The sequence below is a fragment of the Macaca fascicularis genome, chromosome 5 (assembly GCF_037993035.2).
Source record: "Macaca fascicularis isolate 582-1 chromosome 5, T2T-MFA8v1.1".
NCBI lineage: Eukaryota > Metazoa > Chordata > Mammalia > Primates > Cercopithecidae > Macaca > Macaca fascicularis.
Window position 1 is genome coordinate 912045 of NC_088379.1, and position 242632 is coordinate 1154676.

The 242632-nt window shown below is 58.1% G+C and overlaps 6 protein-coding genes and 1 long non-coding RNA gene across 36 annotated transcripts; 4 read left to right on the plus strand and 3 right to left on the minus strand.

Annotated features, from left to right (window-relative positions):
- Positions 1 to 23126: 23126 nt before the first annotated feature.
- On the minus strand, positions 23127 to 112233 carry GAK (cyclin G associated kinase). Of its 3 annotated transcripts, XM_005554252.4 has the most exons (28): positions 111972 to 112233; positions 93225 to 93286; positions 92359 to 92418; positions 91494 to 91608; positions 83588 to 83730; positions 74784 to 74909; positions 72132 to 72221; positions 69357 to 69492; positions 68862 to 68974; positions 65708 to 65798; positions 64219 to 64342; positions 60320 to 60369; positions 59653 to 59801; positions 58972 to 59094; positions 58177 to 58310; positions 52701 to 52895; positions 52233 to 52350; positions 51681 to 51760; positions 43950 to 44143; positions 41145 to 41291; positions 39782 to 40258; positions 39199 to 39369; positions 37973 to 38095; positions 32841 to 32957; positions 25561 to 25785; positions 24728 to 24876; positions 23741 to 23917; positions 23127 to 23624 (listed from the first exon to the last, which is right to left on the minus strand). In XM_005554252.4, exons 1-28 carry the CDS (start codon positions 112114 to 112116, stop codon positions 23523 to 23525), a joined length of 3936 nt encoding a protein of 1311 aa, XP_005554309.3. In that variant the 5' UTR covers positions 112117 to 112233; the 3' UTR covers positions 23127 to 23522. The 3 variants fall into 3 exon arrangements, with proteins under 3 accessions (XP_005554309.3, XP_005554310.3, XP_045247924.2); XM_005554253.4 differs by lacking the exon at positions 41145 to 41291; XM_045391989.2 differs by lacking the exons at positions 91494 to 91608; positions 92359 to 92418; positions 93225 to 93286.
- A 155-nt stretch (positions 112234 to 112388) lies between these two features.
- On the plus strand, positions 112389 to 147828 carry TMEM175 (transmembrane protein 175). Of its 5 annotated transcripts, none has more exons than XM_074039181.1 (11): positions 112389 to 112469; positions 128686 to 128869; positions 129084 to 129122; positions 131379 to 131476; positions 136951 to 137002; positions 137425 to 137460; positions 138180 to 138263; positions 138740 to 138904; positions 144259 to 144337; positions 144608 to 144743; positions 147529 to 147828. In XM_074039181.1, coding segments are annotated over exons 2-11 (843 nt in total). In that variant the 5' UTR covers positions 112389 to 112469; positions 128686 to 128716; the 3' UTR covers positions 147530 to 147828. The 5 variants fall into 5 exon arrangements, with proteins under 5 accessions (XP_073895282.1, XP_073895281.1, XP_005554311.3 ...); XM_074039180.1 differs by lacking the exon at positions 147529 to 147828 and adding an exon at positions 146690 to 147506 and having other exon boundaries at positions 144517 to 144743; XM_005554254.5 differs by lacking the exon at positions 147529 to 147828 and adding an exon at positions 146690 to 147506.
- DGKQ (diacylglycerol kinase theta) lies at positions 147449 to 162320 on the minus strand. Of its 11 annotated transcripts, none has more exons than XR_012434541.1 (24): positions 161941 to 162320; positions 159777 to 159856; positions 157888 to 157987; positions 157531 to 157616; positions 157335 to 157460; positions 156834 to 156986; positions 156687 to 156756; positions 156491 to 156591; positions 156072 to 156304; positions 155907 to 155997; positions 155691 to 155745; positions 155408 to 155469; positions 154869 to 155019; positions 154431 to 154469; positions 154119 to 154234; positions 152815 to 152835; positions 151923 to 152074; positions 151542 to 151690; positions 151202 to 151380; positions 150731 to 150831; positions 150330 to 150476; positions 150114 to 150225; positions 149878 to 150030; positions 147449 to 149548 (listed from the first exon to the last, which is right to left on the minus strand). XR_012434541.1 is itself a non-coding variant. In XM_045391990.3 (23 exons), the coding sequence occupies exons 1-23, from the start codon at positions 162209 to 162211 to the stop codon at positions 149450 to 149452; spliced, it is 2826 nt and encodes a 941-aa protein (XP_045247925.2). In that variant the 5' UTR covers positions 162212 to 162320; the 3' UTR covers positions 147725 to 149449. The 11 variants fall into 11 exon arrangements, 6 of the variants coding, with proteins under 6 accessions (XP_045247925.2, XP_065400716.1, XP_065400715.1 ...); XR_012434540.1 differs by having other exon boundaries at positions 154431 to 154482; XR_012434538.1 differs by having other exon boundaries at positions 154431 to 154545.
- Positions 161881 to 165074, plus strand: LOC102118217 (uncharacterized). Its single transcript, XR_006698100.3, has 2 exons — positions 161881 to 161996; positions 164933 to 165074. It is a non-coding gene; the product is annotated as an uncharacterized lncRNA (long non-coding RNA).
- Positions 165075 to 172757: 7683 nt separating this feature from the next.
- On the plus strand, positions 172758 to 188918 carry IDUA (alpha-L-iduronidase). 7 transcript variants are annotated; one of them, XR_010586700.1, is made up of 14 exons: positions 172758 to 172983; positions 173585 to 173725; positions 185184 to 185269; positions 185453 to 185560; positions 185888 to 185983; positions 186099 to 186301; positions 186402 to 186581; positions 186689 to 186905; positions 187150 to 187362; positions 187454 to 187575; positions 187759 to 187884; positions 187967 to 188047; positions 188424 to 188524; positions 188672 to 188918. XR_010586700.1 is itself a non-coding variant. In XM_074039176.1 (14 exons), exons 5-14 carry the CDS (start codon positions 185971 to 185973, stop codon positions 188803 to 188805), a joined length of 1386 nt encoding a protein of 461 aa, XP_073895277.1. In that variant the 5' UTR covers positions 172758 to 172983; positions 173585 to 173725; positions 185184 to 185269; positions 185453 to 185560; positions 185875 to 185970; the 3' UTR covers positions 188806 to 188918. The 7 variants fall into 7 exon arrangements, 3 of the variants coding, with proteins under 3 accessions (XP_073895277.1, XP_005554313.3, XP_045247927.2); XM_074039176.1 differs by having other exon boundaries at positions 185875 to 185983; positions 187967 to 188043; XM_005554256.4 differs by having other exon boundaries at positions 187967 to 188043.
- SLC26A1 (solute carrier family 26 member 1) lies at positions 173433 to 179175 on the minus strand. The gene is made up of 3 exons (XM_065544646.1): positions 179054 to 179175; positions 176895 to 177497; positions 173433 to 176133 (listed from the first exon to the last, which is right to left on the minus strand). Exons 2-3 carry the CDS (start codon positions 177468 to 177470, stop codon positions 174604 to 174606), a joined length of 2106 nt encoding a protein of 701 aa, XP_065400718.1. The 5' UTR covers positions 177471 to 177497; positions 179054 to 179175; the 3' UTR covers positions 173433 to 174603.
- A 12157-nt stretch (positions 188919 to 201075) lies between the features above and the next one.
- On the plus strand, positions 201076 to 215809 carry FGFRL1 (fibroblast growth factor receptor like 1). 8 transcript variants are annotated; one of them, XM_045391997.3, is made up of 7 exons: positions 201076 to 201726; positions 201921 to 202015; positions 211048 to 211320; positions 212446 to 212526; positions 212625 to 212909; positions 213256 to 213609; positions 213845 to 215809. In XM_045391997.3, the coding sequence occupies exons 1-7, from the start codon at positions 201611 to 201613 to the stop codon at positions 214285 to 214287; spliced, it is 1647 nt and encodes a 548-aa protein (XP_045247932.2). In that variant the 5' UTR covers positions 201076 to 201610; the 3' UTR covers positions 214288 to 215809. The 8 variants fall into 8 exon arrangements, with proteins under 8 accessions (XP_045247932.2, XP_045247939.1, XP_045247936.1 ...); XM_045392004.3 differs by having other exon boundaries at positions 201076 to 201267; XM_045392001.3 differs by having other exon boundaries at positions 201314 to 201439; positions 201768 to 202015.
- The last annotated feature ends 26823 nt before the right edge of the window (positions 215810 to 242632 follow it).

Consider the following 242632-nt stretch of genomic DNA (forward strand, 5'->3'; position numbering starts at 1 on the left):
GCACCGGGACCCTAGAGCTGCCCTGTGCTCCTGGTGGTGAGTGGGGGTGGGTGGAGAGTGGGGGCCGCTGCCGGTGGCCGCCACATTAACTTGTCAGTGTCCCCTCCCGGCTGAGTCCCAGGGAGTCCGCTGGCGCTGGGAGGATGCGGTGTCTCCCCCGCCCTCAGCCCCATCCCCTCCGGTGTCCCGTGTTTAGCCTGAGCTCAGGAGGACTCAGAAGCCTGGACCCCCCAGCCTTGGCCCCAGCGCCTCTGCCCCGTCCCCACTCCTCTGCTGACCTGGCAGGGGATCCCCCGCAGAGGAAGGGAGCACTGGGGGAGAGGGAAGGGTGATGGCACCAGGGCCGAGCCCACGGGAGCTCCCAGAGGCAGTGAGAAGGGGCATGGGCCTGGGGGTTCACAGGCAACCTCCTGGAGGGGGACCTATGCCCTAGGACTGGGGTCTCTTCAGCCTCCCTGGCGTGGGCACCCCCAGCACCGTCCCTTCCTCTCTCCTTGGATCTGAGCCAAGTGGGCTCAGAAGGTTGGGCCCAGGGACAGGAGGCAGGACGTACACCCAGGCCCCTTCCTGTCAGCGACCCCTGGACCCCCAATGGCCCTTCAGGTCATCTCCACCTCCCCTTGTCCGAGGCCTCAGTCCTCACACACCTCCAGCTGGATACGCTATGGAGTGGACTCTCTGTTTCCCGATGCCTGGAGGCCTGACCTGAGCCCCAGCCTGGTCTGCTCAGTCTGCCTCCTCAGGACCTGGGAGGGGACAGCAAGGGTGAGATGTTTGGGTCCAGGAAAGAGGTCGCTGCTTGGCCCTGGCACTTTCTCCCTCCGTCCCTAACTGGGTGGGTAACCCAACAGCTCACCCCGACAGTGACCCCAGAGAGGACCCCTTGAGCCCAGAGCCAGGCTCACGACTGACCCTGCCACCTGCGCAAGCTGCATGCAGGGGAGATGCTGGTGCCTTTGGGGCAGTCTGCATAGGGGTGCAGGGAGTGCAGGCTCCTCCCAGCAGAAGGGTCCGGGGGTCTGAGCTTCAGCACTGGACTCCTAGGCTGACTCCTCTCCAGTTCTGTAACCCAGGCCAGGCTGCGCTCCAAGCACACCGGGAGCTGGGGCCTGGGGCACGGAGGACAGAGACCCTCTGTCAGCCTTACGTTCTGCCCGGTCTTCCTCTGCCTCTCTCTCTCTGTCTCTTTCTCTGTCGCTGTATCTCTCTGTCTCTGTGTCTTTCTGCCTGTCTCTCTGTCTCTATCTTTCTGTCTCTGTCTCCGTCTTTCCCTGTCACTGTATCTGTCTCTGTGTCTTTTTGCCTGTCTCAGTCTCTATCTCTGTGTCTCTGTCTCTTCTTTCTCTGTCGCTGTATCTCTCTGTCACTGAGTCTTTCTGCCTGTCTCTCTCTCTCTTTCTTTTTTTTTTTTTTTTTTTTTTGAGACGGAGTCTGGCTCTGTCGCCCAGGCTGGAGTGCAGTGGCCGGATCTCAGCTCACTGCAAGCTCCGCCTCCCGGGTTTACGCCATTCTCCTGCCTCAGCCTCCCGAGTACCTGGGACTACAGGCGCCCGCCACCTCGCCCGGCTAATTTTTTTGTATTTTTTTTAGTAGAGACGGGGTTTCACCGTGTTATTAGCCAGGATGGTCTCGATCTCCTGACCTCGTGATCCACCCGTCTCGGCCTCCCAAAGTGCTGGGATTACAGGCTTGAGCCACCGTCTTTCTTTCTTTTCTTTCTTTCTTTCTCTCTCTCTCTCTTTCTTTCTTTCTCTTTCTTTTCTTTTCTCTTTTCTTTTCTTTTCTTTTGAGATGGACTCTCGCTCTGTTGCCCAGGCTGGAGTGCAGTGGCGCGTTCTCGGCTCACTGCAAGCTCCGCCTCCCGGGTTCCCGCCATTCTCCTGCCTCAGTCTCCCGAGTAACTGGGACTACAGGCGCCCGCCACCTCGCCCGGCTAGTTTTTTGTATTTTCAGTAGAGACGGGGTTTCACCGTGTTAGCCAGGATGGTCTCAATTTCCTGACCTCGTGATCCACCCGCCTCAGCCTCCCAAAGTGCTGGGATTACAGGCGTGAGCCACTGCACCCTGCCCTGTTTCTATCTTTCTGTCTCTGTCTCTTCTTTCTCTGTCGCTGTATCTCTCTGTCTCTGGGTCTTTCTGTCTCTGTCTCTGTGTCTGTCTCTCTCTGTCTCTGCCTGCCCCCGTTGTTACTTCTGTTACGTCCAGCCATACATGAAGCAACCCTTCTCAGCTCTCACACTTGTCTAGGTCCTAACCTGGCAGTGGGGGACCCAGCCACAGCTTGGGGGAAACAGACAAGGTTGGTGACTGCCCTAGGTCAGAGTGACAGGTGCCCTGGGGAAGGGAAAGGGGCATCTGCTGGAGGGCTTGGGGGCGGTGCCCACTCAGGGTATGTGAGCCTGGCCAGGGCTGCCCAGCTGGGGTGAGGGTCACAGGCTGCTGACCAGGAGCCACCCAGGTTCCACTCCAGCGGCAGAGGGAGGTGACGCAGAAAATGGTCTCTGCCCAGCCAACCGCCATGGGCCAATTGGCCATACCAGGGCAGGTGCAGTTGGCCCTTCGAGGGCCTAGAGGAGGCCCTGAGCCCTGGAGAAGAAGCCCCCAGACAAGGGGCAGGAGCTGAGCGAGAAAGGGGCCAGCAGGTTGAAGATCCAGGCAGGGAAAACATTTTGCAGGCCGGGAAGACTCGGAGGCCACCCTGTCCAGGCAGATGTTGGGATGAGGAGGAAGTGGGGTGTGGATCAAGTCGGGAGGAGCAAGATGGAGCTCCAGCAAGGGCTCCCCCGGAAGTCAGCTTGAGAAGCGTGAGTGCTTGGCTAGGCCAAGCACTGGCTGTGGGGCCCGTGCCAGCCAGTTGGACATGAATGGTGCCCCCGGCTCAGCCAGCCCACTGCTCCTCAGATGCTCCATCCCCAGACAGCAGCCCTGCTGAGGCCAGGGACCCCAGGAGCACAGAGCAGGGCTGTGTGAGGACCACAGGGCATTGAGTTTGAGACCCCGCACGGGTCACTCCAGACAGTAGGGAAAGGAGGCAGCTGCCCAGCTGCAATCTCCCACTCCAGCCTCTCCGGAAGCCCCTGCCAAGGCCCCCACCCCCACCCTGCTCCCACCTTCTGGGTCCTGTCTGCCCATAGCCCTCCTGGGTGCCAGGCATTCTCCTTGCCCTGGGCCAGGGAAGAGTCCCGGAGGCACTGTCAGGGTTTCCTGGACTTGGCCTTCCGTCCTAGGCAGGGCTCTGCCACACCACACATGTCGATCCAGCCCACAGCACCCACCCAGAAACTTCAGACACAAACTTAATAGTTTAATGCGCTGAGTGATTCAGTCTGAGTGCTGACATCATCCATGCTGTCATTTTCCTGCTGATTTCGATTTTTTTTTTTTTGAGACGGAGTCTCGCTCTGTCGCCCAGGCTGGAGTGCAATGGCCGGATCTCAGCCCACTGCAAGCTCCGCCTCCCGGGTTTACGCCATTCTCCTGCCTCAGCCTTCCGAGTAGCTGGGACTACAGGCGCCCGCCACCTCGCCCGGCTAGTTTTTTTGTATTATTATTATTTTTTCAGTAGAGATGGGGTTTCACCGTGTTAGCCAGGATGGTCTCGATCTCCTGACCTCGTGATCCGCCCGCCTCGGCCTCCCAAAGTGCTGGGATTACAGGCTTGAGCCACCGCGCCCGGCCCCTGCTGATTTCGATATTATTCCAAAAGTAACAACGCATGAAAAGCATGAGCAAAGCAAGGTGTAAACCCTCACCGTTCGCCAGAGCTGGGGCAGGACCTGTGCTGGGTGGAGGGTGCCCTCTCCTGGGAAGCTCCCTGAGCCCGTTCCTCTCCTCCACTGGGTGAGAGAGAGAAGTCCAGCATCTAGCTGGGGGAGGCCAGCGCCTGGGAGCTCGGCCTAGTGCGCCCTGGGAGCAGAGCAGAGATATTGCTGCAGCTGAGCAAATGCTCGTACCCCAGGCCCTGTCCTGGGATCCTGGGATCCACACTACCAGGTCACACGGTGCCCAGGTCTCATGGTGCCCCAGGGCACTCATGGGGCCCACTCTGAGCTGATCTCCTGCGGCCCAGCATGGTCCCAACCATGCAGTCAACAGCACCAGGTAGCCGGGTCAGCAGCATTCCCCCCAGCTGGAGAGAGCCTCCTGGGCTGGGCAGGGCCAGGTCCCGGGCCACCCACCCACCAGGCCAGGGCCCCGGGCTCCAGCCCTGCACTGAGTGTGGGGTGTGGATCTGGCCTCCTTCAGCCAGGGACCCTGATCCACCAGGGCAACAAAAGAGTGGCCCATGGGGAGTGGGCTTGGGGTGGAGAAACCCGGAAGCCGAGGCTGTGGAGGAAGGGGTCCTTGCTGTGGGCCACAGCTGCTCCAGGGACTCCGCCCTCCCAGCCTCAACACCGCAGGGCAGGAAGGAGGGGCTTCAGGGGCCTTCGCAGAGGACAGGGTGAGAGACAGGGAGTCCGGGAGATGCAGGGCTGGCCCGGGGATGTGGCTGGCTGGGTGGTGAGCACAGTGGGTGGCACTGGAATTTGGAGATGGCCAAGAGATCCTGGGAGCTGCCAGTTGTGGGGAGGAGAAGTGTTCCCGGAGGATCCTGGGCCGAACACCTGCACTCCTGGGGCCCAGAGCCCCAGACGTTCCTTAGGGTCTTGAGTGCCATGTGATGGGGCTGGAAGGGGTAGCTGGGGGGCAGGGGGCAGAAGGCAGGGAGAGCTGGGAGAGCTGGATTAAAGCCTGGCTGAGACGCGAGTGCCCTTCCCCTCCCTCCCTCTCCTCCAGTGACACCCGGAGTGAGGCCACATCACATGGTGGGTATTTTTGGGAGCATTTCATGCCCAGGAAGCAGGAGGAGGAGCTATTTTGGCTTCCCAGGAGCACGGGACCCCTCTGGCAGCCCTGGTGCTCACTGAGGGAAAGGGCGTGGAGGCTCAGCCGGGCTGTGGCCTTCTCTGTGTCCCCTAGGGCTTGACCTCCTGGCCGTCGGACTTTGTGTCCATGGGTGTGGTGGGGGCACAGCAGTGGAAGTGAGTCCCTGGGACTGTCCCTGGAGGGCAGAGCAGGGGCGTCTTAGGGTGGGGTGGGCCGGGGAAGGTGCAGGAGGGCAGCGCCATCTCGCAGGGCAGTGGGCGCCAAGGCAGGGCCGCAGGACAGGGCGGTCACCCCAGCGGTGCAGACAGCGTAGCAGCACCCAGCAGAGGGAGAGTGCCCAGCTCCAGGGAAGGTGCCTGGGCAGCTGGAGGCCGGCAGACAGGGGCATTCACAGCACAGAAGTTGTGCACTGCAAACCAAGGCTTCCTGCGTCTCAGCTCCCCCTGCTCAAGGGCTCCTGCTGGGCTGGGGACGTGTGTCCCTATGGAGTGGGCAACCTGGCCCCGTATGGCCCCTCTCTGGACTGCCTGCAGGAAGCTTCAGGAAGCTTCAGAGGCTCCCACGAGGTGATACAGGAGAAGCTGCTGCGTAGGGTGTGTGCATCCCACGGCCCCTGGCCCCATCCACCCGCCCTGCTCTTTTGCTTAGGCACTGGTTTAGCCCTCAGTAGCTCAGCCACCCACCAGCACACAGGTGTTTCCAGACACTGCTAGGAGCTGGGCACTTGTCCGAGTAGGGCAGGCAGGGCTTTGTCCTCACAGGGTCGTGTGCTGGTAGGAGACGGTGGACAGTGCCCAGGAGATGGCAGTAAGAACCCTGCAGGAGCTTGAGACAGAGTAGAGGGAGCATGGCCAGTGGGGAGTCAAACCAGCCCTGAATGACCGGATGTCACCCACACCAGTCACAGGTGATGGGAGCATGGCGAGTGGGGGATCAAGCCAGCCCTGAATGACTGGATGTCACCCACACCAGTCACAGGTGATGGGAGCACAGCCGTTGGGGGTCAAACCAGCCCTGAATGACCGGATGTCACCCATACCCATCACAGGAAACCCAAGGAGTGCCCACAGCATGGGCTGAGGCCTGGGGCCCACACAGAAAGGAGCCCTGAGTCCAGCGTGGGGGAGGCTGCTCCAGGCTGTGCACCCCACAGTCCCAGCACACAGTGGCAAAGTGGTACCTGTGACCCCACAGGTGCTACAGAAACATCTGGAAGGTGTGATTCCCAACCTGTGCTAATGGTGAGGCTGATGTGGCCCAGAGAGGTGAGCCCTTAGCCCAGTCTCACACCACTGGCCCTAAACCAACAATGTTTGAGCAGAGTCAGCCCCAAAAAGGAAACAGGGCATTTACCGAAAATAGTTAACTTGCAGGCACCCTGGGGCAGTCCAGTCCCAGGTGGTGACTTCCCAGGTGGGGCCAGGAAGGGCACTGGGAGAGAACACACCAGGACCTGGGGTGTGGGGCAGGGGGCTTGGGGGCCACTCCAGCCGGGACCCCAGGGAGCAGGCATCGAGGGAGCTGCCTCGATCTGGGCCACCCCAGCACCTTGCCAGCCATGGCAAGATGGGGACTCAAGTCAGCTGCCCTGGCTGGACTCAGCCTCTTGGGCCACACCCCTGTCCCCAGAGCTCCTGGCCTCACTCAGGGCTCCTTTCTGTGCCAGCACCTTGAAGAGTAGGAGGGTTGAAGAGCTCCCCTCACCCACAGGTGCCCAGCAAGGACCCCTGGGGGTCGCAGGCTCCAGCCCTCAGGCCCTCAGGGCTGCTTGGGAGTTACAGGTTGGTACTGACTGTACACGTGGCTGCACCCTCGGCCCAAGCCCGCTTCTCTCTGAGCTGAGTTCTGGAGCCTCTTCCTTCTCAGGGTCTGGACACTCCATGTTGGTCCCCTGATCTCTGTGGATCCCAGGGTCTCTCTGGGGGCTGGGAAGGGACGACCTCTCCCGGGTTAGCAAGGTTACGGGTTGAAGTGAGGCCTTTCCCCAGATTGGTGTATGGAGTGTGACGGGGGCTCTCTGGGCCTAAAGTGTCACTCCCAAGGGAAGGGGTCACGTCCTGGGGCCGGGGGCAAGTGTGAGCCGTGAGAGGTGGGGGCAGAGCTAGTTCCACGTGTCCTGCTGTGATGGCAGCTCAGGCTGGGAGATTTATAAGGACCGAGACTGAGGCTCACCACTCCACAGGCCTGGCAGGGTGTGGTCAACATGTGGGCATGGATGGAGGCCCCCTTGCTGCAGCCTCATGTGGTGGAAGACAGAAGGTGGGAGGCGGAAGAAAGAGGAAGGAGGAAGGGAGAAGAAGGAAGGAAGGAAGGAAGGAAGGAGAGAGGAGGAAGGAGGAAGGTGGAAGGAGGAAGGGGGAAGAAGGAAGGAAGGAAGGAAAGAGAAAGGAGGAAGGAGGAAGGAGGAAGGGGGAAGAGGAGGGGCCAAGATGGAAGGGAGAGGGGGAAGGCGGGGAGGAAGGAGGAAGGAAGAGGGAGAAGGTGGAAGGCAGAAGAGGGACAAAGCTTCAGGTCGGAGAAGAGACCACCCTGGCCCAGGAACCAAGCCTGCCCTCAGCCCCACTGTCTGCCAGCCAGGTGTTTTGGGCCAGGAGGGAAGGCTCAGTCACCCCTGGCCAGATAGCAAATGCTGTTCCCCTGTGCAGTTGGCCACTGTGGCCTGGCCAGGCAGGTGCTGTACACACAGCCCTGAGATTGGTGTCCCCAAAGTGAAGGAGTCAAACCCACGTGCCCGGACCAGCTGATGTCAGGACAGAGCCCGGCCCAGGAGCCGGACAAGGCCCCCGAGCCAGGCCAGCCAGGCGCTCAGTACCCGGGGCTCCCAAATCCTGCCCAGCATCCTCTCCACTGCTTCCTCTGACATGCTGGGTGACGCGTGGAGATGTGGCGCTAAACCAGGGATGGCCTCCGGCTCTCAGCTGGCTGCGAGGCTGGGCCTCTCTGTGAGCTGAGTCGGCCCTTCCGCCAGCCTGGGCAGAACGTGGTTTTGAATCTGAGATTGCTGCTTGTTAGAAAATCAGGCAAGGGAAGGACAGGCTGAAAACCGGCCTCCATGATGCTGTAACACCGAGGAAAGCCTGGACTTGCTCCCTCCTGGGACGGCCGGGTGGCCGTGGTCCTGGGGTGCAGCTGTCAGTTGGATTCTGCTGTGGCCGAGAGCAGATGATGGAGGCCGCAAAGCCTGGCCGTTCAGATTTTCTGCCAGACGTTGAGGTGGCAAAAAACAAACCAACACAGGGAGGTACGAGTCAGGCACGGGGTGTCTGGTTCCAGCAAACATCTGCCACTGACCAGGCGGAACACACGGGGCCAGCTCTGCTTGGCGGGGGGGTGGCTGCCGTGCTGGTCCCGATGGTCAGCCCTGGTCAGCAGAGCCGTGCACACCGGACATGCCAGCAGGAGACAGCCCAGGGGCAGGAGTGGTCACAGGGCGGTACCTGCCTGGACGCGGCACGGACGCGGCCCCCGGGTGAGGCCTGGGGGGGTATCCCCTTGCTACCCCTCCACTCCTTCCCTAGAACAGGGGAAGGTCACGGAAGCATCCCCTGGGCTTGTGGCTGTGGGGCTGGGATGGCTTTGGGGCCTGTGTCCAGGAGATCAGAATGTCCACCAGGGGCTGGAGATGGCGGGACTGAGGAACGCTCCCGTGCAGCCCGCTGTGAGTGAGGGGACAGATGGGACACAGAGAGACCAGGGTCTTGGGTAGAAAGTGCTGGAGCTGAGGCTGAAGGTGCAAAGGGGCCCCTGGCGGCTCTGCAAAGCAAGCGGGAGGCAGGCAGAGCCAGGGGCGGAAAGGCCAGCGGTGAGGTCTGCAGTGCTCCGGACACCGCCCAGGAGAGGCCCCGGGTTGCAGATCAGAGACCCCACAGTGGCCTCTTGTGGTTCCCTGGAGTGGGGTGCGTTCCCCTCTCCTGAGGTCCCAAGGAGGCAGGAAGGGCCCTGCCCATGTCCCAGCCCTGACGCCTGTGCAGGCCGGGCTGTGGGTCTGGACACCCCATCCCTGCCCCTGGGCTCTGGCAGCCACAGCCACTGTCCAGAGCAGTCCAGCCACACCCCAACCTTCTCTCCCATTGACTCCTGCCCAGGACAGCTCTGACCCCCGCCCCCAGGCACCCACCACAGCTCGCCTGGGGCTTCTGGGGGGACGTCGAGTCCTCAGCCCCGGCTCAGGTTGTCCTGCCGTAGTGGCGGTCGGGTGTGATCTGTTTCTGAGAAGATGGTGTTTGAGGCAGGAAGCCGAGGGGGACGGAGCATGCAGAGAGGGCCCCCACAGCTGCAGAGCCAGCAGGTGCCTTGCAGGTGCTGAGGGCAGGTGTGGCCGGCGCCTAGCGGGTGCAGCAGGGTCTGGAGGGCACAAGGAAAAGGCTCAGAAGTGCCTCAGCCACCCGACTTCTGGCCGCAGTCCAACCAGGCCGGCTGGTGAGAGAATTCCAAGCCTGTGCGAGAGCTCGGCAGCCCTCCTGCTGTTCATGGGCCAGGTCTCAACAGCAAATGACTCCCCAGCCCCGGCTGTGCCACCTCCAGGAACTCACTGAGAGACAAGGCCAGGCCGCAGGGTGCCTCGCAGAGCCCCTCAGGCCGCACACGGCATCCTTGGGCTCAGAATCCCCAGCTCACATCACCGGGGGCCCCTCAGGACATTCAGGGGCCAAGACAGCTTTGGCAGCTCCCACGCCTCTCCCAGGGGCCTCTGGGCTCAGACACCCAGACTGCGTCCTCAGGAGTGGAGCTCCCCGTGGAAAGGCTGCGGTTGCTTCCCTTGATGTGTCCTGCACTTTGTGTCAGCCAGGCCGGCAGCAAGAACGAGCACACGGGGCAAAAGCTCGTCTGAACCTGCCGGCCCGTGTCTGTGTCCAGCGTGGGGGCACAGGCGCCGTGCAGGGCACCTGCCTCCTGGTAAGCTGGACTGACTCCCGCAGGGCCCCGCCTCCCATGCCCGGTGCATCCCAGACTAGAACAAAGCCGTGCACACAGCGTCCATCATAGCACAAGCCACGGCAGCCACGGGGGAGGCCACCCAGTGCCATCAGCAGAGCACGGACATGCAAACTGTGGTCCCGCCACACATGAACCGTGGTTCAGCTTCAAGAGGAATGAGGCTCTGGAACAGGCTGCAGCGTGGACGAGTCTTGAAGACGGCATGCCAGTGAGAGAAGCCGGACACAAAGGCCTCGAGGCGTAGGCCTCTGTTTATAGGGAACGTCCGGACAGGCAAATCCGCAGAGACAGAAACGCAACTGCAGTGCTGAGGCCGGGGAGCACGCAGGGGAGTGGGATAGGGTCCCCTTGTGAGGTGACAGAAACGCTCTGGAGCCAGAGAGAGGGGGCGGCGGCTGTACAGCAGCGTGAGTTCACTTAACCGCCGCTGAATCGCACGCTTTGAAACAGCCCGCTTTACGCTACGTGGATTTCATTTCAACAAACAGAAAACAACCCCTTCAGGGCTTCTACTAGGAAAATAAATTTGAATAGATTTATCAACTACGTTTTGAGCTGTCCCGATGGACGTGAATACAGCTGCATTCTTTAAACATTAAAAGAAAACAAAACAAAACAAAACTGGGGTGGCTCAAAACTGGATGGCAGCTGCCAGAGCCGTGAGGGCACCAGGTCCCTCACAGGGCCCTGCCTGGGGCGGTCCCTTCCTACACTGAGTCCTGGCCAGACCAGCGGGGGTTGCTCTGGCCCCCAGCACTGAGAACCACGTGTGTGTCCCGGAAGTGGTGCTGCACTCGGGAAAGACAGGCTTGGCCCCTCACCGGCGGCGTGGCCTTGGGAGGCTGCGTCACTCTCGGGCCTTGGCCTCGTTCCCCAGCAGAGAGGCCTCCCTGGGCCAGGCCAGCTCCCGACCTCCTTGGGAGACTGCAGTTTCCCCAGTCCTCTGCCCACCCCAGCATCTCTGGCACAGCTCATCAGCCGTCCACCACAGCCGTCCACCACAGCAGGTGGCTGAGCATCCCTCTGCTCCCAGCCCCCAGCCCCAGCCATCCTTCCTTCCCTCTACTCCTGGTGCCCACAGGCCTGGCCATCACAGAACTGCGTCTTCCCCGGGTCCTGGCTGTCCTTGGCCTCCACCGCAGCCAGGCAGGGGACCAGGAAGGCCCAGCCACCTGAAGGGGACAGGCAGAGGGCAGAGGACAGCAATGACTGTGATCCCATGAAAACCTGCCAGCTCAGGGTGGCGTGTGGCCCCTGCAGCCATTGTGTCACAAACTAGCTGTAGTTCTGCCACCAACTATTTTGGCTACATTCCCAGCTCACAGTTACCTACAGATTGACAAATGCCATCTCTGTCCTCGTCAGGGAGGAGAGCATGGGACTAGAGCCCTGTGGCCCACTATTGCAAACTCCCCTCCTCCAGCCACCACTGCACCCTGTGGACCTGGGAATGCAGCTGCCTGCCCACACTGAACCCCAGAAAGGAGTGTCTGGGCTGGATTCAGAAGTGCCCCTCATCCAGAATCTCTCCTCTGTGCCTTTGCCCTGAGCATGCTGCTCCTTCCTTCATCCAAGTCCTTCTCATCCTCCTCCAGGAAGCCTCCCCTGACCACCTCCTCCCCACCTGACCCTCCGCTGCGGGGATAAGAGAAGAGTGAAATTGGGATGGAGGCAGGATGACTAGGATGGCTGGGTGGGGCCCACTCTGAGGCTGAGAGGACGGTCCGATGGGGATGGAAGCCAATGGGTGGGGATTGTATACTATGAGATAAGGGCTTTTCCTTTCTTTCTGTGGGAGCCCAATTCCAGTACTCTTTGTTGAAAAAGCTTGTCTTTCCCCCATTGGCTTCTTTGGGACTTCTGTCAAAAATCAATGGACTGTGGTTATGTGAGTCTATTTTTAGACTCTGTTTTGTCCCATTGATCTGTGTATTATCCTTATGCAACAGCACCACATCTTCACTGCTGTAGCTTTACAGCCAGTCCTGGAAGCAGGTAGGTAAGTACTTCAACTTTGTCCTTTTTCAAAATGCTTTCTGCTTTTCTTTTCTTTTTTTTTTTTTAAATTTGAGACGGAGTCTCGCTCTGCCGCCCAGGCTGGAGTGCAGTGGCCGGATCTCGGCTCATTGCAAGCTACGCCTCCCGGGTTCACACCATTCTCCTGCCTCAGCCTCCCGAGTAGCTGGGACTACAGGCGCCCGCCACCTCGCCCGGCTAGTTTTTTGTATTTCTTAGTAGAGACGGGGTTTCACCGTGTTAGCCAGGATGGTCTCGATCTCCTGACCTCATGATGTGCCCGTCTCGGCCTCCCAAAGTGCTGGGATTACAGGCGTGAGACACCGCGCCCGGCTGCTTTCTGCTTTTCTAGTTTGCTGCATTTCCATATACATTTTAGAATCAGCTGGCTGGTTTCTATGGAAAGGTCTGATGGAATCTGGGATTACATTGAATGCATAGATTGGTTTGGGGAGAATTGACATCTTAATATGAGTTTTCTAATCCATGAACATGGTATGCCCCTTCATTTATTTAGTTCTATTTAAATTTCAACAAAATTGGCCGGGCTTTGTGGTTCAAGCCTGTAATCCCAGCACTTTGGGAGGCCGAGGAGGGGAAATCACCTAAGGCCAGGAGTTTGAGACCAGCCTGGCCAACATGATGAAATCCCATCTCTACTAAAAATACAAAAATTAGACAGGTGTGGTGGCACGCGCCTGTAATCCCAGCTACTCAGGAGGCTGAGGCAGGAGAATTGCTTGAACCTGGGAGGGGGAGGTTGCACTGAGCTGAGATCTCACCACGGCACTCCAGCCTGGGACAGAGCAAGACTCAGTCTCAAAAAAAAAAAAAAAAAAAAAAAAATTGGCAGGATTTTTATTTTTATTTTTTGCAGTAATAATTTTATGAGTCAATAGGTTTTGCAGATATTTGTGAAAATTATCTGAAAGTGTTTCATGGTTGTGATGTTCTTGTAAGTCATATTTTTTATTTCTATTTCCAACTTTTCACTACTACTTTATAGGCACAAAAATGATTTTTTCTTTTTTCTTATTGACTTCATTTTAAGATATTTACCTTGTTTTTCACAAAATTGATTTTTGATATTGCTGTTGTATCCTGCAACATTGCTATGCTTGCTTATTAGTTCTAGTTACATATTTTGTAGGTTCCTCAGGATTTTCTACAAGCCTAGTCATGGTGTACGTGTCTAAAAACAGTTTTCCTTTTCCTTTCCATTCTCTATGCCTTTCCCCTATTATTGGCTGGGATCAACCCTCTGGTACAATGCTAAAGAGATGATAAGATAGACATCCTCGTCTTTTTCTCAAGGGAAGCATTCAGTCTTTTACCATTAAGTATGATGGTAGCTGTAGGTTTTTCACAGGTGCCCTTCCTTGGATTAAGGAAATTCCCTTCCACCCTTAGTTTGCTATGAGTTTGTTTGTTAGTTTGTTGTTCTGAGATGGAATTTCGCTCTTCTTGCCCAGGCTGGAGAGCAGTAGCGCGATCTGCAACCTCTGCCTCCCAGGTTTAAGCAATTTTCCTGCCTCAGCCTCCAGAGTAGCTGGAATTACAGGCACCCGCCACCACACTCAGCTAATTTTTTGTATTTTTAGTAGAGACGGGGTTTCACCACGTTGGCCAGGATGGTCTCAAACTCCTGAACGCAGGTGACCACCAACCTCAGCCTCTGAAAGTGCTAGGATTACAGGCAAGAACCACTGCACCTGGCCTGCTATGAGTTTTGGTCTTTGTTTTCTGTTGCTATAACAGAAGACTAGAGGCTGGGTAATTTTTAAAGAAAAGAGGTTAATTTGGCTCACAATTTTGGCAGCTGGAAAGTTCAAGATTGGGCAACTTCATCTAGTCCACTCATGGCTGAAAGCAGAAGCAGAAGGGGAGCCAGCATGTGCAGAGATCACATGACAAGAGTGGAGAGAGAGAGAGAGAGAGAGAGATAGAGAGATGGCGTGGGGAAGACTCTTTTTAACAACTCTTTTAACAACCCCTTGGGAAGGAAGTAATCTATTCATGAGGGATCTGCCCCCATGACCCAAACACCTCCCACTAGGCTCCGCCTCCTGACACTACCACATTGGGAATCAAATTTCAACATGAATTTTGGTGAGCACAAACCACATCCAAACTACAGCAGTTTTCACCGCAAATAGTTCGGTTTTGTAAAATGCTTTATCTGTATATATTGGGATGACCTTATGAGTTTTCTCCTTTATTCTATTAATGTGGTAAATTACATTGACTCATTTTATTTAGTGTTTATGTATTTTATTTTGTTATTAATTTTGCAGTTTCCAGATAAAACACTATTTTCTATTGACTCATTTTGAACGTTAAGTGAATGCTACATTCCTGGATACACCCCCTGCCCCCTCGCACCTATATATTGTTGAATCCAATTTGATTGCATTTTGTTAAACATTTTTGCATCTGTGTTCATTCTTGAGAGACACTGGACTGGCCTGTAGGTTTCTTTCTTTGTAATGTCTTTGTCTGGTTTTGATATCAGTAGAATGCTGACTTCATAGACTAAGTTGGGAAATGTGTCTTCCTCCTCTATTCTCTGAATGAGTTTGTATAGATTTGGTATTACTATTTCCTTGAAAGTTTGATAGATTTCAAAGTAAACCTGTCTGGAGTTTTTAAATCTTTGTTGTTGTTGTTGTTTTGAGAAGGTTTTTAATTACAAGTTCAATTGATTTGATATAGTCCTATTCTGATGTTTCAAAATGTCTGTATAAGTCAGTTTTGGTAATTTATGCTTTTCAAAGAATTTGTCCATTTTATGTAAATTATTAAATTTTTTTGGCATAAAGTTGTTCATAATATTCCTTATTATCCTTTTAATGCCAATAAGTGCTGTTGTAATAGCTTCCCTTTTATTCTTGATACTGGTAATTTTTTCTTGAGTAGTCTACTTAGAAATCTACCAATTTTATTTATCTTTTCAAAAAACAAACTTTTGAGTTCATTGATTTTTCTCTATTTTTTATTCTATTGATTTATGCTCTCCTCTGTATTTTCTTTCTTCAGCTTTCTTTGGGTTTAATTTACTCTTACTTTTTGGTCTTTTTTCTTTTCTAATGTAAGCAATTAAACCTGTACTTTTTCCCTCTAAGCATCAGTCTGTCTCTCACAAATTTTGACACATTGATGTTCATTTTAATCAAGTATTTCTAATTTACTTTGTGATTTCTTCTTTGACCCATGGGTTATTTTCGAAGTGTGTTATTTAATTTTCAAATAGCTTGGGGTGGGAGTGGTTCAGATTTTTTTTTTCTGCAACTGAATTCTAATTTAATTCTATTCAGGTCAGAGAACTTACTTTGTATTATTTCAGTCTTTTTAAATTTATTGAGTTTTTTATGATTCATAATGGTCTATCTTTATGAATGTTTTATATGTACTTAATGATTTCTTCAGTGTTTTCATGGAATATGCTATAAATATATATTAAAGTTTGTTTTTCAATCTTTTATATCTTTACTGATTTTATGTCTACTTGTTCTATCAATTACTGAAAGAGGAGTGTTGAGGTAGCCAGTTATAGTTGTGAATTTACTTCTTTCTCCTTTTGTCAGTTTTTGCTTTATATATTTCCAAGTTCTGTTATTGTCTGCATACGTATTTGGGAACATTAAATTTTTTTTTTTTTTTTTGAGACCGAGTCTCGCTCTGTCGACCAGGCTGGAGTACAGTGGTGCGATCTTGGCTCACTGCAAGCTCTGCCTCCTGGGTTCACGCCATTCTCCTGTCTCAGCCTCCGGAGTAGCTGGACTACAAGCACCTGCCACCACGCCCGGCTAATTTTTTGTATTTTTAGTAGAGATGGGTTTCACTGTGTCAGCCAGGATGGTCTCGATCTCCTGATCTCGTGATCTGCCTGCCTCGGCCTCCCAAAGTGCTGGGATTACAGGCATGAACCACCGTGCCAGGCCTATATTTTATTAATACATAGAACCCTGTATCATTATGGGCTACTTCTCTTTTTCTCTGTTAATATTCCTTGTTCTGAAGTCTGCTTTGTCTGATGTTAATATGGCCACATCAGCTTAATTATAATTAGTGTTTGTATGTTGTATTATTTTCATCTTGTCACATTTAACCTATATGTGTCTTTATATATAAAGTGGATTTATATACACCGTATATAGCTGAATATTGCCCTTTATTCAGTCTGAAAATATTTACCTTTTATTTGGAATTTTTACATTTTAATTTATGTATACCACCTTGCTATTTATTTTGTATTTTTTTCATTTATTCTTTGTTCCTTGTTTTTTTCTTTCCCTGATTTCTTTAAGGAGTCCATGGTTTTGTCCTCTGTTGTGTTACTGGCACCATCTTTCTGTTTCACTTTCACAGGTTCCTCCAGAGTTTGTGACATGCAGCGTACCTAATCTCCACCAGCCTCTGGTGAGATGAGTGACACACACCTCTGTAAATTAAGCAGCTCACGATAATTTACTTCTATGTATGCCATAAGCACCACCATGCATTGTTATTGTTTTAGCTTTATTATTATTTTTAAAATTATTTTTATTTTTTGAGATGGAGTCTTGCTCTGTCACTCAAGTTGGACTACCGTGGTGCAGTCATGACTCACTGCAGCTTCAACCTCCCAGGCTCAAGCGATTCTCCCGCCTCAGCCTCCCCAGTGGCTGGGACTACAGGTGCCATCACCATGCCTAATTATTATTATTTAATAGAGATGGGGTTTTGCTATGTTGCCCAGGCTGGTCTCAAACTCCTGGGCTCAAGAGATCCTCCTGCCTCAGTCTCCCAAAGTGTTGGGATTACAGTGGGGCACAATTATTAAAATAAATGTTAAAAGGAGTAAAGGGTCTTACTTTGTTGACCCTTTGTTGGTAAAAGGGTCTTTTACCAACATATTCACACTTCCATCACTCTGGGTCCCTCACGTAGATGGTGTTCCCATCTGGTGTCATTTTCATTTCCTGTGGACTGTTCAGCTCCCAGCTCTCAGTCTTCCTGCCTGACTTTGTACGGTTTTACATCCTGTATCCCAGTACTTAGCAACATAGGGGAGGCCAAGGAAGATTTTCAGGGCTCCTTCTCCCCAGAGATCCCTCCTGGCTGGGCTCTGCCTCAGGACCCCTGAACTCTGATCTCCTTCTGCTTCCCTCAGGGCCACTGTCCCATGCCACAGTGGCCCTAGCAGTGAGCCAGGAATGTGTGGCTCCCTCTTCTCAGGGCCCCTGTTCTATGCTGCATGCTTCTTAATGTCCAAAAACAATTGTTTTGGCTGGGCGTGGTGACTCAGGCCTGTAATCCCAGCACTTCGGGAAACTTAGGTGGGTGGATCACTTGAGATCAGGAGTTAAAGACCAGTCTGGCCAACATGGTGGAACTCTCGTCTCTACTAAATATACAAAAATTAGCTGGGTGTGGTGGCACACGCCTGTAATCCCAGCTACTCGGGAGGCTGAGGCAGGAGAATCACTTGAGCCCAGGAGGCAGAGGTTGCAGTGAGCTAAGATTGGGTCACTGCACTCCAGCCTGGGGGACAGAGCAAGACTCCATCTCAAAACCAACAACAAAAACAAATGGTTTTGTACATTTTGTTTAGTTTTTTAGTCTGGTTCCTGTCACTCCATCAAGGTGGGAGTGAAGTCTCGACTGTGGCTTTGTTTTTACAACACACCCAGTAAGCATGGACAATGTCCACTTGGCTGTGATGTGAGGGCCCCATGGGGACTGCTATTCATGCCTCATGGATGATCCTAGTGTTTCAGTGCTGAGAGCAGGTGGTGGTGCCAGGTCCCCAGGCACCTTCCCAGAGCAAAGTCTGAAGTAAGGCCAGACTTACTTCACCATTTGGCCAGGCTGGTCTTTAACTCCTGATCTCAAGTGATCCACCCACCTCAGTTTCCAGGACGTCTGGCCTGAGGTATAGTTTCCTGGGCTGGGGGTTGGCAGAGCCATGGCAGGAACCACAGCAACCACTCTGCTTGACCCAGGAAAGAGGAGTCTGGGCATAGCCAGGGGCTCTGGCTATGCAGCTCTAACAGTCTGTTCTCACACTGCTATAAAGAAATACCCGGGGCCCGGTGCAGTGGCTCACGCCTGTAATACCAGCACTCTGGGAGGCCGAGGCGGGCGGATCACAAAGTCAGGAGTTCAAGACCACCCTAGCCAACATGGTGAAACCCCATCTCTACTAAAAATACAAAAATTAGGCCGGGCGCAGTGGCTCAAGCCTGTAATCCCAGCACTTTGGGAGGCCGAGACGGGCGGATCACGAGGTCAGGAGATCGAGACCATCCTGGCTAACACGGTGAAACCTCGTCTCTACTAAAAAAATACAAAAAACTAGCCAGGCGAGATGGCGGGCGCCTGTAGTCCCAGCTACTCGGGAGGCTGAGGCAGGAGAATGGCATAAACCCGGGAGGTGGAGCTTGCAGTGAGCTGAGATCTGGCCACTGCACTCCAGCCTGGGCCACAGAGCCAGACTCTGTCTCCAAAAAAAAAAAAAAAAAAAATTAACCGGGCATGGTGGCGTGTGCCTGTAATCCCAGCTACTTGGGAGGCTCAGGCAGGAGAATTGCTTTAACCCGGGAAGTGGAGGTTGCAGTGAGACGAGATTGCGCCACTGACTCCAGCCTGAGCAACAGAGCAACACTACATCCAAAAAAAAAAAAAAAAAAAAAAGGCCAGGCACAGTGGCTCACACCTGTAGTCCTGCAATCCCAGCACTTTGGGAGGCCAAGGTGGGCAGATCACGAGGTCAGGAGATCAAGACCATCCTGGCTAACATGGTGAAACCCATTTCTACTAAAAATACAAAAAATTAGCCTGGCGTGGTGGCGGGCGCCTGTAGTCCCAGCTACTCAGGAGGCTGAGGCAGGAGAATAGCGTGAACCTGGGGGGTGGAGCTTGCAGTGAGCCGAGATTGCGCCACTGCACTCCAGCCTGGGGGACGGAGTGAGATTCTATCTCAAAAAAAAAAAAAAAAAAAAACAAAAAAAGAAGAAGAAGAAAAAAAAGAAACACCCAAGACTGGGTGATTTATAAAGGAAAGAGATTTAATTGACTCACAGTTCCCCATGGCTAGGGAAGTCTCAGGAAACTTACAATCATGGTGGAAGGCGAAGCAGGCACTTCTTCACAAGACGGCAGGAGAAAGTGCACAAAGAGGAAAGAGCCTCACACTTATCAAACAGCCAGATCTTGTGAGCACTCACTCAACATGGGGAAACCGCCCCCAGGATGCAATCACCTCTCTCCCTCAACATGTGGGGATTACAATTAGAGATGAGATTTGGGTGGGGACACAGAGGCAACCATATCAGCAGCTGAGGGGGCTGGCAGCAGGGACTTCGAGTTTGATCTTGGGGAAGTGCCAAGGCCAGAATGTGGGGGCTGTGCCACACAGACCTGCCTCTTCTGTGCCCTTCTCCAGTCATTAGACCAGCCAGAAGCCCCCTCTATCCTAATCTAAGGCCCATGACATCTACAGGATCTGCAACCTCTTCCACAAAGCGGGTGCCCCAGACCTGAAACCAGCATCCTCAGCTTGCGTGTGACTGCCCGGCACACCCGGGGCTGGGGGCAGGTTCCCACCCCATCTGAAGGGGCTCTGAGTGCTGGTATGCACACAGGGGCCACCCTCCGCTGGCAGCACAGCCTCCCCCTGCCCTTGGGTTGCTGTAATTTTGCTCAAAGCTCCTGGAGGTAGTGAAGGTAAGAACAGCCAGCTGCTGCTGAGGCTACTGCTGTTTGTTACCTAAGGTGAGGCCTGGCGGGACACTGAGCAGCTGCAGGACTCGGTGGGCAAAGCTTTGGAGCAAGCCCTTTTGGAGAAAGCAGTTTGGGGCAGCCAGATGGTGGTCTGTGGCCCTGGAATCTTTGCCCGAACTGACAGGAGGAGGAGGAAATTGGTGTCCCTGCCATGCCTCCTGTGCCCAGGGGTCGCTGCCTGGATGAGGGTCTGGCATGGGGCTTGGACCTTCAGTTCCACCCAGGCCTGTGGGGTGGGGTCAGTGCGCGGCTGCCTGGAGCTACGGCCACAGTGCAGGAGTGGGGATGAGCTCCTGGAGATGAAGGCATAAGCAGGACTTCAGCCTCAGCTGACCTCAGCACTCAGCTTTTCTGCTAAAAGCAGCTCAGGGACAAAATCAGCCCCTCCCCCAGATCTGAACCTCGTTCCAGGCACACTGGCCTCCTGCATGACTCAGTGCCCTCCTCATCTCCTTGCAGCCAAGTCCTCCCACTTGGAGGCCCACAGAGTCGGTGGGGGCCTCCATCTTGGGGCAGATGCCCACATCTCTGGGGTTGGCCTTCCTCAGAGCCCTGGAGGTCCCCGAGGGGCACAGGGAGAGGAGGCCCATGGGAGCCCAGGGAGGTGGCCTGAGGGCAGCTGGACATCTAGGGGCTGGGGGATGTCACAGGCCACCTGGAAAGCAGCCTGCTTCACCCACTGGAGCTTACTATTGAGGGTCTGAGCCCCCGCAGGACAGAAATGCAATCTGCACGTTTGAGGAGCACAGTTTGAGGCATTTGACGCGTGCTTGCCTGAAGCCAGCACATCCTCCTCCGCCCACCCCCGACAGCCACGGATCTGCTGCTGGCCTGTTGAGGACTTCACATTTGCTGGAATTTCACACGAATGCAATTGTTCACTACCTCCCTCCTTTTGATCTGGCCCCATTTACTGAGCTCGCTGCTTCTCTGACGGTATGGTTTGGAACTGTGTCCCCACCCAAATCTCCTGCCAAACTGTAATCCCCACGTCAGGGGAGGGGCCTGCTGGGTGGTGACTGGATCCTGGGGCGGACTTCCCCTTGCTGTTCTGAGGATAGTGAGTTCTCACAAGATCTGCTTGTTTGGAAGCGTGCAGCACCTTCCCCTTTTACTCACTCGCTCTCCCTCCTCCCACCAGCTAAGACGTGCCTGCTTCCCCTTCGCCTTCTATCATGATTGTAACTTTCCCGAGACCTCCCCAGCTACGTGGAACTGTGAGTCCATTAATCCTCTTTTCTTTATAAATCACCAGTCTCAGGGATGCCCTGTGCTGCCATCACACCAGCAGCTCACCCCCCTCCATGCTGAGCAGGACCCGTGCGTGGATGCACACAGCTCCTTCACATGCCCACCTGTGCGTGGATCATGGGTTGTTCCTGAACATGTCTGCGTAGCCTTGCCCTTTCATTTCTCTTGGGTCAACACCTAGGAGCGGATTGCTAAATTGCATACGAAATTTCTATGTCTTTTTTTTTGGAGACGGAGTTTCGCTCTTGTTGCCCAGGCTGGAGTGTAATGGCATGATCTTGGCTCACTGCAACCTCCACCTCCCAGGTTCAAGCAATTCTCCTGCCTCAGCCTCCCGAGTAGCTGGGTCTACAGGCGTGCGCCACTACGACCGGCTAATTTTGTATTTTTAGTAGAGACGGGGTTTCTCCATGTTGGTCAGGTTGCTCTCCAACTCCCGACCTCAGGAGATCCACCCACCTCGGCCTCCCAAAGTGTTAGGATTACAGGCGTGAGCCACCGCACCTGGCCTCTATTTTGCTTTTGAAGAAACTGCCAAGCAGTTTTCCAAAGTGGTTGTGCCATTTTAAACTCCCACCCAGACTGAGTAGGGCGTGGGCTTCTCCACATGCGTGGGGACACTTGGCTTGGTGGGTCTTCTTGACTGGCTGCCCTAATGGGTGTGGCAGCATCTTGCTGTGGCTCCAACTTGCATTTCCCCCAGGGCCAGTGATGTGAGCATTGATGCTTGGCTGCTGGGATTTGTATCTCCATGAAGTCACCGAGAAGATGCTGTCACACAAGGCGGTGTCACACAGGTGCAGCCTCTCTTAGAGCTTCAGATGGTCTATGCATTATGACCCTGCAAAGATGACCTTGTGTCCATGTGCAGGACAGAGCATAGCCACAGGCTCGGTGATGACAGACAGGGCTCCCGCGTGCAGGACGGAGCCTTGGTGACTGTGGGCAGGACTCAGGCCAGTGGCCGGCTGGGAAGATGGTGCATCCTGGGCTTTTCACGTGTGGGTGTCTGGGTAGCACCGTGTGTGACCTTGTGCAGCCATGTCTGTGTGCGCGCGCGGCTTGTACATGCCTGTGCACCTGCGTGTCTCCATGCTGAGCTGAGCGGTTGGAAGAGGAGAAATTCTGGCAGTAGCGTGGCCAGGTGTGGGCCGCAGGCTCCCTTCTGAGCTGGGTCAGCCTGGATGGGGGTTTTCCTGTCCTGCAACCCAGACTCCACCGTCCTGGCCTCTGTTCCATGCACTCCATCTCGGCCTATCCCGGACCGGTGACCTGCTGCCCTCCACACCCTCCTCCATCCTCCACAATCTCAGCCCAGCCTAGACCGGCCACCCGCTGCCCTCCACACACAACCAGAGGCTCAAGCCCCTGACAGAGGAAGGCTGTGGGGCCAGCCAGAGGGAGGTGCACTCGCTTGTCCAGGCAGGGTGGCTGGGTTTGCCACAGGCCATGGGAGGTTGGTGGGGAGAAGGGACCCGAGCTTTCAGAGTTAAGGGTCTGGGGCGAGGGAGGGGCAGGGGCTGGGGGATTAGTTTGGAGCTTGGGTGTGACGTGGGCGGCAGCAGGAGAGGAGGGGGCCGCACAGCACAGGGCTGAGGCTGGAGAGCCCAGAGGGAGCGTGGCCTGAGCTGCCCCCAGAGCAGGAGCGTCTGAGTCGGGGTGGCCAGACCTGGAGCCGGAATCCAGACAACTTTGATGTGAAAATCTCAGCACCTATTTAAGTTCTCATTATTTTTTAAAAGAGCTAAAAATAGTGGCGGGTGCATAGCAAATGTAAAGTCATTATTCTCTGAAAACAGGAAGAGCCTGGCTGTGAGTTCAGTGCTGTGTGATTCAGGGCCTCCTCGAGTCTGCTGTGGGGTGGGAGCTGGCCACGGTCACCTTCTCCTTCCACGGGCCCCTGGTCCTCCAGCCGCCCGAAAGCCCGGACGCTGCCTTGGCCCTGCGGGGTTAGCACAGGGGCAGTGTGGAGCCCACCTTTGCTCCCAGGTCCAGGGCCCAGGGGCAGGGGCCAAGTGGAGAGGAGAGAGGAGTCCTGGGGCCGAGGGGTGGGGACGGAGTGGAGGAGGTGGGGTCTGGGGACTGCAGGGGCCCCCACCATTGGCCTTGCCCTGGCTGGGCTCCATGGTCCTCTAGAGCTGCCCAGAGCCCCTGCAGCCCCGGGACCCTCTTCTCCTCTCCACTCAGGCCCTGCAACAATCCAGCCACAGCAAGGTTGCTGAGGAAGCACAGTCCTGCGCCCCAGCTGGTGAACGGCTCCTGGACGAGCAGATCCACACTGGAGACAGCAGTCATCGGAAAATAGTTTAATTCTGTACAGACAACCACGGGACTGATTACAAAGTGCGGTGCAAACACCAGGGCCCATGAGCACCAGCCGCGGGGCTCACCATGTGTTGGTGCTCCAGAGGCCACGCCGGAAACACCAAATAAATCACAGATGTGACAACTGTGGGAGGAGCATGAATCAGCTGTTCCTTCGGGAGGAGAAAAAGGAAACAACAATCAGAGGCTTTGGAATGCTTTCTCTTCCTGTGCCTGGAATGCTGGGCAGGCGGTGACCCGGGGCTCGGAGCCCCACTCTGGCCACATCTGCCGTCGCCCATGGGGCCCTCACGGTGGGGACCCAGGTCCCACGACAGCTCCCAAGCTGTGGAGATGTGTGCGCAGCCACCACCACTGCGGCCTCAGAAGAGGGGCCGGGAGCCCTGGTTCTCAAACTCTGACCAGGCGTCATTCAGCTCCATGAAGATCATCTTGGCGTGCTGCTCATACGGCTGCCCCGCGGCCTGTGGGTGATGGGCGGTGTAAGCGCCTCTTATAAGCATGCGTGGGCGGCCAGGGCAGGATCTCCCCGCGACCCACCCCCGAAGGCCTCCAGCAGCCGCCCGACAGCTCTGCTCACCTTGTCGGGGTGCACGGCCAGCACCGCGCGGCGGTAGTGCTTCTTCACCTGCTCCGGGGCCACCAGGTCGGCCATGCCCACGGGCGTCCAGCGGCTCTCGCCGTCCCACAGCACTGTGTGCAGCGTGGACAGCAGGGCCCGGATGTTCCGCTCCTTGCCCTCAATCCAGTCCAGGAGCTACGGGAGACACGGAGCTTGCTGAGCCCTGGGTGCTTGCCTGCCCTCCTCCTCTGCACTGGGGAAACTGAGGCATGATGCCGAGGAAGTGCCTGGTCACGTGGGGTGGGCTCAGCCCAGCTCACAGACAAAGTCCCACTGCACGCCCCGCCCTCAACTACACAGAGCCGACTCCGGACGACACAGGGCCGGGGGCCTTCGTGTTCCAGGGCCTGGGGCCAGAGGCTGGGACAGACACCCAGGTCTCAGCCAGATGTTCACTGGGGACACAAACGCTGGTTCTGGTGGTGCAACCCCTTGGCCCATCCCAGGCCCCAGACTCAGAGGGAGAAAGGGAAGGTCCCTGGTGCCTGTGAAAGGACCCCAAGGTCACAGGCGCATGTGGCCTGTAGAGCTGGCCATCGGCCAAGCCACACAGCAGGGCACGTCTCATGGCCGGCGCAGGGACACCCTGACTGCTGCACCCTCACCCCCAGTGAGCGCCCTAGGTTGGGAGGCTCAGCGCCCAGTGCAGCCCCCAGGAGATGCCTGCCCTCGACAGTCTCTGCAGACACCCGGGGGGCACTGACTCCTGTAATGCCCGCCCCCATCAGCGCTGAGTCATCTGGGCACACGGGGAGCAGCACGGCCTGGGGCCTGACTCTGTCCTGCCCACCAGGCCTCAGGCCGCCCTGTCCTCGAGGGCTGCCAGGCCCATTGGCAGTGACAGGTCCCTGGCTGGAGACGCTGGCTCCGTGTGGCACAGCAGATTCTCCAGGGGCCCTGGGTTGAGGCCTCTGGGCTCCCAGTAAGAGCTGCCCACCCACCCACCTTCAGCTTGAGCGGGTCTGTGTCTTTAGCCAGGTCCTGCTTCCTCATCTCCGCAATGGTCTTTGGCCCCTTCTTGTCAGACCTGGAGGAGAAGCCTTGATTGGACAACAGATCTTCAAAGTCGTTCTCAGACACTTTTGGCTTTTGAGCTAGAAAAGAACAGAAACTTTTTTTTGTTTGAGACAGGGTCTCCACTCTGTCGCCTAGGCCAGAGTGCAATGGCACGATCTCGGCGCTCTGCAGCCTCGGCCTCCCAAGGCCAAGGGAGGATCACTGAGTCCTCAAGTGATCCTTTTGTCTCAGCCTCCCAAATACCTGGGACCACAGGCACGCGCCACCACGCCCGGCTAAATTTTCACAATTTTTGTAGAGAGGAGGTCTCACTGTTGCCCAGACTGGTCTTGAACTCCTGGGCTCAAGCGATCTGCCCGCCTCAGCCTCCAAAGTGCTGGGATTACAGGCGTGAGCCGCGAAGCCCAGCTAAGAACAGAAACTTTCTGCAGAGACACACAGGCCCAATTCCACCCGCTGCCCCCGGGGATAGGGCTACCACCCTAATGCCTCCACAGAAAAGAAGAGGGAAGACAAGACAGGGTTGCAAAGGCCATTTGTTAAAAACAGGTCAAGCGGGTGTCACTGGAACAAGAGGGACCCAGAGGCCTGACCCAGAGAGAGACCAGCGGACACACATCAGAAACTGCGTCCTTCTCTGAGTGGCTCGGCCATGCCTGTCCCAGGACTGGGCTCCGAGTTGAAGAAAACACAGGTTCTACCTTTAGCCAGTTCAGGGCGGTCTCTGCAAACTCCACAGCAACAGAGAGTGGGGGACTCACCAAAGCTGGGTGCGCGGACCCCCCGCTCCTCTCGTGCCCCGATCACACTGAAGTTCGCAGCATAGTTAGGCCTTGGCTGTGTGCAGGCTTTGAGGGGCGGCTTGGCCTGAGGGGGCCATGAGGCGCCCTGGGCTGGCGGCCGACTTGTCTGCCAGGAGCCACTGCCTTTGGCTGTGGTGGCCGTTTTGGGAATGAAGCCACCAGGAGGGAATCCAGCTGGTGAGCCTGTGGAGACGGAGGTCAGAAACTCGGCATCTGGTTGTCCGTGCGGGGCAACCGCCGTTTCTAGAACTCGGAACACCATGTTTATTGGAAAACACAGGTTTGCAGAACACAACATTGATCACCCGAGGCCGTCCGGACAGAGGTGCCGGCTCCACCTACATGTGTGAAGGTCTCCAGGGACTGGCCGCACAGGCCAGGTACTGGGGCGACAGGAACATTCTGGGTGGAGGGCAGACGCCAGGACAGGGCAGCTGTGGAGGCAGCACCCCTACCCCCATGAGCCAAGGCAGACCCGGGACTTGTCCACGGGGGCTGGGGGCCGTGTCCCCACATCTGTAGCGTCCTGGAGGGCCACTGCCTCTCGGAGAACATCAAATCAGGGCTGATCCTTTAATTTTTTTTTTTTTTTTTGCAATGGAGTCTCGCTGTGTCGCCCAGGCTGGAGTGCAGTGGTGGGATCTTGGCTCACTGCAAGCTCCACCTCCCAGGTTCACACCATTCTCCCACCTTAGCCTCCTGATTAGCTGGGACTACAGGTGCCCGCCACTACCCCTGGCTAATTTTTTTTGTATTTTTAGTAGAGACGGGATTTCACCATGTTAGCCAGGACGGTCTCGATCTCCTGACCTTGTCATCTGCCTGCCTCGGCCTCCCAAAGTGCTGGGATTATAGGCATGAGCCACCATGCCTGGCCTGATCCTTTAACTTATTATTTTGGAATAATTAAAATAGCAGGAAGCTGTAAAAACCCTGAGCACCTGCGCCCAGCATCCCCCAGGGAGGGCATCTCTCACAACCTCAGAGAAGCACTGAGCCCAGGCAGCCGCACCACCTAGAGGCCATCAGATGTGGCCAGCTGGACTTGTGTTATGTGTGTGCAGGGCCACGCCACTGATCGCACGCAGATTCAGCACCACAGCAATCACGACCTGGATGCTTCACTATGGTTCTGTCATCTTTTTTTTCTTTGGAGACAAGGTCTCACTATGGCTGGTCTCAAACTCCTAGGCTCAGAGACCCGCTGGCCTCACCTCCCACAGGGCTGGGATGGTAGGTGTGAGCCGCCACGCCCGGGCTGTCTTCTTAGTTATGTTCTAGAACGGAACTGACAGCTGCAGCCTCTAGCCTGGCACCTACTCAACTGTTCACCTGTAGGACACCCGGGCTGATTCCACTGTTTGGCTACAGCAAACACATCTTTGAATGCCTGTTACGGACTTTTGCGTGAATGAGTTTCCATTTCTCTGGGATAAATGCCTATGTCCCACCGTAGCTCAGTAGCTGTGTTTAGCTTAGGAGAAAAACGACCGCCTGTTCTATAGAGTGACCCTGCCGCTTCAGCAGCTCGTCCCCCGGCAACGCGAGAGACACGCGGTTGGTCCCCAGCAACACGTGAGACGCGACTCATCCCCCGGCAACGAGAGACACGTGGCTCATCCCCCGGCAATGCAAGAGACGCAGTCTGTCCTCCCCCGTGCCCCGTCCTCCCCCGCGTGCCGTCCTCCCCCGTGCCCTGTCCTCCCTCGCACCCCATCCTCCCCCGCACCCCATCCTCCCCCACGCTCCATCCTCCCCCGTGCTCCATCCTCTGCACTGGCATAATGCCGGGTGTCTCGGCCTGTGCTTCCCGCCCATCGGACGTCGATGTGCTGGAAGTGTCTTCATGTCTCTTGCCCATTTTTTTTTTTTTTTTGAGACAGAGTCTTGCTCTGTCGCCCAGGCTAGAGTGCAATGGTGCAATCTTGGCTCACCGCAACCTCTGCCTCCTGGGTTCCAGAGATTCTCCTGCCTCAACCTCCCGAGTAGCTGGGATTACAGGCATCGCCACCACGCCCGGCTAATTTTTGTATTTTTAGTAGAGACGGGGTTTCACCATGTTGGCCAGGCTGGTCTCGATCTCTTGACCTTGTGATCCGCCCACCTCGGCCCCCCAAAGTGCTGGGATTACAGGCGTGAGCCACTGTGCCTGGCCTTCTCTTGCCCATTTTCTAACTGGATTGCTTTCGGGTTTGTTTTTGACTGTATTTTTATATTCTGTACATGAGTCCTTTGTCAAATAGGCGGTTTGGAAATAGCTTCTCCCAGTCCGTAGCTCAGATGCCCAGAGCTCTGAAGTTGTGTCCATCTGTCCTCTTATGGGTGTGATTCGGGTGGTGAGTCTACGAACGCTGCCCAGCCCCAGGCCACAAAGGTTTTCTCCTTTATAAAGGCCCTGCGGTTTTACGTTTCGATCTCTGGCTGATTCTGTTGAGCTGCTCTGTACAATGTGGGCTAAGGGCTTGCCTACAGCTACCCAGCACCATCTGATGAATGGGTTTCCTGCCTCTGTCAAAGCTCCGCTGGTCTCTCTTGTGTGGCCTATTTCTGAGTCCTCTCTTCTCTCCACAGACGTGTCTCTCTGCCATCACCGCAATGTTGATTTCTGTGGCTTCAGACTAAGCCTCAAAGCCAGGAAGAATGACTTCTCCCATGTCATTTTTCCATTACAAAAATATTCCAGGCAAGGCCGGGCGCGGTGGCTCACGCCTGTCATCCCAGCACTGTGGGAGGCAGGGCGCGGCGGCTCACGCCTGTGATCCCAGCACTGCGGGAGGCTGGGTGCGGTGGCTCATGCCTGTAATCCCAGCACTCTGGGAGGCCGAGGCGGGTGGATCATGAGGTCAGGAGATCGAAGCCATCCTGGCTAACACGGTGAAACTCCATCTCTACTAAAAATACAAAAAAATTAGCCAGGCGTGGCGGCGGGCGCCTGTGGTCCCAGCTACTCGGGAGGCTGAGGCAGGAGGATGGTGTGAACCCGGGAGGTGGAGCTTGTAGTGAGCCAAGATCGCCTCACTGCACTCCAGCCTGGGCGACAGAGCAAGACTCCGTCTCAAAAAAAAAAAAAAAAGAAAAAAAAGAAAAAATCCAGGCATCTAGTCCATCTGTCTTTCAAATACACTGTACGATAAGCTCATTTGTATCTAGGAAAATCCCTGCTGAGGCATTGGCAGGAACCGCGTTAGGCTACAGATGCGCACAGGAGAACGGACACCTTACTCGGGAGCCTCAGGCCGTGAGGGCAGCGTTCGTCCCTTCACTCGCATCTCCTCTGGTCTTTTTTGCCACAGTTGGTTTTACAGTCCCACCCGATACAAGCCCTAGACATGTCTGGTCAGATTTATACCAAATGTTTATTTTTTTCTTTTTAAAAAAAAAGGTGATTGTAAATGGTTCTGTTTTAAATGTTGCCTTCTTTGTATAATTACAAGTAAACAGAAACACGACAGATTTTTGTGTGTCGATCTCGTATCCTGTGACCTTACTGAACTCATAGTTCTAAGATCTTTGTAGATTCCTTGAGAGTTCCTGCACAGACAATCATGTCATCTGCAGACAGGAGCAATTTTATTTTTCCCTTTGTAGTGCGTGTCACTTTGACCTCCTTTTCTTGCCAAATGGCAGCAGCTGTGACTTTCGACAAGTAGAAGTAGAGAAAAGACACTCCCGCCCTGTTCCTGATTTTAGGAGGACGGTTAAAAATGATATTGGCTTGGCCAGGTGTGGTGGCTCACACCTGTAATTCCAGCACTTTGGGAGGCTGAGGCAGGCGGATCACTTGAGGTCAGGAGATCGAGACCATCCTGGCTAACATGGTGAAACCCCGTCTCTACTAAAAATACAAAAATTAGCTGGGTGTGGTGGCGTGTGCCTGTAATCTCAGCTACTCGGGAGGCTGAGGTGGGAGAATTGCTTGAAACTGGGAGGCGGAAGTTGCAGTGAGCCGAGATTATGCCACTGCACTCCAGCCAGGGCAACAGAGCAAGACTCTGTCTCAAAAAAAAAAAAAAAAAAAAAAAAAAAAAAAAAGATGTTGGCTGCAGGTTTCTTGTTTTTGAGACACAGTCTTGCTCTGCCGCCCAGACTGGAGTGCAGTGATGCAGTAAGCCCAGTCCAGCCTTGACCTCAAGCGATCCCAGTGATCCTCCCGCCTCAGCTGGCTGAGTAGCTGGGACCACAGGTGCTCACCACCACACCTGGCTCATTCTTACAGGGGTCTCACTATATTGCCCAGCCTGACTTCAAACTCCCGGGTTGAGGAAATCCTCCCACATTGGCCTCCCAAAGCACTGGGGCTACAGGTGTGAGCCACTGCGCCTGGCCTGGCTGTGGGTTTCTATACATGCCTGTTACCAAGTTGATGACGTTCTGCTCATTACTGGTTCACTGACAGTGTTATCATAAAAAGGTGCTGAATTTTGTTAAAAGCCTTTTCTGCATTGTTGATGTGATCACATGACTCTTCAGTTGGTTAATATGGTATTGGGTTGGTGCAAAAGTAATTGCGGCTTTTGCTATCACTTTCAATGGCAAAACCACAATTACTTTTGCGGCAACCTAAATAGAGTTTGTTAACCAATTCTGAAATGTCAGCCTTATATTCCTGGAATAAATCCTACTTGATCTTGGTGTAGAATTCTCTTTGTATACTGATAAAGTCTATCTGCTAAAGTTTGGTTGAGGATCTGTGTGTATACTCATGCGGAATATGGGCCCAGTTTCCCTTTTCGGTACTGTTTCTGTCTGATTTTGGTTTCCGGGTGATAGCGTGAGCTTCGTAAAATCAATTAGAAAGAGCTCCCTCTCTCCTGCTTCCTGCAAAAGGGTGGAACTGGCGTTCTCTCAACATTCGGTGAAATTCTCCAATGGCCCGGGTGGGTCCGCAGGTTTCCTTTTTGGGAAGTTTTTAATTATGAATTTATTTTCTTTGTATTGATAGAATTTTTCAAAGGAGCTACTTGATACTGGGTAAGTTGTGGCAGTAACTGGTTTTGAGGAATTTGTCAATTTCACGTAAGTTGTCAAGCACACTGCACAGCTGCGCCTGCACCCGTGACCCTGGTAGAGCCTGCGGGGTCTGCAGCGGTGCCTCCTGCACCGTCCCCTGTATCAATGACCTGGGTCACTCTTCCTGCCAGTCCCAGGAGAGGTCTGTGGGCTTCGGAACTGGCCGTCTCTGCGTTCCACTGTACTGCCCGTGGCTCCTCCTTCTTTCCTTCTGCTTGCTGTAGGTTTATTTTGCTCCCCCCCCCACCCAAACGTCTTGTGTGGAGAGCTCAGGTTACTGCTGGGGCATTCCAGCCTTTCCACAGCAAGCACCCACGGCTGGGGGTGTCTCCGCACTGCCTGGCGGGGCCCTGGGCTTTCCCAGGCTGCACCTGCATCTTCTCTCAGGTCCACACATCGTTTCCTTCGAGACCTCCTCTCTGGCCCAGGTGTCATTTTAAAGTGTGTCGTTTTGTTCCCAAGTGTGAAGATTCTTCCGTTCTATTTTACTGTGGTCAGAGAGCACACTGCAGAATCCTAGTTCTCTGAGGACAGGGCCTGTGTGGAGGAGGCTCCCACGGTGCGTGGAAAGGTCCGTGTCGCAGCTAGTGGGCCCTGGCTGGTGCCTCTGCCCTCTGCATCCTCGTAGCCTTCGGGACAGCTGTTCTGTCACGTGTGGGGACAGCAGTGCTGACGTCACCAGCTATGATTTGGGTTTGTCCATTTGTTCCTTCAGTTGTATCAGCTTTGCTTTGTTCAGAACTGCTGTCTTCCCAGAAGGCAGGATGGTCTCAGGCTGCCCACCAAGCCAGCAGTCAGAGGGCTGGGGCTGTGTCTAGGACACAGACAAGAGGGCTCCCTGGGAGTCCACTCCTTCTGCCCCAGTGCTGGCCACCCAGGGCAGTCAAGGCACACACAGGTCTCCTCCCGAGGGCGCGGCCCCCGTAACCCCACCGTGCTCTCAGACAACCCAAGACAGAGGCCACAAAGGGAAAGAATATACAAAACAACAACGACAGTAACACTCACAGACGTCCTCAAAAGTCACAATAAATCCCCAAAACCATCCCAAACATAAAAAGAACATTTAAAGATGAAAAAACTCTTGGGACTTCATGACAGAATAGAAGGCACTTCAGATGCAAGCTTGCGAGAGCAGAGGACTCGAGGCCAGCCCGGGAGGTGTGAGGACTCGAGGCCAGCCCGGGAGGTGTGAGGACTCGAGGCCAGCCCGGGAGGTGTGAGGACTCGAGGCCAGCCCGGGAGGTGTGAGGACTCGAGGCCAGCCCGGCAGGTGTGAGGACTCGAGGCCAGCCTGGGAGGGCAGAGTGAGGACTCGAGGCCGGCCCTAGAGATCTGACACCGACATCTGCTCACAGGAATTTGAGGCACTCAGGGACGGACAGGAGAAATGAGGAAGAGATGGGAAATGCTCCTGGAGCTGAGCAGGTAAGGTGCCCAGCCTGAGGCTGGAGGGAGCCCCAGCACAGTCCGCCAGGCTCTGGCAGGAGCAGACGCCATTGCCCGGGGGCTGCATGCTGGAGAGTCCGGGGGTCACCGGCACCAATAAGCATCCTAAGGTGGAGCCACTTCCCACCCAGGATTCCACCCGACAGCCAAGCGAGTGCATAGGAGGCCCCTTCAGATGATCGTCCCCCCGCCGCCGATGCTGCTTCTGAGAAGCCACAGGGACCCCAGGGAGACACATCCTGGAAATGAACCCAGAGACTCAGGGGCGTCAGGTCAGCCCAAGGAGACTCGAAGCCACAGCGCCCGGGCAGGGCCTGAGGCAGACACGGGACCAGAGACTCAGACCACAGTGCCCAGGCCAGGCCTGAGGCAGACATGGGACCGGAGACGGTGGGCTGGGTTCTTGTGGCCAACGGCCAGCACGCTCTGAGCACAGCCGCAGGGACTGAGCAGAGCCCAGCCACACCCCACTTCCATGTGGAGACCCCGCTTCCCAGATGGCCCCCACAGCCCTGAGGGCAGGATGGATCAGGCACCACAATGCGGGTGGGGGCTGGCAGCAGTGCCAGTGTCAGCAACCCCTGGTTGTAGCCTGCCAGCTGGCAGTCGCCTAGAACAGGTGCAGACACGCTGTCCCCTTGGGGTCACTGTGCTCTGGGCTAGGGGTCTTGGTGAACAGAGGCAAAGACTTCACTTTGGGCAGCTCAGAGTCAGACAGACAAGAATAAATCTCCTACAAGGAAACAGCTTCCACACCCGCAATGTACCCTCCACGTTACCTTGGAGGCCGGAGCTGAGGTCGCCAAGGTCAGCAAATGGGTCCGGGTTCTGAGACTTGGTCCAGCTGGCCTGAGGGCCACAAGGGGCCAGCTGACCTCCAGGAGAGAAGAGGGGGCCTGGAAAAGGGGCACAGGGCGTTAGAACAAGCACCACCTGAAGCGAAACACACCCTCCTGGGACCTCCGATCGCTCCTCCTTACGACGTGACAGCCTCACTCCTGCCTGAGAGCTGGCACCTGCACGGCCTGTGTGCAGGAGACCAGCCAGGACAGAGGCGCATGTGGTGGACGCTGCCTCCACACCCCACACTGCTCCTCGGGGAAAACAGCTTCACAACGCACACCCAGAACCAAACCATGTTCATATCATTATGACTTGTTATTCTGCAGTGCCACTTCTTGGAATCCATCTAAAATTAGGAATGTTCTTCATGATATTCTTTATAATAACAAAAGTTTGAGAATATCCTAAGTATAAAATCATAAAATACAGGCTGGGCAACATAGAAAGACCATCTCTACAAAAAATAAAAAAATCAACCAGGCACGGTGGCACATGTGTGTGGTCCCAGCTACCCAGGGGGGCTGCAGTGGGCGGATCGCTTGAGCCCAGGGGTTGATGGCGGCAGGGAACCGAGTGATGCCACCGCACTCAGCCCCAGTGACAGAATGAGACTCTGTCTCCAAAAAAAACAAAAAAACAAAAAAACAGCAGTTGTAGAGCTCCTTGATAGAGTGCCATGCAGTCATTAAAACCAGGCTCTTCATGTATAAACAGCCCTCGTGGATCTACTTGAGGAAAAAGATGAATTCCTGAGGCCAAAAATGAGCAAAGAACATGAAATGATTCTCAAAAGAAATACACATAACCAAAACCACGCAAACTAAGAGTCAACCTCATTCATAAGAAAGAAATCAAACCGGCGAGATACCTTCACAGTGATCATCCAACCAGGAGACAAACTGGAGACGGGAGCTGCCCCAGGGCAAAGACGTCCGGAAGCACACTCGAGGGGACAGGCACCCAGGCCCTGGTGCGCCGTGCGCTGTGCCTCCCGGGGCTCTGTGGACAGTGTGTGTTCCACCCGCTGAGGGCTGTGGCAACTCCGCCCGGCAAGTCTACCGGCACCATTTTCCCCGCACCATGCATACTCTGTGTCCCTGTGCCCCATTTTGGGAATTCTAATGATATTTCAAACTTCTTGATGATTGTATCTGCTTTGGTGATCTGTGTTCCATGAGCTGAGGATGCTGCTCTAATCGTTTTCGGGTGCCATGAACTGTGCCCATAGAAGACGGTGAGCTGAACTGACAGTGTGCTGTGGCTGCTCCACAGACCAGCCGCTCCCCGTCTCGCTCCTTCTCAAGCCTCCCTATTCCCCGAGACACAACCATACTGAATTTAGGCCAACTCAGAACCTACAATGGCCTATAAGCATTCAAGTGAACGCAAGAGTTGCAAGTGTCTCACTTGAAATCAAAAGCTAGGAACAACTGAGCTTAGTGAGGGAGGCATGTCAAAAGCAGAAGGAGGCTGGGCACAGTGGCTCATGCCTGTGTTCCCAGCACGGTGGGAGGCTGAGGCAGGAGAGTGCTTGAGCCCAGGAGTTCAAGGTCAGCCTGGACAACACGGCAAGACCCTATCTCTACAAAAAATAAATTAAAAAAATTAGTTGGGCATGGTGGTAAGTGCCTGTAGTCCCAGCTGCCCGGGAGGCTGAGGTGGGAAGATCCCTTGAGCCCAGGAGGTTGAGGCTGCAGTGAGCCATGATTGTGCCACTGCACTCCAGCCAGAGCAAGACCCTGTCTCTAAAAAAAAAAAAAAAAGTCGAGATAAGCTAAAAGCTAGGCCTCTTGCACCAGCAAGCCAAGTTGTGAATGCAAAGGAAAAGTTCCTGAAGGAAATTACGCCACTCCAGTGAACACACAAATGATAAGAAAACAAAACATCCCCGTTGCTGATACAGAGGAAGTTCGAGTGATCTGGAGAAAAGGTCAAACCAGCCACAACATCCCCCTAAGCCAAAGCCTAATCCAGAGCAAGGTCTCAACTCTTTCAATTCTACGAAGGCGGAAAGAGGTGAGGACGCTGCAGAAGAAGAGTGAAGCCAGCAGGGGCTGAGGCTGAAGGAAAGACGCCATCTCTGCGACATACAAACGCAACGTGAAGCAGCACGCGCTGATGGGGAAGCTGCATGCAGCAAGTCACCCGCTAAGATCCGCTGAGACCACTGAGGAAGGGGCTGCCAGACTCCACGCAGACGAGACGGCCTAAGTCACCCGCTAAGATCCGCTGAGACCACTGAGGAAGGGGCTGCCAGACTCCACGCAGACGAGACGGCCTAAGTCACCCGCTAAGATCCGCTGAGACCACTGAGGAAGGGGCTGCCAGACTCCACGCAGACGAGACGGCCTAAGTCACCCGCTAAGATCCGCTGAGACCACTGAGGAAGGGGCTGCCAGACTCCACGCAGACGAGACGGCCTAAGTCACCCGCTAAGATCCGCTGAGACCACTGAGGAAGGGGCTGCACCTGCCAGACTCTCCACGTAGATGAGACGGCCTTGTATGGGAAGAAGACGCCATCTGTGACTTTCATAGCTAGAGAAGTCAATGCCTGGCTCTAAGGCCTCACAGGACAGGCTGCCTCTCTTGTGAAGGTCTAATGCAGATGGTGGCTTTAAACGAATAGTGCTCATTCATTCAAAAAACCCAGTGCCCTTAAAAATGACTCTAAATTGACTTGGCTTGTGCTACAGAAACGACACAGCAAAGCCTGGATGGCAGCCAGATGGTGTACAGCACGGTTTGTGGAATATTTTAAGTCCACTGTTGAGACCTACAGCTCAGAAAAAAGATTCCTTTCAAAATGCGACTGTTTGCTGACAATCCCGACAACGCAGCTGGTCCCCTGAAAGCTCTGACAGAGGAGTACGCGGACAGTCACGCTGCCTTCGTGCCTGCTAACACAACACCCGTTCTGCAGCCCTTGGACCAAGGAGTCGTGTCGACTTCCAAGTCTCACTATTTCAGAAACACATTTCTAAGGCTACAGCGGCCACAGATTCCTCTGATGGATTTGGGTAAAGTTCACTGACAACCTTCTGGAAAGGATTCACCATTCTAGATGCCATTAAGAACATTCACGATTCATGGGAAGAGGTTACAACAGCAACATGAACAGGAGTTTGGGAGAAGCTGATCTCAGCCCTCAAGGATGGCTATGAGGAGTTGAAGACTTCAGTGGAGGAAGTCACTGCAGATGTCGTGGAAACAGCAAGAGAACTAGAATCAGAAGTGGGGCCTGCAGATGGGACCGAATCACTGCAATCTCAGGATGAAAGCTGAACAGATGAGGGTTGCTTCTTATGGATGAGCAAAGAAAGCAGTTTACTGAGACGGAATCTAGTCCTGGTGAAGATGCTGTGAACACTGAAATGAAACCAAGGGTCTAGAATATTCGTAAACTTATTGATACAGCAGTGGCAGCTTTGAGACGATGGGAAAAGCTCCATGTGGTTAAAACACTACCCAAGAGCACCGCACACCACAGGGAACCTTTTGTGAAAGGGAGAGACAATCGTATGTCAAACTTCATCGTCTTATTTTCAGAAACTGCCAGAGCCACCCCAGCCTTCAGGAATCAACGCCCTGAGCAGTCAGCAGCTGTCCACACTGAGGCAAGACCCCCACCAGCAAGATTAGGATCATGAGTATTTTTAGCAATGAAGTATTTCTAAATCAAGGTAACTATATTTATTTTTTAGACATAATGCTATTGCACACTTAACAGACTACGGCCAGGCATGGTGGCTCATGCCTGTAATCCCAGCACTTTGGGAGGCCGAGAGGGGTGGATTATAAGGTCAAGACTTCAAGACGAGCCTGAGCAACATAGTGAAACCCTGTCTCTACTAAAAATACAAAAATTAGGCAGGCTTGTTGGCAGGCGCCTGTAATTCCAGCTACTCAGGAGGCTGAGGCAGGAGAATCGCTTGAACCCAGGAGGCAGAGGTTGCAGTGAGCTGAGATCATGCCACTGCACTCCAGCCTGGGCAACAGAGCAAGACTCCGTCTCCCCCAAAATCAAAAACAAACAAAAAACCAGACTACAGTATAATGTAAACAGAAGCGTTAGCTGGGTGCAGTGGCTCATGCCTGTAATCCCAGCACCCTGAGAGGCTGAGGTGGGTGGATCGCCTAAGCCCGGGAGTTCTGGACCAGCCTGAGCAACACGGCAAAACTTTGTCTCTACAAAAAAAATCTCCAACTTAGCTGGGCCTGGTGGCTCATGCTTGCAGCCAAGGTTATTGAGGAGGCTGGGGTGGGAGGATCGCTTGAGCCCAGGAGGTCAACGCTGAAGTGAGTGGAGATCGTGCCACTATGCTCCAGCCTGGGTGACAGAGCAAGACCCTGTCTCAAAAACAAAACCCCAAAACCAAAAAAAACCCACACACAAAAAGTCCGTAACTTTTATGTTTACTGGGAAAACAAAATCTGACTGGCTTTCCAGGGGTACTGGCTTTGTGGTCTGGAAGCAAACCCGCGACATCGCTGAGGCTGGCCCGAGACGCAGCTGCAACATAAGCATCCGTGCTAATAGAGACGTCACGGGAGGGCAGGCTCCAGGGTGACGGGAAGGACAGATGCTCACAAACACGGACTGCTGTACGTGACCCCGTTCCTGACAGGGCACGGGATGTCGGCCGCAACACCGAAACAAGACTCGTGGGGTCAGCCTCACTCACAAACCCCTTCAGGAGGGAACAGCCACGGGGCACTACAGGCGTAAAAACCAGGTGGTCCACAGAGTGCGGGGCATGAGATCGCATCACAAACGCAGACGCCCTGCTGGTGGGAGAAGGCCGCCTCGGGGGCGCTGTTGATGCTCAGGACCCGCTGCAGCTCTGGGAGGCCGAGTCTGTGTCCCCACGTACCCCAGTCACACCGGGTGAGTGAGGCCACTGCAGCCGTACCACAGCCTTGGGTGTGGAGCCCGCACCACTGAGCACGCCCCAGCCCTTCCGTCCTTCCCTGCGCAAAAGGCACTGTTACGGGTAAGTGTGAAACAGAGACGGGCCACAGCAGCTGCATGTCCTGCATGCCCTGTCCTCGGTGGGTGGTAGTCATACCTTCCGTGGCTGGCGTGGGGGCCACTGCCGACGCTGCCGTCTCAGTCCAGGCAGCCCATCCTCCCAGCAGGTCTGGGTTGCTGGACGAGGCCGTCATCTTGCTGGGCTCTCCTGGCAGATCCCCTGGGAAGGAGGAATCGGAAGAGAGCACATTTGGTGTCTCAGCAGTAGGCAATGTGGCGGAGCGCCAGGCTGTGCTCAGGGCCCCAGGAGCTGGCACCTCTCGCACCTAGGCTGAGCTGAGGCTGGGCTGACGGCCTCCCTCTTCCTGATGGGCCCTGAGGAGTCACCACATCACACAGAACCGAGCGTGTGGATGCAGGGGCACCAGCAGGCAGAGCAGCTCGCAGGCGAGGCTGAGAACAGCATCTGCGCAGTGCCATCCAAAGGGTTTGCCAGGACCCCACTTTCTGTAGCCATCCCCACGGCCTGTGTTCCTGCCTCTCCTAAAACCCACCCAAGCCTGCAGTGGCTCCACCTGGCTGAGCTGCCTTCGGCAGACAGACGGCCCAGCAGGTCCTGTCTGCCCTGGCTCTGGCGGCACCCACCCCAGGCTGTAAGGCTGCGCTGCACACGTCCACCCACAAGCCATCCTGCAATGGTCACCATCATCACCCCAGAGCGCACTGTGGATCACTGTGGATCACGCTGCTATCTCCTCAGGAGAGAGAGCCGGGGCTCTTTCCCGTAGGACCGCACTAGAGGGGCAGCCCAGCCCTGTCCCGGGGCCTGGCCCCGCAGGCCTGTCTAAACAAGCCATGCTCTGCCCCACACCCAGCCTCCTCCCCACGGACACAGTGTCCCAAGGCCCCCACTGCACTTGGACCAGGCCAGCTTCCTGGATCCTGGACCCCCAACCGCCTCCCTCTGACCTCTCGTTCCCACACAAGCTCTGGGTGCAGGTGGCCTTCTCTGCCAACAGCTGCAAGCCCTGGGCCTGAGGAGGCCTCGAGAAACACCTGGTGCCAGGCACAGACGACCGAGGCACTGCAGGGACCCACAACCTGTTCTGGGTTTGCGGATGGTTTGGGGAGACAGAGCAGGGAGCAATCCGTCCTGACCTCAGGGACGTCCTGCAGGACCCTGGGACCACCAGGAAGGGCACCCGGAGGTCACACAGTCCAGCCCCACCACTGCCTGAGACCCGCAGGTCTGCTTCCGACTATAGGCTGCAGTCCTGAGGGAGGAAGCCGTGGGGAGCTGGCTGCCAGGCGAGAGGCGCTTACCCAGGTGCAGGAAGTCAGCGCTGGAGGACGGGGGCGGAGCACTGTGGGCAGACGGGAAGGATGGTGGGACGGCCGCAGAGTCCGAATTGAGAAATTCGCCGAAGAGATCAGGATTGGAGCAGGGCTGGGAGTCGCTGTCTGAAGACAGCAGGAGCGGGCCAAAGGGGTCAGCTGCGGGGACAGGCGGGCATGGGGAGGACTCAGCCTGGTTGCCTGAGGACAAAGCCCAGCTCTAGAGTCAGGCCCACCCAAGAGGCCACTCCAGCTGGGCAGCCCAGACCCCTCTCAGGGACACTGAGGCAGTCAGCCAGGGGCTCCCCATGCCCCACGCCTCAGGATGACCTTCCCATGGACGCGGCAACGCCACTGAGACGGAGGAGCTGGCAGCTCCCGGCCCATGAGCTCAGGCGGGCAGCGCAGAACCAGCCCCCAGCCCTGACCCTGAGGGTGCTCCTGGGGGAGGCGGGGGGAGGGCAAGTTCCCTTCCTACGGGCACCTTCGAGACATGCCCATGCAGTGAGAATGACTCAACCTCATCTCTCATCCACCGTGAAGCCCTTCGCCGTCGAACAGAAACACGTACCAGCAGCAGGGGGCCCTCCTCCTGGGGTGCTCTGCATGCTCAGGGGAGGGGCCGGGCTTGCCAGGAGCAGGGGGGCCTCGCCGAGCAGATCCTCCGGGGGCCCCTGGGAGGTGGCCTCCGGGGGCCCAAGGAGGCAGCTGAGCAGGTCGGTGTTGCTGGAGGGGGCCTGGAGGGCCTGCGGGGCTACAGCTGGCCCTGCGCCCACCTCGGAGTGCAGGCCCAGGAGGTCAACCCCATCTTCCTGTGGCACAGGCTCCGGGAGCACAGCTGGCGTCCCCACCTCAAAAGCCACGTCCTGCTGCACCAGCCCTGCTGCCAGGCCGGGGGGCTCCGGATCGGCCCGGGGCTCCTGGCCCTCGCTGGAGACCGGGGAACCCCCTTCGTCCGACACCTCGCTCTCGTCTCTGTCCTCCATCAGGGCAGACTCGCTCTCCTTGGGAGAGGCATTTGCTGCACCAGTCTCTGCCTCCTTCTCTTCTGCGAAAAGGAAACAAAACCACAGGCTGGTGAGCCTACATGGCCAGCACCAGGGTCCCCACACGTGGCCCCTCAGTGCCTCCTCGGCCCAGGGCCTTGGCGCGTGCTGCAGAAGCACCAGGGTCCCCACATGTGGCCCTTCAGTGCCTCCTCGGCCCAGGGCCTTGGCGCATGCTGCAGAAGTTTCTGGGGGGGTTCCTGAGGCGTCTCCAGCGCACCCACCTCCAGCCTCTGCCTCAAGGCTCTGCCTGCAGCTCTCTCCACCCGGGCCTCTGTGGAGCCTAAGGCTGAGTCGAGTGGGGGCCACACGGCAGCACTGGGGGGGAGGAACACCAATCGAGGGGCTCTGGGAACAGGCGGCTGAAGGGACGACCTGCTGGGATGGCCAAGGGTGCTGGGACAGGAAGTGGCAGGGGCATCCCTTGGGGTGTGTCTGGGGCAAGGTCCAGGGACGGCGCCCGGTGTTTTCCTGAAAAGCCTGGGGAGGGGCTGGGAGCCCACTGGGGGGTTTGGGCAGAGAGATGTGGGATCCCCGGGTGGGGACAGACTGTCCCTCTTCCCAAGCCCTTTCCTTGTACCCAGGGGCCCTGCCAGCATGGCCCGTGCTGCCCGTCTCCCCAGGCCCACAGACTGGGATGAAGAGCTAGGGTGGGTATTTCAGACTTTGTGGACACGTTCTGTTTTTATTCACCTTTAAAAAAACATGAAATCATTCTTAGCTCGTGAGCCATTAAAGAACAGGCTGACGTGCTGGGCGCACAGCCCACTGTGACGCAGCCCAGCTCTGCCCAAGGGCCGTCTCCCAAGACGCTTGCCCTGCCCCAGGGGCACTTTCAGACCAGGGGCCTGCCCTCTGCAAGAGGCCGGGTCCAGGGACGCTGCCTACCCTGCCAGTCCAGTGTGTGCAGGAAGCGGCTGGCGTCCGCGCTGCTACTTGGCGGTGAGTCGGAGTCCGTGGGCTCGGCTTCCGGGGAACCTGCCCCAGCATCATACTGAGCCGTGGAGCCGGGCTGCCGGGGGAGCTCCGGCTTCCCTGCCAGGAGAGGGAGGGCGTCAGGGCACCGGCACTGGCCAGCAGCCTCAGGGCAGCACTGACCCCAGAGCTGGGAAGTGCAGCCAGTCGGGCGCCAGCACAGTGGCAGGCCAGGCTGTCGGTAAAGCAGGCCAGTGACATGACGGGGAGGGGATCTCTGTGAACAGATGCCTGCTATCCACTTGGATGCCGCTCTGGGCCATGGGTGTGCACTGGGGCACAACACACGCACATATGAACATGCACAAGGAACACACCACTGAGGCATCAAATGCCACACAGACGCAGGGTACACATGAAAGCACACACAGATGCACGGTACGTATGACTGCGCACACAGCACACACACAGATGCATGATATACGCGAATGCACACAGCACACACACAGATGCACAGTACACATGAATGCACACACAGCACACACACAGATGCACGGTACACACAAATGCGCACACAGATGCACGGTACACATGAATGCACACACAGCACACACACAGATGCACGGTACACACAAATGCACACACAGATGCACGGTACACATGAATGCACACACAGCACACACATAGATGCACGGTACACACGAATGCACACACAGATGCATGGTACACATGAATGCACACACAGCACACACACAGATGCAGAGTACACATGAATGCACACAGCACACAGAGGCATGATACACATACACACAGCACACACACAGATGCACAGTACGCATGAATGCACACACAGCACACAGATGCACGGTACACACGAATGCACACACAGCACACGCACAGATGTACGGTACACAAATGCACACACAGCACACACACACAGATGCACAGTACACATGAATGCATACAGCACACACAGATGCACGGTACACATGAATGCACACAACACACACAGATGCACAGTACACATGAATGCACACAGCACACACACAGATACATGGTACACATGAATGCACACAACACACACAGATGCACAGTACACATGAATACACACACAGATGCACAGTACACACGAATGCACACACAGCACACACACAGATGCATGGTACACACGAATGCACACACAGCACACACACAGATGCATGGTACACATGAATGCACACACAGCACACACACAGATGCAGAGTACACATGAATGCACACAGCACATAGAGGCATGGTACACAAGAATACACACACAGCACACACACAGATGCAGAGTACACATGAATGCACACAGCACATAGAGGCATGGTACACAAGAATACACACACAGCACACACACAGATGCACAGTACGCATGAATGTGCACACAGCACACACACAGATGCACAGTACGCATGAATGCACACACAGCACACACACAGATGCACGGTACACATCAATACACACACAGATGCATGGTACACACGAATGCACACACAGCACACACACAGATGCACGGTACACACGAGTGCACACACAGCACACACACAGATGCACGGTACACATGAATGCACATACAGCACACACACAGATGCAGGGTACTATGAATGCACACACAGCACACACAGATGCACAGTACAAACGAATGCACACACACAGATGCACATTACACACGAATGCACACACACAGATGCACGTTACACATGAATGCACACACAGCACACACACACATGCACGGTACACACAAATGCACACGCAGCACACACACAGATGCACGGTACACACGAATGCACACAGCACACACAGATGCATGGTACATGCGAATGCACACAGACCACACACACAGATGCATGGCACACATAGCACACACAGATGCATGGTACACACGAATGCACACAGCACACACACAAATGCATGGTGCACATGAATGCACACACAGCACACACACAGATGCAGGGTACCACGAATGCACACACAGCACACACACAGGTGCATGGTACACATGAAAGCACACACAGCACACAGAGATGCACGGTACATACGAATGCACACACAGCACACACACAGGCACAGTACGCTCATGTGCACACAGCACACACACAGATGCACAGTAAACTCGTGCACACATACACGGCACACATGGGCACACGCCACCCACGGACACATACACAGCACGCACACGCCACACATGCAGCCTCTTTCAGGGACGCTGAAGATGCTCAGAAAGAAAATGCAAACACTGCAAACCAAGAGCCCAGGACAAGTGTGGCATGGGCAGTGGGCGGCCCTGGGCCCACCTGCCAGCGCTTCCTGGGCTGCCTTTTCGAAGCTGCTCGGAAGTGAAAAGAGCAACAGGAGCGAGGGCTCTGCCGTGTTGTCCATGTGCTGCTGAGCAGGCCCGAGGGTCACAGTGGGAGTGGATGTGTGTCCCGCACACGTGACAAAAATCTGACCCAGACACACGCCCGGGACAAAACCCCGCTTCGCCCCAGCAGCTCGGGCTTTCCTCCCTCTGCCTCCGTCCCTGCCCAAGGGCCTCCAAAATTGCAGCCTGCGAGTCCTCCTTCTCTGGTGTAGCTGGTGGTGGTCCCACCATCCCAGACAGTTTCCAAAACCTCCTGCAGCCCAAGCTGCTCAGGGCCTGGATGCAGCAGCGGGCGCGGTGGCCCAGCCCTGCCAGAGCTCGGCCGAAGAGGCCTCCCTCCACAGAGACACTCACCAGAACAGGATTCCCTCAGTTCACCTGCGGGATCTTACCAAACTTAGACAGAATGTCTTGCTGCTCCTCCCGGCTGGAAAACAGGATTTTGGGGTTCAGCCCCCTCATGCTCGAGTTCTCCCACGGTGGGGCTTCCCGGCTCAGCCTGTCCCTGGGCTCCACCTCCACTTCTAGGTTCACTTGAAATAAGTCCGGGTATTTCTCTTGAATGTCACAGGCGTCCAGGTCATACCTGCGGTGTTACGAGTAGACGCCACTTAGGAAGGCCCCCCAAGTAGTCTGTAAGTCCCTCGGACATTCACTAAAGAAACGTGCACGGAAACAGACTGCAGCTGCAGGCAGTGGTGCGAGAACAAAAGGGCAGCCGGTCACCCCCGCCTGCTGAAGCTGGAGCCGTGTGAGCGGACCCAGCGCTGTCCCAGGAACCCACAGGGCACCAGCACCCCTGGTCAGGGCCCAGAAGAGCATCTTTTCACTTGCTCTTCGGACATCACAGTGGGGATGCCCGCGACTGCGTTCCAGGCAGAGGGGCACTGGGCGGGGCCGCCACGTTTCCCGCAAGTCCAGGGAAGGCCGCGTGCTCAGAGCAGACGGGACAACACCCCACAGCCGGCAACTCCGGCACCCAGGAAGGCAGCTCTGAGGTGGGACCCCAGGGTTCCAGGGCAGGTGCTGGCCCTCACTCCCCAGCACACACAGACTGCGGCCACCTGGCAGCTCAGAGCACACACTCTGGGATACTAATTGTGTTTTCCATAAAAATGACAACATCCACCCTGACAAAAACCCACAACTGTCAACAGATGCCCATAAGACCAAGACCTCTAGAATCCGGCTGCCAGGGAATTAGGAACATGATTCCAGCGGAAACAAAGCCGTGTCCACTGTGGGGCTGGGGAGGCAGCACTGGCTGGGCTGTGGGGAGCAGAAGCAGGGGTCAGCGGGGCCCGCCTTGGGGTGTTGGCCGCACGGGGAGACAGGTGTGACCTGACACTGTGACCACTTCCTGGCCCCTCAGGAATTCCCTAAGGAATTCCAGGCTATTTCACGCATTTCCTATGATCGTCTCTGATCCCACTGTCATAAACTGCACTGATAAGCCCGGGATCTCCAGCAGGCAGCAGGCTTTCCATGCCTGTCTTATTTTATGCCACCTAAAATCTCTACATGTTGAATTTTATACATCTAAAAAAATAAAGCAGAAACACAAGAGAGTGGTGGCCAGTTCCTGGGAAACCCAGGGTGCCAGTGTCTGCAGGGCCAGGAACACCCAGAGCAGAGTGGGACACGCCAAGGGAGCAGGGAGACGGGCCCGGCAACCTGTGTGGGTCAGAGCCACAGCTGGTTTCAACTGTCACTTCTCTGAGCTCCACACATGCCTGGGATGTGTGACGGCCTCTAGTTTATCCCTTCCTGCTCACCCCCTAAAACATCCTCTTGCTGCGCGAGGGGAGAGCACCCCGTGCCTGCCCTGACGGGTGGCCAACTTCACACGGAGCAGCGCCCCCTGGATGCCCTCTCAGGGCTCTGGGCGGAGGTGGCCACGGCCGAAGCCAGGACTGACGTGCACTCCAGCCGGGGCCAACATGAGCTTCCCTCTGCGCCCGAGCCTCTTAGGTGCCGCTATCCGTTGTCGGGGGCAGCAGTGACTGCAAAGCGGTGGCACAGCTGGCGTGGAGATGTGAAGGCGGCAACGTCTGCAGAGCAGCCAGCAGGCACCAGCAGAGAATCCGACAGCCACCGCAGCGGAGGCTCAGACCGGCCACCACCGAGGCTGGAGGGGCACAGCGGGAGGGGCACGGAGGGATGATGTGTGCAGGGAGCCAGGTCGGCCAGGCAGGCTCGGGTCCTGGGGCAAACCAAACTTGGGCAGCCCCAGAGGGAGCGCCGCTCATGACCAGCCTCCCTGCCCCAGCTGCCCCTTGAGACACCCCTAGGCACTGGGTCTGCAGGCCCGGCTCTCACCCAGCCTGGCGCTGAGGGCACAATGAGGTCTGTGAGCAGGGCTGGCCGCTCCCAAGAGCCCTGGACTGCAGAGGACACAGCCCGCAGGCTCCCGCCAGACCAGCTCCAACAGGGCAGAAGGGGCTCCCGACAGGCTCGGCTGTTACACTTGTGCCACGGCTGCAATCCTGTGTCCCTCTCCCCCAGGCACAGCGCGGGCTCGACGTGCAGAGCCCACGCACGCTCCACGTGCTCCTCTCCTGCTGCCCCGTGTCTAACTTCATTCAGCCATCTCATGAAATCTACTTGCTCATTCTGATGGTATACAGGTTCCTTAGGTTTCTTGCTGAAAGCAATCATGCTACCTGTGAAAAGCAACAGCTGGAACTTCCATTTCTTCTGCCCTTTCTTTTCCTTGCCTTACTGCACTGGCTAAGACCGACCATAAAATCCTGGATAGTGAGAGTGAAACCCCTGCTCTGTCTGCAAACTCAGGAGGGAAATGTCCAAACACATCATGATCAGCTGTGGTGCTTCAGGATTCTGTGGCTGCTCTTTATCAGCCTAAGAAAGGTTCCTTCTGCTCCTCTTTGCGGAGCATTGTGATGAGAAAGGAGCGCTCATTCTTATCATGCTTTATCTACGAAAACTTCGCCTGGTTTTCGCCTTTGCTCGGCTAACGTGGTGAAGTATGGTGGCTGACCAATTTTCAAATGTTAAAACCACTTCACATTCCTGAAATAAACCAGATGTCAAGACATGTCATCCTTGTTACATAACACTGGGTTCTTTCAGCTAATATTTTGTTTAGAATTTTTCTATCTATATTCATGAGATCTGGCTTGCAGTTTTCCTTTCCTACGAGGTTCTTTTGTGTGTGCGCGCAATCATGGCTCACCACAGCTTAGGCGTCCCAGGCTTAAGCGGTTCTCCCACCTCAGCCTCCTGACTAGCTGGCACCACAGGCATGTGCCACTACATCCGGCTGATTTAAAAAAAATTTTTTTCTTAGAGACAGAGTCTCACTACGTTAACTAGGCTGGTCTCGAACTTCTGGCTCGAGCAATCCTCCCATCTCAGCCTCCCAAAGTGCTGGGATTACAGGCGTGAGCCGCAGTGCCCGGCCTGTAGGAAGGTTTTAAACTACAGAATATATTTCTTTAACAGACATTACAACGCCGTATTTCTTCGTAGGTGTATTTTGAGAGGCGTTTTTCAGATAATTTGCCCATTCCACTGAGAATGGCGTTCCTCCCAGCACCGCACATGCCGTCTGAATGTCTACGGGACCTGTCTCCTTTGGTTTCCCACCCTGGGAGCCCGTGTTCCCGTGTTCCGTCTCCCTTTCTTGACCAGACTTGTTAAGCAATCAATATTTTCAGATAATCAAAAGAAACACCTTTTGGCTTTACTGACTTTTCCTATAGTGTGCTTGCTTTTTTTTTTGAAATGGAGTTTCACTTGTTGCTCAGGCTAGAGCGCGATGATGTGATCTCTGCTCACTCCAACCTCCGCCTCCCGGGTTCAAGTGATTCTTCTGCCTCAGCCTCCCAAGTAGCTGGGACTACAGGCATCTGCCACCATACCCATTTAATTTTTGTATTTTTAGTAGAGATGGAGTATCACCACGTTGGCCATGCTGGTCTTGAACTCCTGACCTCAGGTGATCCACCTACCTCGGGGTCCCAAAGTGGTGGGATTACAGGCATGAGCCACCGTGCCTGGACACTATGCTTGTTTTTAACTGAATTGTTTCTACCCTTGATTATTTTTTTTCCACCTACTTTTTTGAGTTTAATTTGCTGTTCTGATAACTCCCTGAGTTAGAGATAACTCCCTGAGATACGAGTTTAGGTCACCGACTTCCAACGTTTCTTTTTTTTTTCCCCCGAGACAGGGTTTTGCTCACAGCTCACTGCACCCTTGCAGCCTTGATCTCCCAGGCTCAAGCAATGCTCCCGCCTCCCAAAGTGCTGGAATTGCAGCTGTGAGCCGCTGTGCCCAGCCAACCTTTCTTCCTTTAAATGTATGCGTTTAAAGTTACAAATTTCCTCTAAAGCCTGCTGTAGATGCATCCCGAAACATCTGATACGGGGTATTTTGATTATCACCGCGTTTAAAATATTTTCTCATTCCAATGGTGATTTCCTTTTTGGCGTGTGGATTACCCACGAGCACATGGTCTTGGGGTTTTCCTGTCACTGACTCCCACCTTCATCCACCGTTGAGATGTCGTAAGACTTTGACACACGCCCACTTGAACAGATGCCATTTCTTCAAGAATTTGCTGAAGTTTGCAAAACTCAGGTCAGGTTGGTTAAACCTTGTAAAAAAATCTATATCTTGATGTTTGTGTCTACCTGTTCTGCTGCCTGGGGAGAGAGGCAGCCATCAGCGTGGGCCTGTCCACTTCACCCCTCGTTCTGCCCCTTTGTGTTGCCTGTACTGAAGCCATGTCATCGCCCTCACCCCTGTGACGTTGCCCTTCACCTCCTGCCTTGGTCTGTCCCACCTGACATTGACACTGTGACATCAGCCCTCTTCCTGTTATGGTCTGCATGGTAAGCAATTTCCAATTATTCCACTTCAGCCTTGCGGGGTCTTCGTGTGCATGGGTTTTGAAGTATGGCTCCTGTAAGCAGTACAGACTTGAGCTTTGTGTGTGCTTGGTTTTTAATCCAGCCCGATTAACTGGAGTGTGTCTTCTACTCACCTTCCATGGGATGACTGACAGGCACAGCGGGGCGTAGGTCTACTAGCCGGCTGTTTTCTGTCTATATCCCATCTGGGTTTGTTTCTTTATCTCTACGTTGTTCTTGTGAATTAATCACATAGTTTTTGTTCCATTTTTCTTCTTGATTGTATCTTTAATCTGCCCTAGGGATTGGTACATTCCCTGCTTCCTGGTGACGGGGCTCCTGAAACACGTTCACTTGGTTAATCCCCTCTTGGCTGTGTGTGTGCGCACTCTGGTGCTCCCGGGGATGTGTGCGCGCGCTGGTGCTCCCGGGGATGTGTGTGCGCGCTGGTGCTCCCGGGGACGTGTGTGCACGCGCGCTGGTGCTCCCGGAGATGTGTGTGTGCGCATGCGCGCTGGTGCTCCCGGGGACGTCTGTGCACGCGCGCTGGTGCTCCCGGGGACGTGCGCGCGCACGCTGGTGCTCCCGGTGATGTGTGTGTGTGTGCACGCACGCTGGTGCTCCCGGAGATGTGCGCGTGCGCGCTGGTGCTCCCGGTGATGTGTGTGTGTGCACGCACGCTGGTGCTCCCGGTGATGTGTGTGTGTGTGTGTGTGCACGCACGCTGGTGCTCCCGGAGATGTGCGCGCGCGCACTGGTGCTCCCGGTGATGTGTGTGTGTGCACGCACGCTGGTGCTCCCGGAGATGTGTGTGTGTGTGTGTGCACGCACGCTGGTGCTCCCGGAGATGTGTGTGTGTGTGTGTGCACGCACGCTGGTGCTCCCGGAGATGTGCGTGCGCTGGTGCTCCTGCTGTCAGATATGTTACTACCACACAGGTTTTAAAACCCACAGGACATACTGGTGTTTTCAGCAGCTGGTGCTGGTGTCATTTCACCACAGTCATGCGTTCCAGCTCCCTGCCCTGCCTTCTCTAGGCGGCAGGCTTTGCAGGCTTTGCAGGCTTTGCAGGCTTGCCTTGGATATTTGCTGCAATGGAGCAGTTCTGCCAACAACCAACTCTCTCATCCTTTGCTTGGCTGAAGACATCTTTAACTGGCTTTCATATTTCAAGGATAATTTCACCGGATATAGAATTCCCGTATTTTTCTCTCAGCACTTCAGAAACAGCATGCCACGGCTGCCTTTGGGTGTCACTCGGCAGGTCCTGCATTCCTACTTGTCCCGTCCCCAGGGGCTGGAGATTGTTCTCTTTGGGTTCCAGCAATTCAACCAGGATGCTCTGAGGCACTGAACCTCTTTCTTCTTTTTGTTAAAAAAAAAAAAAAAGTATCCTCTTTGGTGTCTGCAAAGCTTCTCATTCCATGGTTTTGACGTCCTCCATCAGTTTAGGAAAATTTTTGGCCAATGATTTTTCAAGTATTATTTCTGTTCCATTCTCTCTCTTCTAGAACTTCAAGTAAAAGGACGCCAGGCCCCTGCAGTGCCACAGTCTCTCTTGTGACCCTCTCTATACGTGTCTTCTGCCATCAGAAGATCTTTCCCACCAATTCACCGTCTGTTCTGCTGTGCCTATTCCACTGCTAAGCGTGTACTGAAGCCTTCATTTCGGCTATAATATTTTTCAGTTCTAGAATTCACATCTGTCTCCTTTTTATGTTCCAGATCTCTGGTGAAATTCCCATCATTCCCCCGACTTTGGTGAATAATCAGTTACCAAAGTCCCTGCCTCCTGCCTCCATCATCTGAATCCCCGACAGGTCCTTCACCGACATTTTCCTCTTCATCATCAGTACCTTGGTCTTTAAAAAAACTATTTTAAGCACCGCCTCCCTTGTGGCTGAAAACTATAAGAGCTCTGGGTGTTTTTCTTCCTCCAAAGGAGGAAAAAAGAAACGAAAATTGTTAAAGTTGTGAATATGTGAGTTAAAAAAAGAAAAGCGTAAGACACAACAAAGACAAGAAATGTAAAAAAAGAAATGTAAAAAAAGAATCACAGAGACAGAAAAACACGAGAGGACCCCCCGGCCTCCCAGTGCAGGCCGTCCACGACAGCAGCAGGCGCCAGCTCTTCCTGGGCTCGCCCAGGCCAGGCCAGCACCCCTCCCAAGGTGCAGAGTCCCCCAGCATCCCCGTGGGGCTGGCCCCAAGGCTTCCCTTTGTTTACTGGGTAGAGTACGGAGCCTGGAACACAGCAGGCCCTGCAGCCACGGCCTCTGTCTCGGGAGCCCCCGTGGTGCCCCCTCTGGCTCCTGAAACAATGTTTGTTCCACTGTGTCTTGGCAGATAAGCCTGTCTATGACTGAGTAGAAAGATCTCCAGTTAAATGGGAGGCCGAGACAGGCGGATCACTTGAGGTCAGGAGTTCAAGACCAGCCTGGCCAACAGAGTGAAACCCATCTCTACTAAAAATACAAAAATTAGCCGTGCATGGTGGTGCAGGTCTGTAATCCCAGCTACTCAGGAGGCTGAGGCGAGAGAATCGCTTGAGCCTGGTGGATGGAGTTGCAGTGAGCTGAGATTGCGCCATTGCACTCCTGCCTGGGTGTTAGAGCAAGACTCTGTCTCAAAAACAAAAAAACAAAAAACAAAAAAACAAAAACCAACCTCCAGTCAGAATCAGAACGCCCGGTGTGGGAGCCTGCTCTGCTGCTCACTGCATCTGCACCTGAGCCTGCAGAGGGCAGGCTATGCGCTGTTGGGCGCTGATGTCATGAGGACAGGGAGCTAACAGGTGCTGGGCACGGTGGGGGCGGGGGACATCCTGTGGCTGAGCTTGTTTACAGAGGGAGCTAACACTAGAGCGTGAGCTTCCAGACATGACTGCCCCGCATCTCCTCCAACCTCCGCCCAGCAGGGCACTCTGCACACAGCAGGCTCAGGAACGTTTGCGAAGATGCAGCCGCCACCTGCTCATCTGCTCATGCCACGCCCGGGTGTGAGGGCTAAATTCTAACAGACATACACACCATCAGGGGCCAGAGCAGCAGCCACCAGGTCCACCCCAGCAGCCTGCACACAACACATGCAGCTCCAGGATGGTCTAGGAACAGGCCCAGCGCCACCAAGCGGCAGTCACACAGCCCGCCACTCCCCCTGGGGCTCCCACGGCCAGCCCACATGCAGGTGCTGCGGCGGCGTGGGGCACCTGTCCCTCCCCACCGAGCCCATGCGGCACCAACATACTTGGCAAATTTCACAGTGGTGGCGTTCCGAGGCACAAACCCCGTGTGGAACTGAATCTGGAACATCTTCATGGATGCCATCTGCAGAGAGAGCAAACATGACACCCCGCACCGAGGGTGAGTCCAGATCCTGGGGCCACAGGTGAATTCTTCCCAATGGGTGAGCTCTGAGAGCCGCTCACGGAGCTGGAGGCGTGGACCGTGCCCCCATGCCACATGTTGCGGGGGAAGTGGGAGAGGGTCTGTGTGTGGCAGGTAGCCCCAAGGAGAACGCACGGGCCCACAAGCTGCTTCACGGGACTGCCGTGGGGGCTGCCCCTGGACCCTCAAACTCAGATGGAAACGCCAGGCTTTTCAGGCTGAGATCCCGCCACATCGAGTGCACAGGGCCAGCAGGGGGCACTGGGGGGCAGTCGCCACGTGAGAGCCCACAGCACTCACCAAACAGCGAGCACCCCGACCTTCGGCGAGAAGTGAGTGCACAGTGGCCCCCAGCCCTCCCAAGAGCCTGGGGGTGAGTGGGGAGCACCGGGCAAGCCACAGGCTCTCTCACCTTGGCCTGCAGCCGGCCGCCCAGGGTGGACCGGGCGTGATAGATGACGATGAGCACATCTCCTTGCACCGTGACGCCCAGGGGAATGACGGCTTTACCATCCTCAATCTTAAAATCCCTAAGGACAGAATGATGAGAGAAAAATTAAACAGAAAGACCCCCAAAACCAACCAAACGAAAACAACAAAAAAAAACAGAATGAGAAACTGTCGCTTAGGTAAAACGTGTAATACCCAATAAAGAATGACACCCACAAAGAGCCCCACAGAAATTCTGAAGTCTCCCAGACACTTAGATCGTGTGATCTGATGCTGACCAGGACCCCAAGTTACCCGCCACAGACACTACAGCTCCAAACATGTCCGCCTCAGCAAGCGCTTGTCCCCGGCAAGGCCAAGGTTCCTCTTTAATGGTGTTCCGGAGGGGTGAGGATAAGGGAACACGGCATGGGGCCACAGCTGCACTCACCGCATCTTATCGTACTCCTGGGAGGTGCTGGCCACGCGCTCATCCCCCACGTAGACCTCGCAGAAGGGCCTGCAGCCGCTCCTCTGCTTGCTGAACAGCGGAACGGGCGTCATGACCACAGCCCTCACCAGGATGGGCTTGCTGTGGGGTGTGATGGGCTCCTCCGCCACCATGTCGCACATGTATTCGATGTACCTGGGGGTAGACGTGCCGCGTCACCACGTGGTGTGGCCTGAGGGACCACACAGCTGATTGTGTCTTTTGAATAGGAGTCTTTCATGCTAGAAATTTCCCTTGTAGCAATGTTTTAGTTGCTCCTAATAAATCTGATAATTTTCATTTAGTTAATTATATATGTGTGTGTGTATACATACATGTATTTTTAAGACAGCGTCTTAATGTTTTTAAATTTCTCATGATACTCCCAGTTTGATACTCATGGGTTATTTAGAAGTTGTTTAATTTTGAGGCCGGGCGCGGTGGCTCACGCCTGTAATCCTAGCACTTTGGGAGGCCAAGACAGGTGGGTTGCCTGAGGTCAGGAGTTTGAGACCAGCCTGGGCAACATGGTGAAACCCCATTTCTAATAAAAATACAAAAATTATCCGGGCATGGTGGTGTGCACCTATAATCCCAGCTACTCAGGAGGCCTAAGGCAGGAGAACTGCTTGAACCTGCGTGGTGGAGATTTAGAGAGTTTTCCAGATATCCTGCTGGTACTGATTTCTAGTTTTATTCCACCGTGGCCTGAGAGCATAGTTTGTCTGATTTCAAATTTTAAAAATTTGTTGAGGTGTCTTTATAGCCCAAAATCTGATCTTTCTTCTTGCATAGTCCACGTGGATTAGAAAGAAATGTGTGTTTTTCTGTTGTTAGGTGGAGTGTCCTAGAATGCTCTACAGCTGTGTCAGCCTTCATGGGCTGGCACATTCAGTTCTTCCATATCCCTGCTGGCGACCGGTCTGTCTACTTGTTCTGCGGATTACTGAGAGGAAAATGTTGAGGTCTACCCCACAACTGAGTTGTCTAGTTCTCCTTTCAATTTGATCAGTTTTTGCCTTATGGATGTTGAACGGAATCTGTTTTCTCTGAGCTTGGTGGCATAGCTCTGGCTTTCCCACGGCTGGCGTTCCCCTGGTGCCTCTGTGGTGCACACGTCCCCCGGTGTCTGCCTCCCACCTCGTGGCACCCATGCCCTGCAGCAGACCCGCTCCTGGAGCTTGTGCGCGGCAGGCAGGTGACGTCATTTCTGTGGTGACGGTGCAGACCCCATCTTCCCAGCCACAGGCCACTGTGGTCCAGCTCAGTCAGCACGGAGCCAGGACAGCCGGTCCTTCAGCACAACAAATAAATCCTGCTAATAGCCTGAGTGGCCAAGGAAGCAGATTCAGCAATGAAAGAGAAATCGGCTTTCTCAGAGTCAGTGCAGCTAACACCCTGACAGGAGAAGAGGACCCAGCTAAGCCTCAAGGTCCAGGGAGACCATGAGAGAACGGACGTGTGTGGTTCTAAGCCCGAGTGTGTTGTGGCGGGTCATGTAGCAATGACTAGTACGCTCTTCCCCCACCATCCTGTTCTGAACTCACCTCTGCCTCCGTGTTGAAAGGGGACCTCCTGCAGTGTATGGCTGAGCCGTGCATTTCTGTCCCACGTGAAAAGCCTGTCTTTTAAACAAAACCACTCACGTTCAGCCTGAACACTGATGTGGCTGGATTAAAACCTACCATCTTGCTGGCTGTTTCCTATTTGTTTGATCTGTTCTCGGTTTTTTCTTCTTTTTGCCTTCTCTTGGCAAGGTTTACGTCTTCGTTTTACTTCTTGTTGACTTCTTAATTACACCACCAAAGAAAAGTCCTTACTGGTGGTTCCAGGCTTTCTGACAAGACCCTTGTGGCTGACATCTTTCTTTTTGTACCTGACGCATCTTCTTCTGGCCGCCTCCAACACTTCCTCTGTGCTTGGTTTGCAGGAGTTCTGACCGGGATGCACCTGAGTGAGTTTTTATGTGTTTGTCTTGCTTTCATCCTGCTTGGTCACCTCTGAGCTTCTTGAACCTGGGGACTGGTATCTGTTACTCATTCTGGGAAATTCCCAGCCACGATTTCGTCACTGCTCCCACTTCCCTCTTCCCTTTCTGGACTCCAAGTGTGTGGCCTGCCTGAGGTGGAGGCAGCTCCTGGGTGCTCGTTCTACCCCCACCCCCGCTTTCTCTCTGTGATTCAGTTTCAGTATCTCTTGGCCTGGCTCCAAAGGCCACCGACTCAGCCTCGGCGATGTCGAAGGCGTTCTCATTTCAGGGATTTCCCTTTGTTTATTTCCTGGTGTTTCCATGGCTCTGATGAGTGGCCCACTGGACCACGCACCTGCCTGCCTTCTGCATGAGGGTCCTCTTTCCACGGCTGTGACGAGTGATCCACTGGACCACGCACCCTGCATGAGGGTCCTCTTTCCACGGCTCTGACGAGTGATCCACTGGCCCGCACACCCTGCATGAGCGTCCTCTTTCCACGGCTCTGACAAGTGATCCACTGGACCACGCACCCTGCGTGAGCGTCCTCTTTCCACAGCTGTGACGAGTGATCCACTGGACCACACACCCTGCATGAGGGTCCTCTTTCCACGGCTGTGACGAGTGATCCACTGGACCACACACCCTGCATGAGGGTCCTCTTTCCACGGCTCTGACGAGTGATCCACTGGCCCGCACACCCTGCATGAGGGTCCTCTTTCCACGGCTCTGACAAGTGATCCACTGGACCACGCACCCTGCATGAGGGTCCTCTTTCCACAGCTGTGACAAGTGATCCACTGGACCACACACCCTGCGTGAGGGTCCTCTTTCCACGGCTGTGACGAGTGATACACCGGACCACGCACCCTGCATGAGCGTCCTCTTTCCACGGCTGTGACGAGTGATCCACCGGACCACGCACCCTGCATGAGGGTCCTCTTTCCACGGCTGTGACGAGTGATCCACTGGACCACACACCCTGCATGAGGGTCCTCTTTCCACGGCTCTGACGAGTGATCCACTGGACCACACACCCTGCATGAGGGTCCTCTTTCCACGGCTCTGACAAGTGATCCACTGGACCACGCACCCTGCATGAGGGTCCTCTTTCCACAGCTGTGACAAGTGATCCACTGGACCACACACCCTGCGTGAGGGTCCTCTTTCCACGGCTGTGACGAGTGATACACCGGACCACGCACCCTGCATGAGCGTCCTCTTTCCACGGCTGTGACGAGTGATCCACCGGACCACGCACCCTGCATGAGGGTCCTCTTTCCACGGCTGTGACGAGTGATCCACTGGACCACACACCCTGCATGAGGGTCCTCTTTCCACGGCTGTGACGAGTGATCCACTGGACCACACACCCTGCATGAGCGTCCTCTTTCCACAGCTGTGATGAGTGGTCCACTGGCCCGGACACCCTGCATGAGCGTCCTCTTTCCACAGCTGTGACGAGTGATCCACTGGACCACACACCCTGCATGAGCGTCCTCTTTCCACGGCTGTGACGAGTGATCCACTGGACCACACACCCTGCATGAGCGTCCTCTTTCCACAGCTGTGACGAGTGATCCACTGGACCACACACCCTGCATGAGCGTCCTCTTTCCACGGCTGTGACGAGTGGTCCACTGGCCCGCACACCCTGCATGAGGGTCCTCTTTCCACGGCTGTGACAAGTGATCCACTGGACCACACACCCTGCATGAGCGTCCTCTTTCCACAGCTGTGACGAGTGATCCACTGGACCACACACCCTGCATGAGCGTCCTCTTTCCACAGCTGTGACGAGTGATCCACTGGACCACACACCCTGCATGAGCGTCCTCTTTCCACGGCTCTGAAAGTGATCCACTGGACCACGCACCCTGCATGAGCGTCCTCAGCACATCAGTTACTTCAATTTCCCTAAGAGTCACAGGGTGCAGCTCTTTCATCTCCTCCATCTGGAGGCAGAAAAAAGGGTCTCGGCCAGGTCTGAGCCTCCCTCATAGTAGCTGTGTCCCCTTGCCCAGCCCTCACTCTCCCATCTGTCCTGTGGGTGCCCATGGAGACTGTGCCTTCCAGAGGGCAAGGACCCTTCCAGTCCTGCAACCCTGGAGGCTTCACTCGCCCACTGAGACACTTGGCCTCCACCGGTTATACTCCTTCTGGCCTCCTTCTCTTCTGGGGTCTAGTTATGTCCACCCAGACAGTGCACACACACACCTCCTCCCACAGGCACCTGACTCTCCTTAGATTCTGGGCCAGAGATGTGGAAAGGCCATGAACTTGACGCTGGTCCAGCCACCTGCCCGGTGGGAGCGGCACTCTGCACATTTCTCTGCTCCTCCAAGGAAGGAGCTGTGGGATTTGGTGGGGTCATGGAAGCCCAACCACACTTCACAGGGAAAGAGACTCCCTGGTTCTCAGATGCCCCCTGCTGAGCAGGCCCCACCGCACCTGGCCTGGGGGTGCCAATGGCTTTCAGCTCAATGTGTGGAGGGGTTCCCGACTTTGCTGGGGTCACAGAAACAGCTGGATGGGGCGGCCACAATCTCCTCCCCATAAGGCTGTGAGCAAACAAGGTGGGGCCCTCCCTAGGGATCCACAGCAGCAGGATCGGCCTCCCGACACTCGCCCTGTCCACAGGCTGTGCGCTCCGTCCAGACGGGATGAAGAATGGGGAGTCCCTCGAAGCTTGGGTCCCTCCTCTTCCCTCCCGCCATGGTGGGGCCACGGGGCCGGCCTTTGCTCCTGGGCCGTCTGTGGTCCAGGTCAAGGCCTGCTCTTTCAGAGGCTGGGAGGCTGCTCCAGCCTCACCAGGTCCTCAGTGAGACCAAGGCCAGGGGAGGCTTTATGCTGGGAAGGACTCCTCGGCATAGACACCTGCAGCCTCGAAAAACAGAGCCCTAAACACGCTGTGGCCGCACTCCCGTTTGAGAAAGTCTCCTCCACGCGGCCAGGGAGAGTCTGCTGCGTGCTGAGGTGACCGGCACGGAAGCCTGCACTTGGCAGGGCCCTAAACATGCTGCAGCCTCACTCGGGTCTGAGCAGCGTCAGGTGCTGCACACAGCACCTGTCTCAGGTGGTCCACACGGCATTTTCACATGCATTATCCACCAGAGCCCACCACAGAGGACTCCTGCAGGAGGGACAGAGCGGGGTCCCAAGAGGAGCCGCCCCTGCCCAGCCCAGCCCAGCGAGCACGGGCTACATGTGGCATTTGCCAGAGAACCTCGCGTCCACCCAGAAACTAGGCAGGTGCTGCCCCACAGCCGTCAGGACCACCGCGGCTGAGGGCCCACCCTCCCTGGGTGGGCATAAACCCAGGGCTCAGCTGTGGCTCAGCGAGGCTGGGCCTGCCTTTCCCACCAGCGCCTGCAGTGGCACCGACTGGCCCTCCAGGAGACACCGCAGCGATGGCGGCTGTGCCACACGGGCCCGGAGCCGTCCCGTCCCCGGGGGGCCACGCGGTACCTTTTGTGGGACGGCCAGATGCCTGGCGGGCAGCGCTTCATGCTGAACATGTACACGGCGGCCTCCGCGGTGCTGAAGAGACGGCAGAAGCACAGGAAGGAGCAGACAGCCACAGCAGACGCGGCTCTCCCGTCCTAGGACAGACAGACACGTCTCGCACGTGCCTCGCACTCACGCAGGACAAGGGCTGGCGGGGTCCTCGGCCATCCTACCCGCCCCATGGCCACGGGGACGCAGGGTTGTTCTCTCTGAGGCTGGGACATGTTTACGAAACCACATAACACGCCTGCCGAGGCGAGAACGGAGCCCAACAGAGACCGAAGGTTCCCTAACGAAGAGCAGGGCTAGGGCCGCTCTGACAGGCTCTGCTGGTGCCCGGTACCCCCGCGAGAGACCCCTCATGGAAACCTCAACTCCATCAACCACAGTGGCAGCTGCCACAGCCTGGGAGGCTCAACCACCACTAAGCTTCGCACTGCAGATGGGGAAACTGGAGGTGACTCTTAGGTGGCCACTGTGCAGGAGGGGAGATGGGCTCCTCACACAGCAGAGTGGCCTCCACACAGGCGTGCAGGTCAAAGCCAGGCAGGGCCACATGGGGAGGGGAGGGCAGGGCAGGGCCATCTGGCATCTGTCCCCTCCACACCCGAAGACATTAAGCACAGGGACTTTCTTCCGTGTCCCAGGGTGAAGAACAGGCCCCAGCTCACGACTGGCGCTCGGATGCCGTTGAACTATGCATGAAATAATGAACTTTGATAAAAGACGGCGCCAGGGCATGGCCCTGGAGCTCACCATGCAGTGCACGACACAGACGTTCTTGTGGTCCTGCCGCAGCCAGGCATGCATGTTCCTGCAGATGTTGTACAGGGTGTGCAGGTGCGGGGCCCGCCGCGCTGCCCAGCCACACTCGGAGACCTGTGGGGACAGGGCACGGTGGCACGGACGGCAGAAGAGCCCCGCCCCAGCCTTGGTCAGATCAGAGGGACAGCCTGCCTGCAGCGCAGGGGCCTCTGCCAGCTGGCGTCATAAACAGGCGTCCATCTGCACGAGCGCCTCTGCGGCACCTGAGCACCAGGGCTGCCACTGGCCTTGCAGACCGAGAGCCTCTGCAGCATCTGAGCACCAGGGCTGCCACTGGCCTTGCAGACAGAGCTCGGTCAGCTGTTCCTGGCTTTGGGTCCCCCTGCATACTGACAGGGGTCATGTCTGGAAGGAATGTTGCGGCCTCGAGCACCCTCTGGCAGGCAGGAAGCAGTGAAGAGCTGGGGCCTCCAGGGTTCCCGTCAAGCGGCGTCCTCAGAGCAACAGAGACCCCACCTCGCTTCCTCCTGCTCCACACTCTGTAGCCCCTCAGGGGACCTCCGGCTGCCCCCATCACAGCCGCACCCTGGCCAAAGCCCTCAGCTACACCCCTGCACTGGAGCAGGAGGAAGCTGCCACAGTGGCACCAAGACAAAGCCTGTGGCCACACACCCGGTTGTGGAACCTGGAAGGCCGGTAGGTCCTGGGGGACAGGTTGTAGACAGCATAGTGCCCCGGGTGCTTGGAGTCCAGGAACAACCGCACGTCTTCGATGTTGTTTTTGAGCGCTGACTCCACACCTTCTGCCGGGAACGACATTACTGAAACAAGCAGGCCTGCGTCAGCCGCCGTCCCCGGGAGACGTGTACCTTGTGGCCACGCTGCCGCTGAGGCCTTGCTGCTCCTCACGCTCCCGGGCAAGCACAGCCTCCAGCAGCTCCACCAGCCACTGCCCACAAAGCTGGCCCCCTCACCCTCCGCAGACTCCCGGCCTGGGTGGACCCAGCAGCGCGGACCCAGCCACACGCCCGCCAGCCAGTGGCTGGGACTTCCTGAGACAGCTTTCTGACACATGCCCGATCTCCAGGCACCGGGATGAGTGACTGGGATGCCTGGTGCACAGCCTTGTGTTGTTCCTAGCATGACCTCAGGGAGCCATAGGAGGCACCAGGCTGGGGCTGACCCTGTCCACTGCTGCGCCTGGAGGCGCTGGGCACAGGCCGTCCCTGTGAGTCTGTGGCTGCAGAGGAGGCTGGAGCAGAGGCACCTGTGCCCTGACACACAGCAGGGACTCACTGGGCACACAGGGCGCATCCCACAGCCTCACGTGCACACGTACCTGCAATTCTGGACGTGATGTAAGATATGTCCAGGTCACCCTTTGCGTAACTGGAATTAAAAAGAAGAAAACTTGATTATGACAAGAAACACTCCACAGTTAAGTCACAGGGCTGAAGCCAGAGCCCGAGGCCTGGAGAAGCCATGGGGCTCTCACTGTGGAGGCTGCATCCCACGAGGAACGTGCATGTGCACAGGCATGTGGGCAGGTTCCCGGGTGTATGTGGGCCATGGAGCTGACCCCTACATCAGAAGAGGATGGAAATGACAGCCTGCAGGTGGTGGAGGTGTGGACGAGACAGGAAAGACGTCCGCTGTCTAACTGCCCCTTCCCCTGCGCTCTCCAGGGAGGGACGGCGACACCGGTGGAAGGTGAAGGCCGGAGAGCAGGGGTCGCTTGGACGATGGTCACGGGTCATGCCAGGCTCTAGGCGCTGCCCAGGCCTGGTAGTTGCAGCAGTGGGATGCCAACAGATGCCACTGGAGGCAGAGAGGGCCCCCCTACCCTGAGTGCCTAGAAGCCCCCTGCTGTGGCCACAGGCAACTCTCTACAGACCAACTGTCCCCCACACTAGGTCCACGGAACCGGTAACACAGAGATCAAAACCCTCAATAACTCTGCAAGGACCCTGACAGGTTTATCCCACAATTCACTGGAAGCAGCAGCTGTGCAAGAACAGCCAAGCCAATCCTGTGAGGGAAGGAGCAGAAGGGAGCCTCCCTCCCAGGGCAGAGCTGGCCGGAAGCTACGGAGACCGGAAAGGCTGGGCTAGGAGCAACCTCAGCTAGGCACACCGCAGAGGGGCCGTCCTCATCAGAGGAAAGCTTGGAAAAAGGTCCAGAGAGATGAATGACCCAAATACACACGACCAAACCATTACCTGAAAGTGACTGTGCATTCAAATATTTTAAAAACTGTCCAAACCCACAGAGCAGGTGCTGACTTAGGACGTGGGTCTTCCGTGCATTCAAACATTTTAAAAGCTGTCTAAACCCACAAAGCAGGTGCTGACTTAGGATGTGGGTCTTCCAAAGCAACAAGGGAAGACCGGGAGGCACGGTGAGCCTGACGCTCGGCCACTTTTGCAGCACAGGACGCTGGGCAAGAGACAAACAGGCCACATGAAGCATGGCTACTGGACCCATAATCTAATCACCAGCAGAAAAACAAAAATAAGGGCCAGGTGCAGTGGCTCACGCCTGTAATCCCAACACTTCGGGAGGCCGAGGCGGGGACATCACCTGTCAGGAGTTCGAGAGCAGCCTGGCCAACATGGTGAAATCCGCACAGATCCTGTACCACGGGGGGCAGCAGCAACCAGAGCGAGCTGACACGCCTTAAGCAAAGGTGGGCATTGAGTGCCACAGGATCCACGCACATCTCACCCACCCCAGCAGCCCTGCGGGGGCCCCGTGCACCTGGCTGTGTTGGCCTCAGGCACGTGTACCAGGGGGTGTGTGTGTTAGGGCTCCCCTGGACACTGACAGGAGAGAAACCAAGGCCCAGACACAGGGCTCAGGCTCCGACGCCCCAGCTTCCAGAGAACACCAAGCACCAGGGCAGCCAGGGGCTCGCGGCCACCCAGGTCCTGACTCCCAGGCTTCTCCTTGGGGAGAGCCAGAAACACAAATTAACTCACTGTCCCTTTTTTTTTTTTTAAATTGAGGCAGGGTCTTGCTCACTCCAGGCTGGAGTGCACTGGCACAATCACAGCTCACTGCAGCCTCAACCTCCTGGGCTCAAGCCATCCTCCCACCTCAGCCCCCAGTGTAGCTGGGACCACAGCGGCACGCCACCTTGCCCAGCTAGTTTTTTTATTTTTGTAGAGACAGGGTCTTGCTATGTCGTCCAGGCTGGCCTCAAACTCCTATCTTCAAGTGATCCTCCCTCCTCGGCCTCCCAAAGTGCTGGGATTACATGAGCCACCGTGCCAAGTCACTGTGCCAAGCCATCTTTTGAGCCTCCAGGCCCGGCCAGAACTCACCGTGGCTTCCAAGTCAACTTTACAAACACGAGTTTATGCAGCTTCCTCTGCCTCAAGCACATGGTGTGAACAGAGAGCAGATCAAAACAGCAGGGCTGCCCTCAGCTAGCACCTGGGGGTGTGGGGAGAGTTCCCACCATCCCCTAACAAGCAGCAGCTGGCTGTGCCTGAGCGCCGTGAAAGCAGCACCCGCTCAAGCCAAACTGCGTCCTCCTAGGGCCTGGAACCCACGGGTCCCAGCAGAGCCATGTCTAGGACCAGCCCCTGCAGCCTTAGGCTTCTGGCAGACAGCAGCTCCCACCATCCCCACAGCTGCTGGGGAGGGAGCGTGGCCTGCAGTCCCCCAAGGAGGACCCTGGAGCTGTGCCTGGCGCCCTGGACACCCCACATGCTTCCTCCCTCTGCTGACTCCGCTCTGCCTGTCCCCACAATGCACTGTGGCCGAGGAGACCATGAGTCTTCTGGGGAACCAGCCAGTCTGGGGTGCTTTGGGGCCCGACATCCATCCCTTTCTACTGACACTGAAAGTGACTGTTCCTGCTGACTTTCACATATGGCTTTGCTGCCACATCCTCTCTGTCCGTTTCCACTCTGATCCCAACATCACTATCACCAAGATGATGCTGGAGAATCGCTCATCCCCATGGGTCCATGGTTGGCCCCGCTGGCACTCCACACGCAGTGCCACCCGTCAGGACCCTGCAGGAGCCACACTCCTGGGCCCAGTGGGCAGTGCGCTGGGACCAGACAGAGCTGCCTCTGATCTTCCATCAGTCACAACTCAGGCAGGAGACGTCACAGAGGAGGCACCCAGAGGTGTGAGCGAGCTCACGCCCTGCTCTGGGGACGGCCCACTAAGAACAAGTTTCTCTCCACAAAAAGCTGCACAGGGACAAGGCACACAGCTCACACACCCAAACATGCAGCACACACAGAGGCACACAGCTCACACACACAGGCCCTCACACAGCACTCCTACACATGCTTACACATGCACGCAGCTCACACACACAGGCACTTACACACACGAGTACACGTGCATGCAGCTCACAGGCACTCGTGCACATGCGTACACGTGCAGGCGGCTCGCGCACAGGCATACATGTGCACGCGGCTCACAAGGCACTCGCACACATGCGTACACATGTAGGTGGCTCACGTGCTCACAGGCACTTGCGCACATGCGTACACGTGCACGCGGCTCACACGCACTCACAGGCACTCGCGCACATGCGTACAGGTGCACGCGGCTCACACACACACACGACGCCCTTGAGCTGGTGCGACCACCGGGCCAGATGAGCAGTGCAGCATGCTCCCGGGCACCCAGCTCCTCCAGAAGAGCCAGCATGTGGACCCCGCAATGCAGAGGGGCCGCACTCTGGAACATTCTCAGTGCTCTGTGAGCAGAGGCTGCCGGGCCTGTGGGCCGATGTCAGGGGCCACTCCCACACAGACGCGCCCCTGGACAGCCCACCCAGAGGAAGACTTTCTCCCACCACAGGCCGGGACCCACCTGGCCTAAGTCTGAGTAACTAGGGCTTTAACTCAGGGGACTGGCTCAGTGAGGCGCCACCACAGCTGTTTCACCCAGTTCACACCAGAGAGTCCCGGGAACAACCCAGGAAGGCCCCAGAGTGAGGGGCGTCATCACAGCAAGGGAGGGGCGGGCACAGGCGTCTCCCCAGCAGGGCCTTGCCCCCCAGGCGGTCAATGGAAAGGGATCTGCCCGGCTCTGTGGGGTGCTGGGCTCATTCCGACTCCCTGGGAGAAGCGGGTGATGCTGTCCCACTGCCTCAGGGGCGCCTGTGGGGCCTGATGACCAGCTGTTCCACCGCGGCCAGGGAGCAAGCGCCGGGGCTGCAGCCTGGAACGAGCACACGGCAGGTCCAGGGCTCTGGAGCCTCACACTCACTTAGCGACGGACTGTATGACCTTGGAGGAGGTGTCCTTGAGGTTGGTGAAGAGCCGCTCCGTCCCACCCCGCAGAATGTCCAGGAAGCCGCCGTAGGGCTGGTCGTACTCCGCCAGGGCCAGGCCTGCAGGGAGACACAGTCTCAGCAGCCCACAGGTGCTCCGTCCCACCTCCCCAGGCGCGGGCTGCTGGCTGGGCCCAGGCAGCGAGAGCAGGGAGCGGGTGGTATGGCCAGGCCCCCAACCCACATGTACCCAGCAGCAAGCCAGGCCTCAGCACTGGCAGGTCTGACCCTGTCCTCAGCCTTTCCAGAGACCCAGAAAGTGGCCAATCTGGGTGCGGAAGGGCTATGCGGCCGCCTCAGCACAGCTGGGGCTGGGACTCTGTCTGCGGGGATAGGCCGGCCTCACGGCCACAGCTTCAGGTCACCATAACCCTGGACGTGAAGGCAGAGTGGTGGCCCCTGGCAGCACCGAGCAGACGGGGCACTGCAGAACCCAGCAGCTCGAGGACTCACCCTTCCTCCAGCCAGCAGAGACATAGCCGGCCACCACACCTGCATGTGCAGGACCCACACTGCACGGACGGGGTGCCCCAGACATGGAGCCGAGCTCCTCCCTAGGAAGCAGAGCTGAAGGACCCAGGTGAAACCTCCCACACCCCAGTGGGGATGGGGGGCAAGGTCGGGAGGGGTCAGGGCCATGCAGAGCTGCATAACCAGCCGCTGCCTGTCAGGGCCACGTCCTCAATGGCCCAGAACCTTCCGGAGTGCTCGCAGCACAAAGTCCCAAGAGCATGCAGCATCTGTCTCCAGGGCCCTCTCCCCTCCTCACCAGCTGAGGGCCCTCCAGGGACACCCAGGCCCATCACAGGTGCCCACTCCTCACGTGGCAGAAGGGACCCCCTCACATTAGTGGCAGAACTGTCTCCCCACCGCCCTCCGCCGTCCAATGCCTGCTCCTGCACCCCGGCCTCAGGGTCGCTGCTGCAGTGAAGGGTTCACCTTGCCCACAGCAGGCCTGGCCCTTCATCCCCAGCGCCTGGGAAGGAACCGGGGACGCCCCCTCCATCCCCAAAAGGGGTGTCTGTTTCCTTGGGGCCTTGGGCTGTGCCAGACACTACAACGTGATCTATGCTGGGGTCTTGGCCATGGTGCAGGCTGCCTCCCACAGAACTCCTGAGCGAGGCCGCCTGGTCGCTTGGGCCCAGTCTCTTGGGCTCTGCCCTGGAGTCTCTTCCCTTGGCTGGCTTTAGTCCGAATCCCGTCCCCCTCCTGAACTGCACCAAGACACCAGCTCTGCTGAGCCCTGTGAGCCCCAGTGAACTGCCGAACCCGAGGGTGCGCTGAGGGACCCCGACCTCGCAGTTGTCGCCGGTGGGAGGAGAGGCCCGGGAGAGAAAGACCCCAGACTCCGTCCCGATGTGCCGTGGGTGCCTGGGGCACAGCTGGAGCGAGGGACGGGTGGTGGGCGCAGGACAGGACACTCACCTCCACTGTAGCCACTGCCAGCGGGGCCCACAAGAGGGGGTGGCCCTCGGGACAGCACGGTGCTCCCATAGCCTCCATTCTGCTCCAGAAGCTGTGACGATGCAAGTGCAGAGGTCAGTTCTCTGAACTCCCACGTCGGGGAGAGGCATGGCACGGGTGCCCTCAGAGCTCAATCTTCTGCTCCCTGATCTACGACACAGTGCAAGGGAGGAACTTCCCGCAGGCTAAAGCATCAGCTGGAACTCAACAAACAAAACCACGCATGCAGCCCTCATCCCCTCACCCCGCAGCCTGCCTTGGGTGCTCAGCGCTCTAGCCCAGCTTTTCAGACTCTTGGGCTGCAGATTCTGTTCCTTTTCCTTTTCTCTCTCTTCCCAGTCTGTTCAACCATCTTTTTTTTTTTTTTTTTTTGGTAGAGACGGAGTCTCGCTCTGTGACCCAGGCTGGAGAGCTGTGGGCACTCTCTCAGCTCCCTGCAACCTCCACTTCATGAGTTCAAGCAATTCTCCTGCCTCAGCCTCCAGAGTAGCTGGAGGCTTGCACAACCACGCCCGGCTAATTTGTTTTGTATTTTGGTAGAGATGGGGTTTCACCATGTTGCCCAGGCCGGTCTCGAACTCCTTAGCTCAGGCAATCCGCCTGCCTCGGCTTCCCAAAGTGCTAGGATTACAGGGGTGAGCCACCGCACCCAGCTTTTTTTTTTTTGAAACGGAGTCTCACTCTGTCACCCAGGTTGGAGTGCAGTGGCATGATCTCGGCTCACTGCAGCCTCCGCCTCCCATGCCCAAACGTTCCATCGCTTCAGGTCCTGGGTTCTGGGGCCACCCCGTGAGGCTCACTACCTCTTGGGGGCAGTATTTTATCTCCCTGTGAGCTCAGCTCCATCGTGGACTGTTTTTTCTGGGGTAGTCGGTTGGCCTAAGCAGGGGTCTAACGTTTGTCCCCGTGGGGTCCCGGCCTAGAAGCACTCAGATCAGAAGCACTGAGGGCCCCGCCCCATCACTAGCGGCCCGAGTCTGCCCATCTGCCCAGCGGCACCTCCTCCCGCCCCCTCAGGAATCCCGCCGGCGCACTCGAGGGTGCCAGAGGCCACACCTCCCTGTGAGCCACAGTCCTCTGTGACCTCCGGGGGAGTGGGCAGGCATTTTCTGGAAAGAGCCACCGAGCGAGGGGATGCGAGGCCCAGGCTGCTGAAGAGCGGGACCCCCGAGAGTGATCCCTTCCCGCCGCTCTCTGACACCCCCAGGGAAGCTTGCTGAGAGGCCACCAGTGACATCAACTCTCCCCCCTCAGAGCGCCCCACACCTCAAAATGCTTCCCACACCCGGCATCAGGGCTCCCTCCGCCGGTGCGCCCACCACAGTGGCCGCCAGGGAGGGGACCACAGCCTCTCCCTGTCTGCACGGGGCTCCCCAGCACTCCCCTGCTCCCAGGTCTCCATACCCAAGTGGCCCCAAAGGAACTGCAAACCCTCCACTCAGCCCAAACCTTCCTCCTCCCACAGGGTCCTGTCCTCAGCCAGGGACTCCGGGCAGCAGCTCTGACCTTCCCTCCCCATGCTCCACACCCACCGCCTGGGTCAGCTCCACTGCAGCGGCCTTGGAGGTTCTGGCTTCCAGCTACCAGGGAGTGGAAACGACCCAAGGGCTGAAAAGGGGACAAAAAGCAGGAGCCAACAGTGCTGGGTCCTTGGACGCGGACCCCTGCGAGGGCCGCCGAGGGTCCCTGCGTGTCCTGACTGGGCCCTGAGCTGGGATGCCCAGGGGCCTGCCTGCTCCCCGTGAGTGGGGGCCGGGCCGCATGTCTGCTCTGCCTCGAGGATCTGGCGATGGAGATGGTACACCCTGTCCATGGCTGGGCCAAAAGACTTTCATGAAAGCATCTTCCAGCTAACACTGCTGCTGCCTCCCAGGCCTCACACCTCCACAAAGCACGCGGCCCCATGCGCCTCAGTCTCCCAGGCCCTGATGCTGCCGGCAGCCACCGGTACCCGCAGCGGTCCCTGGCCGGGCACAGCCTTGACACCACTGCAACCAGGACGCCCAGAGCTGAGTTGAAGGCCAGAAACAAAGATGCAGGAGCAGCTCACGCCACTCCAGGACGCCCAGAGCTGAGGGCCAGAGACACAGACACAGGAGCAACTCAACAAAACTCCAGGACGCCCAGAGCTGAGGGCCAGCTGAGCTGGCCTAGACACTAAACCCGAGAAACAGACGCAGGAGCAATTCATGCCACCCAGTCAGGGGAAGAATCCAGAAAGGCGCCCACAGAACTCAAGGAGGCCAGAAGAGCGTGTGCAGAGTGTGAAGACCTTGGCAATGGCCCCAGCGTGCCCGCGGGGTCTCGACCCTGGACTGAGGTGGTGCCCTGCCCACGCAGGAGGGCCCTCAAGAGCCTGTGGCTCCACACTGAGGAGGGCAGGGACCCCCAGGATGCAGGGTCTGGACGAAGCAGCACAGCCACGTGCCACCCTCCCCTCTGTGATAGGAGACTTGGGGCTCACGTGTGCCTCCCTCCCTTCTGTGGGGGGATTGGGGGCTCACGTGTGCCTCCCTCCCCTCTGTGATAGGAGACTTGGGGTTCATGTGTGCCTCCCTCCCCTCTGTGATAGGAGACTTGGGGCTCACGTGTGCCTCCCTCCCCTCTGTGGGGGGATTGGGGGCTCACGTGTGCCTCCCTCCCCTCTGTGATAGGAGACTTGGGGTTCACGTGTGCCTCCCTCCCTTCTGTGGGGGGATTGGGGGCTCACGTGTGCCTCCCTCCCCTCTGTGATAGGAGACTTGGGGTTCACGTGTGCCTCCCTCCCCTCTGTGGGGGATCTGGGACTCACGTGTGCCTCCCTCCCTTCTGTGGGGGGATTGGGGGCTCACGTGTGCCTCTCTCCCCTCTGTGGGGTGATCTGGGACTCATGTGTGCCTCCCTCCCCTCTGTGGGGGATTTGGGGCTCACGTGCCTCCCTCCCCTGGGGGGGATTTGGGACTCACATGTGCCTCCCTCCCCTGTCGGGGGATTTGGGACTCACATGTGCCTCCCTCCCCTCTGCGGGGGATTTGGGGCTCACGCGTGCCTCCCTCCCCTCTGCGGGGGATTTGGGGCTCACGTGTGCCTCCCTCCCCTCTGCGGGGGATCTGGCGCTCACGTTTGCCTCCCTCACCTCTGTGATGGGAGACTTGGGGTTCACGTTGCGCGCGGCCGCAATCTCCTGCAGCTGGTGCACTACCTCAGCGATGGACAGCCGCTCCTCCGGGTTCACCTGCAGCATGGCGCCTGCGGCAGAAGCACAGCGCGCTCGGCCCCACGGTTCCCCAGACGGGTCGGCACCCCCTGCCCTGGCAGAGGTCACAGACCACCAGAGGCCACTCCCTCTACACACATCAGTGACGTCAGAAGCAAGGAGGGAGCGGCAAAGGGAAGAACAAAAACCAAACAAAATGATCAAAAACCACCACTCAGAGCACCGCAATTTCACCGGCGGGGCGGGCAGCAGGGGAGCTGCGGGGAAACCACCCGCAGGGACATTGTCAAAACCACAGTGACGGGCGGGAGTGGGGCCGGGGGAGCAGTGCCCCAGGCTGCGCGGGGTCTCCAGAACCACGCGGGGCCTGTGCTCCAGGGTCCTGCCCCAAGCACGCACCCCAGCGGGACTTACGGATGAGGCTGTGGAAGACCGTGTACTGCGTGTCGTGCGGGGGAATCGAGTACTTCCCATTGACTATTCGAAGTTTCGCTCCATCCTCAAAAGGGTGCTGCCGGAAGCACAGCAGGTACAAGATGCAGCCCAGGGCCTGCGGGGAGAGCACGGGTGACGCCCGGGCCTGTGGGAAGTGCAGGGGTGACGCCCCGGCCTGAGGGGAGTGCAGGGGTGACGCCCACGCCCATGGAGAGTGCAGCGGTGACACCTGGGCCTGCGGGGAGTGCAGGGGTGACGTCGGGGCTATGGGGAGAACAGGGGTGATACCTGGGCCCGCAGGGGACGCAAGGGTGACATTGGGGCCATAGGTAGCGCAGGGGTGACACCTGGGCCTGCAGGGAGTGCAGGGGTGACGTTGGGGCCATGGGGAGAGCAGGGGTGACACCTGGGAACTCGGGGAGTGCAGGGGTGACGTTGGGGCCATGGGGAGAGCACGGGTGACACCTGGGAACTCAGGGAGTGCAGGGGTGACGCCTGGGCCCATGGGGAGAGCAGGGGTGACCCCCGGGAACTCAGGGAGTGCAGGGGTGATATCGGGACCCACGGGGAGCACAGGGCTAATGCCTGGGAACTTGGGGAGTACAGGGGTGACACCGGGGCCCATGGGGAGTGCAGGGGTGATGCCTGGGAACTCGGGGAGTTGCAGGGGTGACACTGGGGCCGGCAGGGAACGCAGGGGTGACGTTGGGGCCGTGGGGAGTGCCGGCTGATGCCTGGGTCTGCGGGGAGAGCAGGGGTGACGCCCGGGCCCACGGGGACAAGGGTGTGGGAAGAGCACCGCAGACATGGAGACTGGCTGAGGGTGGCCCCTTCCTTGGGATCCTGGGAGTACAGTCCATGGTGACACAAACATCTCTTGACTGTGTGGAGCTGGCAGCGCTTCCCACGGCACGGGGAGGCCTCGATGCTCCACCTTTATTCACCACAAAGAACTGTCCAGGTGACAGTGTTAAGCGGACTCCAGGTTCTCAAGATTAAAAGGTTCCGTTCAGGCCGGGCGCGGTGGCTCACGCCTGTCATCCCAGCACTTTGGGAGGCCGAGGCGGGTGGATGACAAGGTCAGGAGTTAAAGACCAGCCTGGCCAACATGGTGAAATCCTGTCTTTACTAAAAATACAAAATTAGCCAGCCGTGGTGGTGGGCGCCTGTAATCCCAGCTACTCAGGAGGCTAAGGCAGAGAATCGTTTGAACCCGGGAGGCGGAGGTTGCAGTGAGCCCAGATCGTGCCACTGCACTCCAGCCTGGCAACAGAACGAGACTCTGTCTCAAACAAACAAACCAACAAAAAGGTTCCTTTCAAAATTCAGGGGTTCCCACACTCCCTGAGGATCTATGGGCTGGTGGGACCAGCATAGACCCTGCTGTGTGCTACGCGAGGGGCAGGTGCCTGTCCTGTCCTTGGCAACAGCAGAGCCCCACCTTTCAGACCTGACCCCACACAGAGTGTAGGGCACGGGGCAGAAGCTGCAGGAAGCAGCCTCCTCAGTCCGCTCAGGATTTTCCCAGAACTGGCCTCGAATAATCAGCGACTTCTCATCAGTCACCCAGTTACGTGAGCCCGGAGGAGGGACTGGAGATGACTTCGGCATCAGGATCTTATCCAGTCAAGAATAAGAGCTCACACCGGGACCCCAGGCTGGGCAAGAGCCGGCCAGGAGCGTCCTCGTGCGGGATGTGCAGACGGCCAGTCACTGGGGTGGGCCGAGAACACAGGCAAGGACCACGTACACGGCCCCATCCTTCCACACTCCTCAAGGGACACGGGGACTCAGCCTGCGGCCCCATGGGCTGTCTGTGTGCAGCCCATGTGCTGCGGCGGATGGCATGACTGTCCCGGTCCTTAGGCAGATACACTATGGAGGGCCAACTGCCGCATCTGGCGGCTGAATGACAGAGTGAGGGGATGTCAAAGGAACCACAAGGCAGGACGCCTTCCACACACGGTCACCCTCAGTCAACAGGGACATGGCCTTGGAGAGGTGCAGGGAAGAGGGAGGAGACACCACAGGAGACACGCAGGAGACACCACAGCCTTCAGGCTCAGCCCTCACTCTGGCCTGGTTCTGAGGAGGGGAGCTGAGCACACCAAGGCTGGGGTGTGGCAGGGATGCTCCTGGGTCAAGGCACTCAGGAACAGACACACAAACAGGGCTGAGGGAAGCCTCAGGCGGACCCAGCCACGCAGGCTCTGGGCCGACCCAGCTGCACAGGATGCCCCCGACTGCTACTCGATTCATCCCCATTAAAAGAAGTCAAGGTTGGGCCGGTCGCGATGGCTCACGCCTGTAATCCCAGCACTTTGGGAGGCTGAGGCAGGTGGACTGCTTGAGCTCAGGAGTTCGAGACCAGCCTGGGCAACATGGTGAGACCACACCTTCTACCAAAAATACGAAATAATAGCCGGGCATGGTGTGCACCTGTGGTCCCAGCTACTCAGGAGGCTGAGGTGGGAGGATCCCTTGAGCCCAGGGGCCGGAGGTTGCAGTGAGCCTGAGCAGAGGTCGCACCACTGCACTCCAGCCTGGGCGACAGAGGAAGAGCCTGTCTCCAAAAACAAAAATAGTAGTAGTCATGGTGATCCTTAAGGAAAGGAAAAAGAAAAGGGGAGTGGAGGAGAAGAGGGGGCTGAGGAGGCAGGCCGGTTCGGAGTGGCAGGTGCCCAGCCCATGCTGCCTGGGGTTGAGTAGGGCGCACAGAGTCAGGCACTGCCACTGAGAGGCGCCGGACCTCACCCAGATATCCTGCTTCTCGCCGATCGGGAAGTTGGAATACAAGTCTATGATTTCTGGCGTTCTATACATTGGTGTCGTATTCCTCGTGATCTGAAAACACACAAACATTTCAAAGGAAAAGTTGCACCCCACAAACAGTATTTTTTCTGTTGCATCACTTTCGTGCCGCTTTCCAAATGCACAGCAGACTGAGGAGCAGCCTGCCCCGCACACTGTGCCCCGGGATGACTGCAGGCCAGTCGGCCCCATGTACCAGCTCCTCTGTCATCTTCAGCCTCGGCGCGCTCCTTACGACGAGGACTGAGTCATTCACCTCCTGCAATCTCCTACGGCCTCCCGTGCTTCATGGCACGTCGGCACCAATGCACTGACCTGTTGCGCGCCGAATCCGCTTGCTGAGAAGGGTGTCTCACCTGGCACAAGGGCCCCGCTCCAGAGTGGCTGCACCCAGAGCAGCTTCTGTGACGCCCAGAGCCCCAGGGTACGCGAAAGGCTGTGGGAGGAGGAAGCTGCCCACCAAGTTCACCCCACTGGTTCAAGGTTAACAAGGGAGAGCCTCACAAACGTACGGAGGCACTTGTGAGAGTCAGAGGCTGGGGCCGCAGAGCTGTGAGGAGAGAGTGAATCTCCATGCACGGCAGACACACAAACTCCACCATCAGCTGCAGATTCGCAGGAGAGCAGTGGGCAAGTGGGCTCTGCAGTTACACAGCAGGACAGCCCATGGCCTTGTGCAGGCCACAGTTTCTTAAAGGGAACAGGAAAATGAGAGCGGATGGAAAGCAGGATAAAGCGCCCTCCACTGGAAGACCTGCTTTTCAGGAATGACCTCCCTGAGGCCGAACAGTCAGCTACAAATGCAAGACACAAGAGCAAGAAGGCCCGAGTCCAGAAAGCGCAAATAACTCCTACAGTTCCAAGACACAGGGCGAGAGCAGGCTACGCGTGGCAGGAGACGGCATCTATCTGCCCATCTCTGGAAAAAGGAACTTGGGAGGAGAGCCAAGGATGTGAGGGGCTCAGAGGAAGGAGGGGCTGTGAGAAGGCACCCTGTGTTTTCAGCTCCACTTTTTGTTGCCTTCAACTGCTCTAAAAAATAAAGTCTGTTCAGGCCGGGCACAGTGGCTCACGCCTGTAACTCCAGCACTTTGGGAGGCCGAGGCGGGTGGATCGCGAGGTCAGGAGTTTGAGACCAGCCATGGCCAACACGGTGAAACCCCATCTCTACTAAAAATACAAAAAATTAGCCAGGCGTGGTGGCGGGTGCCTGTAGTCCCAGCTACTCCGGAGGCTGAGGCAGGGGAATCACTTGAACCCGGGAGGCGGAGGTTGCAGTGAGCCGAGATCACGCCACTGCACTCCAGCTTGGCGACAGAGCGAGACTCCATCTCAAAAAAAATTAAAAAGTTAAAAAAAAAAGTCTGTTCATACAAATAGGCAGATAAGCCCAAACGCATTTCAAGTGAGTTGACAGAACCACTCCGGAGGAGGAAATGCACCCCAGCACTTCTACGGGGAGCCCTCAACAACCCATCCTGGGTCTCAAGTGCGGAGGGAAGGGCTATAGCAAGCCCTGGGCCTTGCAGGGTCTGCTTCCTCAGTGCCAGGGAAGGTGGCCCTGAGACTGTGGGCTGTGCAGATGCCGGCCAAGCCCTCACTGAGGAGGAACCGTGGCCTCATGGACGTGCTAGAGCTGCAGGTGCCAGTGGCTCTGCCATGGAGACGGGTGTGTGCCGTGTGGGGCGTGAGCACCCACGTGTACTATGCATGGCACGTGAGCTCAGAGGGCCTGGGGGGCTGCCTGGCCGCCATGCTCAGATGCTCCCTGCCCCCACCATTCCTATTTTCTGTTCTGTGTTGTTTGTACACATTACATACACTTTTTATGCAGTGTAAGCTAGCTGTAGGAAAATGCAGAAACTGCAAATGAGCAGCTTGGGGAGCCTTTGGAATGGATGCCCCAGGGGCCCCACCAGCATCCTGGTCCCAGAGTCTGTGCCCCTGCGGTCCCTGCCCTCTGCCCATCCCAGGAAACCCCTTCCCAGCCACCAATGCTGAGGGCGGCTCTGCCGGTTCCCATCTCTTTTCGGTCTGAGTCTCCCTCAGGGGCATGTGGACCCACCCAGACTGCCACAGGATGCCAGCTGCTCACACTCAGAGGACGCGCCACTCACTCCCCTGCAGGGGTCTCGGGGACGGAGCCGTCCAGTCTCCCATGCACATATATTTCTAAGTGATTTTTTTTTAAATTAGACATTTTGTGTTTTAAAGGGTAACAGAGTTCTGGGGATGGATGCTGGAACAACTCTGCAGGGGTTTCGGCCGCCGAGCCGCCCACTTACAGCGGCCACAATGATAAAGTACTGTTAGGCACATCTTACCGTGACCAAAAATCCAAGAAAAAAACAGCCCTACAATACTCAGGGGTGGGACTGGGAGGATGATGGAGGGGAAGTACCACATTCCACATCTCGAGGGCGCGGCCGCTGACCCGGCCACGGAGGCCGGCCTGGGTGATGCTGCTCAGGTTCTGGCTCCAGGACAGCTGCACGTCCGCACTCAAAGCACCCCGGCGGGAAACAGCACTCAGCACTCAGGGCGCGGAACGCGGGAAGGGCCAGCTTCCCCCAGCACAGGCCGCGCTCAGCTCACCTCTTCCTCCACCAGGGCTCGCCTCTGGGCGCTCCAGCTGTAGTCCGGGTAGTGCGAGATGGTCGTGGCACTGCCAAAGTCACACAGCTTAATGGTCCCTTGATTACTAAGCAACAGGTTCTCAACCTGTAAAATTCCAGAAGACAGCCCATGAACTTGGCGTAGACAGATACGGGACTTCAGGGAAAGTGCACGGGTATGAGACACAGCCAGGGCCCTTTGCAGACGGCGCTCGCCCAGGGCCGCGGCTGCAGCACCTCACACCTGCGGACACAGCCAGCTCCGCACCGGCCAGCACGGGGGGGCAGGGGCTGCTTCAGGCCCAGGCACAGGGGCTCTGGCGGGGGGTCCGGCCTGAGAAGCAGGCCCCGAGGGGTTGAGGGATTTCACAGGTCAGCAAAGAAGCCTTCCTCAAAGATGTCTTAAATAACTTCTGATCAAATGTAATATGTGTAATTCAGAAAAATAAAAAGCAGAAAATTAAGAACGACCCATAAATCAAAGAAAGATAACTCAATTAATAATGGATTAATAAACAGGGCTGGGCACGGGGGCTCACGCCTGGAATCCCAGCACTGTGGGAGGCCGAGGCAGGCGGATCACCTGAGGTCAGGAGTTCAAGATCAGCCTGGCCATCATGATGAAACCCTGTCTCTACTAAAAATACAAAAATTAGCCAGGCGTGGTGGTAGCCGCCTGTAGTCCCAGCTACTCGGGAGGCTGAGGCAGGAGAATAGCTTGAACCCGGGAGGCGGAGGCTGCAGTGAACCGAGATTGCACCACTGCACTCCAGCCTGGGCGACAGATCGAGACTCCATCTCAAAAAAAAGTATACAGAGACACACAGAACCAGAAAGGGCCACACAGTTGTGAAGCCACATTACACCTCCTAGTGCGGCTCTGATAACAGGGCCCAGGAGCTCGGGCCCAACAGGGAGTCCAGCGAGTGCCACTGAGAAGCCACGGACGCCAGAGGCCGCACGTGCGACAAGGCGGCAACGCAGTGACTCAGCCCCACACGGCACACACCCGTCTTCACGGCAGAGCCATGGCAAACAGCTGCCAGCACCAGGCACCCACGTGGAACAAGAGGAGAAGGCCTCATCCCACAGCTCACATAACCAAGGAAGCCTCAGCCCCAACATCAGGGCAAACCACAGATCTTTCTGGAGACAGCCCAGAGGAGCTCCTTCTGAGACAGGGAAGGAGCGGCTTCTTCAACAAGACAGACAGCACAGACGTGGCGGGACGGCCAGCACAGGCATCCCCTCTGGAGGGTGAGAACAATGCCAGCACAGAGCTCCGGGAGGGCAGCGTGCCAGCCACAGACGGAAGGTGCTCGGCACGCACGCGGCCAGTCCGGGCTCCCACAGGCATCGAGGAGAAGGCAAGTCGGGGAAAAGGCAGGCACCTCCCCAGAGGAAGCCCAAGTTCTGACAAGCCAGCCTCGTCGACAGGAGAAAAATGCAAACCAAGGCCACGGGCACCCAGGACAGACTGAGGGAGCAGCACCCGCCATGCCCCGAGCTGGCAAAAGACAGAGCCGTGGCATCCAAGAGTGCAAGGGGACGCCCAGGGTTAGATGCCGACGCTCTCTGACCACAGTGGCCTGCAGACCCCGGTCCTAGAGAGGACGCCTGCTCCGCGGACCAGCAAGCTGGACAGGCTGTCCACACGGTGCAGACAGGATAGCTCATCATAAACAAGGGAAAGAAACGGACAGGCACGCCACCCATGGCCGACCAGAGAAACCCAGCGAAGCCGAAGGCCACCACTGGTCCTCGAGGAGGTGCGGGCCACACTCGGACAGAGGCCTCTGAAGCACAGGGCTGAGCAAGAGAACCCGATGCAGAGTGTGGGGCCAGGCTCCACTCACAGGACGTCCAGAGGAGAAAAGATCATCTGCTCAGATGCAGACAGGGGGAGACGCAGCGGCACGCGGCCACTGAAGGCCCAGGAGCGCCCCGCCCCCTCGCGTGTGCCTGTTCCCATTCTACAGCCAACAGAGAAGAAGTTGTGTGCACAGCAGGACAAGGCACGGGGCAGGCGAGTGGGGCCGCGCGTGCTGCCTGCCCCTCCGCAAACAGCTGTGCAGACTCCTGCGGCGGAGGCCACAGGTGCACACCCGCAGGCTGCGGTGCTGGCCTGGGCTCCTGCCACGTCACCGTGGAGCAGCTGCAAAGACCAGGGCTGTCAAGTGCAGGCCTGGCTCACAAGCCCTGATTCTTCACAAACTTCAACCCTTCCGTTACTGTTTTCCTTAAAATACACACTCAGGCCTCGCTACACAACCCATCGCACTTCAACAACGCAAACCAGGAGGGTCTCGGTGCCGTGAGAAAACCTGCCACTCAGAGCCTCCTCAGGAAGAACCAGACAGCAAACAGCACCTTCCACGGGCAGGACCGGCCCCTCCTGGAGCCCTGCAGCCCCTTCCGTCACAACGGGGCCTCAGGCACGTGGGTTTCTGGAAACCAGGGGTCTTGCTTGCAACCTTGAAGAAGCTTCCCTGGAAATCAACCCTGTGAGCTGGGCAGAATGTACTTTCAGAAAAGGAAAATACAAAGAAAGAAGAAACAGAAGGAAGAGAGGGAGGGAGGAAAGGAAGGAGCAGGAGCAAAAGGGCCTGGGGCTCAGGAGAAGGCTCCACGGCAGCGCCCACAGGCATCTGCCTAGCCGGCCACCTTACACCCTGACATTCTAGACCCTCTGAGTTCAGGGGATAAACGACAAAGGCCACCCTTACCCATATTCAAAATCTACGTGAAGACACCTGTGCTACAAAGTATGGGCGTACAGCCAAGTAGAGAAAAGGCCCTAACCAGAGAAACGCAGAGGGAAGCTGTCTGCCGCAGCCTTGGCCCCAGGTGGGCTGAGGCAGAATGAGCCTGTGTAGGAAGAACAGCTCGGTCTGGGTGCCCGCGGCTTGGGCACCCCCACCCAGGGCACACGGGGAAACCTGGGGGGCTCCAGGGCCTCCTAGGTACCGACGAGTGGATGCTGGAGAGGAGGTGGGCCCAGGTGGCCGCATGGGCAGACACGAGCCAATGCACTGGGTGCAGGGCCAGGTAGACACAAGGACACAGCTCCCACCTCAGGTCACACAAGGTCAATTCCAGGTGGACGAAACCTCCAGACACATGCCAGGTGGATTTTAGCCCCTGGAGGAGCAGCTGGGGTGGGTGCTGGGAGCAGGACCTGAAACAGCGCCATGCTCCACAAGAGACGCCACGAGGCTGGGGCCTCAATGGTCTCCTCATCCCCTTGGCCGGAGCAGCGGTGGGGAGCCAAGGTCAGCACAGGGCGTCCTCCACAAGCCGTGGCCAGAGGCGCCACTCCAGATTAGGGAGGTCTGAGAGAAGCCACACTTTGGGAAAACCAGGGCTGAGAATAAGAGGGCAAGAAACAAGGCTCTGTTCTTCCCACCTCACTGCAGATAATGGTGTGGAAACCACATAGAAAATGTCCTGGCCAGGTGTGGCAGCTCACGCCTGTAATCCCAGCACTGCGGGAGGCCAAGACAGGAGGATCATCTGAAGCCAGGAGTTCAATACCAGCCTGGGAAACACAGTGAAACCCTGTCTTTACTAAAAATACAAAATTAGCCAGGCATGGTGGCAGGTGCCTGTAATCCCAGCTACCCAGGAGGCTGAGGCAGGAGAATCACTGGAACCCGGGAGGCAGAGGCTGCAGTGAACTGAGATCGCGCCACTGCACACCGGCCTGGGCAACAGACAAGACTCCGCCTAAGAAAACAAAACAGAAATGTCCTCACGTCCCCAGAGACATGGACAAAAGCATCAGGGAGTGATGAGGCTTTAAAACTGTTCAGCAGGCTGGGCGCGGTGGCTCACGCCTGGAATCCCAGCACTTTCAGAGGCTGAGGCAGGTGGATCACTTGAGCTCAGGAGTTCCAGACCAGCTTGGGCAACATGGCGAAACCCCATCCTTACTGAAAATACAAAAACTAGGCAGGCGTGGTGTGCGCCTGTGGTCCCAGCTACTCAGGAGGCTGAGGTGGGAGATCACCCGGGCCCAGCTGGTCAAGGCAACAGTGAACCCTGTTAGTGCCGCTGCACTCCAGCCTGGGCTGTAGAGCCAGACTCTGACTCAAAAAAAAAAAAAAAAAAAAAAATACCCCAAAAGACCTCTTCAGCAAAAGCAACTGCTTCAGCAAGGAAGACGGAGCCACCACGGGCAGGCCGGGAGCCACCACGCGCAGGCCGGGAGCCACCACGGGCAGGCCGGGCACAAGCTCCATGGATACAGGAGACGCCTCACAAGGTCCTGCGTTTTTTAGAAAACACTGCGGGAGTGAAAACCGGGCCACAAACAAGAAGACGCCGGCAACACAGGCAACATTTAGCAGATTATGAGAACACACAAGCTGCTCCAATGAACCAAACACACAAGCCAGTGGAAAAAATTCTAAAAAGGCAAAAACAAAACGAAGTTTACTGAAGAACAAGACCTGAATGACTATAACACACATTCAACTTCATTAATATCAGGAAAACACAAAATCACAACCCATCAGACTATACTCCCCCAGCAGGCCAGCCAAAATCAACACAGGCAGCTCAGGGCACGGACGGCCCACAGGGTGGGAGTGTCCTCTGTGGAGCTGTGGGAAGCAGCCACGTTACACGGAAACCACACAGTGCCAGCGGCAGCATGAAGCGCAGGCCCGGCCCCGGCCCAGAAGCACCTGTGTGGCGGTGTGGTGGGCAGGAGCAGAGTGCGGGCCCAGCCCCAGCCCAGAAGCACCAGTGTGGTGGTGGTGTGGTAGCCAGGGCGGCCCTGTTACATGCAGCCGGTGGCTCATGCCCGCATCACAGCAACCCCGGCATGCCACGCCTCAGAGAAACCTGTGATGATAGCAGAGATGGGTAGGGGAGTCTGCCCATGAACAGAATGGGAGGTGCAGTGGGGGGACAGTCAGGAAGTGCTAAGAGCTCCCCTCACGCTGAGCAGGTAAGGGGTCCAGACCCCCATCCCAGCGCCTGTGACAGGGCCAAACAGAGGAGCGCCGGGCTTCCTCCTGGCTCCAATAGGCCAAACCAGGGAGGGACTGCGGAGTGCAGGACCGCCCAGGGGCCGAGGAAGGGGCACGGGGTGAGCAGGAGTTGGGGGCCTGGGCCAACACCTCTGGGGGGCTGAGGAAGGAGCGTGGGGTGAGCAGGAATGGGGGGCCTGAACTGACACCACTGGAGGACTGAGGAAGGAGCGTGGGGTGAGCAGGAATGGGGGGCCTGAACTGACACCACTGGGGGGCTGAGGAAGGAGCGTGGGGTGAGCAGGAATGGGGGGCCTGAACTGACACCACTCGGGGACTGAGGAAGGAGTGTGGGGTGAGCAGGAATGGGGGGCCTGAACTGACACCTCTGGGGGGCTGAGGAAGGAGCGTGGGGTGAGCAGGAATGGGGGGCCTGAACTGACACCACTGGGGGGCTGAGGAAGGAGCGTGGGGTGAGCAGGAATGGGGGGCCTGAACTGACACCTCTGGGGGACTGAGGAAGGAGCGTGGGGTGAGCAGGAATGGGGGGCCTGAACTGACACCTCTGGGGGACTGAGGAAGGAGTGTGGGGTAGGCAGGAATGGGGGGCCTGAACTGACACCACTCGGGGACTGAGGAAGGAGCGTGGGGTGAGCAGGAATGGGGGGCCTGAACTGACACCACTGGGGGGCTGAGGAAGGAGCGTGGGGTGAGCAGGAATGGGGGGCCTGAACTGACACCACTGGGGGGCTGAGGAAGGAGCGTGGGGTGAGCAGGAATGGGGGGCCTGAACTGACACCACTGGGGGGCTGAGGAAGGAGCGTGGGGTGAGCAGGAATGGGGGGCCTGAACTGACACCTCTGGGGGGCTGAGGAAGGAGCGTGGGGTGAGCAGGAATGGGGGGCCTGAACTGACACCACTGGGGGGCTGAGGAAGGAGCGTGGGGTGAGCAGGAATGGGGGGCCTGAACTGACACCTCTGGGGGGCTGAGGAAGGAGCGTGGGGTGAGCAGGAATGGGGGGCCTGAACTGACACCACTGGGGGGCTGAGGAAGGAGCGTGGGGTGAGCAGGAATGGGGGGCCTGAACTGACACCACTGGGGGACTGAGGAAGGAGCGTGGGGTGAGCAGGAATGGGGGGCCTGAACTGACACCTCTGGGGGGCTGAGGAAGGAGCGTGGGGTGAGCAGGAATGGGGGGCCTGAACTGACACCACTGGGGGGCTGAGGAAGGAGCGTGGGGTGAGCAGGAATGGGGGGCCTGAACTGACACCACTGGGGGGCTGAGGAAGGAGCGTGGGGTGAGCAGGAATGGGGGGCCTGAACTGACACCACTGGGGGGCTGAGGAAGGAGCGTGGGGTGAGCAGGAATGGGGGGCCTGAACTGACACCACTGGGGGGCTGAGGAAGGAGCGTGGGGTGAGCAGGAATGGGGGGCCTGAACTGACACCACTGGGGGGCTGAGGAAGGAGCGTGGGGTGAGCAGGAATGGGGGGCCTGAACTGACACCACTGGGGGGCTGAGGAAGGAGCGTGGGGTGAGCAGGAATGGGGGGCCTGAACTGACACCTCTGGGGGGCTGAGGAAGGAGCGTGGGGTGAGCAGGAATGGGGGGCCTGAACTGACACCACTGGGGGGCTGAGGAAGGAGCGTGGGGTGAGCAGGAATGGGGGGCCTGAACTGACACCACTGGGGGGCTGAGGAAGGAGCGTGGGGTGAGCAGGGATGGGGGGCCTGAACTGACACCTCTGGGGGGCTGAGGAAGGAGCGTGGGGTGAGCAGGAATGGGGGGCCTGAACTGACACCACTGGGGGGCTGAGGAAGGAGTGTGGGGTGAGCAGGAATGGGGGGCCTGAACTGACACCACTGGGGGGCTGAGGAAGGAGCGTGGGGTGAGCAGGAATGGGGGGCCTGAACTGACACCTCTGGGGGGCTGAGGAAGGAGCGTGGGGTGAGCAGGAATGGGGGGCCTGAACTGACACCACTGGGGGGCTGAGGAAGGAGTGTGGGGTGAGCAGGAATGGGGGGCCTGAACTGACACCACTGGGGGGCTGAGGAAGGAGCGTGGGGTGAGCAGGAATGGGGGGCCTGAACTGACACCTCTGGGGGGCTGAGGAAGGAGCGTGGGGTGAGCAGGAATGGGGGGCCTGAACTGACACCACTGGGGGGCTGAGGAAGGAGTGTGGGGTGAGCAGGAATGGGGGGCCTGAACTGACACCACTGGGGGGCTGAGGAAGGAGCGTGGGGTGAGCAGGAATGGGGGGCCTGAACTGACACCACTGGGGGGCTGAGGAAGGAGCGTGGGGTGAGCAGGAATGGGGGGCCTGAACTGACACCACTGGGGGACTGAGGAAGGAGCGTGGGGTGAGCAGGAATGGGGGGCCTGAACTGACACCACTGGGGGGCTGAGGAAGGAGCGTGGGGTGAGCAGGAATGGGGGGCCTGAACTGACACCTCTGGGGGGCTGAGGAAGGAGCGTGGGGTGAGCAGGAATGGGGGGCCTGAACTGACACCACTGGGGGGCTGAGGAAGGAGCGTGGGGTGAGCAGGAATGGGGGGCCTGAACTGACACCACTGGGGGGCTGAGGAAGGAGCGTGGGGTGAGCAGGAATGGGGGGCCTGAACTGACACCACTGGGGGGCTGAGGAAGGAGCGTGGGGTGAGCAGGAATGGGGGGCCTGAACTGACACCTCTGGGGGGCTGAGGAAGGAGCGTGGGGTGAGCAGGAATGGGGGGCCTGAACTGACACCACTGGGGGGCTGAGGAAGGAGCGTGGGGTGAGCAGGAATGGGGGGCCTGAACTGACACCACTGGGGGGCTGAGGAAGGAGCGTGGGGTGAGCAGGAATGGGGGGCCTGAACTGACACCACTGGGGGGCTGAGGAAGGAGCGTGGGGTGAGCAGGAATGGGGGGCCTGAACTGACACCACTGGGGGGCTGAGGAAGGAGCGTGGGGTGAGCAGGAATGGGGGGCCTGAACTGACACCTCTGGGGGGCTGAGGAAGGAGCGTGGGGTGAGCAGGAATGGGGGGCCTGAACTGACACCACTGGGGGGCTGAGGAAGGAGCGTGGGGTGAGCAGGAATGGGGGGCCTGAACTGACACCACTGGGGGGCTGAGGAAGGAGCGTGGGGTGAGCAGGAATGGGGGGCCTGAACTGACACCACTGGGGGGCTGAGGAAGGAGCGTGGGGTGAGCAGGAATGGGGGGCCTGAACTGACACCACTGGGGGGCTGAGGAAGGAGCGTGGGGTGAGCAGGAATGGGGGGCCTGAACTGACACCTCTGGGGGGCTGAGGAAGGAGCGTGGGGTGAGCAGGAATGGGGGGCCTGAACTGACACCACTGGGGGGCTGAGGAAGGAGCGTGGGGTGAGCAGGAATGGGGGGCCTGAACTGACACCACTGGGGGGCTGAGGAAGGAGTGTGGGGTGAGCAGGAATGGGGGGCCTGAACTGACACCTCTGGCGAGCATCCTTGTCCGCAGCTCCCCACGGAGAACGGAGTGAGCAAGCGCCCAGCATGGGGACCTGGAATTCCAGACGGAAGCTCCAGGCTGTGAGCACCCCCGGCTGCGAGTGAAGGCCCCCAGCACAGAGGTGGGGCCATCCCCTCTGTCAGCAAAGGCCTGTGAGACAGACGGTAGTTTTCTTCAGGGCTGGAAAGGCGACGTTTCTGGAAGATCCGCTTCCGCCGTTGAGAGGCTCACACACATCTTCTAGGTGAGATGGTGCAGCCTCACCTGCTCTCACCCTCGCATCCTAACCAAGCGGGACCCCCCAGAGGCTGTGAGCCGCGTGTGGAGGGAGCCGCTACCTTGAGGTCCCTGTGGATGATAGGCGGCTTCTGCCGGTGCATGTGCTGCACGGCACGGCACGTCTGGTAGAAGATCTTCAGAACCGTGTCGCACGACAGAGGACCTCGAGACTCCATTTTCTTCAAAAATTCCACCAGCTGCCCTAAAAGAGAATGAAACTCACATGGAGGCAGGAGAACAGGGTCTGGAGGCAGGGAACCTAACGCTGTTTCACTTAGACTTCCCAGAACTAAATGGAAAGGAAAACTCTAACTTTCCACGCCTGAGTAACAAAAGGACCAGAGGTGACTCCCTTTGACCTTTTCTGCCTGGGCAGATGGGAAATTGCCTGACTGCAGGTCTCTTTGTTTTCAACTTTGTAACTTCAACCTTGCCTCCAATCTGATTCCTAATCAATTATGTTTGCACAGGAGTGTGACCTTCTGGTTGGCTGCTTTCTGCAACCATCAAGCTGATGGCAGGTTACCACTTCGTTTACATGAGGTGAGCACGAAGTGGCCAGTGGGAAACCTCTGGGGGTATTTGGACCGGAGAAAATTCTGCATCCAGGCCCTTGAGCCGCTGCTTGGGCCACCCCCATGCTGTTGGGTGTACTTTCGTTTTCAATAAATCCCTGCTAACGTTCTTTTGTTGCTTCACTCTTTGTTTTGCTGGACGTTTCATTCAATTTGTTCAAAACGCCAAGAACCTGGACAACTTGCAGTCACCACCCTCTCCTGTTAACATCACCATGGAGCTATCAGTGCTCTGCCTCCCTGGCCCCAGGCCACACTATGGACTCCGCCACGCCACGCCACGCTACAGACTCTGCCACGCCAGGCCACACTACAGACTCCACCATGCCCCAGGCCACGCTACAGACTCCACCATGCTGGGCCACGCTACGGACTCCGCCATGCCCCAGGCCACACTACAGACTCCACCACCCCCAGGCCACGCTACGGACTCCGCCACGCTGGGCCATGCTACAGACTCCGCCATGCCCCAGGCCATGCTACGGACTCTGCCACGCCGGGCCACGCTACGGACTCCGCCACCCCCCAGGCCACATTACAGACTCCGCCACCCCCCAGGCCACGTTGCGGACTGTGCCATGCTGGGCCACGTTACAGACTGCGCCACACTGGGCCACATAGCCTTTTCCAGCCACAGCCCCAGTCGAGCTCACCCTGAGTGCCGCTCCCACCTTTCCTTCAGCTGCTGCAGAAAGGGCTGTGGGTATGAGGATGCCCACCACAGCCCCGTGCGGGACCACCACCCAGCGGCAGGGTGGGCCCAGAGCAGCCCCACAGTCAAGTCACAGAGCAGAGCCCAGGGGACAAGACGCCCAAGAGCCACCGAAGCACCAACCACATTGGCGTCCCAGCAGCTGAGCCTGTGAGCCGTGAACGTGAGAACCACATGGGTGTCCCGGCAGCCGAGTCTGCGAGCCATTAACATGAGAACTACATCTGCGTCCTGGCAACCGAGCCAGGTGTGTCATTAACATGGACACAGAGAGAGATGAGTACAAATACACAAGTGCTCAAACCTCTAAGTGAACACTCAGTGTCCTCAGATGACAAATGATCATTCTCACATTCACACAGTCTCAATGCCTGCACGCGGCCCACACCCCAGGGAGCCTGTCCTGCCGTGGCTGGCACCTTCCAGGTACCCCTGCCCTGGCCCAACCAGGAAACCAGGGGTGTGGAGCCGGGATGCATGCAGGGCTGAGGACCTGCTGGGGACCAAAGCATTCACACTACCAGTCACCCCAGCACCCCCACGCAGCCCCCACAGACGCAGAGACCCAACCCATCCTGCTCCTACCCTGATCTTACCCTGGGTCTTGCCCATCTCAGTTGGCCACAGCCCACGTGTGGCATCACCCTGGAACCTCTGCATCCTGTGCTCCATCTCTTCAGCCCCAAGCTCCTGCCTCTGCTCTCTACCCTCTGCTCATCCCACTCCACGCCCCGAAGGCCACCACCCACGCGGCCCCAGAGCCAAGGCCAGCACCACCACCCACGGAACCCGCACCCAGGGTCTCCCCCACGCTGCCAGAGCTTGTGTCCCCAGCCACACCGGCCTCCCTTCCTCCCGGCCTCAGGACCACTCGCACGCTGCTTCTGCGGCCAGGATGCCTCCCAGACGGCCCCTTCCGCTCACCTCCCAGGGAACCAACTCTGCCCAAACCACCGAAACGTGCACCCTTCTCCTGGGACTCATTCTCCCCCTGGCTCTTTGAGCCACCCAGCGATCTGGCGTAGGCATGGATCAGCTGTGTCTGGCGAGTCACTGAGCCCCTGGTGCCTGCACACAGCAGAGCGTGCAGCCAACTCAATTCCACTGACAACGAAGGCATGGCATGAGAGCAGGCTGGGACCCGCCACAGCTCAGGCTAGGCCACGCTGGAATCAACTCACACACCGGACCCGCCTGCGTGCCCCCAGCACAGCCCAGCACTGCCCCCGCCTGCCGCGGAGTCTCCAGGCACCCAGCTGAGGGGCCCTCCCACTCCCCCAGCTCTGCCAGCCCTGGCCCTCAACCCCAGGTGAAAGCCCTCCCAGCCCTTTGTGCCGACACTCAGAGAAACAGGGGGGCTCTCAAGAAAAATGAGGGGCACTCACAGGAGGAACAGGATGCTTAGAAAGAGAGGAACAGACCCGGGAGAGGCGAGGCCAGGCCGGGGAGTCAGAACGGGGTGTGTTGCCCTCTACGCTGGCTCCGACATCATGGATGGGCGAGTCCGTGTCCGCGGTAACCGGCCTCCCTGTTCAGTGCCTCATTCTCAGTGAGAATAAATGGGGTGTTCAAAACTAAAAATTCTGTATGTGGCTGAGTGGGGAACGGCTACGTGGCTGTTTCCAGAGAGGGCGTTGGAGGGGCTGCCTCATGCGAGGGGCCGGGCACATCCCCAGAGTCCGACCTCCAGGCCTCCAGCGAGCCCTGTACCTGCAGCTGCACGGGGAAGCCCACGTTCCTCCCACTTCTTAGCGATGCCGCGGCTCTCACCTGGCACAGCTGTGCCATCCACAGAGCCCTGCAGCTCTCCAGCCGCACACGCTGCTCCAGACAGGCAGTCCTTGGGAGTGTGCCGGCAGGGTGCGCAGGTGTTAGTTTGCCTCATGTATTTATGACTCGAGGGGCTGGGCCCGACCCCTCTCCTTCCTACACTACCCCATACAGAGGCAGCGCTGAGCCGCTGGCTCCGGCCCCACCCCCGCCACTCCCTTATGCACACTATCCTGGGAACACACTGGATACCAAGCAGCTTCAGTTCTCACACATGTCCTGCTCAAGCTTTCCAAAGCCGGGATGTCTAGAGCCAAGATTTACCCCTTGCAAAGGCTTTCTGCTCTCCCAAATGATGAGCAAGGGACATAAACAGCAAAACATCCATCACTAGACCAACAGGAAGCCCCATCTGGCCTTTATTCAAGTTGCCCCAAGTGTGCTGGGCAGAGGGTGGGGCAAGGCTCACAGCAGGCAGGCTGCAGCCCCAGGAAGAAGCCCACGGGCCTCGAACAGAAGACGCAGTGATGCATCCACACCAGGAAAACCAAGCAGCCTTCTGGATGGCACGAAGCGACCGCGCTGTGTGGAAAGACACCTGAGCAGGGCGCTCTCGCCAGCGATCTCAGCACCTCAGGAGGCCTCAGCGGGAGGATCACTTGAGCCCAGGAGTTCAAGACCAGCCTGGGCAACACAGTGAGATACCATCTCTACGAAAATACAAAACTTAGCCAGGCACAGTGGCCAACACTTGTAATCCCAGTGCTACAGGAGGTCAAGATGGGCAGATTGCTTGAGCTCACGCGTTCAAGACCAGCCTGGCAACATGGTGAGACTCTGTCTCTAAGAAAAATTTACTCTTTAAAATTAGCTGGGCATGGTGGTGCATGCCTATAGTCCCAGCTACTCCAGAGGCTAAGGCGGGAGGATCGCTTGAGCCCAGGAGTTTGAAGCTACAGTGAGCTATGAACCATTGCACTCCAGCTTGGGCAACAGAGCAAGACCCTGTCTCCAAAAAAAACATGCCTGATAACGGTAAATTTTTAAAAAGGAAAATTATATAAAGTAAAATCCCAGTTTTACAAGCACCCATACAACTCTGGGTTGTTGTTGGGTTTTTCTTTTTTTTGAGATGGAGTCTTGCTCTGTCACTCAGGCTGGAGTGCAGTGGCATGATCTTGGCTCACTGCAACCTCCGCCTCCCGGGTTCAAGCCACTCTTCTGCCTCAGCCTCCCGAGTAGCTGGGATTACAGGCAGCCGCTACCATGCCTGGCTAATTTTTGTATTTTTACAATACAAAAGAGACAGGGTTTCGCCATGCTGGTCAGGCTGGTCTCGAACTCCTGGACTCAAGTGATCCACCCACCTCAGCCTCCCAAAGTGCTGGGATTACAGGCGTGAGCCACCACGCCTGGCCTAACTCTGTGTTATTTGTATTTTGTCAGTGAGCACGTATTCTTTTACAATGAAAACTGACAACGAGTAACACCACGAGCGGAAGGCCCTATGGTGTGACGCGTGCGCCGGAGGAATCTGCATCCCGCCGGTTTCAGCACCTCCCAGCTCTGTGGGAGGCCCTGGAAGCACAGCCCAGGAGCTGGTGTCCAAGCCCAGGGACATCCAGAGAAAAAAGTGCCATGGACAACAGAGACTGACAGACAGACACCTCAACCGACCACACACAGGAGCCTTGATGAGGCCTTGGTGTACGCACAGGAAGGGCTGGGGGTGGCGTGTCAGGGACGGAGGACACAGCCCAGCACGGACTGCATATACGCACGGGAGGGACTGAGAGTGACGTGTCAGGGACGGGGGAGACAGCCCAGCACGGACTGCATGTACGCACGGGAGGGGCTGGGAGCGACGTGTCAGGGACGGGGGAGACAGCCCAGCACAGACTGCATGGACTCACGGGAGGGGCTGGGAGCAGCGTGTCAGGGACGGGGGACACAGCCCAGCACAGACTGCAAGGACGCACGGGAGGGGCTGGGAGTGACGTGTCAGGGGCGGGGGACACAGCCCAGCACGGACTGCAAGGACGCACGGGAGGGGCTGGGAGCGACGTGTCAGGGGCGAGGGACACAGCCCAGCACGGACTGCAAGGACGCACGGGAGGGGCTGGGAGCGACGTGTCAGGGGCGAGGGACACAGCCCAGCACGGACTGCATGCACACATGGGACGGGCTGGGAGCGACGTGTCAGGGACGGGGGACACAGCCCAGCATGGACTGCAAGGACGCACGGGAGGGGCTGGGAGCGGCGTGTCAGGGACGGGGGACACAGCCCAGCATGGACTGCATGTACGCACGGGAGGGGCTGGGATTGACATGTCAGGAGCGGGGGACACAGCCCAGCATGGACTGCATGTACGCACGGGAGGGGCTGGGAGTGACATGTCAGGGGCGGGGGACACAGCCCAGCATGGACTGCATGTACGCACGGGAGGGGCTGGGAGTGACATGTCAGGGACCAGGGAGACAGGGATGGGGAAGCAGGGACAGGAAGGACCCAGCACAGATGACACAGCACAGCCTCACCACATCGCGAGGATCTTCTCAGGCGCACAAACAGCGGTGGCCGTCATGGAATTTCTCTCAGGCTATATAGGGTTATGAGACTTTCTGGTCTTGATGTCTGGGACTTTTTTTAAAATGGTTAGAAAGGAGAGAGGGAAAGCCGCCGTGGGACACGCTCAAGTCTGGGGAACCCCACGAGCAGGAAGTGGACAGTGGATGCCCCCTGTGCTGCCTTCAAATTTTCCCCAGGTTTGACGTTGCAGAACACAATGTTGAGAAACATGAGCGGCACATCCCCACAGTGTCAGCTGAGGAACTGAGGCTACCTGGCAGCATCTCCTCAGCCCTCAGGCGGCTCTGACCACCTCCCACCCCCGAGACTTCTCGGCCACGACAAGCACCCATTCGCCACCCACATCAGGACAACCCTGGCAACAGGCGCTGGAGGGCCGCAGAGGGGCCTGGGCCAGCTGCCAGGCGTGGCACCAAGGAAGGGCCAGGTGGGGCCCCCAGGCAGAGGAGCATGGGCAGAGCCAGGGGCCCGCAGGCAGTCAGGTCTCACCCAGCTCCGCCCAGGCACAGCTGCAGAGAGGAGACCCTGCCCGACAGGGCACTCACAGGTGCAGTCAATACGTCCAAGCAGCTCACACCCCACAGTCCACCCTCCCTCACTCAGCGCAGGGCAGCAGCTCACACCCCACAGTCCACCCTCCCTCACTCAGCGCAGGGCAGCAGCTCACACCCCACAGTCCACCCTCCCTCACTCAGGGCAGGGCAGCAGCTCACACCCCACAGTCCACCCTCCCTCACTCAGGGCAGGGCAGCAGCTCACACCCCACAGTCCACCCTCCCTCACTCAGGGCAGGGCAGCAGCTCACACCCCACAGTCCACCCTCCCTCACTCAGGGTACCCCAGCATAGCACAGGGACACCTTCCCTCGGCAGTACAGAGCCCCTCCGGCTACGCGCAGTCCTCTCTCAAGCTCAGGGCCCCCCAACTAAATGCAGGCCCCCCACAAAGCAAGGGTCCCCCACCCCGCTAAGCGCAGTCCCCCCTCCATTAAGCTCAGGGCCCCCTGACTAAATGCAAGCTCCCCACAAAAGGTCCCCCCACCCCACTAAGTGCAGTCCCCACTCCACTAAGCACAGGGTCCCTTCCACGAAGCTCAGGGCCCTGCTCAGTGCGGGGGTTCCCCCTCAGCTCAGAAACCCCTGCTCGCCCTCCATTTCTGGACACACGCCCCTCCTGCCGCCCCCTCCGCTAACCTGCTGCCTCATCCCTACCTGTCCCCTCAGGCCTGCGCCAGCCCGCACGCAGGAACAGCTTCTCCTGGCGGCTGGGCAGGGGCTGGCTTTGGACGACAGCTCTCAGGCGACTACAGGTGCCCTCTCCACAGGCTTCCCTCTGTGGGGTTCCCTGCCCGTCTCTCCTGCTGCTCCCAGCCTCTCCTGTCCCCACTCTCCCTGCCTGGGTGACAGACGCAGGGGAGCCACCGGTGTCACTACCCCTCAGTGGCCAGGCCGCAGCTCTCAGGCCTCCCCGAGTGCCCAACTTCCCCTCGCCACCTGGCCCAGGAGCTCTGGAGGGCACCGGCACGAGGAAGGGGCTGGGGGTGGAGCCGCCCTCCCAGGCACAGGTCTTGATTCCCCTTTGCAGACACAGCCTGAAGCTCGGCAAGGCTAGGCCGGGTCTCAGGCCAGTCAGCGTGGGCTCCAGTGACACCAACACAACATCCCCCGCAGTCACTCACACAGCCCACTCGGCCCCTAGGACTCTCCGAAAGCACCACCCCAGTTCGCTGGCCCCTCTTCCTGTCCTGCCCAACGGACCACGAAGTCGTTCTGCCATCTTCCTGGGCTTAACCCTCATGAGGTCGGGCACCCACAGAGGGACCTGGAGTTGTCCACCTCTGCAGCCTCTCCTCTCCTCGCCAAGACCCCAGAGCCCCTGACGAGGGCAGACAGCAGCACTCCTCCACCCCTGCTCAACGCCACTCACGGAAGGCCACTGCGCTCCACCCCGCTGGGAACCCAGAGCCCTGAGAAGGACAGACACTCCTCCACCCTGCTCAACGCTGCTCACGGAAGGCCACCATGCTCCACCCCGTGCTGCCACTGGAGACGGGCAGGATGGGAGCCCGGCTCTCTGGCTGCCCGCAGCTCTGTGAGGAGACAACACAGGGGGCCCACCCAGATGGTGGGAGCTCACGGGGTGTCCGCGTGGGCCTCTCACAGAACTCCTGTCAGACAGCTGCCCGCGCTTCCCGCTAAGACCAACACAGCTTGAGAGAAGGTGCTGGGCATGTCTCACAGCCGTGTGGCCGGGTCAGGAGGCACCAGGCCGGCCTCCGCTGGGTTAGAAGCACCAAGGCAGCCTTCACAGGACGTTACCTTTACAGAGCTCTGTGAGCAGGAGGAACTCAGCCTGCCCCGTGTCCGACTCCTCTTTTCCTATGGATGCTGCAGAACAAAACTGGACGATGTTCGGGTGGCCGGAAAGCTTTTTCTGCAGTTGTCTTGTTAAAGGAGAATGTGCAGAACCATGTACACAGTTCCGTGTGCTTAAAAATAAATGTACACAATATTAAGACACTGAAGTCAGAATACTTGACTCGAACCCCCTTACAATTTTAGATGTCAGAGCGGAAGATGAGGGAGAGAGTGGTGGATGACCACAAGCATAAGAAAGGCAGACAGAGACAGGAGAAGCCGCAGGAGAGGGCAGGGACAAAGGCAGGCACGCCGGCCACACACACCTGGCCACAGCGACACCAAAGCCCATCCCGCGCCCAGCAGGAGGAGGCAGGGCCGTCAGGGGCTGTGCGCAGGGAGGCCGCGGAGCGGCCGTGTCCACCTGAACCCGCACTCAGGCAGTCAGCGGGCTCTCTGAGTGAACAGAGCTAGGAGCGGAAACACAAGCAGTCTGAGGGCAGTCACCGGCCCCTCCCCTGCGGTGACCGGCCCCTCCCCTGCGGTGACCGGCCCATCACTGGGCAGGGAGACCTCTTGGGTAGGAACAACTCCATTCCCAACACTTCTGAAACTTTTGACTACTACCCTGGCAGTAAGAAACAGAAAAAAACTGCTTCTTACTAGAAGTCGCCTACAGATAAGTTTGGTAAAAGCAAAAAGCCGATTTTAACACATGAAAGACAATGTCACAGAGTAGCCTCTTGGTCACTGGCGGCCGCGGCTTGACACAGGCCTGTGCCTGCCAAAGCCATCGTGCTGGCTCCTGGTTCCAGGAAAAGGATACCATGAAGCAAACTTCTTGAATGATGGCTCTGTTCTTTTCCTCTTCATTGGATAATAGCCTCTGTATCAGGAAACAGCACACACAAAAGATGAAAGTAAGTTTACCTTCCCACTTCACCCTATGCGTCATCTCAGACATAAGCAGGCGAGAGAGCAATGCAATGCGTCCAATACAGCTCCCCCTATTTCATGCATTTCCACCTTTGACCCAAGTAAAAACATGACAGGGGATCAAGACCCTCGAAAGATCTTTGTGATCCAAGGACACAAGAAAAGGCAAAACGGGAGCCTTTCCTCCAAACAGGCCAGAGTAAAATGAGACAGACAAGAAGGCAGAGCGGAGACGCTCTGCAGACATGGGGGCGGCATGCGTGCAGACCGCCAGAACAGGCCCACTTGTGCCCACTCTCAAAGGGGGGGGCCACCCTGGTGCCCAGCATGGTGACAGCACATGGGACCTTCTTACGTCTCAGGACAAAACCACACGGTACAGACCCTCCCACAGTGACCCCTATTTACAGACATGCTGTCAACACATATTTCTTACAAGCAGCTTTTAAACTCCTTGTATTCATAGAGCCCTTATTTTGGCACATGGAGGCCCAGACCTCACCGTGAGGTCACCCCCCGCACAGCCCCCTCCACACGGCAGGCAGGGCCCACAGGAGTGCGAAGCCCAAAGCCAGAGACCAAGGCTCCTGCAGCACCCAAGACTGCTGAGTTTCAGCAGAAGTAAAAGGGACAAGTATGTCCGGGCTGTAAAAGGAAACAAAGTAAGTAACAGGGACACATCCCTGAAAACACTGTCACCAGAGAGTTCCCTTACATACGTCAAACATCCAGAGAAGGTGTTAAATGGTTCATTACCTTTAATGCATACTCTCTGCCACTCCCCACATCTTGAGCTTCATACACAAATGCAAACCCTCCTGAAAATTAAAAAGACTTGTCAGTTTAACGCTATGATTTTATTTAACATATTAGGCTTAAAAAATACCTTCACTAACTAAAATACAAATTGACTTGTGGCTGTGGCCAGCAGTTTTCTACAAAACATAACGGCCCCAGCATACATGCCCCCCCCAACACGGCCCCAGCATACACGCCCCCTCCCCACAGCCCCACACACACAGCCCCACACATACAGCCCCAGCATACACGGCTCCAGTGTGCACAGCCCCACACACACAACCCCAGCGTACACAACCCCAGCGTGCACAGCCCCACACACAACCAACCCCAGCACGCACAGCCCCACACATACAGCCCCAGAGTACACGGCTCCAGTGTGCAAAGTCCCACACACACAACCCCAGCGTGCACAGCCCCACACACAGCCCCAGTGTACACAGTCCCAGCGTACACGGCCCCCCACACATGGCCCCAGCGTACCCACCACCCACCACAGCCCCAGCGTACACGGCCCCCCCCGCCCCGCACAGCCCCAGCATAAATGGCCCCACACACGGCCCCAGCGTGCATGGCCCCACACGTACAGCCCCAGCATGCACGTCTCTCCCCCACACGGCCCCAGCGTACACGGCCCCAGCGTGCACAGCCTCACACACACAACCCCAGCGTACATGGCCCCAGCATGCACAGCCTCACACACACAACCCCAGCGTACATGGCCCCAGCGTGCACAGCCCCCGACACACGGCCCCAGCGTGCACAGCCCCCCCACGCACGGCCCCAGCGTGCACGGCCCCCCACGCACGGCCCCAGCATGCACGGCCCCAGTGCATACACCACTGCCTTTCACTTGCTCTACTCCAGAGACAGAAACAAGTAACCTAAGAACAGAGGTCAACAGAAGGGAAAAACAAAACCACAAGCAGTTCTCCAAAGACAAAGGAAACTGATAAATTCTAGACAGACTGATCCAGAGAGAGAAAGAGAGAGAGAGAGGAAGAGGACAGATCACCAATACCCAGAACAAGAGAGGGGACCTCCTTCTCCGACGCCCAAAAGAGGAAAAGATATAAAAGAGAATACACACCAACATCATTCACAAACGTGGACCCAGGAATTCTTCATAAAACAGCGAACGAAGCCCAACAAGACATCAAGAGCAGACATGGTTTAACATTTGAAAATCAATTTAATTCTATTGTTTTGGGGTCTAATTTGCTTAGCTTTCTTTTAGCTTTCCGCGGTGGAAAAACCACATCGTGAAACTTAAAACTCTCAGCAAACGAGGAACAGAAAGAAACCTCCGCAGCCTGATAGACGGCATCCTGAGAGACCAACAGGAATGCTGCATTTGATGGTGCAAAGTCAGGTCCTCCCCTCGAAGATCAGGAAGGAGGCAGGAATCCTCGTTCTCACCACTGAGGGTCGACACTGTGAGGAAGTTCTCGCCAGTGCCATCAGTCAATAAAAAGAAATAAAAGGCATCCAGATAAAGAAAGAAGTAAAAGTATTTTATCTGTAGAAAATCTGGTGAAATCTACAAAAGAAAAGCTACTGTAACTAACAAACGCATTCCGGACAGTTGTCCGGTTGTCGGATGTAAAAGCAACGTACAAAAACCACCTGAGCTTTCACATGCCTGCGGTTAGGCAGAGATTTTTTAGATACAGCAGAAAAGCATGACCCGTAAAAGAAAAATAATCACAAATGGACTTCAGGAATTTCTGCTTTCTGAAATACACTGGTCAGAGAATGAGAAGATAAATCACTACTAGGTTTTGCAAATCATATACCTAATAAAGGACTTCTATCGAGAAAATATTTTAAAAATCCAAGTAACAACAACAATTTTTTTTCTTCTGAGACGGGTCCTACTCTGTCACTGGGATGGACTGCAGAGGAACTCTCACTACCCACTGCCTCGACCTCTGGGCTCAAGTGATCCTCCCACCTCAGCCTCCCAAGAAGCTGGGCTACAGGCATGTGTCACCACACCCGGCTAATTGCTTTATTTTTTGTAGAGACGAGGTTTTGCCAAGTTGCCCAGGTGGGTCTTAAACTCCAGGGCTGAAGCCTCCCGAAGTGCTGGGACTACAGGTGTGAGCCGCCACGTCCAGAAAACAACAGAATTTTTAATGTGCAAAAGATATGAATAGACACATCACCAAAGACATACTTGTGACAAGCACACAACGTGTCACACCACTGCCCATGAGAGACATGCAAACTGAAGCCGCTAAGATAGGACTCCACACCTAACAGAACATCCAACATTTAAAAACCGCCCAGACCAAGTGCTGCTGAGGATGTGGAGCAACTGGAATGCTTACGCACAGCTTTTGGAAATGAAAAATGGTACAATCACTCTGGAAAACATTTTGGCGATTTCTCTTTTTTTTTTTTTTTTTGAGACGGAGTCTCACTCTGTCGCCCAGGCTGGAGTGCAGTGGCACGATCTCGGCTCACTGCAAGCTCTGCCTCCCGGGTTCACGCCATTCTCCTGCCTCTGCCTCCCAAGTAGCTGGGACTACAGGCACCGGCCACCATGTCCGGCTAATTTTTTTTTTGTATTTTTTAGTAGAGACGGGGTTTCACTGTGTTAGCCAGGATGGTCTCGATCTCCTGACCTCGTGATCATTGGTGATTTCTTAAAAAGGTTAACATAAACCAACAATCCAGCCCTGACATTACGCTGTTGTGTATTTACCCGAGAAAAACGAGGGCACGCGTGTGTACAAAGACTTGTACCCAGCAACTTCATGCGCAACAGCCTAAAAACGGGAACAACCCAAATAAATATCCATCAACAGGTGAGTGAACAAATTATCCACAGCTGTAACACTACCCGGCAATAAAAAGGATGGAACTGCTGTTACACGCAACAACGTGAATGACACACTAAAATGCAGTATGCCGAGTAAAAGAAGCCAGGCCAAAAAGAGTACATACCTACAGCTTTGTGTACAGAAAAGTCTAGAAAATGCAGACAAACCTATAGTAACAGAAAGTCAATCAGTGGTTTCCTGGGATGGAAACAGCAAAGCAGGGCGAAGGGTCACCGCGGGGAGGAGGGAGACGTGGCGCCGACGTGCATGCCCGCTGCCTTGATTAGCACGGCAGACACAGTGTGTGACACACACAAACATGACACAAGCCCAAACATTCAAAACATGCAGCCTGTATATCTCATTTTTATCTCAACGCAACTGTTAAAATATTTAAATAATAAATCAATCTGTGAGGAAAAACACAGATGAAAGGAAGTAAATGGAAATCCATGAAATAGAAAATAGAAAACAGATGGCTCCGCTGCTAAATTACATCAAACACTTAAGGAAGAAATCACAACAAGCTTATAAACAGTATTTCATTAGAGAGAGGAGAAGAGTTCCCAGCCCATTTCTTGAGGTTGGCGCAACACTAACCAAAGAAGGGTATAAAGACCAAATTAAGGAAAGAGATCACTCATGAGCACAGACACAAAAAATCCTCAAGAAAATACTAGCAAGTTGATTCCGGCAAAACATCGTAAGGATAATACGTCATGACCAGGTGGGATTCGTCCCAGGAATGCAAGGTTGGTGTAACATTAAAAAAATCAATCACTGTAGTAAACGACATTAGCAGAATGGGGAACACTGGATCACCAACAAAATTTAGAAATGACAACTACAAAAAACTGACATCTAACATAAGACTTAATCGCGCTTTCTTGCTAAGACCAGGAACAAGGCAAGATGTCTGCTCTCAGCACCGGCAGACAACAATTTACTGGAAATCCTAGTTAATGCAAGAAAACTAGAAAAATTAATAAAAGGCATAAAGATCAAAAAGGAAAAACTAACAAAAGACACAACACTTCAGTTAGCTGGAAAGAGTAAGCTCAAGAGACCACCGTACGACATGGTGACTAGACAGTTAGTAACGAGAGATTACGTTGTTGAAAAATGCCCCCAAACTGATGACTATGACGCAGTACATGTGTTAACTAGCTAGATGTGGTCATTCCACGACGCAGATATACTTCAAAACATCGTCGTGTACATGACAAAGACATCAATTTTGTCTGTCAATTAAAAAATAGATTAAACATGAAAAAAAGGAGGAACTAAAACTCCCCTCATTTTCAGATGCCATGACTGGAAAGGCAGAAGGCTCGAAAGGCCTCAGCACCGCACGGCCTTAGCAGGGCAGAAGGAGGACAGAAGGAGGCCTCAGCACCGCACGACCTCAGCAGGGCAGAAGGAGGCCTCAGCACCACACGGCCTTAGCAGGACAGAAGGAGGACAGAAGGAGGCCTCAGCGCCGCATGGCCTCAGCAGGACAGAAGGAGGACAGAAGGAGGCCTCAGCGCCGCAGGACCTCAGCAGGACAGAAGGAGGACAGAAGGAGGCCTCAGCGCCGCACGACCTCAGCAGGGCAGAAGGAGGCCTCAGCGCCGCAGGACCTCAGCAGGACAGAAGGAGGCCTCAGCACCGCAGGACCTCAGCAGGACAGAAGGAGGACAGAAGGAGGCCTCAGCGCCGCATGACCTCAGCAGGACAGAAGGAGGACAGAAGGAGGCCTCAGCGCCGCAGGACCTCAGCAGGACAGAAGGAGGACAGAAGTAGGCCTCAGCGCCGCAGGACCTCAGCAGGACAGAAGGAGGACAGAAGGAGGCCTCAGCGCCGCACGACCTCAGCAGGACAGAAGGAGGACAGAAGGAGGCCTCAGCGCCGCACGACCTCAGCAGGACAGAATGAGGACAGAAGAAGGCCTCAGCGCCGCACGACCTCAGCAGGGCAGAAGGAGGCCTCAGCACCGCACGGCCTTAGCAGGGCAGAAGGAGGCCTCAGCACCGCACGGCCTTAGCAAGGCAGAAGGAGGACAGAAGGAGGCCTCAGCGCCGCATGACCTCAGCAGGGCCACAGGTCTTCTGGGTGCCTCGCCAGCCTCCTCCTCTCCAGCCACACCCGCTGCTTGGTTCCAATCCACCACATGAAGCACGTCCTTCCTGCTCATCTTCCTTACGCTTTCCCTGCACTATGAGTGATACTGCGTTAGAGATGTTAAAAGTAACATCAGTGATGCTGTGCTTTTTTGTTGTTGGTTTTTTGTCTTTTTTTTTTTTTTGAGACGGAGTCTTGCTCTGCCACCCAGGCTGGAGTGCAGTGGTGTGGTCTCAGCTCACTGCAACGTCTGCCTCCCAAGTTCAAGTGATTCTCCTGCCTCAGCCTCCCAAGTAGCTGAGATTATAGGTGCCCACCAGCACACCTGGCTAATTTTTTGTATTTTTAGTAGAGACAGGGTTTCTCCATGTTGGTCAGGCTGGTCTTGATCTCCTGACCTCAAATGACCCACCTGCCTCGGCCGCCCAAAGTACTGGGATTATAGGTGTGAGCCACTGCGCCCGGCCTGTTGTTGTTTTTGTTTTTTGTGTTTTGAGATGAAGTCTCGCTCAGTCGCCCAGGCTGGAGTGCAGTGGCGCGATCTTGGCTCACTGCAAGCTCCGCCTCCCGGGTTCACGCCATTCTCCTGCCTCAGACTCCCGAGTAGCTGGGACTACAGGTACCCACCACCTCGCCCGGCTAGTTTTTTTTTTTAGTAGAGATGGGGTTTCACCGTGTTGGCCAGGATGGTCTCCATCTCCTGACCTCGTGAGCTGCCTGCCTTGGCCTCCCAAAGTGCTGGGATTACACGGTTGAGCCACCGCGCCCGGTCCCAGATATTATTTTGTTAAAAGGTTAACGTTTATTCTGGATAGCAGGACACAGGTGTTTGATATGTTACTCTTTCTATTTTTCTGCATTTTAAAATATTTTATAATTTTTAAAGATAGTAATACCTGGACTTGATCTCAGTACTTTCCATACAGCTAAATTCATCAAGGCTGTGTGGTATTGGCGGAGGGACAGATACAAAGATGACTGGAACGGAAAGAAAATTGCAGAAACAGCCACACAAATCAATCCAGGCGATTTCTTCTTTTCTTTTTTTTTTGAGACAGAGTCTCGCTCTGTCACCCAGGCTGGAGTGCACTGGCACAATCTCAGTTGACTGCAGTCTCCGCCTCCCAGGCTCAAGCGATCCTCTTGCCTCAGCCTCCCCAGTAGCTGGGACTACAGACGTGCGTCACTATGCCCAGCTTATTTTTGTATTTTTAGTAGAGACGGGGTTTCACCGTGTTGCCCAGGTTGGTCTCGAACTCTTGGCTTCAGGTGCCTTGGCCTCCCGAAGTGCTGGGATTACAGGCCTGAGCCACTGCGCTGGGCCCATCCAGATGATTTCTGACAGAGGCACAGAAGCAACCCCATGGAAGATCCACAAATGGTGCCGGCAACGAGCATTTCATGTAAACGTCAGCCACACACAGTAATTCATCAAAATAAACACAGATATAAATGCACAACTGTGAAGGTTTAAAACTTTCAGAAAAACAAAGGAGACAAATCTTTAAGATAAAGAGCTAAGAATCCTTAGCTGTGACAAGGCGTGATTCATAAAAGGAAAAAACAATAAATCAGACTTCACAATGAAAAACTTTGGATCTGCAAAAGACCCAGTTTTGTTTTTTAATTAACTGGTCTGAGTTTGCGTCCAAAAAGACCCTGTTTAGGGCATCAAGAGACAAGCTGCAGACTAGGAAAAGATACTGAAAACCCCGTGTCTACGAAGGACTTGTATCTACAATAAAGAACACTCAAAACTTGGTCAAAAAAACATAATTAGGAAGTGCGCAAAAGACGTGAACCGACATTTCACCACTGAAGATATGCAGATGGCAAAGAAGCACTCCCAAGCTATTGGGAAAATGCAAATCAAAGCCACAAGGAGGTATCACTACACATGTATCATGAGGATCACAATAAAAATGACGCCGCCAAATGCTGGGGAGTATAAAGAGAAACTCACTGTTACGGACTGAACTGTGTGCCCCCAAAGTGCGTCTGCGGAAGCCCCAGATGACCCTATGTGGAGACGGGCCTGAAGTTATTAAGGATAAATAAGGTCCTATGAGTGGGGCCCTAATCCAATAGGACTGCTGTCCTTGTAAGATGAAGACACCAGAGATGTCAGCATCCCCTCAGCAAAAAGGCAGCACCGGCCGTGCGCGGTGGCTCAGGCCTGTAATCCCAGCACTTTCGGAGGCCGAGGCGGGCGGATCACTCGAGGTCAGGAGTTTGAGACCAGCCTGGGCAATATGGTGAAACCCTGTCTCTACTAAAAACACAAAAATCAGCAGAGCATGGTGGCGGGCGCCTGCAATCCCAGCTGCTCGGGAGGCTGAGGCAGAGAACTGCTTGAACCCGGGAGGCGGAGGCTGCGGTGAGCCGAGATCGCGCCACTGCACTCCAGCCTGGGTGACAGGGCGAGACTCCATCTCAAAGAACAACAACAACAACAACAAAAATTGCGGCATCTGCAAACCAGCAAGAGAGGCCTCTCCAGGAATCAGCACTGACAGCATCTTGCTCTTGGCCTTCGAGCCTCCAGAACTGCGAGACTGAATTTCTACTGCTCCCCCACTCAGTCTGGAGTATTTTGTTACGGAAGTCTAACCAGGCTGATACGCTCCTACATTGCTGGTGGGAATGTATGGCCACTCAAGAAACAATCTGGCAGTTTTCTAACAAACTAAACACATAATTACCACACGTGAACCAGCAACTGCACTCTTAGACATTTACCCCAGAAATGAAAACGTATATTCACACAAAAACCCATATGCGAGTGTCACAGCAGCTTTATTTGTAATAGCCAAAACCGGAAACAGCCAGATGTCCTTCCACGGGTGGCTGGCTGGGCAAGCCGCGCACATTCACACAGAGGAGTCTCGCCACAGGAAACGAGCTACTGACACACACAACCGCCTGAAGAATTCCGCACTTCCCCTTACACAGCATCCTTCGGATGACAAAATCACACACAGAGCAAACACTAGAGGTTTCCAGGGGCTAAGGAAATGGCGAGGCTGTGAGAGGTGGCACGAGGGCTCCCTGCGGGGACGGGGCCTTCCACAGCTTCACCTGCACCAGGGTCGGCATCCCGACCGTCACCAATGGGGAAACTGGGCAAGGGTCTGAAATATAAAAGATCTCCATCTTTTCTCACAGCTGCGTGGGAACTGACAATGAACTCAAAACAATACAGTTTATTTTAAAATAACAGTAATGCATAAAACATTAAAGAAGGGCATGCCAGGCACCTCCAAGACCCTGTCGTACACCTTTTACTGCACACAGTTTGCCAATTAAGAAACAGGCACAGGCCAGGCACAGTGGCTTACACCTGCAATCCCAGCACTTTGGGAGGCTGAGGTGGGAGAATCACTTGAGCCCAGGAGTTCTGAGAACAGCCTACAGGAAGCCTAACAAGACTCCATCTCTACCAGAAATAAATTAGAAATTAGCCAGGCGTGGTGGTCAGTGCCGGTGGTCCCAGCTACCTGGGAGGCTGAGATGGGAGGACTGCTTGAGCCCAGGAGTTCAAGACTGCAGTGAGCCATGACTGTGCCACTGCACTCCAGCCTGGGCAACAGAGCAAGACCTCATCTCAAGCGCAGGGAGTGCAGGGGTGGGGAGTGGAGGCACAAAGACATCAAATGCTCAGGCCAGGCCAGATCTCAAGGCCCAGGTTCCCTGAGGCAGCCTGGCCTGAGACAGCAGAGTGACCACAGCTAAGGCTTGCCTTCTCTTTCTCACATAAATTATACAAATATGTAAACATAAGACCTGTATCCAAAATAAGCAGAGACTCTCCCAACTCCTGCCCAATAAAAAATGGACAAAAAGGTCAGGCGTGGTGGCTCATGTCAGTAATCCCAGCATTCTGGGAGGCCAAGGCAGGAGTTTGAGACCAGCCTGACCAACACAGTGAAACCCCATCTCTACTACAATACACAAAATACACGCCTGGTGGTGCACGCCTGTAATCCCAGCTACTTGGGAGGCTGAGGCAGGAGAATTGCTTGAACCTGGGAAGTGGAGCTTGCAGTGAGCCAAGATGGTGCCACTGCACTCTAGCCTGGGCACGACTCTGTCTCAAAACAAACAAACAAACAAACAAAAAAACGATTGCTGAACATCATTATCATCAGGGAAATCCAATGAAATCACAATGAGATCGATGCCACTGCACACCCACCAGAATGGATGCAATCAAACTGAAAGACCACAAGAAACACTGGTGAGGAAGTGGAGCGCCAGGAACTCTCCAGTGTGGCTGGTGGAAATGCAAAATGGTGCAGCTGCTGTGGAAAGAGATTTGGTTGTTTCATGTGAAGTTCAACCTAAATCCAATCTCTAAATCGGCAATCCTACTCCTTGGTATTTTTTACCCAAGACAAAGGAAAACACATGTGCACAAAAAGACTTGGAAAAAAATGTTCTCAGCGACTTTATTCGTAACAGCAGATATGATTTGGATCTTTATTCGTAACAGTGGATACAGTTTGGATCTGTGTCCCCACGCAAATCTCCTGTTCACCTGCGACCCCCAATGTTGGAGGAGAGGCCTGGTGGGAGGTGACTGGATCATGGGGACGGAGTTCCACCCGGGGGTTGCTCTCAGGATAGTGAGTGCTCTCCTGTGAGATCCGGTTAGACACTGGGGAGGGAGTCCTCCCCACACACCCGCGGGGGGGGCTGTTCTCAGGATAGTGAGATGTGATTGGGTCATGAGGACAGAGTTGGGGCGGGGGCTGTTCTCAGGATAGTGAGATCTGATTGGGTCAAGAGGACGGAGTTGGGGGGGGTGCTGCCTCGGGATAGTGAGATCTGATTGGGTCATGAGGACGGAGTTGGGGCGGGGGCTGCTCTCAGGATAGTGAGATCTGATTGGGTCATGAGGGTGGCGTTCCCCCGCCACCCCGGGGGCTGCTCTCAGGATAGTGGGTGCTCTCCTGTGAGATCTGGTTAGACACTGGGGAGGGAGTCCTCCCCACACACCCGCCGGGGGGGCTGCTCTCAGGATAGTGAGATCTGGTTGGGTCATGAGGACAGAGTTGGGGGGGGTGCTGCCTCGGGATAGTGAGATCTGATTGGGTCATGAGGACGGAGTTGGGGCGGGGGCTGCTCTCAGGATAGTGAGATCTGATTGGGTCATGAGGGTGGCGTTCCCCCGCCACCCCGGGGGCTGCTCTCAGGATAGTGGGTGCTCTCCTGTGAGATCTGGTTGCCTGAAAGTGCGGCACCTCCCCCTCACTCTCTTCCCTGCCTCCCCTTTGCCTTCCACCAGGACTGAGAGTCTCCTGAGGCCTCCCAAGCCATGCTTCCCATACAGCCTGAGGAACAGTGACCCAATTACACCTCTTTTCCTCACAAATCACCCAATCTCAGGTATTTCTTTATGCAGTGTGAGAACGGACTATTACAATAGCCCAAAATGGAAACCCAAGCATCTATCAACAAGTGAGTGGATTTAAAAGCTGTGGTACATCCACACAAACTGAATCCAACTCAGCAATAAACGGAACACATTTCTGATACAAACATCACAAGGAAACTTCAAAACTACGAACGTCAAGAAAAGCAGCCAGCCAGAAAAGCACACAGGGTAGGATTTGACATTCACAATGGTCATGACAGCAAAACCAGTCATGGTGAGCCGAAGCCAGGAGCAAGGGCTCACCTGGCCAGGTGAGGGAAGGATGACTGGAACGGGGCGCAAGAAGTTTCTGGAGCAACTTGACTGTCCTCCATTGCAACAGGTGTTTTAGCTACGCAGGGAAAAGCACTTGTCAAAGCACTTAAATTCAACATATTTTAGTGTTATGTCCATAATAATTTAAATTTCTTTAACTAAAAGAAAAACAGGCCGGGGGCAGCGGCTCCTGCCTGCAATCCCAGCACTTTGGGGGGCCAAGGAAGGCAGATCACCTGAAGTCAGGAGTTCGAGGCCAGCCTGGCCAATATGGTGAAACCCTGTCTCTATTAAAAATACAAAAATTACAGGAGGCTGAGGCAGGAGAATGGCGTGAACCCGGGAGGCGGAGCTTGCAGTGAGCCGAGATCACGCCACTGCACTCCAGCCTGGGCGACAGAGCGAGACTCCGTCTCAAAAACAAAAAACAAAAAACAAAAATTAGCCTGGTATAGTGGCACGTGCCTGTAATCCCAGCTACTTGGGAGGTTAAGACACGAGAATCTCTTGAACCTAGGAGGAGGAGGTTGCTGTGAGCTGAGATTACACCACTGCACTCCAGCCTGGGCAACAGAGCAAGACTCCATCTCAAAAAAAATAAAAATAAAAAAATAACAGGCACAGGATATGAATGTGCAAAGCCAGAAGGGGAGGTTGAGCAGCAAACAAGCGTTATCAAACTCACTACTCAGAAAGGCACAAATCAAAGCTTGATACTTTCTAATCCCATCAAAATTCCCAAATAAAACCAACACCCAGGGGACACTCCAAGGACTCGGGACGCTAGAGTCTGCTGCCCCCGAGCAGCTTGCAGGCCCCATGAGCAGAGCTGGGCAACCTTCCCCCACACAGCCACCAGCGTCCATGCAAGGGGCTGAGGACGCCTCTCACCAGGATGGGTGTAGGATGCACGGGGCACGCTGGGGACAGTGCAGAGTGCCGGGGGACAGTGAGGTCAGCACAGGACCACTACAGGCAGATCTGAGTATCTTTTTTAATCAACTTGGCTGCTTTTAAGAAAGACACTTTTCTAACAAAATACTACACACCAACACTTTCAATACACACATAATTCACCACACTACAGAGTGAATGTGTCCCTTCCAAAATTCCTGTGTGAAATCCTAATACCCAAAGTGATGGTGTTAGGAGGTGGGGCCTCCTTGGGGGTGATTAGGCCATGAAGGTGGAGCCCTCAGGACTGGGATTACTGCCCTAATAAAGGAAGCCCCAGAGAGCACTCCCTCACCGCTTTCGCCCTGTGAGGACACAGCAAGAAGGTGCTGGACCCTCACCAGACACCAGATCTGCCGGCGCCTTGTGCCTGGACTTCCAGCCTGCAGAGCCGTGAGGAATCAACGTCTGTGGTTCACAGGCCCCCAGCATACGATATTGTTACAGGAGCATGGATGGACTGGGACACAGGGATGCGTGCCCACGCAGACACAACCATGTGCGACTCACCAGGAGTCCACGGAGCGCAGCAGGAGGAATGGGGAGCGGCCCAGCCCAACCATCACCTCCCCCAGTGGTGAGCCCACTCCAGGGGGTCCTTTCCCACAGTGACCTCCCTGAACAGCTAACTCACCCCAGGGGGTCCTCCCTGACAGTGACCTCCCCAAAGGGCGAATTCACCCCAGGGGGTCCTCTCCCCACAGTGACCTCCCTGAATGGCTATCCCAGGGGGTCCTCCCCGACAGTGACCTCCCTGAACGGCTAACTCATCCCAGGGGGTCCTCCCCGACAGTGACCTCCCTGAACGGCTAACTCATCCCAGGGGGTCCTCCCCGACAGTGACCTCCCTGAACGGCTAACTCATCCCAGGGGGTCCTCTCCCCACAGTGACCTCCCCAAAGGGCGAATTCACCCCAGGGGGTCCTCCCGGACAGGGTCCTCCCCGAACAGCTATTTCACCCCAGGGGTTCCTCCCCACCCCCCCCCCCCCCGAGAGTGACCTCCCTGAATGGCTAACTCAGGGGGTGACTGAGTTACCAGGGGGTCCTCCCCGACAGTGACCTCCCTGAACGGCTAATTCAGCTGAGGGGTCCTCCCCGACAGTGACCTCCCTGAACGGCTAATTCAGCTGAGGGGGTCCTCCCCGACAGTGACCTCCCTGAACGGCTAATTCAGCTGAGGGGTCCTCCCCGACAGTGACCTCCCTGAACGGCTAACTCACCCCAGGGGGTCCTCCCCGACAGTGATGTCCCTGAACGGCTAATTCAGCTGAGGGTCCTCCCCGACAGTGATGTCCCCGTATGTCACAGACAGAAACCACGGAAGTAACACAGCCTTGTTCCTGCCAAGGGTTAGGTCGGCCGCAGCCTGTCACACTCCGCCCCAGCAGCCTCTGCTACCTTAGCTGCTCAGACATCTCCTGCAGGGCACAACGCGCAGACCAGCGGGGGGCGGGCAGGGCCCTAAGGACACCTCCCTCGGGCTCCAAGCCCCCACTTCACAACTCCACCTCTGGCAAGTGACTAATCTCCACAAATTAGTCACTTGCTAATCTCACTTTTTGCAGAAGAGAAAAGTAATCTCACTTTTCTCTTCTGCAAGATGGGGGTAATTACAGTACCCACTTTCCAGGGCTACTGTGAGGACCACATTGTTGGGAACAAGCCCCCCAAAATCTGGCCATAAACTGGCCCCAAAACTGGCCATAAACAAAATCTCTGCAGCACTGTGACATGTTCGTAATGGACATAATGCCCACGCTGGAAGGTTGTGGGTTTACCAGAATGAGAGCAAGGAACACCTGGCCCACCCGGGACAGAAAACCGTTTAAAGGCATTCTTAAGCCACAAACAATACCATGAGCGATCTGTGCCTTAAGGACATGCTCCTGCTGGAGTTCACTAGCCCAACCTATTCCTTTAATTCAGCCCATCCCTTCATTTCCCATAAGGGATACTTTTAGTTAATTTAGTATCTATAGAAACAACGCTAATGACTGGCTTGCTGTTAATAAATACGTGGGTAAATCTCTGTTCGGGGCTCTCAGCTCTGAAGGCTGTGAGACCCCTGATTTCCCACTTCACACCTCTATATTTCTGTGTGTGTGTCTTTAATTCCTCTAGCACCGCTGGGTTAGGGTCTCCCCGACAGAGCTGGTCTCCGCACACACAATCCACATAAAGCACTACAGACTGAGCTCGGCAAATACTAACAGCCCCTAAATGTTGCCATGGTGGTTCTGACCATTTCTATTTCACACTGGGAACTAGTCAAAGTAGACAAAGGTTCATGATCAAGCTGTCAACCTGGAAGTGAAGGGGGTATGAGGAGAGCCGCAAGAGGGCAGCCACTCTGTGATGGGGAAGGCCATGAGAGGGCAGCTACTCACGTGGCAGAATATGAACCTCACAGGCCTGATGACCTAGAACCAACTACCCAAGCCCCAGAGACCCTGGTTACCTGCGCTCTGCACTGCCCCGCACCCCTCCCGGCTCACCTGCGCTCTGCACTGCCCCACACCCGTCTACCTGAACTCTGCACCGCCCCGCACCCCTCCCTGGTTACCTGCGCTCTGCACCCTCCCGCAACCTCTGCACCCTCCGGCAACCGTCCCTGGTTGCCTGCGCTCCGCACTGCCCCGCACCCCTCCCTGCTCACCTGCGCTCTGCACCACCCCGCACCCCTCCCTGGTTACCTGCGCTCTACACCCTCCCGCAACCTCTGCACCCTCCCACAACCGTCCCTGGTTGCCTGCGCTCCGCACTGCCCCGCACCCCTCCCTGGTTACCTGCGCTCTGCACCCTCCCGCAACCGTCCCTGGTTGCCTGCGCTCCGCACTGCCCTGCACCCGTCCCTGGTTACCTGCGCTCTGCACTGCCCCGCACCCCTCCCTGGTTACCTGCGCTCTGCACCCTCCCGCAACCGTCCCTGGTTGCCTGCGCTCCGCACTGCCCCGCACCCCTCCCTGGTTACCTGCGCTCTGCACCCTCCCGCAACCGTCCCTGGTTGCCTGCGCTCTGCACTGCCCCGCACCCGTCCCTGGTTACCTGCGCTCTGCACCCTCCCGCAACCGTCCCTGGTTGCCTGCGCTCCGCACTGCCCTGCACCCGTCCCTGGTTACCTGCGCTCTGCACCCTCCCGCAACCGTCCCTGGTTACCTGCGCTCTGCACTGCCCCGCACCCGTCCCTGGTTACCTGCGCTCTGCACCCTCCCGCAACCGTCCCTGGTTGCCTGCGCTCCGCACTGCCCTGCACCCGTCCCTGGTTACCTGCGCTCTGCACTGCCCCGCACCCCTCCCTGGGTGAGTGCAGCCCCCGCACTTCAGGCTCTGGGTCCAGCAGAGGTACAAAGAAGCAAGGATGACAGAACCTTGGTGGCCAGGAGAACAGCACAGAGCTTCAGAGGCTGGTGCCCTCAGTCCCAAGTCCTATGTGGGAAGAGGGTGTGCTACAAGGCTGGCTCGCCACAGCAACCTAAGGGTCTTTTTTTTTTTTTGAAATAGAGTCTCGCTCTGTCGCCCAGGCTTGGAGTCCAATGGCGCGATCTCGGCTCACTGCAGCCTCCGCCTCCCGGGTTCAAGTGATTCTCCTGCTTCAGCCTCTTGAGTAGCAGGACTACAGGCACACGCCACCACGTCCAGCTAATTTTTGTATTTTTAGTAGATATGGGGTTTTGGAATGTTGGCCAGGCTGGTTTCGAACTCCTGACCTCAGGTGATCTGCCCACCTCTGCCTCCAAAGTGCTGGGATTACAGGCATGAGCCATTGTGCCCGGCCAGGTCTATCTACTTTTAAGATCTGTCTAAGACTGGACACATTAGCTCATACCTGTCATACCAGCACTCTGGGAGGCCAAGGCCGGGGGATCACGTGGGCCCAGGAGTTCAAGGCCGCAGTGAGTCGTGATCGTTCCACTGCACTCAGCCTGGGCAACAGAGCCAGACTCTTTCCAATAAAAGAAAATGATCTCAAGTGTACCCTGCAGAGGACACGCAGGGCCAGCATGTGGCCTCCCCCCACCACCGAGCCCACCTTGGAAACATGGGGCCTCCCCGCCACTGAGCCCACCTGGGAGGGTTTCTGAAACGTGCGGCCAAGAGTCTTGTCTGTACCACACAATTCTGCAACTGTCAGTACTAAATATTCCCAGTGCCCTTACCCAGTCCAGAATTCTACATAAGTGAAGGGAGGAAGCCTCCAAAAGCCATGTCAAAGAGGAAGAAGGGTGAAAAGCCAGGATCACAAACAAGTGGCCCTGGGGGTGCGAGTAGGCTGTGCCCTCCCCATTCCTTAGGCCAGAGCTTGACCCCCAAGGCTCCTGAGCGGGCCCAGCCACTCAGCTAATACCGAGCATGGCACACAAGGGCTGCTGGCTGGCAGAAATTACATGCAACACCCAACCAAACGCACGAGGCGAGTCACGCTTAAACCACACGACAACTGTGCAGCATCGTTTTCATTTTCTGCCTCAATTTACCTCACTAGCAGTAACACTGAGTTCAAGTCAGCCACACAGGGAAGGTGGATTTCCCTGCAGTCAGGGCACGGCAGGCTCCATTTCAAAAGCAACGGCACGCAGAACCCAAAACAAAGAACACACAGCATACACCTGCCCTGGGCATCTCTGACACGGTTGGTGCTCCTGATAATCTGCCTTTTAAAAAAGTGAAGACTAGCCAGGTGGGAAACGGCACATGCCTGTAATCCCAGCCACTCGGGAGGCCGAGGCAGGAAGATCCAGAGCCCAGTTCAAATCCATCCTGAGTAACAGCAAGACCTTGTCTCTTAAAGAAAAAAAAAAAGGAAGATGACAGAACAAATTTGAAGAAATTTGAAAGCTATCTGGTTCCACAGTTCTACCTAAAAACCCATTCACACAAGTCCAAATTCCTAAAAGCTAAGAAAACCGTTTTTTCCTAACTCACTTGACAGCAAATCCTAGTCTATCATAACCTCATTTGGGATAAAACCTGACATGAACTGATACGGAGCTAATCACAGACTTTATCCCACAGTGAGAATATTTAGTCATTTAATTACAGAAACATTAATGTATTCAATTACAGAATACTTTCCCAAGTTCTCTGGGAACATCCCATGATATGCAGGTTATATGCCGCAATGATCATTCTGAAACCTGAAAAATTCTGGAATCATAAACATCTGTACTCAAGGGTTCAGATCACGGGCCATCGCCAAGTTTACACAAGACAGCCTGAACTCCCATAGCCTATGTTCTAAGGTTGCTGTCCAGACAAAACTTATTTAAGTATGTTTATACAAAATACTTAATTCAGCTTTCACACCCTGTTTCAGTTCAAAGAGACTTCAAAGAACTTAGGAGGCTGCAGGCCACCTATTAAGCTCACAAGGAGGAAATCTACAGCTCCTAATTGCATTGGTTATTTTTATCTCCTGACTCGCCTAGATAGCAAAGGGAAACAAGCTCCTTTGCAAAACCTCAGCGGCCGCCCACATTTCCTTGTTCTTCTTCCTGGGTGCTAAGTGACCCACAGGCTTCTTTCTTTACACGAATCTTCCTCTCTGGGCCCCAGTGAGGGTGCATTCTCCATCCCTCAAACCCTGATCCGTGCCATCTTCTGCTTGACTCCTTCCCAGAGCTCATACTGTGTGTACCACCCCAAGGATCCCACCGCCAAGGATCCGTCCCTATGCTGCCTCTGTCTCTCCACCGCTTGAGCACCGGTCTGAGGTTCCAGAAACCAAGTCCTGTCCGCTATGAATTTCTTAAAGAATGAAGATAACCACCTAGTATTTTCAGAATAAATGAGCTGATCTGAGAGAAATCTGTTTCTAACAGAGGATGTGAAAGAGGATCACACTTCAGCCCCCACCTCTGAAAGAAGAGCTTGGAGCTGACCAAATTGTACCCAAAATCTGTTTGGTTTTGACCACAACGGAGACAAAGTGTGTGACAACGCTGCAGTCAAAATGTCTCCGCAGACATTCTGTGATAATCAGAAGTCTGGGATAGTTTCCCATCTGGTCACAGGGCAGGCACCTGGACAGGCTAACCCTCCAGCCCTGAGAGGTACCACGGAGCTGGTGAGGGTGAGGGCTTTTGTGTCACTTCACTCCCTTGCCCTGTGCCAATACAGCAGAATAGAGTCACGCTTCCGCACCGAAGTCAACCATGTTTAGCCAACAAACTTCACAGCCAGTGAAACGTGACACACCTCCAGGCACCACTGGACAAAAAATGGAAGGAAAATCCACAACAAAGAAGGGGACTCACTGACACTGGAGATCGATTCCGTGTGAACGGAGAGGACGTTCAGGCAGCTAGAAATGGCAGGCAGAGACAAGACTGACTCAAGAGGACTTAAGCCGAGTGACCTGTCCACTCTGCAAATTCTATATAGGTCGCAACTACTGGCTCTGTTTCCTGTACCACACACAGAATCACACGAGTAGATGTTCACCGGGAAGAGAAACACTGAGGTGTTACGAAGAGCAACGGGGATCACTAGACAGAGCCCTGTCTACCCTCAGCCAACCCCCCACCCCCCAGGCTACGACCGCAACTACCTGCAACACGTGTGCATCCACCTACTGTCAAGTTCCCTGAACTGTAGAAGAATGAGCCCTAACCTCCAAAGTCCAGTCCTGTCCCTGCCTGCTCAATAACCCTAGATGTCCGGCAAAAGACCAAGGCTTAAACCCCCTCCTGCACCGCTCACCTTCTGACTCCAGCTGTCGGCCTTCCAGCACCCTCCCTCAGCCTCCGCTGTAGGCTCCCACCCAAGCTCCCTGCCTGCCACCATCCCCCACCTCACCCTAACATCTTCGCCCACCCACCCTGGGAGGTTCCCCAAGCCCCAGGCCTTGCTCCAACTTGACCCTACTCCTATCACAAGAAAGTACCCCGGCCCCAGCCTCGCCCTCCTCAATCACCGCCAGCAGGCACTGACCTACGGGGCCCCCCACTGTGACCCTCGCCTGGCCCTGACCCACGCCCTCGGCAGAGACCCTCCCCTGGCCGACCCTGACCCACAACCCACGCTGGGACCCCTAACCCACGCCCTTCCACTCCAAGCTGACGCTGCCCCCAGCGTCCCGGAGACAACACTCCGCAGCCGCACCCGCGCTGCCGACCCGGGGCCTCACCTTCGGCCAGGACCCGCCGCACCCGCAGCCGCAGCTCGCCCAGTTCCACCGTCTGCCCCACGAAATCACTCTGGTCGCGGCCGGAAGCACCGCCCAGGGAGCCTGGACCCGCCAAGAAGTCGAGCGCCGACTGCAGCAGCGACATGGCGGTGGCTGCGCCGCACCCCGCGGCAGCCGGAGTGGTCGGGCTCGGGCTCCCGCTCCCTCGCCGTCCGGGTCAGCTCAGTAACCGCCGGCCAGGAGCTGCACCATCTTCCGCCCCGACGCCGTGACGTACTCGCGCGTGAGGACGCGTCGCGTCAGGCGGCGTCGGGGCCCAGCCCCGTCCCCTTCGCCGCGGCCTCGCTTCCTGGCTGCGCGCTCCGGCGCGGAGGTCTGACGGAGACAGCGCGTGCGCGGCGTCGCCAGGCTTGTGACGAACTTCCGGTTATCAGGCTCCCGGCCGGGCTGACTCCAGAGGAGGCGCGCGGAGCGGTCGCCGCGGCGATTCCCGCCCAGGTAGTTCAGCGCCCCAGCCCAACTCCCGGTACCGTTCCCCACATGGTCTGTTTTGTGGGAGGCTCCTTCTCATGTGTCTTCGATTTAAGCGCTTCGCCTACCTCTGGGTGGAGTCAGCCTCCCGTTTGCCGTTAGCGCCGCGTTTGCGAATGGGTTCGCGAATTTTTCTCTCAGTTGGCTAAGGAGCAAGGAGTTAGCGTGCGTTAAGCTATCAATAAATACTTGCTTTTTGTCTCATGGAGGTCGGAGTTTCCTGTGACGCTTAGCGACTAAGCTTGGCAGCCCCCTCCCAGCAGCCAGGCAAGCAGTTTGCAAGGGAAACGCTGCTGCACTGCCTTGTCTTCCGAGGAGAAGGCCAGGGTCTGGGCGGGAGAGTGACCAATAGTGGGAGCTGTGGGCTAGAAAACCTTCGTCCTGGGCAACCACAACACTGCACAGACTGCCCTGTGACCCTCAAGGTTCGTTCGCACCCTGACATTTTCCAAGGCAAAAGCAAGTCCTCATGAACCACTTGGAAGGGTTCATAATGCCCAACCATTTGGAGATGAAAAGGTGACGTTCCTTCTAGGATAATGAGGAAATGGCTCACAGACAGTGCATTTTTAGTTTCTGGCCCACACAGTATTTGGGGGTTGGGAGTGGGTAGCAGGAGGTGAATTAGTTGCTGTCATTTAAAGACCGATGCCAGGCGCTGTGGCTCGCGCCTGTAATCCCGGTACTTTGGGAGGCCGAGGCGGGCGGATCACCTGAGGTCAGGAGTTTCAGACCAGCCTGGTCAACATGGTGAAACCCCGTCTCTACTAAAAATACAAAAATTAGCTGAGCGTGGTGGCAGGTGCCTGTAATCCCAGCTACTCGGGAGACTGAGGCAGGAGAATCGCTTGAACCCAGGAGGTGGGCGCCACTGCACTCCAGCCTGAGACTCCGCCTCAAAAAAAAAAAAAAAAAAAATCATCATCATTTATGTGGAAAAATCAAACCTGTCAATATTGGACCCCAAATGATGTGTGTTACCAGTTACCTAGAGCGGTCCCTCCAGGTAAGACACAGTCGTTTGCCTGACCAGATTGGCTCACGTATGTTACCTGCCTGGTTCCTATAGTCATTTGAGGTTGCAACCCTTTCCATAGAGTTATTTGTTCTCAAACTCAAAAATGGATTCTAAAGCTCAAATCAGCCTCTTAGCCGTCCCAGAAGCTAACATCTGTTATCTTTATCATTAAAAGATAATAGACTGAGCTCACTGGAACACTTACCTATTTTATGGAATGAAGTGTTACATGTAGCCAGATGAGATCTTTAAAAATACATATAACAAAAATAGGCCGGGCGCGGTGGCTCACGCCTGTAATCCCAGCACTTTGGGAGGCCGATGCGGGCGGATCACAAGGTCAGGAGATCGAGACCACGGTGAAACCCCGTCTCTACTAAAAATTACAAAAAATTAGCCGGGTGCGGTTGTGGGCGCCTGTAGTCCCAGCTACTCGGGAGGCTGAGGCAGAAGAATGGCGTGAACCCGGGAGGCGGAGCTTGCAGTGAGCCGAGATTGCGCCACTGCACTCCAGCCTGGGCTGGGCGACAGAGCGAGACTCCGTCTCAAAAAAAAAAAAAAAAAAATACATATAACAAAAATAACAGTAGCAATAGCTTAGCTTATGCACTGATTCATTGCTTGCAACATCCTTTTCTGTAACGGTTCACTGTAATGGTCCTAAAACATCTTTGTGAAGAAAGCGCAATATAATTAACCCCCTTTATTTTTGGGATGAGAAAATATGCTCAACAATGCCATTACTTGGCCAGGGTCAACAAGTGATACGGTTAAAATTCAATACAAGTTCTGGCTTTTCCAGCCAGTGCATTTGTCTGGTGGACTGTGGAATAGAAGGACTGAGAGATCGGGAAAGATTCCCGCTGGAGACAAACATCTGGGCATCCTCAACATAGAGGTGGCAGTTGGCTGTAGGAGCTGAAGAGAGGACCAACAGAGATGGCGTACTAGACATAAAGAAGTTAGAATCTTCAGAGAATAGACAGCTTGTGGAGAAAGGGCAGCCAGTGAAGGAGGAAGAAAACCAAGAGAGTGTTGTCACAGAGCCAAGGAACGAGGATGTGCAGGGCAGAGAATGCAGCTGTGTCGAATGCTGCTTAAAAGTCAAGTAGAAAAAGAAATGGAAGATACATGTTGATTTATTCACAACGGATCACTGGTGATCTCACCAAGAATAGCTTCACTGGAGTAATGAGGTGGAAGCTACATATCACCATAGTAGAGGAATGAAGAGATGATGAGGTAGAGATGGCAAGTGGAGATAAGACATTTGTCTGTGGAGGAGAATATGAACAACTTTAGGCCAACAAATTCAGCATCCTTAGCTTAGAGAGCTAGAAGGATGATGAGATGTTTTAAGAGGAGAGATTCTTGAGCAGCCTAAAGCTGATGGAAGGGAGAGAAGGTTTGCTGGTACAGAAAAAAGAGGAATAATAAGATAATTCTATCTTAATGAGATATCTTCTATCTCTTACAACATAGGAGGGGAATGGCATCCAAAGCATAGGTAGAGATACTTGCTTTGGACATAGGAAAAACACTTAGGGAGAAAAATGGGCTGCAGTTGCAGGTGACCTTATGTATTTATTGGAGTAAACGTGAAGGAATTCTCTAATGGCTTCTGTTTTCATTGGGAATGAGGAAAGAAAAGCTTCAACTGAAAGTGAGAGGGGAAGTAGGAATCCCAAGATTTAAGCAGTGTCAAAAAGATCTAAAATAGCTATTATGAAAAACCTAGCGAATAACTAGAAAGCATGATAGCGTTCAAGCACTCATTTGGAGGCCATGAACTTACACTGGCATGACCTGGGATTGGCTGGACATTTCTAAACCTTGTCATCACTTTGGAAACCAGAGTCGGACTACTTATCTTACAAATATTTCTGGAGCACCTTTATTTATCGGCGTTGAAGTAGATGCTGTAGTAATACCATCTTAACCTGAATATCTGTCTCCGTATCTCATGTAAACTCTCGGATGTTTGTTCTGAGATACCGCTACATATATAAACATGTATATATCCAAAACTGAATTTATAGTCTTAATCCCCATACCTGATTTCCAAAATTTCATAGCAAAGAGGATTACAAGAGATTAAGAGGATCATTTTATAATGATGAAGGGATGAATTCATCAAAAAGACTTGATGATCTTAAACATTTACGTACCTAATAACAAAGCTCTAAAATACACAAAGCATAAACTAATAGCTCCAAGGAGAGAGAAATATCACAATTGTAGTTGGAGATTGATGTAGTTGGAGAATATTCTTTCTCAATAAATAGAGAATAAATGGATAGATACCCAGAAAATCACTAAGGATATAGGAGACTTGAACATGACTGTCAGTCAACTTGACCTAATGAATGTTTATGGAACAATCCCCACAATAACAGCAGAATACACAATTTTTCAAGTACATTAAAACATTAACTGAACCTGATCATATTCTGGTCTATGAAACAAGTATGTTAGCTGACCAGAATGATATTGAATATTAAAGTAGAAATTAGTAACGGATTGGAAAATCCTTTCAATATTTGGAAACTGAATAACTCACTTTTGGTTTTTGTATATTTTTTAAACTCATTTTTAAATAACTCATGGTAGCCAGGCGCGGTGGCTCATGCCTATAATCCCAGCACTTTGGGAGGCCGAGGCAGGTGGATCACAAGGTCAGGAGATCGAGACCATCCTGGCTAACACAGTGAAACCCCATCTCTACTAAAAATGCAAAAAATTAGCCTGGTGTGGCGGTGGGCGCCTGTAGTCCCAGCTACTTGGGAGGCTGAGGCAGGAGAATGGCGTGAACCCTGGAGGCGGAGCTTGCAGTGAGCCGAGATTGCCCTACTGCACTCCAGCCTGGGCGACAGAGCGAGACTCCGTCTCAAAATAAATAGGCCAGGCGCGGTGGCTCAAGCCTGTAATCCCAGCACTTTGGGAGGCCGAGATGGTGGGATCACGAGGTCAGGAGATCGAGACCATCCTGGCTAACACAGTGAAACCCCGTCTCTACTAAAAAAAATACAAAAAAAAAACTAGCCGGGCGAGGTGGCAGTCGCCTGTAGTCCCAGCTACTCGGGAGGCTGAAGCAGGAGAATGACGTAAACCCGAGAGGCGGAGCTTGCAGTGAGCTGAGATCCAGCCACTGCACCCCAGCCAGGGCGACAGAGCGAGACTCCGTCTCAGAAAAAAAAAAAGATAAATAAAAATAAATAAATAAATAGATAAATAACTCATGGTTCAAAGAAGAAATCAAAAAGGAAATTAGAAAGTATTTTGAACAGGATGAAAATGAAAATGCAGCATTTAAAACTGGTGGGATGCAGCTAAAACAGTATTAAAAGATAGATCTCAAATCAGTGACCTCAGCAGTCACCTTAAGAAACTAGAAAAGTAGGCCGGGCACGGTGGCTCACTTTGGCAGGCCAAGGTGGGCCGATCACCTGAGGTCGGAAGTCTGAGACCAGCCTGGCCAACATGGTGAAACCCCATCTGTACTAAAAACACAAAAATTAGCTGGGTGTGGCAGTGCACGCCTGTAGTTCCGGCTACTTGGAAGCCTGAGGCAGGAGAATCACTTGAACCCGGGAGGTGGAGATTGCAGCAAGCTGAGACTCTGTCACACACACACAAAAAAAATAGAAAAGTAAGAGGAAGTGAAACCCAAAGTGAATATAAGAAGGCAGATAATAAGTATCAGAGTGGAATTCAAAAAAATAGATAACAAAAGCAATAAAGAAAATCAGGGAAACCAAAAGCTGATTCTTTGAGATTAATAAAATTGAAAAATCTTTGGCCAGATTGAACAAGAAAAAGACAAGACACGAATTACCAATATGAGGAATGAGAGATGACATCACTACTGAAAGGATAAGCAGGGACTATTATTAAGAACTTTAGGCCAACAAATTCAGCAGCTTACACTAAATGAACAAATTCCTGGAAAGCATAAACCACTTAAGCTCATTTAAGAAGAAATTGTGTTGGGCCGGGCACAGTGGCTCATGCCTGTAATCCCAGCACTTTGGGAGGCCAAGGCAGGTGGATCACAAGGTCAGGAGATTGAGACCATCCTGGCCAAGATGGTGAAACGCCGTCTCTACTAAAAAAAAACACACACAAAAATTAGCTGTGCATGGTGACGTCTGCCTGAAATCCCTGCTACTTGGGAGGCTGAGGGAGGAGAATCACTTGAACCAGGGAGTCGGAGGTTGCAGTGGGCCGAGATTGAGCCACTGCACTCCAATCTGGCGACAGAGTGGGACTTTGTCTCAAAAGAAAATGTATTATATGAAACGATGAAAGAGGCCCTGACATGCATACAGTTAAGGCCTTGCAACATACTTTGTGGTATCTAACCATCTTTATTTATTTTTTTTTTGAGGGGATGAGTACCCCATTCTCATGTGATGTGATTATTACACATTGCATGCTTGTATCAGAACATGTACCCCATGAATATATACACCTACTATATACCTACAAAAAATAAAAATTTAAATGCTTTTTAAAAAGAAGGAAATAGACAACCTAAATAGCTCTATGTCTATTAAAGTATTGAATTTATAGTTGATAAATCTTCCCTTAAAGAAGACTCCAGACTTGGCTGGGCACAGTAGCTCATGCCTGTAATCCCAGCACTTTGGGAGGCTGAGGCAGGTGGATCACCTGAGGTCAGGAGTTCAAGACCAGCCTGGCCAACATGGTGAAACCTCATTTCTACTAAAAATACAAAAATTACCCGGCATGGTGGTAGGTGCCTGTAATCCCCGCTACTTGGGAGGCTGAGTCAGGAGAACCACTTGGACCCAGGACGTAGAGGTTGCAGTAAGCTGAGACTGTGCCATTGCACTCCAACCTGGACAACAAGAGCAAAACTCGATCTCAAAAAAAGACTCCAAACTTAGATAGCTTTACTGGGAATTCTACTAAACACTGAAGGAAGAAATAATACCAGTTCTATACAAACTCAGAAAGTTGAAGGAAGGAATTATTTCCCAACTCATGTTTCCTAACAGCATTATTCTGATACCAGAACTCCACAAAGACATTACTAGAAAACTACAGGATAATATCTCTTGTGAACATAGACACGAAGATGCATTTAAAACGTTGATTAGCAAATTGAATCCAACACTATATACAGAAAGGATAATATACCATGACCAAGTGGGATATCCCAAGAGGGCAAAGTTGGCTTAGCATTTGAAAGTGTATCAATGTAATTCACACTCTTGAGAATGAAAAAATAAAATGGATCATCTCAATAGATACAGAGAAGCATTTGACAGAACCCAACATCCATTACTGATTTTAAAAAAAAACAAAATTCAGCAAACTGGGAGTAAAATAAAACTTCCTCAACCCAGTAAGGGCGTCTGTAAACAACCTGTAGCTAGCATCATACGAAATAATAAAAGACTGAATGTTTTCCCCCTAAGACCAGGAACAAGCCAAGGCTGGCTGTCTGATCTCACCACTTCTGTTCAACATTGTACTAGAAATTCTAGCCAATGTGATGAGGCAAGAAAAAGAGGGCCGGGGCCAGGCACAGTGGCTCACATCTATAATTCCAGCGCTTTGGGAGGCCGAGGCAGGCAGGTCACCTGAGGTCAGGAGTTTGAGATCAGCCTGGCCAACACGGTGAAACCCCGTCTCTACTAAAAACACAAAAATTAGCTGGGCGTGGTGGCACATGCCTATAATCCCAGCTACTCTGGAGGCTGAGGCAGGAGAATCACTTGAACCTTGGAGATGGAGGTTGCAGTGAGCTGAAATCGCACCACTGCAACTCCACCCTGGACAACAGAGACTCGGTCTCTAAAAAAAAGAAAAAAAATCAGAATCTATAAAAAGAGCTACTCGTGAGTTTAGCAGGGTTGCAGGATACAAGATAAATATGCAAAAATCAATTATATTTCTACATACTAGCAATAAATATTGGAAGTTGAAATTAGAGACATTTACAATAGCATCAAAAAGTCTGAAATACTTGGGATAAATGTGAAAGAAGATGTGCAAGACTTATATGCTGAAAACTACAAAAAATTGCTGAGAGAAATTAAAGCCCATAATCAATGGAGAGATATGCCATACTCATAAACTGAGAGATTCAACAGTGCAGTTCTCGACCTGTAGATTCAATGTAAACCAGTCAAATTCCCAGCAGACTACGAGAATTTGACACATAGATTCTAAAATTTACTTGGCTCTGCAAAGGAGCGAGAATAGCCAATACAAGTTTGAACAAGGACAAGACAAAATTGTATGATTTGCGTTACCTAATTTAAACCCTTGAAGCCACAGTAATCAAAACTGTGGTGGCTGGGTGTAGAGGTATGTGCCTGTAGTCACAGCAACTCAGCAGGTTGAGGCGGGAGGATCCCTTGAGCCTGGGAGTTTGAAGCTAGCCTGGGCAACAGTGTGGAGTTGATATAAAGATAGCTAAGTAGGTAAATAGAAGAGTCCAGAAATTGGCCCACAGGTGTCTATGGTCAACTGATTTTTTATAAAGGTGCAAAAGTAGTTCATTGTTTTGCACCTTGGTGCAATTTGTTGTAATTGTTTCAACAAATGATGGTGGAAAAATTGGATATTCATGTGTTGAGAAAAAGAAACCTTGGGCCGGGTGCAGTGGCTCACGCCTGTAATCCCAGCACTTTGGGAGGCCGAGGTGGGCAGATCATTTGAGGTCAGGAGTTCGAGACCAGCCTGACCAACGTGGTGAAACCCCATCTCTACTAAAAATACAAAAATCAGCTGGGCGTGGGGGTGAGTGCCTGTAATCCCAGCTACTCAGGAGGCTGAGGCAGCAGAATTGCTTAAACCCAGGAGGCGGAGGTTGCAGTGAGCTGGGATGGTGTCACTGCACTCCAGCCTGAGCAGTAGAGTGAGACTCCACCTCAAAAAAAAAAAAAAAAAAAAAAAGGAAACTTAATCCATACCTAGCATTATACATAAAAATTAACTCAAAATCATAAATCTAAATGTGAGATCTACAACTGTAAAACTTACGGAAGAAAATCTATGAAATGTTCTGTGAGATTTTTAGCCATGACCCCAAAAGCATTATCCATAAAGGAAACAGATAAACTGGATTTCATCAATATGAAGAACTATATAATACACTGTTGAAAATGGTCCATGCGAGCAATCAGTGAATAAATAAACTGATAAATCCATAATATAGGCTGTCATTCAATAATAAAAAGATAAGCTATCAAGCAACAACAAGACTTGAAGAAACCTTAAATGCATATTGCTCAATGAAAGAAGCCAATCTGAAAAGGTTCCATACTGTATGATTCTAACTATAGAACATTCTAGAAAAGGCAAAATTGTGACGACAGTAAAAAGAGCAGTAGGCCGGGCGCAGTGGCTCACACCTGTAATCCCAGCACTTTCAGAGGCCAAGGTGGATGGATCAACTGAGGTCTGGAGTTCGAGACCAGCCTGGCCAACATGTTGAAGCCCCACCTTTACTAAAAATACAAAATTAGCTGGGCATGGTGGCACATGCCTGTAATCCCAGCTACTCAGGATGCTGAGACAGGAGAATCACTTGAACCTGGGAGTTGGAGGTTGCAGTGAGCCGAGATCACACCATTGCACTCCAGCCTGGGCAACAAGAGTGAAAATCGATCTCAAAAAAAAAAAAAACCGTAGTTGCTAGAGGTTCAGGAAGAAAGAGGGAGGGTGGAGTACCAGAGATTTTTAGGGTGTTTAAACTATTCTGTGTGATACTGTTTTGGTGAAAACAAGTCATTTTCCATTTGTCAAAACCCATAGAATACAGCACAGAGTGAAGCCTAATGTAAACTATGGACTTAGGTTAATTGTAATGTGTGAATATTCGCTTGTCAATTGTGTCGAATGTGCTACAGTAATGTAAGATGTTAATAATAGGAGAAAGGGAGGCCGGTGACAGTGGCTCACACCTGTAATCCCAGCATTTTGGGAGGCCAAGGTGGGCGGATCACGAGGTCACGAGTTCGAGACCAGCCTGACCAACATGGTGAAACCCCGTCTTTACTAAAAATACAAAAATTAGCCGGACATGGTGCTGTGTGCCTGTAATCCCATTTACTCAGGAGGCTGAGGCAGGAGAATCGCTTGAACCCAGGAGTCGGAGGTTGCAGTGAGCCAAGATTGTGCCACTGCACTCCAGCCTGGGTGACAGAGTGAGACTCCGTCTCAAAATAATAATAATAGGAGAAAGGGGAAGGGGGGATGTGAAGGTGTATAAAAGAACTCTGGGCCAGGTGCGGTGGCTCATGCCTGTAATCCCAACACTTTGGGAGGCCGAGGTGGGCAGATCACAAGGTCAAGAGTTCAAGACCATCCTGGCCAATATGGTGAAACCCCATCTCTACTAAACATACAAAAATTAGCTGGGCATTATGGCACAGTCACCTGTAATCCCAGCTACTCGGGAGGCTGACGCAGGAGAATCATTTGAACCCGGGAGGCAGAGGTTGCAGTGAGCCGAGATCGTGCCATTGCACTCCAGCCTGGGCAACAAGAGTGAAACTCTGTACTTGCTGCTCAATTTTTCTTTTTTTTCTTGAGACGGAGTCTCACTCTGTCACTCAGGCCGGAATGCCGTGGCGTAATCTCGGCTCACTGCAGCGTCTGCCTCCCTGGTTCAAGCAGTACTCCTGCCTCAAACTCCCAAGTAGCTGGAATTACAGATGCATACCACCACACCCAGCTAAGTTTTGTATTTTTAGTAGAGGTGGGGTTTCATGCTGGCCAGGCTGGTCTTGAACTCCTGACATCAGGTGATCTGCCCACCTTGGCCTCCCAAAGTACTGGGATTACAGAGGTGAGCCACCATGCCTGGCCTCTGCTCAGTTTTTCTATAAACCTAAAACGGCTTAGGCCGGGCGCGGTGGCTCAAGCCTGTAATCCCAGCACTTTGGGAGGCCGAGATGGGCGGATCACGAGGTCAGGAGATCGAGACCATCCTGGCTAACACGGTGAAACCCCGTCTCTACTAAGAAATACAAAAAAATAGCCGGGCGAGGTGACGGGCGCCTGTAGTCCCAGCTACTCGGGAGGCTGAGGCCGGAGAATGGCGTGAACCCGGGAGGCGGAGCTTGCAGTGAGCTGAGATCCGGCCACTGCACTCCAGCCTGGGCTACAGAGTGAGACTCCCTCTCAAAAAAAAAAAAAAAACGGCTTAAAGAAAAAGTCAATTTTGGCCAGGCGTGGTGGCTCATGTCTATAATCCCAGCTACTTGGGAGGCCGAGGCAGGAGAATCGCTTGAGCCCAGCCTGGACCACATAGACCCCACGTTTTTATAAAAAAGGAGGAAAAAAGAAAAGAATATTTTGTCAAGCTCAATGTCATGAAATGATTTTCTCCAGCATTATCTTGTAAGAGTTTTGTAGTTTTAACTCTTTTTTTTTTTTTTTTTTGAGACGGAGTCTCGCTCTGTCACCCAGGCTGGAGTACAGTGGCCGGATCTCAGCTCACTGCAAGCTCCGTCTCCCAGGTTTATGCCATTCTCCTGCCTCAGCCTCCCGAGTAGCTGGGACTACAGGCGCCCGCCACCTCGCCCGGCTAGTTTTTTTGTATTTTTAGTAGAGATGGGGTTTCACCGTGTTAGCCAGGATGGAGTTTTAACTCTTACATTTATGTCATTGATCCATTGCAAGTTAATTTTTGTATGTGTATTAGGTTGAGTCCAAATTCATTAATTTGCATGTGGATATTCAGTTGTCCCAACACCATTTGTGAAAAATACTTTTCTTTTCCCATTGAGTGGTCTTGGCATCCTTGTCAAAATCAGTTAACCATAAACGTGGGGGTTTATTTCTGAACTATATTCTATTGGTCTGTGTCTTTATGCTGTCTTGACTGCTGTAACTTTGTACTAAGTTTTGAAATCAGGAAGTGTGAGTGCTCCCAATTTTGTTCTTTTTCAAGATTATTTTGGCCATTATAGGTTCCTTGAATTTTCTATTTTTTTTTTCTTTTTGAGACAGAGTCTCATTCTGTCACCCAGGATGGAGTACAGTGGTGTGATCTCAGCTCACCGCAACCTTCGCCTCCCAAATTCAAGCGATTCTCTTGCTTCAGCCTCCTGAGTTGCTGGGACTACAGGCACACACCACCACGTCCAGCTAATTTTTATATTTTTAGTAGAGATGGGGTTTTGCCATGTTGGCCGAGCTGGTCTCAAACCCTGCTCACCTCAGGTGATCCACCTGCCTCTGCCTCCCAAAATGCTGGGATTACAGGTGTGAGCCACTGCACCCAGCCAAAATTCAGAACTTCTGTTCTCCTAAAGACTGGTAAGAGAGTGAAAAGACAAGCCACAGACTGCAAGAAAATATTTCCAAATTATATATCTTGCAGGATTTTTAACTAGAATATAAAGAACTCTCAAAACTCAATGACATCACAAACAACTCAGTAAACGAGCAAAGATTCTAAGACACTTCACTGTGAAAGCTGTACAGATGAAAGTTAGTAGAGAAATTAGTCAGTAGAGACTGACTAGTCTCTAGAGTCAGTAGAGAAATAGCAAATTAAAACCACAATGAGACACCCCTACACAAGTTATTAGAATGACTAAAATAAATTAATTGAATTATGATTTTTATTGCTATTATTTTTTTTTCCTAGATGGAGTCTCACTCTGTCGCCCAGCCTGGAGTGCAGTGGCACGATCTCAGCTCACTGCAACCGCCACTTTCTGGGATCAAGCAATTCTCCTGCCTCAGCTTCCCAAGTAGCTGGGATTAAAAGCGCCCACCACCATGCCTGGCTATTTTTTGTGTGTGTTTTTAGTAGAGATCAGGTTTCACCATGTTGGCCAGGCTGGTCTCGAACTCCTGACCTTGTGATCTGTGGAGTCTCACTCTGTTGCCCAGGCTGGAGTGCAGTGGCACAATCCCAGCTCACTGCAACCTCCGCCTCCTGGGTTTAAGCAATTCTCCTGCCTCAGCCTCCCGAGTAGCTGAGACTAAAGGCACTCGCCCCCATGCCCAGCTAATTTTTATATTAGTAGAGACGGGGTTTTACCATGTTGGTCAGGCTGTTCTCAAACTCCTGACCTCAAGTGATCCGCCTGCCTCGGCCTCCCAAAGTGCTGGGATTACAGGCGTGAGCCACCGCGCCTGGCTAATTTTTGTATTTTTAGTAGAGATGGGGTTTCATCATGGTCAGGCTGATCTCAAACTCCTGACCTCAGGTGATCTGCCCGCCTTGGCCTCCCAAAGTGCCGAGATTACAGGCGTGAGCCACCACGCCCAGTGAATTGTTTTTCTAAGCCGTGCCAAACCGAGTACCAGAGGAGATGAGCAAGTGCAGGTCTCATGCCCCGCTGGTGGGAATGCAGGTGGTGCAGCCGCCTCGGCAAATCATCTGGCGGTTTCTCATGAAGTAAACGTGTCCTTATGATACGGCCCGGCAAAACTGCTCCAAGGCATTTACCCAAAAGTCATGAAAACATGTTTACACAAATGCCTGTGTGCAAATGTTTATATACAGTGGCTTTATTCATAATTGTGCAAAATGAAACAATACACATGTTTTTCAGCTGGTGAGTGGATCCACAAACTGAGGTGTGTCTGCAGTGAAATTACCACACAGCAACCAAAGAAGTGTGTTACTGATACTTCCAGCACCACAAAGGGGTCTCGAAAGAAGCTAGGCTCAAAATCTCTGTAGGGTGCGATTCTGTTTATACAACATTCTGAAAAAGGCAAAATTGGCCAGGCACAGTGGCTCACACCTGTAATCCCAGCATTTGAGGAGGCCAAGGTGGGTGGATCACTTGAAGTCAGGAGTTCGAGACCAGCCTGGGAATCATGGTGCAACCCTGTCTGTACTAAGAATACAAATATTAGCCACACGTGGTGGCGGGTGCCTGTAATCCCAGCTGCTTGGGAGGCTGAGGCACAAGAATCGCTTGAACCCAGGAGGCGGAGGTTGCAGCGAGCTGCGATCGTGCCAGTGCACTCCAGCCTGGGCGACAGAGCGAGACTCTGTCTCAAAAAAATTAATTAAATAAATAAATGAAGCAAAATTACAGTAACAGAAAACAGATCAGTGATTGCAGGGCTTGGGGTTGGGGAAGCTTGGACACAAAGATGCTGTTTGAGGATAGAACAGTTTGCTGGATTGTGGCTAGCTGTGGTTACGTGCCTGTGTGTGTTCTCGGTGAGAAATCTCCTGGGCGTCGAGCGAAAGCCCCCACCTGCTCCCCGCGCCTCCCTGCCTGGGTCCATGCAGTGCTACCTGGAAGTTGGCGAACATTGTTCTTATTTGTGGTTTTCATTTCTTACCGTGTATGTGTGTAATTAAGAAGATAGATGGTTGTTGTATGTGTCCATTGTTTCCATAAATGGTATGATAGTATGTTTTTGCAACTTGATTTTTTTGTTTTAACATTTTGTTTCATAGTTTTATACTTGTAGATCTGTTTTAACGTTCTGATAGTTTACGTCATGGTTTGATGATTTCTCCCTTACTAGTCAGAATGTTTTCGTTTTATTGTTAAAACACGCCAGGCTGGCTCGGTGGCTCTCGCCTGTAATCCAAGCACTTTGGGAGGCTGAGGCAAGGAGATTGCTTGAGCCCAGGAGTTCGAGATCAGCCTGGGCACCATGATGAAACCCCCGTCTCTACGAAAAATACAAAAATTAGCCGGGCGTGGTGGTGCACGCCTGTGGTCCCAGCAACACAGGAGGCTGAGGTGGGAGGATCACTTGAGCCTAGGAGGTCGAGGCTGTAGTGAGCCTTGATTATGCCACTGCCCTCCAGCCTGGGCAACAGACTAAGACCCTGTCTCAAAAAGAAAAAAGGAAAAACTACATGTTGCCTCAGTGCAGACCCTAGGCAGCCTCTCGTGGCAGTGAGACTTCCAGGAATGGACCCTTGGAGGACGTGGCACTGCACCTTACTAACCGTTGCTAAACTGTCGCTGAAGCACACATGTCCGTTTACATGCCGGCCTCGGTTTCTGTTTCCCCAGGTCCCCACCTTCTCTGTCTCCTCACTCTCCTCACTCCCCACTGTTCATCCCTGCCTCGGTTTCCATTTCCCCAGGTCCCCGCCTTCTCTCTCCCCGCTGTTTGTTCCAGCCTCGGTTTCTGTTTTCCCCAGGTCCCCGCCCTCCCCATCGCCTCACTCCTGCCGGCCCCCCCCCCCCCGCCCCCCATGCCTGGCCTCTCACCATTTCATTTGCACCTCCTGGATCTCCCTGATTGCTGGTGAAGTGGATTGTCTTGTGTGTTTGTTTTGCCCGGCTGGAAACTGCGGTGAGCCTCCTCCGTCCATTCTCTGGGGTGGGTCTTCCTTGTTTTTGTGCATCTCGCCTTGGTGTAAGCAGCACATCATCCCTTTTCGCGAGGACCCTCTAGCTGACTGCGCATCTCAGCCCCCTGATGCCCTTGGCCAAGTAAACAGCACCCCTTCAGAGTAAAACCTGGGGGCCCTGCCTTGTCACCTCCCGCTGGCACTGAAGGGCTCTCCCCAACACCCTTCCTGAAGAGGCCTCCTCCCCTTAAATGGTGGAGAGCCGGGCCTGTCCTGCCCCCTGCTGCTCCTCTCCTCCTCCCCGGGTGCCACTCACTTGGACCACCCCCACATTTCCAAGTAGTACAGAAATTACTTCTGCTGCTAACACTGCTCCATCAGAGGAAACTGTGAAGGCTGCATCTCTAGCCTGACTCCTTCCATCCCCAGAGCTCCCCTGCCCTGAGACAGCCTCAGTGCCTCTGCTGTGTCCCAGGAAACCAGCCCGAAGCAAGCACTCACTGTTCCTCAGGAATGTGCTCTGACCCACCTTCTTCACCAGAGGAAGGACCGGGTGGGCTCTCCCTTCTCCGTCACCCCCCACCGCGGCCCCCGATACTCTTAGGAGCTGCTTTCCCACACGCTGTGTGTCTCCTGGGATGCCTGGGTGCCCGTCACCCCTCTCCCGGGTCATAGCAGCCCTTCTGACTGGCGTCCTTGGCACACTCCGCCCTCTTTCCTGCTCCAGGGGCGCCTCAGGTGGGGCTCAGCCAACATGGAGCCCTCTGGCCCCATCCTCTGTTTGGGGAACTCATCTCAGTGTGCCCAGCCTCCACCTCGGGTGCAGGGTGAAATCCACAGTGCCCGGTTGGCACAAGGTTGCCCAGCCCCATGCACCATGGCGCCTGCAGCCACAACTCAAGTTCTGTCTCCATGAGGTGCTGGGATCTCTTCTGTCCAGAGCACTCTCCACCTGGCATCGCGTTCATCTTCCCAGACGCATCTCTGATGTTAAAAATGCCTGGGGAGTGCTCTGCTGGGCCACAGCTGTGGCATGTGCCAAGTGTGCGCCCAACCCAGGCTCCCACAGGCGGACTGGAGTGTCTGCCCTGGTGCTAAGTTTGGCTTCGTATGGCTACAGACGAAGGGCCTTGGTTTCCCCAGAGGTCACCAAGGGAGAGTGCAGCCCGTGTAGGAAACAGCCCCAGGCATGTGTGCATGGGCACCAAGACCAAGGGAGAGCTCTCGGGAGAGCGCAGCCCCTGTGGGAAACAGACAGCCCCAGGCACGTGTGCACGGCTTGCGAGGAGACCAAGGGAGAGCGCTGCGGAGACCAAGGGAGAGCGCTGCGGAGACCAAGGGAGAGCGCGGCCCCTGTAGGAAACAGCCCCAGGCACGTGTGCACGGCTTGCGAGGAGACCAAGGGAGAGCGCTGCGGAGACCAAGGGAGAGCGCGGCCCCTGTAGGAAACAGACAGCCCCAGGCACGCATGCACAGTGCTGAGACCAAGGGAGAGCGCGGCCCCTGTAGGAAACAGCCCCAGGCACGTGTGCACGGGCAAGGGCCCCGCAGGGCGCTGTGTTCCTCTTCCACGTTTAGGTCAGCCATGGGGTCGGCGATCTCAGTGCCTTTCCTTGTGTCTCCCATTCCCTGAGGAGAAACTGAGGCCTGGTTCACCCAGATCAGTGTTCACCAGTAACAGGGCTGGGCATGGCATCTGTTGTTGGCCTCTCAGTCTGGAGGCTGGAAATTTGAGGGGCACCTGGGAGAGGACAGAGCAGCATGGACCCTTCCCCTGCTCAGCAGTGGCCAAGCCCCCCCATACCAGTCCCTGTCCCTGCACCAGGGCTGAGGCTGCATGGCCGATCCCCAGGAGCACCCACAGGCACACTCAGACCTGCCTTTCCTCCCAGGCTCCTGTGACCGCCAGGCAGCGTCTCCACCATGTCCCAGCCCCAGACCCCAGAGCAGGCACTGGACACGCTGGGGGACTGCCCGCCGGGCAGAAGAGACGAGGACGCTGGGGAGGGGATCCAGTGCTCCCAACGCATGCTCAACTTCAGTGACGCCCTGCTGTCCATCATCGCCACCGTCATGGTCTGTATGGGGCCCATGCTCAGGCCTGCCCCACCCCAAGCCCCTCAAGGCACTGCCCAGCCCACCTCAGACCTGTCCAGGTCTTGCCAGCAGCCTTGGGTCCCCTATCTCCTCGGGCAGCTTGGGGGGCCCAGCGCTGCCTTGGAGTCCCCAGTACCGCCATACCCAGCCCAACCAGCGTCTCTCGCTTCCTTCTGTCTCTCTGCCTCCTCAGATCCTGCCTGTGACCCACACGGAGATCTCCCCGGAACAGGTAACAGGGCAGGCTGTGCTCTGCGTGGTGTGGCCCTGAGAAGACCCCGGGTCCCTGAGGCCCGACCTGGCACAAGGAGCTGACCCTGCACCCCTCGAAGCTTCTGAGGCTTAGGAGGCAGAGGCGGGAGGCGGGGGCCTCCTTAAAAAGGGAGGGGGTCAGCAAGTCCTGCTCAGCCCGTGCCCACCCCCGCAGAGGTCCTGGCTTCCTGGGAGGGCAGGAGACTGGGCTCCTGGGGCTCTGTTTCTGAGCTCAGTGGACAAAGGCAGCGCCCTGGAAGTGAGCCAGAGGATAGGTTGGAAGAGGAAGGTTCCAGGCTGCCCCAGCAGGCCCCTTACGTAGCTGCTGTGAGTAAACAGGGCTGGTGTTCCGCCTCAGCAGGGACACTCCCACCCTGGCTGCTCCTGCAGGCCTGGAGGTGAGCAGGAAGGGTTTACAAGCAGAGTTTCCGCTTACAGCCGCCTGGACTGTTTCTGAGCTAAAGAGCAACACAGCATCTTAGAAGGGGAATAACTGGAGGGCATCTGGGGCGCACACCTGCCTGGCTCGGTGTCCTCATGACAGGCTCGTGCGGCCCAAGCCTCATGCGTGCTCGAGGCACAGCAGTGACCATGTAGCCCTTCCTGGGCCAGTACTGAGGTTGGGGCTCCAGTCCTGACTCGTGAGCTGAGCCTGGGGAACGCTGGGAAGTCATGGGAGCTGCTTCGAGTTCGGCTTTCTCAGCCATGTGAAGGGGATGACGAGACTTTTCATAGGGTTTTCACGAGAAGTAGAAACGCAGGTGGAGCCTGACCCAGTCTGCAGGCACCAGCAGACAGCAAGCAGCACAGGCACTGGGACCCTGGGGCCACTCCTGCCCTCCCTAGGGGGCAGCGGCTCAGGAAAGCTGCATCCCCACCGAGGCCCATGGGGTGGGCTTGGTCAAATGCAGTCGTGAGGTACTGGCCTTGGCTGCCCCTTTCAGAATGGGGTTGCTGAGGTACAGCCACACCCACCTGCAATGCCCATGCCAGAGGGCACATGACAGTGAAGGGCCTGGGCGGTTGAAAATAAACACCCATGAGCCTGAACCTGCCCTGACCTCTCTGCAGCCAGGGCTCCTTTCTGGGACTGTGACGTTTACTGCCCTGTCTTTCCTCTGTCGTCCTAACCGGATCACAGGGAGGGTCTGAGCCTCAGAAAGTCCTGGAGAGTCAAAAGCTCATTCAGAGAACACATTTATGGGATGAGGGAAAGGCCTGACGTGTGTCCCGGGGAAGGTGCTAGAAAAGCAGACACCTCCCTCCTTGTGAGGAGACGGGAGCTCCTGGGGCTGTGCTCACTCTGATGAAAAATAAAAGACAGTTGTAACTTTGAAAACCCATGATTCGAAAAGCTAGATGGAACTCAATAAAGAAGTGGCTGAAATACCGAGTTACTGACCCAGAGACCTGCCTGCAAGTGAAGAGCCAAGGGAAACAGTAAAGCACTCAGTGTTCTGTTTGGAGCATTCGTGGGGAAAGCATGCAAACCTTCTCAGGGCTGGAGGGTGAGGGCTTTGTGTTGAGCGTGGCGCGGCCCCCAGTGCCTCCATGCTGACCACAGCCCCCAGGGCGGGCCACCTGTGGGATCCCTTGCAGCTTCCAGAGACCCTTTCCCGTGGCTGCTTTGGAATTGCTGCCTAGGCAGTGCCAAGTGTGACCCTTCTGTGCTGTCAACCTGTGTGTCCCTCTGAAGTCCACATGCCGGACACCGCACAGGGACGGCGTTGTGGGGCAGAGCCTTTTGGAGGTGACCCGGTTATGAGGCAGAGCCTCATGGATGACATTTGTGACCTGGTGCTTTTGCCCTCCTGTCCCTTCCCACATGCAGACACCCAGAGGGCACCATCCCCGAGGCGGGGTCCTCAGCAGACACCGAGCCCCTTAAGAGCTGACCCCCCAGCGGGAACACAGCCCATAGAACTCTCTGGAGTGCACCTGTGGGTGTGGGTGTGGATCAGTGCCCCGGAGAAGGGGTGGGGGCTGGGGGGTTGGGGTCTGCAGGTGCCAGGGGAGACAGACCAGCTGGAGACGGAGGCTGGACCCAGAACAGGGCACCCAGGGTCTGCTAGGGAGGCCAGGACCTTCCAAGGTGCCTCACGCGGCCCACCTGAGGGTCTCGCCCTGCCCTGGGCCAAGGCCAGCCTCCCTCCCCCCCCCGCATGGTGCTGTCTCGACTGCCATTCAGGGACACTCATGTCACCTGGGCTCTGACAGCAGTGCTCTTGTATTCCAGCAGTTCGACAGAAGTGTACAGAGGCTTCTGGCAACACGTATCGCAGTCTACCTGATGACCTTTCTCATCGTGACGGTGGCCTGGGCGGCACACACAAGGTGGGAGCTTCCAATGGGTCCACGGCTGCTCTTAGGGTTCCCATACCCTGCACCACATCATGCACGAGTCCCCAGGGGTGGGGGACAGCAGGTTGCCCCTCCCACCCTCATCCGCATGGGGATGGCGTTACTTACCCTAGCCCCAGGGCCTGGGACAGTGTGGACGGTGCAGTAGGTAGAGGTGTGGATGGTGTAGACCGTGCAGTAGGCATAGGTGTAAATGGTGTGGACGGTGCAGTAGGCGGAGATGTGGATGGTGCAGTATGTAGATGGTGTAGACAGTGCAGTAGGCAGAGGTGTGGACGGTGCAGTAGGCGGAGGTGTGGACAGTGCAGACGGTGCAGTAGGCGGAGGTGCAGATGGTGCAGACGGTGCAGTAGGCGGGGGAGGCGGACGGTGCAGTAGGCGGAGGTGCGGACGGTGCAGTAGGCAGAGGTGCGGACGGTGCAGTAGGCGGAGGTGTGGGTGGTGCAGACGGTGCAGTAGGCAGAGGTGCAGATGGTGCAGTAGGAGGAGGTGTGTGGATGGTGCGGTAGGAGGAGGTGTGGATGATGGAGACGGTGTAAGCAGAGGCGCGGACGGTGCGGTAGGCGGAGGGGCGGACGGTGCGGTAGGCGGAGTGGCAGACGGTGCGGTAGGCGGAGGTGCGGACGGTGTGGTAGGTGGAGGTGTGGATGGTGGAGAAGGTGTAAGCAGAGGTGTGGATGGTGGAGAAGGTGTAAGCAGAGGTGTGGATGGTGCAGTAGGCAGAGGTGTGGACGGTGCAGTAGGCGGAGGTGCGGACGGTGAGGTAGGAGGAGGTGTGGATGGTGGAGATGGTGTAGGCGGAGGTGCGGATGGTGCAATAGGTGGAAGTGCGGCTGGTGCGGTATGCGGACGGTGCAGTAGGCAGAGGTGCGGATGGTGCAGTAGGCGGAGGTGCGGCTGGTGGAGACAGTGTAGGCAGAGGTGTGGACGGTGCAGTAGGCGGAAGTGTGGACGGTGCAGTAGGCGGAAGTGTGGACGGTGCAGTAGGTGGAGGTGTGGACAGTGCAGTAGGCGGAGGTGTGGATGGTTCACTCAGTGCTGCCACTGCTTCTTGGCCACACAGACACTCAGTGCTGCCACTGCTTCTTGGCCACACGGGACCTTCCTCCTGCCTGCGAGAGCTGCCTCAAGACCAGGCTGCAGCCGGGCAGGAGAGGGCACATATGATGTACCCCATTAACACTGGCTGGGGCGGTACACAGCCTTGTCCTCCAGGTTCTGTGCCCTGGGGACTCACCGCACTGCCTTCTCCCTGGCAAGGAGACTGTGTCTGCGGGACACGTGCTCCAGGGCTGGAGCTTCACCTTCCAGAGGAAAAGGTTCCTTAAGATCCAAGGAGAGGCCAGGCAAGGTGGCTCACGCCTATAATCCCAGCACTTTAGGAGGCCAAGGCGGGTGGATCACCTGAGGTCAGGAGTTTGAGACCAGCCTGGCCAACATGGTGACACCCTGTCTGTATGAAAAATACAAAAATTATCCGGGTGTGGTGGCACCTCCCTGTAATCCCAGCTACTAAGGAGGCTGAGGTAGGAGAATTGCTCGAACCCAGAAGGTGGAGGCTGCAGAGTGGAGATCGCACCACTGCACTCCAGCCTAGGTGACAGAGCGAGACTCTATCTCAGAAGAAAAATAAAAGGGATCCAAGGAGAGCAGGGCCCAGTGCTGCCAGGGCCCCTGACCACCTGCCCCAGGCAGAGAGGAGCAGGAGGACACCAGAGGTGGAGCTGGGGCCGCAGGGCGGCGGGTGCTGGGAAGGCATGGGCACCTGCCTTGAAAGCACGGCTGAACGTTTTACGTGACAGACGTGCTTTCAGCAAGGTGACTGACTCTGGTGGTGACAGATGGTCCTCTTACTTAGGGGAGGGCTTTCTCTTCAGCTCCTTGTTCACAGAGCGCCTGGGAGACCCACAGCCTGACTGTGCCAGGCTCCCCATCAGCTCAGTGGTGTGAACAGGCCAGGCCCTCCTGCCTGCCCTCGTCCACCCGAGGCCACACCCACTGTGGAATCCATGGGCAGGGCAGGGCGGGGGACTCCCGGAGGCCTGGGGGGGTGCTTCACAGATCTGCTCTGTGCATCTGCTAGGGTCACGTAGGCCTGTGTGCAGCGTCCCGACGCTCAGCAGTCACCAGTGCTGCTGTCTCCAGGGAAATGGGGTCCTTTCCTTTCTACTTTTCAGTGAAATGTGTAGCCCCAGAGTGAGCCCCTGTGTCCAGTAGCCTGAGGCCACCCTTGGGCCCCGATGGGGTCACAGAGCCCCGGGTTGGGGGACTTCGGCTCGGTCAGGCCCAGCCCAGAAAGAGGCCCTAACTTCAGAGTGGATGAGGCATGGAGGTGTGCCTTTCCTGCTTCAGGAGTGGGACCGTGTGGGCTGTGCTCATTTTCCTGGTGACACACAGTGGTCCATGTTTATTCTGTTTCTTACTGCGTGGATGTTCCGTAGGCGTTTCCACAGGTGTAGTGTATGCAATCCCTGAATAAGCAATGGAAAAACCGGGTTTCCTTTTTTCAGAATGGTTTTTGGTCATGAGGTCTGAGGGTCGCATTCCTCAGGAGGAGGAGCTCTACCTCCACAGAGAGTGTTTTCAGAGGGCTGGGGGCCAGGCCTCTGTGCCTGGGAACAGGCAGCTCACAACCTCCTGAGGACGCCTCTCCCATGGGGCCCCAGAGGCCTCCCCTGACAACTGAGCACCTGAAGATCCTGAAAGAGCTACTGTGTCCCCAGCCCCTCGCCTGCACAATGCAGAGGCAGCAGGCACAGCCCACAAGCTCCGCGGTGGCGGGAGCTGGGGGGGACAGGGGGACTGCTCCCAAGGTAATGCTGAGAAAGCCGCCAAAGCTACCAGGGCACGCAGTGCTCTCTAACACCAACTGTTGAGAGCAGGCTGTGAATCAGGAGGAAGTGGCGGAGATCGCCTAGATGGGGGCAGGGTGTGAATCAGGAGGAAGTGGCGGAGATCGCCTGGATGGGGGCAGGGTGTGAATCAGGAGGAAGTGGTAGAGATCGCCTGGACGGGGGCAGGGTGTGAATCAGGAGGAAGTGGCAATCGCCTGCACGGTGGCAGGGTGTGAATCAGGAAGAAGCGGTGGAGATCGCCTGGACAGCGGCAGGGTGTGAATCAGGAGGAAGCGGCGGATATCACCTGGATGGGAGCAGGGTGTGAATCAGGAGGAAGCGGTGGAGATCGCCTGGATGGGGCAGGGTGTGAATCAGGAGGAAGCGGTGGAGATCGCCTGGATGGGACAGGGTGTGAATCAGGAGGAAGTGGTGGAGATCGCCTGGACGGGAGTAGGGTGTGAATCAGGAGGAAGTGGCGGAGATCGCCTGGACGGGGGCAGGCTGTGAATCAGGAGGAAGTGGTGAAGATCCCATGAACGGGGGCAGGGTGTGAATCAGCAGGAAGTGGTGGAGATCGCCTGGACGGGGGCAGGGTGTGAATCAGGAGGAAGTGGCGGAGATCGCCTGGACGGGGGCAGGGTGTGAATCAGGAGGAAGTGGTGGAGATCGCCTGGACGGGGGCAGGGTGTGAATCAGGAGGAAGTGGCAATCGCCTGCACGGTGGCAGGGTGTGAATCAGGAAGAAGCGGTGGAGATCGCCTGGACAGCGGCAGGGTCTGAATCAGGAGGAAGCGGCGGATATCACCTGGATGGGAGCAGGGTGTGAATCAGGAGGAAGCGGTGGAGATCGCCTGGATGGGGCAGGGTGTGAATCAGGAGGAAGCGGTGGAGATCGCCTGGATGGGACAGGGTGTGAATCAGGAGGAAGTGGTGGAGATCGCCTGGACGGGAGTAGGGTGTGAATCAGGAGGAAGTGGCGGCGATCGCCTGGACGGGGGCAGGCTGTGAATCAGGAGGAAGTGGTGAAGATCCCATGAACGGGGGCAGGGTGTGAATCAGCAGGAAGTGGTGGAGATCGCCTGGACGGGGGCAGGGTGTGAATCAGGAGGAAGCGGCGGAGATCGCCTGGACGGGGGCAGGGTGTGAATCAGGAGGAAGCGGCGGAGATCGCCTGGACGGGGGCAGGGTGTGAATCAGGAGGAAGCGGCGGAGATCGCCTGGACGGGGGCAGGGTGTGAATCAGGAGGAAGCGGCGGAGATCGCCTGGACGGGGGCAGGGTGTGAATCAGGAGGAAGTGGCGGAGATCGCCTGGACGGGGGCAGGGTGTGAATCAGGAGGAAGTGGTGGAGATCGCCTGGACGGGGGCAGGGTGTGAATCAGGAGGAAGTGGCAATCGCCTGCACGGTGGCAGGGTGTGAATCAGGAAGAAGCGGTGGAGATCGCCTGGACAGCGGCAGGGTCTGAATCAGGAGGAAGCGGCGGATATCACCTGGATGGGAGCAGGGTGTGAATCAGGAGGAAGCGGTGGAGATCGCCTGGATGGGGCAGGGTGTGAATCAGGAGGAAGCGGTGGAGATCGCCTGGATGGGACAGGGTGTGAATCAGGAGGAAGTGGTGGAGATCGCCTGGACGGGAGTAGGGTGTGAATCAGGAGGAAGTGGCGGAGATCGCCTGGACGGGGGCAGGCTGTGAATCAGGAGGAAGTGGTGAAGATCCCATGAACGGGGGCAGGGTGTGAATCAGCAGGAAGTGGTGGAGATTGCCTGGACGGGGGCAGGGTGTGAATCAGGAGGAAGTGGCGGAGATCGCCTGGATGGGGGCAGGGTGTGAATCAGGAGGAAGTGGTGGAGATCGCCTGGACGGGGGCAGGGTGTGAATCAGAGAGGAAGTGGCGATCGCCTGCATGGTGGCAGGGTGTGAATCAGGAAGAAGCGGCGGAGATCGCCTGGACAGCGGTAGGGTGTGAATCAGGAGGAAGCGGCGGATATCGCCTGGATGGGAGCAGGGTGTGAATCAGGAGGAAGCGGTGGAGATCGCCTGGATGGGGCAGGGTGTGAATCAGGAGGAAGTGGCGGAGATCGCCTGGATGGGACAGGGTGTGAATCAGGAGGAAGTGGCGGAGATCGCCTGGACGGGGGCAGGGTGTGAATCAGGAGGAAGTGGCGGAGATCGCCTGGACGGGGGCATGGTGTGAATCAGGAGGAGGTGGCGGAGATCGCCTGGACGGGGGCAGGGTGTGAATCAGGAGGAAGTGGCGAAGATCCCATGAATGGGGGCAGGGTGTGAATCAGGAGGAAGTGGCGAAGATCCCATGAACGGGGGCAGGGTGTGAATCAGGAGGAAGTGGCGGAGATTGCCTGGACGGGGGCAGGGTGTGAATCAGGAGGAAGTGGTGGAGATCGCCTGGACGGGGCAGGGTGCTTTCTAGGGAACTTCATTTCCTTCTTCGTGTTTTCCAAATTCTGTACACTAGGTAGTAGCTTATATTTGGTTAAAGTGACATCTCTTAATGATGTTTTAACCAGAAGATGCTGGAGAGAGTGTGTGTGCACTTAATGGTACTGGAACCGCATTTTATTGTCTTTTTGTCTTTTTCTTAAATGGTTTAGGTTGTTCCAAGTTGTTGGGAAAACAGACGACACACTTGCCCTGCTCAACCTGGTGAGTATTTTCCTGTCCTTTTCTGGGGAGTGACTTTGGTTTGTAATCTGGCTCTCAGGGAAGAACGGAAGGAAGCAGCCGGCCTCTCTCGTGACCTCCAGGCCACCTCGAAGCCTGGAGTCTGCCCACACCTGGGAGCTCCTTGAATGATCTTCCCCTCCCCATGGGTCGCCAGCCTGTATCTCCTCCCAGACAGAGCCAGGGTGTGGGAGACCAGGGGGCACTGGGCTGGGCACAGGTGTGGGGGACAGAGGATGAGTGCCCCCATCTGGCCCTGCAGGGTCTGGGAGCTGGACTCACACTCGCTTGCCCGCCCTTCTTGGGGAGGGCCCAGGCCTGCGCCTTCCCGGAGTGGGCTGTGTCCATCCCCCTGCCCTCCTCCCCAGGCCACATCATGGCCATGATGCCCTCCCTCCCTCCAGGCCTGCATGATGACCATCACCTTCCTGCCTTACACGGTGAGCACCGCCAGGCCCCTGACACCCTGAGGGTTTCCTGGGCACCACTGGATTTGACCTGTCCTCAAAAGCAGACCAGCTGGATGGCTCAGGGCACAGGCCACACAGTTGCAGAGAAGAGAGAAGGTTCTGGGGAGAGCAAATTCTGGGGCGAGAACATTCTGGGGCGAGAACATTCTGGGGCGAGAAGGTTCTGGGGAGAGCCAGCTGTTGGGCTGCCGGGGGCTTCTTTCAGGCTGGAGGGGAGGGGAGGCAGTGGCCCTGATGAGGGACTCACTGGCGCTCCCAGCTCCCACCTGGCCCTGAGTCCACAGCCCCCTGCCCATCCCAGGCCTGTCCCTGGCATGCAGCCCCTACAGCCTCCGGCCACCCACCCTGTACTGCTCAGGCTGTGAAGGTGCCTCCAAATTCTGGCAGTGGCCGCTGGTCCGAGTGTGTGGGGCTGTGTGCCACAAGGAACTGGGGTCTGCGGAATTCTATATGAATCGGATGACATTTTGGCTTTAAAGGCCTGAGGCATTTGGTGGAGTTGGTTGGAGTAGGGGCAGTTTGGACACATCTCCCCCAGCACCCAGCTGGCCGCATCCTGTGATGGCCCCGTCGCATCTCCTGTGGAGTGGGGAGGCTCGCCATGGCCCAGTTCCAGGCCCTGGGGCCCTGGAGCCTGGTAACCTAGGATTTGTTGGGGGGGGGGGTTGGTTTTGTTTTTATTTTAACAGTTTTCCTTAATGGTGACCTTCCCTGATGTGCCCCTGGGCATCTTCTTGTTCTGTGTGTGTGTGATCACCATCGGGGTCGTGCAGGTAGGGGGCCTGCACTGTCTGTGTGTGTGTGTGTGTGTATGTGTGAGATCGCCATCAGGGTCGTGCAGGTAGGGGTCAGGGGGGCCTGTGCTCTGTGTGTGTGTGTGTGTGTGTGTGTGTGTGCGTGTGTGTGTGCGTGATCGATCGCTGTCGGGTCACACAAGTAGGGTGCCCGGGGCCACCTAGACGCATACGATGTGGCATGCCCAGAGCTCCCCTGCTTTCTGACCAGAGACTGGGAAGAGTGGGCCCTGAGACCCCCCACATGCAGCCCCAGGAGCCAGCAGGGGCTCCTGTTCTCTCTCCACCTCAGCCCCTGTGCCCAAAGTGTCCCGGGTACAAGCCCACCTCTACCAGCCAGGTCCTCCCCCACCCCGAGACCCCTGCATGTGTGCGTGCTGTGCAGCCCAGGGGTTGACTGGTGTGGGGGCCCTCTGCTCTCGGGGCCAGCGTCCTGCAGCTTGCTTTTTCCACAGGCACTGATTGTGGGGTACGCATTTCACTTCCCGCACCTGCTGAGCCCGCAGATCCAGTGCTCCGTCCACAGGGCTCGGTACCGACAACACGTCCTGGGCATCGTCCTCCAAGGCCCAGCCCTGTGCTTTGCAGCGGCCATCTTCTCCCTCTTCTTTGTCCCCTTGGTGAGTGCTGGGACAGCCCCCTGGGGCCCGGGCAGGAACGGGGGCCACCGTAGGAGCGATGTCCCCACTGAGCAACAAACATGCGGGTGGGGGCAGAGCCGTAGGCAGGCAGGGGTCCCTCCAAGGGTCTTGTGTGTGAGGCCCAGGGCTGCAGTGAGTGGCACCAGGGAGGGAGGCCTGCTCCATCTGAGGCCCCGAGACCCAGCCTGTCGAGGACAAAGACGGATACTCATCGAAGGAAGGAGCAGCTGAGTGTCCTCAGTGAAGCTTCACAACGACGATGACGAGAAACAGACACCCGGAGTCCGGGGATGTCCTCATTTTCTTGTTTTATTTTCTATTTATTGAGGCAAGATCTCGCTTTGTCACCCAGGCTGGAGGGCAGTGGCGTGACCTTGGCTCACCGCGGCCTCAACCTTCCGGGCTCAAGCGATTCTCTCACCTCAGCCTCCCGCGTAGCTGGGACTACAGGTGTGCACCACCACACCTGGATAATTTTGGTATTTTTGGTGGAGACAGGGTCTTGCTATGTTGCCCAGGTTAATCTGGAATGCCTGGACTGAAGTGATCCTCCCACCTTAGCCTCCCAAAGTGCTGGATTACAGTGTGAGCCACCATGCTGGCCTTTATTTTCTTTTTTTCTTTTTTTTCTTGAGACGGAGTTTTGCTCCCAGGCTGGAGTGCAATGGCGTGATCTCGGCTCATTGCAACCTTCGCCTCCCAGGTTCAAGTCATTCTCCTGCCTCAGCCTCCTGAGTAGCTGGGATTACAGGCGCCCGCCACCACACCCGGCTAAGTTTTGTATTTTTAGTAGACACAGGGTTTCACCATGTTGGCCAGGCTGGTTTCAAACTCCTGACCTCGTGATCCACCTGCCTCGGCCTCCCAGGCATCCTCCTTGGGATTACAGGCATGAGCCAGTGCGCCCAGCCTATTTTCTTTTGGATAAGGAATCTATACAAAACTGTGTCAAGATAGTAAACACCTAACAGTGTTTGGAGGAGGAGCCCCTGGGGATAAGACCAGCATCCGCTCATGGAGATATCAACTGTTGGTACTTGGAGAATGTGAGCCACCAGGGAGAGGGAGAAGGCAGCAAAAGAAAGTTCCAGAACCCAGAATGGAGTCTGGGAAAGTAGAGAAAGCAGCGCTGAGAACCCAGCTGTTGGCAGTGGGAGCCAGGTCTGCGGGGCCAGTGCATCTGGGCAGCAGTGCGGGGGCGGGGCCGGCAGAGAGCAGGGCCTCCTAGCAGCCCTCACTCAGGTAAAAGACAACTGGGAGCCTCTTAGCTCAAAGACCGAGGTCTGCTCACTTGGGTGTTTTAAGCCAATGGCTGATTTTAATAGGATAAGACCATCATTCTAGTAACGCCACCATCACCCAGGAACAGAGAGAAACCCCTAAGAGGCAGCCGTTTCAGAGTTGCTTTCAGTAGCAGCTTTTATTTGTGACAGCTGGACCAGCTTGAGCACCTTTGAAGTAAATTGAATTTTTAAACTCAAAGCACCATAAGAATTGTGGAGAAATGAATGGTGGTTATTTTAAATGTTTAGTAAACATTTCAGAAGAATCCCAGGTTTAAAACAAACGGCAGCCGGATGGCAGTGACGCACCTATCGTCCCAGCTACTTGGGAGGCTGAGGCAGGGGGACCGCGGGCACCGGGGAGTTCTGGCTGTAGTTCTCGGCCATGCCAGTCGGATGTCCACACTAAGTTTGGCATCAGTATGGTGATTCTGGGAGCAGAGAACCACTAGGTTGCACAAGGAGTGTGGAGCCAGCCCAGGGTGGAAGTGGAGCAGGTCGAAACTCCCGTACTGATCAATGGAGGGATTGTGCCTGCAAATAGCCACCGTACTCCAGCCTGGGCAACACAGCAAGACCCGGTCTCTAAAGAAACAAAACAAAATAACAGATGTCCAGCGAGGGCCTGGTGCTGCTGCCTCACTCACTAGAGGCCTGGGCAGGCCATCTCCTTCACCGAGAGGGGCTCGAGCTGGGGAGTTGAGCAGGGCTGGCTCCAGAGTGTCGGAGGCCCACAGGCCGGGCATAGCTAAGCCTAGTGGGAGCACCGGGCCAGAATTGGGGGGTGGCCTGTGAGTCCCAGGGGCTGTGGCTGCTGCACTGCTTGGCTCTTAGACTGGATGCATTTGATGCTTGTGAAATAGGGAGGAGGAGATGTCAGGGAGATGTGGGGGTCGGGGTATGGGGCAGGCTGGAGGCCAGGGACTTCCTCAGGGAGGGTGGGCCACCCACAGGCACCGGCAGGAGAGGCAGGCGTCCTCAACTGCAGCCTCTGTGAGGTCAGAGCAGGGGCAGGGGCTCTGGGCAGAAGGCAGGTGGGCTGAGCCCTGGGCAGAGGCAGGTGGGTGGGTGGCCAGCACAGTGGGCAAGGGTAAGGGCAGCAGGTCTGGGGCAGTCCTGGTTTCAGAGGTAGGACAGCCACTTCTGGTAGTGGCCGAGTGACAGGAGACAGGCAGGCTGATGAGATCAGGACCCAGGCTAGGGGATAGCCATCATGTGGAGGACACAGCCAAGGCACAGCACCCATGGCTGGGATTGGGCAGGGTGGCCACACCTGCCACAGGGCCCAGACGTGGGCCTGGAGGGGCTGAGGGCAGGCGAGTGGCCAGCAAGCCTGAGGGCCTGAGGCTGACCTGGGGCCAGGCCTGGAGGTGAGAAACACAGGACAGCCCGGCCCAGCTGCCCACGAGCAGGTGCGGTGTTGGGGAGGGTGAGCAGCCTGCAGTGACCGTGCCCTCACCTCCCACAGCTGGCCCAGGGAAGCCTGGATGGGAGGCGAAAGGGGAACCAGCAGACTCTAGGAAGGAGGATTCCAGGGGTGGGGCTGGGAGGCCCAAGCTGTCAGCAGTTCCAGGACTCCAGGCCAGGCCACGGCAGCCACCTTGCTCTCCGTGGCACTGACGGCAACAGTCCATCCTCAGCCTTCGGTGCCGCATCCCGGCTTCATCCTCCACAGCTGCAGGGTCTTCGCGAGGCCCCTCTGCATCTGCTCCTCCATCTCTGCTGGTCCCTCTGCTCGGCCCCCGCACCTTGGGGCTTTCACCCCACACTGGCCTCCTTCTGTCCACACTGTCAGACCTCCCTGGCTGCAGCCCTGCAGCCCTCCACCCTTGCATGTCATTGGGACAGACCCGCAGGTGTCGTTTTGCCCCCCCAGCCTCCACCCAGACGCTGGGCTGTGTCCTCCAGGCCCAGCCTCTCACTGCCGTGGGCCATGCCGTCCCCACCTCCCCTGGATGACCTTGGCCACTGAGCCCTCCTGTTGTAGCACACACCACATGGGTCCTGGGCTCTGCCCTGGGCCTCTGACATTCGTGCCCTGCATCCTGTAGCAGCAGCTGCCTCCACCTTCCCTCCCGCACTCTGCACGGTCCCCGTCCCCAGGCCCTCCCCAACCCTACACTGCGAGCCCCCAGACCCCCCTGCCTACCCCCAAGATGGGCTACCTCCTCCCTAGTTTCTTTCCCTGCTTTTCCACAGCACTTCCCCCGACCTGCTGACCCCAGGGTGCTGGCTGCCTCCTGCTAGGACGTCCTGCTAACTCCCACCTGGCACCTGGAGGCACTTCCCTCATCGTGTGTTGGTTACTTGAAGCCTGCAAACTGGATCATGAACGTGTCTGGAATTGGCCTTGATGTCTGTGGTGTTCTCACCCTTGTGGTGAACTGGAGGGGGGGTCCATCTTGCCAACTGGGGCCACGTGATGGGGAGGGCGGACAGCATGGCCCAGGCCAGGAGCCGCCTGCGAGGAGTTGTGGAAGTGCCACGCCTAGGGTGGGAGTAAGGCCTGGGGCTGTCGCGCATGTGTTGGCTGCACTAGCCTGAGCACTTCTGCAGGGCTGAGTGCAAAGACACAGGCCTCTCAGGACCAGGACACTCACATGGTCTGGTCCTCTGTGCTCCCTTTTTAAATTACATTTGGTAAAATACACATATTTACCATCATAACCATACGAAGTGCTCACTTGAGGGGCACGGAGTGCATTCGCATTGTATGCAGGCACCCCTTCTCTCCTGTTCTGAACCTGTCATCACCTGCAGTGCAAACCCAGCACCCAGGAGCCGTCGCTCCCCATTCCGCATCCCCTGCCCCACCCTAGTCCCTGGGAGCCAGATGCACTTTCTGTGTCCGTGAACTTGTGTGTTCTGGATTCTTCATATGCAGAGACTCACAGAGTGTGTGGCCTTTTGGTGTCTGGCTTCTTAAACTTAACATACTGTTGTCAAGATTCACCCATGTTGTCACCCGTGTCAGAACCGCGTTCCTTCTCTGTGGCCCAAAAATAGTCCATTGTGAGTCTCGTGCCACGTCATGTGGGCCCACTCATCCGTGGACGGGGATCTGGGCAAGTGCACCTCCAGCTGTTGTGAGTGATGCTGCTGTGACCGTTGCTGGACACGTGTAGCTGCCGTGACACCGCTGTGAGCACTGTCGTGAGTGGTGCCACTGTGGGCATTGTCATGAGTGGTGCCTCTCTGAGCTGGACACGTGTCTCTTCAGATCTGTCTTCTCAGGCTGTTGTTCAGATCTGTCTTCTCAGGCTGTTGGCGCGTGTGCCCAGCAGTGAGTTTCTGGGTCATTTGGTGATTCTCTGCTTAGTTTTTTAAGTTTAATTTTTTGAGGAACCACCAAACTTTAATTTTTTGAGGAACCACCAAACAAAATGCAGCAGCTGCAGCATTTTGCATTCCCACCAGCAGCACACGGCGCTTCCAGTTTCTCCACATCCTCATCAACACCTGCTGTTTTTCATTTCTCTCCATCCTAGTGGATATGAAGGAATCTCATTGTGGTTTTGATCTGCGACAGGTTGACCATTTGCATGTTTTGTTTGGAGAAATGTCTCTTCTCATCCTTTGCCCGTTTTTAATTGGGTCATCTTTTTATTGTTGTGAGAATTTCAGATAGGTAGATAAACGATACATTTTTAAGACACGGTCTTGCTCTGTTACCCAGGCTGGAGTACAGTGAGCTGGATCACCACTCACTGCAACCCCTACCTCCCAGGTTCAACAGGCGCACAGTCATGCCTGGATCATTTTTTATGTTTCGTAGAGATACAGTCTTACTGTGTTGCCCAGGCTGGTCTCGATCGATTGAGCTCAAGCGATCCACCTGCCTCAGCCTCCTAAAGTGCTGGGATTCCAGGCATGAGCCACTGCTGGCTTAAGAATTCTTTACACTTTTTGGGTACTAGGCCTTATCAGACACATGATCTGCAAAGACCCTGCCTTCTGCCACTGCCCTGCTTTGGCGCACAGCTCTGTGTGGATGAGGCCTGGCCTCGGCCCCCTGTGGAAGGCACTGACCTGTGGTTTGTCTCCCTGCAGTCTTACCTGCTGATGGTGACTGTCATCCTCCTCCCTTACGTCAGCAAGGTCACCGGCTGGTGCAGAGACAGGCTCCTGGGTAGGTGATGGCTGCGTGGGCGGGCCTGCGAGGCCCACAGTGTGCCCCGCTCCGTGTGGCTGCTCCACACCAAGGGCTGTCCGTGGGCCGAGGCCCGTGCGTGGTGGTGGCTGGGGCTCCCACACTGTGCCTCTCGGAGCATCCCTGTCCTGTCTCCTCTCTTGGCCTGCACATTCCAGGCCTCTTCAGAGATGAGGGCAGTGACAGCCATGCGGGCTCTGGCTCCACTTGGGGGGCTTGGCCAGCTCCCCGCTCCTGGCGTGTCCACAGGCCATAGGGAGCCCTCGGCTCACCCAGTGGAAGTCTTCACATTTGACCTCCACGAGCCACTCAGCAAGGAGCGGGTGGAAGCCTTCAGCGACGGCGTCTATGCCATCGTGGCCACCCTTCTCATCCTGGACATCTGGTGAGGACCCCGCGCCACCTGCCCCAGCTGTCAGGCGGCCAGTGTGTCTGAGTCCTGGAAACCCCAGAAAGGCACAGGGGTCTCGGCTCCACCCTCCCTTGGATGCCTGGAGTTTTGTGTGAGGTCAGGGCAGCCCCCGCTTCAGTGAGGACAACCCCCCCAGTGGTCCCTTCCTTCCCAGTGGCTCCCACCCCAAGTGCGGGCCGGCGATGGGGTGCCAGGGCGAGGTTAGCACCAGCCGCCAACTGCTCTCCTCACTCTTTCCAGAGGGGCTCACATCCATGGGTATCACCCTACCCCAGGCCTCACCCCTGCCCCAGCACCAGCCCCTCCTGGTCCCTAGTCCCTCCTATTCCCTCCTGCTCCCTCCCAGTCCCCCCCATCACCTCCCAGCCCCCGCCATCGCCTCCCAGTGCCCCACATTGCCTCCCAGCCCCTCCCGCTCCCCTCGGCCTGCTGTTGCTTCCTTCCAGCATCTGTCCTCCACTGCCTCACCACCACTTCATCTGTTAGAGTGCTTATCTTAGTCGTCACGTTGTTGTTTTTTGTGGGTTTTTTGTTTTGTTTTGTTTTTTGTTTTTACAGTCTTGCTCTGTCACCCAGGCTGGAGTGTAGTGGCTCAACCTCAGCTCACTGCAACCTCTGCCTCCCAGGTTCAAGCGGTTCTCCCGCCTCAGCCTCCCAAGTAGCTGGAATTACAGGCGCCCACCACCATGCCCAGTTAACTTTTTGTGTTTTTAGTAGAGACGGGGTTTCACCATGTTGGCCAGGCTGGTCTTTGACTCCTGACCTCAGGTGATCCACCCATCTCAGCCTCCAAAGTGCTGGGATGACAGGCGTGAGCCATCGCGCCTGGCTGTCGTAATGTTTGAATTTGCTTTTTTAACATTCTTTTGGAGTGTCTTGTTCTGCCGTCATAGTTCAGCACTTTGATCTCCTTGGGGTCAGACACTATGGTTTTATATTCTGTACTTGATATTCTTGAGTCCAAGCCTCCTGATGCTCTTCTCTGCTGTCGTGTGCATTTTTAAGAATGGGAAGCATTCGTTGGCACCTGATCTCTAAGGCCCAGGTGCCAGGGACACTCCAGGGTGACCTGCCTGCTTGTGCCAGGCCAGCTCAGGCCCCCTTGGGAGGGACCTGCCAAGGAGAGGCTGCAGTGTAGGGCTGGGACAGTGACCTCTCCTCCACCTGGAGCCACAGCCAGGGGAGCTGCCCCCTCCCAGCAACTTCCTTCCCTTGCTGCCCCTGGTCTGTCTCCTTTCCCACCCCCTGTCCCTCACCCCCTTGACCTCTGCCTATCGTTCTGGAGGACAGAAGTCTGGTCGGGGCTGCTTGAGGACCACTGTCCTCCATGTCCTGATGTTGAAAGATGACACTGTTCCCGGCTTTCTGGGTGGTGCCGTCAGAAGGCAGCAGCCCTGACCGGGGTGGTTCCCACAGCCTCCTTGGGGCTGCAGAGTCCAGCCTGGGAGTCGGCCTCCTGAGACCCTGTGTGCATCTGAGAACCATGGAGGCAAGCTCTCCATGGATCTTCAGCCAGGGTGTGGTGTGGGTGGCTCCGAGGGCTGGAAGCTGGGAGGGAACAGACCTCGCTGCCCCATGGCAGGCTGCTCCTGCACAGCAGACGCAGGAGAGCCTAGGCCAGAGAGGGCTGCAGCCCAGGGCCCCCAGCAGCACTCCGGGCCAGCAGGACTGGGCTCCCATTAGCACAGAGCCGAAGGGTGCCAGTTTCTGTGGAACTGCAGATGGACAGCACATAATGGTCAGCGTGCCAAATATACATAAATACAGCGTTCTGAAATTTCGCCCACTGCAAAGTCCACATGGTTCATCTGCACCATGTGCTGGGTCCAGGCAGCCCTGACAGGCGCTCAGCCCACCCCGCCGGGGCCTGCGTGGGCCACGGTGAGGCCGGCACAAATGCCTCTGTTCACTGTTCTCAGCGAAGACAACGTCCCGGACCCCAAGGAAGTGAAGGAGAGGTTCGGCGGCAGCCTCGTGGCTGCCCTGAGCGCGACCGGGCCGCGCTTCCTGGCGTACTTTGGCTCCTTCGCCACGGTGGGGCTGCTGTGGTTCGCCCACCACTCCCTCTTCCTGCACGTGCGCAAGGCCACACGGGCCATGGGGCTGCTGAACACGCTCTCGCTGGCCTTTGTGGGCGGCCTCCCGCTGGCCTACCAGCAGACCTCGGCCTTCGCCCGGCAGCCCCGTGACGAGCTGGAGCGTGTGCGCGTCAGCTGCGCCATCATCTTCCTGGCCAGCATCTTCCAGTTTGCCATCTGGACCACGGCGCTGCTGCACCAGGCGGAGACGCTGCAACCCTCGGTGTGGTTTGGCGGCCAGGAGCACGCGCTCATGTTCGCGAAGCTGGCCCTGTACCCCTGCGCCAGCCTGCTGGCCTTCACCTCCACCTGCCTGCTGAGCAGGTTCAGCGTGGGCATCTTCCACCTCATGCAGATCGCCGTGCCCTGCGCCTTCCTGTTGCTGCGCCTGCTCGTGGGCCTGGCCCTGGCCAGCCTGCGGGTCCTGCACGGCATCGCCCGGCCTCAACACCCACCACCGGCCCCTACGTGCCAGGAGGACCCACAGTCCCAGCTCCTCCCTGCCCCCTGCTAGCAGCCACAGAGCGCGCTCCCTGCCGTCCCCACCAGAGATGGACCAGGGAGGGCAGGGGAAGCCGAGTCGCGGGCAAGCCACAGTGGTTCTTGCGTGGCCGGGTTTTATTTTCATTGTGAAATATGCTCTATTTCAGTCCTCAAATTGTTCTCCACTTTTTGCAGAGAGAGGAGTTTCACAGGAACTTGAAATGTGCATTATGGCATTTGCCTATCCACTCTCCAACCTGAAGACACGTTACCAAGCCCACCCACCTGAGGGACTGCCCACTCCCAGCCCCTTCGAGGCCTATACAGAGCTGGCGGTGGGGGCAGGGGATGCCATGCCAGGTTGTTGACACAAAGATGAGGAAGAGATGGCAGGACAGTGACGCCCAAACTGTATTTGTCCCAGATATAAATTACTGTTGCATTCAGGCAGCGATAAATACAGAGGGGCCCGGTTGGTGTACAGGGCACAGAGCTCACCTGGGTACAGACTCATTCACATACAGGACAAGCCCCTCACCACAGTTAACACACGATTCATACACACCACAGTCCACACCAGGGCTCGCGAAGCAAAACTAATCACAAATGAAGGACTGGTCTTGACGACGTAAACAAGAGTGCACACTTGAGGCCGTGAGCAGGCCTTACAATGCATGTGTCTGTGCAGTTTTGGCAGAAGCGGGGGAGTCAGGATTAGTGGCACCAAGGGTCCCCCAGGAGGCTGCAGCAGGCTGGGCCAGGCCACACACTCCTGAGGCCAAACCAGAGCCACTTCTGAGGTCAAGGCCACACCCTGAAAGCTCCACAGAATCGGAGGCCCAGGCCAGCTGTGCCCCACAAGGGGAAGGGGGATATCCTCACTGTGGGCCTGTTTCTCGTGGGCGGAGTCAGGGCTTCCCACAGGGCTGGCTCCATTTTTGGTCAGACTCCTCGTGGGGCCAGTGCACCGTCTGAATCCTTGGGCACGTGGAGGCAGCTTTGTCTTTTGACTGGGTGCACCCCAGCCTGGCCCAGACGCAGGACCCTCCACCGAGCTGTCTGGGGGACGTGGGAGCAGGGGCGCTGCAGGAGCTGGGTCTCCACATGCTGACGAGGGATAGGACTGAGCAGACGTCGGCTCACACAGACACTGGGAACTGCATGTCAGCAGGGAGCAAGCAGCGTGGAAAGTGCTAGCGTGGGGTCTGGGGCTGAAAGCCAGCTCCTCCGCCACATGGAGCTGTCTCCGCCTCCACAAACTCCTCCGCCCCGCCATGTCCTGCTTTTGGTCTCTTCTGGGTGCTAAATGCCCCACCCTGAGGGCCGAGGGGCAGACACTTGGGCCCGGCCCACATTCTGGTGCTGCCAGGGCAGCACCTGAGACCTCCTGGCCTCCACACGACAGAGGCTCTCCTCCCCCAGCACAGGCACTAGGAAAGGGCCACCAGGCCCAGCTGGGCACTGTGCCCCTGCAGCTGTACCTGGGGTCCAAGCTGCCATCTGTATATAACAAGGCCAGAAAACAAGGGAAGGCACCTTCTCTCTTCCCCCAACACAAGGAAGTCACCACTCACAACCACCCAGCAGCCCGACGCTGCCCACCAGGGACTGCCCACACCTGCTGCCCGGGGCGGGGAGGGGAGGCTGGAGGGGCTGGCAGCCTGTGTCTGCTGGGGGTAAGGACACACCAGGGAGCCTGCTGCTCTGAAAGACTGGCCAGGGGGAAGGCCTGAGGGACACAAAGCGAGGTCAGACCCACCTGGACGGCCAGCGTCCAGCACTCTCCAGCTCAAGGGGCTTGGCAGGGAGAGGTATAGAGGGATGAGTGCCCACCCCTGAGGAGAGGACCAGGCCCCCACAGGGCAGAGGGCTTGCCCGCCAGAGCCCTGTGCCCACCCAGGACACGGGGAAACACTGCCACCCACACAGCAGTCTCCAGTGGGATGAGGGCTGGTCCTGCTCTGGCCCCAGGAAGATGATGCGGTCAGGGCTGTAACCAAGTCCAACCACAAGGCCGGCCACCGTGTGGACGTGGAGCTGCCTCTAGACCAACTGAAAACAAGGCTGGCGGAGGCGGAGGCAGAGACGGCTCGAGCCCCTGGGCTGCCTCAGCCACCCCTACCTAGGATCGCCCTCAGGGGCAGGCGCGTCCGCCCGGGCGTCCCTGGTGGTCCCGGCTCTCCTCGGCTTCTGCTTGGCCTTCCTCAGCATGTGGACCTGTCCCAGGGCAGGGGGCAGAGGGCCAGGGTGACACGGCCGATGAAAGAACAGTGCACGGGCAGCCCCAAGTCCTTGGGCCCCGGGCAGCTGACGCCATCTCAGCCCATTTCACGGAAGGGGAGGGACCTGCCTGGCTGCTCCCTGTGCCACCTGTGGCCTGCCTGACCGCTGGCACAGCCTTCCTCTGAGGCAGGCACCCTCCCCGGAGTCAAGGAAGACCAGGGCCGCAGCAGGCCATGCCAGCACCACCCAGGTACCACCGGCCACTCCCACAACCGGCCCAGCCTGGCCCACCTCTCCTGGTTCTCCAGCCTCACCCCACGTACCTTAGGGCCAGCAGCTGAGATGATCATGTGCCCCGGGGCCTGGACCCAGGGCTCCCCGTCCACCTGCACTGGGGTGGCCTTGAGGAGTGTGACCCGGAAGTAGGAACCCTGGGCAATCCGGATCCCGGAGCGCAGCCCACCCTGGACCTGGCCCTGGGGCAGGAGAGGCCAGCTGGGCTCAGTGGGGACCAGGGACACCATCCTGGGCTCGCCCACACACCCGGGCGGCGGCTCACCATGTGCACGACGCCCGTCACGCCCACCACCTCCAGCAGCCCATCATCCATGCGCGGCTTCTCAAACCTGGTGTCGCTGTCTGAGCCCCACAGGTCGGCCCCGGAACCCCAGCTGCAGCATAAGAAAGCGGACACAGAGGTGTAGGTGCAGGCGGGACGAGGGCTGAGCCTGCCGGTGGCCCCGCCTGGCAGAGCCTCTGGGGAGCCCGTGAGCACCTGGGAATGTTGATGAAGATCAGGCCTTCGATACTGGGCAGCTCCACCTCCTGCCGCTCCACCTGCAGCCGGATCTGCTTGTGCAGACTCCGAGAGTGACTGATCTTCTGCAGCCCCACCCGCACGTACACACCCTTGTTGTGCAGCCTGCGGGACAGGGCGGGCCGCCCATCACTGGGGGAGCACTACCCCGCCTTAGGCAGCCTCCGCGTTCCAGCCCCTCTGCCTGTCCCTGCTGGGGGACCCGAGGAAGGTATGCCATCACCAGGTGGCGGCCCCTCCCAGTTGGGGGACCCGAGGAAGGTATGCCATCACCAGGTGGCAGCCCCTCTGCCTAACCCTGCTGGGGGACCCGAGGAAGGTATGCCGTCACCAGGTGGCGGTCCCTGCGGCTCCAGTACCTGCTTGTGAACTTGCCAGGCTCCTCTTCCCGTGCCTGGTGGAAGTCCAGGCTCAGCTCCGCATCGATGCCAATGCCACAGTAGTTACTCATCTGCACGATCTGGGGACAGGGCGTTCATCTCCCAGGACCCGGCCGCCCTCACCAGGCCCCCTGAGCTCCCCAACAGCAGGTCTAGTTTTTTGCCTCCTGCCGGCAGGAAGAGACAAGGGCAAGGGCCACCCCGGCAACAAGCCCACCACCCAGGAGAGGGCAGCGTGGGCAGGTCCCGGCCAGGCTCTGTCGCCAGCTGGCTCAGCACAATTCCCAGCAGTGGCCACTCTCTGTGCCTCCCTCAACTGCCTACTTTGCAAAGGGGATGACGTGGGTGCATACATCTGAGTGTGGCTGGGAGGAGGATGCCCACTGTGACACGTGTGACCAGGTCATATGCGGAAGCCTGAAGGGCACCCCACGGCGGGCCACCCTGTACCTTGGGGGGCTCTGCGTCTGCAGTGCCATTCTCTGCACTGGCAGTATCATGGGCGTCCAGCAGGATGGTCCAGCGGTCCATGAGCACGGCGTCGGCCTCGTCCACGGACAGCAGCACGGAGAGCGGGTCCTCGCCGCTGTAGCCTGCCCCCCAGCGGAGGACTCGGCCAAGGTCATTCCCTGGGACACAGGCAGACACAGAGCATCTGTCCACACCCACCCGCCCATCAGCCAGGTGCAGACCCCACCACAGAGACAGACGCCAGCCCAGGCCTCAGCAAAAGCTGCGCAGGAAGGGGTAGACCCTGAGGCCCCCTCCTCGGCTGCATGGCTGACCCCACCTGTGCCCAGGGGCAGGATGGCCACAGAAGGCTCCGGGCAGGCCAGTCGGTACCGTGTCTCCTCCAGGGCGCCGAGCACCCAGCCCACAGTGCCGTCGCCACCGCACACCAGCACCCGGAAGCAGGGCACCTGGGAGAACAGGTGGAGCCTAGCAGGAGACGGGAAGTGTTCTCCAGCAGCTGTGGGCGCAGCCCATCCCCCACCCAGGCTGCCCCTTCCTTTTCAAATGCCCGTCCTGGCCATGTGGAGGACTTCAAGGTCCCAGCACGGGATCCCAGTGGAGCTCCTGCCAGCCGAGACAGCTGTGGCAGCCTCCTGGGGCCCCTCCCACCCCTCCTGCCCCTACTGCTGCCCTGGACCAGGGGTCCTGCTGGACTCACCCAGGAAGGGGACCCCCGTTGGTCAGGTCGAAGACCTGGTGAGGGTTCAGTAGCTTCCGGAAGCTGCAGAGCAGGTCTCGGCCCTTGAGGCCTCCACTCTTGGGGTTCACGAACACAAGGAGGGGACAGCTGTCTGGGGGCAGTTTCGCGTGCTGACAGACAGGGGGCTGGGTTAGGATGGGGACCCAAGGTAGGGTGTCCCCACTGCTGGGGCTGCCAGGCAGTGCCCAGCCCCCAACCCTGAGCCCACCTGGCCTGGACCAGCCCCCTCCCCAGGAAGAAAAGCATCACACATCAGCTGCGTGGTCACCCCATCTCGCTGCTGGCCAGCAGGGCGGCACTGAGGCCAGCTGGCTGGCTGCCTGGTGCTCCCAGCACAAAGGCCTCGGACATGCCCACTGAGCTGAGTGTGAACAGACCACACCCGCCTGGGCCATGCAGCCTGTGAGTCCAGGCTGGAAATCCACATGGGACTCTGCCTGGCACTCCTTGCCTGCGAGACCAAGGCTTGTCTCCTGGGGGACCTCCTGTGCACACCTTTGGAGGATGGCGGCTCCCAGGCCCCCACCCACCTACACAGCAGCCGAGAAAAGCTCTTAACTCACAGAGCGGCACACGGAGTCCTTCAGTCACAGGACAGAGCCCATCTCCCCACACACAACCCCAAGAAACAGTACCCAGGGATCTAGACACAGCGGGCTCAGGGCTGGGGTCCCTATAACAGGAGGCTGGAGCCCCCACAGCGGGGACGGCTGGGCAACAGGAGACACACAGGCCGGGTGCAGACACAGGGTGGGCGGCGGCACAGGGGCCAGCCGTGGCTGGGGGCAAGGACACACTCGGGGCTTCGTGACCCACTTGGCAGGCACAGCCGCCTGCGGTCACCACTTACCACTCACCCCAGGGCAGGCAGCTGACGGGAGAGAGAAAGCACGTGTCGGCCCCACACCTGGCTCTGCCCACAGAGCGAGTGGGGCTGGGGCAGGGGCTGCATCTTCGGGACCGTGGGGATGGCCACCCTGTCCTGAGCCAGGCAAGGCCAGGTGTAGGGACACAGGAGGGACCCACAGGCATCACCCGTCCCAGCCACAGACAACTCATTCAGATCAAGTTCTGCTTCGTCTAGACTGGGGTCAGGGTCAAGGGTCAGGGTTCAGGGGCAGAGCAGCCATAGACACCTGGGGGTCCTCGTGGGACCCTTTGGGGGCTGGATGGGCAGAGAACGAGAGGCCACTATGAAGGCACGGTGTGCAGCGTGGAGTCCCTCCATGGGCCAGACCCCCATTTCCCTGGCCCTGCCCCGTCTCCATGGGCCAGACCCCCATTTCCCCGGCCCTGCCCCGTCTCCATGGGCCAGACCCCCATTTCCCCGGCCCTGCCCCGTCTCCATGGGCCAGATCCCCCTTTCCCCCGGCCCTGCCCCGTCTCCATGGGCCAGACCCCCCTTTCCCCGGCCCTGCCCCGTCTCCATGGGCCAGACCCCCCTTTCCCCGGCCCTGCCCCGTCTCCATGGGCCAGACGCCCCTTTCCCCGGCCCTGCCCCGTCTCCATGGGCCAGACCCCCCTTTCGCCCGGCCCTGCCCCGTCTCCATGGGCTGGATCCCCCTTTCCCCCAGCCCTACCCTGTTGCCAGGTGCCCCCTCTTCTGGGCACTGTGGGTCTTAAGGACAGCGTCCAAAGTTTGGGAGCTGCACTGACTGGCCTGGGGAGCTCCAGGCAGAGAGCAGAGGCCCTACGTCCTCCTGGGCAGGGGGAGTGGGGCTGAGGCTGTACCGGGAGGGCCGTGCCTGGGATGCTGACAGCTGGTCACAAACACGCTCTGGCCCTTGGTGAGGCAGCCGCAGTGGGACCCAGCGCATCCAGGAGCTGCCTCCCTACTGGGTGGAGGCCTCAGGTGCAGCGTGGAAGCTGGGCCTGGCCCCGCGGTGCCCCACGGAGCTGGTATCACCCACTGGGCAGCCTCGGATGAGCGCTGACCCTCTGGCCTCAGGCCCTTTGCTGTAAAACGGGCAACAGCGTCCTCCCTGCTGTTGTGAGGCACAGACAAAGTGGCACCTACGAGCCCCCAGTGAATTCGATGAAGAGATGCCAGAGGAAAAGAGCGAGTCTGGCTGTGGGGCCTGTGCACCTGAAGACCCGGACCTCCCTCTCGCCACCCCCAGGGTGTGTGAAGAGCCGGCTCCACCGCTCACTCACCAGCAGGTCGGGGAGCACCAGTGCAGTGAGCAGCCGGCCCCGCACAGCCATGTCCTTGAGCAGCACGTACAGCCGCGCGGCCTCCGAAAAGCAGGTGACATCCAGCACTACTGCGCCTGTGGTAGGGGCCCGGGACTCAGGGGAGCCTGTCCCGTAGCCCCCACGGTGCCAGGGCAGGAAGCAAACCAGGGTTTCCCCAGCCCAGAGCTGCCCAAGGGAAAGGTCAGGTGCTACGTGAGGGCCAGAGCTGTCCCACTTCACCCCAGGAACACCCCTGGGCCCCAGGTGACCACGTCCATCAGGGCGGCTCACCTTGGGAGGAGTAGACGTGACTCACAGACACCACGGTGGCTGCAAAGGCGGGCTGTAGTCAGGGCGGTGGGAGGTGAAGGACGTACCACACGGGGGCCAGGGACAGCCCCTCCGCCTGTTCAGGGGTGACGTCTCACCCCAAGGGCAGCCTCCCCAGAAAGCACCCCTGCCCCACTCTAAGAGCAGGACTCCCAGCTCCCCGGAGGTCCAGGGCCCCCCAGAGGGAGAGGGAGAGGCAGAGGCTGAGCACCACAGGGAAGGGCCACAGAGGGCAGGAGGCTACACAGCCTCTTGGAGGAAGGGACGTGGGCTGGACCTGGAGCTTGGGCCTCGGTGGCTCAAGGAGAGGCAGGAGCTGGCCTCAGCACTGCAGCCCCACTGCCTGCCACCGGACCCTGCCCCCAGCCAGCAGCCCACGGCCAGCCACGGTGGTCACACCTTTGGTAGCCACGGCCTCATGCAGCAGGCTGCTGTACTCCTCGGGGGACAGGCTGGGAGGCAGGCCGCCAACAAACAGGGAGACGTGCGGGGCTACATCCCCGCTCTCTGCCACGTAGAACCGCGTCTGGCTCACCTGTCGCACGGACATCTGCAGGGAGAGGGGCGGGGACGCTGGGCCGGGGAGAACGGCACCACCGCACCAGGCCCTCTACCTCCTCACCCGCAAAACAGCAAAACGGGGTGTCAGGAACACTCCCAGGAATTAAGTCAACATGAAAACGCGCAAAGGGGCCAAAGAGGCTTCCTTGCTGTGGATAACCCCTGTCCATTCCCCTCAAGGAACTCGGAGAGGTCTGCAGCTCAAGGCATCCCTGCAGGGACCAAGTAACTTATGACAGAGGGCACTGCCCTGCCAGCCAGGACAGCCGCTGCCTAGCCAAGAAGAACCTGGCATCTGGGGCACACCCACCCTGTGGGGCAGAGGCTGTGGCTGAGAGCTGCCGGTTCCCTGGGGGCCAGCGTCCACACCCACTGACCTGCCGGATGTCCTGTAGCCGGTCCAGCAACGGCTGTTCGTCCATCAGCGCTGTCCGCTGGACTGCAGAGGTGAGAGACACAGGCCGTCAGCACCAGGCTCCTTGCCCACCTTGGAAACAGCTGCCCTGAGCCCCCAGGGCCCATGGGGATGCAGGGTGGAACTGGTCAGGAGGACAGGGCCCGGTCTTGATGTCCGGCACCACCCTGCAGGAGAGCCTGGGCAGCAGGCCCAAACCCAAAAGGTGCAGGGACTGCCACACCCAGCATGGGCCATCTACTCACCCTGCCTGCAGCCCATCGCCACCTCCACCAGCTGGAAGCTCTCAGGACCCTCGGCCTGTTGGGGCAGAGCTTGGCATCAGGTCTGGGCAGGCCCCCACCACCTCAGGACACCGACGGGGACAGCCACACCTGGGCTGGGATGGTGGCCTGGCCTCCTTGGGACAGTGACCCCCAACCAAGTCTGGCCAGGATGGGGAGCAGGCTCAGGGTACACACCTGGCGGCCGAGCAGCGGCAGGACCTCCAGCACCACGGAGCGGGCCGTGCTCTTCGGGGTCACTCGCACGGATACATAGGCCACGCCCACCCTGTGAGGACGCAGCCTGAGCTGGAGCTCCCCCCACCCCGCCCAGCAGACCCTGAGCCTCGGGCCCAATCTCACTTGAGCCAGCCAGGGTAGATCTTCAGGACCTCCTGGGCCCGCGGCAGAGCCCGGATGACCCAGGCCTCTGGTGTGGCCTCGCCAGACCCAGGGCTTCTGCCCTCCTCCGAAATCACAGCACTCCCAGCCTTGCCCCCAGCCCAGGTGTCACAGGCCTTCAAGGAAGGGGGCAGCGGGCACAGCTCCAGGTGGCCAGGGTCCTCGGGGATGTGGTGGACCCGAAGCGCGGCCTCCTGCAGGGCACCAGGTTGGGGAGGCCAAGTTGTGGGGGGTCAGGCACGGTTCAGTGGGGGGCAGGTCGCGGGGCGGGGGCAGGTGGGTGAGGGGGACCAGGTTGGGGGAGCCAGGTCGGGGGCGCCAGGTGCGGGGACATGCAGTGGGAGGTGGGGCTCAGACACCTGCCCCGAGCTCCCCCTTACCAGCACCTCCTCGGCACTGGCCAGGCGGGACACCGTGATGAGGCGGAACTGGCTTCTCCTCACCGCGTCGTCACCATCAAAGATTTTCAGCGTTTGCTTCCCTGGGCCGGGGAAGTTCCATGAGTCCAGGAAGTTCCATGAGTCCAGAGCGCCCGGGGATGTCAGGAGAGTTGCGGGGAAGGAGGAGGGCACTTACCGGACTCCGGAGTCGCCGGTGTCTCTCTGCCTGGACCCACGGCAGCGCTCCCGTCGGCGCCATCGCCTCCCTCCCCTGCGGGTCGGGGACACGGACCCCTCACTCAGTGCGCAGCCCCCAGCCCAGGGCGCCCCGGCCGGCCCGCACCTCACCCGGCTCCACCGCCTCCGCGATGCGGAAGCTCTGCGTCTTGCTGAAGCCACCGGGCAGGAGGCGCACGCATGCCGGGGGCAGGACCAGGGAGCGCAGACGCCCGAAGCCGCACTCGGGAGCCAGCACCGCGGAGCAGACGGAGTGCGCCTGGGGGGACAAGGGCCTGAGCTGGGGGATCAGAGCCGGGGACGGGGACACCAGGTGCGCCGGGTCCAGGGAAAGACCCCACACGTCGCAGACCTAGCCTGGACCCCGTGTCTTTCCTGCCTCCAGCCCCCGAGCGCCCACCTGGACCCCACGCCTCTCCTGCCCTGCCCCCTCCACCTCCCAGCGCCCCCCTGGACCCCGTGCTTTTCCTGCCCCGCCCCCTCCACCCTCCAGCGCCCACCTGGACCCCGTGCCTCTCCTGCCCTGCTCCCCCAACTCCTCCGCCTCCCAGCACCCGCCCGACCCCGCACCTCTCCTGCCCCACCCCCACCACCTCCCAGCGCCCACCTGGACCCCGCACCACTCGCAGCGCACTCCGGCCAGCACGTCAGAGGAGCCGCACGTCTTCCTGCAGACCTCGCAGCGCGCTCCTGAGGGCAGGTTCCCCTCCCGCCAGTGGTGGTGATGGGTGTCCTGCAGAGCGGGGCAGTCAGCAGCTGGGCCCGCCCCACCCCCCAGGGCTCCCTGGGGCTGGTGCACTCACGTGATCCTGGTGCCCATCCTGGTGGCACTGGCGGCAGTCACTGCAGGCGAAGGGCACACAGTCTGGGTGGAGGTGCAGCTCACACACTGCGGGGCAGGCAGGGTTGGGGGCAGGCAGGGTTAGAGGTGTCTGCCGTGCCCCGGAGGACCCCTGCCTCTGCTGGCGCTTGGGTCTGGCCCCATCCCTACCACCTAGCACCCCGCATCCTTTAACTGTCTTGTGGCCTGCCGGGCGGCCAGTCCTCGGCTTCCCCCAATCACCCCTGACAAGCTGCAGCAGGGGGTGGGCTGGGCCACCCTGGGCATCAGAGACCAGGACACCGAGTGGGGCAAGGGGAGCCAGGCAGGCTCCAGGTACCTTCGCAGTGGAGTGCAGGCGCCTCCAGGACTTTGCGGCAGACAGCACAGAACTTGCGCTTGTGGAGCCCCCGGGGGCCGAAGCAGTGGGCCACGGGAACCTGGCCAGGGAAGACGCAGCCTCACCTCAGCGCTCTTGGTAAGCGCTACAGGCTGCCCGCCGCCCCTCCTCCTCTTCACTTGCACAACTTTGCAGCTCACGCTCCTGCTGGGCTGGTGGGCCGGCCGTGCCACCTGGAGGCCCCAGGAGCAACCACAACCCCCGGTTCTGGGGGCAGCCTGGCTGGTCAAAAGCAGGGAGCAGGCTGTGGCCTTCCCCAGCAGCCCTGCCTAGCGCAGGGGAGCGAGGCCCCCCTGCCACCCCTTCCCTCCTTGGGGCAGGCGAGGCTCTGTCAACCGCCTGGCATCTGTCTCCTCGGAGCCAGGAAGATCCCAGCACACAGGGACTGCCCTCTGGGAGACGCTCAGGCCATAACAAGTGTGGATCAACGTTTCTGTGTTGGGGAGGGCTGGGCTGCTGCTTTTCCACGAGAAGGGAAGGACAAGGACCAAGTCTTCACTCTCGACTCTCTCTTATCCCCAAACTTAAACCACACCCGATAAAAGCATACACAGAAAGACCGTGTTCCACAATTTCAGCTGTGAGCATACCAGAATGGTGGGTAACTTTTATTTTGTCAAATATATCTTTTAAACTTCCTATTATGCATATAGTTGAAATACATATTTTCCCAATTTAGCAAAGTATAGAAAAGTACATTAAAATCAATTTTAAAAAGCTGCAGCCTCAGGCCGTTCACATGAGGAGGGGCTGTCCAAGCCAATGTGGCATCCCCAGGATCCCGGCCACCACCAGGGCCAGGATCCCAGCCACCACCAGGGCCAGCATCCTCAGGCTTCCTGCTCACACCCCGGGAACTGCATCATTAGGAAAAGGGCATCAGACATTAGAGGGGACGGCGCAGCCAGATGCCCGCCAGTGGCAGGTGCGCCTGCTGGCCTGGCTTCCCGTCCTGCTGCACACCTGGGCCTGCCTCACAGCCTGCACTCCACCTGCGGCCTGAGCACTTCAGGGAATGCAGACATGGGGGGCCTCAGTCTGCAGATGGCGGGGCTGACAGCTGAGGGAGGAGTAAGCCTGGCCCTTCCTACATGTCCCTGCTGTCACCACTGTCACCAGAGAACAGCTCCATGGCACAACCTTCACCCGGGGCTGTCTTGGCAGGTGTGTCACTGGGTGCCTTGCCCACTCCCAGCCCCCAGCAGCCTTTGCCCCAGCCCAGGGCTCCTGCAGTGCCCTGCAGTGCCTTGGGCCAGTCACTTCCCTGCCCCACTCAGAGCCCTTAGGGGGAGGCTGGTGGCCAAGACACCCTCAGGCACCCAGACTTCCTGCCTTTGCTTTTTATTCAAGCTTCCTTGAGGTGCCTGTGGGTTCACACACAGCTACGAGGAATGGCATAGACCCCCTGAAGCCTTTGTCAGCTCCCCTAAGTGTGTCATCTTGCAAACTAAGGTCACATCACAGCTGAGATGCTGACACCCCAGATGCGGAAATCATCCCCCCAGGAGCCTCACGCTGCATGTCACAGCCACACCCACTTCCCCACCTGGAGACCTCTCTACATCTGTGTAGATGTTTAGTTTCGTCATTTTGAGCACGTTCTGTGGACAGGATCTTGCTAACTGTGACCTTTGGGACTGGCTTTTATCATCATTCCCTACAGATCCATGCAGGGTGCTGAGCCTTTTAATCCCGAGCAGTGTCTGACCTTTGCCTTTCAACCGCAGGTATCACTAACATCTGACATGAAGGGTCTCAGTACCTCGACCCCACGAGAGCTGACACATCCCCCAGCCTCTTGCAGGTGCAACACCCAGCCCCACACTCACCCGGACCAGGCTGGGCGCCACACTCGTGCACGGGATCCTCACGAGCTTCAGGCACTTCTCATGGGACATGAAATTGCAGACTGTGGGAATGAGCGCTGTGTGAGTTGGCCCCTGTCCCACCCAATGGCTGTCTTACCTAGGAAGTTAGAGGCCCCAGGGCAACTACTGCCATACCCACCCTGTGGTTCTCCGAGTTCCCCCTGCCCCCCCCTCCACCCAGCCCCACTCATTGGAGACAGCCTGCAGCCCAGGAGCAAGAACCTGGGTGGTCCTGACCATCCTGGAGGACAATGAGTGTGTCCTCTCATCCAGAGAGCAGCCCCTCCCCTTCGCACGTGGGCCCAGCGCTCCTCCTGCCTCTGCAGCTGGGCCTCTCAAGGGGCAGCCCTGGGCTCACCAGGCTTGCTAAGTGGCAGGGGCGTCTCGGGCTTCTGCAGATTGGCTTTGCCAGGGACACCTGTGTCTCACTCCCCTGAAACTGCGCACACCCCTAATTTTCCCTGCTACGTGCTGTGCACCATGCCTGAGACCTAGAGCCACCCAGGGCAGGTGAGGGCTCTGGGAGGCAGGAGCTGCTGGGGAGTGGACAGCCCTGAGCCTCCCAAGGAGCTCTGGCCATGTGCACAGGACCCAGGGAGCACCTCAGCCAGCAGGGTGCTCAGGAGGACACAAGAGCAGCAAGCGCCACACCCCAGCAGTGAAACAGACAGGAGGGTGGGGCCAGGGCAGAAGGGAGAGCAGGAGCCCTGGGCTGGGGCAAAGGCTGCTGGGGGCTGGGAGTGGGCAAGGCACCCAGGGACACACCTGCCAAGACAGCCCCGGGTGAAGGTTGTGCCAGGGAGCTCCAGGCTGCCCAGCTGGGACAGGGAGCTCTTCCAGAAGGCCCAGCTGGTGCCACAACACAGCGCCCTTCACCTGCTGCAACCCTGGCTACCCCAGTCTCCAGATGGGACTCGGAGAAGTTCCTTCTGGCAGCTTAATAGAAAGGCTCTGGAAGCAGGCCAGGGTCCGCGGAGAGAAGAAGGGGAGACAGGCAGCACCCATGTCCCTCCTCTGCCGTGGAGACAGGGCCTGCTCACCCCACGTCCCACGCTTGGGTCTCCAGGGGTGGGGGAGGGCGCCCTTCTTCCCATAGCCCTGCTGGCCCCTCTTCCTTGGGTGCTGCCCAGGAGGGCCCTTGTGCCCCCTCCCAAGGGGGAGGGGACCCGGAGTCTGGCCTCAAGCAGGGAGCCGCCTCAGTCACACATGCACACTCCCCACCTCGGGGGAAGCCCCTGGCGTCCCCAGGCAGCAGGCATGGCTGTGCCATGCTCTGATGTGACAAAGAAGCTGGGAGGCCAGGCCACCTTGTACGCCCTGGGGGTCAGAACAACCATGCCATTTCCACCACAGACCACATCCCTGTGTGAGGGGACAGTCTCCTCTGCGGACCCCGGCCTGAGTGGACCCCTATCCCCAGAGCAAAGGCCTGAATCCCTGAGCAGGGCAGAGGCTCCTTAGCCCCTGCCACCTCGGCGTCCCTGGCCAGGACACAGTAAGTGTCAAACGTCCAGGACTCCGGTCCTGACCCTCGCTCCCTCCAGAGGCTGGGCTGTGGTCCCCAGGGCCCGCCTGCTTGCCGCGGGGGAAGATGAGAGCCAGCCCTGGGAGCACCCGGGCCCAGAGCAGGGAAAGGCCGTCCTCACCCCAGACGGGGCTGGGCAGCTGGGTGGAGCAGGGCTGGGGCACGCGCACCGGGCGGCAGGGCCCGGCCTGGCTCTCCAGGTGGCTGGGACTCTGGGCCACAGCACGATAAGGGCCAGGGCCAGGGGCCCAGGCCAGCCCTGCTCGGCCACACCTGCTGCCCCAGCCACTGGGAGAGGAAGCCGGCCATGGGGACCCCAGCGGAGGTCCCGCTCGCATCAGGCACAGCCCCCGGTCGCAGCCATCGCGCGGCACTATGGAGACACTGCCCGCACCTCCCAGGTGAGGAAGCCCGGAGACCCGCAGCCTGGAACGGCCCCACGGCGCACAGGCCCCGACCGCCCCACGAAGGCAGGTCCCAAGAACAGGGCTGGGACCCCGCCCCCCACCCCGAAAGCGCCGGTGCCACCTCCGCTCAGGCTTCCGCCCACGGGGCAGAGGCAGGGCTGCAGCCGGGTGGGCATCGGGCCCGGGCGCTCACCGTCGCACAGGAAGCCGGCCAGCCCCCAGATGAAGTCGGAGCAGAGGTGGCAGAAGGTGGGCTTGGTGAGCGTCACCTTCCGGAAGCTGTGTCCCGGCCCGGCAACGGAGCCCGGGGCTCTGGCGCCCGCCCGCTCCGGCCCCGGCCCGGGTCCCGGCCCCGGGCGCGCGCGGCCTCCTGCGCCCAGCACGGGGCTGCAGGCCGGGCTGCCGGGGCGCGGGGAGCCGCCGCCCAGCCAGGCACGGGCCCCGGGCTCGGCCGCCGCCGCCATTCCCGGCCCGAGCGGCCCGAGCCCCTTTTGGTCCGCGCTGGGGGTCCAAGAGCCCCAGCTCCACCGCGGCGCCGCGCAGCCCGGCTTCCGACTGCGCCCGCCCCACTGCGCAGACGCGGGCCGCGGGGCGGGGCCGTGCGCTGCTGGTGGGCGGATCTGGGGGCGGGTGGGGCGGGGCCTGCTACGGATCGCAGCCGTGCCCCGTCGATGGGCGGGACTGGGGGGCGGGCCTTGTGATGGGGCGGGGCGGGAACTGCGCGTGGGGGCCCCTCGCGAACCCGCCGTGGGGAACTGGTCCGCGTGGGCTCGGTTTGACCACAACCGGCCCAGACTTCCCTGCAGCGGACTCCGGACGCCGCACGCGCGGCGTTGTACCTGCGGGGCCGCGGCCCGCGGCTGCGCAGACAGGCGCCTCCCACGCGAGACGCAGATGCTGTCCTAGGCCCCCGGCCGCGCAGGGCGCCCCAGGCGAAGGGCAGCGCCGCGGGCCTCCCACAGTGGGTCCCGGGAAACGGGGTTTGCGGTGCTTGGGCGGCTCCGTCCGTGGGGTCTTCGCGGTCTTCGCACGCGCAGACCTGGTCCTGCCCGAGGCCCAGGACCCCCTGCGCCCGACTGGTGCCCTCACTGCAACGGGGGACCCGCCTGCGGCCCGAGGCTGTAGCCTCGCGACCCCCGCCCGGGCCTCACGCCGAGCGCCCAGCTCTCCTGCCCGGTGCGCGCCGCGGGTCTTGTTCAGCTGGCGTTGGTGGCCTTTGAGAGCCGTGTCCACGCGGGTCACCCCTCCCCGCCGTTGGCAGCACTCTGGGTCCCTGTCCCCGTGGGCCTAACTGTGGACAGGAGTCTGCGCAGCCAGGGACCCCACCCCAGACCACCGAGCAGGGACCTGCAGAGGGCGGGGCTCCAGGGCCATCGCCGTAGGCGGTCCCAGGGGGCGGGAAGAGCAGAGGGGGGCCTGTCGGGGAGACGCCAGAAAGGGATTGGGGGCTGTGGACTGTGGAGGGAAGGAGCCGGGAGACCTGCCCTGGGGGCTATGCTGGTGGGGGCCCCCAGGCCACAGGGGGATTCCAGGAGTGGAGGGTGAGCTGGAGACCCAGTCTGAGGAGGGAGGAGCAGGCCCCGGGTTGACTCGGTCCTCAACCCGGGAGGATTCTGTTGATCCAGAAGCTGTTGGTTGAGCTGCTGGGGCAGGACCCTGGGTGGACCCCAGGGTAAAGGGAATGTAGCCAAAGCTTCAGGGGACCTCCACCCTCCAGGAGCTGTGCTCTGGGACAGACAGCACCCTGAAGAATGTGAGTGAGCAGGAAGGGCTGCCTGCGGGCAGCGGGAAGGCATCCAGTCAGAGAGCCAGAGCTCTCAACTGCTGATGGGGATCTATTTAAGAAATGCAGGCCGGGCGCGGTGGCTCAAGCCTGTAATCCCAGCACTTTGGGAGGCCGAGGCGGGCGGATCACAAGGTCAGGAGATCGAGACCACAGTGAAACCCCGTCTCTACTAAAAATACAAAAAATTAGCCGGGCGCGGTGGCGGGCGCCTGTAGTCCCAGCTACTCAGGAGGCTGAGGCAGGAGAATGGCGGGAACCCGGGAGGCGGAGCTTGCAGTGAGCCGAGATCGCGCCACTGCACTCCAGCCTGGGCAAGAGCGTGAGACTCCGTCTCAAAAAAAAAAAAAAAAAAAAAAAAAAAAAAAAAGAAATGCAGACCGGGCGTGGTGGCTCACGCCTGTAATCCCAGCACTTTGGAGACCGAGGCGGGCGAACACGAGGTCGGGAGTTCGAGACCCGCCTGACCAACATAGAGAAACCCCGTCTCTACTAAAAATACAAAATTAGCTGGGTGTGGTGGCACGTGCCTGTAATCCCAGCTACTCGGGAGGCTGAGGCAGGAGAATCGCTTGAACCCGGGAGGCGGAGGTTGCAGTGAGCTGAGATCACGCCACTGCACTCTTGCCTGGGCAACAAGAGCAAGACTCTGTCTCAAAAAAAAAAAAAAAAAAAAAGAAGAAGAAGAAATGCAAAATAACTATTACAAAATTAGATGCAGGCCGGGTGCGGTGGCTCACGCCTGTAATCCCAACCCTTTGGGAGGCCAAGGCGGGCGGATTGTCTGAGGTCAGGAGTTTGAGACCAGCCTGGCCAACATGGTAAAACCCCGTCTCTACTAACAATATAAAAATTAGCTGGGCGTGGTGGTATGTGCCTGTAAGTCCAGCTACTCAGGAGGCTGAGACAGAAGAATCACTTGAACCCAGGAGGCGGAGGATGCAGTGAGCTAAGATTGCGCCACGGAACTCCAGCCCGGGTAACAGAGCAAGACCTCCGTCTCAAAAAAAAGAATAAAATAAAATTAGATGCAAGAAGAAATCATAAATTAAGCATTTCTTAAAACTTGACTAATAGCACAAGCACCACAAAATCCAGAAAATACTGAAATTTTTTATTCATAATGGCTCGCTGTGATACCCTTTCATCCACTTTTTAATTGTCTCTTTTTACAATTTTGCAATATCATTTTCCAGAGAGAAAAGAGGAAAATGAAAGGTAATCCTCAGGCCCACTAGCATGGCTGGTTTTCTTAAAGTGTGATTTGCTTTACAGAAATGTACTGACGACTGGTTATATCATCCACATGGTAAAGCCTGTTGTGAAATTTGGAGAAAACTTGCTCAGTCTTCTCTCCTCTGCAGGCTGACCAGTTTCAGGTGCTGCTTTTTTTTTTCCCCAGGTGCTGATCCAAGGCACCCTCTGGGATGAGCCGTATCCACCGGGTTCTCGTGAGGCTGGTGTGAGGGTCCCGCATTCTCTCATTGATGTCGGCATTTCCTGTTAAATCAGCAAGATCTTTCCTCCTCTTCCAGAAGTTCCTGTGAGTCACTCCTCTGTGTTAATTGCCACGGGTGTTGCTGGAAGCTGTTTCTCCCATAGGACATCTGGAAGGAAGTGGCTGGGAAGGGCATGGTGGAGGCTGCTGACCCGCCGATGTCTCCACAACTGAACGTCCCCCTGCCAGGCCGCAGAGTGCCCACTGCCTCTCCAGTGCCAGCCCAGCAAGAGGGAAAGCGGAGAGGGAGTAGGAGCACTTGTGGTTAAGGAATTTTGGCTTAGCAAATTTTACAAAACTGTGTGCTGCCCTTGGAAGGGGATCTCCCAGCTTCCTGTCAATCCGTCCCACTGTGTGGACCTGCTGTGCTGGTGCCGTGATGTGGCCCAGGCCAGCACAAACCCGCTGCAGGTCCACATGTCGGCAGCACCACACTCCCTCCCGCGGCAAAGCTACTGGCCCCTTCTAGCTTCCAGAGCTGATTTCCAGAGGCCACACACCTTTGTTCTAAAATTTGTACCTGGGCTTAGTTTTAATCAGGTGCGGTAAGGTGGCAGATGTGGAGACGACTTCCTGCAAAGATGATATATTACATTTCCCAAGAGAAGGGGGCACAGCACACAGGGCCACAGAGTGGTGGGGAGCCCCAGTTCATGGGGGCGCCGCAGGAAGGGCAAATGAGGCAGGGTGGACGCTGCCAGATGAGATCAGGACAGGGTTGGAGTTGGAGCGACTTCCCTGGGTCCTGGGCTCGGCAGCCCCTGGTCAGTCAATACCTTACCCTGGGGTGACTGAGGGCAGGGACACTGGCTTGGTGTGAGTGTGACAAGGAGGCACCTGTGAGCTCTGGGAGCTGTGGTCTCTCCAGGATCAAGACCCCCAAGGCCAGTGCATTAAGAATACAGAAAATAGGCCGGGTGCGGTGGCTCACGCCTAGAATCCCAGCACTTTGGGAGGCCAAGGTGGGCAGATCACCTGAGGTCAGGAGATCGAGACAATCCTGGCCAACATGGTGAAACCCTCTCTCTACTAAAAATACAAAAATTAGCCAGGTATGTTGGCGGGCACCTGTAGTCCCAGCTACTTGGGAGGCTGAGGCAGAAGAATTGCTTGAACCCGGGAGGCGGAGGCTGCAGTGAGCCAGGATTGCGCCACTGCACTCCAGCCCGGGCAACAAGAGCAAAACTCCTTCTCGAAAGAAAAAAAAAAATGCAGGTAATACAGTCAGAATGGACAGGAAGAAAAGAGAAAAAAATTCTACGCACCTGGAGATATAAGCCAGATTTTTAAGACAAAAACCAAGATTTTTGTTTAAGAGGAAAAAACGGAGGGAAAAAGATGCAGCAGACAGGGGCCATCCTGAGGGGGCAGCTTCCCTCCCCTCCTTCCCTTTTATCAGCCAGAGACAGAAACTAAAAATCAGGGTTTAGGGTGGATCAAAGCCTAAGCAGAAAGAAGGGATGGTGGTGGGGAGAAAGGAAAAAAACAGTAACTACCTAGATACAAGCAGAGAAAACAAAGGCCCAATTTTGCCTGTTCTTTCACCAGGAAAAAATAACGGGTGCCTCATGGTGGGTTTTCACAATCTTGAGGCTGCAGTCGCCCCTTAGGCCCCACACCCTGCACCCAGCAGGGTCTCAACCAGTGACTCCCCAGTCAGCAACCGGCCAGCATGCATTGGGCAGACGTGGCCTCTGTTCCACTCAGGGCCCATTTCAGCCACCTCGAAGCCGACGCTGCAGTTCACCGCCACCTCCAAGGACACAGCCCACCTTTTCTAGGCTGCGCCGGGACCTCCGCAGACCAGACCTCCTTCAGAGGCGCGGGCCCACATGCATGGAAAACGCCCTCCTACTGACACAGTACAATATCTTTTAGTTCTTTTTGGGTTCTGGTGGCAACATATTCCTCATTTCCAAATTTTATGTCCAAATAAAAACCAGCCAGGGTGGTGGCTCACGCCTGTAGTCTCAGCACTTTGGGAGGCTGAGGTGGGAGGATCACTTGAGCGCAAGAGTTCGAAACCAGCCCGGGCAACACAGAGGGACCCTATCTACAAAAAATATATAAATAAAAAATTAGCCGGGTGTGCACATGCCTGCAGTCCCAGGTACTCAGGAGACTGAGGTGGGAGGCCTGCTTGAGACTGGGAGGTCGAGGCTGCAGTAAGCCGTGATTGCGCCACTATACTCCAGCCTGGGCACAGAGCAAGACCCTGTCTAAAAACAAAACAAAACAAATTAAAATCTGCAGGCACTCTTGTTAGTGCCCTCAGAGACTCCACTGTAGAGGCGTTGGCAGCCTCTTCTTGGCCAGCTGGCATCTCTCAGCCACCCCTGACAGCCATAAGCTGCCCAGCAGCTTCTGATGCAAGAACCAGCAAGAACTTGGCCTTGTGCCATCCACTTTTTTTTTTTTTTTTGAGATGGAGTCTCGCTCTGTCACCCAGGCTGGAGTACAGTGGCACGATCTCAGCTCACTGCAAGCTCCGCCTCCCGGGTTCATGCCATTCTCCTGCCTCAGCCTCCCGAGTAGCTGGGACTATAGGCGCCCACCACCTCACCCGGCTAGTTTTTTGTATTTTTAGTAGAGATGAGGTTTCACCGTGTTAGCCAGGATGGTCTCGATCTCCTGACCTCGTGATCCGCCCGCCTTGGCCTCCCAAAGAGCTGGGATTACAGGCGTGAGCCACCATGCCGGGCCAGTGCCGTCCACTCTTAAAACCACAAGTGACTGGCTGACCCCAGGGTCTCCCGGGAGAGAGGCTGTCACCGACCCTGAGCTTCTGGCCCCATCCCCAGCTGCCCGTATGCGCCGGGGCATAGGACCAGCACCCCACAAGCTCAGCTCGACTGCCGAGGACTCTCTAGGCAGGATGGAGGCAAAGCTGTCCTTTGCTGTCTTGCACCCGTGGGAGGGGGCGGCTTCCCCTGTCTTCAGTGGCTTGCTGGATGCCAAGTGTGGGAGGAGATCACCTCCCGTAGACCCCTGGGCTGCCTGGCAAGCCCCGTTGGACTCTCTTGAGCAAAGAGAAATGGGCGCATGCAGGAGGGCACGATGCTGCTGGCCACGCTGCCTGGGGAGCCCGGCGACGGCTGCTGCTCCACCCCTGCCCGGATGTCTCGGGTGAAAGGCGGACCCGGAAGTAACGTGCCAGGTGTGGTCTCAGCCCTGAGTGCCTCTGCCGACCAGCGGCCTTTTCCCCAAGTTTATTATAAGCCACTGGGCCATTACCCAAAAGGTGTCCCCTGCAGGGCAGAGACCTGTGTGAATCTCTTGCCTCACAGAGCCCCAGAATCTAAATCAGAATCGCACACGTCTCTACACACAGCAAGGCCTTCCTCCCAGCCTGTCATGGCCGGGTCTGTGTGTCTCCCCACACCTCATTGAAACAAATCCTGGGGACACATTTTAGAACAACCTTTCGATCTCTCCTGAGGCCATCACAGCCTCCTCTGTATCAAATCCCCCTCCGCCTCCCCTGTACAGGAACACCGAGATTACACTCCGGGCCCGTCTGGACACCCGGGATTATCTCTGCGTTTTAGACGCTTCAAGGAACCACGTTTGCAGGCGCTCACCACGGGAGGCGACAGGCACAGGCCTGGACAGGACGGAGGGCATCTTCGGGAGGCTTTCCTCCCCTCTCACTCCACTTTTCCCTCAGGACACCTGTGCTGCTGTTGCTGTAAATCCTAATTCCCCAGAAATATGTGAAACCCTGTAACATGATTGTTTTATGCGGTTACGATTCATTAGGTTTGTACACAATATACCCTTTCTGTTGCTTTTGTTGGGGCTCAGAAAATGACACCCGGAGTGAAGGCCTTGGAAGCCAGGCCTTCTCCTGCCCCGTTTCTGGCCCCTTATTCTCCGAGGCAGGTCGTAGAAACCTGAACCCCTTTTCCCCATAAACCTAAAGCCAGCCATAAACCTAAAAGTATGACTCTAATAACCTTCCTGTCTTTCTGTGTAAAAACTGGCCATAAAGGAATTCTCTGGCCTGCCTTGTTTGACTGCAGGTGGTCAGACCCCTATTCCGGGGGATTGTGCCCCCACCCAGCAAGAAGGAGAGCTGCAGAGAGAGGCTGCCAGGAACCGAAGCACACGGGCCTCACTGGGCCCCCCGGGAGTCTGTTAGCCTGTCAGGTCTTAACCTTTCGTCCAATCCTATTTCCAGACGTCACAGAGCCTGAGTATAAAATGCAGTTTCCCCTGCGCCTTTAGGTCTTTGCTCTGAAAGCTCCAGTGTCACATAAAACTACAATCCAAGAAATCTGTGTACCTTTTTGGTGAAACTTCAGACAGGGAGGGGAAGTTTTCCCATCCCCCCTGCACTCTTCACTTCTTCCTGCACCTCTGAGCTGGGATTTGGGACTTCCTTCCTTCTACTTGAAGAACACCATTTAATATTGTCTTTTCTCTTTGAAACAGGGTCTTGCTCTGTTGCGCAGGCTGGAGTGCAATGACGCGATCTCAGCTCACTGCAGCCTCTGCCTCCAGGGTTCAAGCAATTCTCCTGCCTCAGCCTCTCAATCAAGTAGCTGGGATTACAGGGATGCACTACCACACCCGGCTAATTTTTTTGTGTGTGTGTGGAAATGGGGTTTCACTATGTTGGTCAGGCTGATCTCAAACTCCTGACCTCAGGTGATCCACCTGCCTCGGCCTCCCAAAGTGCTGGGATTATAGGCATGAGCCACCACACCCAGCCCAATATTTCTTTCTTTCTTTCCTTTTTTAGACAGAGTCTCGCTCTGTCACCCAGGCTGGAGTGCAGTGGCGCAATCTCGGCTCTCTGCAACCTCCACCTCTTGGGTTCAAGCGATTCTCTTGCCTCAGCCTCCCTAGTAGCTGGGACTACAGGCATGTGTGACCACCCCCGGCTAATTTTTTGTATTTTTGTAGAGACGGGGTTTCACCGTGTTAGCCAGGATGGTCTCGATCTCCTGATCCGCCTGCCTCAGCCTCCCAAAGTGCTGAGATTACAGGCATGAGCCACTGCGCCTGGCCCAATATTTCCTTTCTTCCTTCCTTCCTTCCTCCCTCCTTCCGTCTTTTCTTTCTTTTTTTTTTTGAGATGGAGTTTCGCTTTGTCACTCAGGCTGGAGTGCAGTGGCGTGATCTTGGCTCACTGCAACCTCCACCTCTTGGGTTCAAGGGATTCTCCCGAGTAGCTGGGACTACAGGCACCCACCACCATGCCTGGCTAATTTTTTGTATTTTTAGTAGAGACGGGGTTTCACCGTGTTAGCCAGGATGGTCTCGATCTCCTGACCTCGTGATCCGCCCGCCTCGGCCTCCCAAAGTGCTGGAATTACAGGCGTAATTCCAGTAGACTTTTGTTATACAATATACAAGGCATATTCCAAACTGTGAATGTCCCCATTGTGCACTTTATAATTTTTCCTGACCCGGATCCATTCCAGCACTGTACAGTGAGGACTTCTGTTTTTGTTTGTTTTACCTTCCTCCAGGGAAGGTTTGCTTTTGTGTCCGCAAGTGTCCAGGTGAGCGGCTCACCTTAATTCTCTCAGGGCTTGAGGTGATTTAAGGCTGGCTTCAGTCCCCGCAAAGACAATTCTGTTTCTGGTTCACCTTTGCTTTTAGGGGATAGCCCTTTGGGGTCCCAAGAAAAGCCCAAAGTCTTTACCAGGCACCACTGCCTGAGCCTCGACTTTTGTCGTGTGGCCACAGCGTGGGGAACGCATCAGTGTGTCACCATGTCTTGTGTGGCTGGGATACGCTGTAGGGGTGTTAGGTCGCGGCCTCAAAGCTGGCCCCACCCCCTCCCGGCTTGGCCCTGCAGAGCCCCTCGGCCTCCTCTGAGCTCCCAGCGCCTTGGACGGTTCCGTGCAGCGCTCTCCAGCTCTGTTGGTTGCTCTCAGGAGGTGGCTGGTCTGAAATAATTGTTTCCATTGCTGTGTCCAGCGCCATGGTGTGGGACTGGTGGTTTCTTAGTTTTTTTCAGTTCTCTGACGCTTTGAGGAATTGTTTTTAAAGCAGTTTATCTACCATTTTAGTTGTTTTCTCTGGGGTTGTTGGACGGAGGGTCTTACCCGCTGTTCCTGGAGACAGTTCTGTACTGGCATGTTTTTCTCGCCTTTCCCTTCCTTTCTTACCTTTTAGTTTTTCATTGAATTTTATTACTTTTTTTTTTTGTATTACATTTTTCCTCCCTGCTAATTTGGAATATATACACACTATTTCTCTTTTAAATGGCTAATCATGACATTTTACCTTGCAATTTCAACATAAGAAGTTCTAATGTTAAGAATATTTTAACTCCATCCCCAAAATAAAAAGACTCAGAACACTGTAACTCTAATGATCCTTCCCCCAACTTACAGAGGATTATTGTCCAGTATTTTCATTTTGTTAGTAGACTGTTCTTTTTTCCTTTTTTTTTTGGTACTTTTTTAGAGATGGGTCTCATTTTGTCAACCAGGCTGGAATGCAGCGGTGTGATCACAGCTCGCCTCAGCCTTCAACTCCTAAGCTCAAGCAATCTCCCACCTCAATTTCGTGGGTAGCTGGGGCTCACAGGCATATGCCATCACATCTGGCTACATTTTTTTTTTTTTTGTACAGATGGGGTCTTGGTACGTTGCCCAGGCCGATTTCAAGTTCCAGGCCTCAAGTGATCCTCCCGCGTTGGCCTGCAATCCCAAAGTGCTGGCGTTGCAGGTGTGAGCCACCGCACCCAGCTTGTTACTTTGCTTGGATTCACACAGGCATACTGGACTATGGTTGTCCTGTGGTATCCTCAGGGTATTGGTTCCAGGACCCTCAAAGATACCAAAATTTGCAGGTGCTCAAGTACTTCATATAAAATGGCGTAGTATTTGCACATTACCTACGCACATCCCACTGTGTACTTTAGATTACTTATGATCCCTAAAACAATGTAAATGCTGTGTAAATAGCTGTTACACTGTATTGTTTTAAAATGTGTATTATTTTGGCCGCCCGCGGTGGCTCACGCCTGTAATCCTAGCACTTTGGGAGGCCGAGGCGGGCGAATCGCGAGGTCAGGAGATCGAGACCACCCTGGCTAACACGGTGAAACCCCGTCTCTACTAAAAATGCAAAAAAATTACCCGGGTGTGGCCGCGGGCGCCTGTAGCCCCAGTTACTCGGGAGGCTGAGGCAGGAGAATGGCATCAACCCTGTGGAGGCGGAGCCTGCAGCGTGCCGAGATCGCGCCACTGCACGCCAGCCTGGGCGACACAGCGAGACTGTATTGCTTTAGCTTAAAAACAATATTTTCAGTCTGCTTGGTTGAATCCATGGATGTGAAGCCAAGTGTAAGGAGGGCCCAGTGTGCTCTTCTGGGATAATTCTCCTTCTTGCTAAAGCGCACGCTTTACACGGGAGGCTGGGGCGGGAAGATCGCCGCAGCCCCGGAGATGGAGGTTGCAGTGGGCCGAGATCGCGCCACCGCACCCCAGCCTGGGCGACAGAGCAAGACTCTGTCTCAAAAACACACAAAAACAGAGAAAAACAAGACAGTAATGGCTCAACTCACATAGCACCAATGGGCCAAGCGTTCTTCTAAGCGCTTTTCGAGTCACCGGTCCTCAGAGCAACCCCTGAGGCCTGCCAGGAAGCGGAACTCCAACCCCGCCGGGATCCCGGCTCCCGGAGGCTCCCCAGCCCCGCCCACCCGGCCATCGCCCCGCCCACCAAGGCCCCGCCCCGCCGCGGCGGTCACGTGGGGTGCTCGCCCAGACTCCTATCCGGAGGCGGAACCGGCAGTGCGGCCCGAAGTCCCACAGTCACCGAGCGCGCCCGGCCATGCGCCCCCTGCGCCCCCGCGCAACGCTGCTCGCGGTCCTGGCCTCGCTCCTGGCCGCTCCCCCGGTGGTCCCGGCCGAGGCCCCGCACCTGGTGCAGGTGGACGCGGCACGCACGCTGTGGCCCCTGCGGCGCTTCTGGAGGAGCACAGGCTTCTGGTGAGCGCTCCGCGCGCCCGCCCGCGGCCTCCGGGACCCTGTGGTCGCACGGGGAGAGCTCGGGCGCCCCCTGACTGCGCACTGTGAGAGCTTCAGAGACCGGAGCTCCCTCCTCTGGGGCCCTGGCTCTCCCGGGCCCGCCCCGCGCGGTGTTTGGGGGTGGGCTCTCCAGCTGAGTGGGTGCCAGGGCGTGAGCCTGGGGCTGGGCCCTGAGCTTGCCCAGTGGCCGCCCCCTGTAGCCCAGACCGATGCCCAGGATCCTGCTCTTTGAGGTAAACCAGGAGTCTCCCGGGAGTGGGACCCCCCTGCAGCGGGACCTGGCCTGCCTGTCCCATTCCCTCCACCTAGAGCTGAGGGCCCGCCTGCCTGGCAGGGCCGGGGCCAGGGCTGGCGTTGGCCCCTCGTCTTACGGCCGCTCCCGTTCCGCAGGAAGATGGGACCTCCCAACATCCTTGGCCCTAAGGGTCATTTTATTAGTCACTGAGCGCACGCGCAGCGCCTGAATCCCGCGCCCGGGCAGTCCTGGGCTTGAACGTGTGTGTGGGCCGCGCTGCCAGCCATGCTGAGCCTCGGGACTGAGCCGCCCCTTTGCTGTCCCCAGCCCCCCGCTGCCACACAGCCAGGCTGACCAGTACGTCCTCAGCTGGGACCAGCAACTCAACCTCGCCTATGTGGGCGCCGTCCCTCACCGTGGCATCGAGCAGGTCCGGACCCACTGGCTGCTGGAGCTTGTCACCACCAGGTGGGCGACGGGTGGGGCCTGGGTGTCCCAGAGCCCCTTACAGAGGCACAGACGGGAGGGGCAGGGCTGGGGGCTGCTCAGAAGACCCCTTGTTCCCCACTTTCCGCCGAAGCACCGTGTCCTTGCTGGCTGTGCTGGGGTGAGGGCTGTGTGCTGGAGGGAGCCCCTGCATGGGGCACGGTGGGCTTCCTGCAGGTCTCCCTGGAAGCTCAGGGTGGGCTGTGCCGCACCTGTCTTCTCGTGCACCCATGAGCATCCCTGTGTGTTTGCTGACTGGGCTGGGCAGGGCCAGCACCTGAGAACTGAGGGGAGGTCTTAACTGGTCACAGCACCCTGGGCCCTGATGCTGGTGCAGGTGGCCACCCTGTGACAGGGAGGCACAAGGTGTGAGGGGCACTTGGGTGTGTGGGGCCTTCTGGAAACACAGAGACCCTCATGTTCTTGGCCGGAGCCGCTGGCTCCTACCAGCAGGATGGGCACTAGGCAGGCCAGGGCATAGGGGGTCCTCTTGGCACCTTGGAGGCTGCATAATGTTGGGGGGCCCTTGTTCAAATAAGATGTCAACCCCGAGCGTCAGGTCAGGCCCATCCCTGCTGAGCCGAGGGACAGCAAGGGTGTGGAGCATTGAGACCCAGCCAGCACTATGGGCCAGCCTGTCTTGGAGGCAGAAGTTCTTGATTTCTGAGTGTTTGGGTCCTGCGTGTGATCAGAGGGGCTCCTTACCCAGTCGGGGTTCCCCGGTTTCCCCAGGGCAGCTGTGGCACAAGAGTGCAGCTCTTGGGCAGCTCCTCCCTGGGAAGGGTCTCAGCAGTGGCTTGCAGACGTCTGCTGTGGGCGCCCCTGGAGGGAGCAGAGGCTGCTGGACAGGCCTGGCCCTGCTACGGGTGGGCGTCAGTGGCCTCCAGCTCCCTGTGGCGGGCTCGTGCTGTCTGCACGGCATTGTGCACACTGAGAAACAGCTGCTCCTCCTCAGCCACGTCCCCAGGGCCCTCCCCAAGGAAGCCTCCTCTGCTCAGAGCATCTCTCACAGGGGGGCTGCAGCAGGCCAGCAGCAGGCTGATGCCCAGGGCCCCATAGTCTCGGCGCAGGTCCTGCAGCGTGGTCACGCCAGCTGCGTCCAGGAACAGCAGCGGGGCGCAGTCAATGACCACTGTGTGGAAGCCGGCTGCCGCAGGCGCCAGCGCAGCCCTGCTGCTAACCGCGCCCAGGTCCTTGCCCTGGGCAGGGCCTCCGTCGCCGACCTCCCACTCTGAGCCCCGCTCCTTCCTCCTGGCAGCCACGCACCCCGCGTCCAGCCCTGTGAGGCTGTAGAGTGACCGCAGGAAGAAGTCCTTGTTGGCGTAGTACAGCGGCCCGCCAAAGCGGAACACCCGCACGCCGGGCTCGGGAACGAGGCCCTCGAACTCTGTGGCATCCTCGTAGAAGGCCGAGTTCCCGATGCGGGCCAGCAGGGTGGCTCGTGGGCGTTGGGTGCGGCCGGCCAGGCTGAGCAGCGAGAGGATGACGCCGGCCAGCAGCCCGGCCTCTGTGCTGACCAGCATGCAGGTGGCCGCGGTGCCCGCCCAGACCAGCGCGTCGGCCGGGCTCATCCGCCACAGCCGTGGGAGGTCCCACACCTTGCGCAGGGCCCCCCGCAGGCTGACCACGATGACGCAGGCCAGCACGCTTCGCTGGAGGTCGTGGAACAGCGGTGCCAGCGCCAGCAACACCAGCAGCACCACGGTGGCGCTGACCACACTGGACAGCTGTGTCCGGCAGCCAGTGGCTGTCTTCACCAGGCTCTTGGCCAGGGCGGCGCTGGTGGCGAAGCAGTGGAGGAAGGCGGGTAGCACGTTGCAGCAGCCCACAGCCAGCAGCTCCTGGTTGGCGCGCACAGAGTAGCCATGGTTGCGGGCGAACATCTCCGCCAGCGAGATGGAGAAGGCCGCGCCCACGAGGGCCAGGGCCACGGCATCCAGGGCCACACGCTGCATCAGCCTGGGCTCCGGGACCTGAGGAGGCATGAAACCCGTGGGGATGTCGCCGGCCACGCTGGAGCCAAAGCGCCTGTGGAGCTGCCCGAAGTGGGACACGAGTGTGGCCACCACGATGACCAGCAGCTCCGTGGGCAGGGGCACCCGCAGGCGGCGTCGGTAGCGGTCTGAGAGCTCCTTCGCAGCTAGCAGCACCGCCAGGCACACCGTGCTGGTGACCACGTCGCACACGTTGGCCTGCCCAGCGCTGCGCAGCAGGCTTAGCCATGTGAGGACCACCATGCCAGGCCCCTGGTGCCGCGGGATCCGCACACCCAGCAGGTGCTTGAGCTGCGAGGTCAGGATGGTCACGGAGGCCCCCATAGCAAAGCCGTCGAGCAGTGGCTGTGAGAGGTAGGCAGACACGAAGCCCAGCCGGAGGACGCCCATGAGGACCTGTGGACGGAGTGCAGTCAGGCCAGCAGGCGCCTGGCGGGAGCCACGTGCCCCTCACCAGCACCTGGCGTGGCCCGAGGGGTGGTGGTCACGGCACAGGGCCTGACAATTCTGTTGCAGCACCATATGTTCCAAATCAGACTCCTCACACGGGCCTGTGTTCTGGCTCCACACGTGCTCATGCCTGCAGACACTTGGGACATCCACACGGGCGTCACACATGCACGCAGTTGGCCACAGACACATCTAATCTTCTCACATGCAGAAGTCCGTTTTATTTCAGAATTAAGACCTCTGGCATCAGAAGGTAGCCCCTTCCTCCCGCTTCCCACACATGGCGCCCACTACCCCCCATGCAGATGTGGAGCCAATGGGGGCCGAGGTGGACAGGCCAAGGCAGGAGACATTCAGGGATGGGGAGGCCATCCCCCACCCCACCTAGGACAGAAGGCCTGGGAGGCCACATGGCCTCAGTCTGGCACCACTGAGCCACAGCCACACCTGGCCTGCTGGCCCCCACCCAGGCCGTGGCCCAGTAGGCCGGCTCCCCGTGCCCCTCCCCTCCTGCACCCACAGCCCCTCTGCGTCGGTGCCTCACTCTGGGATGCCCCGGCGCACCTCAGCTCTGCCCAAGCCTTGCTGTCTTGGGCCAGCACCTCCTCTGCCAACTCTGTGCTTGCCCCCAGCCTTGCCCTCGTGGATGGCCAGCACCTAAGGGGGGTGCCCTGGGCCCCTCCCTGTGCCCAAGCAGAGCTCCTCACCTGGTAAAGCCCGGTCATCAGCGTGAGGGCGGTGGCAATGCGGATGGCGTAGCAGTCACGCCCGCAGTCCAGCATGGCAGCTGAGCTGTTGAGGATGCTGCTGTTGGCCCCGGGCTGCAGGCCTTCCTGGGAGGGGTCGAAGCCGGCCAGCTGGAGCTCCCGGTCCACCACCTGTCCCACCATGAGGCAAAGCAGGCTGAAGATGCCCACGGAGACATGCCGCGAAGTGCCCATGAGGAAGTAGATGAGGTTGGCGAAGAAGGACGTATACAGGCTGTAGATGGGCTGCAGCCCGGCCAGCAATGAGTAGGCGATGGCCTGAGGCACCAAGATGATGCCGATGACCAGCCCGGACATGACGTCACCTGCCAGGTACTCCCGCGGGCGGTACTGACGCAGCCAGCGCGTGGCGGGGAGCAGGTCCTGCACCAGCGCCCGGGCGCACAGCACGCTGCACGAGCAGCTCCGCCACAGCCTGGCCTTCAGCATCTCACACAGACCCTGGGGTGCTGGGCGCTGCCGTCGGACCAGCACCGGCCCTCTGTCCTGCTGCAGAGGCTCAGGGGACTCGTCCATCCTGCAGCGTCAGGTCCTGTGGCCAACCTGCAGCCGAGAAGAGGGCATGGTCACAGGAGCCCCTGGATCCAGGGCCAAACGACAAGGTCCCGGGCAGCAGCGGGCCCCTTGGGGCGGACCCCTCACCCACCCAGGGCCGGGGATTGGTGCTGGGCCTTCTCCGGGCAGTGCGGGCCCCAGCCCCCTGCCCGGTATGGATGGACGCCAGGCCCTGGTGGCTCCAGAACCCATCATGGGGTGAGATGGGATTACGACACCAAGCCCATACCACGGGCTGTGCTGAGGCCAGCAGCGCTGAGGGGTGGAGTGGCAGGACCCTGTCCAGGCTCAGCTGTGGCCCACTGGCTCTGCATTTCCTGCCTAAAACCCACCCTGTAGCCTCCTGAAGCTCACCCGCCCAACGGGGAGGGAACAGGCTGGGCTGCCGCCGCACACACGTGTGCTTGGGGTCAGAATGTCACAGTCAGTGGACACAGGTGCAGGCAAGCCTGAGTCTGGCTGCTCTGCATCCACCTCCCGCTCCCCAGGCTGGCGAACGGTCCTGCTGTCCACCCCATGTCCACACCAGAACCCTCCCTTCCCCATCCAAACCATCGCCTCCTCTCTCGGAGATACCTTCCCCACCCCTCCGCAACCTGCCCTGTGGGTCCTGGGGCTGGCGGAAGTCTCAGGAAGAGGCCTCCTACGTCTCTGCCAAGCCTTGTGGGTGCTGGGACCCCAAGTCTGCCGGGGGAGCAGCGTTCAGACACCAGCCCAGCCCATCCACTTGGCCTTGAAACAGAATTCTGAGAGTATGCCTAGACAGGGGCCCCATAAGGGCCAGCTGGGAGGGGAGGAGGGTGACTGGCATCTGTTTCCCCTGCCCAGACAGTTCTGGGACGTGAGGCGCCCCTTCCCAGGCTGCACCAGCTCACTGTGGAACGGCCATGACACACTGTCCCGAGGCAGCACCGAGAGGACCTAGCCCGCTGCACACAGCCACCCTGGGCTGGCAGAGCCGGAAGGGCACCTGACCTTTCCTTTGCCCTCGGAAAGCACCGTGGCGTTAGGGAGGCGGTGCTTAGAGGCCTGACCGGTCCCATGTGAGGCCCTGGGTCTGTCCTGTTTGCAGACTCCAATGTACTTTCGCTTTAAAAACTTCTCAGCAATGTTAGGCAAAGACTTTGCTCCCAGGGCACCAGGTCCCCAGGACACCCTGCAGCCTGGGCTAAGCCTGCTATTTGCACGCTGGCCCAGGGTGTGGGAGCTGCAGTCTCCTGGGGGGTGTGTTGGAGGAGTGGGTCAAGCCTGGTAGGTTGACACACGCAGGCTGGGCACAGTATCCCTGGGGCCCAGAGCAGGGGTCCTGGCCCTCAGGCAACATTGCAAGAGTTGTGTCCCCGTCCGTGGAAGACCCCACCACACTGGGTCCTTGGATGCCCTGAAGCCCACCCCAAACCCCTGGGGTCCAGGTGTGTACAGTAGGGCCACCTGCCTTGAGCCTGAGGGTGCCCCTAAGAAATCACAAGTCCAGGGCATTTCTGGCCTCGGCTCCCACGCCCCCCTCTGATATGACTGAGATCTAGGCCCAGGATTGTTCTTACCTGAGGGAGTCCTCACAGGCGCAGAGGGCCCTGGGATGGCGAGGGGCTGGCAAGACCACTGAGGACCGCAGGGCCCTCTGGCTCCCGTGAGCGGCTGGGAGAGTGGAGGTGGTGGCTCTGGCGCCGACCTGCAGGCAGTGGTCTGTGCACTGGGCTCTGCGGTTGAATTATTTACTTACAGATTGCTGAGTCACGGGTTTATCCAGCCATGTTACCTGATCGGTGAATCCAGGAGTTGAACTGTAATCAGGCTCGTAGTAGTTAGAGCTGTGTGGGCCTCTGATGAGCTCCCAGCCTCCCAGGAGCGGCTGCAGCTGTGGCTCTGTAGCCCTGTCTGGAGGGCTTAGGGACCAGCGGGAGGCAGGGGCTCAGGGGCTGAGCACAGGCAACCCTTCAGCTCTGGGGTCTGGAGTTTAAACCCAGGCAGGGCTGAGGGAGGGTTGGTCTCCGTGTCCAGTTGGTGGACACCCTCCTGGTCCTGCAAGGAGCCAGCCCGGTTCAAGCTGGAGCAGGGTGGAGGCTGACAGCCAGCTCAACACAAGGCTGCTGGTGTGTGCAGATATGTATGTGTTCGCGTGAGCCCTGTGTGTGGTGCTCACTGCCAACGGCAAGGGCTGCCGGGGGTCAAGATGCCATGACTGGCCAGGGGCAGGAGTCCTGGTCTGCCCAGACCCAGCGCCGACCCACAGTGCCTGGTCACCCTCACGGCTCCTCTGCCCTCCCCTCTACCATAGACTGGGACCGGCAGTGCCTGCTTTATACGGCTGGTGTGAAGATAAATGATTTCTGAAAGTGAACTTCAATTAAGCCCACACATGACAATAAGGGTGAGCTGCTTTTTAAAAAGGAATTATTGGCCAGGCACGGTGGTTCACTCTTGTAAGACAGGAGGACTGCTTCAGGCCAGGAGTTCAAGACCAGCCTGGTCAACATAGTGAGATGCTCCTCACCTTTTCTTTTTTCTTTTCTTTTCTTTTCAAGGCGGAGTCTTGCTCTGTTGCCCGAGCTGGAGTGCAGTGGCGTGATCTCTGCTCACTGCAAGCTCCGCCTCCCAGGTTCACACCATTCTCCTGCCTCAGCCTCCCGAGTAGCTGGAACTGTGGGCACCCGCCACCATGCCCAGCTAATTTTTTTGTATTTTTAGTAGAGATAGGGTTTCACCATGTTAGCCAGGATGGTCTCGATCTCCTGACCTCGTGATCCGCCCGCCTCGGCCTCCCAAAGTGCTGGGATTACAGGCATGAGCCACCGCACCTGGCCAACCCCTGCCCTCCAACCTTTACAAAACTCAAAAGTAAAAAATTAGCTGGGTGTAGTGGTGTGTGCCTGTATCCCAGATACTCAAGCGACTGAGGTGGGAGCATGACTTGAGCGTGGGAGTTTGAGGCTGCCATGAGGTATGATTGTGCCACTACACCCTAATCTAGGCCACAGAGCAAGAACCTGTCTCAAAAACAAATGTTATCACTGGCCCAGCACTTTGGGAAGCTAAGGTAGGAGGATCGCTTGAGCCCGGGAGGTCCAGGCTGCAGTGAGGTATGATTCTACCACTTCACTCCAGCCTGCAAATCTGTCTGTTTTTCTTTTTCTTTTTCTTTTTTTTTTTTTTTTTTTTGAGACGGAGTCTTGCTCTGTCGCCCAGGCTAGAGTGCAGTGGCACAATATCGGCTCACTGCAGCCTCCGCCTCCCAGGTTCAAGCGATTCTCCTGCCTCAGCCTCCTGAGTAGCTGGGACTACAGGCATGCACCACCACGCCCGGATAATTTTTGTATTTTTAGTAGAGGCAGGGTTTCACTATGTTGGTCAGGCTAGTCTTGAACTCCTGACCTCGTGATACACTCGCCTCGGGCTCCAGAAGTGCTGGGATTACAGGTGTGAGCCACCATGCCCGGCCGGTTCTGTCTCAAAAAAAAAAAAAAAAAAATTCCTTGGGAGCCTCAGGTCCCCCCCTCGCCCCCCGCCACTTTGACAGTGAGTATTGCTTGGGAGCCTGCACCGGGCACCTGTGGCCAGAGGGTGAGTGTAACAAGGGGCTGCAGGCCTCAGTGCTCTCCCATCCCAAGGGAGGCCAGGAGGCTGTGGTGGGTCCCTCAGGTGGGGCTGGAAGGCCAAGCTGGCCCTGGCACCTTGGGCAGCCTGACTTGGTCCTGGGAACAGAAGTCACAAGCTCTATTTCTCCTGTCTGCGTGGGATTGAAGCCAAGGGTCTCGCAGAACCAGCTGATGTGCTGGGGCTTCATTCCGCCAGGACATGGACACAGACATTGATGGGGCAGAGCCCCAGAGGGAGGAGTCCCTGGACACTCACTCCACCAGAGGTACCTCCTTGTGGAAGCCGTCTGCCAAGCCCTGCTAGTTCCCCACAGCCCTGGGTCGGCCCAGGGAAGACTGGGCTGCAGTTCCCATTTGGAGGTGAAATGGGAGTGGAATGTAGTTGGGGTGGCCACAGAGTAGGAGACACCGAAAGTGTGAGATGTGGACAGGGCTGAACGGGCTCCAGGGTCTCGTACCCCCGTAGCCTCCACCTGGGATGCCCTCTCCAAGTCTCATTTCTCCTCAGAGCCCCTGCCCTGTCCTCCAGAGTCTGAGCCCTCGCTCCCACCCCTGCCTAACCTGGGCCCCAGTGGTCCCTGGGAAGCAGCTGTTTGCCCAGCAGTTGGGAGCTGTGCTGTAAGAAGCAGTTGGCCAGTGGGAGGGGTAAGGCAGTCATGCAGGGCCTCAGGCCCCTCCCTGGGACAGATAAGGACCTCTCTGGGTACAGCCACCGGAAGGGTTGTTGGAGAACTGGGGAGACCCAGGGGGCTGGGCTTGCTCCCTCAAGGTCTCCCTAAAGGAGCCAGGGAGGACCTGGGTGCTGGAGCAGGGGTGGGCGCCTGGTGCAGATGCCTGCATGCAGGGTAGGGTGGGCAGTGTCACCTGGGGCCACAGAAAAACCTCGAGTGGGAGGTGGCCCTTCCCCCTCAGGAAGGGTGGTGGAGGTGTCCAGAGGTTGGCTTGTGGGGACCCATGGTGAGATTTTAGGCAGGCAAGCATAGTTCAGGAACAGCCTCAGCCACACCGCAGGGGCCTGGCCTCAGGGGTCTTCTGTAGGCATTGGGCCTCAGGCCCTTTTAGTCCCCACCTAGGCTGGGTGTCGAAAGCAGGTGAGGTCATCATTATAGGATCTTTGGGGTCTGACTGGCCCGCCTCCCACGTGTCTCTGCCTCAGTTTCTCTGAGCACTGAGGCAGTGGCTGGTGCTGCCCTGTGGTCAGGCCCAAAGGCTGAGTGCCCAGAGGTCCAGAGAGAGTGGGTAGCATATTCTGCCCCAAGCCAGTGCACGCACAGGGCTGCCAACACCTTCCTTCCCTGCTTGGCCCCAGCAACTGGGACCTGCCTGAACCGTCCTCCGGTCTGATCCCGTGGCCAGTTTTGTGCCACACACTTACTTCCTCAGTTTTGTCTTTAAATCAGCCCTTTTACATTGGAGTCCATTTACTGGGAAAGGAGACTTGGTATCCTTGCCTCCCACCCCTGGAAAGAAGCCCGGCTGACAGGGCTTTGGGACCGGACCCAAGTTTATTCCCAGTGACCCTCCCGCGGGTGGGCGTGCTCCGAGGTCTGGAGAAGAGGAGGCCCTGGCCCTCACCCTCTAGCACCTGCGTCCCCTTCGTCCTGGCCACAACTGCAGCTTCTCCCGAGAGGCACTTCTCCAGTGCCCGCCCCGCGCCCCCAGCCCAGCGATCCCGGCCTCTGCCCCTGACCCGCACTCTCCTTCACCCTCAGGAGCGCTCGGCCCTGCTCCCCACCCCGCGCGGTGTCCCCCCCCCACCGCCTGCGAACCCCCATGCACGCGCGGCCCCGCCCCGCGCCCCCACCGCTGAGCACGCGCGCCCCACGCACTCACCAGGCCCGGCAGCCGCGCGGTCCTCGCGGCGCACGCGCTCAGGCCCAGGGGCGGGGACGCGGGGCTCCCAGCGGCCGCCCAGCCGCGGCCGTGCGGTGAATGAGCGCGTTGTGCGGCCGCCGCGGCCCCAGCGACACCCGGAGCGGGGTCTGGCAGAGCTCCGGCCCTGGGGGTGGGCTGCGCGCTCCATCTCGCCCGCCCAGCTCTTCCCAATGGAGGCCAGGCGGAGGGTGGGGCCTGGGGTCTGTAGACCGACCCCGGGGTTCCTGGGCCTGGGGGCGGGGATCCCTGTCCCGGGCTCCCCTCCCTGCGAAGCCAGCCCTGCCAGATGACACTCGGGCACCTTGGGTGTCAGGCCAGGGACATCTCTGATGCTGGGTGTCGGGCTGCCGGGCTATCGCCTTGGGGTTCTGCAGAGAAAACCTGAAGCCCAGCTGGGCCTTCACTTTCCTCCAGGTCACCGTGTCCTGCTACTCCAACTCCGTGGGACTTTGGAATGCGCCTTTTGGGCATTTAATTTGTATCCAACTGCTTCTCAAGTCACTTCTTTGCTACCATTGTGTTCTTTGGATAGAGGGGACGGGAGGTGGTAGGGGCTAGGTGGGGTGGACACCAGGGACTCCTGCTGCTCCTGCTGGGTGCCCAGCCCTGGGTACAGGAGCAGATGGGGACCAGCAGAGGTGGGGCAGAGCAGGAGCCCACTCCTGAAGGCTGTAGACTCCGGCTGAGGCTCTGCGTTGATCTTCTACACCGTGGGAGGACCAGAAGGGACGCGTTGAGGTGTCCAGACCTTTGCTGTGGAGCTGGGGGTGCTGTGGCATGGGGAGATTGACAGGGACCTGTATAGGGCCAGATTCCAATCCATGGTGGTAACCCCGTCCCCCACCACTGCAGATGGGGCACAAACCCAGCTGTCATAGGAGGTGCTCACCTTCTGCGTGGCATCCACAGGAATGCCAGCCTGGCCAGCCTGGTCTCTGCTTCTCCAGGCTCAAGGCAGGCTGCTATTCCATTCACCCCATCCCCCTTCCCTCAGGCCAGAAGCATCACCCACAGCCCCAGACCCCTGCACACCAGCCTCCTCACCCAGTTCACCCTCAGATGTTCAACTCCACATGGCCAAAACCGAGACCAGTCTCACTGCAAGCTCATCCACCTGCCCAGCTGCTCAAGCTGAAATCCACAGTTGCCCTGGACCACTTCCCCTACCCCCGCACCAGCTCACCTCAAACCTCATCAGTCCATCTGCTCCAGCCTCTGCTCACGACCTGCACAGCCACCACCCAGTCTGGGCACCATACCTCTCTGGGCCACCACCATGGTCCCCAGCCAGTCTTCACTCCCACCCTGACTCCAGTGGGCTGCCAGAGGGATCCTTGAAAAATGCCCTGGCACTGCTCACTCAGAACGCTGAAAGGCATCCCTGTTTTGCTCCTGGTCAGGGTCCCATGCTCAAAGCAGTCACTTCCAGACGCCGTGGAGCCTCATCTCCTGTGATATCCACCCTGATTCTGTCCCAGGCCCACCAGCTGCCTCCCTACTCCCTGATTATCACGTGCACATTCCTGTCCCAGAGCCTTTGCACTGGCGATGCCATCTGCTGCCTGGACGTCTTCCTGCTGGCCAGTCCCATTGTGTAGTAGCCTTAGATGTCTCCTCAGAGAGGTCCCTCACTGGCCATTAGGCTCCTCCCTATCATATCCCCTTCACCAAAGATTCCCATTCCCTGATGATGCCTGTGCCCTTGGAACATAGGCCCTGTGGAAATTCAGCCCCGTCTGCAAGTGCAGTGGCAGGGCAGCTGCCTTCTCCCTTTCCTGCCCACCCATGTTGCCTGTTGGGGTGTGGGAGGGGAAATGGGGCACTCCTGGGCCTCCAGGAGGTACAGAGAACGAGGGTGGGTTGCCCACCAGGTCCTGCCTGGCTCCTGACCCCTGGCCTCTGCCCCTCAGGACCTGCCTGCCTCATCCCACTGAGCCTCAGGGCTATTACGAACCCCCACCCCAAGTCTTCCATCTCTTGATGGTGTCAGGTTGGGGGGTCTCCATGTACAGATACTCTAGTTCACACTCGGCTTTCATAGGGTTGATGATTTTCCAAGGGGAAGGGCCCATCGGGAAGCCGGGATCTGAGTCCCGGGTGGCACCTTGCAGGGTCTCACATGCTCTGTTGTGGCCACAGTTCCAGCCTGGAGCATGGAGCTGTGTGGGCACCCTGCTTCCTGACGATGACCGTCCTTCTGCAGGGGGTCCACTGGACGGGGCCCAAGCTACAACTTCACCCACCTGGATGGGTACCTGGACCTTCTAAGGGAGAACCAGCTCCTCCCAGGTGAGCTGTGGGCTCTGCCCTCCCAGCCCTCCTGCACCCTCTTGCCCTGCCTACCCTCTCCCTCACCAAGCCCCTCCGGGTCCTTGGATGTCCATTCAGGGCTGGCCTTGGTGCCGGAGCACGACCTGGCAGAGCATGGGTGTCGTGTGTGGTGGGCAGTGGGGCAGCCCTCCTGTGTTCCAGGGTTTGAGCTGATGGGCAGCGCCTCGGGCCACTTCACCGACTTTGAGGACAAGCAGCAGGTGTTTGAGTGGAAGGACTTGGTCTCCAGCCTGGCCAGGAGATACATCGGTGGGCGAGCACAGGCCCCTGGTGGGAGCGGGTGGGGGGGGGGAGATGGGGCAGGGACAAGGGATACCTGCACTTTGATCGGTGCAGGCCCTTGGGCCCCAGGCTCGGGGGTACTCCTGGGCAGGCTGCACCCCTGTCACCTAGGCCACCGCCCAGGTCTTGGATCCCTTTGAGCCAGGGCTTCCTGATGTGGGGCAGGAGGTTGGCCTGTGTGGAGGTGGGGTTCATCTTAAGCCAGATGCCCTTCATCACTTTGCACCCTCCCTCCGTGGGAGTCACTGAGGCGAGATTCACCTGTGCTGGGGGGACAGCAGGGCTCCTCTGCAGGTAGGTACGGACTGGCGCATGTTTCCAAATGGAACTTCGAGACGTGGAACGAGCCGGACCACCACGACTTTGACAACGTCTCCATGACCATGCAAGGTGTGCACCACTTCCTGGGATCCTGCCCGGCTGAAAGCGGGCAGAGGAAGGCAGGAGCAGAGGCTAAGCCGCTGGTCCCCAGGGCAGGTGTAGACGCAGCGCTCCCCTGGTCCAGGCTTCCTGAACTACTACGATGCCTGCTCGGAGGGTCTGCGCGCGGCCAGCCCGGCCCTGCGGCTGGGAGGCCCTGGCGACTCCTTCCACACCCCACCGCGATCCCCGCTGAGCTGGGGCCTCCTGCGCCACTGCCACGACGGTACCAACTTCTTCACCGGGGAGGTGGGCGTGCGGCTGGACTACATCTCCCTCCACAGGAAGGTGCGCCCTACTCCTCCGCCCGTCCCGGGGTTCTGCGCCCTCAGCGGCGTTGCCCGGGGAGGCGCTGACCCTGGTGGTACTGAGGCGGCCACACCCGCAGGGTGCGCGCAGCTCCATCTCCATCCTGGAGCAGGAGAAGGCCGTCGCGCAGCAGATCCGGCAGCTCTTCCCCAAGTTTGCGGACACCCCCATTTACAACGACGAGGCGGACCCGCTGGTGGGCTGGTCCCTGCCCCAGCCGTGGAGGGCTGACGTGACCTATGCGGCCATGGTGGTGAAGGTGGGCCGGCCCAACGCCCTGCGTGACCCCCAGCCACCTTCCTCCTGGGACAGGACAGGCGAGCTGTGGCCGTGCCTCGCGGTCCCAGCCGCCCTGGACATCCGCAGGTTATCGCCCAGCATCAGAACCTGCTACTGGCCAACACCAGCTCCACCATCCCCTATGCGCTCCTGAGCAACGACAACGCCTTCCTGAGCTACCACCCGCACCCCTTCGCGCAGCGCACGCTCACTGCGCGCTTCCAGGTCAACAACACCCGCCCGCCGCACGTGCAGCTGGTGCGCAAGCCGGTGCTCACAGCCATGGGGCTGCTGGCGCTGCTGGGTGAGCCCGGGCCGCTGGGGTGGGCCGGCCAGGGCCTTCCAGGCTGGGGAGCGGCTCCTGCGAAGGCCCTGCTGCGGGGAGCACGCCTCTTCCAGCCGCGCGCTTCCCGGGGTCGGCCTCTGCGTGGCAGGGCCTGGGGACTCCTTCATGAAGGGGAGGGGAAGCGAGTGGTGGGAGGCCCGGTCCGGGGTCTGGGGGCGGCGGGGCAACGACCCCACGCGGCGACGGTCCCCGCGTCCCGCAGACGAGGAGCAGCTCTGGGCCGAGGTGTCTCGGGCGGGGACGGTCCTGGACAGCAACCACACGGTGGGCGTCCTGGCCAGCGCCCACCGCCCCGAGGGCCCAGCCGATGCCTGGCGTGCCGCTGTGCTGATCTACGCGAGCGACGACACCCGCGCCCACCCCAACCGCAGCGTCGCGGTGACGCTGCGGCTGCGCGGGGTGACCCCCGGCCCAGGTGAGCTGGGGTCCCAGGGAGGTCTCTGGCCCCGCCAGGGCTCTGGAGGGGGCGGCCGGGGGAGCCGAGGCCTGAGCGTCGGGCCCCGCAGGCCTGGTCTACGTCACGCGCTACCTGGACAACCGGCTCTGCAGCCCCGACGGCGAGTGGCGGCGCCTGGGCCGGCCTGTCTTCCCCTCTGCCGAGCAGTTCCGGCGCATGCGCGCGGCCGAGGTGGGTGGGCCGCGGAGGGGCGAGGGGCTGGGCCGGGGTCCCAGGAGGGTGGGGACCCGGGGCGGGGGCCCCGAGGCGGTGTGGGTAGGAGGCAGAGCTGTGGGCCGGGGGCGTTCGCCGTGAGGTCGGGCCGAGCGTCCCCAGCCCCCCTGGAGAACCCTGAGGACCCGCCACTGCGCCCAGGACCCGGTGGCCGCGGCGCCGCGCCCCTTCCCCGCCAGCGGCCGCCTGACCCTGCGCCCCGCGCTGCGACTGCCGTCGCTTCTGCTGGTGCATGTGTGCGCGCGCCCTGAGAAGCCGCCCGGCCAGGCAAGTGGCAATCCCCCAACCCGCGCTGTGGCCCGCCCGGACTCCTCCTCCCCGACCCCATCACAGCCCCTCCCTCCCCCAGGTCACGCGGCTCCGTGCCCTGCCCTTGACCCAAGGGCAGCTGGTTCTGGTCTGGTCGGATGAACACGTGGGCTCCAAGTGCGTGAGTGGGACCACCCCTCCCCCTGCCTAGTCCTAGGCACGCGCCTGGGTCCCGACCCCTTCACCCATTCGGTCACTCAGGCTACTCGCCATGGCCCACCAGCTCCTTCCCTCGCAGCCCTGCGTCCCTGCCCTTCACCCCAAACGCTGTGGGCCACTGCACCAGGCCCTGCCAGTGGGATGTGCGTTCTCCTACGGGACATGAAGTGGACAGTTAGGCTCCAGCCCTCTCCTGTCTGGGCAGGAAGAGTGCCCAGGGGCTGGGGAGGTGCTGCGGAGGGGCTTGAGGGAATGGTGCTCTGGGCCACCTGCCCTGCCTGCCCTGGCCTTTGAGGACTGTCTTGACCCCAGCCTTGGTCTTGGCCTGACCTCCCCAGGTGCCTGTGGACATACGAGATCCAGTTCTCTCAGGATGGTAAGGTGTACACCCCGGTCAGCAGGAAGCCATCGACCTTCAATCTCTTTGTGTTCAGCCCAGGTGCGCCCACCACCCGCTGCCCTGGTCTCAGCCACCCCATTCTTCGACCTCAGGGCAGTGTTGGGTGGGGGCCTTGAGAAGCCTGGGGTCAGGAGGCTTTTGGGCGGGGGCAGGTTCAGGTTGGCACACGTGTCCCCGTGTCTCCAGACACAGGTACTGTCTCCGGCTCCTACCGAGTTCGAGCTCTGGACTACTGGGCCCGACCAGGCCCCTTCTCCAACCCTGTGCCATATCTGGAGGTCCCTGTGCCAAGAGGGCCCCCAGCCCCTGGAAATCCATGAGCCTGTGCTGAGCCCCACTGGGCTGCACCTCCACTGGCGGTCAGCGAGCTGGGGTTGCACTGTGCCCACGCTGCCCTCTCATCACCCCCTTTGCAATATATTTTTATATTTTATTATTTTCTTTTATGTCTTGGTACCAACACCCCCTTTAAAGCGGCTTTGCACACGTCAGTCTCGGGCCCAGGCTCTGTGGCTTGGCCCTGGGCACATTCCGGGGCAGCCTCCAAGGGTAAACCCCGGCGGCTGATGGGGACCCAACTGGAGCGAGGCCGCTTTCCCCCTCACTCCCACTTAGACCACCCCCAAGCTGGGACCGGAAGCATGTTGAGCCCCTGGGCCAGGCTAGGGAGCCAGCTCAGCCCTGCCTACCCAGGGTTTTCCAGGATCACCCCAGGTGAGGCGGCGTGCCGGTCTCTTGCTCTCTTTTTTTTTTTTTTGAGACAGAGTCTCGCTCTGTCGCCCAGGCAGGAGTGCAGTGGCGCGATCTTGGCTCACTGCAAGCTCCGCCTCCCGGGTGCACGCCATTCTCCTGCCTCAGCCTCCTGAGTAGCTGGGACTACAGGCGCCCGCCACCTCGCCCAGCTAATTTTTTGTATTTTTTTAGTAGAGACAGGGTTTCACCGTGTTAGCCAGTATGGTCTCGATCTCCTGACCTCGTGATCCGCCCGTCTCGGCCTCCCAAAGTGCTGGGATTACAGGCTTGAGCCACCGCGCCCGGCCCTCTTGCTCTCTTACTTGTTCTGCAGAGTGGGGAGCTGAGGCTGCATGAGGGAAGACTCCTGTACCCCAGCATGGTGGAGGGTGGGATGGGGGCACACCTGTGCGACCCAGGCTGTGGCCAGCAGAAGAAAACAGTAGCGTCCACCATGGTCTGCGTCTTCTCACCACGGATTGTCTTGGCTCCGGCTTTGAGACATGGGAGGCCAGATGAGGACAATTTGATGACTGTTTACAGAGATGGAGGTGCCAGGAAGCCACAGGGGAGCCCCCAGGGTACTCACCAGTCCAGGCAGGGCTGGGCGTCCTGGCAAGGAGCAGGGACCTTCTGCCCAGGGGTGTGGCCAGCCTGTGGGTGCTGTGCGCAGGAGCCCAGGAATCAAGTCCCCAGTGTCTCTTCCCTCCCTCCAGCATCCTCCCAGGGCCACCCTTAGCTGCACTCAGCCAGAGGGCTGGGGCACAGGGACACCACAGGTTTCCCTGGAGGCCGTCAGGGGCTCTGGTGGGGGTGGGGGGTGAGCCTGCTAGCTTCACTGCACCTCCCAAAGCCCATGTCCCCTGCCTGCCCCAACCAAAGTGGGCCTCCAAGGTGCTGGGGTGGGACAGAGACCCCACAAGGGACCCTCCCCTCACTCCTGGACCTGGGTGTTGTGGCTTTTGGCAAAAATAGTCACATACACTCCAAGTGTCCCCCTCAGCTGGGATTCCTGGTGTGAGCCTAGCCACCAGGGTGGTAGGACGGACCCTCTGGAGGCAAGGTGGTGTCAGCAGGGGGTTCTGAGGCCCCACGGTGCTAGCATCAGTCTTGGCTGAACGGCAAAACTGCATCTGTCTCCTTCCCCATGAGGCTCCGTCACCATCTCCTCTGGTGGCCACCAGCTTACCGACACATCCCCACCCTCCGGTCTCACTGATGGGGCCACTTTGGGCTTTGCCATGAATGGGTGAGGATGGAGGCCATGCCAAGAGCCAGGGAAGCCGGCACTGGCCGTCAGTCACACACAGCCTCTGTCCCTGCTGGGCCAGTTTGTACCTGGAGCAGTTGCTAGGTGACAGGAAGAGACCGTATTTGATGTCCCCTGTCCACATGCTGCCCGTGGTGCAGCCGAGAGTGGCTGGATGTGCCACCTTGGTTCTGCTGTGGGGTGCCTCTTCCGTCTTTCAGAGCCAGCGCCCCCCACCCCGGCTATGACATAATACCTGTCCCCTTCTGGGCGACATCGTGCACCGTGCGTCCATAAACCACCTCTGCACTTTCCCTTCTTGTCCAGAGGCTGATAGGACTCTCGTCATGAAGCCCTCGGTGTGGGCTGAGGCAGGGGCAGTGATTCAGGAGGAGCAGTTTCATGGGAGCTCTGGTCTTCTGCCCGCAGGACTTACTTCCAGACGCGCTGGGACCAAGTCTGGCTCTTCCTGGGCGGCCGAGTCACGTGGCCGTTGAATGCTGTTAGACTTCACCAGGGCAGAGGGGCATGCTTTCCAAGTGACAGGAGGAAATGGCCTTTTCCTGGGATGTGAGGTCTGGGCTTGCCGGGGCATGGTGTTTCTGCCAGACACTCTAGGCAGATTGGGGCCTGCTGGGCACCCACACTCGCAGCAGGTGAGGTGTCACAGCCTGGACCCGCTGCAGAGCCTCTTCTGACCAACATTACCTGCCATCCAGGAAACGGGTGGAAGTGGAACGCTTGGGTGTACACGCCACTCCCCAAGCCCAGATCCACCCGATGCGGCCTCCTAGAAGCAGTGGTGTGAGGCGTGATGACAGAGCTTTTTTTTTTTTTTTTTCCTCTTTGAGACGGAGTTTTGCTCTGTCACCCAGGCTGGAGGGCAGTGGTGTGATCTCGGTTCACTGCAACCTCCTCCTCCCAGATTCAAGCAATTCTGCCTCAGCCTCCTGAGTTGCTGGGACTACAGGTACCCACCACCACACCTGGCTAAGTTTTGTAGTTTTAGTAGAGAAACTTTAGTAGAGTTTCACTGTGTTAGCCAGGATGGTCTCCATCTCCTGACCTCGTGATCCGCCCGCCTTGGCCTCCCAAAGTGCTGGGATTATATGCGTGAGCCACCACGCCCAGCCATGTCAAACACTTTTTATGTCAACTGAGATCACGTTGCTTTTCTATCTGTTAATATGGTAAGGTGCGGCCAGGTGCACTTTGGGAAGCTGAGGCTGCTGGATCACTTGAGGTCAGGAGTTTGAAACCAGCCTGGCCAACATGGTGAGATCCTGTCTCTTGTGATCCGCCCACCTCGGCCTCCCAAAGCGCTGGGATTACAGGTGTGAGCCACCGCACCCGGCTATGTCAAACACTTTTATTTATTTGTTTTTTTTCCAAGACGGAGTCTCACTTTGTCACCCAGGCTGGAATGCAGTGTGGCAATCTCAACTCACTGCAAACTCTGCCTCCCAGGTTCACGCTATTCTCCTGTCTCAGCCTCCTGAGTAGCTGGGACTACAGGCGCCGCCACCACGCCTGGCTAACTTTTTGTATTTTTTTTTTTTTTTGAGACGGAGTCTTGCTCTGTTGCCCAGGCTGGACTGCAGTGGCCGGATCTCAGCTCACTGCAAGCTCCGCCTCCCGGGTTTACGCCATTCTCCTGCCTCAGCCTCCCAAGCAGCTGGGACTACAGGCGCCCGCCACCTCGCCCGGCTAGATTTTTGTATTTTTTAGTAGAGACGGGGTTTCACCGTGTTAGCCAGGATGGTCTCGATCTCCTGACCTCGTGATCCGCCCGTCTCGGCCTCCCAAAGTGCTGGGATTACAGGCTTGAGCCACCGCGCCCGGCCACTTTTTGTATTTTTAATAGAGATGGGGTTTCACCGTGTTAGCCAGGATGGTCTCGATCTCCTGACCTCGTGATCCGCCCACCTCAGCCTCCTAAGGTGCTGGGATTAGAGGCGTGAGCCACCGCGCTCAGCCGTGTCAAACACTTTTTATGTCAACTGAGATCACGTTGCTTTTCTATCTGTTAATATGGTAAGGTGCAGCCAGGCGCACTTTGGGAGGCCGAGGCAGGTGGATCACTTGAGGTCAGGAGTTTGAAACCAGCCTGGCCAACATGGTGAAACCCCGTCTCTACAAAAATACAAAAATTAGCCAGGCATGGTGGTGGTCGCCTGTAATCTCAGCTACTCGGGAGGCTGAGGCAGGAGAATAGCTTGAACCCAGGAGGTGGAGGTTGCAGTTAGCAGAGATCATGCCATTGCACTCCACCCTGGGCGACAGAATGAGACTTTGTCTAAAAATATATATATACACACACACATATAGAGATATATATTATCTATCTATCTATCTATCTATCTATCTATCTATCTATCTATCTATCTAGAGAGAGAGACAGAGAGAGAGAGAGAAAGTTCCACTGATTGATTTTCAAATGTTTTAAAACTGAGATGCAACAGGGACTCCCCTTAGGGGCCTGTGGGTCCCCCTCCAAGCATGGAAATAAAGGAAAGTCTCCAGTTCCTTCAGGAGAAATTCTGGGCCCCTCACCGGCCCTGAGAAGTAAATGAGCAGCCTGAAAGCAAAATGGCCCAAGCAGCTAAAATAGCAGCCAGGGGTGCTGGGGACGCTGGCTCCCATAGAAACCCAAGATTGCATCTTAGTATGTCCTGGAGTGACTTTTCAGAAGCCTGGGCCCCCACCAAATGGATCTACCGGCACGCAGGCCTCAGATACAGGGAACCAGGGGCTGAACTCTGCCTGCTGCTCTTGTTCTGTTTCTTCCTGAAGGGGGCCTGGAGGGAGCCACACCCATGAGCCAGAGTTAACATTCTTTTCTGCTGACCCCAACTTTTTAAACAAAACTGGTCTTCCTTAATTGCAAATCAGATTTTTTTTTTTTTTTTTTTTTTTTTTTTTTTTTTTTGAGACAGTCTCACTCTGTCACCCAGGCTGGAGAGCAGTGGTGTGATCTCAGCTCACTGCAAGCTCCGCCTCCTGGGTTCATGCCATTCTCCTGCCTCAGCCTCCCAAGTAGCTGGGATTACAGGTGCGCACCAGAACACCCGGCTAGTTTGTGTGTGTGTGTGTGTGGTTCTTTTTTTTTTTTTTTTTCCGGGGGTGGGGACGGTGTTGAGATGGTGTCTGGCTCTGTCGCCCAGGCTGGAGTGCAGTGACTTGACTTCAGCTCACTGCAACCTCCACCTCCCGGGTTCAAGTGATTCTCTTGCCTCAGCCTCCTGAGCGGCTGGGATTACAGGCGTGCACCACCACACCCGGCTAATTTTTGTATTTTTAGTAGAGCCAGGGTTTCAGCCAATTGGCCAGGCTGGTCTCGAACTCCTGACGTCGTGATACACCCACCTCGGCCTCCCAAAGTGCTGAGATTACAGGCATGAGCCGCCATGCCTAGCCCCAGGAAATCTTTGCATCTACTTATGACCTGGAATACCCCTCACCCCTTCAAGATATCCCTCCTTTTAGGCCAAAACCAATGTATAACCTCCATGTTTTGATTTACAGTCTTGCCTGTGAATTCTATTTTCCTGAAATTTACCCCTGCCTTTAAAAACCCTTGCCTGCATGCCATCTGGGAGGCCAGCACTTAAGCACGAGCTGCCCTGGTCCTCCTTGCTTGGCGTCTGTAAGGAAGCACCCTCTTGCCGCCTGCTGCAAACCTCGGTGTGGACATTGGTCTCATTGTGCTGGGTGAACAACCCTAGGTCAGCGCATTGACAAATTAGCTTTGCATCTCTGCATGAACCTCCCTTGATCACGATGTAGTTTTTTTTTTTTTTTTTTTTGAGACTGAGTCTCACTCTGTCACCCAGGTTTGAGTGCAGTGGTGCAATCTCGGCTCACTGCACCCTTCACCTCCCAGGTTCAAGCAATTCTCCTGCCTCAGTCTCTGGTGTTGCTGGGATTACAGGCGCGTGTCACCACACCTGGCTAATTTTTGTATTTTTAGTAGAGATGGGATTTCGCCATGTTGGCCAGGCTGATCTCAGACTCCTGACCTCAAGTGATCCGCCTGCCTTGACCTCCCAAAATGCTGGGATTACAGGCGTGAGCCACTGCACCCGGCCTTCTTTGTCTTTTTATTACAGACAAGGTCTCACGATGCTGCCCATTGTGGACATGAACTCCTGGGCTTAAGTGGTCCTTCCATCTCAGCCTCCCAAGTAGCTGGTACTATACGGGCATCCCACCGCGCCTGGCCATATTTCTTTTGAGTAGTATCAGTGTGATACATCTTTCCCTATCCTTTTAACATAATTGTGTCTTTATATTTGATGCGTGTTTCTTCTAGGCAGCGTGTAGATGGGTATTGCTTTTTTTACCCAATCTGACAATCTTTGCCTTTTAGGTGGGATGTTTAGAATGTTTACATTTAATGTGATTATCAATATGGTGGGGTTTATTTTTTATTTATTTTATTTTTTGAGACGGAGTTTCACTCTTGTTGCCCAGGCTGGAGTGCAATGGCACGATCTCGGCTCACCGCAACCTCTGCCTCCCAGGTTCAAGCAATTCTCCTGCCTCAGCCTCCATAGTAGCTGGGATTATAGGCGTGTGCCACCACGCCCAGCTAATTTTGTATTTTTAGTAGAGACGGGGTTTCTCCATGTTGGTCAGGCTGGTCTCAAACTCCCGACCTCAGGTGATCCACCCACCTCGGCCTCCCAAAGTGCTGGGATTACAGGCTTGAGCCACCGCGCCGGGCAATGTGGTGGGGTTTAGATCTACCATCTTGCTATTTGTCTTTGACTCATCTCATTTTTTCTTCTCCCTCTTTCTCTGCTTTTTTGGGGGGTTAATTTTTAAATTTTATTTCTGTCCTTTGTTGTCTTATTAGCTGTAATTCTTTATTTTAATGGTTGTTTTCAGATTTATACACTTTTTTTTTCTTTTTTCTTTTTGAGACAGAATCTCACTCTGTCACCCAGGCTGGAGTACAGTGGCGCGATCTCGGCTCACTGCAACCTCTGCCTCCCAGGTTCAAGTGATTCTTCTGCCTCAGCCTCCCAAGTAGCTAGGACTACAGGCACATGCCACCATGCCCGGCTAATTTTTATCTTTTTAGTAGAGATGGGGTTTCACCATATTATCCAGGCTGGTCTCGAACTCCTGACCTCATGAGCCGCCCACCTAAGCCTCCCAAAGTGCTGGGATTACAGGCGTGAGACACCGCACCTGGCCTACTATACATTTTTAATTTGTCACTAAATTCAAGTGATATCATATAACCTCATATATAGTCAAAGAACCTTACAACATTACATTTCCATTTTCCTTCCCAGACATTGTGCTATTGTTGTTACATATTTTAATTTTTCGTATGATATAAACCCCACAATACATTATTTTTGCGTTAATCAGATGACTATCAAGGCAGGTGGATCACCTGAGGTTAGGAATTCAAGACCAGCCTGACCAACATGGTGAAACCACATCTCTACTGAAAATACAAAATTTAGCCAGGTGTGGTGGCACGCACCTGTAATCCCAGCTACTTGGGAGGCTGAAGCAGGATAATCACTTGAACCTGGTATAGAATGAGACCACCACTTCTCCTGTTGTCCTTCCCAGCTTTTCCCCATCTCCCCTTTTCCCTAGGTTATAAGACAGGAGAAGGGAGAGAAAGCAAAAAGTTGGAAAGAAACAGAAGTAAGATAAATAGCTAGACAACCTTGGTGCCACCACCTGGCCCTGGTGGTTAAAATAATAATAATATTAACCCCTGACCAAAACTACTAGTGTTATCTGTAAATTCCAGACATTGTATGAGAAAGCACTGTAAAACTTTTTGTTCTGTTAGCTGATGCCTGTAGCCCCCCGTCACGTTTTCCATGCTTGCTTGATTTATCATGACCCTTTTACATGGATCCCTTAAAGTTGTAAGCCTTTAAAAAGGCCAAGTATTTCTTCTTCAGGGAGCTCGGCTCTTAAGACGCTCCGGGCCGAATAAAAAACCTCTTCCTTCTTTAATCCAGCGTCTGAGGAGTTTTGTCTGCGGCTCGTCCTGCTACACTGGGAGGCGGAGGTTGAGGTGAGCCAAGATCATGCCACTGCAGTCCAGCCTGGGCGACAGAGTGAGACTCTGACTCAAAAAAGAAACGCACTCCTTATACTCACTCATTTAGTTGCCGTTTATGGTGTTCCTCATTTCTTTGTGTAGATTCGGTTTTCCATTGGGTATGACATTCCTTCTGCTTGATGGACACCTTAGACACTCCTGCAGGTGATTCTTTTACTTTGCTGTATCTGAAAACAGCTTTGTTCTTTCCCAACCTCTGTCTCCTCTCCTTTGGGGACTCCAAATATACCTGTATTTCACCACTTGAAGGTGAACCACAGTTCACTGATGCTCTTTCCATTTTTCTAGTCATTTTTCTCCATTTCATTTGGACAGTTTGTATTGCTATGTTTTCAAGTTCACTGATCCATTTTTTTGCGACAGAGTCTAGCTCTGTTGCCAGGCTGGAGTGCAGTGGCGCGATCTTGGCTCACTGCAACCTCTGCCTCTCGGAGGCGATTCTCCTGCCTCAGCCTCCCCAGTAGCTGGGAATACAGGAATGCGCTGCCACGCCCACCTAAGTTTTGTATTTTTAGTAGAGATGGGTTTCACCATGTTGGCCAGGTTGGTCTTGAACTCCTGACCTCAGGTGATCCACGTGCCTTGGTCTCCCAAAGTGCTGGGATTATAGGCGTGAGCCATGTCGCCCGTCCACACTGATCCTTTTTTTTTTGCAGTGTTCCATTAATCCCATCTCATGTATTATCTCTCTCAGACACTATTTTTCATCCCCAGAAGTTCGATTTGAGGCTTCCCCCCCATCTTTACTTAACATATTGTCTTTCCTTTCCTCCAGCATCTTCAACATATGGAATATGATCACAGCATAAGTGTGTGTGTGCTGTCCTCTACTTGCCCTGTCACCTTTGTCATTTCCAGGTCAGTTACTGCAACCTCTGCCTCCCGGATTCAAGCGATTCTCCTGCCTCAGCCCCCTAACTAGGGCTACAGGTTACCTGCCACCATGCCCGGCTAGTTTTTATATTTTTAGTAGAGATGGGGTTTCACCATGTTGTCCAGGCTGTTTGTGAACTTCTCATCTGAAGTGATTCGCCCTCCTCGGCGTCCCAGAGTGATGGGATTATAGGCGTGAGCCACTGTGCCCGGCCCCAGGTCAATTTTGATTGATTTTTCCTATCTCTCCATACGGGTCATAATGTCCTGCCTCTTTTCATGCCTGGGTTTTTTTTTTTTTTTTTTTTTTTTTTACTGGATATTCAACATTTTGTATTCTACCTTGTTTGGCTCTGGATATTTTTGTGGACCTACACATACATTTGCATTCGTTTCTGTGATGTGATTAAGTTACTTGGAAACTGTATGGTCCTTTTTTTTTTTTTTTTTTTGAGGCAGGGTCTCTGTCGCACGGACTGGAGTGCAGTGGTGTGATCTTGGCTCACTGCAGTCTCGGCCCCCTGGGCTCGTGATTCTCCCACCTCAGCCTCCCCAGTAGCTGGGGCCACAGGCACACACCACCACATTTGGCAACTTTTTGGATTTTTGTAGAGATGGGGTTTCACCATGTTGCCTAAGGTAGTCTCGAACTCCTGGGCTCAACTGGTCTGCCTGCCTTGGCTTCCCAAAGTTCTGGGATTACAGGTGTGAGCCCCCACATCTGACTCTGGGTCTTGTTATTGAGTGGTGTTTGTTGGGACCTAAACTGTATTTAGTCTCATGTTGATGCTTCCCTACTACAAGGTGAGAACTTCTTCCTGCTCTAACGATGCTTCCCTGCTCTGGCTGCCGGACACAGGGACCATCCCCAGCCTTGCGTGGGCTCTGATCCTGTGAACTCCAGCCCCCTGCCTGGCCACCTCTATCTTCCCACTTGAGGGAGACGCAGGTGGCTGCCTGAGTTCCCTTTCTCTACACCGTGCCCGGGGGTGGGCGGGACAGTCCTCGCTGCTGGGTCGGTTCCCCTCTCTCCAGCACCACGGTCCTCGGTTTCGTGAGCCCAGTGCCTTGAGTGCTGCTTTTACATCTATTTGTCTGTTTTTTTGGTTGCTGCAGCTTAGAGTGTGTAAGTCCAACCCCTGTTACTTCATCTCCATTCTCAGCCAAGCCCCCTCCACCCGCCTGTCCCCGTCAGTCCCTATACCTGCTGTCCCTGAGATGCCGCCTCTGTGAGGCCTGACGGGCTCTCCCCCAGTCCCGCCTCTCCTGCCCCGGGGCAGGTGCTGTCGCGGCCAGCGAGGATCCGTGCGAGCGAACCTGCGCGCGAGGAGCTCACCGGGGCTGGGCAGGTGGCTACAAGAGCCTGTCTCCCTGCGGTCACCCCATAGGGTTGGCTGAGGATGGGGCCCAAGACCGTGAGGGTGGCTGACCGCCCGGAGTTTCAGTTTTAAGGGGCAGGACGTGCTTGCGCCGGCCCCTGGGCTCCGCGCTCCGCGCCGCCTGACCCGAAGGGGCGTGGGAGCCGGCAGTGCCCAGTCCCTGTTCCGGAGGTGGGCGAGGGGCGGGGGGCTTCCGGGGGACGGGACCTGGGCTGGGACGTGGTGGGCGGAGCGAGGAGAGGAGGGAAAACGCCTCGGGAGCTGCAGCACAGCCGCCACCGCCAGAGGGCAGCGGGGGCCCGCACGGAAGGTCCCCGGCCCCGCCCCGCCCACCCCGGCCCCGCCCCGCCCACCCCGGCCCCGCCTCCGCCCTCCCCGGCCCCGCCTCCGCCCTCCCCGGCCCCCCTTCTCCTCCCAGCCAGGCCCCGCCCATCCCATCCCGGCCCCGCCCCCGTCCGCCTCGGGCCCCGCCCAGCCCCGTCTGCCGCTCCGCCCCTGGTCCCGCCCAGACGTCTCGGCCCCGCCCACCAGGGGGCTGCGCCGCTGCCCATGCCCCTCCCACTGCCCGCCTCATTCGGGCGCCGGCACCTGCCGGCCTGTCTGTTGCCTGCTTCTACTCTGCACACTCGCAGTCACCTTTCCGCACACCTGTCCCCTTTCCACGCACCTGTGCCCGGCAGCCCGCACACCTGTGGGAACGCTGCCTCCTCGCCAGCCGTCCGGGGAGTTCAGCGCTGCTCTCCCACGGGCGTGGGACCGCCCCACCCACCTGTCCGTGTCCGCAGAGCCGGCCGGGAGGGCGGCAGGTGGGCCCCGGCGCTGCTGGCTCCTTGTGGGACAGTGCCGCGGCGGGGGCGCAGGACGTTCTCCTGCCGGGAGGACCACGCAGCGGTCCCCGGACCCTTTCCCCGGGTGCAGAGCGGCGGCTGTGCCAGCAGGGGCAGGACGGGCGGGCCGAGCGCACCTCCATCCGCCCTCGTGACGCCCACGTTGGCCCAGACACGGGATTTGGGGTGGAGGACGCTGGTCTGGGAACCAGCGGGGTGGAATGGCCGGGTAGTTCGGGCCTTGAGGAGTCCCAGACCCTGAAACTGGCACCCCCCACGCCCCGCCCAGCTCTCCTCGGCCTGGGGACACCGGCTGCCAGGCCTCTCCAGTTTCAGCCTTTCCTGGGAGGGCTTCCTGGAAGAGGTGGCTTCTGGCCCCAGAGAGAGAGGCTGCTCCGGGGGATAGATGCGGTGCTGGGGTGGTGACTCCGCGGAGTCGAGGGTGTGACGCGGGATGTGGGCAGGCCGTGGGGTTTGTGTTCCAGGACTGGGAGACAAGACGAGGGGAGGCCATGGGGCGGTTGGAGGTGCGGCCTGGGAACCCGGCGTGCTGGACTCTGAGCAGGGACGGCAGGCGAGGCGCGTGGAGGAAGAGCCGCGAAGAGCTGGGCGCTGTCTTCTCCGCGCCTCCGTTTCTTCATCTGCTCCTGGGGCCGCCTGCCCAGTAGCGGGGATTAAATCGGATGTTGACGTCTATTATGATGATTAATGTTCTTGTCATTCCCGTCACTAGCAGGTGAGAGGCGGGGAGGCCTCGGGTGGGAACATACCTATGGCCAAGGGAACGAGGTAACCCAAGCGCCCCGGAAAGGACCCCTGCCTGCATCGCCACGGCCGTCCCCGCCTACCCCGTCCACATCAGCTCCGGCTAGGCGAGGCCCTGCTTCTCCCTTCTGCTCCCGAAGACCACCCCGGGGCGCAGACCTGGAGGCCTCGGAGCGCCCGCGGCCGTCCCGTCCGCCCCATTCTGAGCAACCAGAGAGCGGTCTAGGCCGGGCACGGGGCTGCGCAGAGGGGCTGCGGGCAGGGCCGGAGCCTGCTCTGGGGGTCGCGAAGGTGTCCCGAGAGTTGGGGACCCGACCGGGCGAGCGCGGGCGCAGGTGTGGTGAGGACGCGGCGGCCCTCTGCCGCTCCTGGGAGCTTGCGGGGACCAAGGGCGCGCGGGCGGGGCCGGGGGCGCGGCGAGTCTCGGGCGGGGGCGGGGCGGGGGCGGGGGCGGGGCCGGACCCGGGAAAGCCGCCCGCCCGCCGGCGGGGACGTCCGCACCGAGAGGGTTAAGGCCCGGAGCCCGGCGGGGCGGGGGCGGCGTGCGCGCGCGGATTGGGGAAAAGTTTGGCGGCGGGGCGGGGCACGGGGCGGGCCGGCGCGCGCGGATTGGCCGGAAGTTGTGCCGGGGGCGGGCCGGGGTCCGGGCTCGGCGCTCGCTCCGGGAGAGTTGACAAAGCCCCGCAGGGAAGGACGCCTCGCGGCGCAGCGCCCCGGGCCCCTCGCCCCGCCGCCCCGGGACTCCGGCCCAAGCCCCCGGCCCTGCGGACTCGTCCCCGCCGCCTGCCTGGTCTGGGACCCCGCGCCCTGAGCGCCCGAGCCCGGACTCCGACCCGGCCCAAGCCTCCCGCGCCCAGGTAGCGCCGCCCCGCCCCGAGGCCGGGCCCGGGGGCGCGGGGCGGCGGGATGCGGCGCCCGGGGCGGCGATGACCGCGGAGCGCACGCCGCGGGCCTGGCCCTGACCCCGCCGCCCGCCCGCACGCCGAGCCCCCGCCGAGGTGAGATCCCGGCGCACGGCCGCGACCCCAGGTGGGCAGACGGGGGAGGGCGGGGGTCCGGGGCGGGGGCGGGGAGGGGAGGGTTCGGAGCCCCAGCTGGGCACGGGTCACGCGCGCCGCCGCCGCTCCTGCGGGCCCCCGGCCTGTCCCGTCCCCGCCCCCGCGCCCCACGTGGGCCCCCCCAGCGCAAATTTGTCCGCTAATGGAGCAGGCGATTATCTGCGGGGCGCTGGGTGTTGTGTGTCCTGCGGGCAGGGCCGGAGTTACAAGCGCCAGGAATCCAGACGGTGTGTGGAGGGGGGGCAGCGGGGGAGCCCGGTAATTAGTGTAAACCCTTTGTCTGCCTTTGATACCCACAGCTTCTCCCCGCCGCGGCTTCCTCCGCCTGGAGCGCGGGCGGGGAGGGCCTGTCGGGGAAGTGGGGCCAGACCCCTGATCCCCGCGGCCCAGGACCGGGGAGGGCGGTGTCTCCCACTTCCACGCTTTGGTGACGACGCCCCCAATGCCCCCAGGTCCGGACAGACCGAGATGACGCCGAGTCCCGCGTTGCTGCTCCTGCTGCCGCCGCTGCTGCTGGGGGCCCTCCCGCCGGCCGCCGCCGCCCGAGGTGAGTTCTGGCTCCCAGCCCAGCCAGCCTGGCCTCCGCCAGCGCCGCCCCCTTCCCGCCCGGCCCTGAACCCTGCCACAGTGCCCGCCTGGCACGCGCCATGCCCCGCCCCTGCCGCCCCGCTCGCCAGGCCCCCTTCCTTCCAGGGTCCCCTCACCCATGGGCTGTCCACAGCGCCCAGGCGGCCTCCCCCAGCTGGCCGGAGGAGTCCCTTTCACTTGTGCTTGCTGGCCAGGTGGGCTCTAGCCCTGGCCCCCAGGACATGCTTCTGGTCTTGCAAACACTTTCACCCTCCTACCTGCAGTCCAGGGCAGCTGATCACCTGTGGATTCTTGGGGAGTGGGCGGTTTGTGGCCACAGTGGACCCAACTAGGACTCTGGGAACCTGCAGAGACCCCCATGGAGGCCAGGATGGGCTATGAGAGATATTGGTGATATACTGGGTGTCTGGGACTGACACTGATCCTCAGACCCCCAGTGTCCCAGCCACTGGGCACACACCAGACCTAGCTGTGTGCCCTGGGCCTGCCCAGCCCCAGGCAGGCAGTGCAGGGCGGCTGTGTGGACAAGTCCCCAGAGCCGGGACGCACCCCAGGACTGCGTGCCTGTGGGCACCCGCTGTACCGGCCTGGTACGTCCTCACGCCACTGATAGCTAAGTGGCAGCCATGCCACGGGACCCGGCTCTAGCAAGGGCATCCGGAGCCGATGGGTGATGTGACCCCGCAGACTCATGCCCGCCATGTTCCAGGATCTGGGCACAGCGCTGGCTGCCCCCATGGCTAGGCGGGACCTGTGGCCAGGCCGGCCCTTTGGGTGTGTTGACCACTCAGGATTGTCGGCGCTGTGTCCACCAGTCCTGAGGCTTCGCACCCCTCCCCTGCCGCCCAGCAAGTGCGCCGCATCCAACCTGGCCTTATATGGGCACATTCGGGTGTTGGATGGCGGGCGGCGGCCAGGTGGGCCTTATGCCACAGCACCCCCCCACCCCCCTCCTGCCCACATGGCCTGAGCGGCTGCTCTGAGGGCCCAGCAGCGTCCTGGGCTGTGTGGGCACTCAGGCCATACTGGGCGAGCCCCCACCACCGCCAGTGGCCTGGGCTTGCATTCTCTTTGATCTGTTTGGCCTCCCCCATCCCTGCACCTGCCTGTCCTCTGTCCACTCGGCCAGGGAGGCTCTGGAGGCCTCTGTCCTGCCATGGTCGGTGGCTGGGGCTGAAGCTGACTGGTGGATGGCCGCGGTCACCCATGGCAGTGGGTGGCAGAGCCCGCCTCTTCGTGGAGACGCCCCAGCGGCCACCCCCTTCGCTTTCGTCCTCCTCAGCTGCGGCCTTGGGGCCGAGGATATCCAGCCCTGGCTTTGCGTGGCAAAGGCCCTGGCGGCACTGTGGAGCTGAGATTGAGTGGCTTTCCAAGGGCAGGGGCCTCTGTGGTTTGGGTGGAGGTGGGGAGGAGGTTCTTCCGGACTGTGCTGATTTTCCTAGCATGGACTAGGGCGCCAGGTCCATCCAAGTGTGTTTCTCCTGCTCTGAACAGCCCACTGTGCACCTTCGTTAGGCCAAGGACCAGCATGCAGAGGGTTTGGGTTGTTTTTGAAAAGCCATTTCCCGCTAGGTCATAAGTTCTGGAATCGGCACATCGCTAGACTCGGATCATATTTTAAAAGTTCCTCTTTTCCCAAAGTTTCACAATCTTGGTGGATTTGTCTAAAAACTGCTTTTTTTTTTTTCCCAATTTGAAAAAAGATAGGAATTGGCTTTCTCCCTTTCCCTTTTATTTCTCACAGTGGGAACTTGAGAGTTTGTGGATGAAATACCTTTTACGAATAATTCTGAAGGAAGTCGTTTCAGGGCTTTCTGAGAAGTGCCACCTTTGAACTTTTGCAAGCATGGCCTTGGGGACCAGCTCTGAGCGGCCTGCCTAGGAGGCCACTCCCCTCTCCTCTGCACCCAGCCAGCTGCTGTGGGCAAGCTGAGCCCTGACCCAGGTGGGCAGGGTGCCTGTCCAGGGGTGCCCCATGCCTGGGGAGTGGCGTGGTCAGGGTTGGCTCCCTGTGAGGGCAGGAGTCTGAAGGGTGTGTGACTCGGGGAAGCAATAGCCGTGGGTGCACGGTGCTGACCTCGGCCCCCAGCCAGGCCTCAGGGCCCTCCTCCCTCGCCCCAAGCCCTTCCAGGCAGTGGCTGGCCAGTGTGTAGCGGGCTGAGGTGGACGTGTGGGAGCTGGGCCCAGCCCCTGCAAGGTGGGGAATCGGGCCAGCCGCCCCGTTTCCATCTCGGGGCCCCACTCCTGGAAGGGAAAATAAATCACTGTCCCCTTGGGGGAGGGAGGGAGCAGTGAACAAAGTCGCCTTTGGCTGGGCCTGGAAACGCCGACCGCAGACTCCTTTATCCATTGTGCGGGAATCAATGGGCCTCCGGGCTCCCTTTCAGCCGCAGGCCCGCGCTGCGGCCCTGTCGAGGGGAAATGTTGGTTTTTCCCCAGCCGTGGCCTCCAGCCCCTGGCTTGCCCAGCCCTGGCTCAGGAACCATGGCCGCACTGGGAGAGGCGGGCTGTGTCCACAGGCTGGACCCCCGACTGCTGCATGCTGGCCCTCTCTGCAGCCTGAGCTTGCTTCTTGGCCCAGGGTGGACTCCTTTGCCCCATCTGGGCCTCTGCCGGTGACTCCAGGCCTGGTGTATCCAGGTGACAGCCTCAGCGGGTGGGTCAGCACAGGAGGGAGAGGTGTGCCCACACCCCTTTCCCCAGAGGCCTCCTCTAGGGCTGCCCTCCCTGCCTGCCTGCCTGCCACTCTCCCTGGCAGCCATCCCTGGAGCTGCTGGTCAAGCCCCAGGGTGTCTGGCTGCCCGCTGCAGGCAGCTCCAAGGTGGGCCACAGCGCCAGGGCCCACGGTCCAAGATGGCTGGGGTAGAGTGAAGCAGGGGATGGGAGAGGAGGGGTTTCATGGGCCAGGGCAGGCCTAACAGGAGAGGTGGGTACCAGTCCCCTTGGAGCAAGTCAGCGTGAGTGGGGGTCTCCCTCTAGGACATTGTCCCTGTGTGGGGCAGGGGGTGCCGCCCATCTTGGCAGAAAGCCCAACCACTTTTCTTCTTGCCTGGTGCTGTGAAGGGGCTGAGGAGTGAACATTGGCTGAGCAGTGACACGGAGGAGGGAGCCGGGCTGCTGCCCTGGTGTGTGGCATGGGGCCCGCTGGGCACAGTGACACCCTCTGGGCTACTAAGACTGTGAGCCCCAGGAGCACGGGGTCCCTGGGGAGCTTTGTCCAGGCCCACCAGCCAGTGGCTTTGGGCCCCTCCTCATTCCCTGTAACCTTCCTGCCCTGTCCCCAGTGGTGACCGTAGGGCTTGGTCTGGAGCACAGTACCACACCCCAGGGCATCACTGTGTGTCCCAGAGAGGCTGGGTGGCTGTGCCCTGTGGCCTGCAGGGGCCTGGGGAGCTGCAGTGGACAGGCCCAGTGCCCTCCTGTCCTTGAGAAGTCTGCCATGTGAGTGGGAGCAAGGGCTCCTGGCCTGGTGGTGGTGCCCAGTGTGCCTGGGCTGCTCAGTGGTCATGGCAGCCCCACCCGGGGGCCAAGAGCCCTGGCAGGGGGCAGAGCATCAGCTCACCCCTGATCTCTGGCCTCGGGGGTTCTGGGATCAGGAAATGTTCTTGTTGATGCTTCTTAAGTGGGGAAGGGCTGCCAAGGTCTTCAGGCAGAGCCCCTCTGGGGAGTTCCGGGCAGGGGAGGCCTGGGGACTGCAGCCAGGCAGGCTGGGGTTTTGAGGTGGGGGTGGGGGCATGAACCGGGCCGGGCCTGGTGAGGTCTGGACTGGGATGGCTACGGAGGAATCTTTGCCTGTTTCAGCACTGTGCAAGGTTCTCTTCAGGGCGTGGCACCGCCTCACGATGCTCTGGTGCCCGCCCTGTGCCCTGGCGTGTCAAGAAGGGGGAGTAGTGCCCTGGGGCTGGGGTTGCAGAAGGTTCCACCTCAAGGCTTCCAGAGGAGGCCCCCCAGCCTGCTGACTCGCTGGGTGCCCAGGGCTGGGCAGCGTGGTGGGGCACAGCTTGTGGGGTAGCCGCCTGTGCTGCAGGCCCCCAGGTCCCCGCACATCCTCTGGGTCTGCTCCCTGAGGGCCGCCTGGCTAGCTGGTACTGTGTGTGTCCTGGGTCTGTGCATGCGGGTGCACATGCGTGTGCCTGGGCGTCCCAGGCTGGAGGAGAGCCTGGCCCTGGCACCTGATGGGCAGCAGGCTGTGTAGCGGTCACCTGTGCTGTGGCTCCTGGGGGCAGCCGCTCTTGCACTTGGCTTCCTGGGGAGGGGATCGGGCCCTGGCACTAACTCTGGAGTTTCCCACTCACTCCTGCCCTGGGTGCCCCTGGGGGCCTGGCACAGCCACATAGTGGCCATCTGTGGTGGGGGCACTGTGTCTCCTCTTGGTGACCGGTGGGGGGCTGCCGGCTGCAGAAGGCTCAGCACCTGGATTGGCTCTGCACCCCCTCAGGGGTCTGGCACAGTGTGTCCTGATTCCCTTACCCTCCCTTCTGGTCAAGGTGAGCCCCCTTCCCCAGGCCACTCAGCTTCTCCAGGAGGACATGGGGCCTGACCACCTGCACCCCATGGCCAGGTCCCTGACCAGGCCAGAGAATTCCTCCAGCTGGAAACTCGGGGCCATGCAGGGCCCCCCAGTTCCCAGGCATCCTCGCTCCACTCTGGCCCCGTTTGGCTGCCAGGCCACTCTTGGTCCAGCCCCTCCATGCGGGGAACTTAGGGTTGGCCGGTCAGGGCTAGGGTTGAGGGGACCACACAGCCGGCCCCTCAGCGGTCAGCTCCACCTGCCCCTCCCTCCCTGGCGCACCGTGGCTTGGTCTGTCCCCACGGATGCCACACCCTGCTGTGTTGTCAGCCAGCATCTGCCCCTGCTGCGGTGGACGCTCCTTCCTCAGGAAGCCCCCGTTGTCCCCACTGGGTCAGGAGTCCTGTCCAACCGGGGCCAGCATTGCCCCGGGCTCTGTAGAGGGGCGGACACCACTGGCTTGGGCTATAGAGGCATCCTGGGAGGTGCAGGTACACTGGAAAGTAAGAGGAGGCCGTTTCCTGGTCCCAGCTCATGTCTGCTCGTGACAGAGGGATCATAACACTGCACGTGTGTCTGTGCCTGGGCGCCTCTCCTTACGCTGAGGGCTGTGTTCTGGGGAGCACCCCTTCCTTGCTCCCTGTGGGAGCCAGGCCCCATGGGGAGGAGCTGCCGTGGCCTCAGGAGGGAAGCTGGGCAGCCCTGGCCATGAATCCTCTGTACCTGCCCTGGCTGGCCACCACCCCCCTGCCATTCTCCCTACAAATGCCCACTGAGTGTCTGCTGTATGCCAGGCCTCGGGACATCGCGAGCACGGGAGAGGGGCTTGGGTGTGGGTTTGGACCATGTGGCCAGGACAGGCCATTCCAGAAGAGATACTGGAGACCCCGAGGAGCTGCGGGGTGAGGGGCGTCGGAGAGGGCTGATCTGAGGGCCTGTGAAGACGGGGAGGGGCAGGCCGCAGGGGGTCCTGCCTCTGTCCCTCCAGACTGCAGCTTCCTCCCCTCCATCCCAGGGCCTGCCCACCTCCACCCTTCCTGGGCCCTGGGAAAGAGGAGTCTCTGTGTCTGGGGATAGTGTGTGTGTGACAAAGCGTGTGGGCAGGGCGGCCTCTCTGGGCCTTGCTGCTGTGGGAAGCCCCTGTTCCTCCTCCTTCCCCAGTTGTGTTTTTTACAGCTGGGCAGGGGTGGCGGGGTGGGAGGGGTTGGTGGCATCCCCCTTCTTGGCCCACCGCCTCCGAGTCTAGTCCTCTATACCTGACAGCAGTGAGGCCCTGTCTCAGACTCAGTTTACCCTCATGTCTGGCTCCCACGTGGCCCTTGGTGTCCTGCCTGTGCTGGGGGCCTCTTGACTGTGGCTAAGTGTGTGCAGGGCAGGGGCTGTTCTGGAGGAGGAGGCTGGGGGGCATCTTGGCGGGGTACAAACCCTGGAGGTGGCACGGCGCCAATGTCATGCCCAGCAGAGCCCCGGTGCTGGCTCCCTGTATTTCTTCCTGGCTGCGGTGCGAGGCGGCCAGTCTCCCCACCAGATACCTGTGCCCTCAGGTCCTACCTCAGTTTCCCCATAGGCTGCGTGGGTTGGACGCCCATCCAGGTGGTGTGGGCTTGCCTAAACATAAAGCCCAGGCCGCTGTCCTGGCACGCTCATTTCCCAGGAATCTGGGGGGCTGAGCTTCCTCCTGGTCAGGCCCTCCTGCGGGGGTCTTGGGCCTGCAACATCAGGGTGTCCAGGGAGCCCAGGTGGGGGTGGGATGGGCCTGGCGAGGGGGATGGAGGGAGGCTGTTTGCTTTAGGATAAGGCTGGCTCCTCTGGCCTGGCTGCCTCCAGCCGTGCCTACAGCACTTGCAGGCCGGCCTCGGGGGCCACGCTTCCGGCCAGCCGGCAGTCATTTGGCTCTGCCCCCTTTCTCAGCAGTGACCATGGGCGGGGGTCCCGCCTCCCTGTCTGTGCCTGTCATCCCGCACCTCCTGCATGCCTGTGGGGGCCTTTACCTCCCCAAGCCTTGCTTGTGTCTGCCTGGGGCAGGGTGGGGGCTGGGGCCGGAGGTAGCCCCTTCCCAAAGTGCAGCTGGGGCTTTCAGCCTCTGAGGCGGGCTCCCTCCCGAGATGGGGGGGCTGGGTCTGTGTGCCCCCACCCAGGACAGGGCCGGGCACTTGCTCTCTTGCTCCTTCTGGGCAGTTGTGTGGGTGGGCACTCATGTGCATACATGAACATGCTTGCACGTGTGAGACCTGCGCCCAGGTAGCCCCTCAGGAGGCCCAGGTACCCCTGCAGGCTGTGGGCCACAGGAGCTGGGCTGGGCAGGGGCCTTGGCCACTCCCTCTTGATCCCGGAGGCCCTGTGGGTGGTGGGAGTTCGGGCAGCGACAGGTGCTGGTGGGGTCAACCTGGGGTGGGTCTGGGACCTGGGCAGGCTGGGAAGGGGTCAGGAGGCTCCTGTACTGTGGGCCCTGCAGCCCCTTCCTCCCTGGGACACGTTTGCCAGAGCTGCCCCCAGCCCTGGGCAGCTTACAGAACCACACTGAGGGGGAGGTGGGCTGGCAGCCCCCACAGCCGCCATCTCATTTCCTCTCTGGGGGGTTACAGGGAGGGTAGGGAAGGAGGGGCTTCAGGGCTGGGGCCCATGGCCAGGGTGGGAGGGTCCTGAGTTGAGGGAGAGATACAGGTCAGAGGAGAGACCCCCACATGTTTTCTCAGAGAGGCCAGGGACTGCTGTGGGCCGGGTGGGCCTGGGCTGGGAAGAATCCCTCCCTCCAGAGCCTCAGCCCACCCTTTGTGTTTCTGGTCACAGTGGGGAGGCTCCATGTCTCCACGCCCAGCCCCAGCGGCCGATGATGCCTGTGGGATCAGAACCCGGAGGCCCTGGGCCGCGCCCCCTGTGCTATCAGCGCTGATTAGGCCTCCAGAGAGGTGATAGGGATTCTCTGTGGGGGTCCCTGTCCCCAGACCTGGGGGGTGAGATTGGGAGCTGCTACCTGAGTGTCTGAAGACGCCGGTGGGAGACGTCACGGGGCCACTGTTAATTGCGTGTTGGAGAAACACGCGGCCCCAGGCACTGTCGAGATGGCTTGGAGCAGCTGCTGCCTCTTGGTGTCTCTGCACCCAGCCTGGACACTCCCAGACAGCAGTGGCTGCAGTTCGGGAGGGACACTGTCACCCATGGGCTGGCCAGAGGTGCTCTGGGAACCGTGGGGTGCCTGTGGCCACCTCTCAGATGCAGAGAGCAGTGAGTGGGCTGCAGTTGCTGCTGCAGGACTTGGGAGCAGCACGTGGGGAGTGGGGCACGCGGGGCCCTCCTCTCCCAGGAGCTCCATCCAGGTGCAGGCCCTGCGGTGCTCTGAGTTTCTGAGGCCTGCAGGGTCTGTGTGTTCCAGGCTCATCTTCCCGGCTGGCTAGGCACTGCCCACTGGGGCCGGTCACACACAAACAGGGCCCTGGCCCTGCCTTCCAGCTCAGAAGCACCCAGGCAGGGGACAGGGTGGGGTGGGGACCCGGGCAGGGGACGGGGTGGGTTTCTTTCTGCCAGGAAAGGAGGACTTGGCTTCTCCACGTGGGGTGGGACAGAGTGAGTGGCCATGTGGAGCTGCAGCCTGTCTGCTCCTGTGGGTTTCACAGGCAGTGGGGGGACATACCGGCTGCCAGGTACAGCCTCGGGGCTGCCAGCCAGACAGGATCCAGCAGTGCCCATGGCCAGCCCCAGCTACTGTCGCTCCAGAGGCTTGCCCTCTGACCCTGGGGCCTTGGGGTCATGCCCCCTCAAGGCTAAGGTGCCTGGCAGGGTAGGGCCCTTGGGGTGGGCAGACAGATCTGGGCATCTGTGGTCCCTGAACTCAGGTCTGATACTGACAGAGACGTGGGTGCTGCACAAACTCTCATCCACACAGTGCCCGTGCGCAGGCGGTCTGCTGTGCCTGATTGCGTGTGGATAGCTGTGGGGTCGCTGGCCTGTGTCCAGGCCCGGCTGGGCCCTGGGCTGCTGGTTGGGTGGGAGTTGGGTGAGGGGCCTGGAGCCTCTTTGGGACCCACCAGGGCCCCCATCCCCCTGCCGCCCTTGTCCTTGGGGGGCCGCTGTCCCCTCTGACCTAGGGTATACAGCTGCTTCCTGTGTGACCAGGAGGAGCCCCAGCCCTCTTGGCTGGTGGGTTTTGAGGGCTACCAAGCACAGCTGTTTTGCATCCTCTGGGGACCCTACTCCCCTCTCACGTCTCAAAGAGCCGGCCTCTGGGACCACAGAGCCGCCCCGGCCGTGAGAGGCTGCTGACGTGGTGTTCAGTGGGCCAGCACTCAGGGGCTTTGGTGCATGTAGGCAGCTGAGGCCTGGGTCGGGGGCACTGTGCCTGGGCCCCTCTACTCACCTTGGGCAGGCGACCCAGGTGGAGCTCAGGCCTGAGGTCTGTGCTGGGCCATGGGTCCCCTTTCGATCCCCCTTGGCTCTGGACCCCAAGCCCCTCCTCGTTGACTGTTCCTTGGACCCACCCGCAGGCCCTCCCAGGATGGCGGACAAGGTGGTCCCACGGCAGGTGACCCGGCTGGGCCGCACCGTGCGGCTGCAGTGCCCTGTGGAGGGGGATCCACCACCATTGACCATGTGGACCAAGGACGGCCGCACCATCCACAGCGGCTGGAGCCGCTTCCGCGTGCTCCCCCAGGGGCTGAAGGTGAAGCAGGTGGAGCGGGAGGATGCCGGCGTGTACGTGTGCAAGGCCACCAACGGCTTTGGCAGCCTGAGCGTCAACTACACCCTTGTCGTGCTGGGTTAGTCGCTGCTGCGGTCAGAGGTCATGGGCTGGGTTGGAGCCAGGCAGGGGCATGCAGGAGGGCGGACAGGGACACACCTGGGGCCTGAGAGTCAGCCAGCCCCGGGCAGAAAGCCTTCCTTCGGCGCCCTGCCCTCCCTCTGCTGACTGCACCTCTGCCACCATCCCCCAGGCTGGGCTCCGTTCCTGTCCCCATCAGGCTCCAGCCTCTGGGCCTTCCTCCGGGCAGAGGGCGGCGGGCAGCGGGCGGAGGGCAGCGGCCGGGAGCCGCAGGCCATGGTCCCACAGAAGGGCTGGGGCCCGAGGCCTTGGCAGGGTGTGCCGGCCGTCGGCTGTGACTTTGAGGCTCAGGTTTCGGAGTTCAGAGGAGCCGCGGGGATGCCTGGCCTTTCTGTTCTCTTCTGCGCCTGGGGCCTGGGTGCGGGGCTTGGACAGGTGTCCAGAGACACACCCTCCATACCTAGGGACCAGGCACCCCGCCTGCTCTGCTGGGCTCCTGGGTGTGGGGCCCTCCGGTGGAGCTCCTGGAGCTGGGCTGGCCCATTTCTGAACGCAGGAGGCTGGCCCAGGCCCCGGCAGGGTCTGGGGGTGCGGCCTGAGACAGCCTGGTCCTGGGCTCAGTGGAGGAGCGGCTGTCACAGGGTGGATGGAGGGGACATTCCACAGCACGCCCTGCCCCTCCAGATTGTGTGGAATGGGAAAACTGTGGCTGTCCCCCCACCCCCACCCCACAGTCCTTTCAAAGGCAACGATGACCGAGAGGTATGAGAGTCTCGTCTGTTCACCAGCCCTCGGCCCCTTGATGTAGGCTAGGGTTACCGCAGCTGCTGGCCGGGCCCGGCTCCCTCCTCCCCAGGGCCTGCAGACCCCCCGGAGCCAGAGTGGGGGCCAGCCCTCCAGCCCCACCCGTACCCGTCAGGATCACCTGCGCCTAGTGTGGGCCAGCGGCCCTTGCCCAGCTGTCCCTGGGATTCTGGGCTGTGGGTGTGTGGTGCAGCCCCCTGCCTGGGTGTCCAGGACTGTCCTGGCTGGGGCTGGGGGCACTAGAGGCCATGGGAGAGTTGGGGGTGCTCCTCAGGGCCCCCCTCACCTGCCCTCCCTGTGCACCTCCATTTCTCTGCAGATGACATTAGCCCAGGGAAGGAGAGCCTGGGCCCCGACAGCTCCTCTGGGGGTCAAGAGGACCCCGCCAGCCAGCAGTGGGGTGAGCAGGGGACTGCCGTCTGCCAGGGTGGGGGGTGTCTGTTCTGGCCCCTCGGCCGCTTCCCCATCCTCTGACCTCCATGCCGCCCCACCCCACAGCGCGACCACGCTTCACACAGCCCTCCAAGATGAGGCGCCGGGTGATTGCACGGCCTGTGGGCAGCTCCGTGCGGCTCAAGTGCGTGGCCAGTGGGCACCCTCGGCCCGACATCACGTGGATGAAGGACGACCAGGCCTTGACGCGCCCAGAGGCCGCCGAGCCCAGGAAGAAGAAGTGGACGCTGAGCCTGAAGAACCTGCGGCCGGAGGACAGCGGCAAATACACCTGCCGTGTGTCGAACCGCGCGGGCGCCATCAACGCCACCTACAAGGTGGATGTGATCCGTGAGTGTGGCCTGGGGCGCTGGCGGGCCGGGGGTGCTGGTGGGGTTTAGGGGCTGGTGGTCTAGGGGCTGGTGGACCGGGGGTGCTGGTGTGGTCTGGGGACTGGAGATCTGGGAGCTGGTGGACCAGGGATGCTGGTGGGGTCTGGGGGCTGGTGGGCTGGGGGTGCTGGTGGGGTCTGGGGGCTAGTGATCGGGGGGCTGGTGGGCTGGGGGTGCTGGTGGGGTCTGGGGGCGCTGGTGGGGTCTGGGGGCTGGTGAGCTGGGGGTGCTGGTGGGCCCTGGGGTGCTAGCAGGTAGAGTCTGGCGGGGCCCAGGAACCATGCCCACGTGCCGTGTTCCCACAGAGCGGACCCGCTCCAAGCCCGTGCTCACAGGCACGCACCCTGTGAATACGACGGTGGACTTCGGGGGGACTACGTCCTTCCAGTGCAAGGTGCGCAGCGACGTGAAGCCGGTGATCCAGTGGCTGAAGCGTGTGGAGTACGGCGCCGAGGGCCGCCACAACTCCACCATCGATGTGGGTGGCCAGAAGTTCGTGGTGCTGCCCACAGGCGACGTGTGGTCGCGGCCCGATGGCTCCTACCTCAATAAACTGCTCATCACCCGCGCCCGCCAGGACGATGCGGGCATGTACATCTGCCTGGGCGCCAACACCATGGGCTACAGCTTCCGCAGCGCCTTCCTCACTGTGCTGCCAGGTGCGCGGCCGCCACGCCACGCCATGCTGGTGCCCGGACCTGCCCCCTGGGCCCCGCATCCCACCCACCGGGCGGGACCCCACCCTTCCCTCCTGGGCTGTACAGGCTGGGTCATCTGCCAAGGGAGGGCAGCCCAGGGGTGCCGTCTCCATAGCCCTCGGGATGGGTCTGGGGTACTCTCCTGGTCTTTGTGCCGGCGTTCCCCTCGCCACCTCCTTTCCTCTCACTCTTGCAGACCCAAAACCGCCAGGGCCACCTGTGGCCTCCTCGTCCTCGGCCACTAGCCTGCCATGGCCCGTGGTCATCGGCATCCCGGCCGGCGCCGTCTTCATCCTGGGCACCGTGCTCCTGTGGCTTTGCCAGGCCAAGAAGAAGCCATGCACCCCCACTCCTGCCCCTCCCGTGCCTGGGCACCGCCAGCCAGGGACAGCCCGTGACCGCAGTGGAGACAAGGACCTTCCCACGTTGGCCGCCCTCAGCGCTGGCCCTGGTGTGGGGCTGTGTGAGGAGCATGGGTCTCCAGCAGCCCCCCAGCACTTGCTGGGCCCAGGCCCAGTTGCTGGCCCCAAGTTGTACCCCAAAGTCTACACAGACATCCACACACACACACACACACACTCACACACACACTCACACGTGGAAGGCAAGGTCCACCAGCACATCCACTATCAGTGCTAGATGGCACTGCCTCTGCGGTGGGCGCATGGGGCCGGCCAGACAGGCAGGCTGGGAGGATGGAGGACGGTGCTGCAGACGAAGGCGGACCCGTGGCGAGGAGGAATGGCCAGCACCCCGGGCGCTCTGTGTGAGGCATAGCCCCTGGACACACACACACAGACACACACTGCCTGGATGCATGTATACACACACATGCGCACACACGCTGCCTGAACACAGGCACACGCAGACATGCTCCCGGAACGCATACGCATGCGTGCACATGCGCAGGCATGCTGCCTGGACACACAGATATGCTGCTCAAACGCATGCACATGCACACAGACATGCCAGAACATACATGGACATGCTGCCTGAACACATCACACACATGCACAGATATGCTGCCTCGACACACACATGCATACACGTGCAGATATACTGCCTGGACACACACGCAGATATGCTGCCTGGACACATGCACACACATGCACAGATATGCTGCCTGGACACACGCACACACATGCACAGGTATGCTGCCTGGACACATCACACACATGCACAGATATGCTGCCTCGACACACACATGCATACACGTGCAGATATACTGCCTGGACACACACACGCAGATATGCTGCCTGGACACATGCACACACATGCACAGATATGCTGCCTGGACACACGCACACACATGCACAGATATGCTGCCTGGACACACACACACACATGCACAGGTATGCTGCCTGGACACACACACACGCACAGAAATGCTGCCTCGACACACACACATACATGCGCAGACAGGCCGCCTGGACACATACAGGCAGTTATGCTGTCCGGACACACGCACACATGCAGATACGCTGTCCGGACACACACGTGTGCAGTTATGCTGCCTGGACACACGCACACACATGCGCAGATATGCTGCCTGGACACGAGCAGATATGCTGTCCGGACACGCACACACATGTGCAGATACGCTGCCTGGACGCATGCGGACTGAGGTGCTTTTCAGAGGGTGTGCTGCGAGGCCCGCAGTGCGTGTGCAGTGAGGCTCATAGTTGATGAAGGACTCTCCCTGCTCCACCGTCACTCCCCCACCCCTGCCCGCCTCTGCCCTCGCCTGGCCTTCGCGGCTATTTTTGCCACCTGTCTTGGGTGTCCAGGAGTCCCCTACTGCTGTAGGCTGGGGCTGGGGGCACAGCAGCCCCAAGCCTGAGAGTCTGGAGCCCATGGCACTCCCACCGCATTCTCCCCCTGCCAGTGAGAAGGAGCCTTGGTATTTATATTTAAGAAATGAAGATAATATTAATAATGATGGAGGGAGGGCTGGGTTGCAGGGACTGTGGTCTCTTCTGGGGCCCGGGACCCGCCTGGTCTTTCAGCCACGCTGATGCCTGCACCCCGTCTAGGCCAGGCACCACCCCCCACCCCACTGTCGTGGTGGCCCCAGATCTCTGTAATTTTATGTAGAGTTTGAGCTGAAGCCCCGTATATTTAATTTATTTTGTTAAACATGAAAGTGCATCCTTTCTCTCCAGGCTGGTGTTTCTGCCCGTGTCTGTGTGTGCATGTGCATGCTCGTGTGTGCTCACATCTGTGCTTGTGTGTCAGGCCTGGTCTCTAGAACCAGCAGCCCAGCCCTCCTGGAGTCCCCTTGCTGGGCCGGAGCCACAGGGGCCGAGACCCAAGGGTCTCCAGGTCTGTCATCAGCACCTCCCGGCAGTAGAGTTTGGGTCTACTGGGCTTCGGGTGGTGGTGGGTGTGAGCACTACCCATGTAGAGTTTGGGTATGCTGGGCTTCGGGTGGTGGTGGGTGTGAGCACTCACCATGAGTACCCACGTGCCTGGCCAGGCCAGCGTCCTGCACCCCTGTCGGATTCGCACCCTCTCTGTGTCCTGGGGCTGGCCCCTGTGGCCCTCAGTGCAGGGCCTGGTCACTCCTCGGCTGCTCTGCAGGCTTTGGTGGGTGGCCCTACGGGAAGCAGCAGACCTGCCTCGGAACTGGGGGTGGGGCCAGGCTCAGGTCACCTCTGACCTCAGGGCTCCGTCCAAATGCCCTCCCTGCCACCCTGCAGTGCTGTGACGGTGGCCGCCCCCGTCTTGCCCAGTCAGCAGGAGGGGTTGGGGCTGCCAGCTCCACCCGGGGCCCTTGCCTGCCCGGGGGTTCCATTAGCCTCGTAAGAAAAGGCACCGAGGCCTCTCGTGCATTCAGCAAAGCGTGACGCCCGTGGCGTTCCCGGAGCCTGGCCTTGCTGGCATGCAGGGTACTTCCTGACCCGCGCTGGTTCTGAGAGCTCTTCCCTGGAGGAAGCTCACCCTGCCTGCTTCAAAGATGACAGGTGGGCTCTGGGGAGAGGTGTCAGGGACCTCTCCCAGCTGGGGCTTCTGAGGACCCCATGGCCTTCCAGATGTCCCCTTTCTGTCCTCTGTCCTCCCCAGGGTAGACCCTACTCCTCTCCCCTGAGGGAAGTCCTGGCTCCGTGGGTGGTGACAGCTTCCTTCAGGCATGGCCCTGGTGAGGGCTGTGTGTGGCTGGTGGGTGCTGTGGGAGGCCTGGCCATCCTGACTGGGGGGCAGTGGGGGCTCCAGGCGGCCCACAGCTGGCAGCCAAACAGATGTTCCCCAGACAGGGCAGGCTGCAGGCCGACGCCTGGTCGGGTTTCAGTCTGGAGTAGGGGAGGGTGGAAGGGAGACCTCAGGCGTCTGGCCACCTTGGACAGCAGGAAGGCCTCAGGCAGCAGGTCATGGGGTCGCAGAGGACAGGCTGCCACTCCCCAGGAAGTGGGCAGAGGGATGGGCAGTCTGAGAGGGCTGTCCCCCAGAGCCTCTGAAGGAGACACTGGGACCGCAGACCCCACGCCTGCACCCTGCCTGCTCTGAGGTCCAGGCCCCACTCAGGGCCACCCTCGACTTGTGGTCCAGCCCATCTCACCCCTGCCCACGGGAGGTGCTGACTGGTGCTGTGTGGCCCTTGATGGGCAGGACAGGCCTGGCACAGCCCAGCCTCTGGGTCCTGGGCTCTGGACTTTGTCACGCCGTGGCCATGTTGGATGCCAGGCTGGGCAGGGGGACCCAAGGAGTTAGGACAGACCCATCTCCTGTCCATGGGGCCCCGGCCACCCCCAGGCAAATGGCCTGGAGCTCAGACCCCTCAGTCTTTCCCTAGCCTTCCTCAGGGGCTGCCTAGAGTCCCTGCTTTCTCCCCTGCGACCTCCAGACCCTTCCCCCTTGGCCGTCCAGTCCCGAGAGCCCTTACAATCATCCCCATGCCCCTCTGTTCCTGCGGTCTCCAGCCTGAGCCTACCGGGGCCCTGCCCTGCGGACGCCTGACCGGTGTTCCTGGCTGTCTCTTGCCTGGCCCTGCCCCATGGACTCCTGTGGCTGTGGCTCCTGCCCCCCCACCAGCCACACAGCCACCCCGATGCCGTTTCCCACATCTCCATCACGGAAGCACACGTCCATGCCCTGCACCGGCCCCCTCGCATCTGCACCTCCACACTTCCAAGAACAAAATTGCATTCCCCTGCCCTCCGCGTGCAGGAGGACTGGGAGCACAGAGCCCCTGTGTGCTTCAAGGACTTGAGGCAGAGGCTCCCAGGGCGTGAGTGTGGCCAGCAGAACAGAGGGCAGGACGTGGTTCTGACAGTGGTCCACCCTGTCCAAGCACTTGAAAGCTGGGGGGCCCTGCACTCCAGGTTCACTGGCTGGGAGGCTCAAAGGGCCGGGTGGGGCCTGTGGGAGGTGGGGGTGCCGCTCTGTGGGCCCCGTCTCACCTGTCCTGCACCAGGCACCTGCACACCATTGCACCATGGGGGCTCCAGGCCCAGGAAGAGACAGACAGGTGTCGGGAGGCTCCTCGGGGGCCAGCAGGCTTCCGGGCAGTGCCCTTGCAGGGGTGGGGCAGGGGCATGGCATCTGAGGGGCAGGGCGACCCAGGGGGTCCAGGGAGAAGGGAGGAGCCCAGAGTGGCAGCTGTCTCCCCAGGGAGGGGCCACACCTGGGGCTTCCTGGCTCCTCCACCATCACCCTTCACATGGGCAAGACCAGGTCCCGTGCCCTTGGCCACCACAGGAAGGTCATGGGGCAGCCTCTGCTGCAGGGACGGGAACGGGGCTGGGTGCCTGTCTCCAGCTCCATCCTGGGCTCCTGGAGGTGCAGGTTGTGGGGGTGGGGGTTGCAGCCCAGGAGGCAGCAGAGGGGACCCAGCTGTGTCCTCAGGGCGGCCCCCAGGCCAGGCCCTTTGGGTAGGAGATGGTGGTGCCTGGGGGAGGCTCAGCATGGCGGGGCGGGGTGTGGGCACGGGTCCAGGCCCACAGTCCTCCCTGGCCCTGCCCCGGCGGTGATAAGCTGCTTCCCTGTAAAGCCCGGCTAACTTGAAAGGGCTGCCCAGGCTCCGACACCCCCGGGTGTGACCCATCCCCGCCTGGCCCTCCTGGCTTCAAAGGGGTGCCCGCAAGCCGCCTGCAGCTGTCCCGGGGGTGCCTGCGCCTGCTGCCAGGGACAGGGTGGCAGCGTGAGGCAGAGCTGGGGGGATGTGGGCAGCCCCACCCCATGGGCGTGTGGGTCAGAGGACCTGGCCAGAGATCACAGCCTTGTCCCCGGCCGGGGTTGGGGACCAGGGGACCGGGCTGGGAATGTGGGACGAGAGGCGCAGATAGAGGCACAGGCCAGGAAGAGGGGTGCAGGCTGCGTGCTTGGGGTGCAGGATGAGACTCTCTGCACAGCAGAGATATGGCCCTAGGACACAAGGCTCCAGGATGCAGGGGCCAGCCGAGCTACCCCAAGCCTCCCCGGAGTACCGCGTGGGCCCAGGACCTGCTGCGGGGCTGGGGTGAGCCGGGGCCCCCCAGGATTTGAATATGGGAGCACCTCCTGGAGGCAGAGGCAGGGAGGCCGCAGAGCCAGGTGTGTGGGGCTCTGGGCCCCTCGGGCTGGGCTGTGACATGGGGAGTAACCCCTACCTCCATGGCTGGAGCCGGCTTCTGGTAGAAGCTTCCAGATGTCCTGGGGGGACAAGAGTGCTCAGTGAAGCCACGCTGGGTGAGGCGGGGCAGGAGGGCAGCGAGCGGGGCCTGGTGGTCTCGGGCTCTCTGTGCCCTGTGCTGGCCTCACAGTGTGCCTGGCCCAGGTGGCTGCCCGGGTTGGGTAAGATGGGGAAGGGGCTGTCCTGGGGGCTGGTGGGGCCTGGCGGGTCCTGGGGCTCAGCCACACCAGACCCAGGCCTGCGTTCCAGGGCCCTGGGTTGCCCATTAATTTGAGGCTTGCATTGCTGTGCCCGAGGAGAGAAGCCTGTACCTGAGAAGCACTCTCCCTCCCTGGGGGACTGCACTGGCCACCGTTGGCCTCCTCTGCTGGGCCTGTCTCTCCCTTGCCTCCGGCCTTGGGAGGAGCGTGACCAGCGAGGGTGCGCAGGTCGGCCTCCCTGGAAGGCCCCTGCCACTGTGCGGGCAGCTGCGTGCTGGGCCTGAGTGGGTGTGGCCAAGACTGGGGCTCCCTGTGGACTCCTGAAGCAGAGGCGGTCTCGGCCCCACGGGAGGGTTTCCCATTCCCAGCTGAGCCCTGGGGCAGGAACCCAGGCGGGTCTAGGGTCTGGGCCCCCCTCTGACCTCGTGACCCAGGCTGGCCTTGACACACTCGTGACCCAGGCTGGCCTTGACACACTCGGGGGTGGGGGTGCCACTCTGGTTCCTGATCGCGCTCGCCCTACACTGGTCACCTGGAAAGTCTGCTGCTCCCCTGGGGAGCACATGAGGGGGTCCCCAATCTCCCAATGCCAACTGGCAAGCCCGTCTGCCCACAGAGCCCCCCTCGCGCCACACGGGCTGGCCAGGCAGCCTCCTTGTGACCTGTGCCCAGGCTGCAATCGGGCTGTTCCTCCTGGTGAGCCCCTTCCCCAGCCGCCTGGTCGCTGCCTGACCGTATGCGGCTCCTCTGCTGTCCCAACCCCATGGGCAGCTCTGTCCTCAAGCCTGGCTCCGCTCGCTAGAGCCCAACCAGGGCAGAGAAGTCCGAATTCAAGTCCCCCAGGGCGCCCCAGCTCTCTTCAACCCTTGCCTAGGCTCCAAGCCCCCCAGACCTGGGTTCCTGGGCTCGCGGGCCTGTGCAGGGGCAGGGGCCGCCCACTCAGGCAGTTTGATTCAGTGACTGGGGAGAAGGGGGGTCAGTGGCCGCAGAGTGGGGCTGGGGTCCCCTGGAGCAGCTGCCATGTTCTGAGGCTTCCTTGTCCCCATGGCAGAGTGCTGGGGGGCCGGGCTTGGCACACAGCACCCAACACGGTGGGGAGAGTGCTCATCCTGGGGTCAAAGGTGACCTCTCCAGCCGCCTCACCCTGAATCTCAGCCTGGGTCACAGCAGGGCCTTTGCCTAGGGGCCGAATCCAGGGGTCCTGCTGGGAGCATGAATCCTGGGCACAGTGGGACTGGGGCACTCGGGGTGGCTCCTGCAGCCTGAGAGATGGGGACCAGTGGGCGCCTAACGACATTCAGCCCTGCAGGACCCTGTGACGGACGCCAGGTCCCGCCTGTCTCCCCGTGCGCTGTGTGGACCACAGCAGAAACTCCCCAGTGTCCAGCAGAAAGACCGGGCCCCGGAGGGTGGCCAGAGTGTCATTTTATTCTCTTTTACAGCAGGTCTGGCCACCAGTCCTGGCCCCTGGCAATTCGGCCAGGGCCACGGCCGGCAAAAGGGGTGGTGAATTCAGCTCCACTCTCCACAGAGGGACCCAGGGATCCTGAAAAGGCCTCAGATGCCCTGAGACCCCTGAGGAAGGCAAGACCGTCCTGGGAGCCCAGGGCCCAGCTGCCAGGATCCAGGAGCCAGGGGCTGCCGATGTGCCCTTCTGGGCACACAGGCCAGTTCGGATTCTGTGACCAAGGCCATCTGCGTGTGAAAGCCACAGACACAGGTGGGCTTGGAGTGCCTGCCCACCCCGAGGCGCCTGCTCTGGCCCAGGCTCTCCTTCCTGGGTGTCGGAAGACCTTCATCTGTGCCCCTGCTTTGTGCCCACTCAGTGGGCTGAGCACGGGCAGGGTGTGGTTCTGAGGGGCAACCCCCACCAGCCAGCTTGGGCCCCAGCGTCTTCTCAGCGTCTGCCTCCCGTGAAAACCTTCCACTCAGTAAAGGAGCACAGTAGGTCGGTTACTACGCCAGGCCGGGGGCGCAGTAGGTCGGTTACTACGCCAGGCCGGGGGCGCAGTGGGTCGGTTACTACGCCAGGCCGGGGGCGCAGTGGGTCGGTTACTACGCTGGCAAGGAGCACAGTAGGTCGGTTACTACGCCAGGCCGGGGGCACAGTAGGTCGGTTACTACGCCAGGCCGGGGGCGCAGTGGCTGCTGGCGGCTCCTGGAGTGTGTCCTCTGGGAAGGTGTTCTCTGCTCCAGGGGTGGGGGTGTCCCTTGTACATGGGCGTCAGACGTGGTGGGAGAGCCGAGGGAACTTTGGGACCAGCTAGGGGCGAGATGCCCATTCCCGGGCCCCCAGGTGAGGGCTGTGAGAGGAGGGGCCGAGGCAGCTGCAGCCCTGCCTGCTCTCTGCGGCAGCCACATCTGGCCCAGCCGGCAGGTGGTGACAGCTGCCAGCAGCTGGCTGGGCGAGGGCTGGTCTGAGTCTGGGGTGGTGGTGGAGGTGGGGCTGTGTGCCCAGGTCCTCCAGGAGCCCCTGGAGCTATGGCGGGTGGGCGGTGGTCCAGAGAAGGGAGGACCACCTACTCTGAGTCCTGAAGGACCTTTGGAGACAGAGAACAGCCCTCAGTGCAGGGGGCCCGTGGGAATCTGCCCTGGTGCCATATGGGGCTGGGGGCTCCAGGAGGCTCTGCCTGCCTCTGGGGTCTCCTGGTGTCTGGGGGATCCCGATGTCTGGGGGCTCTCGATGTCTGGGGGCTCCCCTGGTGGACAGTAGAGCAGCAGAGGGCGGAAGAATGACAGACGCTGGCTACAGTCGGGGTCCCAGCCTCTCTCGAAATCACAGGTCTTTGCTAGAAAGCAGCAACCCCATGGTGGGAGCAGTCCTGGTGGGCTGCAGCCAGGGAGCCCGGGGAAGGAGAGGTCTCAGGCTTGTTGGGGGAACTCAGTAGAGCCCACCCTAACCTTGATTTTCCTGGAAGGGTCCAGGGTCTCCAGCAAGTAGCTCCTCCCACCGCCTAGACTAGGGTGAGAGAGGGGTGCAGGGATGAGGACCGTGGCCTCCTTGTCCTCCAGCCCCCACCCACCTGTGCCCAGCTGCATCTCAGCAGCCGTTTTGGGACCACCTACCCATGTTAGCCCTGGCGCTGGCTTCCCCTCGGCTGGGATGCTCCACCTTCAGCACCCTGGGGAACAGGTGGGGTGCGTGGGTTTGTGCCTGGGACCCCAGAGGTGCCTGGCTTCAGGCAGCACCAGCTGTGGAGGGTAGACAACCTTCATTGCGGCAAGACCAGCTGGACCCCTCTCCGGCCTCGCTCCTGGGCCACCTGCCGTCTGTGGGCCTCCTTGAGGACTGGGCGTTGGGCCAGACACCTTCCGTGGTCCCCTCGCAATGCAGCCTGCGCTGGGCCTGGGCTCTGACCCTCTGATGTGTGGCAGGGACGTAGAGCATCCCAGGGGTGGTCACCCCCACTCCCTCCCGGCCCCAGGCTGCAGGGAGCAAGGACCCCAAGGTGGCCGTCCCCACTCTCTCCTGGCCCCAGGCTGCAGGGAGCAAGGACCCCAAGGTGGCCACCCCCACTCTCTCCTGGCCCCGGGCTGCAGGAGGCAAGGACCCCAGCCTCCATCCTCATTGTCCGGTGCGGCCTGGTCAGTGCCCTGAGCAGCTCCCCACCCACGGTGCACCTGAGCCAAGTCCTCTGGGGCCGAGCGGCCTCTCTGCACTGTCAGACCCCAGGCGACCACCCGGCCCCTCTGGCCCTCGGCGTCCTCGTCCGTGACAGGGAGGAACCACTGGCGACTGAGTGGATGGGAGGTGAGTCCCAGCCGCCCCGGGAGCCCGCAGAGCTCGGGCTGGGCCCAGGCTCGGGGAGGGGTGGGGTGGTCAGGGTGGCGCCGGCCTTCACAGAGGCAAATTCCTTCTCTGTTCACAGCTTTTTCCTCCGTGTTTTTTTCCTCTTTCTTCCTCCACCATTCCTTCCTGGAGCCCCTCCAAGACAATCGGCACCCGGCTCCACTTGGCGGCCACAAAGCCTCTTTGACGGCCCGAGCTCCAACAGCGGGCGGTGGGGGTGGAGGCTGGGGCGGCAGACGCTGGAGGCCGGCAGGGCCCCGGCTGGGTCCGGCTGGGTGGGACAGGACAGAGCGGGTCTTCGGCTGGGGCTGGTGAGGCTGGAATCAGCCCCGGGGGGTGTTGGGGTGGGGATGTCCCTTGTACACGGGCGTCAGACCCAGACTTCCCTGCCAAAGGCTCTGCCCAGATGAGCTTGCTGTGAAATCAGTGCTCCCTGCCCGGCCAGCTGGGAGCTGTGTGCCCAGAGCTCAGCACCTCCCAGCTCCTCTGGTGGAAGAACAGATGGCTAGGGCCTGCTCGCGGCCATCCCTTGTGCCCCAGGTGGTTTTGGGGCAGGCTTGACCTCACCGGCACCTCCTGGCCTAAGGCCTTGGAGCACCGTTCCCCTGACCCCGCATCTCTCCTCAGAGCTGGGTTCTGAGTGTGGGCGTCCAGTCAGCCAGGGACCAGGCCTTGCTGGGGGCCCAGGCCCACCTGGGACGGAATGGTGCTTGCCATGGAGGATGGTGCTTGCCTGTGGATTACCTGTCTGCCTCCAAGGGCTTGGGTGGGCTTGCAAACAGTGGTGCTCATTAAATGCTTGGTCAGGGCCAGGCGCGGTGGCTCACGCCTGTAATCCCAGCAGTTTGGGAGCCCAAGGCAGGTGGATCACAAGGTCAGGAGATCAAGACCATCCTGGCTAACACGATGAAACCCCGTCTCTACTAAAAATACAAAAAGTTAGCTGGGCATGGTGGCACGCGCCTGTAATTCCAGCTACTTGGGAGGCTGAGGTAGGAGAATCACTTGAACCCAGGAGGTGGAAGTTGCAGTGAGCCAAGATCATGCCACTGCACTCCAACCTGGGCGACAGAGGGAGATTCCGTCTTAAAAAAAAAAAAAAAAGCTTGGTTGGAGAGTTGCTGGACTTATGCTGTTGAGGCCTGTGGTGCAGTGCAGTGTTGGTGAGGCCTAGCCACTCTCCCCTCCTGGGAGCAGAAACCTGCCTCCCTTTGACTTCCAAAAGCCAACCCTGCACATGGGCACCCTAGGGGCCTGGAGTCAGGGAGGCCTGGCCACAGAGGGACAGCAGAGCCACTTGTTCCTGGCCTGGCACAGTAGACGGGCAGTGGCAGACATTGCCAGACACGGGGCGGGGGTGCAGGCAGGGTGGGCCAGGTCCACACACCCTTGAGCCAGGGGTTATGGCATCAAGTGGCCGCACAGAGGGAGGTGCCCATGGGCACAAGCGAGAGGCCGGCCACTGTCCCGGACGTGTGGAGGCCGCCGGGAAGGAGCCGTGGTTCACGTAGCGTAGGACTGGTGGCCGGGCTCCTGGACTGTGGCTGGTGCTGCCGTGCTGTCCTGGCTGGCAGGGCTTACGAGGGTCGGCCTGGTCAGGGGAGCACAGATGTCATCCGCAGAGCCCTGCCGGGGCAGCGACCAGGCGGAGTGAGCATCGGGCCGGGGCAGCGAGTGGCCCCAGAGTGAGGCACAATCCAGCCTTTGTTCCGAGGCAGCCCGGCCTGCAGGCCAAGAGGAAACGAGAGGCGCGCCAGGCAGCACCCCCGCCCGCTGGGCAGCACTCGGCCGCCAGGGCCTGGCCCTGCAGAGGAGCTGTGGGGGCCCCACTCCGGAGGAGCAGGCACAGCCTCAGGCTGGCATCGAGACGTCGGTCCTGGAGCACAGCCCTGGGGCCATCCTGCCAGGAGTACAGAAAGTTCTGGAATTTGGAAGACCGTGCAAGGCCTGGGGTGGGGTGGGGCCCAGGGAGCCCCCCCAGGGGAAGAGACAGTGCTGGGCCCATGGGGGGGCCCCAAGAGGGTGGACCTGGGCGAGGGTCCCAACTGTGTGGGTCGGGAAGCTCCATCCCCGGCTGCTCCCCAAGCCTGTGACCCAGCCTCCCACCCCAGGAGGCTCTGGCACCCCTCCCTCCACCTCACACCCTCCCGGCCCTCCCCTTCCCTGCCCCGGCCCTCTTTCCTCCTCCACCCTCCCTGCCCCTCCCCCACCATGCCCCGGCTGTGCACTGACCTTTTGGGTAACTGTGCTGGGGCACCCATGGGGAATTGGCCTGGCCTAGACCTGCAAGGTGCGTGTGGCCACAGCTGCGTGTGCCCCGTGCTGGCTGCAGGCAGGTCTGAGGTGCAGGTCCTCACCCACTCAGCTCCCCAGGCAGCAGCCCACATTCCTCTGCCCTCTCGCCCCTCTGGACCCAGCCCTTTCTGGCTGCAGTGGAAGGCAGGGTCAAAACAGTGCCCAGCCCGGTGGTCTGGGGGGCTCTGGTCTTCTTGCCATTCCCCAGGGCCCCCAGATGTGGCAGAGGGGCTGCCACACACCTCAGTGCAGCTCCCATGTCCCTTTGCCCTCTCTGCAAAAGGGCAACCAGGGGCCCCCACTGGTCAGATTTGCGGGGATGTGTCCTCGGCCACCTCAGAGTCCCACCCTCTGCCCGGATAGGGGGACCGGTGTGTGCTCGTGTGTCTGGGGTGTGCACTGAGACCCTGTCTGCCCCCTTCCTCACCCCTTCCTTCACACCCCTTCCCTGGTGAGGCTGGGGCCAGGGAATTCGGGGGCTGGGGAGCCCCAGAGGATCCTCGATCAGGTCCCAGTGCTCCCTGGCTGGCAGCTGCCCTGGGCCCCACACCCCAGAGGCTACCCGAGGGGTCTCCTGGCCCAGGGCTGAGCTGGGATGGCTGGGAGGCCCTTCTCAGGAGACATTTCACTCTCCCCTGTGCCCAGCGGAAAGGTGGTCCCTGCAGCACCCACAGTGGGCCAGATCCTTATCTCGGCCTCAGCTCCTTCCCAGCCAACTCAGCTGCAGGGGCCTGGCTGTGACCCCTGTAGGCAGAGGTCCCCACGGAAGCCTGGACTCCCTGGGGGGCACACCTGGCTTTCCCGTCCGCGGCCACGAGCTCCTGAGCAGGCCCTAGGCTCAGCCCTCAATTGTGCTGGCTCTACTGGACAGCTGGAGACAGCCCACCCTGAAAGGGAGGGCCCTGGAAGGGGCAGCGGGGCCTGTTGGGGGCCGCGGGTGTCACTACGTTTCTGAAGTGGTGCCAGGCAGACAGGGACTGTCCAATTCCCAGGACTGATGCGTGGGCCAGAGTGGAGCCCCCGGAGCTGAGGGTCCCTGCCCAGGGAGGGCAAGGGGGCTGCAGTGGAACCCCCTCCAGTGGGGCCTCAGCCTTGCCCACACAGCAAGGAGGGACTGAAGGTCTGGGGCCCCGTGAGCCAGAGAGAGTAGGGCCCCTAAGGTCTCGGACCCCAGCTCCCTGCCTGAGGGACGGGGAGAGTCTGCCCAGGCCTGAATGGTCTGACCTCCCAGCTGTAAGCTGTAAGTGTGCATACACGTGAGTGTGTGGTCCTGGAGGCAGCTGTCCCTGACCAGGCTCCTGCAAGTAACCCTGAGGCCCAGGCCTTGGTGAAGTGGTTGCTGCTACACGCCTGGGGGACCACATGGCAGGGCCCTCCCCGCCCCTAGTTTCAGCAGCACCCCCATCCCACCTGGCTGCCCTGGGCCCCTGCGGCCTCCTCCTGACTATCCCTGCTCCCCCACAGCCCAGGCCTTGGACCACAGCCAGCCTGGGTGGCCTTCTGGATGGGAGACCCCAGGGCTGGGGGTCCCGGCCCACCCCACGTCCCCTGCGATGCTCCCCACTCAGTCTGTGCTGGCTGGAGCTTCCGTAACATCACTCAGCGAGGGGCCTGAGCTTGCAGCCCTGGCTGTGCCAGGATCACGGAGTCCCCATGACAGGCCTACTTCCTGTGACCCCGGACGAGGCCCCAGCCCACCCTCTGCCCTGGCACCCCAAGCTGAGCAGGGGGCAGACCCCCCACCCTCCTACCCCGCCGACTAACAGGGACCCTCCTGGGCTGTGGGAGGGCTGGCAGTGTTCCCTTTCACTACCCGGCAGGAAGGGCCAGGGGTGCTACACACTCAGGATAAAGAGGAGCTGCATCGAAGGTGCCAGGAGAGCCCCCGCCCACCCCCGGCTGGTCCTACAACCCATCCACAGACACGGACTACTTTAAAGGAGGCCCCCGTGACATTGGCCAAGGGTGAGCCAAGATGGCTGAGCTGCCCGGGGCCGCCTGCCTGGCTTCCCCAGCAGCCCCACCTGCTCCCAGGGTGCGTATCAGCTCAGGCGAGGGCACCTGCTGGGTCAGGGAGAGGCCTCAGCATCCACATGGGGCTGGCCTGGGGGCTGGACAGGCAGACCCTATGGGACATGATCCCCAGGGAAGCTTCTCTGCTATTTCTTTTTTTTTCTTGAGACAGATTCTCACTCTGTCGCCCAGGCTGGAGTGCAGTGGCGTGATCTCGGCTCACTGCAACCTCCGCCTCCAGGATTCAAGTGATTCTCCTGCCTCAGCCTCCTGAGTAGCTAGGCACGCACCACCACGCCCGGCTAATTTTTGTATTTTTAGCAGAGATGGGGTTTCGCCATGTTGGCCAGGGTGGTCTTGAACTCCTGACCTCAGGTGATCCACCCGCCTCGGCCTCCCAAAGTGCTGGGATTCCAGGCGTGAGCCCTGCACCTGGGCCTTCTCTGATGTTCTGCCCAGCACCAGCAGCTGAGGTCTCAAAGGGCCACCATTTATTTGATCTTCTCCACAAACATCCACAAAGCACTGGGCTTGCTGCCTTCGGGAAGCTCTTCCCGGGTGTCAGAAGAGGCTGCAGTTACAGCTGTCACCGTCTGTGTCTGTTGCTGAAGCTGGTGGCAGGGCGATGTCCTCTTTCCAGGAGGACCAGCAGGCACAGGTTTATCCAGCCTGGTGGGCGCCGCCCCTCTGAGGTGGGAAGATCACAGCAGCTGTCCCAGCTGCCCCAGGAGTGTGGGAGCAACAGGGTCCCACCATGTCGCGCAGCACTTGGGCCCACGGACCCCGGAGGTGAACTTGCTCCTGCTGGCTTCGTTCAGGGTGTGTTGGCCACAGGGGCCCCGTGGTGGAGAAGGGTCTGCCCTGTGGTTGCCGGGTTCTCTGTGGTACCTGGGGGGCAGAGGGGCCTGGCTGGCTAAGGCTGAGCTGCCCTTGATTTGAGTGAACACCCCTGAGACAGAGCCTACCCGGCCATGGCAGAGGGTCTTCAGGGCCTTCTGCCTGCCCTTTGCGCCCCTGTCTGCCCTGGGCAGCTGCCCTCAGCCTCTCCTGCACACTGGTCTGAAGGCTTCAGGTGTGTGTGGGGGTGGCGGGTGCTGGGACGGGGCTGCAGGAGCCGGCCAGGCTTGGCCCTGAGTAAAGCCCTGGCCCCAGGCGTGGCGGTGGTGGTGGGGGCGGGCCTCTGTGTGAGCGGGAGTGGTTCTGGGCTCATGTTACATTTTCCACTGGAAAAACAGCCCCATTTTGAATGTTGGCTCTGAGCGTTTTAAAAATTGCAAATATATCCAGTTTCCCGAACGAGTGCTCACCAGGCGAATGTGGTGGTTCGTGCGGGCCCTGTGGAGGGTGGGCGCCCGGCCCAGCGGGAATGAGGGGCTGGGGGCCTCGGGAGGGGAGGGCTGGTGCTACAGTTCTGGGGAGCAGCCCTGTTGTCACAGCCTAGGGACGCTGGGCCCCTGCCACCTAGATGGGCAATTGGGGCCCAAGCCCAGGTCCAGGGAGGTGGAGAAACTGAGGTCCTTGTGGCCTGGAGCCTGCGGGCCTGTCACTGAGGAACCCTCGGTCCTGAAATGGGCAGCACCTGGCCGTGGCGGGCTGCAGCCCACACCAAGGTCAGGGAGCCTGGCTGTGGGAGGCCTTGTCTCCCAGGCACGCCCAAGTTCTGCATTCCCGCCGCTACCTCAGACACCTCCCCAGCCTGGCAGGGCCTCACTGGCAGGAGGCGAGGGAGCCCGGCGCAGACCCAGGCTTCTGGGCTCTGAGTCCTGACTTGGGTCTGAGGCTCCGCGATCCCTTTTCTGCAAAGGTGTCGCTTGGTGCTGTAGTTGTGTGTGGGGCCGGGATTTCGTGTGTGTACGTGTGTGTGCACACATGCGTGTGTGCATGAGTGGGGATGTACACGTGTACTGGCGTTTCCATGCACGTGAGTGCACATGTGGGTGCCCAAGTGTGTGTGTGTGTGCATGGCATGTGTGTTCGTGTGTGTGTCCCTCACTTCCCTACTGCCTAGGGTCAGGGCAGCGCTCAGGGTTCCAGCACCGCTTGAACAACGGGGCGACCAGGACTCCAGAGGGGCACGTTGCAAGGGGGTCCCAGGCAGCCTCGGTCTGTCCACCCAGGCAGGGTGGACCGCGGAGGGTGCTGGCGGGCAGGCTCCTGGTTGGCCTAGTGCCCCTGGGGAGCAGGCTCACAAAGGTGCCATGCACTCTTCCCACTGTGCCAAAGCTTTGGGGTCTGTAGGTGTGTTCCTGCCATGCCAGGCCCCTCCCCAAGCCGGGGTCAGGGGCCATGCCCACTGCCCAGCACAGGCCTCCTGCTGGCTGGCTGATCTCCTAGGAGGGCAGAGAGCATTCTTCAGAGTGGCATGGTTATGGTTGCCAGACCAAATGACAAAAGTGCCCACTGGGTGGACCAGAGATCCCAGGCCCGCAGCCCGGCTGCACCCCCAATTTCACGGGAGGCACTTTAACGCCCAAAACATCTGGAAATTGTTCCAAGGACTGGATTCCAGCCTTTGCCTTTGGAAGTTCAGCTGCCCTGTGGAGGGTGCGAGGGCCGCTGGTTCTGCAGGGCTGGAGCTGGGGCTATGAGTTCCATGAGCGATTCAGCCTCATGGGTGGCAGGCGCACAGCCACCGCGGGGCTGGCAGCACCCGCTGCCCTTCTGCTACCCCTGCCTGCTGGCGCTGGCCACTTGAGCCGCCGTGCCTCTGAGTGTGGCTCCTGTGATGGCCAGTCTTGAGGTGGTGAGGGTGGTCATTCTAGAGCTGTGTGTGATGTGTGTGTCCGGTGCACATGTGTGCACGTAGGTGTGTATGTGTGTGTGCTTAGCTGAGGCAGCACCCCCGGGGGAAGGAGCTGGCGAGTGCACACACACACACACCCCTACATGTGTGTGCTGGCACATCTCAGCTCTTCCCCTTGAGGGTGCAGCCTCAGCTAAGCCACCTTCCCCACCCCACCAGAGCAAGCGAGGAGACACGGAGGGGACCTCAGGGGGTGACCCCAGCCCCCGGGGGTCATGTGAATGGGGCTCCACCCAGGCCAGGAATCCGGCAGCACTTTTGTTCCTTTTCACAAAGGGCAAGCACGACGCCCCGTCTTGTTCACCACTCAGTGAGCGTTATAAACGCTTGCCAACACGCAGCTCCCTCGGCGCTGCCCGGCTGCAGCCAGCCAGGAGTGTCCATCGGCTTCCACAGCTCGACTCTGCAAAGAAAACAAACTCAGGCCGGGGGCGGTGGCTCAAGCCTGTAATCCCAGCACTTTGGGAGGCCGAGGCGGGCGGATCACAAGGTCAGGAGATCGAGACCACAGTGAAACCTCGTCTCTACTAAAAAAAATACAAAAATTAGCCGGGCGCGGTGGCGGGCGCCTGTAGTCCCAGCTACTCAGGAGGCTGAGGCAGGAGAATGGCGGGAACCCGGGAGGCGGAGCTTGCAGGGAGCCGAGATCGCGCCACTGCACTCCAGCCTGGGCAACAGCGTGAGATTCCGTCTCAAAAAAAAAAAAAAAAAAAAAAAGAAAACAAACTCAACAGCAAGGATGTTCTCCCTGAATGCTCTGGGCCATGCTCTCGAATCAGCAGCCAGCCTGTCCTCAAAGGGGTCTTGGCTCAGAAACATCCTATGGTGCATCGTTTTCTGCCAAATTTCAGTCTAAGATGTAAAAGTGGAGAAACCAGAAGCACTGGAAGTGAAAATAAGATAAAGGGAGACATCCCGTGCGGGAGGAAAGTAGGAGAAGCGACCAGCACAGGGGGCAGGAGGGACACTGGTGCCCCCACATCCGAAGGAGCCGGGTGTCCACACTCCCGCAAGCCCTGCCTCCCCTGGGAGCCCCGCCCACCGGCCACACTCGCCGGCTGGCTGGAAACATGGAGTCAGGACGAAATCACCTGCACCTGGAGTCAGAAGCTGAGCAGCCACTAAAGACCACCGTCCTCCAAACCATCCTCCAAGTCCAGGGTCCTGCTGCTCTCCCCAACTCCCTCAGCCTCCCCAAATACTGAGTCTGCGAGTGCCCCCCAGCAGGGGCTGGGCAGAAGTTTACACACACACAGACACACCCACACGCACACCCTCCCAACCCCCCACACCAACACACAGACACATGCACAGTCACTCCCACCCACCCCCACACACCAACCCACCCCCACACCTACACCCACACATGCACACACATGCACACACATGCACATCTACACACACATGCACACCCTCCCCCACACATCAACATGCACACCCACCCACCCGCGCACCACCGACACACCCACCAACCCACTCTAGCACATCCACATACACACCCACGACCCCCCACACCCACACACAACCCACCCCTGCACACCGACACACCCACCCACCCCCGCACCACTGACACACACCCACCCCCACACACCCACACACCCCACATCCACACACCCACCCACCCCACACCCACACACTGATACACACCCACCCACTCACACACAACCCATCCCTGCACACCTACACACACACCCCCCACACACCTACACACACACCCGCACACCTACACACACTGTCACACACCAACACACAGACACATGCATACCCACCCCCACCCACCCCCACACACCAACCTGCCCCTGCACACTGACACACCCACCCCTGCACCGAGACACACACACCCCTGCACACTAACACCCACCCACCCTCGCACACCCACACACACCCACCCACCCCTGCACACACTTACACTCGCCCACCCCCAACCCACACACAACCCACCCCTGCACACTGACACACACATCCACCCCCTGCACACCCACACAACCCACCTCTGCACACTGACACATACCCACCCCCGTACACTGATACACACCCATCCACCCCTGCACACCGACACACAACCCACCCATGCACACCCACACACACAGCCACCCACCCCTACATGCACACACAGGCACACATACACACATACACACCCACATGCACACTTCATATACATGCATGCACACACATATACACATACACCTACACACACCTACATACACCTACATGCACACATACACACACGTACACACCTACATGCACACACATGCATGCGCACACACATCTGCACACAAACATGCATGCACACACACGTGTTCACTGGCACAGAGCAGTGATGTACAGACACATCTCCCAGGCTGCCTGAGGTGGCCACGTGTAGTGCTTTGTGGCTGGGGTTGCCCCAAGGGTCAGGAGGGACTGGGCCACACCCCGAAGGGTCCACACACTGAGGGCAAAGGGAGCTGTGGAGGACCTCGTCCAGGAGAGGCAGGCTTCCTGTGTGCGGTGTGCAGGCTGCATGGGGAGCAGGGCCTCGGTTTCCCTGACTGCAGCCACAGACGGATCATGTCCATCCCCACAGCTCCTGCCAACTCCAACACTGAGAGTCTGTGTTTGGACGCCTCCAGTGACCACTGGCTCTGAGAGTGATGACTCACACCCATCACTCATCCCCTTCCTGAGTCAGCCGCGGGACCCTCCGCAGGGAGGCGTGCGAGTCATCGAGGTGACGCAACCCCTGCTTGGTCACTTGCTGACTCACGGACGCCCCCCACCCCAGCTCAGGGCCTCCTCTTCCATCCTGGACGGGCCTGGGGTGAGCTGCGGCCGGGCTGGGACGGCAGAGCAGGGGGCAGGGACCTGGGGGCAGGAGAGGCAGCCGGAATGGGGTGGCCGGGAGCAGGGCTGCTCTGAACCCAGTCTGCTGGCCCTGGCTCCGCAGTACTCCCTCTGCTCTCTTGCTTGGTTTGAGGGACTCTCTCAAACCCTGCTCTCCACGGCTCATGTGGATTGAACCAGCCACCACGTGGTCCCAGGAGGCTCTGAGCTGGGCTGAGCCTGGCCCCTCTCATCCTGGTGTTCTGGCCCCAAGCCCCCAGCCCACCCTAGATGCAGGTCCAAGCCCTCCAGTGCCTGAATCACAGACAGCCCTGGGCTCTGTGGGGCTTAAGGTCCCATTTCTCAGTGTTTCTATGAGGGCAGAAAAGACATTTCCTGAGAGTGGATTCCTGAGGTTTCTGAAGGTCCGTAAGTCCAAGAACCACATTCTTTCCAGCCCTCCTGAGTTCCTGCAGCCACGTTTCCCTTCTCTTGGGGAAAACGCAGCTCTGAGGGTCTGGAGCAGATGAAGGTCTCGTAAGTCCTGCCCTCCCCAGCTGTCAGGGTAGGTGCCTGGTGCTCTGAAGGTCCTGGGGAGCCCCAGCCCCTTGCCAGGCATGTGAGGCCTTCCCAGCCCACACATTCCGTGAGGACGGAGCCAGGTCCTGCGTTGCTTTCTGCTGCCTGGACCACTGGGAACGGCACTGGGGTGTCCTCTGCCCTGTTTAAGGCCACTCCTGTGCTGTGAGCCCTGGTGGGGCCACCTGGCGGGCATTCGCCAAAGCAACCTCACTGCCATGAGCGTTTTTCTGTTCCTGCGGTCATATGGGCTCTTGTGAAAGCAGTTTTCCAAGTAAATATGGTGATGATTTAAGTCTACTACATTTGCAAAACTGAGGAATGAACCCTGCAGCCCCGGTCCTATCTCACAGGCAGCTTTGGAGAAAATCTGTTGCTGCCTCTGGAATCACTTGGCCCTGCCTGGGGGCGGCCGCCGGCCCAGGCCAACTCTGGAGCTGCCCTCCTGCCAGACTTGGAGAGGGACTGAGTGTCTGTTCCCAGCCTCAGACCCCTGCCCATTGCCTGAGACTGTTGGTCAGACCCAGCCACGTGTCTGAATGAGCCTGGCCCAAGGAACAGTGGCCCTGAGAGGCATCTGAGCCCTGAGCCCCTCCCCACAATGCAGGCCAGGGGTGGTCTCTGTTTCCCCCAAGATTCTAGGCGTTGTCTGATTTCCAGTGGCTCTGGCCATCCTCAGCCTGGTGTCTGTGGGAGACCCTGGTGATAATGGCAATGGCCTCTCTTCCCCACACAGGTGGAAACTGCAGGTCCCAGCTCCTGGGGTCCTGGCTCTGTACTGCTCTCTGCCTGGTGTGGCCAGGAAGGACGCTGCCCAGCAGCCCCAGCCGCTTGAGGCAGGAGAAAGTCAGGGTGGGAATGTCCGTCTCTGCAGCAGGTACCTGCCCCGTGCTGGCATCATAGCCAAGGTGGCCACGCGTCCGTGGCAGGCGAAGAGCAGGGCCAATCCCAGGAACGACTGGAGTCCGGCACACGACTGTAGGTGTGTGCAGCCCGCACGACAAAGCAAACAGACAAGCTGTCAACAGCAGGGGAATCCGTGTCAGGACAGCCGGGTTCTGGCATCAACGCTAATATTGTTAGCTTTTCTTTAAGTGTGGAATTCCTTCCCAGTTGAAAGTCACAAAAGGCACTATTGATGGGGGTGTGGGTGGGGGGGGTGCCCTGAGCAGACCCGGCATGAACAGGCACAGCACCCTGACCAGGGCGGGTCCCGGAGCTGGCTGGGCGCTCTTCCGTGCTCTGTGTCTGCAATACTGGTCATCCTTCTGCGGGGACATGGGGGCCTCTCCAGGGCTTCAGAGAAGACATTGGTGAGACCTGGAGTTCGGAGTCTGGCGGAGGGGGCGCCCGCCGAGCTGCCTCTCGAAGGAGGCTCTCAGGAAATCAAATCAGCCGCCTCCGCGAGGCTCAGTGCCCGGTGCCCTCCGCCTCTGAGCCCTTCCCCAGCAGCCCCCGAGTCCTCCCCGAGCCCTGCCCCAGCCCTCCCCGAGCCCTTCCCGAGCCCTCCCCGAGCCCTTCCCCGAGTCCTTCCCCAGCCTTCCCCGAGCCCTTCCCGAGCCCTCCCCGAGTCCTTCCCCAGCCCTCCCCGAGACCTTCCCCAGCCCATCCCGAGTCCTCCGAGTCCTTCCCCAGCCCTTGCCGAGCCTTTCCCCAGCCCGCCCTGAACCGTCCCCGAGCCTTCCCGAGCCCTCCCCGAGCCCTCCCCGAGCCTTCCCGAGCCTTCCCGAGCCCTCCCCGAGCCTTCCCGAGCCCTCCCCGAGCCCTCCCCCAGCCCTCCCCGAGCCCTCCCCGAGCCCTCCCCGAGCCTTCCCGAGCCCTCCCCGAGCCCTCCCCGAGCCCTCCCCGAGCCCTCCCCGAGCCCTCCCCGAGCCCTCCCCGAGCCTTCCCGAGCCTTCCCGAGCCTTCCCGAGCCTTCCTCGTGCCTCCCCAGCCCCGCTCCAATGTGAATTCGGTGTGCAGTCTTGGGTTTACCACCGAAGAATTTTAGGAATTTCCTCTTAGTCTGAAAAGAAAACGTGTTTAAAACCTTTCTTCGTGTTTATAGTTGCTTGGGTTTGAACGCATTTTCATCCTCTCCAGAGCGGCAGCAGAGGCTTCTGGGCAACCAACCTCGTGCCTGGGGAGGGGGCTCTGCGCCTTCAGGCTGCCTGGGCCCCAACTCCCCTTGATTTGGGGGTCCAGCTCAGGTCAGCGTCAGGGTGCCATCCGGAAGCTGGCGAGGTGCACGCGGCTCCTCCCGCCTGGCAGTGGGTGGGCACACCTGCCCGGAGGTCCATGCGGAGGCGCGGGAACCGCTGAGGCGACTCGGGCCCGGGTGCGGGGATTTGGGTGTCTCTCGGAGGCGGCGAGCATCCAGGCGGAGCCCAGACTGCAGGGGTGTCCACCGTGACAGGTCCGCAGGTGTGGCCGGACCCATCTCCTTCCAGCCTGCCGACTTCCTGAGCCTGGTTTCTCCCTGGCCTTCCTGTCAGTTCTGGGGGCTTTCTGGATCGTTCTTTCAATAAAAATCGGTCTGCTGGGGCTGGCAGTGGAAGGCCAGGGCTCCCCACTCCCTCCAGGCAGCCTGTTTGCTGCCACCCCCGTCCCCCGCAAGGCCACCTCATCTGCTCCTGGGTTCCCAACTCCAGGCCCAGGGCAGGGCAGCCCTACTGAAGATGCCGTGTCCTGGCAGCGCCAACTTCGCGAAGGTCAAATCGTCACCCTCCTCTCGGTAGCCTGCAGGTGTTTACTTTGCTGCAGTTGGGGAAATAGTGCTAGCTGGAAATTCTTTCACTTTTGATAAACACATCTAACGATTGTAGACCAATACCTTGCTTTACACTATTCATCCATGGAGATTTTAAAGCTAAGAATGAGACTTCTGCCAGATGCCAGCCAGTTGCACTCCTCAAGGTGGCTGCCAAGGAAGGCCAGGCCCCGCCGGCCGCCACAGTGTGGAGTGGGCACTCGGCCTCGGGAAAGTCACCCGATCCGATGCGGAGTGAGATGCTCACTCAGGGAGGACGGTCTCTTTCCAAGAAGTACCAAGCAAGCTTTGGTGATGATTTAGGTGAAGAAGGCGGGAAAGGGTGGTGGTGATGGAAACCATTCGGGGGGAGGAAGGGGAAGGCCACCCTGAGGGTGGGGCCTCAGCATCTGTGGGGAGCATCTGTTACCCTGGGGCTTCGTGCCGGCCCGAGGGGCCTGAATACGAACTTGCTCCTATTAGAAATGGAAGCACACCGAGTGCTCTGGACAGACGTCCGGCCTGCTGCAGGAGCTCCTGTGCCTTCGGAGCATGCACCTGCATCAGGAGACCGCAGCACAGTTAGACTGATGGGCAGCCCCGAGCACAGGACATGAGGAACCTCGCGCCTCTCCGCCTATCTGGTGGGAGGCGCCCACACAGGAGTCTCCTGGAGGGTCCCTGCCAGAGGCTGCAGTATGGGGCAGAGGTTCGGATGTGGCCGGATACTCATTCTCCCGGCCGGGGCCCTACATTGGCCACTGTGGCCACATGTGGCTGCTTCTGCTTTGTAGTGAGTGACTTTCTCAACCAAGCCTGACCATGGCTGTCCACACGCTAGTCTCTTGGGCTGCAAGAGAGACCCCCAGATGACCCAGCCCAGTGGCACTGGCTACTGTCCCCTTCTGTGCCTGTCCCTGACTTGCCCCCAACCCAGCTCCAGCTCTGCCCCTCAGCCTCTCACCTGCCGCCCTTCCCCCATCTTGGCTGGGCCGTGGGAATCACTCATGCCCTTCCTCTGTGTTATTAGTCCACTCCCACGCTACTATAAAGAACTGCCCCAGACTGGGTAATTTATACAAGAAAGAGGTTTAACTGACTCACAGTTGAGCATGGCTGGGGAGGCCTCAGAAAACTTACAATCATGGTGGAAGGCAAAGGAGAAGCAGGCACCTTCTTCACGGGGCGGCAGGACGGACTGAGTGCGAGCAGGGGAAGTGCCAGACGCTGATAAAACCATCAGATCTCATGAGACTCACTCAGTATCGCACGAACAGCATGGGGAAGCGACTCCCATGTCCAGTTACCTTCACCTGGTCCCGCCCTCGATGTGTGGGGACTATGGGGAGTACAATTCGAGGTGAGATTTGTGTGGGGACACAGCCAAACCCTGTCACTCAGCTTCCCTCAGGTTTCCTGCCCTCCTCTCCAGCACTGCCCCCAAGTGCAGCCAGCAGCTCCTGCCCAGGGTCCTGGGGCCCTGGCCTCCCCTGTGGCCACAGATCCTGGCTCTCTGTCCCACCACTCAGGCAGGCGATGCTCAAATCCATCTCCTCACTGACGCCCTCCTTTGTGGCAGCTCTAAGCCCTGCTCCCCAGCCCTGTTCTATCAGGGCTGTCAGAACTCATCAGGGGAATTGTTGGAACCCTAGTCACCCTTGCCCCTCCAGACCTCCCAACCTCTCTCCACCCCTCCAGCCCCAGCACCCCCTCACCCCAGGCTGCCTGGGTCTTACCCAGTCCCCAGAACTGAGGCCAGCCTTTTGTTCCCCTCCCTCAGCCTTGCTCACCTCCTGGCTGTCCTGGGACAGGGTCTTTAGGGTGCTGCCTGCTCATGACTTGCTCAGGGTCTCAGCCCCCTGCCTCCCACTGTGCCCGTGTCCTCGGTCACATGTTCTGTCAGGGTGCTGGGCATGGCACCGACATGGAAGCCCTGCCTGTCTGCTCCTCAGTGTGCCCCTTGCAGCTTGGCTGGCGAGTGCCAAAGGGGCGGAGGAGCCTGGTGCCCGGCAGGAGATGCAGCCCAGGAAGACCCCTGGGCTTGGCTCGTTGCTGATGACAATGAAGTGGTGCTCACGGCTGCGCTGTCTGTGACAGGGAAGAGGGGAAGCCATGGTGCCTCTGAGCGGAACACGCAGTTGTGGTTCACTTCTGTGAGTGAGCTACAAGAGCTCACACTAAACAAAGGGGCCAGTCCATGGAACAACCTCAAGTGTGACCCCAATTTTTTTTTTTTTTTGAGACAGAGTCTCACTCTGTTACCCAGGCTGGAGTGCAGTGGTGCGATCTTGGCTCACTGTAACCTCTGCCTCCCAGGTTCAAGTGATTCTCCCACCTCAGCCTCTCAAGTAGCTGGGATTCCAGGTGTGTGCCACCCACTCCTGGCTAAATTTTGTATTTTCAGTAGAGACGGGGTTTTGCCATGTTGGTCAGGCTAAGTGTGACCCCATTTTTATTAAAATCAAAACAAAGGACTTCAGTCCAACAAAACAGGAATTCTGAAAGACCAGAAACAGGTCTAGAAGGTGCTATGAGTAGGGGAGCCTACGAAGGTGGAGGCTGGGCCCAGCACCTGGGGAGAGGCCTGGGGACGCCCTTCAGCCACTCCATCTCCAGTTGTCTGCCACAGTTGGGGCCATGAGGAATCAGGAGCCATGATGGTGGAGAAATAGTCAAATATTGATTTAGTACCTAGTGGAGTAAAATGCTGATTACATATCAATGGATTAGGTAGAAGAAGATGCAAATCACGTCACTGGGCACATTTGAATATAATGCATCGTAAGACACAGCCCAGGCTGTGAAGCCGCCCTGAGAAGTTCATAGTTGGTCTCATCGTTTTATGTCCATGCTGTGCATTTGCTTCTGAAGGACCATTGTGGGGTCTGCACTACTTGTAAAAGCAAGAATCCAGTCTAAAGACTTACCCTGTGGCTCCGTGTGATCTCTAAATACGGCAGTTTTTTTTTTTTAGTTTTTTTTTTTTGAGACGGAGTCTGGCTCTGTCCCCCAGGCTGGAGTGCAGTGGTACGATCTCGTCTCACTGCAAGCTCCGCCTCCCGGGTTTACGCCATTCTCCTGCCTCAGCCTCCCGAGTAGCTGGGACTACAGGCACCCGCCACCTCGCCCGGCTAGTTTTTTGTAGTTTTAGTAGAGACGGGGTCACCGTGTTGGCCAGGATGGTCTCGATCTCCTGACCTAGTGATCCGCCCGTCTCGGCCTCCCAAAGTGCTGGGATTACAGGCATGAGCCACCGCGCCCGGCCTACATATGGCAGTTTCTGAGCGCCACGGCCTGGGCTTCTACGTTCTTTCCTCGAATGCTGTGTCTCACCTCGGATTCTGGGTTTGCTGCTGCTGTTTGACAGACAGCACCCCACACGGAGCAGCCTGAGGATGCCCTGCTGCTTCCCTGGTTGTGGACAAGCCGGGCAGCTGGCGGATGGCACAGCACAAGCGCTGGTTGTGCCTGCTGGGCACTGCCTTCACGCACAGCAAATGGAGCCTCCGAACCCTGCCTCATCAGCCCAGGTCGTTGCTTTGCTGAGGTGCTCAAGGCTTTTACACTCGGCGGGCGGGCGGCACTCCGCAGACGCTTTCCTGGGGAACAAACCCAGCCGGGCGCCGGCGCCGCTCAGGCTCCCTTGGTCTAGTGCCCTCTAGCGGTGCCGGCCAGCACTGCCGCAGAGGCCGCGGGTCGCTCGGATGGGAACGGATGGAAACGTGGCTGAGGCCACTGTTCACCCGGAAGTATTTTGCCTCTGTTTCTCAGGAACTAGCTGTGAAACTAAACATTCTCACGCTGCCAGCAAAATGACCATTTTTCACTTAATTTGCAGACAACAGCATTATTAATGGCGAACATCTTGAAGGAAACTAAGTGTGGTCAAGTTGAGCAAACATCACATTATTTTCCCGAAGAATGCTGCGTGGACTCACGGAGTCCGTCTGCACTAATCCATCCAGTGAACGGCTTCCTTCTTCCTGGCCGAGTTCCTGCTCCAGCATTTCCTCCAAATCCTGCCCAGCATTAGTGACATCTTTCTATAAACATTAATTTCAGTTTCAAATATTTTTTTCCCTCAAAACTCAGAAGCTTAGCAAGAAAATAAAAATCACAACGAGAAACGTGTCCACTCCCCTGGCACTTCTGGACTTCCCTTAACACAGAGAGAGCTCGAACCACATGCTCTTGTCGGCAACTGCCTCCCTATGCCGTCACCGCGAGGGCCTTGCTGTGCTGGTTGATGAGATGGACGTGGTGCTCAGACGGGCAGGTGATATGGTTTGGCTGTGTCCCCACCCAATCTCCTCTTGAACTGTGGCTCCCATAATTCCCACGTTGTGGGAGGGACCCCGTGGGAGGTAACTGAATCATGTGGGCGGGTCTTTCCCATGCTGGTCTCATGGTCTCATGAGAGTGAATAAGTTTCATGAGATCTGATGATTTTATAGGAGCAGTTCCCTGCACACACTCTGTGCCTGCCGCCATGTAAGATGTGCCTTTGCTCCTTCTTCACCTTCTGCCATGACTGTGAGGCCTCCCCAGCCATGTGGGGCTGTGAGTCCATTTGACCCTTTTCCTTTATAAACTATCCTGTCTCGGTTGTGTATGTCTTTAATATAATAGCAGTGTGAGAACAGACTAATACAGCAGGGAACCATCTTCTTTCACCAAAAAAGAAAAAATTTAGTAAAACATCCGGACAGTGGCACAAAGCTATTCCGTGGAGAGACCCGATGGATAGCACTGCCGAGGCAGAACTCCCACCTGTCCTTGCAGCAGTGTGGGGCCTGAGGGATGATGCATGAGGCTGCACAGCAGCGGGGGACTCAGCCCAAGGTTAAGTCTTGGCCCTGAATCACAGCTGCACCATGAGTGGTGGAGGCAGCCCCCCCACTGCCTGCAGCCCAGCCCATGAGACACCACTGGGCAGGACAACTCACCGTGGGTGGTGGGGGGTGGGGGGAAAGGCTTGGCTGCTGTACACCCACACGTGGGTGTGGCAGAGCCCGCAGAAAAGGTGCTGCCCACTTCTAGCCCAGGACGCACGAAGAGCGGAAGGCACTGCCCCTCCGTGTTCTTGCTCCCTGCCAGCCTCTGCTGCTCCATCACGACCCCATGGCTCGCCCTGGGCTTTCACAGTCTTGTTTCACACAGCTGGTGCCTTCACACATCATCCCTCAGGCCCTGCGCTGCTGTTTCTGGGCTGAACGTGGGCTTTCACGCACTGCCTGAGGATAGATGGCAGTTCCGCCTAGACAGTACTGTCTGTCGCCCCCATCCACGGAGTAGGCTTGTGCCACTGTCTGGATGTTTTACTAAATTGTGCCTTTTCCAGTGACAATCACTGGAAAGGGAAGAAAGGTGTGCCGACGTGGGCCAGTGGCAAATCAAGGCACAAGGGCTGCCCCTGGCGAATGCCTGTACAGAACCAGGTGCTGCGGGGTGGACCCTGGCCAAAAGCAGGCTCAACTGTGAAAAACAACAAGAATAAAGAACAGGAAATTCTGTAAGTGTGGCCTCAAGTTTATGTCTAGAAAGGTGAAGTGATGGAAGAAACTAAGATTTTAAAATCAGGGACGAGTCATCAGCCCCCAGACAGAAGGGCCCGGCACTGCCTGGAGAGAGGCTGAGGCAGCACGGCAGCCCCGGGGAATATTTCTTGGCAAAGTTTTCAAATAAGTCCCTTAAGGAACACCACAGGCATGAGGACGACCCCGGCCACGTTCCTTTGCAGGATCAGCTCCAGCAAGTCCACCTGCCAGAACCAAGGCGGCCGCTGCAGACTGAGCAGAGCCCTGCGAGGTAAACCGTGAGAACGGCAGCTGCAGGAAGAGAAGCGATTCCTCCCGCTTGTATTTCTCATGTAGCCTGCAGCTGGACGTGTGAAGCCCTCATGCACATAGCACACAGCACACACAGGGAAGGAAACATCAGCGCCATCATTCGATTCATGATTTTACATTTTGAAATTTCCGGGAATGAAACCGACTTAGAACATGCACATTTCTAAAGGATTTCTGCATATCTGATTTTAGCATGAGTTTTTGGAGCACTGTAAGCTCCCGGAGGGGACAGTCAGCTCATGGAGGGGACAGTCAGCTCCTGGCAGAGGGGACAGTCAGCTCCCGGCAGAGGGGACAGTCAGCTCCCGGAGGGGACA

Excerpts from the sequence above, each read along its gene's own strand:
- FGFRL1 (XM_045391997.3), top strand. The coding sequence starts at position 201,611 with ATGGAGCAGGCGATTATCTGCGGGGCGCTGGGTGTTGTGTGTCCTGCG. Across the intron at positions 211,321-212,445 it reads CTACACCCTTGTCGTGCTGG|ATGACATTAGCCCAGGGAAG; the intron begins GTTAGTCGCTGC and ends ATTTCTCTGCAG. Across the intron at positions 212,910-213,255 it reads CTACAAGGTGGATGTGATCC|AGCGGACCCGCTCCAAGCCC; the intron begins GTGAGTGTGGCC and ends GTGTTCCCACAG.
- SLC26A1 (XM_065544646.1), bottom strand. The coding sequence starts at position 177,470 with ATGGACGAGTCCCCTGAGCCTCTGCAGCAGGACAGAGGGCCGGTGCTG. Across the intron at positions 176,134-176,894 it reads TGATGACCGGGCTTTACCAG|GTCCTCATGGGCGTCCTCCG; the intron begins GTGAGGAGCTCT and ends CTCCGTCCACAG.
- TMEM175 (XM_005554254.5), top strand. The coding sequence starts at position 128,717 with ATGTCCCAGCCCCAGACCCCAGAGCAGGCACTGGACACGCTGGGGGAC. Across the intron at positions 128,870-129,083 it reads CCATCATCGCCACCGTCATG|ATCCTGCCTGTGACCCACAC; the intron begins GTCTGTATGGGG and ends CTGCCTCCTCAG. Across the intron at positions 138,264-138,739 it reads TCACCATCGGGGTCGTGCAG|GCACTGATTGTGGGGTACGC; the intron begins GTAGGGGGCCTG and ends CTTTTTCCACAG.
- GAK (XM_005554252.4), bottom strand. The coding sequence starts at position 112,116 with ATGTCGCTGCTGCAGTCGGCGCTCGACTTCTTGGCGGGTCCAGGCTCC. Across the intron at positions 52,896-58,176 it reads ATCTGGCCGTCCCACAAAAG|GTACATCGAATACATGTGCG; the intron begins GTACCGCGTGGC and ends GTCTACCCCCAG. Across the intron at positions 51,761-52,232 it reads GCGGCCGGCTGCAGGCCAAG|ATGGCATCCATGAAGATGTT; the intron begins GTGAGAGAGCCT and ends CTCTCTCTGCAG.
- DGKQ (XM_045391990.3), bottom strand. The coding sequence starts at position 162,211 with ATGGCGGCGGCGGCCGAGCCCGGGGCCCGTGCCTGGCTGGGCGGCGGC. Across the intron at positions 157,988-159,776 it reads TGGCGCCCAGCCTGGTCCGG|GTTCCCGTGGCCCACTGCTT; the intron begins GTGAGTGTGGGG and ends TTCCCTGGCCAG. Across the intron at positions 150,832-151,201 it reads CAGACGCAGAGCCCCCCAAG|ATCGTGCAGATGAGTAACTA; the intron begins GTACAGGGTGGC and ends CCCTGTCCCCAG.
- IDUA (XM_045391992.2), top strand. The coding sequence starts at position 172,826 with ATGCGCCCCCTGCGCCCCCGCGCAACGCTGCTCGCGGTCCTGGCCTCG. Across the intron at positions 172,984-173,584 it reads TGGAGGAGCACAGGCTTCTG|CCCCCCGCTGCCACACAGCC; the intron begins GTGAGCGCTCCG and ends TGCTGTCCCCAG. Across the intron at positions 173,726-185,183 it reads CTGGAGCTTGTCACCACCAG|GGGGTCCACTGGACGGGGCC; the intron begins GTGGGCGACGGG and ends GTCCTTCTGCAG.